General features: G+C 42.6%; 4 protein-coding genes and 1 long non-coding RNA gene across 10 annotated transcripts; 2 read left to right on the top strand and 3 right to left on the bottom strand.

The window, feature by feature from the left end:
- Positions 1-11,530: 11,530 nt before the first annotated feature.
- Positions 11,531-77,784, bottom strand: LOC140718256 (zinc finger protein 362-like). 4 transcript variants are annotated; one of them, XM_073031758.1, is made up of 8 exons: positions 77,544-77,784; positions 41,742-41,809; positions 39,624-39,864; positions 31,647-31,956; positions 29,237-29,461; positions 27,280-27,358; positions 14,717-14,875; positions 11,531-13,633 (listed from the first exon to the last, which is right to left on the bottom strand). In XM_073031758.1, the coding sequence occupies exons 2-8, from the start codon at positions 41,802-41,804 to the stop codon at positions 13,517-13,519; spliced, it is 1,194 nt and encodes a 397-aa protein (XP_072887859.1). In that variant the 5' UTR covers positions 41,805-41,809; positions 77,544-77,784; the 3' UTR covers positions 11,531-13,516. The 4 variants fall into 4 exon arrangements, with proteins under 4 accessions (XP_072887859.1, XP_072887858.1, XP_072887862.1 ...); XM_073031757.1 differs by having other exon boundaries at positions 39,612-39,864; positions 77,544-77,783; XM_073031761.1 differs by having other exon boundaries at positions 31,662-31,956; positions 77,544-77,781.
- A 36,557-nt stretch (positions 77,785-114,341) lies between these two features.
- On the top strand, positions 114,342-211,029 carry LOC140718255 (E3 ubiquitin-protein ligase TRIM62-like). 2 transcript variants are annotated; one of them, XM_073031755.1, is made up of 5 exons: positions 114,342-115,119; positions 183,570-183,665; positions 195,304-195,560; positions 201,921-202,036; positions 206,587-211,029. In XM_073031755.1, the coding sequence occupies exons 1-5, from the start codon at positions 114,514-114,516 to the stop codon at positions 207,135-207,137; spliced, it is 1,626 nt and encodes a 541-aa protein (XP_072887856.1). In that variant the 5' UTR covers positions 114,342-114,513; the 3' UTR covers positions 207,138-211,029. The 2 variants fall into 2 exon arrangements, with proteins under 2 accessions (XP_072887856.1, XP_072887857.1); XM_073031756.1 differs by lacking the exon at positions 114,342-115,119 and adding an exon at positions 177,440-177,484.
- Positions 211,030-213,449: 2,420 nt separating this feature from the next.
- On the bottom strand, positions 213,450-228,586 carry svbp (small vasohibin binding protein). The gene is made up of 3 exons (XM_073031754.1): positions 228,303-228,586; positions 219,571-219,687; positions 213,450-218,565 (listed from the first exon to the last, which is right to left on the bottom strand). Exons 2-3 carry the CDS (start codon positions 219,682-219,684, stop codon positions 218,479-218,481), a joined length of 201 nt encoding a protein of 66 aa, XP_072887855.1. The 5' UTR covers positions 219,685-219,687; positions 228,303-228,586; the 3' UTR covers positions 213,450-218,478.
- Positions 228,587-251,179: 22,593 nt separating this feature from the next.
- wnt4 (wingless-type MMTV integration site family, member 4) lies at positions 251,180-283,380 on the bottom strand. The gene is made up of 5 exons (XM_073031753.1): positions 283,244-283,380; positions 280,296-280,531; positions 265,394-265,525; positions 262,207-262,349; positions 251,180-254,994 (listed from the first exon to the last, which is right to left on the bottom strand). The coding sequence occupies exons 1-5, from the start codon at positions 283,321-283,323 to the stop codon at positions 254,527-254,529; spliced, it is 1,059 nt and encodes a 352-aa protein (XP_072887854.1). The 5' UTR covers positions 283,324-283,380; the 3' UTR covers positions 251,180-254,526.
- LOC140718254 (uncharacterized) lies at positions 271,544-283,255 on the top strand. 2 transcript variants are annotated; one of them, XR_012096661.1, is made up of 3 exons: positions 271,544-271,655; positions 273,929-274,028; positions 283,105-283,255. It is a non-coding gene; the product is annotated as an uncharacterized lncRNA (long non-coding RNA). The 2 variants fall into 2 exon arrangements; XR_012096660.1 differs by lacking the exon at positions 271,544-271,655 and adding an exon at positions 272,426-272,744.
- Positions 283,381-288,358: the final 4,978 nt, after the last annotated feature.

Below are 288,358 nucleotides of genomic sequence, written 5' to 3'. Positions count from 1 at the left end.
GGGGGGGGGGAGGGGGGGAGAGACTGACTGTCACGCGCTGACACCTTCCTCCGGCAGCAATGAGCAATGGTCTGGTAGGTGCCACTGTATATCTGCTCACCTTCTGCTCTCACCTCAGTGATTTTGGTCTTCCTTGATGCTTTAAATCAGTGAGTTCGGTGAGAAATGGAGTCAAACATGGGCTCACCCCCCCTGCCTCCAGGCTTCTCGGCCTCCAGGCCGCACACTTCGCTTGAAGCCACACCAAACTCCCTCAGAGACGGCAAAGTGCCAGATCACTCAGTTGGGCCAAAAACACCAGCAAAAAGTGGAATGACAAGTGGCAGGTAAACTTCTTCACAAGAGTAAAACAAAGATCATTGATATTGAGAAAATATCTCTTACAAATTCCCATCTGTAGAAACATTGACATTTCTTCATCACTTTTGATAATAATCCTGGAGGTTTTGGGCCTGCTGTACCTACAGGGGTGACAAGGGTTTAAAGAGTTCCAGTATTATAATCTTAGGGCAAGTGTGGCTACTATCCACTAACTTGTCAGCATTGCCAATATCTTCTGGAGAAATAACTTTAAAAATATAGTATTCCCAGTATCAGATGAAGCTCTATCAAACCAGATTCGGGTTTTGCATTCAACAAATTAAATCAACTAAAGGCACAAGAACTAAATCCCATGAATCTAAGGAATCAGTTTTAAGTCTAATCTTTGTCAAGCCAGCTAATAAAAGGTAACAGCAATTAAACTGCTAAACTTGGACTCAACTGAAGCTAGGAGTATGGAGAGGAAAAGGAGGCAGGATTCCTACTACTGATTGTAAATGCATTGAAGGAATATATAAGATTGAAGTCAAAAGTGATTGCAACTCACAGTTAAATGGTGCTGGCAACATTAACTGGCCTGGTTGGAATTGTAAAATGTTCTAATGAGTAAGAAGGCAAACTGTAGCAGAAGGGAAAGTTGAGTATTTTGACAGAGTGTTTTGGGTTTACTTATGGATATAGAACCAGGCCATCAAAAGTGTTGAGACAGAATTGGTAGCATACCGTACGTGGAAAGAAAAACAGTCTAGGGTCTGTGACTCACTGTACTTTGGACTGGTGGAACTTTGTTTAGCTTGGCTTTAAACACGTATATATTTGAATGACAATAAACGAACTTGAAACTTGAAAGGGCAAAGAACTGAAAAGTTGACTGTTTTTCTCTTTCTGCAATTAAGCTTAGATTACATTTGTAGTCAATGGAGGTTGGAAGAGATCGCATTGGAACATAAGGCTCTGAGCAGGCTTGATAAAGTTAGTGTCGAGAAGATGTTTGTCCTTAAGGGAAGAGTTTAGAACATGGGGCCATAGCTTCAGAGTAATGAATCATTAATTTAAGGTAGGAGTAAGAGAGAATTTCTCTCAGAGGATCATAAATCTTTGAAGTAACATGCACAATGTGCTAATGGCCTCACCCTATCCACATTATTCTTTGTCTTCTTTCTCTCCTGCTCCATCAGAGAGATTTTGAGCTGAAACATTAACCATTTCTGGGTCCACAGATGGTCCTGGCCTCCTGAGTAGTTCTGCAGCTTGTGATTTCATCTTAGGTTTCCAACATCTGCAGCATTTTAATGATCAAAATTGTTGAGACTACTCTGATGTATTCCCACTTTGATTTAAAAGTTGTTTCTGGTGAAAAGGTGTAATGAATAATTGGCTTATCCTATGCATCATCTGTACTCCATTATGCAATCTATTTACTTTCATCAAGGATATAGATTTTTGCGATTAGCTCGCATTCTTAAATCCGATGATAAAATGCTGTACAAGAGATTTGCTCTCAGATCAGACCTAGATATATGGATAACACACTGCTCTGTAAGTATCTCTTTCATACCCTTTAACAACAGATGCTATTTCACTGGAGTCACTTTTGAAACCCTTTGCTTCCTTATGAAATAAACAATAGCAATCAACCCAAACATCCGCAAATGAGACTGGGCTAATGGTATCAGTGTTTTTGCTGTAAGAGTTCCATACGGAATTAATCAGTTCAGGAAGTCTCAAACCAGATGAAAATCAGTCTTCCTGCCATTCTCTGACCTCAGAAACCAAATGCCTGTGCGTCTAATTTCATTAAACATAATCTATTTAGGCAATGAAAATTAGAATTAAGTTTTAAAGCTATGTTTTCTTTTGTTTCCAGTTAAAAGATTCATTGATAATAGGATAGATATTCCATCTTGTAGCTTCGGCGTTCCCAACTTGGGGTCCACAGACCTCTGTTAATGGTAGGGGTCCATGGTTGGGAACTCCTGTTCTAGCACCATTGGGATGCAAAGGCATAGACACAAGTTGCAATAGGCTCCCACAGATGGGCTTTCTCAACACCAATTCCTTCTTTCTTAAAATAAAGTTAATTTTAATCTAGTGAAAAACAAATGCCTTGCATCATAGTGGTGGCTCCGGTTCTGGGGCTGTAAAGGTGTCTGGGATGCTCGGAAGTTGTGAGATGCACTGTACAAGTATAAGTAAACGTACAATATGGTTTTTTTTTAAACCAGATGACTAACTGCTTTCCGGTCTGCTATAACATGCAAAGAAGCTTTCTGACAGGAGCCTTTGAGGGTCCCTTGAATAAAGTGGATTCCCTTTGGGCTGAACTCTCTCTGCTTTGTGAGGCCTCTTGAAGGAAACAGGAGATACAGGGGACGAAATGGACATCATCTTTGGAACATCCGCAATATTAAATCCTCAAGAGTTGCAAACCTTGTTTATCTAACATTGTACCTACAAGCAGAGATCTTGATTACCGCTTTCCCCTCACCATATCTGACCACTTCCTTTTGGGTTTTTTTAAAAAATCACCTCGGACCTCTCTATCCCTGAGAGTTGTGCTGACTGAGTGGCTGAAAACCTTCAGAACCTAGAAAGGAGAATCTTAGGTTACAGGAAAAAAAACACTGAAATGCAGTGGAGGCCAAACTTGGATGGTTTTATCAGCAGCTCATTACCATGGCAACCCTAGCCTCACCCTATTAGAGTCCCTAAGGCCACAAGATATAGGAAAAGAATTAAAGTCATTTGTCTCATCGAGTCTGCTCTGCCATTTAGCATGGCTGATTTATGAACCTTCCCAAACCCATTCTTCTGCCTTCTCCCCGTAATCTTTTCGCTCTGACAAAAATCAAGAACCAATCAACCTCTACTTTAAATATACTCAATGACTTGGCCTTCACAGCCCTCTGTGGCAATTAGATCCACAGTCACTTCTTTGTGGCCAAAGAAATTCCTCCTATCTTTGTTCGAAATGGACATCTCTCTATTGTAAGGCTGTGCCCTCTGTCTCCAGACTCCCTCATAATCAGAAGCATCCTCTCCACATCCACTCTATCTAGGCCTTTCTTTCAATATTCAATAGGTTTCAATGAGATCCTTCCCCCCACCCCCCACCATTCTTCTAAATGCCACCAAGTACAGGCCATTCTCATAAACATTCTCATGAACCTGCTCTGGAACCTTTTCAATGCAAGCACATCTTTAATAAGCGGCCAAAACTGCACACAATACTCCCAGTGTGATCTGACTACTGCTTTATAAAGCCTCAGCATTACATCCTTGCTCCTGTATTCTAATCACCTCAAAACAAAGGGTACCATTGCATTTGCCTTCCTCATCACTGACTTAACCTGCAAGTTAACCCTCAGGGAATTCTGTACAAGGACTCCCAAGTCCCTTGGCTTCCCTGATTTTTTTTAAATTTTCTACCCATTTACAAAATTGGCTATATCTTTATTCCTCCTACCAAAGAGCATATGGCCATACACGTCCCTGCACTATATTCCACCTGCTTTTTTCCGCATTCTCCCAATCTGCCCAAGCCCTTCTGCAGACTCCTTTCTTCTTCAGCGCAACCTGCCCTTTCACCTATGTTCATCCATATCGTGTGAAACTTGACTACAAATCCATCATCCAAATCATTGACATTTACCACGAAAAGAAGCAGTCCAAACGCTGACCCACACGGAACTCCATTAGTCTCTTGCACCCAACCAGATTAGGCCCCTTTGATTCCCACTCTTTGCCTCCTGGCAGTCAACCAATCTTCCATCCATGCCAGTATCTTACTGATAATATCATGAGGCCCTATCTTGTTAATCAGCCTTATATGCGGCACCTCGGCAAAGGCCTTCTGAAAGACCAAGAAAATGACCCACTGACTCCTTTGTCTATCCTGTCTGTTATTTCCTCAATGAATTTCAACAGATTTGTCAGGCAAGATTTCCTCTTAAGGACCATTCCCCTACTGCCATTTCTTCCTATCCCCACCCTCACTCCAATTTAAAACTATTTTGGGTTCTCCCTTGCCCTGCTCTAATAAAAGTGTTTTTCTTTACCTGAAATGTTAACCGCTTCTCTTTCTGCAGATGGCGCTGCATCCGATTGGTGCTAGCATTTTCTGTTTTTATCTCCGATTTCTGGCACCTGCAGCACTGGATATCAGAGCAGGCTCTAAAAGCCATTAAATTCACTGTTACTCCTAGTTGTTATCCAACTATCTGTGATGGCATCAGGGACAAACTGATATTACTGCTGCATATGTTCATATTTTATTCAGTAACAGAAAGATACAAATTTATTATAATACAAAGGAAACTTTTCTTTCAAACGGTATTGGCCCGTGAAGTACACAGTCTTTCCAGGCAATGTTTAGATACCACACTCCAAGACGGATGCAAAAGGAAAATCATATAAAAAGCTGCATTTTCAAATTGTTTAAAACCACAATATACTGGGTAATTGGTTTGTAGTCAATGTTGCACCAGACAAAACATCTTCTTTTCATTTCCTGTTACTTCAGCCACGTTAACCTCATGCGAACAGAGGGAAAGAGTATTAAATACAACACTCACCTTAAAAAAAATGTTTCAAAATCCATAAAAAGTAATGAATACAATACATATTTTAAGAGAAAGAAAAGAATTTTATATATTTAAGGCTTTTAAATGTGTATAAAAATAACTGACATTTTATTTCAAAAGTTTCAAATGAAATTAGTATGTGGTCGATGTACTAATTGACATAGAAAATTTTTAAACATTTATTCATATGTACACAGGGTAAGAAGTGACACTAGTTTCCATAGCTACTGAACTACGTTCAGTATGGTCATATTTGGAGGTGTGTTTTTTTTTCCCAATTGCGTATCTCAGATCAAGAGGCATTACCTAATCAATGAGCGCAGGGGAGATCTTGTTTCAACCATCCCTTAATTCTCAGTCTATCAGAGCACGTCTCAAAATACTCTACGAACACACAGCATGCACTCCTGGCCAAGCGTGCAGTCAGAACATTTACTTTTTAGTTTGAAAGGAGGAGGTTCAGTTTGCTGGCTTACCGGTGATATGGGGGAAAGTGCCTACAGACACAATGTATGCCAGTTAGAAATACATCGTCCGGACTTTTTGTGTGTATGTGTTTTTTTTCCCTAAATCTCTAGCATGTAAACCAGACAACAGCCTTCTTTTAAAATAACCTAGAAATACACTTTGGTTGGATTTCTCCCTTTTAAGATGTGCAATCAACATCAGTACTCGGGCGATGACCCCACACCTCACAGCCCCACAAATCCAACTCAGTTCTTGCAAGAGAGCCACACAATCAGAGGTGTTTGGGGAGGGCATGGTGATGGGGGAGATCACTTCTCTCATCAGGCTGTCGAGTCAATTCAGTTTCTGAGGCAAGTCAAAACAGCCCTCTTACTGATGAACAATCTACGTTATGTGTTAATACTTATAAAGTTTAAAATGATTGAAAAGTAATTCTTACATACTGCAGGATAAATGAGCCCAAAAGTCAACATCAGATCAACTGGACTTTGATGAGCCAGGAGTGATTTTAAACTTCACTTTCCATCTTTTTTTAAAAATGCTGACAAGAGTGTGTAAACTAATTGGCTATTAGCAAAAATTAAGATTTTAGCTCAAGATTGGATGAATCCAGACAGCAGATCCATTGCAAACGTTGTGGAGCCAACACGTTAACATACATCCATCCATCCATCTTTTGTTGTTAGGCTAACTGCAATGTGTCAGACGATGCCCGTCAGTGACTGTCCCGTTTCACCATTTTAATGACTTTTATGGTTTTGTCAGTCCATTCAGAACAACAAATGCCGAACTGCTTGCAATTTCAAGGAATTCTTTGGTTAAACAGCACATTGCATCTATACTTTGGTTACGATTTTATGCTGTAATCAAATATGGTCATTAGATTCTGCGTGGTCCTATCCTGTGGCCTCTGTTCCTTGTCAAACAATAGTTATATTTTACCTCTGAATAGTTTAAATGAGTCGCCTGCCACCCCCACTGAATGCTGTACCTTCCTCTGACTTACCTTCTGGGCCTGCTCACAGCTCACCCACTGACTGCATGCATATTTGGGCTTTCTATGATTTCCTTACTGTTGGTTGCACATTGTGGATGGGTTGGATGCCTTTCAAATAAAATTCTCCCAGTTCAATAAGCCAAGAGAAAGCAACCCAATCCATTCCTACAGAATAAAATTACAGCACTAATCTATGTAATTAAAATAAGAACTCAGTAATAGCTATCAGACTGGTGTATCACATTGTCTTACGTTAATCATCCATACTGGCTCAGTTCCATTGTGCATTATCTGTGGGCTGTGATTTCCAATTCAAATGAGCCCTTTACTATAACACTGCTCACACAAATAAGATGCAGATTGAATCTGAGATTTTTTCCATGAAATACTGTCAATTCATAAATAAGACTGCTACCCAAATGCAAGCCAATAAGAGTTTACTTAATATGCTGGTCAATACAAATATAAGCATGCTGGCCCAATGCCAGACGTGTATCGTCCAGCTGGGGTATAGTGAGTACAGAAAGTACTAGAGATTCTAGCTGGTTTTCTCTCTCCCTCTCTCGACTCAGGATAATGTGGAATGGTACACTTGCCACTGCTGTCTGTAAGGAGTTTGCACGTTCTCCCTGTTACCATGTGGGTTTCCTCCTGGTGCTGTGCTTTCCTCCCAGAGTACAACGATGCTCGGACTAGCAGGTTAATTGGTCACATGGGTGTAATTGAGCTTGTTGGCCCAGACAGGCCTGTTACTGTGCTGCATCTCTAAATAAGAATTATAATTGCTTTTTAACACTGTAGGTTAGATAAAGTGATGCATAGAGTCTTGATGTTAACAGCACTTCTTTCTGACTGGTGACTCCAGTTCTGCACTGCTAATAATCTTTCCTTGTATCTGATTCTCAGAATAGCTCTCAATGATGAAACTAGCAAAATTCACTGGCAGCAGCGGGAGGAGAGTAGCACTCTGGTGCCAAGGATACAAGTGATTTTGCAGATGCTGGAGATTTTAAGCAGCACAAGCAGAATGCTGGAAGAACTCTGCAGGTCAGGCAGCATCAATGGAGGAAAGTAAACAGTCGATACCTCAGGCCAGGACCCTTCATTGGCACTTCAACAGATGAAGGTTCTCTCGGCCCAAACAAAATCGACTGTTCACTCCCCTCATGGATGTTGCCCGGCCTGCTGAGTTCCTCCAGCATCCTGTGTGTGCTGCTCTGGTGCCGTGATGCTTTTGCAAGCTGTGCCACAGAGCGGCAAGACACAGGTTTGCTTCTAGACTGTGCCAGTACAGTCATTAAATGTGTTGCAATTATGATCACAGCTGTCCAGTTCATATTTTCGTGAGCTGCTAACCTGTCTGATGTAACAAAACAGAATCCTGAAGCCACACTCTATATCGTAACACCTGCTAGAACAATCGTGATCAGCAGATGAGCAAGGATCATACTGACCTCCACAATTTAAAAATCAATGTTCTTGCAAAAGGAGTTTATTACACGGGGTACCAGACCAGACTCATTTAGAAACCTTCAAGGAGGCAAAAACAGTGAAAGTAAGTAAATAAACTTCTCTTATGAGACCTCTCAAATGAAATAATACACATTCAGCTTCCTGAGCTAATGATGTGGCTTTGATTCAGAACATCAGAAGATGGAATCAGCTATTATTTTACAAAAAATATATTGGTTGCAGCGCAGGAGAGAGTACATTTTGTGATCAGACCGTTCTATTTGAGGACATATATCTAAGTAATTTGAAATGGTGCCTAGCATTTTAAGTCAGGCTGACATTCCTGCAAGAGCACATTCCAAAGACTGTAATCACGAGACTATCCAAGTCGATGTTGCTTGGCATGCTCTGTGACTTTCCCCGACAACGAGGAATGGAGCGACTGCAAATTGTTCTACAATGTTAGTCCAGAGAAATACAAATATATGCAGATAGTATTTAATCAGGTCACATCTCAAACTTCTGGCTTGCAACCCCTAAAAGACAACATGGAACAGCTTGAAGATGTAGACACTGAAAAGCCTAGCAACGACTATAATCAGAGGCATTATTTACTATCTCACCACTAGCTAATATTACAAATAAATCTTATCATATTACGAAGCCTGCTAAATATACCTAATGTACAAACATGATAACCACATCAGTAGCATTTCTATTTTGATTTCAACATTTGACCCCATGTTCTAAACTTTACACACAGGGCACCTAATAAGTTTGTTCTATCGTCAATGCCACTTTTGACTGACGTAGTATTTCTTGGGTTGAAGCCACAACATTCATCCTACTTCCTAGCCATTGACTTGAATTTTGCAAAACATATTCAAGTTCACTTCTAGAAGTATTCTCTGGATAAACTGACCGCACCATTAGCTGGTCTCATTGGATCTCGGATTCATACCTCTAATTCCCCGAGATGAAATTTGTTACAATCAAGCTCGTGTCTGTGGCTGGGCTGGAAAATGTTTGATAATGATTCAATCTGTCTTGCAAGTCTAATCAAGTTTTAACATCTTTTTGTGGAAAGCCTGGTGCTGCAGGAAAGGGGAGGGGAGTAATTTTAAGATTTTAAAAATCCATATTACTTCTGCATATGGTGCCTTTAATCTTTCAATTAGTCATTGATTATGCCTGTAGTCACAAGATACCACAGAGATGTAGGTCACAACTCAGCCCATCAGGGGAATCTACTCCCCTCCATGAACTCTCTATACTTCTTGCTATCTCAGTAAAGCAGCCAGCATAATCGGAATCCTCATCCGCCCCCAGATAGTCTTTCTTCTCCCTTCCTTCATCCGGGAGAAGATAAAAAAGCCTGAAAGCATGTACCAACAGACTCCAGGACAGCTTCTATCCAACTGCTGTAAGAATATTGAATGGTTCCCTAGTACAATAAGGTGAATTCTTGACCTAGCAATCTTATCATCTCCCTGCAATGCACCTTCTCTGTAGCTGTTACACTTTATTCTGTATTCTGCTGTTGTTTTATCTTGAGCTATCTCAAGACACTGTGGAATGAGTTGATCTGGATATACAGTATGCAAGCTTTACACTGTACCAACCTCAAATGCTCACAGCAGCATTTTTCCTGTTGCAGTTGCATCAATGAATCAAAGACAAAAGTGTGCTTCTTCTAGGCATGTATGAATCAGGGTCGTGGGCCAGACAATATGATCTCACCTCCCTTATCTGAATTTTTATCCTACCTTTTCTGTTCAGAGCTTTTTCTATCAATGAATAAGATCAAGGCTGAATCTGTCTCCTGGTGCTGGATCCTAATGCTTAATACCATCTCCTAACAAAACATTCACACAGGGACTTGAATATTTATCTTCTACACAATCTGACATTGACTAATTGATTCCATGGCAACATCTCGTTTTTTTTGAACAGAAATTAATCCATGTAAAAGATGCAGGTTAATTGACAGGTTGGCAGTCTGGAGTTAATTCAGCACATTGCCTCTTATACAGTAAGAACAGACTATATTTGAAAAACGAAAAAAAAAAACTACAGATGCTGGAAATATTAAACGAAGACAGAAAAGTTTGAGGACACTCAACTCATCAGCCTCTTCTCTGCAGAGGAGTGAATGCTCCAGGTTGAAGACCTTGCATCAAGTAGGAAAAACTGCCTCTGTTTCTCCCTCCATAGATGCTGCCTGACCTGCAGAGTATCTGTGAATACAGTTTTTATTAGGTGAAAATAGTTCCCAGATTTAACTTTATATAAGCAGTTTTCATGGCAGAAATGTTTGCTACAATTAGTTTCAGTGTTCTAGCACAAGGGAATGGGTTAGAAAACCATTTTAATGGCATCATTGCATTGAAGATCTTGCAGGATGTGTGTGTGTGTGTGCAAGTCAGCTGAAAATAAATTAGAAATGGGGCACAAGTGTACACCAGCACAACCTCACCTCACTCCCAAGCCTGCTTACATTGCGGACCGACCACATGAACCTAGGTGCGACAGCAATTAGATGGGGTTTTGGAGATGCACGCTGGTAACTATCAAACATGTCAGGAAAGACTATAAGATATAGTAACAGGATTAAGCTATTTGACCTATCAAGTCTGTTCCATCATTTCATCATGGCTGAATCATTTTCCTTTTCCGTCCCAATCTCCTGCCTTCTCCCCGTATCCCTTCATGCCCTGACTAACCAAGAATCTGTCAGCCTCTGCCTTAAACATACCCAATGATTTGGCTTCCACAACTGCCCGTGCCAATGAATTCCACAGATTCACCACACTCTGACTAAAGAAATTCCTCCTCATCTCTGTTCTAAATGGTCGCCCCTCTATTCTGAGGCTGTGTCCTCTGGTCTTAGACTCCCCCACCGTAGGAAGAGAAACACTGAAAGTAAATGGGAATTGGGATGGGTGGATGGAAGGGAGAAAGTTACAAAAAAAGTGTAAAATATTCAGGTGGAGTATTTCTTGGCCCCGCGTAGATGAAATATTTATTCCCCCAGCTCCTCTGCAGTACAGGATTCAAAGACTGCATGTGTGCCGCACAACGTCAATGTGCGGTTACCAAACTGGACTCACTTGATTCAGTTCTATTTTTATCCCATTGGTTTACTGAGAGGCAATGAAAATCGGTAATGTTAAAGCTTTTTCTCCCTCGCTCAGTCCTTGCAAATTCAAGAGGAAGCTCTACACCCTGTCTCTGTACAAAAAATCTCACTCGCCAGACTGACCAACAAGCCTCCCTGTCGCTGTACGGTGAAAAATTATACAAAGCATTTTTCTAGTCAGTAATTTTATGTGGAACCTTTTTAACATTTAAAAAAAAAGATCATTTGCAGCATCAGGTGCTTTTAAACCAAGAGGAGCAAAGCCAAACGTAAAGCAAAAATCCCTTCTGCTTTCTGTCCTGTGATAGCTAACACTGCCCTCGCGACACTCTTGTGCCTGCAACCTCATAACAGCATTCCTTCACTGACACAAGGCTGTGCTCGATGCTGTGCCGTGTTTTGACATAACCCTGAAGCAGCACCAGGAATCCCTTCATCGCCACAATGTATACACTGGGAAGAGGTTCTCATTTATCATTATTTCTAGAATATGCAACTTTTCCTTTACGAACATCCTTGTGATTTTTCTCCCCCCGCCCCCCCCCCACCCCCCCCCGAGTGATAGAAATCTTCCTGGTGAAGTGACCATATCGGTAACACAATGTGAGGGTACGTAATTTGGCTGCAGATCAGAGGTCACCGTGATAGCTTTCTGCACCCTGCTGAACGTGACCGCACAAGCCAGATGGAACTGTGGGTTAAGGGAATCCATTTGCAACTGCGAGAAGTTGCCGTCACGGGGAGGCACATCCACATCCACCCAGCAGAGACAACTTTCAAGCCCAGATCCCTCAGATCCATCCATGTGGGGATCCTTAACTGACCCATGACCTTAACAATTCCTGTTACAAACACTCCTCCACAGACATTTCTTTGTAAATGTTTTAACATATATACTGTTCCACAAGAACATCAGATTAGCGACAGTGCAGCCCAAATCTATGCTAACTTTTCGGGTTGAGAGGGCCTCTCCCTCAGGTAAAACTGAATTATACATATTTATATATATAATATATATAATATATAAAAAATTAAAGAAAAGATTACTATCATTGACTCTATCGTATAAATCTCTTTGAAACAACAGTATGAAAAGTGTATGTGACACATGAATTGTGATTAAAAAATAAAGAACAAGACATAACATACCAGGAGCAGCAGAAATGGAAAATGAGTGACTTCAATGTATCCAGTAGACAAAGTCTTTCACTATATCATGCCATTCATTACCGAGTTGCTGAGGTTCTCTCTGCTGCAGTCTATCGCCACCTGTACTTAATTCCATTTTCCCTGTTCACCCTTATCATCCCCAGGAGAGTTGAGTCAATTGCCGGTAAAGTGTCCCTTTCAATCTGCCCAACAGCCTTGGCTCTGTCGCAACCCCTGGCAAAACCGTGACCCTTCCACCTCCCACGCAAGTCGTCCCTTTGACACGCACCAGGCACAGGTGTGGAACCGACTTAACTCCAGCAGAGAAAACTTGCCAATTGAACACACCAACGGTAAAGTCACGGCATAACACATAAATCATGGCAAACATGGCAGGCAGTCAAGTAAAGCCAGATTTGATCCCCGAATAATAACATCTACCGAACACTGCTGGCTCAAATCAAAGCCAGTTTAACTTCATCCTGCCTCAAATTTAGTTCCAGCATTTTGGTCTTACATCCTTAGGGGTAGAGTAACATCACTGATTGGAGTAAGCCTGGTATCTTTGCAGACTTTGTTTGATGTGGGGCACTTTAAAGCTACAACCAAAGTCATACGGAAGTTTTCTTCCTGCTGTTCATGGCCACCTGTTTCAAGTGAGCAGGGATGGTTCAGCTGTCATTTAAGCAATCCATGTCATGTACCATTCAGTGTCAGTGAACATGGGTACTTTGAATTGTACTAGTTAGGGTGTATATTAAACAGGGATTGTGACAAGTCTGGTATATAGAGCCACTTAAAAGGTAGGGCTAAGACATTAATTAAACACATGAAAATTGACCATACATTTAGTATAATAATTCATATTAGCTAATAACTGATAACTGAAAACTAGATTTGCCACACTATCACAGAACAACAAAATGAGATACTGTTTAGTAATTCTATATCTATTCGATTCTCTTAATTTTTTTTCTTCTCCTTAGTCTTCCTGTGTGACAGCAAGACAACTTAAATGCTAATAAAAGTGTGTTGTCAGACACAGCTTATTAAATCACAAATAGTAGGAATCCACGCCCACATTGAAGAAATAACCAGTCTGTAGGGTACGTCATTGCTTCCAGTGCCACTCCCCAGCAATGGAAGTCATCTATCCGAGGGTTATTGGCACTCACCTCCTCGGCAACAGTGTACATTTGGGCTCAAAGTGCATTGTTGTAGTCTTTGGCAGCCTCCGCACCTGTATGCACTTGGTGCTAAATTTACTGGTGTGACTGGGTCTCTGAGACTGAATAAATACCAACAAAGAGCACAAACGAGAACAAAAAGCTCCTCATCCTTTTGTGATTATGCACATGACTTTGGCCCCACAGCGTCCACTTCCTACAGTTCCAACGCAGGGACTGATTAAATTAGAGAAATCCGAACAGGACAACTTGGCGATTCCGTTCTCTGGGGGGAGTGAGTGTCGATTGCGTGCTCCACTGCCGTATGCTTTGCCATATGCTTAATGAGGTAAGTTTCCTGTAAGAGGCACAAACATCAATAACGTCATCATACACAATTATCGCGTCCAACACAACCAAACATAAACTGCTTTCCCGATATCCCAGACTCAATGCTCCGTATCGAGTTCAAGCTCAACTATTTGCCGCCCACATCCTGGGCTGCCAATGGCACCTGTTTTGTCACCTCAGCTGCCATAAACAGGGGCTGAGGGATAACCGAGGAGGGGGAGTTTGTGGGTAAGGTTTTCAGTTCAGAAGGCACTGTCAGCATCAAACTGAAACCAAAGAAAGCACGGAGATGTTACACCCACACCCAAAATCATACAGAGCTGGCAAGTATAAAGGGATCCCATCAGAAGTTTCTGGGGATAGGAAGCAATCCTGGTGGAGTAATGGTTTGCAAAATTTCGGGGCTAGAAAGTGGGAGAGTCAGGAAAGTAGAACCCTCTCTATCATTAATGAAAGACTCCATCGTGTGAGTTTGGATCCTGTGGCTTGAACACCCTCCAAGAGAGCTTGGGCCAGCATCGCCAGGGGAAAGGTGCCACTTTGGCAAAGACACCGCAGGGTGTTTCCAACTCATTTTACCAAAACAGTCCCAAAGCAGCAGTAGTTAAAGATCCAAATGCAAACTGACACCCCAAGCCTAGTGCTGTTCCATGGCACAAGCTGGGAAATGTTTCATCACACTCCACACAACTCAGGCAGAGTCCCGCCCCAACGTCATCAGCGTCCCACACAGACCCAGACTGATCTGGGACACCATGATGATCCAGGACCCCCGCCCTGGTACTGACTGCTGTCATCAATTGCACTGTGAATCAAAGTCCCAAAAAGGGTTAGAGTCATAGAGCAGGGAAACTGGCCCAAGCTGACCGTCTAAGCTAGTCCCAAATCTCACAGAAATCCTCATCACATAGTCCAGGAACCCTGGCGCAAGGAATGCCCGTATTTAGCTATGTCATAATGACTTCAAAAAGTCATGTTGAATGAGGCAAAAAGAGAGGTCAGCCTTAAGTTCACATATTCGAACCCTGGAGCAGAACTTGAGCTGGGAATGCCGTCACTACACTACCAGAAGAAGATTGCTTGTACGTACTGAGGTGTAGGCTCGTCCACACATGCTGCAGCAATAGGCTTTAGTGTGTTTGACGGTGTGCGTGGAGAGGTGGATCTGCAGTGAGGCAGAATCTGAATACGCTCTGTAGCAGTTTGGACACTTGTACGGCTTATCTTTGTTGTGCTGTCGCTGGTGAGACTGAAAAAGACAGAAGAAAGGGTCAAACATCTCAAAGCGTTGCCTCAGTGTTAGCTTCCACCTCACCGTTACAAGACTATTGATGGTCTGCCAAGACTTAATACAACAAGATGGACTCTTGACCTCACAACCTATCTTGTAATCATCTTACACATTATTGCTTACCGGCACTACACTTTCCCAGTAGCTTTTGCACTTTATTTTCCCCTCCGTTATTGCTTTACCTTGTTCTACCTCAAGGATGAATTCATCTGTATAAACAGAATGCAAGTCAAGCTTTTCACTGCATCTTGGAACATGTGACCACAACCACAACCACAACCTATACACTGACTTTCAAAGACTCTGCGACTCATGTTTGGCAGCTTTGGGCCTGTACTCACTGGAATTTTGAAGAATGCATGGGGATCTCATTGAAACCTACTGAATGTTGAAAGCACTAGATAGGGTGGATATGGAGAGGAAGTTTCCTATGGTGGGGGTATCCGGAACTAGAGGGCACAGCCTCAGAATTGAGAAGTGACTTTTTAGAAAAGAGGGAAGGAGGAATTTTTTAAACAGGGTTGTGAATCCGTGGAATGCTCTGCCACAGACCGTGGTGGAGGCCAAGTCACTGAGTATATTTAAGGTGGAAATCGATTGTTTCCTGATCAGTCAGGGCATCAAAGGATGTGGCGAGAAGGCAGGTGTATGTGGTTGAGTGGGATCCGGGATCAGCCATGATGGAATGGCGGAGCAGACTCGATGGGCTGAATGGCCTAATTCTGCTCCCATCTTATGCTCTCGGTATTATTCTTCATTTTTACAATTTGCCTTCTTTTGCAAATTGTTTGTTTGTCAGTCTTTATTTCTGTATAGTTTTATCATAAATTTCATTATAATATTTCTTTATTTTCCTGTAAATGCCTGCAAGCAAATGAATCTCAAGATGGGGCAGCACAGTAGTGGTAGTGGTTAGCATGACACTAAAATGGAACAGAGGGATATTTTGAAAACAAAACCAAAGCAGAAAGTAAAAACAGAAAATGCTGTAAACATTCAGTATACGTGGAGGGAGACATCGAGTTAATGTTTCTAGTTGAAGTACCTGCATCAGGATGGGATTGACCCGATATGTTGAAATATTTAGAATGCAAGAGGAAGTGGACAGGGTATTGGGGCAGCACAGTAGCGTAGTGGCTAGCACAACGGTTTACAATAACAGCGTCAATAGACAATAGAGAGTAGGTGCAGGAGTAGGCCATTTGGCCCTTCTAGCCAGCACCGCCATTCACTGTGATCATGGCTGATCATACACAATCAGTACCCCGTTCCTGCCCTCTCCCCATATCTTTTGACCCCCGCTATCTATAAGAGCTCTATCTAACTCTCTCTTGAATGCATCCAGAGACTTGGCCTCCACTGCCTTCTGGGGCAGAGCATTCCACATATCCACCACTCTCTGGGTGTGAGAACGTGAAAAGGGTAAGGGGTACGTGTAGAGGGGGTGGGCGAGGGGTAAGTGTAGCAAAATATGTAGACAGGACAAGAGAGAGGTACATCATTGGGGAAGTAAGGAGAGGTAGCTAAAATAAGGTGCCAGGAAAGGGCACCTGCGACCACAAGACAATGTGCTTGGCAAAGTATTCTGAGTCATACCTACTTCAAGTGTTTTGAAGTGCTTCCAAGTATTACGCTTTAACCTTTGCTAATTCTGAGTATTTTGCATGCTTCGCTATGCAATAGCCAATCAATTGATGGATTTGAATCAGTAACCATATTTGTGAATGTAGTACCCTGCTTTTGGGTATAAGTATGACCTTTGTAAACTGACAAATTGGGAGTTGGCTACCTTACGCCCGAAGTGCGTGTGGCTGCGAACTCCTCTCTGAATTAAAAACCGTTTCAGAGGTAATTTTGTGTCCCTGGTGTTTTTCCTCAACTGAGCAGTTAACAGTTACAGGTTGACAGGTGAAAAAGTTTTTCCGCATCTCTGTTCTAAATGGCCTACCCCTTATTCTTAAACTGTGGCCTCTAGTTCTGGACTCACCCATCAGCAGGAACATGCTTCCTGCCTCCACTGTGTCCAATCCCTTAATAATCTTATATGTTTCAATCAGATCCCCTCTCATCCTTCTAAATTCCAGTGTATACAAGCCCAGTCGCTCCAATCTTTCAACATATGACAGTCCCACCATTCCGGGAATTAACCTTGTGAACCTACGCTGCACTCCCTCAATAGCAAGAATGTCCTTCCTCAAATTTGGAGACCAAAACTGCACACAATACTCCAGGTGTGGTCTCACCAGAGCCCTGTACAGCTGCAGAAGGACCTCTTTACTCCTATACTCAGTTCCTCTTGTTATAAAAGCCAGCATGCCATTAGCTTTCTTCACTGCCTGCTGTACAAAGCTGGAGAAGGGAAAAGATCATGGGATGGGAGGCCTAGGGAGAAAGAATGGGGGAGGGAAGCACCAGAGGGGGATGGAGAACAGGCAAGGAGTGATTGTGAGAGGAGCAGAGAGAGAAAAAAAGAAAAAGAGAAAAATGGGGGGGGGGAGAGAGAGAGATATGGATAGATGGATAAATAAATAAATAAATAAACAAACAAACACACACACACACACACACACACACACACACACACACACACACACACACACACAAATAAATAAATAAGGGATGGGGTAAGAAGGGGAGGAAGATGCATTAAACTGCATCTGCCATACATTTGCCCACTCACTCAACCTGTCCAAGTCACCCTGCATTCTCAAAACATCCTCCTGACATTTCATACTGCCACCCAGCTTTGTGTCATCAGCAAATTTGCTAATGTTACTTTTAATCCCTTCATCTAAATCATTAATGTATATTGTAAACAGCTGCGGTCCCAGCACCGAACCTTGCGGTACCCCACTGGTCACAGCCTGCCATTCCGAAAGGGACCCATTAATCACTACTCTTTGTTTCCTGTCAGCCAGCCAATTTTCAATCCATGTCAGTACTCTGCCCCCAATACCATGTGCCCTTATTTTGCCCACTAATCTCCTATGTGGGACTTTATCAAAAGCTTTCTGGAAGACCAGGTACACTACATCCACTGGCTCTCCCTTGTCCATTTTCATAGTTACATCCTCAAAAAACTCCAGAACATTAGTCAAGCATGATTTTCCCTTCATAAATCCATGCTGACTCGGACTGATCCTTCTACTGCTATCCAAATGTGTCGTAATTTCCTCTTTTATAATTGACTCCAGCATCTTTCCCACCACTGATGTCAGGCTAACCGGTCTATAATTCCCTGTTTTCTCTCTCCCTCCTTTCTTGAAAAGTGGGACAACATTAGCCACCCTCCAATCAGCAGGAACTGTTTCTGAATCTATAGAACATTGGAAAATGATTACCAATGCGTCCACGATTTCTAGAGCCATCTCTTTAAGTACCCTGGGATGCAGACCATCAGGTCCTGGGGACTTATCAGCCTTCAGACTCAACAGACTATCCAACACCGTTTCTTGCCTAATATAAATTTCCTTCAGTTCATCATTTACCCTAGTTCCTTTGGCCACTATTACAACTGGGAGATTGTTTGTGTCTTCCCTAGTGAAGACAGATCCAAAGTACCTGTTCAACTCATCTGCCATTTCCTTGTTCCCCATAATAAATTCACCCGTTTCTGTCTTCAATGGCCCAATTTTGGTCTTAACTAATTTTTTGCTATTCACATACCTAAAGAAGCTTTTACTATCCTCCTTTATATTCTTGGCTAGTTTACCTTCGTACCTCATTTTTTCTTGGCGTATTGCCTTTTTTGTTATCTTCTGTTGCTCTTTAAAAGCTTCCCAGTCCTCCAGTTTCCTGCTCATCTTTGCTATGTTATACTTCTTCTCTTTTATTTTTATACTGCCCTTTACTTCCCTCGTCAGCCACGGCCGCCCCTTACTCCCCTTAGGATCTTTCTTCCTCTTTGGAATGCACCGATCCTGCACCTTCTGCATTATTCCCAGTAATACCTGCCATTTTTGTTCCACTGTCTTCCCTGCTAGGGTATTGTTCCATTGAACTTTGGCCAGCTCCTCCCTCATAGCTCCATAGTTCCCTTTGTTCAAATGTAATACTGAAACATCCGATTTTCCCTTCTCCTTCTCAAATTGTAGGTTAAAACACATCATATTATGGTCACTACCTCCTAATGGTTCCTCTACCTCGAGGTCCCTGATCAAATTTGGTTCATTGCACAACACTAAATCTAGAATTGCCTTCTCCCTGGTAGGCTCCAGTACAAGCTATTCTAAGAATCCATCTCGGAGGCACTCCACAAACTCCCTTCCTTGGGGTCCAGTACCATTCTGATTCTCCCAGTCTACCTGCATGCTGAAATCCCCCATGACAACTGTATCATTACCTTTGCGACATGCCAATTTTAACTCTTCATTCAACTTACACCCTACATCCAGACTGTTGTTTGGGGACCTGTAGATAACTCCAATTAGGGTCTTTCTAACCTTAGAATTTCTCAGTTCTATCCATACTGACTCTACATCCCCAGATTCTATGTCCCCCCCCTTGCAAAGGACTGAATATCATTCCTCACCAACAGAGCCACCCCACCCCCTCTGCCAGTCAGACTGTCCTTTCGACAAGATGTATATCTTTGAAATTCATTTCCCAGGCCCTGTCCGCTTGAAGCCATGTCTTAGTTATTCCCACAACATCGAACTTGCCAATTGCCAACTGAGCCTCAAGCTCATCTACTTTATTCCTTATACTTTGTGCATTCATATATAATACTTTTAATTCGGTACTCCCCTCTCCTTTCATATCAATTCCTATTTCACTTGGCCATACTGTATGATCTCTTCTTGAGCTTTCTACTCCATTGATTCTGTTGTCCTTTTTAACTTTTCTTATTTTCACTTTCCCTTTAACTCCATCCTTATATTTCCAGTTCATCCCCTCCCCCCCACTACTTAGTTTATACACATCCGTGTTGCAGTGGCAAACCTGTCTACCAGAATGCTGGTCTCCCGCCTATTAAGGTGCAACCCGTCCCTTTTGTACAATTCGTCCCTACCCCAAAACAGATCCCAGTGGTCCAAGAATGTAAATCCTTGCTTCCTGCACCAGTTCCTCAGCCACACATTCAGATCCATTATCTCCCTGTTCCTGCCCTCACCAGCACGAGGAACTGGAAGCAAACCAGAGATAACCACCCTGGAAGTCCTGCTTTTCAGCCTTCTTCCGAGTTCTCTGAAGTCACGCTGCACAATGTCCTTCCTCTTCTTCCCGATGTTATTTGTGCCGACGTGCACTACCACTTCCGGCTGTTCACCTTCACCCTTGAGGATTCCCTGCAATCGGTCAGTGATGTCCTGGATCCTAGCACCAGGGAGGCAACACACCATCCTTAAATCTCGCCTGTTGCTGCAGAAACCCCTTTCCGTACCTCTTACTATGGAGTCCCCTACTACCACGGCTCTTCCTGATGTCTGACTCCTCGGCTCAGCTTCTGCACCAATTTTCAGCTCGCAGACCTGTCTGCCTCTCAGACTGGCAGTATCTTCTGTCCTGACAGCTTCCAAGAGGGTGAACCTGTTTACGAGAGGTACATCCCCTGGGGTCTCCTGTACTTCAAGCATCCTTTCCTTCCTCATCGTCGCCCCCTTTCTCTCTTCCAGTATCCTCGGTGTAATGACCTCACTGTAGGTCCTGTCCAGAAAACCCTCGTTTTTGCGGATAAGCCTAGAGGTCATCCAGTTCTTTCTTCAGTGCTGCATCATGCTCCTTCAGAAGCTGAATGTGGACACACTTTCCACAGCTGTAGCAGCCAGGGGAACCATCAGTGTCCCTGACCTCCCACATCAAGCACGTAGCACACTGAATCAGCTTAGCGGTCATGTCTTCACCCTCTGCAATTGTGCCTGGCGTAGTCTCCTCGCCGAAGACTCTCGAGCCAAAGACTAGCACTTTTCACACCAGGCACTTCCCTCGACCAGGCCGCTTCCACAGGATTCGATGGCTCTAGTCTGGTATCATCTCCAAATTTGCAGTCATTCCCAAGACCAAGTCAATGATGCCATTTATGAATAACAGTGATCTCTGCAGTAATCCCACTGGAGAATTGTTTTCTACATTATTCCAAATTGAACAACAACATTTTATTGCTCCCAGAATGCAGTAGCTAATTGCTTCCTGTTAGTGATGATGCTATGCTAAGTGGTTATGCTTAGCAGACTTTGTTAGAGTCATAGAAAAGTACAGCACAGAAACAGGCTGTTCGGCCCATCTAGTCTGTGCTGAACCATTTAATCCGCCTACTCCCCTTGACCTGCACCAGGACCAAAGCACTCCATACCCCTAACATCCACGTACCCATCGGAACTTCTCTCAACATTGAAATTGAGCTCGCATGGACCACTTGTGCTGGCAGCTCACTCCACACTCTCACCACCCCTCTGAGTGAAAAAGTTACCCCTCATGTTCCCCTTAAACTTTTCACCTTTCACCCTTAACCCATGTCCTCTAGTTCTAGTCCCCAACCAACCTCACTGGAAAAAGCCTGCTTGCATTTACCTGATCTACACCACTCATAATGTTGCATACCTCTATCAAAACTCACCTCAATCTTCTACATTCCAGGGAAAAAATTCCTAACCCATTCAATCTTTTCTTATAACTCAGGTCCTCTGGACCCGGGAACATTCTTGCAAATTCTTGCAGCACTCTTCCAATCTTATTTACATATTTCTTGCAGGAAGGTGTTCTAAGGCACCTTTCCATTTGCAAACTATATTTAGAGCTCATTGTGATCTCGACAAAGTAGACCACTGATTCCTATTGAAAGGTAGGGCAGACTCTTAGGGCCTGGTGGCCCTCTTCTACTGCTATCTTTTTGTGTCGTACGGTCTCTACTCTTTCAACTCAACGCCTCTTACATATTCCCTCTGGTTCCTTTTACCGTTATCCTACACCAATGAGTGAACTTCTCGGACTCTGGTTAAGATGGCAGGCCTCGCCAGGATGTGAGACGAAGCTGATCACGGGGAGAGCTTGCGAGGCCAGGATCACTAGCTGCCACAACACAATGCAGCCAAGTCAATTTATAAACAATGCTGACAACAAAGCTACAGGACGGTCATAACCTTTGACCTCACAATCTACTCCGCCATGGCCTCACATCTTATTGTCTGCCTGCAGTGTACCTTCTCTGTAACTGTAACACTTTATTCATCAGTGTGTTATTGCTTTCCCCTTGAAATTATTTCCTCGCGAAGAAATGATCTGCAAGGGAGGCATGCAGATCCCTGTACCTCGCCACATGAAAATAATAAACCAATTTACTAATTTTAAAACATCCCTGATTCGGTAATATGGAGGCTGCAGATGCTGGAAATCAGGAAAAACGCACAAAATGCTGGAGGAACTCAGCAGGTCAGGCAGCATCTGCGGAGCTAGGCCAGAGAGTCCGATTGATTGTGGACTTCAGGAGGGGTAAGACAAGGGAACACAAACCAATCCTCACAGAGGGATCAGAAGTGGAGAGAGTGAGCAAATTCAAGTTTCTGGGTGTCAAAGAGGATCTAACCTGGTCCCAACATACTGATGCAGCTATAAAAGTAGGCAAGACAACAGCCATATTTCATAAGAAGTTTGAAGAGATTTGGTTTGTTAACTAAAAGCACTCAAAAACTTCTATAGATGTTATCATGGAGGACATTCTGACAGAATGCATCGGTATGGGTGGGGGGATGCTACTGCACAGGACCAAAAAAAAGCGATAGAAAGTGGTCAAATAAGACAGCTCCACCTCAGGTACTAGAGCCTCCGTGGCATCCAAGACATCTTCAAGGAACAGTGACTCAGAAAGGTGATGTTCATTATTAAGGACACCCAGGGCATGCCCTTTTCTCACTGTTACCATCAGGGAGGAGGTACAGAAGCCTGAAGACACACACTCAGCGATTCAGGAACAGCTTCTACCCCTCTGTCATCCGAGTCCTAAATGGACATTGATCCCGTGAACTACTACCTCACTTTTTCTAAAACATATATATCATTTTTATTTTGCACTACTTGTAAACTATTTAATATACATACAGTGGCATGCAAAAGTCTGGGCACCCCGGTCAAAATTTCTGTTACTGTGAATAGCTAAGCGAGTAACAGATGACCTGATTTCCAAAAGGCATAAAGCTAAAGATGATACATTTCTTTAACATTTTAAGCAAGATCACTTTTTTATTTGCATCTTTTACAGTTTCAAAATAACAAAAAAGGAAAAGGGCCCAAAGCAAAAATTTGGGCACCCTGCATGGTCAGTACTTAGTAACACCCCCTTTGGCAAGTATCACAGCTTGTAAACGCTTTCTGTAGCCAGCTAAGAGTCTTTCGATTCTTGTTTGCGGGATTTTCGCCCATTCCCTTGCAAAAGGCTTCTAGTTCTGTGAGCTTCTTGGGCTGTCTTGCAGGTCTATCCACAGATTTTCGATGACGTTTAGGTCGGGGGACTGTGAGGGCCATGGCAAAACCTTTAGCTTGTGCCTCTTAAGGTAGTCCATTGTGGATTTTGAAGTGTGTTTAGGATCATTATCCTGTTGTAGAAGCCATCCTCTTTTCATCTTCAACTTTTTTTAAAAACAGACGATGTGATGTTTGCTTCCAGAATTTGCTGGTTTTTAATTGAATTCATTCTTCCCTCTACCAGTGAAATGTTCCCCGTGCCACTGGCTGCAACACAAGCCCAAAGCATGATCGATCCACTCCCTGTGCTCAACAGTTGGAAAGGTGTTTTTTTCATGAAATTCTGCGCCTTTTTTTCTCCAAACATACCTTTACTCATTTCAGCCAAAAAGTTCGATTTTAACTTCATCAGTCCACAGGACTTGTTTCCAAAATGCATCAGGCTTGTTTAGATGTTCCTTTGCAAACTTCTGACGCTGGAGTTTTGTGGTGAGGATGCAGGAAAGGTTTTCTTCTGTTGACTCTTCCATGAAGGTCATATTTGTGCAGGTGTCGCTGCACAGTAGAACAGTGCACCACCACTCCAGAGTCTGCTAAATCTTCCTGAAGGTCTTTTGCAGTCAAACGGGGATTTTGATTTGCCTTTCTAGCAATCCTATGAGCAGTTCTCTCGGAAAGTTTTCTTGGTCTTCCAGACCTCAACTTGACATCCACAGTTCCTGTTAACTGCCATTTCTTAATTACATTACAAACTGAGGAAACGGCTACCTGAAAACACTTTGCTATCTTCTAACAGCCTTCTCCTGCTTTGTGGGCATCACTTATTTTAATTTTCAGAGTGCCAGGCAGCTGCTTAGAGGAGCCTGTGGCTGCTGATTGTTGGGAGAAGATTTGAAGAGTCAGGGTATTTATAAAGCTTTGAAATTTGCATCACCTGGCCTTTCCTAACAATGACTGTGAACAAGCCATAGCCCTAACAAGCTAATTAAGGTAAAAGTTATCTGAGAGCTCAAATTTCTTGGGGTGCCCAAACTTTTGCATGGTGCTCCTTTCCTTTTTCCCCCCACTCTAAATTTGTACAAAACAAAAATAATACACTAATCTTGCTTAAGATGTTGAAAAGAATGTTTCATCTTTAACTTTATGACTTTTAGAGATCAGTTCATCTTCTACTCACTTAACTATTCACAGTAAAAGAAATTTTGACCGGAGTGCCCAAACTTTGCATGCCACTGTATATATAATTATTGTAATTTATTTACTTTTTTTCCCCTATATTATCATGTATTGCATTGTACTGCTGCTGCTAAGTTAACAAATTACACAACACATGCCGGTGATAATAAACATGATTCTGATTATGTTTACTTCCCTCTACAGCCTCTACTTCCCCTTTTCTTTTCTACTTCCCTCTAAGTTGCAAAATGCTTCTAGCACTTTATGTGTGTTGCTCCAATTTAGTAACATTCTTCAGGGGAGGAAACTGTCATCTTTCGACAATCCAGGCCATTTGCGCAAGTCTAGACTGCGAAACCTTCTAATTAATCACTAACTGTCTCTTTTCTAAGTGAGGTGCAAAACCACTTCCAAACTGTAACCACACCAATTGAGCCGACCTTACGTCTGATTGGTGATAGCGGTACAGCGGCTTGTGTTCCAAAGCCACAGGTTCCATTAGGGCCTCGGGTGCTGCCTGCACAGAGATGCCGTGTTCTGCCTGTGACTGTATGGGGTGCGTCAGGATGCTCCAGTGCCTGCCACATCTGGAAGATGTGCCGGTCTGGAACGTTAATTGGTTGCTCGCCAGTGCGGGTGGCACCGTGGAGAGATTTCTGACTGGTTGCACATCTGTCTGGGACGGAGGGGGCCACCGCACAGCCGCAGAGAGTTGCAAACTCAGCCCGCTCCATCGTGGGCGCCAGCCTCCCCAGCACCGAGGAAATCTTCAAAGAGCCGACGCCTCAAAAAGGTGCCGTACCGGAGTTTGAGAAGTCCACTCATTGGTGGAAGATAATGGTAAAAGGAACCAGAGGGAATATGTGAGAGGTGTGAGTTGAAAGAGTAGAGACGGTACGACACAAGAAGATAGCGGTAGAAGAGGGCTTCCAGCCCCTAAGAGTCTGCCCTACCTTTCAATAGGAAAGCTCAAGACATATCCCCTTCTCATAGCTACCATCAGGGAGGAAGTACAAGATCCTGGAGACACCACACTCAGCGATTCAGGAACAGCTTCGTCCCCTCCGCCATCAGATTTCCAAATGGACATTGAACCCGTGTGCACTACCTCACTAGTTTTTGCTCCCTTTTTACTTACTTAAATGAATTTTAAAAATATATTTCTTATTGTAATTTACAGATTTTCATTATTATGTATTACATTGTACTGCTTCCTCAAAACTGACATGCAGTAAGCCAGTGATATTGAACTGGATTCTGATTCTGAATTGAAGGTCATATGGAAAAGAGCCACCTGAAGGGAAATTAATGGGGGGATGGGGTTAATGGGAATGTTCTGAGCTAGCATTGACTTAATGGGCTGAGTGGCCTCCTCCCCTGTTGCAACAAAGTAGGACTGTGATACGAGCGGATTGTCAGTCCTCCCCATACGCAGGCTGGCTCGTTGGTCAAGGCGAAGATGAGGTGGAGCTTCCCTGGAATGACATCCCTTTGGAAAAGCAATGAGGAGGAATTTCTTCAACTAGAGAGTGGTGGATCTGTGGAATTCATTGCCACAGGCAGCTGTGGAGGCCGAGTCACTGGTTCTATTTAAAGTAGAGGTTGATAGGTCCTTGATTAGTCAGGCTGAAAAGGTAATGGGAGAGAAGGCAGGAGAATGGGGTTGAGAGGGATAATAAATCAACGAAGATGGGGTTAGGGTTAGGGACTCGATGGGCTGAACGGCCTAATTCTACTCCTATATCATGGTGTTATGATATACTAAAATTCAAATACCTGACCCAAAACAAGCTACTTTGTTTCTCACTCGGAATACAAATACACCTTAGTCCCAACGAAGGAAATTTGCCTGCCCCTCACAATTAGCCTGGAAACTGTATCAAAAACATTGTGTCTCCAATCTGTCCATAACCCACATCTCCATCCCTACACAAATAATTACCTGGCTTCTTTTCAAAAGAAATGACTCTGCACACGTCAGTTCGGTTTGAAGTGTGCACTGTCACTGTTTATTCCTACACAAGGAAAAACTGTATTTTTCCAAACCTGTTTTGAGGCCCATGACCCTTTCTAGAAAAAAACTGATCATCTCCAGGTTCTGTTAAATTTTAAGCTGATTTGTCAATATTTCCTCTCTCCTGCAGGCTACAAACATCATCATCATAATTACTGTTCTTCTGAATCACCCGAAACACAAAATCTGGCAGCTGCTTTCTCCCTGTCAATTCGTCACACCCTCTACCCTGGGTCATTTCCACCAGCCCATAAGAGACAAGACAATCGGCACCGTAACTTCTGACCCTGGAATCGTTCTGTTTCGATCCATCTAACAAGCCGGGGAACTCGAAAGAAAAGCGACGCTGCTGACTGCAACCTCGAAACAGCGAGCTTCTGGCCTCCCCTCCCACAGTGGCAGGAGTGATACCCCTCTCTCCCTTGTTACTGAGAGAGAACCCCAATGCCAGGGTCAAACTGTTGGGGGAACAGTGGCTTTGGATGGACACTAGAACATGGTCTCTTTCGGCGTTTTCTATTATTTGCAGGCAGGAGAGGGAGGGGGTTGATGCTCTACTGCTCGTGCTAAAGTTTTCCTGTCATTCTTTCGTTGGGGTTTTTCTTCTGTTTCGTGGCTGTCTGCAAAGAGTAAGAATTCCAGGCTGTATATTGTATGCATTCTCCCTGATATTAAATAGAACCGTTGAGCTTTCTGAGGCACAGCCCGGAGTATTAATTAAAACGTGAATAGCCATTAAACAGCAGCTTGAACAGATGCACTGATGCTCACTCACCTGCAGGTTTGATAACTGGGTGAACGCCTTCTCACAGCCAGGGTGGGCACACTTGTACGGCCGGTCGCCAGTGTGGATCCTGCATTGAAGAAGGTACAAATTTGCATCGCGTCACGCAGGAAATGCTGCTTACTGCGCTGGAGACGGGCGGTCAGGGACACTCACTACTCCTGGTGAAAGGCTATCCTCGTCCCACTGTGGGGTGGTGGGGGAGCCCCCATTATAAGCCATACATTGCTGAGAGACTGTTGTCAGAAACGGTCACAAAAATGGACTGCCATTCGACACTTGCGATTTGACTTCAAGCACCCCAATCCACGTTCTCTGGGACTTAGAGGCATAGAGTAACACAGCACGGAAACAGGCCATTCGGCCCAACTCATCTATGCTAACCACGGTGCCCACCAAACTCATCCCTGTGTTTGGCCCATATCCCTGTCTAACCATGCACTCGTGTGGCGGAGTGGTTAAGGCGTTGGACTAGCAATCTGAAGCTCGTGAGTTTGAGCCCCAGCCGAGGCAGCGTGTTGTGTCCTTGAGCGAGGCACTTAACCGCACACTGCTCCAGTCCACCCAGCTGAAAATGGGTACCGGCAGTAGGTCGGGGGTTAACCTCGCGATAGACTGGCGCCCTATTCAGGGGGGAGTCTCGTACTCTCAGTCACTTCACGACTGAGAGCACCAGCCTGATGAGCCCAGAAGGCTCAGGACAGACTTTAACTAACTTTAACCATGCACTCATCCAAAAAGCACCTGCCACCAGCACTTTCCCTGACAGCTCATTCCATGTACACACCACCCTCTGAGTACAGATGCTGCCCCACAAGTCCCTTCTAAATCTTCTCTCCTCTCACCTAACCCGATGTCCTTTAGTTCTATACCCCCCTTTCCTTCCATGTGCATCCATGTCCATCATCATTTTGTGCACCTCTGTCAGACGTTGCCCCTAACCTCCTACACTCCAAGTAGAACAATACAGCAGAGGAACCGGCCATTTGGCCCACAATGCTGTGCCAACACAGCTAAAACACAAATCAAGAACACCCAAACACCAATCCCTCCTACATTCACCATGTCCATAGCTTTACAACTTGCTTACATCTCTGTGTCTATCCAAACGTCTCTTAAAAGCCTCTAATGTATTTGCCTCTACCACCACACCAGGCAGCGCATTCCAGGCATCCACCCCTCACTGGGTAAAAAAACTTATCCCTCACATCCACCTCGAGCCCACCCCCGCTCACCTTCAAGGCGTGCCCTCTGGTATTAGACATATCTACTCTGGGAAACAGATCCTCCCTGTCACTCTATCTGTGCCTCTTGTAATCTTTTAGACCTCCATGAGATCTCCCCTCAGCCTCTCACGCTCCAGAGAAAACAACCCAAGTTTGTCCAGCCTCTCATGACAGCACACGCCAGGCAGCATCCTGGTAAACCTCTTCTGTACCCTCTCCAAAGACTCAATATCCTTCCTGTAGCGGGGCAACCAGAACTGTCTGCGATACTCCAGATGTGTCCACCCGCTCCCAAGCCCCAGACCCTCAAGTCCTAGCAGTTTCCTCAAACCTTCTCTCCATGTGAAGATGACCTGCAGGAGCTGGGCCGAACGCAGAGAATTAGGAGAGGCTGGGTGTGTACCTTGGTTGCCATGGAGTCACTAGGCCAGATGATCAGTAGCTGCCCTATATTGCTCCAAATGGTAATCACAGGCATCCCTACACATGATGACATCAAAAGTCTATAGACTTTTCAGTAACAGAGCTAAAACATACACCCCTTCTCTCTGACAGCCTCCTCCCTCACCATCTCCACCAGCCACCCTTCCTTTCCATATCACCACTACGAAGAGGGAGTGGGAACAATTGACCGTGAGCAGATTGGATTGGATAAGCGGAGAAATGATTTCTTTAAAAAAATCTGGCTTGCAAAGCCATCCATCAAAGCTCCACAGACCCACCTCGTGTGCTGCTGCAAGTGAGAGAGCTGGCGGAAGGATTTCTCACAGTAGGAGCAGTGATAAGGCTTTACTCCTAAGTGGATGCGTAGGTGCTGAGCCAGGTAGGAAGCATTGGCAAATGACTTGGAGCAGTGTGGACACTTGTGAGGTTTCGCTTCCGTGTGGGACTTCGAATGGATCTGCATTTCGGACTTGGAGAAGAAGGTCAAAGGGCAGATTTTACACCTAGAGGGGAGAGAGACAGAGAGAGGAACAGGATTTATTAACGAAAAGCATGTACAAGCCAAGAAGTTCCAGCCAGTTTCCCAGCTTCTAAATACTTAACAGACCCAACAAAACACCAGCTACTTTCCAGAGTCTGGTGCCTGTACGTGGGTTCGAGTCCTGCTACAGAGACGGGTGGGAGCTCTGGCTGGAACCTCTGATGACCCTACACATACTCGCTTGGGGGGAATGTTAAAGAGCCCATGGTACTTTTATAAAGAAGGATAGAAGGATTACTTTTGGGACTCGAACATTGTTTATTCCTCTATCCATCCTTTCTGAAGAGCCCCAGAGTGAATGGTCATGATATATTGCTGTCTGCAGGAGCTAAGCTTAAGTTGGGCGCTGTGTTTTCTACATCACCTGTGGTCTGGGCCTGCTCAAACAAGTACTGTAGGTGCTAAGCTCAACGCTGCCACCTCCTGGCAGTGGAGATCATTGCAGAACACTCAGGAGTCCAAACACAAGCTGATTATAAAACCCTAGCCCAGGGTGCAGGACTCAACACGTCAATGATACTGTTGTTTTTGAGGGAAAGAAAGGTGACGAACTCAATCAGCCTCCAAACTAGATACTACCTTCACATACACAGCAGTCTTTATGAGGACATATGTCTAGGGTTAATGCACGGCAAGAACTCGGAAGGTCGAAGACTAAGGTAGAGGCTCAAAAAGGTCATGAGGGATGGGTCACCAGGGTTGGAGGTCCACACAAGTCTGGAAGCCAATGACCAAAGATCAAACACAAGATCGGCATGCTGGGATGAATTCCAAAGTCAGAGGCCCATCACCTCTGAGTCTGAGAATTCTGGGACAAGGACCGGAGCCCCAGAGGTGGCCTATCCTGAAAACAAGAATAGCCGAGATTCTAGCACCTAACTGTTACCCTGTAACTTCCTTCTGTCCAGGTCAATCACAGTCCAATCAGCAGAAGCTTTCTTCTAGGCATGTAGAAGCTCCTCTGGCAGAAATCACTATCAGAGGATGAATTCTGGAGTGGAATGGAAATATCTTCTCCAAAATTCTCCATCCAGGGACGTGTCCAACCTCGGAATGGGGAGATCCCCAGTGCAATGGTGAGCTGCTCCAGTAGGGTGAGCTTCACACTGGAGTAAAGCTGGGAAGAGATCCTGAAACATCCCCTAAACTGGAACCCTGCCTTGAACGGAAACAACTGGCCCAGAATAATGAACACCACGTAGGGATAGAGGGGCTCCGTTCTCGAGCACACCTCCAGAACAGGAGTTTAACATTTTAATTTTAGGAGATTAACTACTCTGGAAGATAGCACTGATTTAAGGCTACTAAATTTTCATTGCACCCTGACCAACTGCACAACTCCCAAGCAGGCTCACCTTGTTAAATAAGGGGAGACTGCTCCTATTGCCAACAGTATCAGACCCCGGATCTATGCAAAAGTTTAACGGCACATGGGGACTAGTGGAGGAAGTTATTTATGCAACAAATGTGATCTGCAACACCAAAAAGGAAGAATTTGCTTCCAAAACGGAATTCAGTAACTACTTGGAAAATAGGAACTGTAAGGAATGGAGCAACTGAGAATTCTTTTCTTGAGCAACCTGGGCCAATGGCTTCTTCACCTTTTTTGATTTGCTGAATCCTTTTGAAATTAAAAAATGCCCGGAATCAAAGTGTTACAGGCCTTGCTCTACTTTAGGCTCGCGGATCACACGGTGACATGGAAAGCAAGCTAGCCCTTGTTTAACGTGAGACATTTCGGAAGGATTTAAAAGCTTGAGGTCCCAATTCTAAGCTCGTCTCCCATGGAAGCCGAATCTTTTACCTCTGTCCTCCTCTTTCTTCCCAGAAGCCACACCCTGTACAGCTGTCTTCTGGCGTGACACAAGAAGTTCTGCAGACGCAGGAACTCTTGAGCAACACACACACAAAACGCTGATGGATGTCAGCATCTAGAGAAGGTAATAAACGGCAAACGTTTCATGCCAAGGCCCTTCATCAGGACTGGGAAGGAAGGGGGACCCTCCATAGATGCTGCCAGACCTACTGAGTCCCTCCAGCTTGTTGTGCGTGTTGACCTGCTGGTGTAACCTGCAGCCCACCCGCACTGCTCCTGAGATCAGGTTTCTGAGCTTTCGAGTGACACTATTTTCCAAGTGGTACTCTACCGCTTATTTTCCAACCTGTACGTTTTCCCATCCTTAGAAGGCTCGTTGCCCGAAGCCAGAATGGGATAGGGCACCACGAGGACGGGCGGCCCGATGCAGTTTTCCCCTTTTATCTTCTTCCTCCCTCGCTCGGTCTTCAGGGTGTTGGCCAGGCCATTCTTACTGGAGTGTGCAGGGTCCATCCCGTGGTGGGTAATCAGGCCAGAGATCAGGCTCGGGGAGGAGACCTCGGTGCGCCCCTGGCTCACCAGGGTAGGGGTCGTCACGCTGATGGAGTCGCAGGTAACAGTGGGTGAAGACAAGCTGAGCCCTGGGGAGGAAACAAATGGCATGGAAATTTAGGAAATCCAACTCGAGCTTCCCAAACATGTACATTTCCTCTCCTATCAGATTTCCTGTTCTCCTCCGGCCCTCTGCCACTTCCGCCCGTCAACGAATAGCTTCTTACATCATCTCCCCTCTCACCTGGTCTCACATATCACCTGCCAGCTGGTACTCCTCCCCTTCCCCACCTTCTGCCCTCTTCCCTCCATCCCTGATGCATCCACCTGCAGATGTCAGAAGTCTGAAGTGTTCCCAGTATCTTCTAATCCAAAGTCTGCTCCTGTGACGAGACACCGACTCTGCAAACTCCACCTCCGCCCAATGAGAAAACTCCAACTCCTTCCACAAAATCCTGCCTCTCCCCTTCCTTCATCTACCCCCGTTCAACTGTTAAGTAGATCATTCCCTGGACATTGTTGTCCAGGGATGTTACCACACCACTCCCTCGGTCCTCCATCCCTCCCTTTGCTTGCAACTTAAAATCTCTCTCTTCCGATTCTAACCCTGGTACTCCATCCATGGAAGCCGCTTCAACTGCTCAATATTTCAGCAACTTCTGCTTGTGCAACCCTCGCTCAGAATTCCAGTTCCCGAGGATGGCGGAGGCCGGATCACTGGATATAACTAACGTCGGGATGGATAAATACTTTGAAAGCAAAGGGTTGAGGGTTACGGGGAGCCGGTGTTGAGGCCAGCATCAATCAGCCACGTTCCTACTGAAAGGCAGGCGGGCAGTTGAAGGGACGGTTGACCCACTGCTACTCTGGTATTCGAAGTGCGCTCGTGGAGCGGTAATTGGTTACGCCGCGTGGAAGTTTGTCACGGCCCTGTCACGTCTGCCTTTAATGTTGACAAAGCACTTTTTAAACAGTGTGGGAAAGACAGAGGCAGAGCCCAGCGGTGCATTCTGAAGTCCAGTGACTAACTTCTCCCATTTCCTCTACTGCACATGCACGTTGCAGACTCACAGTCCACGACTCCATGCTGTTGTTCTCCCTAATCCAGTCAGCCAGCCATTCAAGGCCAAAGCCAATCAGATTGGCATTTCCCTTGCAACTGGGGAGGCAGTCACCTGACCCACTATGCTGGCTCTCGGAGCAATCCCAGTTCCCCACTCGTGCCCTGGCACTCGTCAACCTGTTCCCGGACTCTACCATCCTCCACCTACTCTGCAGGCAATGTCTAGCACTGATTGACCTACCAGCTGGCACCAGGAGGCAGAAGTTACCGGTGCCAGGGATGCCAGGAGCGTTAGGGGAACACAAACCAACTCCTTCATATGCAAGGTATAGTTTACACAGACTTGGAGCCCCGGGAGGAAGGTTTAGCAGATAAGCGCTGGAATTCTGCTCACGGATGAGCATATTCTGAAATCCCAACATAGCAGACAGGGTGAAGGAGGGATCCAGGCCTCAAGCTCGGCAGGGGTTCAAGGTGTCAGATGACCAGCACCTTCAAGGGCATTAATGGACGGGCTTTTAAATGCTGGCTCAGACTCCAAAGCCCACAACCCAAATGAGAAATAATAATTTAAAAATGTTCCCTGAAAGACCATGCAAACTCCACGCAGGCAGCATTTGAAGACAGGTCTGAACCAGGGCCTCTGTGTGGTAGTAGCGGTAACTACTGCTCAACCAGGTCACAAAACGTCAAATCGGTTCGGAAATTCAACAAACATTTGGCAGTGGCTGTGGGTACAGCAAACACAGGTAACCTGCACCAAACAATGGTGCACAGTGAAGATTTTAATCACCAGATCAGCGAGCTCTCGTTTACCATCAGCTGATCATCCCATCAGCCACCTTTGCACTTCAATAGAATTCAGACAAAAGTACAGTGCAGAAACAGGCTATTCAGCCCATCTAGTTCATGCCAAACCATTTAAATTGCCTATTCCCATTGACCTGAACTGGGACCATAGATCCTCCAAGCACCTACCATTCATGTAATTATCCAAACTTCTCTTAAACACTGAAATCAATATTCAATGTCAATCTGCAGGTGGCATTCTAGCATTGACCCGACAATCTCGTCTCCCACACCAAGGAAGGATTCTAAACCAATGCAAATTATGCTTGGCATCCGAAGGAACTGGGTTTTACATTCCTCCAACAATCCTGAATTCCTTCATCCCACGTATCTGTCACCTTGTGACTATGCTCTGGAATTCCCTCCAGAAATCTCAACCTCTCCAACTTTACAACCTTCCTCAGAAGTTGTCCCTTTTGCCAAGCATGAGGGCCCCTTTGTTTCTCTAAGCTCCTGCGAAGCACCAAAAAGGGACTATTTAAATGCAAGTTGTTGTTGCCACCGTTACCAAGCACACGAGTGTTGGGATCCCAGGACTGGAACTGGGTCGGCATCAATATGAAATCTGAATTAGTTACGAGGGATCATCGGCTGTGACTCTTCAAAAATAAACTGAACACACTTCATTATCGTAACTTTTTCCAATGTATTTGATTACATTTAATTTATTTATTGAAGTACATCGTGGAGTAGGCACTTCGAGCCTCACCGCCCAACAATCCCCTGATTTAACCCTAGTCTAGCCACATGACAAATTACAATGACCAATTAACCTACCAACTGCATCTTTGGACTGCGGGAGGAATCCCACGTGGTCACGGGAGAACGTACAAGCTCCTCACAGGCAGCGGCGGGAATGGTCAACGTATTGGAGGGTTCACTGAGGATGGAGGTGTGTAGCGTAGAGACCGAGCACACATGATGACAATGAGCTGGCTGGAAGCAGGGAATCGGAAGTTATCAAAATAGTGGAAGGTGAGAGAGATGCCTCAGGTGTCAATGGGAAGGGAAGACAGGATGAAGTCTGGGGGTATAGAACAGGGTTCAGTGGCACAACAGGCAGAAACAAAGAGCCTAACAGGGCAGCCCTGTTTATGGTTCGTGGGTAAGGGATAGAAGTGAGCAATATGGGACTGAGGCACCAAGGAGGGGAGATCTCCTGACTTTGAGAAATCTGTAACAGGTACTGTGTTTGCTAACAGGATGAGGTGTTGGAGAGTGGTCAATACCCCAGCAAAATTTAACACTAACCGATGGCTGTATAGTGAGTGGAGCTGGTAGAGATTGCTGCAGTGAGCAGATCTTTCTGAATCTCGATGTTTAACCATGGTGTGTGGTATTTGCGATTATACAGCTCCGACTGAGCAGAGGCGCACTTGACTGCCACCTTGTGGCGAGTATTAAACACAGCATCGCCCGTTACTGCCCAACAGGAGAACCTCCAAGGTCAAACTGCCTGCATTAAATCATGTCCCTTCTTTACCCTGATTCAACCCAGACCTCTGTAATAACAAGTGTGGTGAAATTTCAGATCCACAGCTCTCAGTAAATGCTCTGCTGAAATCATTGAGAACTGGCATTTGATACTTCAGAGGAAGTGCAGATAATGATGGAGGTTTATTATAGAAACCATCAAGACTCAAAGGTCTGAGGTTCAGCGAAAGGTTGTGCAGAAGAGGACTTTATTTCCTGAAGCACAGGAAACTGTGGGAGGACCTTACAGAGGTGTATAAATTCACAAAATCTCTGGCAGGTGCTCTTTTTTCCCTCGGGAAAGGGATCAAAAATAAGAGGCCATCATTTTGAGGCGAGAGAGGAAAAATATGAAAGGGACCCAGTGGTAATTTCATGCAGAGGTTGGCACATATCTGGAACGAGCTGCAGAAGGAATTGGTTGGAGCAAGTAAGCAACAAAGTTAAATATACTTGGACATGTATGTGGGTGGAAAAGGTTTAGAAGGATAATGGTCCAGACACGAGCAAATGGGGCTAGCTTGGCAAGGACAAGATGGGCTGAAGGGCCTGTTTACAAGTTGTTTTACTCTATGACCAGGTTACATTTGTGTAGTAGACTAAGCAGGTTAAGGCTGACCCTCGCAGCCCTGGTAGGGTCGGTACCAGGTTAGATCTCGCGAGCTGTCACCTGGGAACAGGTGGAGCTCTGCCGACATCACCTGGCATCCGGGAGTGAGTATAATGCATTATCGTTCTCAGCACACCTCCTCATTATCCTTTCCTGAGCGCGATACTGAGGCACCCTCTCAGAAGTCACAGTGTTATTCCCACACAGATCTCGCAAATGTTCTCGGCCTCCAGAAACAACAGAAACATCCAAATATAGGAGCAGGAGTGGCCATTCATCCCTTCCTTCTGTTCTACCATTCAACTCAATTATGGCTCGACTTCAGTGTATGTTCCTGCTCTGTCCTAAACCCCTTGTTGCTTTTTGTTTCCATATATATTGTTCAAATATATTCAGCAATGTGGGCTCCACAGCTTCTTGTGTTACAGAATTCCACTGTTAGCCCCAAAAGCCTTACTGAGTTGCAAGATAGTGACCCGTGTTTCTATAAGCCCAGCCACAGGAAACTGTCTGCCTGTTGAGCCCAGTCAGGATTTTGTTCATTTCAACGAGATTTCTCTCATCCTTCCAAACTTCAGTAAATTCAAGCTTCATCCGTCAAATCTCTCCTCCTACAACAGTCCCACCAGTTCAGGAATCTGTCTGGTGACAGTTTGCCACACTCCTTCTGAGGCAAGTGTATATTTTCTTAGATAGGGGGAGGAAAACTGCACACTATGCATGATCTCACCAGTACCTTGTGCTGGAGCAGTCACACAAACCCATACCTGCATCTGTCCTCAAAACCTCTTGTACCAACTCGCCGTCTGCTCGCGGCCCTTTATAACAGGCTGACTGAATAGCAGGCGGCCCTTGTTCTCTCAAGCTGGGGCTAAACGTAGATCTGAGCGTGACGTGGGTCAGCCAGGTTACATCTCCTGCTGTGTCAGGGCTGATGGCTGCCGAATGGCCGGGGAGAGTGTGCATCTGGAAGAATCTAATGCTCTAGACCATTACGTGGTGGCTGACGTCATGTAACACAGAATTTCAGGTATGCTCCAGGACGAAGGGGCCAGATCTGAGACATTCTCACTCTTGACTGACCTGCCCAACGCCCATACTTCCCAGATTCTGACAATAAATGTGCTGAGTCCTCTTTTGATCAACAGCGCCACCTGGTGCTGAAGCTGTGGCACTGCAGCTACCCGACTCACCCCATTGATCTCTGTCAAACAAGAATGGCTCCGGCAATATTGGGGGGGAAAAAATCAAAACATCCGAATCTCAGGAGCAGGCTACTTAAATTCCAACCAGAGCCACAAACCTGCTTTCCTCATACACCCTAGTGACCCCAGAGGGCTCTAACTTCATTTCTTCGATTGGAAAGTCAGGCAGCTATGGAGGCAAAGCTATCCCAGCATCCACAGGGAGAAAGAAAGTCCTCTATAAAGACAAGGGTTTTAATAAAGACTTCCCTTCCTATATACAGGAACAGGCCCAGTTCCACAGGAAATCAACGTTTAAAAACAAAAGGACTAGGAATGAAAGTGGGCCACCTGAACTCTTTATTTATAATAAAGTGGCAGCTGATTTGACTTCAACCAAGTCTTACCTACCGGCGAGAAACCTTTCACTCTACCACCCTCTGCTCTCATCACCTTGATTAATTAACTCATGGGCCTCAGACAGGAGAGCAGGTTATGCTTCTATCCTTCCTCCACCTACCCCCGCCCCCCCCCCCCCGAGGTGCTACAAAGGAGAACGGGCAAGCCACAGAAAGCCCAGTACCCCCAGTGGGTGGGATTCATGAGCAGAGTGGGCTTCTTGCTCCTGAACCCCACCTCCCCCTCCTTAGGACACAACTGAAGTCATGAACCCAACAATCAGTGAGTGTGTCCGCTGGGAGGTCAAGGGGTTGCTGAGCTACAGTTACCAAGAGCCTGACCACAGGGGTCAGCAATCAGCTCTCCCACAAACAAAAACAGCAGGCGATTATTTTTCAAACACATAAAATGTCAACCCGGGGGCTGAGTTTGAAGTCTTGTAGCCTCCATTAATTCCATTGTCGTGTACTCCTCGTTGAATCTGAGTTAACTTCGAAGGTTGCAAGTTTCCCACCTTTTGATGCAATTTCTGCTCTTGAATCAGAGGCTTAATAACGCAGTCATGGGCAGAGAAACAAGATGAGGGGCTGACATCAGGGCAAATGGGTGGCACACATTAAAAACAGGCCCAAAGCTGGCTGACTTTCTCCACCCAGTTGCCTCTCCCCACCCTGACCTACGAGAGCCAGTGTTCCCGTTTCCGATCGCTTTCCCTGCTAATACTCCGACGGCCCTCAGGATCTGGAAACAAACTGAATGCTGACACTCCCTGTCAGGATTCGGGTGTAAGGAATAGAGCAGCAAAGCTTATAAACGTGATACAGATTATTAAGTTACTGCAGAATGTCCGTCAGCAAGTCAAAGAGAAATGACCATGTTTCAAGCATAAACCTGAAACGCTAAACTTCAGGTTTCTCTCCTCAAAGACAACAGGAGTATTTCCAGTCATTTGTCTTCTTGTTACCCATCCCCGTGTTGCTGCTTTTGAACCCTGGATGTTGACCTACAATCAGCAGTTTTATAACCTCATGACTTTCCAGGAATCTATCCGGCTGTGGAACACAGATCCAGATCCAGCTCATTTTCTTTCCCGTGTCCGCCCCTCTTTGTCAGGCCATGGGATCAGAATCCGCTCCACGAGGGTGTTTATTCCAGCCCGTGCTTTTCAACAAACAGAAATTCTGCTGCCGATTATTCTTCAACACATAACAATGATATGTGATTGACTGGTTGCATCACAGCCTGGTATGAAAAACCAATGCCCTTGAACAAAAAGTCCTACAAAAAGTCGTGGCTATGGCCCAGTCCAACACCAGTAAACCCCCTCCACCCACTGAGCACATGAAATGCCACTGGAGGAAAGCAACATCCATCATCAGGGACACCCACCACCCAGGACATGCTCTCTTCTCACTGCTGCCATCAGGAAGAAGGTACAGGAGCCTCAGGACCCACACCACCAGGTTCAGGAACAGTTATTACCCCTCAACCATCAGACTCACTCGCCCCATCACTGAACTGCTCCCACAACCTATGGACTCACTTTCAAGGACTCTTCATCTCAAGTTATCAATACTTATCGTTTATTTATTATTATAATTTTTCTTTTGTATTTCCAGTTTGGTGCCTTCTGCACACTGGCTCTACGTGCTGTTGGGTGCGGTATTTCATTGAGTCTATTACAGTCACTATTCTACAGATTTGCTGAGTACGCCCACAAGATAATGAATCTCAGGGTTGTATATGGTGACGTACATGTACTTTGATAATAAAACTTAACTTTTAATTTTGAACTTTGATACTTTAGGGGCCGTGTTTTAAACCTCATAGTCTCCACCAATTTCATCACAATTGGATTTAACCTTTCTAACAACTTAGAAATGTAAGAGACAATTCATAATCTCAGAAGGCTGTAAGCTCCCCGTGTAAGTTCCTTATTGCAAAGTGCTACAACAATCCACTTTTGTTTCAACCTCCCTTTCCAACTCCTGCTCCTGAAGTTGGACGCTAGCCTCCATTGGCCAGAAACCTACAGCATTATAAGCAAAGGCAGGTCGACCCCACTCTTAGCACATGAACCAGCGCGGTACATCACGCTCCACGGAAAAACAGGTCAGGTAAAAGCCAACATTCAAACAAGTGTGTGAGAAAAAGGTGCGTCCTTACAGTTCGGAGTACCTGTTACAGAACTAGTGGCGGGCCGTGCGTGGAGCGCCACGTCTGGCTGCGGGGTCTGGGCGTGGACCTCGGACAGCTGCTGCGGCTTGAGGATGGACAAGGGCGACTGGCCGCTCTGCGAGGTCGACGACAGCAGCAAGGGCTGCTGGGACTGCACGGACGAAGGGGGCACGTGTGGCGGTCGAATCTTCTCCGCCATCAGCTGCTCCTTGATCTTGTTTATCAGCATCAGGTTATCGAGCTGGGGGGGAGGGGGCAAAGACATCAGAGAAATGAGACATTGCAACACCAAGAATGCAAGACAGGCTTACTAAGGGAAGTGGAGCGCATGGGCACAGAGACGTTGGGGTGTCCCAGCACAGAGTTCCCCAGCTAACTGGCCTGTGTGAAAATGAGGTAGGTACCATACCCACTGTCCTACTACAAGTAACCACTTCCTTCAATATCCACGTCTTCTGCTTCTCTTTTCTAGAATCCCTTCAGGCCTCCACTCAGGGATTTCAGATGGGTTGTGCCCCCCCCCCCAAGATATTTAATGGTGGGAGTTAACCCTGTCCCTCCTGGATACGTGCAGGTCCAATTAAATCCCATCCTCAGCCGAAAGTGGAGGAGAAACGCAGGAGAAAGTACAGCCCACTCAGACCCAAGACGCTGCACACAATTGAGCCCCAACGAGCAGCAGTCACATCAGCACCGACAGACTGGGAACTTCTGTGACTGGCTACCTGGTCTCATTCACCACCCAACCCCGCGGGGGAGCTTCAGCCGCCCGTCCGCCGGCTGGCCCCCTGCGCGAAAGCCGCTGCAGACACGCAAAGCCTTTGCCTCTGGGCCGCGTTTGCATCCTGCGTTCTGGTGACTTTGGATAGACCGCAGCAGGGGCAAAGTGCTGCAGGGACTCCCTCTTGCCTCGGCGAGAGGAAGTGGCACTAGGTGAGGGCACACACCACCCCACGCAGGGACGGAGAAGGCACGGGGTCACGTGGAGCCCCTTCAGGGACAATAGAAACACTCTTCCCTATAAACAGTGAACCTGAGCCCAGAATAAGCCGGGCCAGGATCAATTGCTTTGTTTGTGTGAATTCTAAACCTACCCCGTGGATCGCGTCGCCCATTTCAAGTGGGCAATCTCGCGATACCTCCAGCTTTAAAGCTAGATGGATACAGACTAAGCTTCCCTCGATGGCTCCCAATCACGGGCACATCAGTCCCAGCCCTGGCAGAGTGACCGCCACAGTCTACTCTCTGCAATCTCGAGCCTCGAAGGAGAAATGGCCACCCAGTCCGAGGTGACATGGTGGGGCTGTCAACCGAGCTTCCCGGGACCCGGACTGAGCCCCAAACGGTGAGGCATAGCACATACGTGGCCCCCAAGAAGCTGGGTACCTCAGCCGGGTCTGCAGCCAGGGTGAAGGGGCAGTGTCCATCCAAACAGGCATAGAATCCTCCCACCCCATCTTTATCCGGGGCCTGGTGGTGGGACAACATAAGGAGCCAAGGGACCAATATGCTGGAGGGGTGTGGACAGCGCACTGTGCTAATTGATTTATTTACGCCACCTGTACCAAGACACAATGAGAAGCTTTCGTTTGCCTGTCATCCAGACAGGCCACTTCACACACAAGCACACTGAGGTAGTAAAAATAAAGAGAAAGTGTTACAGAGAAAGTGCAGGGTGGTCGGTCAGAGTAAAGCGCAAAAGACCACTGTGAGATAGACTGAGAGAACAAGAAATCATCCTTATTGTACAAGATTGAGGTCTGTTAAAGAGTCGCATGACAGCAGGACAAAAGCAGGTGCGTGTTGCGAGGTTTAATCTTCTGCCCGATAGGAGGAGGAGAAGAGAGAATGACCCAGGTAGGAAAGGTCCTTGGTTACGTTGGCTGCTTTCCCAAGGCAGGGGGAAGAGTAGACAGAATTAGCGGAGGGGTAGAGCAGACAGAATTAGTAGAAGGGAAAACTGGAAGGAAGAGGTCAGTCCAGGGAGTCCTAGAACAGCAGGGATCGTCTAACAGTGAGGTCTCATTCCCCCCCCCCCCCCCCCCCCCCCAGAGGCAAACACCTTGAACCTGAAATGCACACGAGTGAGTGGTGTGATGGAAGTTCCTCCTGCCCTACCTGGCTCGTCATGGTGGGTGGCGGTGGCCAAAAGTACGGGTTGTTGAATCGCGGCTCTGCCATGGCAACTGTGCAAGAGAAACAAACACCTCAAGTTGCGGTCATTCTACGGCAAGCAAATCCCACTGCCCCCAAACTCCGAAAAAGCCAACTCTGCCCATAGATAGAATCCTGCTCCCGTGTCCCTTTCCCGAGGAAGGGGAACCCAAAAACCGGGAGCATAGCTTTAAGGTGGGGTGGGGGGGGGGGGAGATTTAAAAACAACCTGAGAGGCAACTTCTTCATGCAGAGGGTGGTCCACGTGTGGAACAAGCTGCCGGGAAAATGGTTCAGACGAGTACAATATCCAAGTGTCTTTTAAATCTTGTTAAGTACATCGACTGGGAAGAAGGTTTAGAGGAATGTGGGCCAAGCACACAGGGCAGTAGGCCAGGCTTAGCTGGGCCGGCATGGACAAGATGGGCCAAAGGGACTGCTGCTGTGCTGTACGCTACCTCTGGGAAGTCTCTTCTAAATTTTACCAGGGACAGAGTGAAGACTGTTGAGCCTGTCCCTGTAACAGGAGGAAGCTGGTCATCTGTTTAGAACTGGTGTCTCTCTGCAGTCCAAACGTGCCTCATTGTCGTCACTGACAGCAGTTATACTCATCCATCAGGGAAACGGCCTTCGGCCCATCATGTTGGTGCTGTCCATCAAGTACCATTTACATTACTCCTACAAACGTTTCTTCTTCCCACACTCCCCTGCACCCTCTCTAGATTCTGCCACTCGCCTACGCAATGGGGACAATTTGCAGCAGCCAATTACGCTACCAACTCGCACCTCTTCGATGTGATTGGAAAGCAGCGCATGCAGTCACAGGGAGGACATGCAAACTCCACACAGACAGCACCAGTGGACGGGACTGAACTTGGATCACTGGCAGTGGCTCTATCAGCTGTGCCATCCTCTTCTCTTTATTTTACTTCTACTTCCACCGTACTCTCCTCTGAACTCTCAGCAACCCCCAAGCACGGGACATTTCGTAATCATTCCCCCCCTTTTGATTCTGTTAAAAAATATTAAAATTATTACTTCACCCCATCCACCTCACTCTGAGCCAGTGATGCAGAGTCCCAACACTGCCCTTCCCCTCCATCTGAAGTAAGATAGAACTTTCACAAAAGTCACTATATTGCCATGTCAAACTGATTTCTTTGGTTGACCTACTACCCTAGGTGTATCCATCCTGTGCCACATTCTATTACAATCTTCTCACTTTACTTTCTTCTAATAGCCTGGAGTTTTGAGGGCATCCTCATTTCCTACCTGGTAGCTATCTCCCTCCGTCCTCTACTTCTGTGGTTTGACCCATTTGTCAACATTGAGCCGATAAATGAAAGGGTGTTGGCTTGGACCAGGGACCCTGATCTTATTCCTCAAGTCCTCAATTTGAAAATCACTTCAAAATTATTGGTTCTGCTTGGTCAGAAAGTCAATGATTTGCAGGCTGCAATTTGAGCTTTATTACGCAAATTTGAATGGTAATTAAATACAAAAAGATGCCCTACTTCCTGTCAGGAGAGAAGAATAGATAGATAGATAGATAGATACTTTATTCATATTTAATTCAACTTTTTTTTTCCAATGTCCCATACACTTGTTGTAGCAAAACTAATTACATACAATACTTAACTCAGTAAAAAATATGATATGCATCTAAATCACTATCTCAAAAAGCATTAATAATAGCTTTTAAAAAGTTCTTAAGTCCTGGCGGTTGAATTGTAAAGCCTAATGGCATTGGGGAGTATTGACCTCTTCATCCTGTCTGAGGAGCATGGCATCGATAGTAACCTGTCGCTGAAACTGCTTCTCTGTCTCTGGATGGTGCTATGTTTACAGATCATATAGGGGGTAAGCAGGGGGTAAGCAATGTTGACCAACTCAACATACACAAAATGCTGGAGGAACTCAGCAGGTCAGGCAGCATCTATGGAGATTAATAAACAGTTAGTGTTTCCGGCCGAGACCCTTGTTGTCTGTCGGCTTGGGAGGAAGGGGTTAGTAGAAGCTGGTGGTTTTATTGGAGTACGAGACCTGCCATGTGTCAGACCAGCAAAGCTGACAGATTTTGGGCATTTGCTTATTGTTGGCATCATTTGGAGGAATATTACGCTACAAGAGAAAAGATGCCAGTGGAAACAAACATCCTACTAAGAGTTGGGGTCAAACTTTCTGACGGTTGCTAAAACACCTAGACATCTGGGCAGTCTTGGGAGAACTCCTGCAAACTTACTTACTTATTTATTATAAATCAGGATGAGGCCGTCCAGCTCAGAAGACCTATTCCCTGCCTCCTTACTTTCCTGGAGGACACGCTCATCAATACGCCCATCAACTCCCCTTGAACTCTATTGACACTTACCTCGCAAAGGGGCAAAAGATAGCAGCCCATTTGCCTATCAGCACATTCTTTTGGGATTTGAAAGGAAATGGCAGGAACTCGTGCAGTGACAACAATGCAAACTCCATAGAAACACAATAAACCAGCAGCGTGCACTTCAGAACTGCATGAAGGGAAATCTCGGCCTGAGTTGTCAAGCTAAGTCATTTAGCTCTGACTTCAACCAGCCTTCAGCTTTAACCAAATCTGATCTCGTTCTCCTGGGTTATTTGGTATTCCAAAAACAGAAGTCAACAGAATAGAGGTAATCATTAATCAAGAATATGCAAATAGAGATCGAGGCCAGTCAGCAGATAGACTGAATGAGTTGTTCTCACTTACACTTCTCAAGAAAATCTTGTGCAATCTTAAAATTCCAGGAATGCAAGGGTTATCGTACGAGGAACGTTTGATGGCTCTGGGCCTGTACTCACTGGAATTCGGAAGGATGGGGGGAATCTCACTGAAACCTTTCGAATGTTGAAAGACCTAGACAGAGTAGATGTGGAAAGGATGTTTCCCATGGTGGGAGGGTCTAGGACAAGAGGGCACAGCCTCAGGATAGAGGGGCGCCCTTTCAAAGCAGAGATGCAGAGAAATTTCTTTCACCAAAGGGTGGTGAATTTGTGGCCACATGTAGCTGTGGAGACCAGGTCGTTGGGTTTACTTAAGCCAGAGATTGATAGGTTCTTGATTGGACACACCATCAAAGGTTACGGGGAGAAGGCTGGGAACTGGGGTTGAGGAAGAGATAGAAAAAAGGATCAGCCGTGATTGAATGGCAGAGCAGACTCGATGGGCCAGATGGCCTAATTCTGCTGCTATGTCTTATGGTCTAACCAACTGGAGACGATGCTTCTAACGGCTATTCATAAACGACGGTGTTGTTGACAGTGAAGAGGACAGTCACAGGTTATAGTTCAGCTGGTGAAATAGGGCTATTTAATGACAGATGGAATTTAATCCTAAGAGACATAGGGGGAGCGAGGAATAGGTTTATAGGGAATCTGAGGAAGAATTTTTTCCCACTCAGAGCGCAGTTACAATCTAGAAGACACTGCCTGAGTGGGTGGTGAAAGCAGGTTCTCTCACAATATACAATAGGTATTTAGACGAGCACTTAAATTGCCAAGGCATAGCCATCAACGGATCAAGTGCTGGTAAACGAGGTTGGTGTTGATGAGTCATTTTGGAAACAGTGGGTTAAAGGGCCCGTTTCTGTTCTGGAGGAATCTATATTCGAAAAGTACCATTACAGCTTTACTGCGTCTCCTCTTTCCTGTCAGATAGTTGTGTTTAATAACATGTAATCTTGCCGCAATAGTGCGCTGTCAGCACTGAAAGAATACACACACAGAAAACGACAAGCTCTCCACAGGAATATCAATGCAACTTTTCCCAGACAGAATACAATTTTAGAGACATTAAACACCGCTCTCTATTTCTTGCAGTTGAGTGAAAGCAAGTGACAATGTTACTGCCACATGATCCCTCCCTACTCTAAGTACTGAACAATGGCCAGGAACTGCTATTGTTCAGCTACAGTCCTCCAACAATGCTGCAATTACTTACTTACCCACTGACGACAGAAGAGACTGTTCAGCCCATCGAGTCCCTGTCAGCTCCTAACAGAGCAATGTCCCATTCTCTCTCTGCACTTCCCCAAAGCCTTTCACCTTACACCAATTCCCTTTTGGCCCTTCTACCACGTACGACACAAAGGTATCGTGGACAGTAGGTAATTATCCACCTCCTGCAGACGCCAGAATCTGGAGCAAAACATGGCAGCAGCGACAGGTTCAATTCCCGCCACTGCCCGTAAAGAGTTTGCTCCCCCCTGACGGGGGCGTTGCTAGGTGGCACGGCCTGCAGGGCTGGCGGGCCTACCCCGTCTCAATAAAAAACACAAGACGTCTGACCCAAAGCGTCGACTGTCCGTCTCCCCCACAGATGCTGCCTGACCCGCTGAGTTCCTTCAGCATCTCTTTGGGGTCTGTCGGGAAACCAGGGTATCCCGGGGAGACCCATGCCTCCACAGGGCGAACATGCACACTCCACAGAGTCAGCACCCAAGGTCAGGATTGAGGCTGGCTCCCTGGAGCGGCCAGAACGACTTCACCATCACGATGCTTTCTAGGGCAATGTAATGAGCTACTAGAACACACCAGATCATGGATTAAACCTGCGTAACACCTGGGCTGTCTAACGCGCAGTTCGCGCCTCAGCTGAGCACGTGTTTGTGGTCTAGGTCATGGTCTGTACACGATCGTCTGGCAGTTGCAAGGAGAATTTGCAGGACTGTGCTTCAGCCTGGCTCCACACAACGCTACAAACCGGGTTTGACTGAACAGAGTCGGTGTGGGCACCCTGCCATGCCAGCACAGCTCATCAGGAACAACGGCCAGGGCTGCTGCATCGTTACAGACTGATGCAACAGATGGAGGAGCTCTGCTCAGGCAGTATGCAGGGGGAGGGGAGGGGGAAAAAGAGAGGGGGGTGTGGGTAAAGAGAGGGGAGAGGCCAGAGGGAGGTGGGGTCAGAGGGGGGAGTTTTAGAGGGGAAGAAGGGTTTAGAGGGGGTTGTTTGAGAGGGGGGAGTTGTTAGATGGAGGGTCTAGGTGGTAGAGGGAGGGGTAGGTGTTAGAGGGTGCGGGTACGTGGTAGACGGAGGGGTAGGTGGTAGAGGGAGGTGGGTAGGTGGTAGAGGGAGGGGGGTAGGTGGTAGAGGGAGGGGGGTAGGTGGTAGAGGGAGGGGGTAGGTGGTAGAGGAAGGGGGGTAGGTGGTAGAGGGAGGGGTAGAGAGCAAGAGAGGGAGGTAGACGGAGAGGTAAAGAGAGACAATAGATGGTGCAAAGCAGACAGAGATTTTCATCCATCCCACCAGCAACATTTCTCCCCGTGCTCTTGTCTCACAACTATATTCTCTATTTTTCCCCTTCCCTTATCCCACTCTGTCCCTTCCCACTCCCTGCCATCCACCAGCGGGATCATGAGCTGAACACTAAGAGTCTAGGCGGTAAGATCAGCTCCCTGCCGCCTTCACTGATGTGCCTCGATTAACGCAGGATGGATTCTGCTGCACGCATCACAAAAGAGGATGTATAATACATCTTGCTTGTCACATCCAGGCAACATCCCACCACACCAGCTGCTACTGACAGAATACACCCAACATTTCAAAGTTGTACAACTGTTGAGGAAAATAAAAGTGTTTCAGGAGCCAAATGCTGCGATCGGCTGTGGTGTCCTCCACAAAGCCCTGGTGTCAAACTTAATTGCTGTTAGCCAGTCACAATAAAGTCACTCTCGCAAGTATTCAAACACCTGCAATTCTTTCCAGTCCCTTGATGTCAAATACTCCTCAAAACAAGGCAAGCTTCTGATTCAGGAAACTCATTGCTGAGCAGTCAGAGTGGCTCTGTGATTTGAAATATGACATATTCACAGGGGACATTTTCAAGTTCTGATGCCCAGTGGCAAGTCACGCAGGTTAGGAAGTGAAGCCACGTAGCTGAGGTAGAAGCAGTGCATGTGACAATTTGATCGTTTGGGCCTCTGTTGCTTCTCAACGTCACACCTTGCCAGTTGGAAATGGTTAAATCAGCACTTTCACTTAACCCAGCAATGACTGACACACAATCCCTAGTTGTTACTCTGTTGTGAGATGCTACACTGAGAGCTGGAATCCTCACCGACCTTCTACTGAGAAAGTCCAGGAGCAAATTTATGGTTTCCCTCACGTCAACAAATCAATGAAGCACAAACTGTTGTGACTTGACCCCTGTTATGGCTCGCTTTGAAGGCCTAGCGTTCAATGGTTAATGCAGTGGGCCTCCAACCCAGCAGAAAGTATGATGGACATCATGTTAGAGATGCTGGTGAGGCTGCATTTGGAGTATTGTCTGCAGTTTTGGTCACCCTGTAAAAGGAAGGAGGAAGGAGATCAGTTGAGCTAGAAAACTACTAAGAAGATTTGCAAGAATGTTCCCAGGTCTTGAGGATCTAAATTATAGGGGGAGGTTAGGGAAGTTAAGACTTTATTCCTTGTGTAGGAGCCATGGATCTGTTTTCTATATGCATTGTATTCTGCGTTGCGTGTTTTATGGTAACTCGTCCTGTGAGTGGGACTGGTAAAAGCCAAGGGAGCAAGTTATGTGTTTGTGCTTAGTTCTGGGCAGTTTAATTTGGAATGGGGGACCAATAGACGTCATATCTTTAGCTGATCACCTAGTTATAATCAGTTTTGTCTAATTACGTATAATTGCATTACTTCAAGACTGTTTTGCAAGTTGCTAATAAAGGATTGAATACAGTTCTTTGACTTTGTGGGGCATCATTACTGGAGTAACGCACACAAAATGCTGGAGGAACTCAGCAGGTCAGGCAGCATCTGTGGAAAGCACAGTCGACGTTTCGGGCCAAAACCCTTTGGCAGGACCGGAGGGAAAAAAATCATTACTGGAGTGATTGGAGGGTGCGGCACACCAGGATAACGAGGTGTGGAGGTTGCCAACCGTGGCGATCGGTTTGTTAGAAATGACCACTACACCTTGTAATGTGGGAGACTGTGGGGTGAACTTACAGGTGTATCAAGTCATAAGGGGGACAGATAGTGTTCTTCCAAGAAAGGGGCACCAAACAACTAGAGGGCATAAGTTTTAGGTGAGAGGAGAAACTTTTTTTAAAAAAATGGACCTGATAGTCACCTTCACGCAGAGGATAGCGTATAAATGGAATGAACTGCCAGAGACAGTCGAAGTAGGCACAATAACAGCATTTAAGAGAGACTTGGGGTAAGTATACGGATAGGAGAGGTTTGAAGAGACAGGGGCCAAACACAAGCAAATGGGACTAGCTTGGATGGCCACCTCAATCAGCATTGACAAGCTGTGCCAAAAGGGCTGCTTCCATGTTGCAAGGCTCTGTAACATCTCAGAGAAGATGCCACTCAAACCCGGGCCCGGCCTTGTTCATTGAAGGAGGCCAAAACCTCTTCCACGGAACGAAAGCCCCAGGGGGCTGTGATGTCTAGGGAGAGTCCGCCCCCGGCCAAGTGGAAGGCTCCACCCCCATAACAATTTCAATGGATCTATGCTTTATTACAAAGGCAGTGTGAGCGTGACACATCAGTGGTAATTACATGTTCAGTGTTTGTGCAGCTGTTAAGTTGCACGCGCCAAGAAAAGCTCTGTCTTACTGCGCTGTATAAACATTAGTTTCCACCCCAGCTACTTCCCTCCGTTTTGATTTTAAAATTTGTTTCTGGCCTTTGTAAGCTATTAGAAGAAAGTTTTTCTCCATCTTTGATCGTGTTGTTTAAATGGAAGTGCATTGTAACCCGTGCCTTTAACACACACTGAACAGTAGGGGGCAGACAAGCCCAACGACCTTGTTTTGAAAACTAACGCACTTTCACCCTTTCACAGCCTCAGAACGTCACTATCGGCTCCGAAGAATGGTCACTGTCAGAACGTCCAACCAGAATCAGGTTTATTATCACCGACGTGCACACAGTGGCCACTTTATTAGGTACCTCCCACACCTAATAAAGTGGCCGGTGAGTGTATGTCTGATGTCTCCTGCTGCTGCAGACCATCCACTCCAAGGTACAGTGTTGTGCATTCAGGAACGTTCTTCTGCATGCAAGGCACGGCTGACTGAGCCACTGTCACCTTCTTACCACTCTCATACCGCTCTGACCTCTCCCATGAACAGGGCGTTTTTGCCCACAGAACTACAGGATTTTTTTTTTTGTGTTTTTCACACCACTCGCAGTAAACTCTAGAGATTGCTGTGTGCGAAAATCCCAGGAAATCTGCAGTTTCTGAGATACTCAAACCACCCCATTACGCACCAGCAATCATTCCACGGTCAAAGTCACTTAGATGGTAGTTCTTCAACACGCTGATGTTTCGGCTGGGTAACAACTAAACCTCATGACCATATTTGCATGCTCTTATGCACTGAGTTGCTGCCACGCGACTGGCTGATTAGATATTTGCATTAATGAGCACGTGTACTGGTGGATCGCATTAATCTATCGTTTTGCGCCAGCAGTACAGTGCAATACATAAAATTCCTATCTGTTACAACAATAAATATACAATAACAAGAAAGACACGGTGAGGTAGCGTCCGTGGTTCAGGGACCAGTGAGAAATTGGATTCTGGAGGGGAAGAAGCCGTTTCTAAAATATTGAGTGAATCCTCAGGCTCCTTTATCGCCTCCCTGATGGTAATAATGGGAATATGGTGGCCTGAGAACGCCAAGCAGCCACTAACTGCGACTTGACAATGACTGGATATGGGCCGCCTAAATAACTCTAAAAGCCTTTGGGTCATCCTGGGGCTTAGGAAGCTGCCGCATAAATGTTCCCACTTACAAGTCCAACACTAGGCAATGGACCACACCCGACAGTGTTTATTAATATCCACGATCTTGAAGAATACATCAATTGTGCTTTTAGCAGAGTGTCTTACAGTGCTTGGCACGTTTCAGGCTGACAGGACAGTCACTGTGTTACAAGTTTTATTTGCACTCAGTTGAAGCACTCAAATCTTCAGCAAACGCATTCTAAAGAATACAGTCCTAACCTGCTCAATCCTTCCTTATAACTCAGGTCCTCCAGACCTGGCAACATCCTTGTAAATTTTCTTAGCACTCTTTCAAACCTTATTTACATCTTTCCTGTAGGTAGGCGACCAAAACCGCACACAGTACTCCGAATTAGGCCTCACCAGCATCATATACAATTTCAACAAAACATCCCTTCTCCTGTACTCAATACTTTGATTTATGAAGGCCAATGTGCCAAAAGCTTTCTTTATGACCCTATCTAATTGTGACATCACTTTCAATGAATTCTGGACCTGTATTTCCAGATCCCTTTGTTCTCCCACACACCTCAATGTGTAAGAACTACCCTGATGGGTCCTACCGAAATGCAACGCCTCACACTTGTCTGCATTAAATTCCACCTGCCATTTTCAGCCTATTTTTCCAGCTGATCCAGATTTCCTCTGCAAGTCATGACAGCCTTCCGCACTGTCCACTACACCGCCCCGCTCCCCCCAAATCTTAGTGTCATCCACAAACTGAAGAACTGGGCTCTGATATTTCGGCCAAGATGCCTTTTCTCATGAGCCAGTCTTGGCAGTGAATGAACGTGGGATCATCAGAGTGTCCAAATCCTTCTCTTTTTAAACTTGGGACATGCAGAGGGTGTATATGGGATAAGATGCCAGATGAAAGGTTATCATATGAGGAATGTTTGAGTAAGTCGGGACTTTTCACTTTGGAGCAATGAAGGATGAGACGCAACTTGACAGAAGCACAGATAGAGAAGATACCCAACAGCTTTTTCCCAGGATGGCAATGGTTAATACCAGAGGCCATCCATTTAAGGTGAGTGGAGGAAAGTTTAGGGGGAAGCAGTCAGAGGCAGGTTTCTGTTCTTGCACAGTGATGGGCGCCTGAGACTTTTGCACAGCACTGTACTGGTCAGCGTGGAGCGGAGAGGAAGTTTGTAAATCTGGCGGGAGCAAAGGGCGTTAGGAATGACGGGAGTGGTGCGTCGCAGGAGGGGTGTGGGGCAGGTGGCAGAGAGGAGTGCCGGGGGTGACACACCCAGCCCTGAGGCAAGGTTATTTGCTTCCAAACAATTGGTCATTACAAAAGGTCTCTCTCCCACTCCCTCCTTCACCCTTTCCCTAACCAAGATTTGTCTCTCCCTGCCCTCGTCCCGCTCTCAGTCCACAACAATCAGAATCAGGTCTATCATCACTCACATACATCATGAACTTTCTTTGTTTTTTGTGGCAGCAGTACAGTGCAATACCTAAAATCACTACAGTATTGTGCAAAGGTTTTAGGCTCCCTAGCTATATACAGTGGCATGCAAAAGTTCGGGCACCCTGGTCAAAATTTCTGTTACTGTGAATAGCTAAGCGAGTAAAAGATGACCAGATTTCCAAAAGGCATGAAGTTAAAGATGACACATTTCTTTAATATTTTAAGCAAGATTACTTTTTTTATTTCCATCTTTTACAGTTTCGAAATAACAAAAAGGAAAGGGGTCCGAAGCAAGAGTTTGGGCACCCTTAGCAAAAGGTTTCTAGTTCTGTTCCCTCAGAAGATCAGTGCAGGCAAGACGGCCCAAGGATCTCACAGAACTAGAAGCCTTTTGCAAGGAAGAATGGGCGAAAATCTCCCACACAAGAATTGAAAGGCTCTTAGCTGGCTACAGAAAGCGTTTACAAGCTGTGGTACTTGCTAAATGGGGTGTTGAAAGTAACAGAAATTTTGACCAGGGGTGCCCAAACTTTTGCATGCCACTGTGTATGTGCCCAAGACTTCTGCACAGTACTGTAGGTTGGCACAACATCATAAGCTGAAGGACCCATATGATGCTGTACAGTTCTATATTCTATGCTCTAGGAAGTGGAAGGAATTTTAAAGACATGTAGAAAAGTACAGGGATAGAAAAGGTTAAGCGGGATATGGGTAAAACACAGGGAAATGGGACTAACTCAGTTAGGCAATTTGGTTGGTGCGGGGAAGCTGGGCCCAGGGCTGATTTATGACACGGAGCTGAGTCCCGGTGACTTTTCCACCACTGCTTGTCCAGGTAAGAGCAGTGGATTTGCCTCTCCATCTCATCACATCCATCAAGTTCCCCTTTTCCTTACTTCCGGAGTCTCCTCCACAACCCTTGAGTTCCCGGCCTAGCAAGTGCTCAAATGTATACTTTATCTGCTTATCAAATGTATACTTTATTTTGAAGGCCAAGTCTCTGGATGCATTCAAGAGAGAGTTAGATACAGCTCTTATAGCTAGTGGGGTCAAGGGATATGTGGGAGAGGGCAGGAACGGGGTACTGATTGTGTATGATCAGCCATGATCACAGTGAATGGTGGTGCTGGCTAGAAGGGCCGAATGGCCTACTCCTGCACCTACTGTCTATTGTCTGCAATTTGGTTGGTACAGATAGCGTCCCAGAGAAGCCGTGGTCAAGAAAACACAGAGAAAAGGAGATAATGATGTTGAAAGAAAATAGGAGGGGCAGCATCAGTCATCTCAAGCACTTAGTTACTTTCCTGACGTCTTCAATAATATTCAAACGATTTATCTTCAGCAGGAGGGAAATCGGTGCCACTAAGCACATTATTACTGGAACATGACAGCTCTGGCAGACTATCGACATCTTATCACTTCTTTACCTCCTTTCTCTCAGAGGCAGTGAAAGGAGACCGTGCAACAGAGAGATGGCTTCGCCAGGAGGAAGTCTGCCCGCTCCCTCACCTTGTCGCTCAGCTCAGAAGATGCCCAACAGCGGACTGCTTACCCCCACCCCATCACTGGGGATACCAGTGCAGAGCATCTGGTTAGAAACAGAGAGGAATACCTGGAAACCTCTTAAAAAACCACTGAGAATAGAGATCCAGCTTGCTTCCTTTCCAATTATAGTTATTCCCCTGATGATGTTGAGTTAATAGTTTTAAAGGAGTGCGTACATATACAAAAACACTTTGCAAAGAGTCACAGCACAGCAATCACAAGTAGAATCTCTATACAGTTTTCTTCTCTATATCCAACCACCCCATCCCTCAACGACACCCACAGCTAAAGTACTCCTTCCAACTCTTTACATTAAATAAATCAGGAATTTCAAAACAAAGTTACCTCAGTGGCCGTAAATATTTTTATTTTATTGAGATTCAGCTTGAAATAGGCCTTTCTGGCCTTTCGAGCCACATCACCCAGCAATTCCCCAATTTATCGCTAGCCTAATCACGGGACAATTTCAGATTCAGATTCAGATTTCAGTTTATTGTCATTTAGAAACCACAAATGCAATGCAGTTAAAAAAATGAGACAACGTTCCTCCAGAATGATATCACAAAAGCATATGACAAAACAGACTACACCAGAAAACCCACATAACATTTGGCAATCCCCAATCCAGAGTCCGGAGAGGCTGCTGCGTATTAATATCGCGCTACCGTCTTAGTGCGTTCCCCGGAAAGGAGCTCCAAATCCACCAGACAAACAAGACCAAAAACTAAAGCTACAAGACCTGCACAAAACCACATACGGTAGTTACAACATATAGTTACAACAGTGCAAACAATAGCATAATTGATTAAAAAAACAGACCATGGGCACAGTAAAAATAGTTCAAAGATGTTAAAGGACTATAAGTTCAAAAGAAATCACCACACAGTTTCCACAAGTCCCCAGGGTCCCGACAGACTCACCATCCCACGCCAGCAACAGAAGGGAATACCCCCACTATGGACTTCCACGGCGCCACCCGACTCAGCCTCGCAGATGCAGCACACACCGAAAGCGACCTGACCGCAACGGACTCTGAGTCCGTCGAACCTCAGAGCCGACGACCATCCCCTCCGGCACAGCTTCTCCAAGCACCATCCTCTGCCGAGCGTATTAAGACGCCCCTGCCAACGGCCATCGGCAACGCGACCCCGAGGACTGGGGGCCTGTTCTTCCCAGCAGAGACCCGGACCTCACAGCAGCAGCAGCAACGAAGAAGGTCTTCCTGGAGATTTCCAGATGTTCCTCTGTGCTGCCACGTCCGTTTTCAATCAATTATGATTGCGCACGGCACCCCACTTCACAAATAACAGATAATCAGCTCCGGAGTGGCCGCTGCAAGCTGCATCGCCCCGCCATCTTGGATTTACAATGACCAATTAGTAGGTCTTTAGACTGTGGGAGGAAAGCCACTCGACTGCAGAGAGAACGTACAAACTCTTTACAGGCAGCAGCGGGAATTGAACCTGGGTCACCCATACTGCAAACCGTTGTGCTAACCACTACACTACTGTGCCACTCTAACTACCCTCTTAATTCATAAATGTCCTTCATGGAACCAGAATCAGAATCATGTTTGTTATCAGTGACATACCGTACATCGTGAAATTTGTTATTTTGCAACTGCCGCACAGTGCGATACATAAATGTACATATTTTTAAAAATAGTCTAAAAAGCGAGGAAAGAAATCGGGAGGTAGTGTTCATGAGCTCATTGTCCATTCAGAAATCTGATGGCGGAGTAAAACACTGGGTGTGTCTCCTCAGGCTCCTGTACCTTCTCTTTGATGGCAGCAATCAGCCTCGTGCATGTCCTGGTGATGGGGTATCCTTAATGACGTTTGCCGCCTTTTCGAGGCATCGCGCTTTGAAGATATCCTCGATGGCGGACATCTTCAAAAGGAAAGTCTGTCTCCTTCTTTCAGCCCAGTGTGCCTCCCAATCTACTTTTAGCTACCTCCTTCAGCAACATTTAGGGGTTGACTTCTCCCATGTCCTGGGTCAATGATATTATGATCCAACACTGCCTCCATTTCTCACCGAAGGGATGGGACTTCCGTCAAATCTTTTGCTCTGTCCAAACCACCAGCAGTTCATCTCCCCCTAAGCCCCAATGCAACCCCTGCGCCCATGTCCGTGTCCTGTAACCCAGCACAGCAGGGCTGAGCGGGGAGGTCTGGCGGAGGAAGAGCCCAAGATACATGCTTTGAAAGGGCAAGCAGTGGGTGAGTTCATCGCAATGGCTTATGCAATTCAGGAAGGGGAGAAGCACAGTTTAGAAGTTAAGAGGTGGGGAAAGGCAGGATACAAGATAGCAAGGAAATATGGAGAGTGCAAGACACCATTACTAATAATGAGCCAAGTACATTAATTAATTAACTACAACAAATACAATTATACAGTTATTAGATGTATGGAAAACTGTACATTATGTACTAAAATTACAGAATTATGTCCTCCCAAGTTATTGGTGCCTAACTTATTGACAGCCCATATATATGAGGAAGTGTTGGTGGGACCAGTGGGGCTACAGGCACTTCCTTGCCTATGGAAGCTCAGTTTGTGGTAATATCTAAATGGTTGAGTTAAATGCCCTGGTTTAACTACACGCTGCCCCCATTTGGCCTGTGTTTTTTGTATTTAAGTACACTGCCAGGCAGACTTGCAAATTGTTCAGGTTGTCTGGAACAGAACACTGTCTAGGGAAGGAGCTATAATTATTGCAAGTTATATAATTACGAGAAGCAACTCTGACCAAACACACATCTTGCACACAGTGGATTCCGGTTAACTGGGCCATTGCTTAATGGAGGCAGCCACTTATTGGAACAACTCTTGAAGAACAGAAACCATTCGAGAAGATTGCCAGATTCCCTTTGTTTATTTGGGTCACTATGCTACTTAATTGGGGTGGAAGATTGTTGCCAAGTAGGTTCTAAGCAGTATCACTCACACACATTTGGGTGGCCCTTAGGCACAAAACTGTGCTTAGAGTGATCAATTTTTAAATAACATCAGTAGCATGTTTCGTCAAGAAAACAACCTCTCCCTCAATGTCACAAAAACAAAGGACCTGGTTATGGCCTACAGGAGGAATGGAGACGGGCTAACCCCTATTGACATCAATGGATCTGGGGTTGAGAGGGTGAACAACTTTAAATTCCTCAGCATACACATCACCGAGGATCTCTCGTGGTGTGTACATACCGGCTGTGTGTTGAGAAAGGCACAACAGCGCCTCTTTCACCTCAGACGGTTGAGGAAGTTTGGAATGGGTCCCGAAATCCGAGGAATTTTCTACAAGGGCACGATTGAGAGCATCCCATACTGCCTGGTATGGGAACTGTACCTCCCTCAATCGCAGGATTCTGCAGAGAGAGGTGTGGACAGCCCAGCGCATCTGTAGATGTGAACTTCCCACTATTCAGGACACTTACAAAGAAAGGTGTGTAAAAAGGGCCCGAAGGATCATTGAGGACCCAAGTCACCCCAACCACAAACTGTTCCAGCTGCTACCATCTGGGAAACGGTACCACAGCATAAAAGCCAGGACCAGCAGGCTCCAGGGCAGCTTCTTCCACCAGGCCATAAAGACTGATTAATTCAAGCTGACACAATTGTATTTCTATGTTATATTGACTGTCCTGTTGTATATACTATTTATTATAAATTACTATAAATTGCACATTTAGACAGAGACATAGCGTAAAGATTTTTACTACTCACTTATATGAAGGATGTAAATAATAGTCATTTCAATTCAATTGTGTTCAAAAAGGAGCAATTCTTGTCACCGATAGTTGACAAGAAATAAGCAGGAAGACAATTTAGAACTGCTTTGCTCACTGCAATTTTAACCATTAAAGCCAGGAGATGAGCGAAACGGCCGAGAGTGAAAATTAACCTATTTCACTACTTCAACAAGTTAGAAACAATGAGGAATTTGAAGGAATCAACAATTATCTTGCATGCTACAATGAAAATGAAGATTTTTGAGTATGCAGTCGTCGATAGCATTGTATGAACGCAGTCCTGCACTAATTTTGTTCATTTTGTATACTGGAAGAATTTCTCTGTCGATAAGTATTAGGAACTAAAACACACTTTTATAGTACTGTAGTAGTATTGGTAGTGTTCTAATTTGTTCTGTATTCCATTTAAATACATAATCTGTTACTCAGTTTGTCTTTTTTATACTTTTTTCACTATTTCCATGAAACTTTGGCTAATTGGGACAGCCATTTAATTGGGCCAAAATGTACTGGTCCTGAGGCACTGGAATCCACTGTATTCAACACAGTACAAAAGGCAATTCAGGCCGTTAGGTCTATTCAGCATCCAAGAAAGAAATCTCATTTCCCCCCCACCCCACCTACAAATTTCCTTTATATCCCAGAAATTCATTCTTCCTCACGCCGATCACCTCTGCTTTAATTCTTTTTACCACTCAGGGGGAAGTTATGGCCGCCAGTTAACCTACAAGCACAGCTTTGGGCTGTCAGAGAAAACCAACACAGCCAAAGAAAACCACACCAAGGTGGGACTAGAACTTGGGTCCCTGGAACGAAGACATCATCGTGGACTGTTGTGTCACCGTGCTCTCAATACAAAGAGGTAGCACACCGGAACCGATAGCTGAGATGTTAAGCACAGCTTATAGTAAATTGACTGTAGAGATGATGATGAAAAAACTGGGTAAACGTGGATTTGGTTGAATGAGTATGTAGTTCTCCACAAATGATCAATTAAATGTAAGCAGCTGTCTTATGGTATAATTTAATACATAGATAGTTGATGTGTTCCATCAATTTATTACAGGTTTTAAAAGTCTGAGCAATAATTAATATGCACATGTATCTTTCAGAAGCAAGTGGTATGATTCTGATTCATCTTTACACCTCTTAGTACCTTTATCCAAAGTCTACAACCCATGAGAACAGAGGTTACGAGACATAAACTATATAACACAAAGTACACCACACTTAGCACCCAGTTCCACTCCGGCAGACTTTCATCATCCTAACCCCACTGTTTCACTTTTTTAAAAATCTGCTCTGGGATTCCGAGATTCATGTCCATTGCTCCAAACTCTACTTAAAAGTAACCCCCAACCTTACTGCATTGTGACTCCAGCAAAAATCATTTCGCCTGAGCATCCTTTCCTGCTCTTCGTTTGGCATTTCTCAATGGACGTCCATCATCCAAACTATTCCATTTTCTCCTTTAATTAATACCCTCCCCCGCACCTCTCTATTCTGCTAGAACTCAAGCAGCAAGTGTTGGAGACAATGCAATGTCAAGGACTACATCACCAAGACCCAGCCTATTCTTATTTTGTAGTTTCAATTGAACAATGCTCCTCCCTATCTCAGAGTTAAGGCCAGCACTAAAAACCCTCTCCCTACAGTAGCTGAGATAATGCTTCTTCTTTAGACTATCTGACTCTACAAATCTTTATTGCTTTGTAGATGCACTGATGGAACCTTTGGACAATCCCATGTGAAATTAGATGGTTAGCACCATCAGGAAAGCTACACAGATGAGTACTCTGCTAGTTTCCCCAGCACCACCACCCCACCCCAGACTTGAGTTAGTTCTGTGGCTCAAAATAGCTTCCACACTGCCATTTAATTTCCATCAGAGCCTCAGTCTCTCACAGGCTGCAGAAGCTTCTTTCTGATCATGCTGACAGACCCTCACCCATCTAAAGCTCACAATTCCCACTCCCTGGATTTACACCAGCTCAGAGTTCAGATCCACATCACCCCTCTCTACTGGGCACTCCCCCCGAGAGCTATCTGGTGGTGCAAGACTGGAGGGAAAATTAATTTCTCAGTTAAAGCAATACCATCGCTATAAATTATTCAGCTGGAGAGACAAAATATTGCATGGCACAGTAACACCGGGGTTCAAACACAGCTCTGACTGATGACTTACAGGTCTCCCAAATTTCAGCCAACTGTAAGCGGCCAATGTTAAAGATGTCCGAGCAACCGTAACTCAGCTTATAAAGGTTTCAACCCCACTGAACGACGTTACTGAGAGCAGGTGAGTGGTTCGTGTGGGAAGTGCCACATCAAAGCATTGATTTCATGCGACATTAGGCCTGAGATGAGTGACAAAAGGAACATACACAGGGGAGAGATCGGAGGGTTAACATTAATCCTCCCCCAGTGTGAAGGAGAGCCAAGAGGTCATCGCAAGATTGGACCAAAACTGCTTCTTATATCCTGGACTGCAAGGGTAGTGTCACAAACATGAGAAAATCTGCAGACATTGGAAATCCAAAGCTACACACGAAAAATGCTGGAGGCCGAGACCCTTCATCAGTTCTGGAAAGGAAGGGGGAAGAAGCCAGACTAAGAAGGTGGGTGGGGAGGGGAGGAAGAAGTACAAGGTGGCAGGTGATAGGTGAAACTGGGGGGGGGCGGGGTTGATGTAAAGAGCTGGGAAGCTGATTGGTGAAAGAGATAAAGAGCTGGAGGGGGGAATCTGATAAGAGAGGACAGAAGACCATGGGAGAAAGGTGATGGGGAGGAGCACAAGATGGTGGAGATGGGCAGGTCACCTGATCTCCCCTCAGCCCGAAACATCGACTGTTTACTCTTTTCCATGGATGCCACCTGGCCTGGTGATTTCCTCCAGCATTTTGTGTGTGTTGCAGGGACAATGTGTTGCATCCAGTTCCCCATCTCTAGATTCCCTCAGCTTCAAAAGAGAGAGAAATTCAACAATTCAGGCCTCAGCTCCATAACTGTACTGTGCCAAATGACCATTAACATGAAATGTCAACTTTCACTACAGATGCTACCTGACCTGCTAAGTACTTCCAGAACTTTCTCTCTCTCCTTGGGATATACTACTACTGCAAACCAGCAGGTTTCCCAGACAAATGACCATTGCTTCTATTAATGCTCAAACACGTCTCTACTTCACATTTTTCACCATGATAACAGTGGTGTAAACACACTCCAGATCCAGGTTCTGGAAGCAAACCCGTGGCTGTTCCTGATCCTGGAGCACAGCCACACACTGAGACCAGCAGCCGGGCCCCGTCCCCAGCCAAACTGCAGACCTGGGCTCCGGCTGCACTACCCGCTTGCAATCTCACATACCAGTCCATCAAGATCTCCAAACACACAGATGCCTGAACAACAATTTTATTGTATTTTTCTGCTTCCTCAAACACTTGACATTTTTTTCCCCAGAAGTATACAGCAACATCAGAGATGTCAGGGCTAAGTTTTTTCACTCAGAGAGTGGTGAGTGTGTGGAATGGGCTGCCGGCAACGGTGGTGGAGACAGATACGATAGGGTCTTTTAAGAGACTTCTGGATAGGTACATGGAGCTTAGAAAAATAGAGGGCTATAGGTAAGCCTAGTAATTTCTAAGGTAGGGACATATTTGGCACAACTTTGTGGGCCAGAAGGCCTGTATTGTGCTGTAGGTTTTCTACGTTTCTATGTTAGTAAACCAGGAGGCTGATAAGAATTTGCGCTTAGGTAGAGCACCAGATTGCAGTTTCCCAAATCACTTCATTCAGGTAAGAGCAGTAATGCCAATCAAATTGTGCACAAACAGAAGTCGTAATCAGCAGATGAGCTGGCTGATGACTTGATCTGTTTCAGTTGTACTGCTCCAGGGAGACAGTTGCCCAAGACACCAGAGAAGATCTTGCTCTTCTTTGAAAGTTGAAACCACAATCATCTGAGCAGACTGCGGATTTATAACACAAGATATAATCTCACGAATTACATTGAGACAAGACAGGCAGATTAAGATCACCATACTGTGACTAAACAGAAAGCCTGACTCATGCAAAACAAAAAGCTGCCGGGGATCTCAGTGAGTTTGGGGAGGCAGGATGATGTGAGAAGCTAAGAGGGGATAGACAGAAGAGGTAAAGGGCTGGAGAAGTAGTAATCTAACAGGAGAGGGCCATGGACCACAGAAGGTAGAGAAGGAGGCATAGAAGCAAAGGGAGGTATTTTGAGTGTATTGCCAAGTTCGTCCAGCATTTTGTGTGTGCACCTCATTCCACTTACCCTCTCTTCTCCTCACTTCCCTCTGCCCCAGCTCCCCCTCCCCTTCTTCTTCAGCCCTTTAACACTTTCACCTCACCCTTCCTAGCTTCTCATATCATTCACTTCCATCCCACCTTCTCCCTCAACAGATCTCACCTATCAGCTGCCATCTTGTGCTCTTTCCCCTACCCACCCAACACAACCCCCCCAGCACCTTCTCATTCTGGCTTCTGCCCCCTTCCTTTCTAATCCTGATGAAGAGTCTCAGGCCAAACGTTGACTGTATATTCGTTTCTATAGATGGTGCCTGACCTGTGGAGCCCCTCCGGTATTTTGTGAGTGTTGTTCCTCTAGACAAGTCATCACTTACTCCTGACGTTGATTCGCGTTACCATTGCCAAGTTCTCTTGCTAAGGGTTATCACTAACCAAAGGTACAACTGGACCCACACTGGTTACATGACCAAGTCAGGTTTGCCCTCCTGGGGGGTTGTAACTCACTCTTTTTGCCATTCACAAGGCAGAAGCTGGAAGTGTGATGGGAGATCTCACCATCTGCCTGGATTAGAGAAGCTTTATCAACACTCAGGAAGCACAAAATCATCCAAAACTGAGCAGCACACGTAATCAGCAGTCCACCCATCATCCTAAACCTTCTCTATCGAGTGTGTTCCCGACAAAGTATTCACAACGAGAGTTCCTGCCAAACCTGTGATCTCCACCATAAAGGAAAGATACATCGGGCTCATGGTAACACCTCCATCTTTAGGTTTGCCAAGTCACAACACAAACCTGATTTGGAATTATGGGGGCCTGCTTCGTCAAGCACCTTCGCTCCATCTGCCAAAAGCTGAACTTCACAGTGGCCATTTTAATTCTCATTCCCGTTCTGACATGTTGGTTCATGGCCTCCTCTTGTGCCAGGGTGAGGCCACCCTCAGGGTGGAAGAGCAACACGTCTGGGTACCCTCCAACTGATGACATGAATATCGATTTCTCCTTCCAGAAAAAAATTTCCCTCCCCCTCCCCTCTTCTTCTAGTCCTCACTCTAGCCTCTTGCCTATCACCTTCCCCTGGGTCCCCTCCTCCTTCCTTTTCTCCTATGGTCCACTCTCCCGTCGGATTCCTTCCTCTCCAGCCCTTTTTCTTTCCAACACACCTGGCTTCACCTATCCTCCTCCCACACTCCCCGCCCCCCCCCCCCACTTTTTATTCTGGCATCTTCCCCTTTCCTTTTCAGCCCTGAAGAAGGGTCTTGGACCAAAACATTGTCTATTTATTCATTTCCACAGATGCCGCCTGACTTGCTGGGTTCCTCCAGCATTTTGCATGTGCTGCTTTGGAATTGCTTGTTCTTCTCTGTCAATGAGTCTCAATCCCAGAACTCCTCTCATAACACTGCAGAGGTTCAAATTGCTGGTGCACCTACGCTTTTCCCCAAAGACAATTACTGATAGATAACTAGTACCAATCTTGCCAATGGTGCCCCATCTTGTCAATTAATTTTACTGATCTAACACGATGTGACATCAATAGCATGCACTCTGGAACGTCTTCCACAATAACCTTTCCAAAGTGTTTCATTCTGGAACAGCGGCTTAGCAAACAAAGCACGAACCTCTTGGTATTTCAGTAGTGGAGCACCATGCATACTGGAAAACCAAACTACTTCTGACAGTGTGCAAACAACAAAATGCTGTTGAACATTTTCTATGGCTCAGTCTTTGTTCCTGACCAGCTGGACTAGCGATGATGAGCTTTGAGCCCTGCGCATTAGGTTTTGTAATTTCATTAAATCCACAGCAACACATCCAGACTCAGGCTTGGAGAACGGCGGCTGAAGTTATCAGCCCAACACTGCAGTCCACCTTTTGCCATTAATCCAGTCCATCTTTTCCAGATGCTCCTAACCGTTCATAAAGTGTAGAACTTGTGCTTCTATTGCACATAAGATTATATTTAAATCAGTTCAAACTCAAAATTTTGTTCAGAAGTTATGAGCTATAATGGAAAAATATCTGGCACATTTTCCTTAATAAGTCTGTTAAAGAACATTGAAGATGCTAAGCTCCAAGTCAATATACTGCCAGCAATTAACCACATTAACTAGTCTAAACAGCACAATTGCTGAGGTGTTGTCTGAAACCCTTGGCAAGGTTGTGATACTTTCTACCCACTTGTCTTGTCCCGATCAAACTCACTCTTTAAATACTTGGAGGTTGTAAACTGATAACATCAGTTGAAAGTTAATTGATTGCAGTAATGTTCTTGGTCAATGAGTGTCCTAATCCTTTTTAAAAAATGCAACACAGCAGGATGTCAGGTAACTGTGGTTCTGGGTGTGTGCTAATAGAGTACATCAATCAGTTATGCAGGTTGCATACTTCTCATGTGAAGTGGTTGAGGCATGTCGAAGGAAATTAGAGAAAAAGGGTTCTCAACTTTTTTTTTCCAGATTGATTTTTTTAAAATGAAATATAAATGGGACGTCATGGTGGCATAGTGATTAGCACAATGCTTCAGAGTACCAGTGACCCGGTTTAAACTCCTGCCACTGCCAGTAAGGAGTGCATACGTTCTCCCCTTGACCAGGTGGGTTTCCCCTGGGTGCTCCACTGTCCAAAGACGTACCGGTTGGTAGGTTAATTGGTGGCTGTAAATTGTCCCATGATTAGGCTAGTGTTAAATCAGTGCATTGCTGAGCAGCACGGCTCAAAGAGCCAGATGGGCCTGTTCCCTCTGTAGCTCGATAAATAAATACAGGAGGCCATTTGGCCCATTGAAAGGGTGCCAGCTCTTAGAGCAAGCACATCAATCCTATTGGACTGTGGCTCCAGATTTAAATGTTTGCCAACAGGATGTCGGAGGAACTCAGCAGGTCAGGCAGCATCTTTGGAGGAAAACGAACAGCCAGCATTTCAGACTGAGCCCGTGCATCTGAAAGGGTCCCGATAAAGGGCCACCACCTGAAACGTTTACTTCCTTCAACGGATGTTGACTGAGCTCCTTCAGCATTTTATTTCTTGCCCCATTCAATCTATTCCCACTCTTTATTTATTTTTAATTTTACAGACTTTTAATTTTCTAATTTAGAGGTAACAAGCTCTCCTGACCCCACAAGCCTGCACTGCCCAGTTACACCCACGTGGCCAATTAACCTACTCACCAGTTCATCTTTGAAATGCTGGGGGAGACCAGAGCATGTGGTCATGGGGAGAATGTATGAACTCCTTACAGACAGAGGCAGAACTGAATTCGGGCAGCTAGTACAGTAAAAACATTACGCTACCATACCGTCCCTAATTTACCCGTAACCTATTCAGTCTCACAACCATCAACTCCCACCCTGTCCTCAGCCTCTGCCCACCATCACCACACACTCAGTTCTCCTCCCAACAACCTACCCTGGGGGTGATTTATGCCGCCATCAGCTCGCCAATCAGCGAACCTTCAGAGAGTGGAAGAAAATCGGAGAATCCACATGGAAAACATGCAATTTCCATGCAGATAGCCCCAGGGTTTAGGACGGAGTCAAGAGTTGGGGGAGCTTACCCACTGCTGGGAAACTGTAGCCTGCTAAGATTTTAATAGCCAGAAATGAAGGGATATCCTTGGGATTACAATTGACAGGACTGGTCTAGCCATATAAACACAGTGGCTACCAGAGCAGGTCAAAAGCTAGGAATCCTGTGGCACGTAACTCACCTCCTGACTCCCCAAAGCCTGTCCACCATCGACAAGGCTCAGGTCAGGAGTGTAATGGAATACTCGCCACTCGCCTGGATGAGTGCAGCTCCATCAACACTCAAGAAGCTCGACACCATCCAGTACAAGGCAGCCCACTTGATTGGTACCCCTCCCACAAGCATCCAATCCCCCCCACCATCGATGAACAGTTGCAGCAGAGTGTACTATCTACAAGATGCACTGCAACAACACACCAAAGTTCCTGAGGCAGCACCTTCCAGACCCACGACCACTACCGTATCAAGGACGAGAACAGCAGTTATCTGGGAACACCACCACTTGGAAATCCCCCTCCAAGTCACTCACCATCCTGACTTGGAAACATACTGCCGTTCCTTCATTGTCGCTGGGTGAAAATCATGGAATTCCCCCCCCCCCCCCCCAACAGCACTCTGGGTGTACCCACACCTCACAGACTGCAGCGGTTCAAGAAGGCAGCTCATCACCACCTTCTCAAGGGCAACTAGGGATGGGCAGTAAATGCTGGCTTAGCTGGTGATGCCCATGTCCCGTAAATGAATAAATAGAAAAAATAAGAGAAATGAAATGGAGACGCAAGAGATCGCAGATGTTGTCAAAAACAGAATGATCTGGGGTATAAGAATTTGGGACTACCACCTGTCTCCATCACTGAGCTGGGATGTGACCTTTCACTTCCTCTGCAACGGTGCCTTGGATTGGCTTACAGTTCGGCTTTGTGGGTTCTGAGATTGCTAATGAAGGTTACTGCAAACTCTCCGGCAAACAGAGCAGGAACTGGCTGACAGGGCAGGCAGATGGGGAGTTTCTGAGCGACATAATCCCTACATGGGACTTCACTGCTTCATGGTTGAACAGCCAATGGGCCGGGCTAGCCCAAGAACCATGATCCATGAAGTCACAAAGTGAAGGGCACTGAGAAACGAAATATTCACTGGTGACAGATTCCTGCTTTTTAAGCTTGAAAAATAAATTTTAAACAGATTTACAGTGACAAACGCAAATGCTGGAAACCCAAGGCAACACACACACAAAATGCTGGAGAAATTCAGCAGGTCAGGCAGCATCTATGGAAATGAATAAACAGTTAACGTTTCAGGCCAAGGCCTTCTTCAGGACAAGGCAGGATCGCTGGGGCTTCTCTGTGACCAAGTAGGAATTCCGGGCCAGAACACTGAATGAGAAAGGTGTCTCATGTCCAATGCACATTAACCATATTACAAAATAAAGATTCATACAACAGTGGCACAGGTAGCAGAGCTCCTCACTCAAAACACCAGAGACCCAGGTTCAATTCTGATCTCTAGCTCTGTCTCATTTGGAGTTTGCGCGTTCTCCCTATGACCATGTGAGATTCCTCTAACTGTCTAGTTACCTCCCACATCCCAACATTGTCCAATTTTATTGTCATGAGCATACGTACCCAGGGTACAAATGGCATGAAAATTAGCTCCCTGCAGTAGCAGCACAGCGTATCAAAAACACAAATTAAATTAACATCATTTATGCGTAACTTACATGACAAAAATAAACATGAGGACATTGGTGCAAGTTATAGGAGAGAGAAAAAATATATAGTCCAAGGCAGTATTAGGGGTTTTCATGTCAATTCAAGACTTGATGGCAGTCGGGATGAAGCTGTTGTTGGACCATTATGTGAGGGTCTTCTAGCTCCTACTACTCCTGCCTGAAGGCGGCAATATAGAGGGCATGACCTGGTTATTGAGGATCCTTAATGATGTACGTCATCTTCCAGAGATATCACTTCATGGAGTTGACCTCGTGGTGGGACAGCTGGAGATGTGATGACTCTGGCCATGGCCACCACCCTCTGTTGTCTTTGGTGTTTCCATGTATTGGAGGTCCCGTAGCACGCTGTCATGCAACCAGATAGAAAGCTTTCCACCGTACATCTGTACATTTGCCAGATTCTTCAATGACATGCCGAATCTACTTAAACTTCTAAGAAAGTAAAGATTCTGCTGTGCCATCTTCATGGTTGCCTAGGACAAATCCTACAAGATGCTGACGCCCAGGAACTTGAAACTGCTCACCCCTTCCATCACAGACCCTTCACTGCCTGTTCGTCGGACTCCTCCTCAAAGTCCACAATCGATTCCTTGGTTTTGCTGACGGTGAGGGCCAGGCTGAAATCACGAGACCACTCAACCACTTGACCTCTCTCACTCTTGTGCTCCTCATCATCACCGAAAACGATTCTGCCACGAGTGCTGTCATTGGCAAATGTGTAGGTGCCGTGGGAGCTAGGCTTAGCCACACAGTGATTGGTATAGAGGGAGCAGAGTGTACCTGTGTGACAGTCAGTAGGAGATAAGGTTTTTGATCCATTCTGACTGTGGTCAGCAGTCCAATTGCAAAGGTCCAGGTCTTGCCTGTTATAAATTGCCCTCAGTGTAATCAATAAGTAGCAGAACCTGAAAAGTCATGCTGAAGAGGGGCAATAAATAGGCGCTTGGTGGTCAATGTGCATCATAGGACCCACTTCTGCACTGGCCATAATCCTGTGAACAGGCACCTCAGAAATGGACCAATATGGGATGAATCCCATGAATGGTTACCATCTCAAATAGTGAAAAGCTTGAGAAGCTGCCGAGATAATTAAGCAGCCTTACCATTCGCTTTAGACAGCTTCATTTTTCATTAGCAGTCCCCATGACAGAGAAAGAACAGGGTCCAACGTCAACTAAAAATATCTTTGGAAGATAGGTTGATACAAAAAGGCATACTCGGCTTTACATAGACAGAACACCAAATCAATCATAAGGTTTTTTTTAAGCCTTAAAAATTATGATGAAAGATCACTCCCCTGAAACAGTGATTGATTCTCTGCAGACACAGCCTGGTCTTCCTGGAGTTTTCCATTTTCATTTTATAAAGCACTGGTTCAGATTCTTTCTCAACAGTATTCTATTTTGGACACCCCGGGTTAAGTAGGAGTCACGGTTTGAAAGATGTTTGCTGGATTGGTACGGGGAGGAGGGAGTCCGGCAAGTGGAGACAGTAACAGCAGCAGAAGATTGTTCTCAGAACATGACAGCTGTGTAACAGTCCTGCCACTATGGTCCCATGTGCCTCCATTGCTATTCAATCACACTACAGCAGATCCTGCACTTTACCTTCCTACCTGATCACAACAGCTCGATTCTTTTAATTAAACTAAGTTTTGAATGCAATCAACAACTCCGAATCCACAGCAAATGGTAGAGAAATTCCCTAAGATTTATGTTGTTCCCAAAAGCCCCATACTTTATCCTCAGACTAAGCTTCCAGTCCCAGGTACTTTCACCTTAGTAAACAGTTTCTCAACATTTACCACGTCAATCCTTCTCATAATGATGTATGGCACAGTGAGATCAATTCTCATTTTCCTAAACTGCTACAAGTTTAGGCCAATCTTACTCAATCTTTTCCTCCCATAATAAGGCCCTCATCCAGATAGTAGTTAAGCTCATCTATGCTAAAATGCCACGAGTTCAAACCTTCTCCTTAAACAGTAGCTCAGGATCAAGAGTGACTTCCTTCCACTCTGACATACGCCCATTTCCGACTCTTCTGCGGAAGGACATGAAGCGTCCAATGTAAAGGGAGGGTAAATCACTTCTAAGATTATCACCAATCTTCCAGCAGCACCTGTGTGCTCCCAATTCATGGCCCTGAGGTTCTCAATAGCATCCAGAATGCTCACTGAGTGGGCTTGAATCAAAGATTCTCAGCTGTCAGGGGAGAAATGTTGAATTTCTTCCAGAGACTTTGAGGAGATCGCTAAATCTTTTCCCTTGCCTGTGTAGTAATCTCTTCCCACAACAGAGCTTTACCTGGTGTCAGGTATATGAGCAACGTGTTCTACGTGACAGAGTCTGCACATCTCAATAATGGGGATATTGGGGGCCACAGCTAAGCATACATACAGTGGCACTAGAAGGTTTATGAATCCTGTAGAATTTTCTCTATTTCTGCATAAATATGACCCAAAATATGATCAGCTCTTCACGCAAGTCCTAAAACTAGATAAAGAGAGCCCAATTAAATAAATAACACAAAAAACATTATACTTGTTCATTTATTTACTGAGAAACATGATCTAATATTACATGTATTTGTTGGAAAAAGTATGTGAAACTTGGGTAATGCCTTCTACAAAAGCTATTTGGAGTCAGGTATTTCAATCAATGAGATTAGAGGTGTGGGTTGTAAAAAAGACACACAAAGTCAGATTACTGACAGAGCCATACGTAGCCTGCTCTTCTTAAGAAAGATCTGTTAATGTGCACCATGCCTGGATTAAAACAACTTTCAGAGGACCTTAGAAGAAGAAATGTAGAGATGCATGAAGCTGGAAAAGGCAACAAAAGCATTTCTAAAGATTTGAGTGTTCATCGTTCCACAGTAAGAGAAATTGTCTACAAACAGGAAACTCAGTATTGTTGCTACTCTCCCTAGGAGTGGGCGTCCTGCAAAGGTCACATCAAGAACACAACATGCAAAGCTGAACGAGGTGGAAAAAGAACCCTAGGGTACAGCAAAAGACCTGCAGAAATCTGTAGAACTTGCTAAAGTCTCTGTTCATGTGTCCACTGTAAGAAAAACACTGAACAAGATTGATGTTCATGGAAGGACACCACGGAGGAAACCACTGCTCCCTAGAAGAAACATTGCTGCACGCCTCAAGTTTGCAAAAGACCACCTGGATGTTCTACAACACTTCTGGGACAATGTTCTGTGGACAGATGAGGCAAAAGCTGAATTTTTTTTTGTCAGAAATGCACATTGCTATGTTTGGAGGAAGAAGGGCAAAACCTCATCCCAACTGTGAAGCACGGTGGAAGGAGCATCATGGTTTAGGGCTGCTTTGCTGCCTCAGAGCCTGGACAGCTTACAATCATTGACGGAAGAATGAATTCAAAATTGTATCAAGACATTTTACAGGAGAATGTCAGGGTAGTAATCCATCATCTGAAGCTTAATAGAAGTTGGTAATGCAACAAGACATTGATCGAAAAGACAATAAGTCAACAACAGAATGGTTTAAAAAAAAATTTAAATTGTGATTTGAAATGGCCAAGTCAAAGGCCTGACCTTAATTCCATAGAAATGTTATGGAAGGACCTGAAGCAAGCATTTCTTGAAAGGAAGCCCATCAACATCCCAGAGTTGAAGCTTTTTTTTAAAAAGGAGGAATGGCCTAAAATTCCTCCAAGCTGACATGCAGGACTGATCAACAGTTACCGGAAATGTCTGGTTAAATTTATTGTTGTAGAAGGTGTCCACACCAGTTACTGAAAGGAAAGATTCACATACTTTTTCCAACAATAAATAATTGAACAAGTAGAATGTTTTTTTGTGTTATTTATTTAATTGGGCTCTCTTTATCTAGTTTTAGGACTAGTGTAAAGATCTGATCACATTTTAGGTCATATTCATGCAGAAACAGAGAAAATTCTACAGGGTTCACAAACTTCCTAGCACCACCATATATTTTCTTAGACAACTTTTCAACAGAGTACTCCAGGTGTCTCAACAACATCCTAATGTAAAAAGATTTCCCTACCCTATACGACTCTCACAGTCTTCTTAACCATTTGCTCCCTTTGTACAATTTCGTTTGGACCTCTATGAACCAACAAACCAAGATCTCCAAATTCCCTGAATACTAAGTTCATGAACTTGATATGTGATGCGCAAGCTACAGGCACATTAAGTAGCAAAAGAGGTAATTGAGCAGTAATGCCATCTCAGATGAGTATTTGCATTTTTACTGCGCATCAATAAGTGCCAGTCATTTCTTACCAACTCTCCCAATCTACTCATATGCTAGAGCACAGGAGAAGAAATCAGATAGATGTGTATATATGTAGGGTAAATTACTTCCAGTGCAGTAAGGTCAAAACTACAAGGAACGCAAATTCAAGATAGGTGAAGAACTTTGTTTTTAAAAACAAGGTGAGCTATTGAGCTTTTTTAAAAATGCATTTGTTCACAGAGCATGAACATTGCTGCCAGTGTCAGTATTTATTTTCTGCACCTGATTGCTCCCTGAAATGAGATGGTTAGGAGACAGCAACATTGACAGGCCTGGATTTCCTTTTAGGAGGAACATCAGCAAAAATTCATTAATGAGGTGAGATTTAACTCAACCTCCCTGGTGGGGTCAAGCTCACTTGTCTGCATTAATGGTCTGAACCGCTGGTTACAAGTTCAATCGTTTAACCACAATGCTTATGTTGTAGTTAGGAACTCAATGCCCCAAAGAGAATACATTAAAAAATGTGGGGCGTCACGGTAGTGTATTGGGCGCCACAGTAGCGTAGCGGCGAGCGCGATGCTAATACAACTCGGGGCATTCTGGAGTTCAACGCCGGCGCCATCTCCCCGTGACCATGTGTGTTTCTTCCGGGTGCCCTGGTTTCCACCCTCAGTCCAAAGGCATGCCAGTTAGTAGGTTAAATAGTCATTGTAAACTGTCCTTCAATTAGGCTAGCGTTAAATAGGTAGGTTGGTGGGCGGTGCAGATCAGTAGGCCAGAAGAGCCTGTATCTCTAAATAAGTAAATAAAAGACAACTTTACTGGGTTATGGATAAAGAACAGATCCATGTAGCACCTATATCGATGATTTGACCACTGACAAAACCACAACATCCAAGTGGCACGTTGCCCATTCCCTTGGGAAGGTGTTGGATGCTGCAGTCTTTCCGGTGAAAGCAACCCCTCTTTTCCAGGATTTTGACCTATTGATGATGACAAAACAGCCACACATTTCCACGTCAGGATGGCATTCCTGAATTTCTTTTTCCTTTTATCTACAGAGCCTGGGAAATTGGAAGGCACCGTTGGGGTGGGCAGGTCTGTAAATGGTACATGCAGCCTTGGTACACCAGTGGCAAATAACTGGGATGGTGAATGGTACCTAAAACAAGTAAAATGCTCTGCTCTAAATCCTGAATGGATTCATTTATGCCCAAGGAATAAATCGGAAGGGAAGAATCAAAAATGAAAATTTACCTCAGAAATTGATGTTGGAAATTATGTTGACTAATCAACTTTTCAGGAACTTTCTATAACTTTCAAACCATTTAAATGAGCAAGTTGATTTGGTCCTCCCACTCAGACAGAAACGATTGAGTCCATATCACAGCTGCTGACTGTTGAAGGACTTCAGGATCTTTACCACCATTACCTAACCCAATGTCAATGTCTGTGCTGACCAGGCCATGAGTGGAGGAGAACTAATTTATCATTTCTGAATTCACCTGTTGAGTGTTTTAATCTCTCTGCTGCTCCTGCAGACAACACATGAAAGAAATATTCCAAAACAAGACACAACAATAGGTTGAGAGAATTCACCATACTATTTAGAGCTGCTTTATAAAACTCTGGTTAGGCCACATTCAGTTCAGATTGCCCCATTACAGGAAGGATATGGAAGCTTTGGAGAGGATGCAGAAGAGAATTACCAGGATGCTGCCTGGTTTAGAGGGTATGTGAGGTTGGACAAACTTGGTATGATTTCCCTGGAGCGGTAGAGGCTGAGTAGTGACTTCACATAAGTTCTTAAGATTTGTTCATTCGTTCTTATGACATGGGCAATCATGGTCTTTCCAGGAACATGACTGTTCTTGGCAAATTTTTCTACAGAAGTGGTTTGCCATTGTCTTCTTCTGAGCAGTGTCTTTACGAGACAAATGCAAATATCTATAACACACACAAAATGCTGGTGGAACACAGCAGGCCAGGCATCATCTATAGGAAGAAGCACTGTCGACGTTTCGGGCCGAGACCCTTCGAAACGTCGACAGTGCTTCTTCCTATAGATGCTGCCTGGCCTGCTGTGTTCCACCGGCATTTTGTGTGTTGTTTGAATTTCCAGCATCTGCAGATTTCCTCGTGTTTGCAAACATCTATGTCAGGATGCTGTTTATCGACGACAGCTCAGCATTTAACACCATCATTGCTACAGTCCTGATTGAAAAATTACAGAACCTGGGCCTCTGTACCTCCCTTTGCAACTGGATCCTCAACTTCTTAACCGGAAGACCACAAACTGTGTGGATTGGGTATAACATCTCCGCCTCGCTGACAATTAACACTGGTGCTCCACAGAGATGAGTGCTTAGCCCACTGCTCTAATTTCTATACAGCCACGACTGTGTAGCCAGGCACAGCTCAAATGCCATCTATACATTTGCTGCTGATACAACCATAGCTGGCAGAATTTCAGATGGTGACCAAGTGACGTAAAGGAGCGAGGTATACCAGTTAATTGAAGGGTGTCACAGCAACGACCTTGAACTCAATGTCAGCAAGACCGAAGAGCTGACTGTGGACTTCAGGAAGGTTAAGACAAGGGAACGCAAACTAATCCTCGTCAAGGGATCAGAAGTGGAGAGAGTGAGCAGTTTCAAATCTCTCTGAGGACCTAACCTGGACGCAAGATATTGTTGCAGTTATAAAGAAGGTGAGACAGTGGCTATATTTCATCAGGAGTTTGAAGACATTTGGTTTGTCAACTAAAACACTTGAAAACGCCTACAAATGTACCGTGGGGAGCATTCTGACTGGCTACATCACCGTCTGGCATGGGCGGGGGGAGGGGGGGGGAGCTACTGCACAAGATAAAATAAGTTGCAGGAACTTGAAAAAAATAGTCAGCTCTATCACGGGCTCCATCCTCTGCAGCATCCAATCCATTTTCAAGCACTGGTGCCTTAGGAAGGCGACATTCGCCATTAAGGATCCCCACCGCCCAGGACACGGCCTCTTCTCACTGTTACCATCAGGAAGGAGGTACAGAAGCCTGAAGGCACACACTCAGCGATTCAGAAACAGCTTGTTCTCCCTGCCATCTTATTTCTAAATGGACATTGAACCCATCAACACTACCTCACTACTTTTTTATTTGTTATTTTTGCTCGACTTATTTTAACTTAACTATTTAATGGACATATCTATACCTAATGTAACTCAGTTTGTTTTCTCTATGTTTATTTATCATGGATTTCATTGTACTGCTGCCGTAAAGTTAACAAATTTCACGACATATGCCGGCGATATTAAACCTGATTCTGAAGATGGGTGACCCCGCGCCATTATCAATACTGTTCAGAGATTGTCTGCCTGGCGTCAGTGGTCGCATAACCAGGACTTGTGATGTGCACCAGCTGCTCGTACGACCATCCACCACCTGCTCCTATGGTTTCATGTGACCCTAATCAGGGGGCTAAGCAGGTACAACACCTTGCCCAAGGGGGACCTGCAGGCTAGGAGGGAGAGGGAGAAGAGGGAGAGAGAGAGAGAGAGAGAGAGGGAGGGAGCTTTACGCCTCCTTTGGTGGAGAGGCATCTCCACTCTGCCACTCTATTACAAGATTATGAGAGGCGCGGTTAGAGAAGACAGCTAGTAGCTTTTCGCCAGGATGGAAATGTCTAATACTAGAGGGCTTGCACTTAAGGTGAGGGGAATAAATTAAAAAGTGATGAGCTGGGCAATATTTTGTTTTGTTTAGAGAGATGGGTGCTTGGAATACACAGCCAGCGATGGCACTGGAGGCAAATATGAGAGAGGCATTTAAGAAGTTCTTAAACAGGGACATTTGCAGTGAATTTAGGCACAAGGGATTAGCTTAGTTAGAAACTTAATTAGTTCAGCACAACATTCAGGGCTGAAAAGCTTGTTCCTGTACTGTTCTGTTCTATTTTTCTAATGTTTAATAAAGTTACAGGAAACAAATTGGAAAATGCTGTGAAACACCAGCAGGCCAGGCAGCACTGGAACAGAGAGAAGCAGCGTTAGAATCATCACATCTGGGGCTATCGACCCAAAACACTGACTGTGTCTTCCACCACAGATGCTGTCCAACCAGCTGAGTGTTTCTGGCACTCTCTGTTCTGAAGGAGCTAACAAAAAAAAGATAACCTGGATTCCCCTGAAGAGAGACAGGAACAGGGCCTCCACAGGTCCCTCTTAGGCTGTGCTGATTTTTGTTATTTTCACACTTCCCACAGCTGCAATATCTTGTTCCTGAATTTCTAAATTTGAATAATATTAAATGTAACATGTGAAGGCTGAGAAATGGTCTCGACTGGATGCTAAGCTGAGCATGTGATAAGTTTATAATTCAAGGGTACGACACTGTGAATGCTCTAAGTATAAAACATAAACAGAAAATGCGAAAATACTCAACAGCTAACGAGAGGCAATCCATGTTTCAACTCAACGACTTTTCACTGAAACATGAAATATTGACATAATCGTAAACTTCAGCAAACAGAATGGTTGAGCACAGAGAAAGGTTAGGTTGAAGATACCCAAGGAAAAAAAAATATTCCTCCTCCCCGCTGCCATCCACGTAAACATCTGTTCTCCAAAATGAAACCCGTACAGTTTTTGGATGAGGGACTCTTATCACCTGATGAGGCCTGCAAGGATCATACGTGTTGTCAATTCTGGGTGTGTGAAGCCTGGAATCCAGTAATGCCCCCTAAAACAGAACAGCTTCAATGCCTCTTTAGTCAAAACTTTATCGTAAAACTCAATGTATGTAATGTTCTATCATTAACTATTAAAATGAATTGACTCCCCGGTGTTCAGCAGGCTTGTGTTTGGCATGCAAAGCACAAATGACTGTATTAACCACCAGTTAACAAACAGCCTTTGAACTAAGGACAGAATAGAAACAAAATGTAGTATTGTAGTAAATTATTCATTTTTAATGCTATATATTGCTGGAAAATATTACTACTTAAAACCTGTTTAGCCTCAACACATCAGTCGTAAATTTTGATATAGTTCCGCACCAAATCACGATAATTGTAAAATCTATGCGTACTTTTCCCTTTGACAACCAAAAATACCGTATGTGCACATTATTTGCTTTCAGAAGTTCCATTATATATTCCAAAATTGGCCCAGCTGACCAAAGTGAACAGAAAACAACAGTGCCCATCCAGAAACTCGTCACTGATCCAGACCAAACACAACGACTACCAGCTTGTCCGCGATGACCATTTCAGACAAGAGAATCAGTCTGCCCAGCCATACGTCCTACCTAAAGATTGCCCAGCGTAATCACCAACCTATCTATCCAGCCAAGTCACTATGGCCACTTTGAGCACCAAACCGTCACTTGTCCTTATGAACAACTTGCTCACTCAGGCAGACTTGGACACCCTCTTGGCCCCCATTCATGGTCCTACTCCCTAGATTCAGCAGCAGCACCTGTGAGAGCCTGTTCCAGAAAGCCCTGCCAACTGTACCAATTTAACCTCCAGCAACACAACAAATACAATGCTCATGTTAACAAGTCCACTTTTTTAAAAAATAAAGTTCTAACATACACTATATCCCAAAATATATTGACAGTTCTTATTTGCAAGTGTATTTTGCATAATTCCATGTTACTCACAGCCATTTATTTAATGCAAATCAATTCTTGTTTTCATTTAAAGCAACGTAGTGATTAAAAGCCACATTTTCTCTTTTTTAACAATATGTAGTTGATTTTTAAAAAGAAAACTTCTGAACATATATTTCAAAAACTTAAATCTGTCAAACCCTAAGGCTGAATTTAAATTTCAAACTAAAAAAAAACTTTGAGTTAAGCTTGTTATTATTAGTTCTAAAACAGCGAAGCTTTTTTTAAAAAAAATGTGTAAAGGCGGTCATATGGTTTATTTCTCTGAAATGACTGTTAATTAATAAAGATTGGTATTCACTTAAATACAAATATGTTGAATTTCTTACAAACTTTTGCAAAAACAAAAAAAAACCCCAGTACATTATAATATTGCACGGATTGCCTCAACTGCCCCTCTTCACCCGCCTCTCCCACATTCTCAGACTGTCTGGACTTTTTTTTAAATAAAAAAAGCGACAAAAGAAAAAAACAAAAATGGCAGCCAGTGTTTAAAAAAGGACATAGAGTCGCCATATTTTGCAGGTCCCAAAGTAATGAAACAAAAAAAATAGCGATCTGCTCGGATCAGCTCTAACATTTGCATGCCTGATGATTCATTGTTTACGTGCGATTTAAGAATTGCCAAGGGTTTGAATCGCCCGGCACACACACACACAAAAAAAAATTCAGACGCCTGAACACTTCCTAGAACACGCATGCCTTGCATTGCATTTGAATGCAAAAGCCAAAGATCTGAAAATACTGTGACACTTTGCATGGAGCAAAACATCGCCTCGCCTCTAATCTCGCCTCTGCACCACAAGCATTGTTTGCACTGAATGCAAAAACACCAAGTTTTGAAATCACAGCATTGCATACAGACCTTGCTTGCAAAGGGTCTTTTTTTTTAAAAAAATAAAAGGGTTGCGATGATCTTCGGGCTTGTTTCAGGCAGATCTCATCTTCCGGGTCGCCTGCAATTCACTTCTGGTTACTACAGGCAATGAGGGGGTCTGGGTCTGGGAAATCAGTCCATGAAAAGTACTTTAGTACCACGATATTTCATTGACACGCTCAAGGCAGCGTTCCCCACTCTATCATTTTTTTTAGTGTGTGAACATCGGATAGGTTCTTTATATATACAGAAGTTAAATATGTGCACTGGGCTGGAACTTACAGTCATGCAATATCGTCGTGAGTATCACCTTCCAGCATTTCTCTTTAAAATATTATAATTCGTGCACGTACGATAATTTCTGGAGTATTAATACCCATATTCTCAGATCTTAAAAACAAATATTTGCCTTTAATAAAAAAAATACGATGTGTTCAGTTCACAGTGACACTTGCGCTCGGAGGAGGTTCTAGTGACTTGCGTTTAAAATCACACTTTTAATGTGGGAAGAATCTTAAAACGTTCAGCAGAGTTGTAATCGGGCAGAAACTGAGCCCAAGCCAAAATAACTGAAGAGGTTGTGAGATGCAAGTGTTGAGTCAGGTGCTGAGGAAGTTCCCGAAGTTGGAGAGGGGCGTGGAGAGGGGATAAGGAGTTAATGATATAAAGTCTATGTTGACCTGAGCTTAAGATAGCAAGGTGCAGAAGCGGAAAGAGGCCGTTCAGCCCACTGTGACTGTTCCTGAAGAACAGATTTGGAGGAAAGATGGAGGATACACAAGTCTTCAAGGGAGGTGCTTTGGGGAATGAAAGCCAATGTAAGCCTTCAAGAACATGGATGGTGACTGATTAGAACCGTACATGTGCGGTGTTTGTGTAACCCACGAGGTTTACGAATGAGGAGGCAGCAAAGAGGAGAAGTCTAGAACCAAATCTTAATGAGGATTTTAAGTTGAAATGGGGCGAGGAGGGGCAGGGATGGACAACGTTCAAGAAGAAGTGGACTGGCTTGACAACGGAGAGGATCGTGTGGTGAAAGCTCATCTCGTGGGTAGATCTGACGAGGAGCAGCCTGGTTGTGTATCGGAATGCCGGCAAGAAGAGGGATGGTGTTGGAATGTAGTGAAGGGACTGAGAGAGATGATGGAGAAGTCATAACTCGCAACTTTCTCCTCGGCCCTGATGCATTTCTGATGCTGTGACTGAGGGGTGCCATTCATCTTCTCTATTTCTGCCCCCTTGTGGATCCTATAATGTCATCTGAAAGAGCCCCAACCTCTGGAAATCCCTCCTTAAACTCTTTATTCCCCTTCAAACCTATCCCTTTAACCTGCCATTTTGAGTCAAGTATCTCCCTATATGTGAAAACTTGACTACCGACACTCGATTTGATGTGAATCTCCAAATAAATCCAAGTTCTTATCATTTTCTTTCTGGAGAATAATCAAACCATAATGCTGTTGAATAGACTCCATTCCTTGCCTTCAGATAGATCCAGGCCACATTTTGTTGTATGCACAATAATAGATTCATTTGGAGCACATGGTCAAGCAGGGTACAATAACACTACTGGAGCTGTTCTAAAACTATAAGAACGCAGCAGATCTTGGGCTGTTTGGTCCATTGAGTCAGCTCCACCATTTGATCATGGCTGAAATCTTTTTTCCCTCTCAACCACATTTTCCTGCCTTCTCCCCATTACCTTTGACTCCCTTAATAATCAAGAACCTATCAAACAGCACTTAACTGCACCCAATGACTTGGCCACCACAGCTGTCTGTGGCAATGAATTCCACAGATTTATCACCCTCTGGTTAAAGAAATTTCCCCTTATCTCTGTTCTAAAGGGATATCCTTCTATTCTGAGGCGCTGGCCTCTGGTCCGAGAAACTTCCACTACTTGAAACATCCTCTCCATGCCACTCTACGTTGGCATTTCAATATTTGGGAGATTTCAATGAGATCCCATCCTCCGACCTTTTTGTTCTAAACTCCAGTAAGTCCAGGCAACACACACAAAATGCTGGAGGAACTCTGCAGGCCAGGCAGCATCTGTGGAAAAGAGTACAGTCAAAATCGCAGGCTGAGGCCTTTCATCAGGACTGGGGGAAAAAAGATGAGAAGACAGCATCGGAGGAGGGTGATGGGCAGGTAAGGAGATAATGTGGGAGAGGGGAACGGGAAAGATGACGGGGTGGGGGAGAGGCAATTACTGGAAGTTTCGAGAAATCGATCTGCTCTCGGTGTGGTTCTTGTATATCAGTGAGAACTGACATAGATTGGGAGCCCGCTACACCAAGCACCTATGTTCCATCCGCCAGAAAAAGCAGGATTTCCCTGTGGTCACCCATTTCAATTCTACTTCCCATTCCCATTCCAACATTTCAGTCCATGGCCTCCTCTATTAAGGCCACACTCAGGTTAGAGGAACATCACCTGATATTCTATCTGGGTAACCTCCAACTTGATGGCATGAACATTGATTTCTCAAACTTCTGGTAATTGCCCCTCTTCACCATTCCCTGTTTCCCTCTCTCACATTATTCCCCTACCTGCTCATCACCTCACTCTGGTGCTCCTCCCCATCAGATTTTCCCTTCTCCAGCCTGTATCTCTTTCACTAATCAACTTCCCAGTTCTTTACTTCACCCTTCCACCTCTTCCGATTTCATCTCTCACCTACTCACGTATTTCTTCCTCCCTTCCCCCCTCCTTCTTGCTCTGACTTCTCTTCTTCTTTTCCCAGTCCTGATGAAGGGTCTCAGCCCAAAACATCAACTGTTTACTCTTTTCTATAGATGCTGCCTGGCCTGCTGAGTTCTTCCAGTACTTTGTGTGTGTTGCTTGAATTTCCATCATCTGCAGATTTTCAGTGAGCGCAGGCCCAGAGCCATAAAATGCTCGTCATATGTTAACCCTTTCACTCCCTTGTAAAACTCCTCTGGGCCCTCTCCAATGCCAGCACATCCTTTCTTAGATTTGGGGCCCAAAACCGCTCACAAAACTCCAAACGTAGTCTGACCAGTGCCTCATTAAGTCTCAGTATTACATTCTTGCTTTTATGTTCTGGTCTTTTCAAAATGGGCGGCACAGTAGCGTAGCGGTTAGCACAACAGTTTACAGTACAGCTGACCCAGGTCCATTTCCCGCCGCTGCCTGTAAGGGGTTTGTACGTTCTCACCGTGACCGTGTGGATTTTCCACCGGGTGCTCCGATTTCCTCCCTCTTTCCAACCTACCGATTGGTAGGTTAATTGATCATTGTAGGATTATTTTAGGATTAAATTGCATGATTGCTGGGCGGTTTGTCCTGAGGGGCCGGAAGGGCCTATTCTGTGCTCTATCTCCATTAATAAATAAATGCTAACATTGTATTTGCCTTCATAACCCCTGACTCAACCTGCACGTTCACCTTTAGTGAATCCTGCTCTAGGAGTCCCAAGTCTCCTTGCACCCCCAGTTTCTGAATTTATTGCCCATTCATAAAATCGAGGCTCCCCATACATCTCACCCACCCCAAATTGTGCTGTTCCTTTGCACTACGGCGTAAATGATTAGAATTCAGCTCAGTTTTATTCCCACTCAGCTCACCAGCCAGAGGCAAATGCAAAATGTACCTGCACAACGAGAGCCTTAGGCCAAACTCTCACCTGGAGTTTTTGCAAGTGGGCTGTACAATGCATCTCTCTTTCCAGTCTTCCATGTTGTGTGATGTTGGATCAGTGCTGTCTCCTCCCCTTTACATACTGCTTAACAAGAGGCAGCTTCCACCCCATTGTTATAAGACTATTAAACAGTTCCCTAGTATGATAAACTGTTCTCTTAACCTCATAATCCACTTAGTTGTGATTTTGCACCTTATTGTCTACCTGAGCTGCACCCCTCTGGCTGTACACTTTATTCTGCACAAAGCACACACACAAAGTGCTGGAGGAACGCAGCAGATTGGGCAGCATCTATGGAGGAAAATAAATAGTCAGTGTTTGTTCTACCTGAGTGCACCGCGTAGTGAATTATGCAAGACAAACTTTTCACCCTGTGACAATAATTAACCGATTCCAGTTCCAATCCCGACTTGTAGAGTGTCACAGCTGCTAATTTGCTTCTAGTAAGGGGAAAGGGCGTTGTTTAATTCACCTGTGTTATGAATTCACTGTTTACTTTTCTAATTCTTTTGAAGTCAGAAGCTTATGGTGTGGAATGCATCCTGGCACCCTGTGTTGTGGCATGGATAGGTACACAAGATCCGGACTGACACTGAGAGAGCACTCCATTTCTCTGCAAAGCCTCGTTTCAGATCAGGCATCCGATTACAAGGTCAGGAGTGGGGGCATTTGCCGATGATCACACAATGTCCAACTCCATTCAGCGCCGCTGAGCAAGTGGAGCTGCCTATGCCTGCACAGTCCAAACCCGGACAACTTACAGGCATTGGCTGACAAGTGACACAAGTGGTCCTCCACAAGGACCACCAGCTTGTCGTAGGGTTTGGAGGCTGGTGTGCCTCAAATACCCAGACAGCTATGTTGGCTGGAGTCAGGGCCTTGTTGCTTTTGCTCTTGGTGGGGGTCACCCATGCCAAACAGGTCAAAGGGTAGAGGCCAGGCTAAGAGTGGTCCACCGGTCCTCCGGGTTTGTGGGTTCAGCTCAAGGCAAACAATCCTGACTGGTCAAAATACAACCGTTATGGAAACAGCACCGAGGAATCCTTTAACACAGAGAGAGATGGAGGACCTTCATTGCTGCCCTAAGTGCCAGTAGTAAACACAAGTGCCAGACAATGACCATCTCCAAGAAAAGAAAGTCTCAGTGCCAAGCCATGATATTCAGTATCATTTCTATTGAAAGTACCACACTTCCATCGTCCTGGGCAGAAATGACCAGAAATTCAACTGGACCAGCACATTAATGCCATGCCTACAAAAGATGGTCAGAGACTGGGTTCAACACAGTGGTTTGCTTCGCGGCACCCCAAATCCTTTCCATAGTTTCAAAAGACATAGGTCAGGATTGTGATGGAACACACTCTCCATTTAACTGGATGGACACAGAGCCAACCACACTCAAGAAGCATGAACCACATCCTCTCCCTCAATGTCAACAAAACAAAACACCTGGTAACTGGTTTCAGAAAGGAAGGAGAAGGGTGGATCAGTGAACATGCCTCTTTCTACGTCGTGAGGTTAAGAGGGTTAAGAACTTCAAGTCCCTAGGTGTGAACATCACCAACAGCCTTTCCTGGTCCAACCACATGTCCAAGAAAGCTCATCAATGCCTCACTTCCTCAGGAGGCTAAAGAATTTTTTTTGCGTGTACCTGTCAATTCTTACCAATGCACCTTAAAAAGCATTCTGTCTGGGTGCAACACACACAAAATGCTGGAGGAACTCAGCAGGCCAGGCAGCAGCTGTTGGTAAAAAACACAGTCGACATTTTGGGCCAGCATAATCAAAGACCTCACCCACACTGAACATTATCTCTTCTCCGTTCTCCCATTGGGTAGAAGTCACCAAAGCCTGAAAGCACATACCACCAGGATCAAGGACAGCTTCTATCCCACTGTTATCAGACTCTTGAATGGACCTCTTGTACAATGAGATGGCTTCCTGGCCTCAAGAGTCTCAATCTACCTCACTATGATCTTGCACTTTATTGCTTATGTGCATTGCCCTTTTTCCACAAGCTTTTACACTTCATTTTGCATTGTTAGTGTTTTCTCCTTCCTCGATGTCCTGTGTAAAGATTTGATCTATATAAAAAGCATACGTCAAGCTTTTCACAGTATCTTGGTACATAAGGCATAGGAGCAGAATTAGGCCATTCAAGTATGCTCTTGCCATTCCATTACAACTTATTTATTTTCCCTCTCGAATCTCCTGCCTTCTCCCCGTAATCTTTGACACTCTTACTAATCAGGAACCTATCAACCTCCACTGTAAATACACTTAATGACTTGGTCTCCACAGCCATCTGTGGTGATGAATTTCACGGATTCACCACCCTCTAGCTAAAGAAATTCCTAAATTGCCCGCACTACCTCAGTGCACTGAGGCGATGAAATGAGGCTCGCAAATCAAAGTTTTTCACTGTGCATCGGCAGACACAGTAACATAATGGTTACCACAGTCCCAGTGACCTGGGTTCAATCCTTCCACCGCCTCTAAGGAGTTTGCACGTTCTCCCCATGGCTGTGAGGTGCGCCAGTTTCCTCCCATAGTCCAAAGATGTACTGGTTGTTAGGTGAATTGGTCATTGTAAATTGTCCTGTAATTAGGCTAGGGTTAAATTGGGGGATAGCTTTGCTGCCAGCTCGAAGGGCTGGAAGGGGTTATTCTGCACTGTATTTCAATAAATAACAATAAATAAAAGTGACAAAAGTAAACTGATTTACCAAAACCACTGATCAATAATGCAAACCTAATCTCTGCTAACCCTCCTCATCTTTGAACTGCTTTGCTGCAGGTGTGATCTCGCAAAATTCCTCTGATCCACTCCCAAAATTCTCTTCGGTATGTGTTATCTGGAACTTGACCTTTGTCTTAATCTGAACCTTCAGTACTGTGTGCTCCAGCTACAGAGATCAACGCTGGCATTCCTTTAATCTTTGAAAATGTATTTGTGTCGTTGAACAATGGCAGTACAGTTGACAGCCACCTGCTCGGAGACTGGTGCCATCCCCCAGCAAGGACTACAATTCCAGTCTCATTCTTCTGCCAAATAGTTTATTTTGCTCAGATCTCTTTTGACTGGCATCATTGAATCCAGCTCCACCAGTCCTTCACCTAATATATTATAAATCGCTGTGTAAAAGTTATTTTTACTATTCATCTTGAATCTGTGATTTTTGACACTTCCACCAAAGGGAACAGTTTCCATCTAACTGCTCTGCTCTCAATGCATCGGGCTGCCACCAAGCTGCCTGCTGTAAGGAAGATCGCCACAGTTTCTCCTGTGCACAGTGGCATGCACTCCTGCGCATCCTTTTAAAGTTGGCGACCAGAACCAGTTGGTAACTGCAATACTCCAGTTACGGCTGAACCAATAAGGAATGCAACAGATTCTGCAGATGCTTGTCCATTTGCCCCTCCTCGCTGATCCCTGTCCTGGCACTTACCCCTGCAAGCGGCACAAATGCTACACCTCCTCTGTCGCCACCATCCAGGGCCCCAGACATGCCTTCTAGGTGAGGCACTTCACCTGCAAGTCTGTTGGAGTCATCTAGTGTTCTTAGTGTGGCCTCCTCTACATTGGTGACACCCGACATTAATTGGGGGATTTTCACTCCGCTCACCACAACAGGCAGGATTTCCTGTTGGCCACCCATTCCACTTGAGTTTCCCATTCCCAATATCGCATGTCAGTCCATGGCCTCTTCTACTGCCACAATGAGGCCAAATTTTAGGTTGGAGGAACAACTCCTCATATTCCATATGGGTAGCCTCCAACCTGATGGCTTGGACAACGATTTCTCTAAAGGTGGTACTTTATCTCTCCCCCTCCTTTTCCATTCCCCATTGTGGCTCCCCTCTTACGTCTTCTCTTCTCCTCTCCTACCTATCACCTCCCTTTGGTGCCTCTCCTTCTTCCCTCTCTCCTATAGACCACGTTGCCCTCTCTTATCAGATTCCTTCTTCCTCCCTTCACGTTTCCATCTTTTACATCCCAGCTTCTCACTTTATACCTCCCCTCCCCTCTCACCTGGCGTCACCTATCACCTGCCTGCTTGTACTCCTTCCCCTCCCATCATCTCCTTTTTCTGGCTTCAGCCCCCTTCCTTTCCAGTCCTGATGAAGGGTCTCAGCCCAAAATGTTAACTATTTATTTCTCTCTATAGATGCTACCTGATCAGCTGAGTTTCTCCAGCATCTTTGTATGTGTTACTATGGCAGAACCAATGTTTTATAAAGGTTCATTGGAACTTCCTCACATTTCAGTTCTGTTCTCTAATGCTATGAATAAATCCTAACTGTACTCACTAATGATTTTTTGTTCTAAGTTTCTCTATTCATCCCCAGTTAGAGCTTCTTTCCACTCCTCATCTACCTTCTTTTCCCAGTTCCGAAGAGGAAGGCCTCATGTTTTGCAACTCACCTTCATCTTTAAATTCAAGCTTGTCAGGCAGTCGGGCTCACACTGGGATGAGGATGTTGGGTCAGGTTAACCTCGGAAAGAAACCACATTCCGGTTCTCCTCCTCCTTGGGGGTGATTTGCTTCACGGGACCGCTTTCTTCCACCATTTCTTCTGGACGTTGGTACACCTAAGTGGCCTGCTGGTGCTCTTGAGGTAAATCTGAAGGTTCTCCTCACGGACATTGGGCATTGACAATGATACACCACGTGATAAACCAAAAGCAAAATTAAACAAAACCAATCCTGGGCAGGACAGCCTCCTTGATTAGAGTCTCTTCACCAATCTTTCCATTTATTTTCTTACCACTGACACATTTTGGCTTCAGTTACGATTTCTCTAAATTACAGTAGTTTCTCCCCCCCTCCCCCTTCTCTCCTTTTCCCAGTTACTCACCCGGCTTTTCCAGCACCACCTCCCAACCCCATGATATCCACCATCAAGAAGGACAGGGAGAACGGGTGCATGGGAACACCACTCTCAACTCAACAGGTACCCTTGCAAGCCGCATGCTACCCTCTTAAACTAAAATCCTGTTAGTTTCCAGATAAAAGATCTCGTGGCAGTATTTCACACTATCTCTCTGTGACTCTGAGATCAGGGGAGATGTTCCCAATGTCCTGGCCAGCATTTATCGCTTAGTCAACTTCATTAAAGCCCATTATCTTGCAGTGACTATATTGCAGTTGATAGTAATCTGTAGCTGAGTTTCTTGCCGGTATATCAGTGTGCTCTTCTAAAGTACTCCACTGGCTGTTAAATGCTTTGGGATGTCCCAAGGCTCTGAAAGCCTTTTTCCATCTTTATTTATTTCTGAAAGTGGTCTCAAGTAACACATTAGCAGGCTCTATGGCCTTAGGCATGAAGGAATGATACAGTATTCCAAACCAAGAAAAACACATAGTGCATTCACTCAAAATTGTAGCAAGAAAGCACAACACATATTAATAAGACCATAAGATAGTAGGCCATTCCGTCCATCGAGTCTGCTCCGCCATTCAATCATGGGCTGATCCAATTCTTCCATTCATCCCCACTCCCCTGCTTTCTCCCCATACCCTTTGATGCTCTGGTTAATCAAGAACCTATCTATCTCTGCCTTAAATGCATCCAATGACTTGGCCTCCACAGCCTCTCGTGGCAACAAATTCCACAGATTTACCACCCTCTGACTAAAGTAATTTCTCCGCATCTCAGTTCTAAATGGATGTCCTTCAATTCTGAATTTGTGCCCTCTTGTCCTAATGACCGTCCTTCAATTCTGAAGTCGTGCCCTCTTGTCCTAATTATATTCAGAAGTTCCCAGTAACTAATAAAAGGCATGTCTAAGATGGGGAGTTCCCAACCTGGGGTCCATGGACCCCTGAGTTAAGGGTAGGGGTCCATGGCATAATAAAGGTTGGGAACCCCTGGTCTAAGACATTAGAAGTTTGGAGTTTTGTTTCATATTGTGTGTTGATTTCACTGACCTCTTTTGCAGTGGAGGCTGAAGTTTGATATGCACCCAAGATCAGATGGGTGAAACAAATATCACTCACTGTCCATCACCTTGGGCCTTATATCAATCAGAGACAATAATGATGTTATATGTCTACCATGACAGCCTGATGAACTCATTATTAGCGCACAAATGAAGAACAACTATTTGCATGGATAAAGTTAAGGTTATTGAACTTGAGAATTGTCCTGAAGGTTGGATGAATTAAAGATCTATCTCCTGAATCAAGAAACAATCTGTCAGATGAACTCAGCGGGTCAAGCAGGAGGACAGGAAATATTGACCGCCTTGGGCCAAAATTCTGCATCAGGACGTTAAGAGTGGAGAAGGCAAGATAGCCAGTTAAAGGGAAGGGTAGACCCTCAATACTACTGCCTCTATTTCAGAAAAAAAATACAGCGATATTAAAGAATGTGTCTGCCTTCTTTACGGGTGGTGGGATGAAGATACGCCTCTACCAAAGGAGGTGCAAGGCGCTCCTTTCCTCTGCTAGTCTGCAGGTCACCCTTGGGCAAGGTGCTGCACCTGCTTAGCTCCCTGACGTGACACATAATGATGATGATGCCTTCCTGAGCCTCTTTGAACATCCATTTAATTATCGTAAAAATATTGGACATAGGGAAAGATACCGGGTGGAGTGGTCAGAAGTGGGTGTTTAAGGGGGAGGTTATATGATGGAAGTTCCAGGAACATTTTCAATTGTAGTTAGCAACTCTGGCTTCAGAAATATTTAAATTTGATGTCTTTTAGAGAGAGACACTTTAAATAGATGCATTTTATGCAAATATATGCTTAAGTGGGTTTCCTTAATGTGCTTATGGTGATTGGAGGAGTGGGACTTGTTCCTGCACACATGCTCTTGCAGGAAAGAGGGATTATGAAAGAGGGATCGTGTTCATGACTTAACACTGGGGAGAATTAGAAAACAAACGTACACAAAAATAAATTTTAAAAGGCCAATGGTTTTCTCAGATTAAAAAGCGTGCATGATTGGATTGGAAATTACTCTACGTCAATATCCTTCCACAGTTGAGGTACATTTATAGAAGGCACTTACCTTGGAAGTTCTATTAAGAAAATCCCTTGTCAAAGTATTCAATATACAAAGCTTTCCACAGTACAGTTCAGCCAACTTTCTAAGCATAGCCGATGACCTTTCAGACACTAAAAAGGCAGTGTGTGTTTGTCATCTCTCCCCCCCCCCCCCACCACCACCCCCAGTACCCCGCTGCATGTCAACATCTATGTCTAAGAGCTAGGTGACAACATCTTCATTGAAAGCTGCTTTGTTCTTTCCACCAACACCCTGCTTGTCAATTTCAGGCCAGTCCATTAACTTCAGATCAGCCAAACTATCAGTCCTGTGTAATGCATAGCCCAGCATTCGAGGATGATTAAACAGAGACTGTTACATTAATTTCTCACGGTTCAGACTCCACTTTCCCAGGTTTGCCTGGAGGATTGGCGGATGAATGAAGCATTCAGGGTGCAACATTTAACATCAACCTTCTCAACTGTCTCATCAGGAAGGCTGCATGAGAAATCCAACCCACAAGGCAATCACAGTCTTGTAGCTCACCATAATCGTCAACTAAGGAAATCAATCACCAAATGCCTGTTACCATAAGACAAAGGAGCAGAAGTCGGCCATTCGGCCCATCGAGCCTGCTCTGCCACTTCATCATGAGCTGATCCAATCTCCCTTTAGTCCCACTCCCCCGCCTTCTCACCATAACCTTTGATGCCCTGACTACTCAGATACCTATCAATCTCTGCCTTAAATACACCCAATGACCCGGCCTCCACTGCCGCCCGTGGCAACAAATTCCACAAGTTCCCCAACCTCTGGCTAAAAATTTTTTTTTCGCATCTCCGTTCTGAATGGGCGCCCTGCAATCCTCAAGTCATGTCCTCTCGTACTAAACTCCCCCACCATGGGAAACAACTTCGCCACATCCACTCTGTCCATGCCTTTCAACATTCGCCATATTTCCATGAGGTCCCCCCTCATTCTTCTAAACTCCAAGGAGTACAGTCCATGTACGCTGCTGGCATTTAGAGCAGGAAACTAAGGAGGTAGATGGACCTTAAACAAATGGGGAAAACTAACACACCCATTAATTACATTGATCATTCTTGCAAGGTTTCAGTCCTAAATTGGAGTTAGTAATTTTCTAATTGCTAGTCACCCTGATTCACATCTGCCACTCCTTAAGAATCACCATATCCCAAATATTTCATATCCTCTTTTCCTTCTCCCTTCTCAGCCATCTGCTGCCAAGGTCTAGCTGGATATTGTTCTGCAAAAATCAATCATCAGTTTATTGTTCTGGATCTTCTCTGCATTGAGTGGCTCCGTGTGCTCTAATAACCAAAACTGAACTAATGCACAGGGTAAAATCTTCCGGCAGATTAGAATTACTTCAGTTTATATTCAACTCAATAGTGACAATCATAAATCATTAGGTGGTGGATTTAAGCCCCTTTTAGAGACCTCACTTAAGCACTAGAGCCAAATCAGTGATTGACGTGTTTGGTCGACTTCTCAGGCACAGAATCCCACAGCACAAAGAGTGGGTGAATGGCTTGTACAACCTTTCTTTTTCCCTCACTGTGCTTCATCACCAGACGAAAATTATTTTTTTTTAAAAACTGCAGCTGTAGGAAATATGAAAAAAAAAATAAGAGAAAATGCTGGAAATACTGAGCAGGTCAGGCAGCATCTGTGGAGAAGTGACATAGTTAACATTTCAGATTACAGGTCCTTTATTCTGATACAGGCCCATCAACTGAAATCTATCTCTTCACACAGATTTAGCTGACCTAATGTGTATTTTCGGTGTTAATTATTTTTGTTAAATAGAAGATGTTATGATCATTTATCTCAATCAATCTTTGGGAAGTTAGTTGTATTGGGATAGCATTCGGCCATGTCTGCAGAATCCTGTGTTCATGGTGATTGAGACATCCCGAGAACATTAAAAATGTTTTATAAATTTAAGTTCTTCCTTTCATAATTACACAAACCATTATTTGTATAGTGTAATATCTCTTTAGCAGCGACTGATGCTAGAAATGTTGGGATGGGGTGAAAGTGCATGCGTGATACTTTACAGAACAAATTTCACTTTGTTGACCTATTTCTCATTCCTAATGCAGCAGTCGAGTGCTGTTATGCTGATCTATGGCTGTTCAGTCATACAGATCAATTTTGAAATGATTTTGTTTTGATGATTCATAGCCAGAAATTAATTTCACGGCTCTATGCATGTGGGCTTATTAAGTGCATTAAGAGAAGAATCAACCTGCCTTCCAAATAAAAGCAGCCTCTGCTTTATCGTTACTATTTCTAAAAAAGCAGCCTATTGATGACTAGAAATGCCCGTGGAGTCGTTGTGGAGGTTATCTTGGGCATAAGGGAAGTACCAAACAAGTTGCCGTAATCTGTGGAGGGACATAAAAATTCTCCTGTCAGAAATATCCAATTTAATAATCCCCAGAGACAAAGATGACTTGCTTCTGCTCCAGTTCTGAGGGCTGAAAGTTGCCTTCTTTAAACATGAATTCTTTTAATATGTGGAGGCTATTGCAGATCGGCTTACTGCACGATCTTAATAAGGTGAGGTCTTGGTCCAGAGTCAAGGAGATTCAAGGTGATTGTAGCCCAGGCTCTGGTGTATAAGCACATAGTACATGAACACATAGGCATGGAATCTTGACCACAGCTTATTCCTTTGTATCCTGCTCTTCCTCACATACTGTCCCACCCTGACTTCTCCTCATTTAGAGTCCTGACCTCAGTTCCACAAACTTTAATTGCCTCCATCTTTCATCTCCCTCCCTTGGAGCCTCATCTTCCAGCTCTCAACTTCTTCATTCTTCTTTGCTCCTTCCCACTCAGCCTCCTCACTTTCCCACCTTCTCCCTCTAACTTCCTCCCACATTCCAGCTGCTCAGTCTTTCCGGAGTTACGTGTCGCCTCAACTGCCACCAAAAATATCGGAATCAGATTCTCACTGGAGATGTCAGGGCAAATGCTCGGAGATTGAGAACTACCTTATGCAGACGTGGAAGAGACTTATTAAATGGTGTGCCTTTAAATACCCTATCGGGATGGTGAACTACTTTGAGAGTGTCCATTTTGGTGATAATCTTCTAAAAAATTCTCTTGTGTGCCACGGTATTTTTAGCAGAGATTATCATTGACTAATGAATTAATAACAATGATTATGGACTGTTTTAAAATAGAATGAGTCCTGGTGTTTATTTGTGTGTATTTATTGTTTTAATATTAATACAAGTATAGCAGGGTGTTTATCTCCTTACATCCCTAATTGTAATATTAGATCTGTGAATACTGGTTTGTTTGGTGTTCCTAGAGGCAAGCGTAAAAGAACTGTTGATGTGGCTTTTTGCTCATGCACCAAAAATCTGAAATACTCTACCCGCTGAGGTTCATCGGGCCAGTACTGTGAAATGTTTCGAAATACTTCTAAAAACTCACTTTTTAAATTTGGCCTAGTATAGGATTTCTGAATACCTGTTGATGTTGATTAATATTATCTAATTTGGTATATTTGATTACATTTTATTCTATATAATGTTTGTCTTTACATATGGTTTTTAATTTTGTTTCATATTTTTATTAATGCATTGATTTATCTTTACAGTCTGTGTAAAGTATTTTGAGCCTGCATCTTTTTGTATGAAAAGTGCTATTTAAATAAAGTTATTATTAGTATAAGCATAGAGAAATTGAAATAAATGGAGCCTTCTAGAAAGCCTGTGCAAAAATTATTAATATTCATCATCATCATGTGCAGTGTCATGTGACATGAGTGATCATGATCTTCCATCTGTCTTTAATCTAAGAAGTTCTAATAAGCTCTTCAAAACTTTTGCCTGCCCATCCCTTGAACGTCATGCGCTAATGACCACGACTCTTTCTTCCATCAATTCTTCCTGTCACTGCAAGATGTTCAAGCTTCTCTTTTCTCAGTACGTGTCCCAGAAATTCTAGCAGCCGTTTCCTGATTTATGATATCAGCCCTTTACTTATTCTGGTTTATCGCAACACTTCCTCATTTGCTACTCTGTCCTTCCACAATATTTTCATAATTCTTCTCAAAAACTACATTCCTGTAGCTCCAAGTCTTACCTGATTTTGGTTTGGTATTGCCCAACATTTGCTTCCATATGTTAGTGTGGAATGTACAGTTACGCAGCAAAACTCGGAGTTTGTACCCACAGAAATTAAGTTATTCTTTAGTATCTTGCTTAAGTATTTGAACGTGCCTTTGGCAATCCCAATCATTCTTCTAATTTCAGCCAAAATCCCTTCCATCAGATGTTATCATGCTCCCTAAGTAACTGAACTTACATGCTTGTTTAATTGTTTATCGCTCACTTTCAGCTTGCATTTCTGTATTTCTTTCTTCTTTGTGACAACCGTACAACCGTACTGTCAGTCTTCTTGCAGTTGATGCATTTTGCACTTTCTTCAACAACTTTATTGAGTATTTCTTGGAGTTTCTCTTTAGAGGTATCTATCAATGTTTATATTAACCCTTTTTAAAAGACAATTGAAAAATAACATAATTTCTAAATGATATTGTTATTTCATCTCATATATAACATAAAAATGTGAAATGGAAATTAAAAGCTTTGATGCATATTCATGAAAGATCAAAAAAAGGAAATTAACCACACATTACTCTCAATGAGACTCTTGTTACTGTGCTAATGATAACAAATATTTTATATCCATTTTACATTTGGTTGTTTGGAGTGCTATGCACATAGATTCATCAGTAAGTCTTCTATAATTAGACTTAACTAGGTTCATTACTGAAAACAATATCCCACATGAGTATGTTGATGAAAATACTGTTTAAATTGCCATTACAAGATTTTTCAGGCAGTTAAATGTTTCAGGATTGGAATTCCATGGTTTCAGAACTTCATTGCTAATCAATTTATGCTTCGATCGAGTCACTAACCAATCTCTTTTCTAGTTCAGCTTTTAAGTCGACAAATTTTCCCCTCCAAGTTCATCTGGCTTGTAAATTAATTAATTGCATTTCAAAATTATCCAAATGAAGCCACTGTAACATTTCCGAATTCACTTTGTCTAATGTTGCACTGTCTGCATACTTAATTAATCTCACAGTTTCTTCAAGTGTACTTGTCATGTGTTTTATTTAAGTTTGGGGAATATTTAAAATTTAAAACATAACATCAAGTGTTTTGCCAGATCCCTGTTATTTGGTGTTCAAATTATTTAAATGTGAAAAGAAATATGTAAAAAAAAATCAATTTACAAATCCACACAACATTATTTAATACTTGACAAGAAAAATTTTCAGTTATCAAAAACAGGCATCCAAATCCTCAGCAATTATTTAAGGACAAACCTCCACTCAGTCAGTGAGTATTATTGTACGTAAGTAGTCCTGAATACACCAAATTCACCCCACTCAGTTCTAAAATTGTCACTTTTCAAAGCACAGTCAGATAAAAAAAATAATTACCTTGGTTACAATTTTCATCACTCAAGTTCCCTAAGATCTACTTTTGGACACAATGCCTCTTCGTGTACTATACAATGGAAGTCTATCAGTGAATATCCAACATATTTGGCAAACAGATTGACTAGACTTGCCTCTATCAATCAGTTGTCATGTAAGCTATTTTGTTTAGGTTAACTTGAATGGTTAGTTTGTTGACCAGACAATTCTTTTACTACTGCCTTACACATTTCAACCCCTGTGGTGTGTTTAGGTAACATTACCAAGTTAACCAGACCTTTGCATATGTCATTACCCCTACAAATTTGAGCAACAATGGCTAGCCTAGCTGACATACACAGTAAATGGTAGGGCACTGAGGAGTGCAAAGGAACAAAGGGATCTGGGAGTTCAGATACATAATTCCCTGAAAGTGGCGTCACAGGAAGACAGGGCTGTAAAGAAGGTTTTTGGCATCCTGGCGTTCATAAATCAAAGTATTGAGTAAAGGAGTTGGGATGGTATGGTGAGGTTGTATAAGACATTGGTGAGGCCAAATTTGGAATATTGTGTGCAGTTCTGGTCACCTAACAAGACGAAGGATATCAGTAAGATTGAAAGAGTGCAGAGAAGATTTACTAGGATGTTGCTGGGTCTTCAGGAATTGAGTTATAGGGAAAGATTGAACAGGTTAGGACTTTATTCCTTGGAGTGTAGAAGAATGAGGGGGGATTTGATAGAGGTTTACAAAATTATGAGGGGTATAGACAGAGTAAATGTGAGTAGGCTCTTTCCACTTAGATTAGGAGAGATAAATACGAGAGGACATGGCTTTAGGGTGAAAGGGGGAAGGTTTAGGGGAAACATTAGGGGGAACTTCTTCACTCAGAGAGTGGTGGGAGTGTGGAACGAGCTGCCATCTGACATGGTAAATGTGGGCTCACTGTTAAGTCTTAAGAATGAATTGGATTGATACGTGGATGGGAGAGGTCTGGAGAGTTATGGACTGAGTGCAGGTCAATGGGACTAGCGGAATAAAGTTTCAGCATAGACTAGAAGGGCCAAATGGCCTGTTTTAAGTGCTGTAGTGTTCTATGGTTCTATGATGTAACATTAGTGTTCTCGTCAAGATAACTGGAAAGAAATTTACATGACTAGTATCTTTTGTTAGTTTTTCTGCTACATTTGGGTCGCACCATTAGAATTCTATCTTTAACTATGTTTCTGTACATGGGGAAACCCTTAATGTGCTGAATACCTTTCTGCTTTTCTGTCAAATGGAAAGGGGCACATAATAGCTATAATTCTTTAACATATTCTTCCTCACAGAGTGGTTTCCCATGTTAAGCAATAGCTTCTGAAACTTCAAAACTAGCAGCAACTAAGTAGGAACTGCCTGAGATAAATGTCATCGAAATATTTGCGACATTTTTTTAAGCGCTGATTTCTTGAGAAATGTGTTCTTTTTGTTTCAGCTCACTTTTATCACAAAGGCATTTATGAACAATTTCATAATGCCTCTTGGAAGTCTTACACACCATTATCTTGGAATATAAACCCCAATTCTTTCACTCCTCCACTCCTGAAAATCTCTGGTGCTTCTCCCGTCATTTGAGTGTTTTGGTTTTGTAGCTGGTATATCTGACAAGTACAAAAATATGGACACAAGTGGAAAAGTGTGAACATAATTTAAAAACATCACATCGATAAATTTAACCAACTTAGTTTTACTAATATAAATAAAACATGTTAATTGCAAAGTATAAATATTCATGGAGCTGCGATAATACATATGGTATTTACCATTACTGGCACTGGATATCCAGCGTTCACTCACAAATGACAGAAGGAAAAAATAGAAGCAGAGCAAAGCTAATGTTAACCGGGCCCAGTTGTTTACTATCCAAATACTGTGCACCAGTTATGCGAGGACCAACATCATGTGTTCCCACCATCATCTAGCTAGCAGCACATCAGCATAAGGTGTTTCTTGTAAAAATGTCTCACTGCTCTCAGGTTGCAAAAAATCATTCACTGCTTCGTTAGGCAAAAAAAAGATCATCATTATGTAAATTTTTATTTTGGGTGGAATGTAAAGAACCAAGGGGTGGCACTGCATGCCGTGTGCCAACAACTTTTCATGGTGCCACCTTGGGCACGTATGCCGTAGGTTCACCACCCCTGTTAGATCTTTCACAAAAATCGAACCTTGGCAAGGTTGATGGTGCAGTCCCATAGCAGTCGAAGCCATCTTGCTTCAGATGGTATCAGATGTGCCTTGGGGCTCCTGCTCCACACACCTGAAGATGAATATCTCGCCTGAACAAATGGCGGAGCGCTCGGGGAGCATTTTCCTTTTAAATGTTCCACTCTTTGAGGAAGTGCTAAACTGAGGCCCTGCCTGCTCTTGCATGTGGATAGAAAAGACCCTATTTAGAAAAAGAACAGGAAAGTTAACCCTAATGGTATGACTAACATTATTTTTGAAATAAATAACACCATTAAATAGAATTGTCTTTATTGCACATTGTAGTTTGTGGGAGATTGCTATGTTCAAATTGAATAGGGTAGGACTTCATTCCTTGGAACGTAGAAGATTGAGGGGAGATTTGATAGAAGTATACAAAATTATGAGGGGTATAGACAGGGTAAATGCAAGCAGGCTTTTTCCACTGAGGTTGGGTGCGACTACAACTGGAAGTCATGGGTTAAGGTTAAAAGGTGAAAACTTTAAGGAGAACATGAGGGGAAACTTCTTCACTCAGAGGGTTGCGAGAGTTTGGAACGAGCTGCCAGTGCTAGTGGTGCATGTCAGCTCAGTTTTCAACGCTTAAGAGAAGTTTGGGTGGGTACGTGGAAGGTAAGGGTATGGCGGGCTATGGTCCTGGAGCGGGTCAGTGGGAGTAGTCAGATTAAATGGTTCAGCTTGGACTAAATGGGCTGCTTCTGTGCCCTGCTTTTCTATGACTCTAAATTGCTTAACATGTTTCTACATTATAAGGCAGTTGCACTTCCAATGGCTATAAAGCTCTTTGGGGAACATAATGAAAGGTATCAGATAAATGAAAGTAATTCTTTTGACTAGAATAGAGGAAACAAGAGTATTCAAAACAATTCATAAGTGAAATGGCTGATGTGATAATAATATGATATTGTTATTGACGTCTATAATTCACTTGCAACATGTGAGAAACTAATAGAGAGTACATTGTTAGTAATTACACCCCAATTTAAATTGACACAATACTTTATTTGTCAGGTTAGTTGAGAAAGAAACAGGTTACAGAATTTAAGCAATAATATGCCAGTATATTGGTTTCAGTTGATTGACATCTCCTTTATATTTAGATAATGGGCAAATTGTACAAAGCTCCGATGATGGTCTGGGAGTTAGTGATTAGCCTGGAGCTCTTCACCAATCTTTTGGTTCGATCTGAAGTCTACAAACAAAGAAAGCTTTACAGTATCTCTGGCAAGAGTCAGCTAACCAAATACATTAATAATCATTGTTGATGTAATAACAGAATCAGGTTTAATATCACTGGCATATACCGCAAAATTTGTTAATTTAGAAGTACCAGTACAATGTAATACATAATAATAAAAACTGTGAATTACAGTGTGTGTGTGTGTGTGTGATATGTATGTATGTATGTATATATATATATATATATACATATATAGAGAGAGAGAGAGAGAGAGAGAGAGAGAAGTTAAATAAAAAATGCAAAATAAAGTAGTGAGGTAGAGTTAATGGATTCAATGTCCATTCAGAAATCTGATAGCAGAGGGGAAGAAGCTGTGCCTGAATTGTTAAGTGTTTGCCTTTAGGGTCCTGTACCACCTCTCCTGATGAGAAGAGGGCATGTCCAGAGTGATAGGATGGATGCTGCCTTCTTGAGGCATCGCTCCTTGAAGCTGTCCTGGACACTACAGAGGCTGGTGCCCCATGATGGAGCTGACTAAGTTTACAACTCTCTGCAGCTTATTTCAGTCCTGCCCTGTGCCCCTTCCCCCCACACCGGACAGTGATGCAGCCAGTTAGAATACTCACCACAATACATCCATAAAAAGTTGCAAGTGTCTTTGATGACATACCAAATCTTGTTAAACTCCTAATGAAATATAGCTGCGGTCATGCCTTCTTTGTAATTGCATTGATATGCTGCATACAGTATATATAAAAAATGCAAATGTCAATTAAACCAATTAATATTCTTGACAAAGAGCTAGCATAGTATGCGGCTGTAAATATTTATTGTGTTAACATACTGATATTTACATGCTTGTATAAATCTCTAAAGTAATTAAAGCCCAGATCAGAAGGTCTGTGTTGTTTCTTTTTACTCCATCTTGAAGATACAATGGATTTTGGTGAAGATATGGGTTAAGATCAGGGTGTGAAACAAACTTGGAAAGGACGTTGTGCTTATTATCCAGGATTCACATTTTTTTAAACTTACATAATTTTGAGGCATGTTTGAACATTCTTCATCAGGTAGTGAGCAAGAACATGTTCATAAGTGGACAGAAACTTATGACCATAAATGGTCAGAAACAAACCATTCTCAAATATGCCAAAAGTTAAAAGTAGAAGAAGTTCACAAGATCACAAGACAAAGGAGCAGAAGTAGGCCATTCGGCCCATCGAGTCTGCTCCGCCACTCCACCATGAGATAAACTATTCTCCCATCTAGTTCCAATTTCCAGCTTTTTCCCCATATCCCTTGATACCCTGACTAATTAGATACCTATCAATCTCCTCCTTAAGCACCCTCAATGATTGGGCCTCCACAGCTGTATGTGGCAACGAATTCCATAAATCCATGACCCTCTGGCTAAAAAAAATTCTCCTCATCTCTGTTTTAAATGGGTACCCTCTAATTCTAAGACTGTGACCTCTTGTCCTGGACTCTAACTGGAGTTCTAACTGCATAGTTAGAAATATTTGGATCAGAAATCCCATAAGTACTTATGTAATGTGTTATTGCCCTTTGATTATTATTACCCAAAATGTGCTTACCCTTTGCCAATAGTTCCATAGAGGACCACCAGTCAGATCTTTAGCATTATCATGGAAAAGGATAGGATCAGAGAGGGCTGGAAAATTTTTAATTGGGGAAGGGCAAATTATGAGGCCATAAGGCCAGAACTTGCGGGTGTGAATTGAGATGATGTTTTTGCAGGGAAATATACTATGGACATGTAGTCGATGTTTAGGGATCTCTTGCAGGATGTTAGGGATAAATTTGTCCTGGTGAGGAAAATAAAGAATGGTAGGGTGAAGGAACCATGGGTGACAAGTGAAGTGGAAAATCTAGTCAGGTGGAAGAAGGCAACATACATGAGGTTTAGGAAGCATGGATCAGATGGGTCTATTGAGGAATATAGGGTAGCAAGAAAGGAGCTTAAGGGGCTGAGGAGAACAAGAAGGGGGCATGAGAAGGCCTTGGTGAGTTGGGTAAAGGAAAACTTCAAGGCATTCTTCAACTATGTGAAGAACAAAAGGATGACAGGAGTGAAGGTAGGACCGATTAGAGATAAAAGTGGGAAGATGTGCCAGGAGACTGTGGGAGTGAGCGAGGTCCTCAATGAATACTTCTCTTCGGTATTCACCACTGAGAGGAAACTTGATGATAGTGAGGACAATATGAGTGAAGTTGATGTTCTGGAGCATGTTGATATTAAGGGAGAGGAGGTATTGGAATTGTTAAAATACATTAGGACGGATAAGTCCCCGGGGCCTGTTGGAATATTCCCCAGGCTGCTCCACAAGGTGAGGGAAGAGATTGTTGAGCCTCTGGCTAGGATCCTTATGTCCTCGTTGTCCACAGGAATGGTTCCGGAGGATTGGAGGGAGGCGAATGTGTCCCCTCGTTCAAAAAAGGTCTGGATATAGGGATAGTCTGGATAATTATAGACCGGTGAGCCTTATGTCTGTGGTGGGAAAGTTGTTGGAAAAGATTCTTAGAGATAGGATCTATGGGCATTTAGAGAATCATGGTCTGATCAGGGATAGCATGGCTTTGTGAAGAGCAGATCGTGTCTAACAGGCCTGATAGAGTTCTTTGAGGAGGTGACCAGGAATATAGATGAGGGTAGTGCAGTGGATGTGATCTACATGGATTTTAGTAAGGCATTTGACAAGGTTCCACACGGTAGACTTATTCAGAAAGTCAGAAGGCATGGGATCCAGGGAAGTTTGGCCAGGTGGATTCAGAATTGGCTTGCCTGCAGAAAGCAGAGGATCATGGTGGAGGGAGTACATTCAGATTGGAGGGCTGTGATTGGTGGGGTCCCACAAGGATCAGTTTGGGGACCTCTACTTTTCGTGATTTTTATTAACGACCTGGATGTGGGGGTAGAAGGGTGGGTTAGCAAGTTTGCAGACAACACAAAGGTTGGTGGTGTTGTAGATAGTGTAGAGGATTGTCAAAGATTGCAGAGAGACATTGATAGGATGCAGAAGTGAGCTGAGAAGTGGCAGATGGAGTTCAACCCAGAGAAGTGTGAGGTGGTACACTTTGGAAGGACAACTCCAAGATACAAAGTAAATGGCAGGATACTTGGTAGTGTGGAGGAGCAGAGGGATCTGGGGGTACATGTCCACAGATCCCTGAAAGTTGCCTCACAGGTAGATAGGGTAGTTAAGAAAGTTTATAGGGTGTTAGCTTTCATAAGTCAAGGGATAGAGTTTAAGAGACGTGATGTAATGATGCAGCTCTATAAAACTCTGGTTAGGCCACACTTGGAGTACTGTGTCCAGCTCTGGCTGCCTCACTATAGGAAGGATGTGGAAGCATTGGAAAGGGTGCAGAGGAGATTTACCAGGATGCTGCCTGGTTTAGAGAGTATGGATTATGATCAGAGATTAAGGGAGCTAGGGCTTTACTCTCTGGAGAGAAGGAGGATAAAAGGAGACATGATAGAGGTATACAAGATATTAAGAGGAATAGATAGAGTGGACAGCCAGCACCTCTTCCCCAGGGCACCTCTGCTCAATACAAGAGGACATGGCTTTAAGGTAAGGGGTGGGAAGTTCAAGGGGGATATTAGAGTAAGGTTTTTTATTCAGAGAGTGGTTGGTGCATGGAATGCACTGCCTGAGTCAGTGGTGGAGGCAGATACACTAATGAAGTTTAAGAGACTACTAGACAGGTATATGGAGGAATTTAAGGTGGGGGGTTATATGGGAGGCAGGGTTTAAGGGTCAGCACAACATTGTGGGCCGAAGGGCCTGTACTGTGCTGTACTATTCTATGTTCTATCTCAGCTCCATGGCTACTGGATCTGATACTGTGACATGGAAGTCAGAAACAACATAAATATCAAATGCCTGAATACTTGCCCTACACAATGTGCAATAATTATATGTATGACTTACATGTATTGAGCAGGCTCAGCTTTCGAGCCAGAACACAGAACGGAAATATGGGAATTTTGAAAATACTGGCTTTGCCAGGAAAGCCAGTGTTCTGAAGATTTAACTAAATACAACAATGCTCACCCATTTAAATCCTCTGCCACAACTATGGGGTTGGTCGGAGCCCATAAAACATTCTCATTCATAGAATTAATTGACTGGCTGATATGGAGAATGCATTGTCATGATAGGTTTCACCACATAGCTGCTAGATTACACTGGACAACAAGGAGTTTGTTTCCTGAATACTTTTGGCTATGTCTTGTGGATTTTGGGTTGCTGATCGTAAAAATCACCATGAAACTTCCCTATCACACACCATTGAAATTACCTATATTTGTAATTTCAATTCATGTTTCAGGTCAATTAAAATGTTGCCCACAATGTAAACTGAAAAGTTTTATATTCTGTCCAGACTGGGCATGCTTAGGCAGGGCTTTCCGCCTGTATGGCAGGACAGGATTTAGAGAAACAGGACATGGAGTCTGGAGGAGACAGGCAAAGATGCCATGATGCACAAGCCAGTAATGGAAAACAACGCTGATACTGATACAGATTTTGATCCCTTTATGTTGAGTGAGCCTCATCTGGTAACCCAATCTGAGTTAAATGACCTGGTCAGAGACTTGAGTTTGTCAAAGACAAAGGCAGAATTACTGGGTTCAAGACAACAAGGATGGGATCTGCTGTCGCCAGGTATAAAATATCCGTGAAGGACTTCAATATTTGAGACAGATGTTTCCGCGAATAACTGATGCCGAGATTAAAGATGGCATTTTTGTTGGTCCACAAATCAAACAGGTCATCAATGTCAGGCAATTTGAAGAACTTCCAGTGGGACCGGAGAAAGTGACATGGAAGGCAATCAAGGGTGTTATTGAAAATGTTCTCGGCAACTACAGAGCACATGCAGCTGGTTGACAACATGCTTCAAGCATACAAAACTATGACGTGCAACATGTCATTAAAGATTAATTTTCTGCATTCCCATTTAGACTTCTTCCCTGCAAACCTTGGCACTGTCAGTGACGAGCATGGTGGAAGCTTTCACCAGGACATTGTGGTCATGGAGAAATGGTATCAAGGAAACTGGAATCCATCTATGCTGGCTGATTACTGTTGGATACTTAAACAAGAGGATTCAGACGCTGAATACAAATGAAAATCATCAATAAAACGTTCTTAGCTTTGCTGAATAGTGTCAGCACTGTTATACAATTAATGCATTATATTCAATTAAAGCTAATTTCTTGTTTCTCTGAATTCCTACAAGTAGTCTGAAATTACATTTGTGTTCAAGCGGTCTATCATTAAAAAAAATTCTAGTATTATTAATCAATCTCCCTTAGTTAGCCATTCTCTAATGAAGGCCAGCAAAGATGTGACAACCACCAAAATGACCTGTTTGATTTTAGCTTTAATATGTACCGGAATTTTGCATTGCATGTAATTTTCTTTAAAAATGTCAAATAAGTCTCATTTTAGATGTGACTGGTTAAAAATTTGAACTCAATCACTTGTGTGTTATCAAAAGAACTCACAGGGCATTAATCCTCCTTCAGATGTGACATCAGTTAACTCACTCATTTTCCAGCCCTCCAAAATTCACTCTTGGCTCTCACATTTTACAGAGCCTCCACCACTTCCTTTCCTGAAGGTATCAGAATTTGCTTGGGTGATATTTTATTAGCACCGGCAGCTCTTTATTAGCACATCTAAGTGGCCTTCATCAGACATGAAGTGAAGCAGATCGCAGATTGTAGAGTCATAGAGTAGGCTGGGGAGACCCCAAGGTTGACTGATTGTAGCTTTGTGATCGCTGACACCTGCTCTCTCCGGCAACAGCCACTGAATATTGATTAGCTGCAAAAGAAATCACTCATGTCATCATACTGTCCCTGTCCGACAATGAGACAGATTGTTATTGCTGTGCACATTGAGGTGTTGAAGCTGGAATTTTGAGACAGTATCGGGATTAACCAGTGGTTGAGTTATCGACCCTTGAATCTAAAAGAGATTATGTTGAATCTCTCACGAGAGCAGCAGAGAAACAAGGAATGTGGGAATATAAATTTTGTGAGATGCGGTCTATTCTTAAGCCGGGAAAATGTCTTTGCATCATATTGCTTATTACCTCCACTATCTATCTTGGGTGGGGAGTTCATTCTCTATGTGACTTCTCCTGTCCTCATGATAGAGAGCAGTCACGTCAGAATGCCAGCGTCAGATCTTCGTCTCCGTTTTCCTGCGTGCTGCCATGTAGCCGGTGGGAAGATCATGTCCTTTTCTCCGAACCTTCTGAGCCATTTGCAGTGTTGTTTTGCCATACAGGAGGCTAGTTGATCCACAGGGTACATGGTGCACCTTTAGGGATCAAGCAAACCACGGACTGTGCTGTGATAACCAGAGAAGGCCAAGCATCAATGGCACCAAGCAGATAAAAGGAGAGCTGTTCCCTGTGGCAGCACAAGTTGGGGAAAGGTTGATCTTACCAGTGCCCAAAGGGTGACCATCCAGGGCCTTGACATCAATATTTTCTCCCAGTTACTGAGTCGGAACTCTGTATTTTTGAGCCAAGGAGCTATCCATGAAGTTCCTGACTCCCCAGAATCAGTACATAACTGAAGCCCATTGTTCTGAGGACTCACAACAAAGAAGCAGGGAGCATTACTCAATTACTGGAAGATGCTTCCAGGAAGAACCGGCCCATCAGGACTCCCATTCCAATCCTTTTTCACTCTGCACTTGGGACATGAGGACTAGAAGTGTCCTGGATCGCCACAATAGAGGCAGAAACCTGTTCTCCAGCACCGATCTCACTCCTTCTGAACCATCTGCATAGGCTCCTCTGTGGATTGTGTATTGGGCGATGCAGGAGAGGGTACAGACAAACGTTGTTCGAAAGAACGGGTAGCTGGGGGCATTCTTTCTCGGTGCCACTCAGTTGTCAATTCAATTGGCTAGGTCAATCAGATCATTCAGGTTGTCCTGCTCGTCATGCACCGTGACCTCATGCCAGACGCCTGTGCTCTGTCCCCGCTGGAAGGCAATGATGAGGGATCTCTCATCCACCCCATCAGCACCACATGTGTATAGAACTTCATTGTGTAATCCCTCATGGTCCCTCTACCTTGGTGCAGATCCAGGAGTTGATGGGCAGCCTCCTGATCCCACACTGAAAGGTCAAAAGCTCTCAAACTCACAAACAAATTGCCTAAATGATTGGGCTGTGGTGGAGCCTTGTTCCTGTGGAGCGTTGACCGGGCTGAGCGGGGATCCATCTCAGAGGTTCACCACGAAAGCTCATCATCAAACCAACCAGTCTGGGCTTTAAAAGTCAGCTCACGCTGGGTAATAAAATTCCTGTGGCCTTCAGGGCCACTGGGGTATCTGCCTGGTGGAGAAATACTCAGTTCTGGTCCAGACATGGTCGCATTAGTAGCCGAGGTTGCTGAGGCAGTTTAACAGGAGGATCTGGGAGATGCTGGAAGTGGGACTGACGTGACTAAAGGCTGCTGAATTGTGGCAGTGTGAGCGGTAGTAGATCCTACCTGATTCTATCTGTGGTGAACTGCCAAACTGTCGCAGCCAACACTGACGCCTGTTCTTCTGGGTGGGACTGGGCTTGCCACTCTGAAAGCAGCTGTTGCACTGCGTGAGACATGTTGGCCAACCCAGTTTCTACCAACTTCAGTACCTCCTCGACGAACTTCAGTCTGGACTGTGCGTTGTTCTGAGAGTATCTGTTGCAGTGCTTGAGTCGTTTCTCCAGACTCAGCCTCAACTGACTGGAACTTCTCTCCTAACTGACCAATGAGTGTTAGGGCCAAGGTCAGTCGTTCTCTCTCTGCTGGGTCAAGACTTGCTGACAGTGATGTGCAGTTATGGCCCAAGTACCAAGAAAGAGACTCTGAAGCCGACTTTTAATAGGAACTGTGCAGAAATAAAGGAAAAACAATAACTGCTAGGCTGATGATACAAAGATTGGAAGTGTAGTGGACAGTGAGAAAGGTTTTCAAAGCTTGCAGAGGGATCTGGACCAGATGGAAAAATGGGCTGAAAAATGGCAGATGGAGTTTAATACAGACAAGTGTGAGGTTATGCACTTTGGAAGGACAAACCAAGGTAGAACATACAAGGTAAATGGTAGGGCACTGAGGAGTGCAGTAGAACAGAGGGATCTAAGAATACAGATACAAAATTCCCTAAAAGTGACATCACAGGTAGATAGGGTAGTAAAGAGAGCTTTTGGTACATTGGCCTTTATAAATCAAAGTATTGAGTATAAGAGTTGGAATGTTAAGGTGAGGTTGTATAAGGCATTGGTGAGGCTGAATTTGGAGTATTGTGTGCAGTTTTGGTCACCAAATTACAGGAAGGATATTAATAAGGTTGAAAGAGTGCAGAGAAGGTTTACAAGGATGTTACCGGGACTTGAAAAACTGAGTTACAGTGAATGGTTGAATAGGTTGGGACTTTATTCCCTGGAGCGTTTGAGAATGAGGGGAGACTTGATAGAGGTATATAAAATTATGATGGGTATAGATAGAGTGAATGCAAGCAGGCTTTTTCCACTGAGGCCAGGGGAGAAAAAAAACCAGAGGACATGGGTTAAGGGTGAAAGGGGAAAAGTTTAAAGGGAACATTAGGGAGGGCTTCTTCACACAGAGAGTGGTGGGAGCATGGAATGAGCTGCCAGATGAAGCGGTAAATACGGGCTCACTTTTAACATTTAAGAAAAACTTGGACAGGTACATGGATGTGAGGTGTATGGAGGGATATGGTCCAGGTGCAGGTCGGTGGGACTAGGCAGAAAAATGGTTCGGCACAGCCAAGAAGGGCCAATAGGCCTGTTTCTGTGCTGTAATGTTCTATGGTTCTAACAGGGCCATTAACTAAACTAAAGCCAATGCCAATACAATGGCTCAGCAGTAGCAGCTTAATACTAAATGAGTACCACTCCTTAACAGCATCAGTCTACAGGGTGGTGCTCTTTCCCAGAATCAGGACAGTGGTAAGCAGGGAGCATTGCTTTTGGTCAAGTCTCGACAAGAGTGAAATGAGAGGCAGGGAGTTAAATACCACTGCAATGAAGCACCAACTGGCTGGAAAGTGCACGCTCAGGAGCATGATTACCGAGCTCCTTCTGCAGCCCCCCTGCGAGGGCATGCAGACGCCATGGCAGAGTCTATGGTTGTGACACATGGTCAGTGTCTGATGCTAAGTATTGGAGCTGGCGTGACAGTTCAAAGTTGGTATATATGGTTACATTTCCAGTAAACTGGCTGGTGAGATGATTTTCATTAATGTAGCGTCTCTCATAGTCCTTTTAGAAACTCACATAGTGCTTCACGTTCAATAAGGTATTTTTGAAATATCAAAATTATTGTAATGAATGGCAGCCCCCTCTTGGCTATGGTAAGCATGAACAGATAGTGAATTCCACCCGACAATCTGTTTCTTCAGGAATGTCAACTGAAGGAAAAGTATAATCCGGGATCAGACATTATTCCCTCACATGTCATTGAGATAGATGGTGTTTAGGGATCTTTTAAATCCAGCTGAGAGAGTAGATGAGGCTCCAGTTTAGGGTCTCCACCAAATGAGAGCACTGCACTCCATTACAGCATTGACATGGATCTTCGTACTTACCTTTCTACCACGGGAATCTTTTGTCTGAACAGTGAAAGTGCAACCCACTGAGCAATAAATCCAATAAAAACAGAAAACACTACAAAAGATGAAAAGCAGATTTCCAAGACTTTGCAGATTTATCTTGATTTTCCTGCAGGCTGGGTAATTGTTCCACTCGTAGGTGGTACAGTTTTATGCCTTACAATAATGGCTCAGGAGAGTGAAGCAGAAGACTGCAAGGTATGCAAAGCTCTCTTTGAAATTTAGTCGATAACTTATCCAATGAGGGAGTTTATACTTTACACCGAATGCATTAGCTAATTGGGTGGCATTTTCCATTGCCCGTGAAGATTTTTCCCTAAGAGGTAAAGCAACAACACTGAAGTGAGATTGTATAATAACACACAGGACTTGGGGTTATTTCATTGGCTCTCCTATTAGCACAACATGGGTAAATATGTTATCTTATGCTTTTTGAGGTCAAACCTCATCTAAGGGCTCAGAATAAGAAATATGATTTATTTATAAGCTTTTAATCCTTAGAGGTATTCCACTAGTTTTGATTCTATAATGAGATTCTGAGAAATTTTGCTGGTTTATCCCAGGATCTCAGAATTTAATCTAAACTCCCTGTAGATTTTAGTCATGAGTGCCAGGTAGGAATCTAATTGAAGTTCTTATATGGATAAAATAAAGGATACCTCAGAGAGAGTTGCAGGCTAAAATTTAAATTGGACGATTATGTGGAATAATAGATATCTGGACCTAGTCAGTGAGTCTAATGAAGATGGATGCAAAGAGCAGGGGGTCAGGAGAAAAGACAATGAGTTTGGACAGTTGACCTAAAAGAATCAGGTTTAATATCACCGGCATATGTTGTGAAATTTGTTAACTTTGCAGCAGCAGTACAATGCAATTCAAAATAATAAGAAAAAACTGTGAATTACAGTAAATATATATATATAATAGTTAAATTAATTAAGAAGTGCAAAAAATAGAAATTTAAAAGTAGTGAGGTAGTGTTTATGTCCATTCAGAAATCGGATGGCAGACGTGACGAAGCTGTTTCTCAGTCGTTGAGTGTAATCCTCAATCAGGCTTCTGTACCTCCTTCCAGATGGTAGCAATGAGAAGAGGGCATGTCCTGGGTGATGGGGGTCCTTAATGATGGAGACCGCCTTTCTGAGGCATCACTCCTTGAAGATGTCCTGGACACTATAGAGGCTAGTGTCTGTGATAGAACTCACAACTTACAGTTTACAACTCTCTGCAGCTTACTTCAATCCTGTGCAGTAACCCCCTCGTACCAGGTGGCGATGCAGCCAGTTGGAATGCTCTCCATGGTATGTCAGTAGAAACTTGTGAGTTTTAGGTTACATACCCAAATCTCCTCAAACTCCGAATGTCATGCCTTCTTTGTAGCTGAATTGACACGCTGGGTCCAGGATAGGTCCTCAGAGATATTGACACGCAGGGACTTGATATTGCTCATGAATTCCATTTCTGATCCCTCTATGAGGTCTGGCGTGCGTCCCCTCATCTTACCCTTTATGAAGTCCATAATCAGCTCTTTGGTCTTACTGAGTGCAACACCACTCAACTAGCTGATACATCTCTCTCCTGTATGTCCTCTCATCACCACTTGAGTTTCTTCCAACAGTGGTTGTACTGGCAGAAAATTATAGATGAATGGATACTTGTCTGTAAGTAATGGCTGGAATCCTATAAAGAAATCCTGATGGAACATGAGCAGAGAGGGAGACACACTGAACAGCACAATCTAGCATCATCTGCTCTGTTTAAGCATCACATTCCAGTTCATAAGAGCTACATGTCTTTAATCTGTGTTGTTCCAGTTATGAATGTACGTTTGTGTTTTTAGGAGAGACAAAACACTGCAAACGTACCTGTTGTTGGGGTGGGGGTGGGGGAAGGAACTGTCGATGTTTTGGGTTGAAATCCTCGATCGGGTCAAAGTGCGGGTCAAATGGAGACAGCCAGTATAAAGAGAAGGGGGAAAAGTGGAGAGACAGGGGCCAGAGGTGATTAGTGGATCAAGGAGGACAACAGGCAGATGGAACCAGGTGGTGTATGGGGGCTTATTTGGGAGATGGACTTATTTGGGAGTGTATGGGATGATAGAAGTGAACAAAATAAAGAAGAGAAACAGGCAAATTCAGGTGGGGGAAGGGAAAGTTTATGTGGAAATATTTAGGTGGGTGATAAGTACAAACAATCTGAATGTTTTTTTTCTTTTTTTAAATTCATTTTTATGATCTGAGGTTCACATTTATTCCCAACCCCAGAATGCCTTGAGAAGATAGTGACGTGTCACTGTCATGGCTCATCTTTCCACAGTGAGCAGTTGGAGTTGGAATTGGTTGTCACATGTACTGAGATAAAATGAAAAGCTTGTCTTGCATGCTGTTATACAGATCGAATCATTACACTGTGCATCGAGGTAAAACAAGTTAAAACAATGCAGAATATAAAGTGTACCAGCTACAGAGAAAGTGCGATAAGGTGAACAGTAAGATGCAAGATCATAACAAGCTTGTAAGTAGAGTTGAGCAGCAGAGTTATGAAACATTCTGAATCTTTACTAAAATTCAATAAAGAGCGAAGCAAATAACAAATGATCACGTGGTGGTACAAATGTTGAGTCAAGCCTGAGCTTTCAGAGACATGAGGTGATTTGTGGTTTGGAGGTCCAGAGAAAGAAGTAAAAATTACTAAGGAATCTTGAAGCAGACGCCTCATGTTGGATGGCCACGGAAGAAAAGAGCACAGGTTAGTCAGTGATTTTGACCTACTGCGGCTATTGGGCTGGAGACGGACGATTTCCCAACATACTTCAAGAACAGGATTTCAACATGCTGATCATGCTCTGGGCAAAACTTCAGCAAAAAAATAAGATTCAGCAAAAATTTTCCAATTCTGGGCCATTGGAGTCTTCAAAAATTAGATGCACAGGGAAAAAAAAAGATTTCAACTCCCCAAGGCAAATTCTTAAGCATCTAACTGGAAAAGAGGAATAAAGGAAACTGGAAGCAGAGCTACATAAATTCAGGGTTTCATAACAGCAAAATGAAGTACAGGGGGAATAAAATTATAAGACATACACCGAACTTTGGTTGGATAACTTTGGTTTCCGTTCGTTGAAAGGTTGTGGAGGTTTGAGGGAAGGTGTAGAAACAATTTAAATGAATAGAATCAGAAATGAGTACTGCTTCTGTCAAGAAAGTATCGACTGACTGCAGTTTTGGATCCTACCTAAGCAGGACTTGTGCAGAGCGTTTAACATCCATTCCAACTGCACCGGCAGAAGTGCAGAGTGCAATAATGTTCTGAAGGATGACACGATGAAGTCCTGGAATAGTGGATTGCAAGTTCTGCTGCACTACACTCTAGGATGGAAGGGGGGTAAGGAAGGATTACTAGGGGTTGGCTGGTAGCCTGTAATTTAGTTTGAAATTTCCCCAATAGAATTAAAATTAAAATAAAGATGGACTGGGCATGTGGCCATGCAGCTAATGGCAGATGGGCGTCAACCTGTCGAAGCAGCCACACAGAAATATCTGTGTGCTAAATAATAAAAAAACTGAGCTCTGCAGTACTATCATATTTAGTCATGAATAGTAGTGCGTAAATGAATTACTAATGGGAGGAGGAGGCTCCCAGAGCAATACTGACAGCAGGGCCCAGCACGTGAGTGCTAAATGCAAAGCAGACATATTCAGCTATGCTGAGCCAGAAATGCCAATTGGATGATCCATTCCTGCTTCCTCCTGGGAACCATATCATCATAGAAACCAGTATTTAGCTATCAACAAATGTCTGGTATCACTGGATACAGTAGCGGCTACTGGACTGGAAAACACACGGGCTCTATTAGGGAAGACCTGTATTCCAGAGCTAGCTGAATCACTGACTGGGTTTACCCACTACATTGACGACAACCTGAATACGGAAAATTGTCCAGCTAAATCCTGCTCACAAGAGGCAGAACAAATCTGATGTGTCTCATTATTGTTTAATCAGTCTGCCCTCAATCATCTGTAAAGTGATGGGAAATGTAGATGAAGAGCAAGTTCAAAGCAAATTTATTTTCAAAGCACATATACTGTATATCACTATAGTACCTTGAGGCTCATTTTCTTGCAGGCATTCACTGTAGAACGGAGAAATAGAACAAAATCGATGGAAAACTACACACAAACAAAAACTGACAAATAACCAATGTACTAAAGAAGGTGAACTATAGAAATAAATAAACTAGCAACTAAATGAATAAATATATACAACTGCTGGCATGTGTTGTAGAGTCCTTAAATTATGGAATCATTTCAGAGCTGAGGTGAGTGAAGTTATCCACATTGGTTTAAGAGCCTGATGGTTGAAGGGTAATAAGTATTCCCGAATCTGGTCATTTGAGACTTTCTTCCCCAATAGTACTAGCAAGAAGAGAGCATAGCCCGGATAGCGAGAGTCTCGATGAAGGATGTGCGCAATGCTTGATAACACCTGAATGTGCAATCAACTTGCACTTATACACCAATAGGTTCTTCCTCAATACCCAAATTGACTTTCCCTTAGACCACATTCCACCCCAGACCACAATCCAGCTTGGTATAAACACTAAGGATCACAGTTTCTGATGTGAGGTGAGAGGGACATCGCCTGGCCTTTTTGGTGGCACTTGTTTGAATGATATCAAGAGCAGCTGATAAAATGCAATGAGCTTCAACCAAAGAATACGTCTATGGCTTGAGTGATATTTTACACAAGGAAAGATGGTGATGGTCATTAGCTTCCAGTAGACCCAGTTACTAGGACATCACTGCAGGAGCACGTTGGGATTGTATCCTAAGCTGCTTCATCACCCACTTCCATTCTATGCTGGGAATGTATGCTGATGACTGACATTTGCAACTCCTCAGCAAAGGAAGTAGTCATTGTCTGTAACATTGGGTGATCACATAAGTGTTCAGGAACAGTTGTGTCACAACGGCGCCAACCGTCACCAATTCTCCCACCTTCAATATCCTGGGTGTCACCAATGGTCAAAAACTCAACTAAACCAGCCACAATGTAGCTGCAAGACATCAGTGGTTTGTTATCTTCTCATGAACGACTCACCTCCTAACATCGCTCAGCCTTTCTTCCATCTACGACTTAAAAGTCTGGTGTGTGATGGAATACTCCTCTCTTGCACAGATTCCAAAAAAACTCTCAGGAAGCTCAATGCCATCCAGGACCAAGCTATATTTCTGATTGGCACCCCATTATTCATCCTAAACTTTCATCCCTTCCGACCCTGATGGTGAGTCTAAATCCCAACAGCATTACGTGAGCACCCTCACCAGATGTACCACAAAGGTTTGGAGCAGTAGCTCAGAACTCATTTCTCAAGGGTGGGCAATAAATTTTGTCCTTGCCTGTGACACTCAAATGCAGAAAGATGAATTTAATAAAAGTCCAACTACTTAAAGAGTAGCCCATGACATCAGGAGACACAAGAGACTGCAGATGCTGGAAATTAAAACAAAAGACAAACTGCTGGAAGAACCCATGGAGAGAAATGGACCGTTGACGTTCAGTTCGAGACTTTTCACCTGGACTGAAAGGGTAGCAGGGAGAGCAGGTGAGTGTGTAGATTGGCTATCTCCTGTCTCCTCTTTCAGTGTGTATGAAGGGTCTTGACATAGAACTTCGACTGTCCATTCCCCTCCAAAGATGCTGCTTCTCCCGCTGGCTTCCTCCAGCAGTTTTGTATGCTGAGCACATGGAGAACTCGCCTGTGGTCTTGACCAAGACCAGTTTCAGGAAGACTGGAGACCTTATTTCCGCAGTAAGGGTTGAATACCATCCATTGACTTAGGGAAGACATTGTTTATACTGAGCCACATTTGAAGCCAAAACTCGTTTGATGAAAACTAACCCACTTTATCTTGTCTCACTGATTAAGCTTGGAAAAATTCTGTGAGATACCAAGATAAAACTGTTTGGTCCTAAACAACAAGGAACTAGGAACAGATTTAAAGAGCAGATTTAATCAGGCAAATTCTTTTTGCATTATTCCATGAAAGCTGTCGGGTAATATTAACACACCAATATGTGCTAACTAAACCTACAGGACTCATAAACATCCATTAATAATAGCCATGTAATTACTCCTGACCCTAGAAGGCAGCTTCTTTGATGCTAGTTTGCATCACAGCTAAACTCCACTGTTTGCTCGAACAATTCCATGTAGGCTAATTTATTACCTGACAGAGGTGCAGAACCTGTTTAACTTTGGCATTCTGAGGATATAGAGGCAAATCGTATCATAGTTTCTGGCATCTGGCCAACTCACCACAGTCGAGGGAATGAACCAAGGAAATGTCTTTGTCTGTGTCTTGCTGGTTAATTGGTTTGAGTGTGGTATGTCTATCGAGTAGCAGAGTGGTTTGGTTAGTACACCTACTGTCTTACAACTCTAGAAACCTGGATTCAATCCTGAACTTTAATGCTGTCTGAGCGGACGTTCTCTATGTGACTGTGAGGGATACCCCTTAACATTTTTTTAGAATTTATTTAGAAATACTGCTCCAATTTCTTTGTGTTTTATTTAGAGATACAGCACAGTGAGAGAATCCACACCATTTACACCCATCTACTAACCCATACATTTTTTGAACTGTGGGAGGAACCCGGAGCACCTCGAGGAAACCCACACGGTCACGGGGAGAAGGTGCGAACTCCTTGCAGGCAGCAGCGGGAAATGAACCCGGGTCACGGTTGATGTAAAGTGTTATGCTCTCCGATACGCTGCCGTGCTGCGCCATATCCCAAAGACGCACAGTTTGGTTGGTTAATTTGTAACTATGAATTGGTCCTTTTGTTTCAGTTTGCTGTGGAATCCATAGGGAGAAGGAATGGAAAAAAAATAGGATCAATAAACCGGTGATTGGTGGTCTGAAGGTCCTGTTTTCATGATCTCACTCTCTATCATACATTTTCTGTGTTCATATACTATTAAAAAGCCTACTTTAAAATCCTGCTGGACAATTAAGACTGATGGTTTGTAAATGTATTGTTTAAATGAAAAAGTTCATGATGACACATTATGAAATCTTCTGCAATCTCCAAACTTCTGCTGGAGTCTGTCATCTCCATCCAGACAATAACAACGGGTCGTTTTCATACATTGCAGTGCTCTGACCAAGAATTCCTCTTTGACCCTTTGGCCACTTGACAAGCAAGTGGTTTGAAATTGAACTGACAGGCCCCCGTATCTCCATGGAAGTCTGAATTTGGGCTGTTTGTCCCTGGAAGGAAGCAACTGTCGGAATTTGTGGTTAGATTATCACGGAGAAAGGAAAAAAAGGAAGCCTTAAATGCATAATCTAAAATTACATTCACAAGGGTTGCACTGAGTCAAAAAGGAAAAGGCCAAATTTTGAATTGAAGTCGGGAAATTCCTCAAACAAAAGGTGCTCGACCTTGGTCATTGATTTGGAAATTAATTCGCGAGGGTAAATCAGCCGGACTTTCACCGATCGTGGTTAAGAATCTCTATTTTCCCTTTTTTTGTAATGTAGCGAATCCGATCGCAACATGAATGTAACACAATCGAGGCGAAACCACTTCCCGGGGGAGGGAAATTTACCAACAAAAGAAACACCCCCGCAAGCACATTTTAAAGGACTGGGACGGATATTTTTTATATCGGATTGCTGGTTTCATCACTTCAGTAAACGATAAGGCACGGCGGCGTTCTGATAATGCCCAGGCTCAAGAAATCTGTGCTGGTTCCCCCTCCCCGTGCCTCAGGTGTCAGTTTGGCGCTTTCCAGAGGAACACTTCCTGGAATGAAATTGATCACGAATAAGGACAATCGCGGAGAGAATTTGACACGGGAGCGGCCCGGAGGGAGAGTAGTCGCATACTTGAACCATACCAAGACCTGCCAGCCCTTTGCCCCCATGGCTTGCAGCCTTAAAGACGAGCTTCTGTGCTCTATCTGCCTGAGTATTTACCAGGATCCAGTGAGCTTTGGCTGCGAGCATTATTTCTGTAGGAAGTGCATCACCGAACATTGGAACAGGCAGGATCACAGCTCTCGAGACTGCCCCGAGTGCAGGAGGATCTTCCGGGATCCTCTCCTCTCCCCGAGCCTCAAGCTGTCCAACATCGTGGAGAGGTACAGCGCTTTCCCGCTGGACGCCATCCTGCAAGCGCAGAGGAACACCTTCCCCTGCAAGGACCATGACAAAGTCAAGTTGTTCTGTCTGAACGACAAATGCCTGGTGTGTTTCTTTTGCGACGAGCCCACTCTGCACGAGCAGCACCACATCACCAACATCGACGAGTCCTTTGAAGAAATCCAGGTAAATCTAGCTTTCTGGCTCCGTGTTTTCCGGAAAATAAGAACGCACGGGTTTAAAGGGGCATGAACCCAAAAGAGAGGAGAAGCGTCCACCTACAAGCGCTGGGGTTAATTTTCACTGTATTTCGTGCATGTATTTGAATAATCGCGTAATGTTTATTAAACAGAGATCTTAAACAACCAACGTTGTAGAGAGGAAGGGAAAGATGGGCTTTAAGTGACGGTCATTGTCCCGTGATCCATTAAATCAAAGGGCAAAAATACTCCAGAATAACCCAAACATGTTGTTGCGCGGCAAATGTTTTACAGTTTTAAAGTCTGAGATTTCAGTTAACTCCATATTCGTACAGACAATAGCTTCATGGAAAGTCTCAAACCCTCCCTTATTGGGGGTTGGAAAGAGGGGATGTATGAATTAGGCCAGCAAAAACATGACATGCCCGTCACACTGAGTTGATATTAAGAGGGGGCATCCTTTTGTAAAAGTACAAAAGAAATGTACGTTTGCATTGTGACCGCACTGTTCAGAATTAAACGCCGCTGCTTGTCCCTTATCTGCTGAAAGCGCCGTAGCTTCCTGGTGAGGGAAGCGGTGCCGAGCTGGAGAGATTATGATTTGCGGTTAAACATAGCAGAAAACGCTGGAAAAAAACTCGGCGACTCAGGCAGCGTCTGAAGCAGAGGGAACGTTTCAGGTCAAAGTCTTTTGGGTAGACCTCGACCTGTGGGCACTGCGTATCAGCCCAGCCTGGGTCTAGTCTCCAACCCAAAGCTGTGAATTTCCAGCTTGAGGCGACGCCATTAGAACTGGTGTGGCCAAGGGCGATTTCCTACTCCCGTAAGGGTCCGGAACTCGTTATGGCACCGTTTGTGTGAACCATGTGGAAGCCTTGCTTATACCCAGCAAGATCCCATAACCAAAGGTTCGACAGTGAACAGTTGGGCTATTACACCTGGGAGACAAACGTTACTGAGTGTTCCGAGAACTCCTAACCTGTTAATTCTCAAAGCCATGCTTCTTTTGCCCACCCAGAACTATGGACAGTGATTGATTTAAAAACCCATCTGAAAGAAGGTGCTGCCAATAATGTAACATTTAATTACTGCTGGTGTGTTTTTGTGCTCAGGCCTTTGCTCAGGAATTGAACCGGTATCCTTTCCCTCAGTGCCCAATGCCTGACACAGTTTAGCCCTCAGGACAGGGGAAGGAGTATAGGGTGTTGGGTTTCTTGGCTTGCTTGCCCCTCCACTTCATGTCCCCTTCCACAGCTTTATCTTTTTAAGTTAAATTAGTGAACTGGAGGGCTTGGTTCCCATTTACTGATATTATTAGCTGGTATATTTCCAGCGTTTCCAGCTATCCTGTTAACTCTCCGTAGAGATCGCTGTGTGTCGGTGTGGTGGAATGTACTGCTTGTTGCTGCCTGCATTTGATTCCAGCTACCTGGGCTTCCAGATCATTGTTAAAGAAAGTAAATTTACACAGTAGAGATGATGGGCCTTCTGCTTGCCTTTAGAAAGGACCAACCAGTTAGTCCAGTTTCTTGCCAGTTATTGTGTCTAATTTTGTCTTCCCAATCTTTGCTAAGTCTTCAGGTGTCACTTCTTCAAGTATCATTACAATGTGTTGTTTAGTGGATTGAATAACTTTGATGAACTGCTGTTTATATCAGTGTTTTCTAGCTTGGAATCTTGTGCTGGTAGAACTTGTTTCTCCCAGTCTGCTTCAGAAAATCAGTGGTTCCTCTCCATCCACTGCCCCTGTTGCTTGTCGCCACTTACAACTCACCACCTTGGAGTTCAATGACTATCTCTCCTACGCCGACGGCATCCTGCCTGCTTCAGTGTTTCTGCCTTCCTGATCTTCTGTATGTTGTCTACGGTCTATCCCTGATGTCTGTTATGTCTGCATTTTTAAATATAAATCCATCCCACCTTCTCCCCAGCGCCTTCCAGTACTTGGTACACTTTACTTTCCACTCCATGATGGTGAAGGCTGGGCTGCAATTTTACTGGAGCCATTCTTCCCAGTCTCATTAAATGCTCCGTTCTTTAGGTGTCAGCCTTGAAGCTGGTCCAGGTACAGGGCATTATGGTTAAACCTGATCTATTCCTTCATCCAATGAGTGAAGCAATGGTTATTGATCACAATAGGGGAAACTCTGCATTTCCGGTATCCTCTATTTGACTCAGAGCTGAGTGAATATAAGCTGCTTCTGTGATTACTGCCTTAATTTGGATTAGTTTGTGGCCAGGAATTGAATCCTGATGTGTGGATCTTGGGAGCCTGTTCCACTCTGGCCAGTATTTGGTTAAATGCAGAGCTTTCCATTGAATTGCTTGGATTTAGATGGTTTGCATAAATGAATAATTTTGCTTTATTCTTTAAAAGAGCTTCCTGAAGTCATAAATGACCACCACATATATTTCAAGGAAATGTCCTTTCTTTCTTGCATCCATAAGGTGTAGGAGCAAAATTACACCAATTAGCCCATCAAGTCTTCTCCGCCATTTGATTATTTTAAGTGTATTTTCCCCATCAATCCTATTCTCATACCTTCTCCCCATAATCTTTGATGCCCTTGCTAATCAAGAACATGTCAACCTTTGCTTTAAATAGAAGAACATAACATAAGAACGTAAATAGGAGCAGGAGTAGGCCATCTGGCCCATCGAGCCTGCCCTGTCATGCCTGATCTGTCCGTAAACTCAGCTCCATCTACCTGCCTTTTCCCCATAAGCCTTAATTCTCTTACTATGTAAAAATCTATCTAACTGCATCTTAAATATATTTAGCGAAGAAGCCTCAACTGTTTCCCTGGGCAGAGAATTCCACAGATTCACCACTCTCTGGGAAAAACAGTTTCTCCTCATCTCCATCCTAAATCTTCTCCCCTGAATCTTGAGGCAATGTCCCCTAGTTCTAGTCTCACCCACCAATAGAAACAACTTTCCTACTTCTATCTTATCTATCCCTTTCAAAATTTTGAATGTTTCTGTAAGATCCCCTCTCATTCTTCTGAATTCCAGAGAGTATAGTCCCAGGTGACTCAATCTCTCCTCAAAGGTTAACCCCTTCTTCCCTGGAATCAACCTGGTGAACCTCCTGTGCACTGCCTCCAAAGCCAGTATATCCATAGCCTCCACAACTGTCTATGACAATATATTCCACAGATTCACCAACCTCTGGCTAAAGAAATTCCTCCTGACCTCTGTTCTTGAGGGACAACCTTCTACTCTGGGACTGTGCTGTTCGGTAGACTCTCCTACTATTGAAAGCATTTTCTCGACGTCTGTTCTATCCAGGCAGTTCAATATTTAGCAGTTTCAATGGGATTCCCTCTCATTCTTCTAAACTCCAGTGAATACAGTCCCAGAGTCATCAGTTGCTCCTCGTACATTGACACTTTGATTCCTGGAATTATTCTTGTAAGTCACCTCTGAGCTCTCTCCAATGCCAGCCCACCCTACCTTAATTATGAGGCCAAAAACTGTGCACAATACTCCAAATGCAATCTGACCAATACTTCATTAAACTCAACATTACATCTTTACTTTTATATTCTAGTACTCTGGAAATGAATGCATCCATTGTTAAATACACTGACTAGGCTGACCTTGTTGTATGAGGTCCCAATACCATGGTATAAAGTATTCAGTTCATAAAGCCCTCCTGTGAAATAAGCTGGATTCAGAAAGAGTTTGTTGCCTTGGCTCCAGGCATGCACCAACTCAATTGTTCGCCAATAATACTTATTGTACTATTACTGACATCCCTATTTTCCCCTTCCTATTATGATCTTGTCTAAAATACAAACTGCAGAAGCAGATTTGTGTGGATATTGCAAATTCCTCAGACATCTGTTTTTCCCCTTTCCAAGATGTTGAGCAATTGAGAATACTTGGCCAACAACTAACTTCATATCTTTTGATTTACTGTAGTCCTAATACAAGTATTATTTGCTTTTAAACTTGTTCTCTGTCCAGCCACCATTCATACTTGAGACTTATAATCCTGAGATGATCTACATATGTAGGGCGGTTCGTGCAAAAAAGTATCTAGATTATTGGCTAGTTGTTCAAGGGGACTGAACTTTGTGGACCAAGTCAGTGTCACTATCCATCTCATCCGGTAACATGAAAATGCTGCTACAATCTTGTTACCGTACTGACCAGTATCTTGAAATTTGCACTCTTTTCTGAACTCTGTCTTGGGAAGTGATTGCCAGGCAGACCAAAAAAAAAGGTTCAACAATGTTCTTAAAACTTAGGAGAGGGAAGTTGATGCTCCCAATGACTCTTTGGAATTGGTGGCCCATGATGACACAGTGGAGAGGAGGGGGTATTAAGGATGATCATAGAGTAATTGCAACTCCATACTTTGAGATCAGGTGAAGGATCTTCCATTTATCTCTTCTCCCTTCTTTCTTCACACCCAGGAAGCACAGTTCTCTAGATGATCAAGAATGATGCTTGTTTTTCCTTTTGACCTTTCTAGTGTATAGAAACTGAGACCCAGTGTCCAAGTGTTCCTTCCAGAGCTCCATTGACCAAGAAGAGATCCATTGAACAGCTTTGCTTTCATTGACAGTGGGTTGATTGAAATGTTGAGCAGTGACATGCAATGATTAACAGAAAGATAGTAAGACGAAGAACCTCATAATTACAGTGAAAATATTGCTGTGAATCAGAAGTCTGTTTAGTTCTGAACTGTTCAGAATGCTGTCATGGAACAGGCTGCCAGAAGAAGTGATTGAGGTAGGAACATTTACTCAATTTAAAAGACATTAGGACAGGTATGTGGATAGGAAATGTTTAGTGAGATATGGGCCAAAGGTAGACATTTGGGAGCAACTTGCTTGGCATGGAGAAGTTAGACTGAAGGGTTTGTTTCATAGTGAGAACTTTGCATCCATATACTGGGCAGAAATAGAACCATAAAGTGAAAGGTGGAAAGAGTGTACCACCTCACAAGTCACCCAGCTGACCACCCTCACTTGCTCCATCTGTAGAAAAGTTGCCTGCCTTTGAACTTACAAAACCAGAGAAGAAGCAAGTCATCCTTTAGGAGGTAGACAAAGAAGGTGCTACCCTGTAAACATACATACATAGGAATTGGGAATAACACACAATATACTGGAGGATCGTAGCAGGTCAGGCAACATCTGTAGAGGGGAATAAACAGCTGATATTTTGGCTGAGACCTGATGCGTCAACTGTTTATCACATTCTATAGAGACTGCCTGACCGGTTGAGTTCCTCCAGCATTTTGTGTCTGTTGCTCTGGATTTTCAGCATCGGCAGAATCTCCTGTGCTTAAAGAAGTGGAAGTTCTTTACTTTACTATTTGCCCCTTTGTGGCAGCTAACAGAGGTTTGTTATCCAAAAATAAGTTGTGACTTGTCTGTTTTGAGCAACTGCATAGTGACTGCATAGACATGTTTACTTTAGGCTGGAGATGGGAAGTCTGTGGGCTGTATATATAAAATTAGTGATCACATTAGCTTACATTCATTAGTGTTTTAATTATTGGTATGAGAGGCACAGAAGTTGTAAACCAGGCAAACCAACAAATTCTAGCCAGTAAACTTGAGATTTTTATAGTTTGCTTTCACCAAAAATGGGCTAGTTCCACATTGTCTGGCCTGCCAGACAAAGCTAAAATTCTGGTCTACAGCCAGCATTCTCTTAGGAGTTACGAGCTTTTAGCCTAAAATGGAACTCATTCCTACAGTTTATTCTTCTCCTTATAAATAGTACTTACTAGGACTTGTTGTGGTGCTGTATTTGGCTGAATGTGTTTATGAATTTTCAACTGTGCTTTTGGTGTTCCACTTCATGCACTATGGGAATCGCAAGATTTTTTTTGGAAGAGTGTGCAAATATATTTTTAAAAATTTGAGTCGCTAATCTCTAATTGATGTCATCTTGTGTGTTTTGTGGCTTTAGCAAGGAAACTTGCAACCCAGAGCAACTATCTGCTGGAAGAACTTTGGGTTGAGCACCATCTATGGGAGGAAAGGAATTGTCAGCGTTTTGGATTTTGACCTACATAGACATTGTTTATAAGGATACATTGTGGGTCATGGTATAAATTGTCCCCTACCCTGCTTTGAGTAATGCTAAAAGCTCTGCTCAAAGCAACTGGGGTGGCATGGTAGTTAGCTCAACACTTTGCAGTACCAGTGAAGTGGCTTCAATTCCTGCCGCTGTCTGTATGGAGTTTGTACGTTCTCCCCGTGACCTGGTTTCCTCCCACAGTCCAAAGATGTACCAGTTGATAGGTTCATTGGTCATGGTAAATTGTCCCTTGATTAGATTTGGGTTGAATCTTGGGGGTAGGGGGTTTCTGGGCAGTGCAGCTGGAAGTGTTTATTATGGGCTGTATCTCAATTAATTATACATTGGTTGGTTTAGTTACCTTGCATCGGTGGGTGCATTCATTGGGGCAGTGAGTAGGTGGAGCGCGAGAACTCAACTGGTAAAGAGCCTCAGGCAAGAGAAGCTCTGCAGATGCTGGAAATCAAAAATGCTGCTTGGCCTGCTGAGTTCCTCCAGGGTGGCTATGGTCATTACAGCCCTGTTTTTCTTGTGGTTCGGTTGAGAACACTTGGAAGGTCTGATGTTCGAGTACAGGTTTGTATCACTTCAGCTGAAATAAGAATGAGGAGACTATATAATATGTGGTTAGGAAAAGATCACTAAACCGCTAATGCAATGAAACCTGCAGGGCTGTCTTCACCAGAGGGCCTGCAGCAATTAAAGAAGATGGCTTTCTACCAGCTTCTCGGTGGTAGTCGGGGATGAGTAATAAATGTTGGAAATGCTCACATAAACAAACAAGTGATATAATTGCTTGATCATAAACATGAGAAGGTCTGCAGACACTGAAAATCCAATGCTGGAGGAACTCAACAGTGCAGGCCGCATCTACGGAAATGAATAGACAGTTGACGTTTCAAGCTGAGACCCCTCATCAGGACTGGAAAGGAAGGCGGTGGGGAAGGTGCCACAATAAAAACGTGTGGGGTGGGATGGGGAGGGAAAGAAGGCTAGCTGGGAGGAGATGGGTGAAGCCAGGTGGCTGGGAAAAGTTAAGGGCCTGAGAAGAAGGAATCTGATAGGAGAGGAGAGAGGACCGTAGGAGAAAGGGAAGGGGGAGGTGATAGGCAGGAGATCATTTCAGGTCACCTTGCCTTGGGAATGTTGAACTGCACACACGAGGAAATCTGCAGATGCTGGAAATTCAAACAACACACACAAAATGCTGGTGGAACACAGCAGGCCAGGCAGCATCTATAAGGAGAAGCACTGTTGACGTTTCGGGCCGAGACCCCTCGTCAGGTCTAACTGAAAGGAAAGATAGTAAGAGATTTGAAAGTAGTGGGGGGAGGGGGAATGTTGAGCTGTCGTGGCTTTGCCCAACCCAGTTCCCCTGGCAGTCAGCATTCACTGGCCTGCTTTCAGAAGAACAGAATCGTTTGGGCAGGTGTATCTGTGGCCCCCGTGGTGGAACTGTAACACAGCTGGAGTTGACGCTCTTAGGAAAAAAGATGACCTTTATTTGTCACATGTACATTGAAGCATACAGTGAAATGTGTCGTTGACGTCAAAACATATCAGCAGAGATTGTGCTGGGCGGGGCCACATCAAAAGAGAGTTGAAGGAGGGGAATTAAAAAAAGAGAAAAAAATTCTGCTTGAGCCTCAAAACACCGAGGTTTCTAGGCAAGCATTTTGTAAATTCTAAAAGAGGTGAAGTTTAGAAGAAGCAACAATTTTAGGGCTATTACATTACAAAAGATGTGAATTTTGCAAGCAGCATGGTGTTGACGTGGTGATGAGCGTGTTTGCCTGTGCACATTAGAATTGATCGCAGTGCTGAGAGCTTCCGGATCTGTGCCCCATCCTGTCTTTCTGTTGTTTTGGTGCTTGAATACGGTTTCAAAGCTATATTTATTAGGGGGATGGAGATGAAGCTTCAGAATTTCCTTAACGGAGTCAAAAACTGACAACTCTATTGTTATTTGATGTATGCACCCTTGCTGCACAATCCAACACAAGCCACTGTGCATTGATATAAAGGAAAGGCTTACAGCTTTATCAGATGTCTCCGACAATTTAGAGCACTTTGAACGTGAAGTGCTTTGCAGTGCGCTTGTCGGCTAAACACAGTAGTATGCCATGCATTCACCTCGCACTCTAGCTCCTGAGTGTATTATGGCTTGTGCCCCTGCGTCAGACTGAGGATGCCTTGCATTTCTGCGAGTTGGTCCTTTGTCTCACGACTCTGCTGGTGCCATTTGAAGGAAGTGTCCCCGGCAACATTCCCTCTCTCAATCGGTCCCAGTGATGGCGGGCTACCCCGACAATGTGTTTTGTTGCTGCTGGTGGGCTCTTGCTCTGCTGGGCTGTCCAGGAGGGATTGCGGAGATCGGGGCCTCATAATTACATTTTCCATATGGCTTTTGAGTTGTTGGGACCTGTGTTGCTCTTACCATATGGAGTGGCTCTCCTGGCAGAATGCAGTGAGACGTCGGTCTGTGATAGGGGAGAGCCGGCTGGAGTGGGACCTTGAGACTCGGCTCTATTTTGCACTTGCTTTACCTTGCAAAACTGTGTTTAACACATAATTTTCCTGAGGAAGCAGAAGGCATTTGGAACCAATTTACATTCCTTCTGGTGCTGATGGAACAGACACGATCAGGATACAAACCAGCCTCTCATTTTCCTCCTAAATATTTCCACTTGGCTTTGTGTCCCTACTGAAGCAACTGAATCTTGCTGGGGTTTGTTCCCATAGTCACCATACTCCTTTGTTACCTCTGCCAGTTGGTTACATCTGAAGTGTGCTCAACAAAGCCAAAACATTTACCGTCTCCGTTACTAATGTCTATCTTGCCTACACCTGGAGTGGGGATGGGAAAGAAATGTGAATATAACACTTTCTATTGATGTGTAATTAAGAGCACCTTTTCAAGGGCCGCTATTCTTGTTATATCAGTAAACATGGCAACCAATTCGTTCTCAGCTAGGGACCAAAAATGAGAATGAGAAACGGTTGGTTAACCTTGGGTGTTGGTAGCTGAGGGAAGTAATCCTGTATGGGAAACCATCTGACGTCCAAAGGTTTATTTTCGCAGAGCAGGTAGATTGAACCTTGTCTCAGTTGAAAAATCAGGCTGTGAGAGGATGTAAGAAAGCAGCATTGGAGATAAAATGTTGTTCTAATCAATTTGCTCCAGTTAATCCAGGATGTTTTGGCCTAATGCTCCCTTTTCTGGAAAATATTGTTTTCTCTGGTGAAAGTGGATTTTAAAAAAACAATTCATGCCTTCGTTGGAAAAATTGAAATTTTAATTGCAAAACCCAGCTGCAATGCTGAGAACAAGTGTCACTTCTTTTTGCGATCATATTTTCACAAGTATGTGATTTAGAGAAAATCAGTAATTAAACTTGAAGGAGCCTGCCGACATCCATAAACCATGGGCATGCAGCTTGGCTGATATAATGGCTGCTTTGCAACCCTCCGATTTTTAAATTAGGGCCTTGTCTCCAATCTGGCAGACATTCCCCTGTGTGTTCTGTGTCAGGAGTGCTCAAAGTATCATATTACTGAATGAGAAACATTCCTAGTATGGGGCAAATTATCAAGTAAATTACCGTTGAAATATTATTTTGTGCAGGAGTGTTTAGTTTTGTTTTCTCTATCCTGATGGAACTGGATGACAACAGAGTTCGAGAATAGAAGGGGGGGGGTGGGGAGGTGTGTGTGTGTGTGTGTGTGTGTGTGTGTGTGTGTGTGTGTGTGTGTGTGTGTGTGTGTGTGTGTGTGTGTGTGTGTGTGTGTGTGTGTGTGTGTGTGTGTGTGTGTGTGTGTGTGTGTGTGTGTGTGGGTGGTGTGGTTAACTGAAGTCATGAGCACACTGAAACCTGAAACCTACTGAATATGGAAAAGCCTCGATAGAGTGGACATGAAGAGGATGCTTCCATTAGCAGGAGACACTAGGATCTGAAGATGTGCCTTTTAAAACTGAGATGAGACGGAATTTTTCTGCCTCAGGGTGGTGAATCTCTGGAATTTGTTGCGGTGGAAGCTCAGTCATTGGGTGCATTTAAAACAAGAGATTGATATGCTTTCGATTGGTGGAGACATTAAGGAACATGGGAGATGAGACTGACTTTAATACGATAAAATGGAGTCTTAGCCTCACAAGGAAATCTGCAGATGCTGGAAATTCAAGCAACACACACAAAATGCTGGTGGAACACAGCAGGCCAGGCAGCATCTATAGGAAGAAGCACTGTCGACGTTTCGGGCCGAGAAGGATCTGGGCCCGAAATGTCAACAGCGCTTCTTCCCATAGATGCTGCCTGGCCTGCTGTGTTCCACCAGCATTTTGTGTCTTAGCCTCACAATCTACCTTGTTATGATCTACCACTTTATCATTTACCGGCACTGCAATTTTACAATATCTTTTACACTTCAGTCTTGTTTAACCATATTCTAGCTCAATGTTCTGTTTAATAATTTGATCTGTATAAATAGTATGTTTATAATCTGCCAATAGAATGATGGAAGCTATGGTCGAATGGCAGAGCAGCCTTGGTCTGAATAGCCTAAGCCTGCTGGGGAAAATAAAACTCCAAAATAACTCCAAGGTATATCTATTTTAAATTGAAACCTAATCAGCAGGAGCAATTAATACTCAATTAATTATTATTTTATAATGAGTGAAAGCCTGCACACTATGTAAAGGAAATGTTTGAGTGCATATTCTTGGGGCTTGTCTTAAAGATGTGTCAAATATAATGTTATTTTGTCTGTACCTCATGCCTCTAATTAATTTTCATACTTTTACTATAATAAAGGTGCTTGCTGGCCAACCTGTATAGTTTGGATTCCCAGTGTGTGTAACCGTTGTTTTTTTTTCTGATTCTTGCCTCACTGTTGCTTTTACACTGAACAATTTCATGATGGCTTACAGACCCCCCCCCCCCCCCAGTTACTCAGTTCACAGTGCAACGGTTCGGCATGTTCCCCACAGCCAAGGGGTGTGTGTGTGTGTGTGTGTGTGTGTGTGTGTGTGTGTGTGTGTGTGTGTGTGTGTGTGTGTGTGTGTGTGTGTGTGTGTGTGTGTGTGTGTGTGTGTGTGTGTGTGTGTGTGTCTCAGTAAAAACGCCTGTGGTTCACTCCTTTAGTCCAATACAACACTCAATGGCTATAACTCTGTACAAACCTTCACATCTGTAGAAACATATTTTGCAGGTCTGTGTCATGACCTTGATGGTGTTAACTTTCATTGTGCTCTTGCTCTAGGCTAATGAATCCATTCACGTGATCTGGAATATTTTAATGGATCCTCCTGACCAACAGCTTAGCCACCAATTCCTGCTGTAACTTTTAGAAACCTCTGTGTACCGATCCAGAAACTTTGATGTTGCATTACCCATCCTTCCTTGTGCAATTTTTCTCATTACTAAATTGACCAGTTTGACATGAAGGACACTGTTTCGGTTAGACGGTGGTTTTTGTTGGGTGGAGGCAGATGGAGGGGACTGTACCACATCTAATTTAATTACCATTAACCCATTAACTTTCAATCTAGTGAAAGTGCAATGAAAACTTAGCACAGTTACTAGCAAAATGTGTTGCCTTAAAGGTCAGTGAACACCATTTTAAAATCAGAAATGGGATACTTTGCTGCTCTGAGGCTGTTTTTAAAAAATATACCCATATCTACACATAGTTGAGCAACAGTGCTTCAAGATTTGGTTTTTAGTTTATTGACCTCAGTTTTGATGATGGCATGAAAGTCGACTTGTCTAACTTCCAGTAATTCTCCCCCCCCCCCCTTCTCTTTTTCCATTCCTCACTCTGACTACCCTCTTATCTCGGACTTTTCTCCTCACCCACCCATCACCTCCCTCTAGTGCCCCTCCTCCTTCCCTTTTTCCCCATAGTCCACTCTCCTCTCATCAGATTCCTTCTTCTGCCTTTACCCTTCCACCAGCTTCTCACTCCCCCCACCCCACCCTCCACCCACTTTCCCTATCACCTGCCAGCTTGAACTCTTTCCCCATATTCTGGCTTCTTCCCCCCCCTTTTGAAGTCCTGATGAAGGGTCTTGACCCGAAACATCGACTGTTTGTTCCTTTTCATAGATGCTATCTGACCCACTGACCTCCTCCAGCACTTTGCGCGTGTTGATCTCGAACCCAGGATCTCATGTTGTTAACCTAATTTTTGGTTCTGGACACCAATACGGATGCTTCGCTTGGATAAAGGTGGCTCTCACCCAAGAGAAAAATCACACGAGGATTTTTGTTGTTGTTCATCATCTGGTATTTCTCTCTGGTTGTTGTAAGCTCTGGGCTTGCTTGCAGTACTTCCCATGGCTGAGCAGTGTTCTGGCACTGTTGTATTCAAGTTATTGGAGCCTACAGGAAAGGTAGGGACAAGCCAAACATCTGGTATCACATCTGAGTGTTACCTAGTGATAATATTATTTAGTGAACTTCCATTAAAGTGTCTGGTTTGCGGTATTGCTATGATGCCATCAACTCTTCGGGATACACGGTTTTGATTTATGAAGTCTTTTGCACTGGAAGGGACAGAGTCTCTCTCTGTGCAGAGGAGTACTGTGTTTTATCATTTTCCTTCTCACCTGTCCCTCTAATGTTTTATGTACTTCATTACTAAGGATGGATAGAGTGCACTAGTCATCGCATCTTTTTTATTACATTGGCCGATGCCTTTGATGAAAATTACTTGCAGTAAATCAAGTTTTGACAGGGAAAAATATAAAATGGCATTACAAATCGAGTCAGAGTAAGATGCTCCTTAGCTTGTGTACGTGGACCAGGCAAAAATGATTCAGGAGCCCTCATCCACTGAGGGGACTGGGGATCGTAGAGCAATGTGTTTCCCTGCTCTGCAAAGACGATGTGATCTGCACCAGCCGTGTCAAACTACAATCTGCTGTAGTAAGATGGCTCTGAAACCTTTTTTGGCAATACAGACCTCGTTCGCAGGAAGCGAAGTAGCAGTGTTTCCTGTGCCAGTGGAGTGCTTCTGAGATTTCCAGTGCAAGGACCATTCTAGGCAACAAAATATGCTTTGGGAAGAAATTTTTTTGGGTTCTCTCCAGTGCTGTTGTGGCTGAGCTCTGCCGGGCCTTCCATGATGGCTGCACACTGCCACCAGGTTATAGTTGGAAGTTTCCTGTTCTCTTTTGGCCCTCCCACTTGACTTTGCCCCTCCCCCTGACCATAGACATGGGAGCGGGAAAAAGTCATTCAGCTCATCGAGTTTGCTCTGCCATTCGATCATGGTTTATTTACCCCTCCCCCCCTTACCTCCCACCGTCAACCCTATTCTCCCACCTTCTCGCAGTAACATTTGAAGCCATTACTAATCAGGAGCCTCTGCTTTAAATAACTCCAATGACTTGGCCACCACAGCCTGATTTACCACCCTCTGGCTAGAGAATTTCATCCTCATCTCGGTTCTAAATGATGTCCCTCTGTTCTAATGCTGTTTGCGCTGGTCCCAGACTCTCCCAATAATGGAAGCATCCTCATTGCCTAACTCTACCTAGGCCTTTTAATATTTGGTAGGTTTCAATGAGATTCCCCATCATTCATGTAAACTGAAGTGAGTACGAGCCCAGGCCTATCAAATGTAAGTAAGGCTGTTTTTAATATCTGTGCCAATTTCTTCAGAAAAAAATGGTAATGGTTCTTGTATGAATCACTGAAGTTATGTTACTTGTCACACAGCCTCAGAAAAGAAGGTGTTCTTTTAGAACAGGGATGAGGAATTTCTTCAGCCAGAGAGTGGTGAATCTGTGGAATTCATTGCCACAGGCAGCTTTGGAGGCCATCTTTATGTATATTTAAGGCAGAGGTTGATAGAGGTTGATTGGTCAGGGTATGAAGGGTTATGGGCAGGAGATTGAGGTTGAGAGGAAAATTGGATATGCCATGATGAAATGGTGGGCCAAATGGCCTAATTCTAACCTATATCTTATAGTCTAAATGCTCCTCATATGTCAACCCTTCCATTCCTGGAATTATTCTTGTAAACTTTCCCTGGGGTGCCTCCAATGCCAGCATATCGTTGCTCAGATAAGGAGCCCAAAACTACTATGACACTGTTCGGTTTTAAGGATGCCTAGTTCTGGGTGATCAAATCTGATTTCCAATGGAGTTTTAGTGACAGGGTTACCACAGCCTGTATGTGTGAAAGGCAACACCTTCAGGATTGGAAGGTAGAATATTGCTTTCACGGCAGAGCTGTTCAGCTGCTGGACTAGCGGAGCGCAACAGAAATCGGAAAAGCAGGTACATTTCTGTGTCTTTTTTTTGAAGAACCATATAATTAATACAAGTAGTGAAGGAATGTGAATGGAATGAAAACAATCCCATTGCAAATTGGACTTGATCCATGCTTTGTTTTCCACTTCTGTGTAAAGTGTACTGTAAAGGGTGTGTTTGTTTGTGGTTTTGGAAATGCCCCTATGTTAGGGCAAAAATGCCAGATATGTTGGTATTTTGTGCTGCAAATTAATGTCTGGTGGAAAAAATCAGATATGAGATGTTGCAGAATCAGAAGAAGTTTACCACAATGTTTCAATGGCAACGTTAAGTATCTCCGTATATTAAAGAGGAGAATAAAATTGGAGAAGATCTAGGTTATTTGTTTATTTTGGGGGGGGTGGGAGTGGAGGAATAAAACTGATGGCTCTAGATGTGTCATTTCCAAGGACTTGTTCTCCCTGTTCTGTTTTTTACCCCTCCCTTGCATTGTGTTTCAGTGGAAAGTACGACAGCTGAGCCCAATCCAGTCTTGGCTGAGGGACAGATTTGTATTCTCCAGGGGAGATAGCAGGCTGCTCGTGAAGGATCCCAATCTGGATCCTCATGTATTTTCTCTTTTCTCTCCCACATTCACCGAGTTTTTGAAGCTAATGTGACGTCTCCATCGTTTATACCAGTAACTCCATCACTAAGTGCACTATGTGGTCTATGTGTGAAAAAACTTGATTGAGCCATTTTGTCAGGCCATGGTAATTTCTATAGTACTCTAATTGCCTGTGTTACCTGCCTAAAATCTGTTGATCTGTGCCATGAAAGTCTTGATTTATGCAGTACTCACATTTGCCTTTCAGCTTTCTGCTACCCTTTGTGTATCGTTTAAGATCTTTCTTTTCCCATTTTTCTGTCTATTTATGGTTGTGGTTCCCTCTTTTCCTCACAGTTTTCTTCAGATGGCCATACAGTAGATCCTCCCTCCAAGTTATAAACTTAGAGGAATCCACACTGAAGTTGTGCAATGTGTTTTCCATGATTTAGGCCTTCCTTAATTCTGGTGAATCTTTGCCCCATGGATGTGGGGCCTAAAGCAAAATTTGGGTCCCCAGATAAAGCCTGACCAAATATATCCTCCTTTAGACTTCGAACTTCAAGGATAGAGATCTCCACACTTTACAGTCCCTCCTTATTGAGAAAGTATCAGGAATTGTCTGTTTTACCAAAGTGGCCAATGATTTAATTTTCTTAACCTATTGACCACAATTTTGTGACTCTTTTCATCTTGCACACATTTGGTTATTGTGGCTCTTAATTTAGTACAACCTAACAATTTAGATAATACAACTTGTTCTTCCTTCCTTCAAACCATTTAATTTAAAATAATGAAGGGTGGGGTGCCATATCAGCTTGTAGGGATCATCACTTGCCTCATATCAACACTATTTGTTTCATCCCTGCTCTGATTTAGATTTGTATTCAGATTAGTTTATTGTTGTATACACTAGAGTACAATAAAATTGCTAGGGTATAGCTCACAGAGTAAACAGTTTTCATAGTGATAATAAATACAGTGATGAGTGCAAGAACAAGGTATAGCAGCAGAAACTGGAGTAATTCTAATGGATGAGGTAGAATTCTGGATTTGAGAATGAGGCAGCTCCACCGGGAAGGGTGATTGGTTCAGAAGTCTGATAGCAGTGGAGAAAGATCCTTTCTTGAGCCCGATCCTTCACTCATGCCAGCTCTTGTATTTCTCCCTAGAAGGAAGAAGTGGGGAAAAGGGCACGGCCAGGCTGGCTGGTGCTACTGTTAGCCTTCTTGAAGCAATGCGTCTGATGTCTCCTGTTCCACCAACAAATGTAGCAAAGCTGCCTGTGTTTCCTTTCTATTTGTCAACATTGTTGCATATCTGAGATAAGTAATGTTGGCAGTGTTACAATCAATGTGAAGTGTATCTGAACTGTTAAGTTCAAGCAAATGAGTTTAAGTGCTCAACAATGTAGCACTGGATGAAGGGCTGAGCCTTGGATTTAAGTGGGTTGTTAGACAAGACTGTTATTCTGTAAGAGAGTATGTCTAATGCTATTGGACATGGAGGAATGTCGGAGGATGCAGGTATAGAAGATGCACACGAGCAAAGCTGGTGAAGATCTAGGATCTGCGGCAGGACGTGTGGGTGGAAGGACTGAGTTCCCTTTGTTTCTCTGTGGACTGGCGGAGAAATTTGGTCTGGTTGTGACCGTGTATGCTGCAGACAAACCTTCTGTCATCATATTTAACCACCTCAGCTTACTCTTTGAAATAAACTCCCCCACGCTTTAGAGTTCTTCTGTAATGCCTTTGCTATCGAACTCTCAGCTAGATTTGTGCTTCTAGCTAGATTTGTTTAATTTCCTTTTCTAGGCATAAATATGGATTCCATGACAGCTCATTTACCTTGGTAATTCTCTAGTGCATTTGGCCTCCTCGTTTTTATTCTCCTGTTGGTTTCTTTTCTCATGATACAGACAGATTATTCTTAATTTTCAGCTCCCTTTGCTGATTCTCTATTGCTTTCTCTTCAGTACCCCTGATTTTTCCATTTATCTTCATTACTTTTTTTACCTCTTTGGAAAGAAGTCATTAATTCCTACATAGATTTTTCTGCTTCACCAGCCAGTACAAGCCCTTCTGTGATATTCCCGAGTTTACCATGCAGTTGACTGAATATTGACGCTTGCTTAGAGGGATCCACGTCTTTGTTCTTTTTCCATTTTCATTTTAAAATCTTTTTTATTTGTTCTTTTTCCACAGCCATTCTAATCAGGCACTGTGATAATTGATATTTTTTTCAAAGTATGTACAGTATATGTCACCATATGCTACCTTGCGTTTCATTTTCTTACAGGAAAATAATGAAATGCAATAGAATTTAAGAACAACTATACATAAATTCTGACCGACAACCATGTGCAAAAGAAGGCAGCAACAATAATACTGTGAGCATGAGTTGTAGAGTCATTAGAAGTGAGTGTTTAGGTTGTAGGGTAACACCTACAAAGAAATGTTTTCAGTTTGAAGTGAGTGAAGCTATCCCACCAGTCCCACTTTCATTCCAAGTTCTTTCCCAGTTACTTTAATATAATTGGCATTGCCCAGTAGTTTTTCCAATGTTTTTCAAAATTCTGGATTCCTTTAACTGCAGCCACCATGGTTATTTTCTATTTCACGAGTTAATCATATGTCACAGAAGTATATCTCCAAGGCCAGTGTGCCAACCGTCAAGCACACCTTCACACTTCGCACTAATCTCATTTCGTTCCCCACATCAACTGTTCCCAGAGCGATCACCAAATGTCTCTGCTTATAATGTTCCTATCTTGCTGCTTTCATTTGTTCCATTCTATAATGCCTTTATTGGATTTATCACAGGGGAGTGATTGATACCTGTGTTGTTTCGTAATGAAGTCACTGGCAGTTATGAAGCAGGTTCGTTATTCGATAAAACAAGATACAGCAGGCATCATGTGGAGACGCTGTCAGTCGAGAGGTCTGCCTATGCCCAGTATTACACATGCTACATGTACTAAACATCAAAAGACAATTCCATATTTACAATGCTTTCTTTGAAACTACACACAAACTTCACACCTCCAGATTCGCACCCACACCACAGACATCGGAATGAATTTTAATCAGCATTGTCTGGTCTGTGATTCACTGCTTTTGGGGGCCTACTTTTCATTTGAATTGAGTCCACAGTTTGCAAATCAGAAGATGGGTGGCTGAGAAGTCATTTGGTGAATATAAATGCGCTACACCCCAAAACTGCTTAACAATCCGAAGCTCTCTATCTGATTAGAGGAGGTGGAATTGGATACAGTTGCTGCATTTACAAGACATTCACTCAGGCACTTGTATAGTGAAGGCATAGAAGGATAAGAACCATATGGGATTAGTGTAAATGAGCAAGGAAAAAGCCAGCATGCATCTGGTGGGCTGAAGGGCCTGTTTTGTTGCTGCACCACTCACTCTGTTACAGCATGGATTGGGGCAGTGACGTGTAGTTCCTTCTTTTCTGCCTACACCAGCTCATTACTCTGTTAACTGACAGCACCGTTGATTCACATTCCCTGCAGTGCCTCTGTTATTTATTCCGTGTTTAAACATTTATCTATTTTCAGACTTAGCTAGTTCACCTTTAAATGAAATCCATAATTTAGTACTAAAGTTCCTTTCGCTTACCTTTCATTATTACATTTATTTGGCATGCCATCCTTCAGTGACATCGATTTTAATTGATTTTAATTATTTACTGCTTATGGGATTCTCAAACGTCCCTCTCATTAATTCCTTTCATTTGTTTGAAAGAAAAAGCTTGATTGTTTCTCACTTTACAATTTTCTTTGTATATGAGTACATCACTATGAAACTGCAGTTCAATTCAAATATGCTCATTCTTCATTTATTCTAAATTCTTACTTCTTTGGGATTTTTACTGTTTCCAGCCTATTCCACCATGCTCTTGGCTGCGGCCATGGATTTCCCCCAAACAATAACCACATCTCTTTGGAGCTTGTAGTAGAATCATAAATATGATTTGCACAGGCAGTTATTCTGGTTTATGCGTATTTTGTAAGTGGTGGCGAGAAAAAAAAAGTTTGATATAAGCGCTCCACAATCTCCTGATTCACTCTGCTCTGTGAGAGAGCTTGACATCTTTGTGGATGCTGCTATCGCCATCTTGCTGGATACAGCTCAGCCCGTCGTGTGAGAACGAGGCTCCCCTCTGCGGACTCCGTCTATACTTCTTGCTGCCTCAGTAAATAATTAAAGATCCCTCCCTCCCACCCCAGACATTTTCTCCTCTTTCCTCCCCATTGCACAAGGCTGGAAGCACGTACCACTAGGCTCAAGAACTGCTTCTCTCCCACTGTTATCAGAATCTAGAATGGACGTCTTGTGCAATTAAATAGACTCTTGATCTCCTAATCTACCACGTTATAACCTTGCTCTTTATCACTTGCCTGCACTGCACTGTTTCAGTAGATTTTACTCTTAATTCTGCATTGTTACAGTTTTACCTTATTCTAGCCGGAAATACTGTGTAATGATTTGATCTGTACGAACAGTACACTAGACAAGCTTTTCACTGTATCATGGTACATGTGACAATAGTATACCAATCTGCGACAAAGTAAGTTGTCCCATATTCCATAATATCTCCAAACCTTGATTTCCCTGAGGATTTATGTACCCGAATCAGAGCTGCAAAAAAATTGACCAGGTCCAAACACGGGAACTGGGTGAATTCCTGAGGTGAGTTCTGAATGCTTCTCGTGCAGTATTTTATTAAGTGTAGCACTAAGGGTATTTGTATTGTAAAGTCAGTGGAAACCTGGCGTAGAACCTTCTGCTGGTCAGCATAGCAACTAGCACAACAGTTGATGGGTACAGGAGGCCATTATCTGAATCCTGGACCTTTGTTCCCCTGAGGAATTCCTGCAGTGCCTTGGGCCCGAACGTTAGTTGCTTCAGAGACTCTCTCTTTATCTCGAGCTCAACTGGGAATGACTGTTAATGATTTGGAAGATGTAAGTTGGAATTCTAATTAAGCAGTACTTGTCCAAATGCAGTAAGATCTGTGAAATGTCCAGGGATAGGCTGCGAAGCGCCAGATGGTATTTGTGCTGTGCAGGTAGTAGACAATAATTCTGTAGTGAGAGTAAACCTGACGATGGCATTTGTTATGCATGCTCAAAGCAAGAACAATAATAGAGTCGTATAATGAAATGTTTTTACAGAGTTGTGTTAGTAATGGTACACGCGAGGCAATTTGCAGTGCTGGAGTGGCAAATTGGGTCCACTGAGATGAGCAATTTGTACTCAAAAGCCCTTGCCAAATTTTTTAAAATTTATTGAGCTGCTGTGTGGAATAGGCCCTCCGGCCCTTCAAGCTGTCCCATCCAGCAATCTCCTGCTTCAATCCAAGCCTAATCACAGGATAATTTACAATGACCAATTAACCTACCAGCCAGTGTGTGTGTGTGTTTGTGAACTGTGGGAGGAAACTGGAGCACCCAGAGGAAACCCACATGGTTATGTGGAGAACATACACATTTCTTGAGGACAGCGGCTGGAATTGAATCCAGGTTGCTGGTACACTAAAGTGTCGTGCACTTTATATTCCTCTCGCGTGTAGGAGGCCTAATTCATTTACCCCGTGATCGATCGGCCGTATTCTTGCAATCAATCTGATATGATTCGGCAATTAACTCCGGTAACATGGACAAATCCCGTGACAATCTGGTGGTTACAGTTGACCAGAAACTTCAGTGGACCGCCATATAAATATCAGAAGTCAAACTCGATTATCCTACCAGGAGGGACCTGCCTTTAAGTTGTGTAGATGTATCAAGAAGGTCCGCTGAGTGCCAAATGCAAAGAGCACCGCGGTAATTCCACTGGAAGTTCTGCTGACATGAGAAGTCTCCAATTTTGCTTCCCTCTCCAAGTTGCACATAGTCCATGCTTTCAGATTTGCTGCATCAAAATCCTATAACTTCCCTCTCTTGAGCACTGAGCGTACTGTTACCACCGGTGGCTCCTTAATGATGAGCATCAAATGCAGATGTTGTCCTGGATGTCCGCATATCATGTAGGTAAAAGAAATAACAGCTTTTCTTTGTAAATTGTCTTGTGACTAGGCCGGGGTTAAGTCGATGGGTTGCTGGTGGTCCAACTTCAAGGGCTGGAAGGGTCTAGTCTGCACCGTAAAAATATATAAGTTCATCTTTGTATAATAGGATAGTGTAAGGAAATCTTAGAGCATCTCAAATGACCTGAGTCCTGGATCTTGGGCAGGGTCTGATCGACATGGTTTGTGGATTGGACTATAGTTCACGTCGTGCTGTGTTTCTGGTTCCTGGTTGTTCCTTTTGTTTTGTTGTTGCCGTCTCGGGCGATTTTGATCGGGGCAGCTCACGGGTAGCGAGCGACACAGCACTAGATTAAACTGAACTGAACATGCCTGGGCTCTTTTTCGTTTTCATGTTTTTATTCTGTATTTTTTTTCTCACTCTTTTTGCTGTTTGCGCGATTAGTGTTATTTTACGCATGGTGGGGTGTTGTTTGTTTTTCTTTGGACGCGCTCCAGGGTTTTATTTTTTTCACGGCTGTCTGTGGGAAGACAAATCTCAGGGCTGTATATTGCATGTGTCCTTTGATAATAAATGTACTTCGAACTTTAATGATTGTGTGTTTCATATCCAATTCCTTGAAGGTGGACTGAACCTTTGATGGGGTAAAGTTTCATATGGCTTGTAAATCTTCTTTATTTGCAGAAGCTATAATGAGATTTGCTTATATTTATTGATATAACTTGTCTCTAATAGAACTGCTGTGAGTCAGCTTGTTCGATTTTTGAGGTAAATTTTCTCTCTTGTAGTACTAGTTTTATCAGGGCAGTTGTGCCAAAGAGGGAGCCAGTTGTGCAGTACTTTATTTCTTTCTCTTTTTAAAAAAAAAACACCTTTTCCTAGTCCACTTTTACCAAAGCGAATTTCCTCAACCTGCCCACATCATGGAGGCTGCTGACTCAACTTGGTAGTGATCCCTGCTGAGTGAGATTAGAGAGGGGTGCCACAGCAGCAGTAAGCTGAATGATTATTGGAAGGTTGGATATTCCTTCATTGTCTGCATTAGGCTTGTTCCGACGTCCATCTCATTCTTTGCTCACCTGCTATATGTGAATTTCACCCATGGAATGGGTTAGTATTTCAAGGACTCTCCAGGACATTATCTCAAATCCCTGACAAGCTAAACAGTACTCTTTGCAGGCTGGTTAACAGTAAAGCTCTTGCGCCAGAACGCCTTTCTCTGTATTTACTGCCTATCTTTCAAAATGAAATACTTCATTTTCTTATCAAAATAACGCCATTTTGCAGACTTTGGGAGGGTCTCCACTACTCATCATGAGTCAGTTCTGTTTGCTTGCAACCTGCCTCGTTTGACTCCTCTGCTTGTGAACACGACAGCTATTGGATTATCACACACATAATGCTGGACAACTCAGCAGGTCAGACACCGTCTATGCAGGGAATTGGACAGTCGCTGTTTTTGGTTGACACCTTTCACCCGGATTTAAGGATAGAGAGGATATAGCTGGTATGAAAAGGTAGAGTAACAGCTGGTCGGGGATTGGTGGATCCAGGTGATAAGCAGATGGGGAAGGGGAGAGAGTGCTGAGTTCCTGTAGCATTTTGTGTGTTGCTTCAGATTTCAGCATCTGCAATCTCTTATCTCCAGTTATGGAATAGAGTACCACCTTGATCAATAATATTCAAGGGTCCTTTCATTGCTTCTGTCTTGGAGCTTCCATCATCTCTTCACACATTGTACAAGAGCAACTGCTATGCTTTCCAGAAAAAAGATGACAAAAAAATTCTTTCTTTTTAGTGGATGCAAAGTTGTGTGTTAAATTGAAAATTGATCAGCAGAGCATTTTCTATCACTCCCAACGCTGATGACTTTAACTGAAGCATTAACAGCAGATGGATTGCAATGTCGTAGACTTGCTATTATCTGTTTTTATAATGTTGGATGAAGTTGAGAGCTACCTAGTGGTCATCACTGCGATCGAACTTCTGTTTGCAAAATAATGCATGAAAACGAACTGAACAAAACCGGAGGAACTCAGCAGGTCAGGCAGCATCTATAAAGGAAAATAAGTTGCCAAGACCCTTCATCAGGACTGGAGAGGGTGAGGTGTGAGTGGAGGTTAAGGAGTACAAGTTGGTGGGTGATAGGAGAGACAAGGTGAAGGGAGGGGGGGATGAAATAAGAAACTGGGAGGTGATAGGTGGAAGGGGTAAAGGGCTGAAGAGGAAGTAATCTAAGAGGAGAGGACAGTAGACCATTTAATGAAGAGAAGGAGGCAACATCTCGTAATCCATTTTGAGTAATCGTCAACACTGATTTCTCTACTAAGTAATGGCACTCCTTTCTCCCCTTCTGTCTTTCTTCATTCCCCATTCTGGTTACTCTCTTATCGTGCCCATCACCTCCTGGTTCCTGTCCTCATTCCCCTTTACTCTATTCTGTTAGATTCCTTCTTCTTCAGCCTATCACCTCCTAGCTTCTTACTTCACTGCCCCTCCCTAACCCACGCACTTCGCCCCCTCACCTGGTCTCACCCATCACCCACCAGCTTGTACTCCTTCCCCTTGCCCTCTTTTCCAGTCCTGATGAAGGATCTCGCACTGCAACGTTGACACTGTATGACTTGCTGAGTTGCTCCAGCACTGTGTGTGCTGCTCAAAGTTTCCAGCTTCAGCGGAATCTCGTGTTTATGAAACAAACGGTACCGTGTATTATGCTCTACTGGAGATATCGTGCACTTGTATGTTTGCTTTTACAATGTGCTAAATGTTCCTGCGGCTCTTTGTTGCTGGGATTTTAGGGAATATGATCACTAGTTTTTGGTGGCAGGGTAGAAATGTGTCTCTACTAAAGAAGGTGTAAGGCACTGCAACCCTCCACTAGCCTGTGCAGGTCTCTCTTGGCTCCCTTGGGTGAGGTGTAGTTATCTGCTTAGCTCCCCCCTCCCTGCTGATCAGAGTCCTGTGGTGGATCGTCAGACGAGCAGCTGGCTGTGCGACCACTGATGCCAGGCAGACAATCTCTGAAGAGTACAAGCAAGCTGGATGAACTCAGCAGGTCTGAAGAGTATTGATCATGGCTAGGGTCACCCATCTTGTAAAGATACAGCCCAGGAGAAGGCACTGGCAAGTTTTTCTACAGAATTAGTTTGCCACTCCCTTCTTCTGGGCAAAGGCCAATCGTGGTCACGGAAAGACTGGCTTGTGGAATAGGATTGTGTGCCTTCTCCTGAGAGGGGAATCTTTATCTGGCAGTGGGGCCATGCCCTGCATTGTATTGTCAGGCTAGGTGTTTGCATTGGAGCTTGTTGACTGGGATTTGAATGTGGGGCCTGATGATTTGGAAGCAAGTGTTCCATAATACGAATTCCATTTTTTTTTTGGTAGTGTTTTTCTAAGGCAGTCAGGTAATTGCTTTTACTCTTTGTAGGCAATGTTTGAGTCTACCAGAGTGCTCATTTCCCCTGCCAGACTGGGGGAGGGCCTTTTCAATTACCATCAGTGAGGCTACTTGTACTCTTTTGTTTGTGTCTATTAAAATGCAAAGTACATTTATTAAAGTATGTATATAGAATACTACTCTGAGATGCAGACAGCCACAATGATAAATGTTAGCATCCATATAACAATTACAGCACGGAAACAGGCCATCTCGGCTCTTCTAGTCCGTGCTGACACTTACACTCACCTAGTCCCACTGACCCTTTCCTGTCCATATACCTATCCAATTTTACTTTAAATGACATCCCCTCTTATTTTCTCCCTCTCATTTTTTCCTTGTTTATCAGGTTTAATCTCCTCTTCTCTTCCCCACCATACATCTTTTTATTATTCTTTAGTCCCTTCCTTGCTCTGCGCCTGAAGACCTGTTCTGCCTATTTTTTCTCTGAAGTCATTGATTTTTAAATCATATTTTTTGTGCTATCTAGATTGCTCTGTGTTTCCAGCATTTTCTGGTTTACTTTATCAATCAATTCCACTTATATATTCTGATAGTCTGGTCGAGATGACACTGAGCTGGCGGTCTCCATCGAAATCATGGCTGGCACTTGTTTTTTTTTAAAGTTCACGGGGATGGAGTTTGGGACTGGGAGGGGAGTTGACGGACATATTAGGGATGTAGAGGAGTGCAAGGTCAGGCAGGAGTCTGTGCCTCCGCTCTGCATTTGAAGGTCAGCAACATGGATGTGTGAGGAAGAACGCTGTTGGGCTGGCAAGTGCTGTGGGTGAGGACGAGGGCTGGTGGCCCGCTAGGTCCGCAAGCCCCGGGATAGGATGTCTGTGCCAGCAGGGGCCAGAGGAGCCAGTTGCTCCTGGGTCCTGTTGTCTGCGACTTCACTGGCGGTGTGAGTATAAAGGGGTTTGCTTTGTTGCTTGTTGAGTTCTGTGTTGATCTGCTGGGCATTGTGCTCACACGGTGATGGTGCCAGATGGTGCGGTGACACTTGTAGACTGCCCTCAGCATACCTTTAAGTTGTTTTGGTTGTTTTGGCAAATGACGCATTTCACTGTGTTTTGATAATGCATGTAAAAAATCGATCTGAATGTTAAGTGGGACAGGATAATTTTTGATGACAGAGGAGCTTTGTTCCCTTGTCACTATTTTTAAGGGAGGTGAAGCTGACAGTTTCTTTAAATTATAGTTGATCAGGTTTGGCTAGTTTTGGGAACTGTGTGGTGTAATTTAGAAACTTGAATTTGTTACAGCTACAGAGCTTGGGCCACTTGGGTTCCTGTCATTTGGAATTCTTTCTCAAACAGTTTCTAACTTTCCACATTGAGAAATCTGCTCAGGCTCATCCCTTGTGATGATGCTGAATCCTTTCCTCTGCCACCCTTCTGCAGTATCTTCCATTACACGGACAACAGAGAAAGAAGATGTTATTCCAATACTCTTTAAAATTACTATCCGTTGACATGTATACAGTTGTGATGATATTGGGCTTGCTGACAGAAAGGTTCCAAACAAAGATCTTAAGCCTTATCGGATATAAATAGCCACAAATGCTCTCACTAAAGCAGGCATTCCCAACCTGGGGTCCATGGAATATAAAAGGTTGGGAACCCCTGCACTAAAGGGAGATAATACTGTAACAACCCAACCTTAAAAGACGAGTTTACTTCCTTGTTTATTTTTTATGGTAAGTTTTAGTTGCTAATACCCACTATTTTATGGTAATCTTCTCTTCCCTACTAAGGAGAAGATTCTTCCAGCTATCAAAGTAGTTTAAAACACAGTTCATTTATTTACTGTGATGCACATTTGAATCCATGCATTCTTAAAACACATTTGAAACTCACCGAGGATTTCTATTTTAAACATTTATTTCCCAAATACAAGCTGTTCTTAAAATGCAAAGCATTTCTTAAACTCAAAGGATTTCAAAAACAAGTACAATTCCTATAAACTAAGAAGATATACCATGATGCGGATAAACAAGGCACCCATCATAGAAACTGAAACTAGAGGAAAGGATTCTATTCACTCCATCTTCCTGTGGATATTCTTCAACCACTCCTAATAAGCCTACTTGCTCCCTACATTTACACTCTTTTTCTACCACTTAGGTAACTTTACAGGCATATGATATTTCTTCAGGTGTCCTTTCAACAGAAACGGTCTGAAGTATTTTGGAGACATAGTTCCTCAGCTACCTACTATTAATGCTGTAAAGCTGTGAAACTAAACTTCTTGAGCACATAAATGTCCCAACTGTAAATATATCATAGTTGTTGATAAGCTAAGTAATATTATCCATTTGTTCTACAAGCTTCCTTGAACCAATCAACCTCAGAGGTAGCTTGTCTGTTTGACCCAAAATTAAGTGACCCCATTGTCTTGTATTGCATCCAGAGCAGTGATAAAGCAGCTGTAGTGATCTCAGCCTTACTTCTCCCAGACAGAATGCCTACGATCCACAAAACTTGTTTGCAAAGCTGGTCTTTAGACAATACTTGTTTTAACCTCAAGGCAATTGGTGCTTGCCATTTAGATTTTAAGAACTGAAGACAGAGTTCCCTTTATGACCAGAAGTCAGACAACTGTTAGTTAGAAGTTTCCTTACATTTGTTTGTGATCGTACATGTGGCAGATGCTGTGCTTACAAATCAAGATTAGCAAACAGACAAGGAGGGAGAAGCTTACAGGCCAAGAAGTTAATATTCATCACAAGAGGGAGACCATCTCACTTTCACCGTTTGCCACAAAAAGCAGGATCTCCTGATGGCCACCCATTTCAATTCTACTTCTCATTCCCATTCTAACATGTCAGTCCGTGGCCTCCTCTACTGCCATGATGAGGCCACACTCAGTTTGGAGGAGCAACGCCTTATATTTCATTTGGAAAGCCTCCAACCTGATGGCATGAATATCGATTTCTCCAACTTCCAGTAATTTGTTCTCTTCCTCCACACCCCACCATTCCCCATTTCTGTTTCCCTCTCTTACCTGCTCTCCTCGCCTGCCCATCACCTCCCTCTGGTGCTCCTCCCCCTTCCCTTTCTTCCATGACCTTCTGTCCTCTCCTATCAGATTCCCCCTTCCCCAGTCCTTTCACCAATCAGCTTTCTCTCCCAGTTTCACCTACTACCTATTACCTACGTTTCTTCCTCTCCTCCCACCCCCTTCGTACTCTCTCTTCCCCCTCTTCCTTTCCAGCTCTGATGAAGGGTCTCGGCCCAAAACGTCTACTGTTTACTCTTTTTCATAGATGCTGCCTGGCCTGCTGATTTCCTCCAGCATTTTGTGTGTGTTACTTTAAATATCCTTTACACTGTAACCTGTATTTGTGTCATTTTGTTAATGTTACAGGTGACCGATTCGCTTGTCATCGCTGACTGTTACACCCTTGCATTTGTATTGTGACGTGCTCCAGTTCTTCTGGTTCTCCACAATCCTATTTCAAATGGTATGATCTTCTTGGCAAATACTGCCAAGTTTCGTGGTGCAATACCCCAGTCTTATTTATTTTGAATGACGTGCTCCTCCTGTTCAGTTACCAAACTGATTTTGTTATTTCTAAAACTTGTCTGTCCCTTTCCGAGCTCCTTAACCATCCGTTTTGAAGCTGGTTTCTTGGCTGAATTGCTCCTTGGCCTTGGTTGCTGGGAAGGATCCAGATATTGTCATCTCGTTCATTGCCCATCTTGCATTAAGCCAAATTCAGAACAAATATATAGAGCATTTTTGTTGTGAATTGGATTGAATTTACATTACCTTCCTGTCATGGGTCTAAGCTGGAAGAAGAGAGGTTGATGGAACTGAAGAAAATTCACATTATTTAAGGAAAAAATTATGGTTGAACATGGAGTGTGGCTTGAACCTTCAACTCCTTTGGAAGCACTTTTATTTTGTTCTGTATCCTTGGTGTTGCTGTTTGCATAGACAATTGGACAGAGGTAGAGTCACAAACATAATGTTCTTTATTGAAGAGAGTAACTTCGACCTGAACAGCATTGCTGGTACAACCATGTATCAGCACACTCTGCTTGGTTAAGACCATTAGGCAGAGGGAGCAGAATTAAGCCATTTAGCTATCATGTGTGCTCTGCCATTGTACCATGGCTGATTTATTCTCCCCCTCAATCCCATTCTCCCCGTAACTTTTGATGCCCTTACTGATCAAGAACCTGTTCATCTCTGCTTTGAATATACCCAGTAACTTGGCCTCCACTGCTATTTGTGGCAATGAATTCCACAGATTCACCACCCTTTGTCTGAAGAAATTCCCCCTTATCTCTGTTCTAAAGAGTCCTTGTATTTTGAGGCTGTGCCATTTGGTCTTAAGACTCCCTCACTGTTGGAACCATGATCTCCATGTCCACTCTACCTAGGTCTTTCAATATTTAATAGGTTTCAATGAGATCTACCTCTCTTTCCACCCCCCCCCCACCCAAATTCCACCAATTACAGGCTTTGAGCCATCAGACACTCCTCATGTTAATCCATTCATTCCTGGGATCATTCTTGTGAACTTGCTCTGGACTGCCTCCATTTCCGCCAAATGCTTCCTTAGATAGCCCAAGATAGATAGTCTGTCTTAGGTACAGACAGACCGATGCCTTATAAAGCCTCAGCTTTAAATCCTTGCTTTTCCTGAAAGTGCACTTGCACACAACCTGCTTCCCTTTATTTAAGGAAAGCGAACGCACAAGCCATGTGACCATTTTTGTACACTATTTAAAAGGGTTAACTATTCTCTTGGAATTTTTCGGTTTTAAATTTCAGTTATGAATTCATTTAATCTCATGGTATCCTTCTTCAGTCAAATTTGCTGAAGTATCCATTCCAAGTACTAGTACTCCTGATAAGTTATTATCTATCTGGTCTCCTATCATGTCCTGCTTTAACATAATTGCCTTCATAACTATGAATATATTGCATTATATATTCTGGGTCACTATCTTTTTGCTGTCACCTGGTCTATATTAAACTGTCCATTTAAAACAACACCATGCTAATAACTCATTAATAAAGGTGCTAGATAAATTTATACTTCATACACAGTATGATGCATTGCTAGATTCTGTGAACTCAGTTGCAGCAGTTTCTTCTTTGATAGCTTGTTAAGTCTTTTAATTTTTCTGCCTTGTCCTTCACATTGTCTCCCACACTGACTTGGTGTGGTCACCAGATCTCTTCTCTTTACTTTTGTTTTGCTGTTACTTTTGAAGACAGTCTTTTCTCCTGACGTTTTCTTTTCTGCATTGTTTCTCCACTTAATCAGATCTGTAATGCTTAGTGTTTGGAGTTCGTTTTGGTACACTTTTGCCCTACTTTTTTTGATATTAGGAAGCCCATGCTTGCTATAAAGCTTTGGAATTGCCTCTGTTCCAATGTAGTCTTAACTCAAAACCTGAACTCGGTCGCATTTGATTCAATCCGTTTAGCAATCCTGTATGCTGGTGAGTTTGTTTCCAGCGTTGATCTCTTCACCCCAGCTTGCAGTTTCAACTCCTGTCTGTTCAGCCCTATCAGCATTATCAAACTACAACACCTCATGTTGTGCCTTTTGCTTCTTATCTTATTAGTGGATTCTTGTAGTGCTTGTGCTACTATCTTGAAACTCTACTTGACTCTTACATGGTTCAGATTATTGATTTTTTTTAACCTCCGATCTGCCGTCAGGTTTGGGCCAATATCCAAGTGATGCCACTATTGAATTGAATTGAATTGACTTTATTTCTTGTGTCCTTCACGTACATGTGGAGTAAAAATCTTTTTGTGACGTCTCCTTCTAAATGTGCAATCATACTGATTTATAATAATTTATAGTAAATAGAACAGTCAATGTAATAAAGAGTATACTCAAGTCAGAGTGATTTCATCAGTCTGATGGCCTGGTGGAAGAAGCTGTCCCGGAGCCTGTTGGTCCTGGCTTTTATGCTGTGGTATTGTTTTCCCCGATGGTAGTAGCTGAAATAGATCGTGGCTGGGATGGCTCGGGTCCCCAATGATCCTACCGGCCCGTTTTTTTTACACACCTGTCTTTGTAGATGTCCTGAATCATGGGAAGTTCACAACTACAGATGCGCTGGGCTATCCAAACGACTCTCTGCAGAATCCTGCGATTAAGGGAGGTACAGTTCCCATACCAGGCAATGATGCAGCCAGTCAGGATGCTCTCAATTGTGCCCCTGTAGAAAGTTCTTAGGATTTGGGGGCCCATACCAAACTTCCTCAACCATCTGAGGTGAAAGAGGCACTGTTGTGCCTTTTTCACCACACAGAAGCTGTGTACAGACCACGTGAGATCCTCGGTGATGTGGATGCCAATGAACTTGAAGCTGTTTACCCTCTCAACCCCAGATCCATTGATGTCAATAGGGGTTAGCCTGTCTCCATTCCTCCTGTAATCCACAACCAGATCCTTTGTTTTTGCAACATTGAGGGAGAGGTTGTTTTTTTGATGCCACTGTGTCAGAGAGATGACTTCTTCCCTATTATTGTTTAAGGCCAATCAATTTAGTGTCGTTGGCAAATTTAATTAGCAAATTGGAGCTGTGGTTGGTGATAGTGTCATGGGTAAACGTGGAGTAAAGGAGGGAGTATGCAGCCGTGAGGGGCTCCTGTATTGAGAGTTAGAGGGTTGGAGGTGAGGGAGCCCACTCTTACAACTTGCTGGCGATCTGACAGGAAGTCCAGGATCCAGCTGCACAAGGCAGGGTCAAGGCCGAAGTCTCTGGGCTTCTTGTCGAGTCTGGATAAAACTATGATGTTGATTACTGAACTGAGTCCAAGAACAGCACTCTCACATAAGCATCCTTCTTCTCCAGATGTGTAAGGATGGTATGTAGAGCAGTGGCTATTGCGTCATCAGTCGATCGGTTGTGTCGGTAGGTGAATTGTAGGGTCTCCAGGTTGGGTGGCAGCAAGCTGCAGATGTAGTCCTCGACCAGCCTCTCAAAGCATTTGCTTATTATTGAGGTGAGTGCGACAGGATGCCTGTTGTTCAGGTGTGTTACCTTGCTCTTTTTTGGTACAGGGACAATGGTGGATAATTTGAAGCAGGAGGACACTCTGCAATGGGAGAGGAGGAGATTAAAAATGTCAGTAAACACACCTGCTAGTTGTGCTGCGCACATCCTAAGCACCTGCCCGGGGATGCCGTCCGGTCCCACAGCCTTGCGAGTGTCCACTTGTTGGAAACATCTGCGTAGCTCAGCCTCAGAGATGACCAGGGTGCAGGTTATAGCGGTGGCTTTCCTCGGAGGCTCAGAGTTAGCGACATCGAACCGAGTGTAAAAGCGATTGAGCTCATCTGGGAGAGAGGCTGCGATGTTGGCGGCACCACAACATTTGGGTTTGAAGTCTGCGATGGTATGCAACCCTTGCCACAAGCCACATGTGCTAGTCATTGTGAATCTTGACTCAATCTTCTCCCTATATTGTTGTTTCGCAGCCTTGGTAATAATAATAATCATGACCATATTTGATCATCTTCCACTGTCACTGAACTTGAAAAATCTTCTCCTTCAGGCTCCTGATCAGCTCCTTAATTTTGATTTTGCTCATCCTTGTGCCTGCTCCTTTAGACACTAAACAGGCGAGTCGTTTCTGCTGTAGGATTTCACTGGCTTTGCGGTAGACGGTTCCTGCATGGCTTGTGAGCAGAGATGAAGTGCAGCCCAGTTTTCGTTATTCGACTCTTCGTCAGCGCCCTGCAAATCGTTGACTCTTGCAGAGTTTCCCAACTGTGTGCTTTCTTTGATACATGCCTCTTGACGTATCTTCCTCGCAATGTAGAACGAGGACGTTTGACCCATTGGGTTTATGCCGGCTCTTGGGACAATTCTACAAAGTTCAAGGTAAATTTTGTTATCAACCTATGCCCGTGTCACAATATACAGCCCTGAGATTTGTTTTCTTGCAGGCATACACAGTAACTCCAAATCTCATCCCATCGCAAGGAAAACGTGTGAGCCTCACGCAGAGGATACCTGAGGTCCAAAGCTATCTCCAAATCAAATGTGCTCTGCAAACCTGACTACACTAACCTGTACAACATAACCCCACTGGCCATGAATTCCACCGTGTTAATCCAGTAAAATTCTGACAGCTTTCATATTTTCATAAAGGCAGATGTTGATGATAAAATGCTCCATTATCTTCAATGTCCAGTCTTTCTCTGTAGAGAAGAACATTCAAAAATCAAGACCTCCAACGATAGTACTAGGCTCATGGCTCACCTGTCAACAGTGATTCTGGCTCTCCCGTGTAATTCTGACACATAGACTACCTACAGCAGGTAGCGTAAAGTACAGACGAGACAACAAGTCCACTAGCTGTAAAATATTCCAACCTACTGACAGGGTTATCAAACATGTTGTTGTCCTCTCCCCGGAACAATGTCCCGTGAGTGGAGGCTCGACTCCAGGTTTCCGAAATGGAATTCTGCCCTAAGCTCCTTCATGGCAAGGGATTACCAGCAGAGATGAGGAGCTCCCCGCAATGCCCCTTTGAAGTGTCCTTCAAAAAGATTAAATGTCTTACTGTAACTTGGATCTTTGACTTGTTACCAAAAAGAATAGAGAAGTAAGATCTGAGAAGTCGTCAATCACCTTGAATCTCTGTGGGTGAATGCAAAGGCCCAGGATAAAATGGTGGTGGTGGTGGGGAGGGGGTTGGTGGTGAGGGAAGTGTCTGCACTGGTTCTTTCATGTACCTCCCCTGGCATACCTGCAAGAGAACCTATACATCCCTTATAGATGGTCCAGTGGCATGGCTAATGGAACTGCTGATTCATAGCCCAGAGCCCTGGGTTCAATTCTGACATTGAGAATCCTTTTGTCAGATTGAACCCAGGAGTTTGCACATTCTCCTTGTGACCATTTGAGTCCCTTGGACTGCTCTGCTCTCCTCCCACATCTCAGTCTTGTGGATGGGTCATCTGCTGTAATTGGTTGCTCTACATTGTCCCTTGTGTGTAGCTGTGGGGAAATGTGGGGGAGTTGATAGAAATGAGGGGAAAATATCAAAAGATAGACGGTTAATGGTTGGCATGGATTTTGTAGGCCAAATGACCTGATTTTGTGCCAACTCCTTAACTCTGAGCTCAGTACCCACACGGTTAGAATAGAAGGAAGGCCCCACCATTGTCTAGGCACTGCTCAGGAAGAACAATACTGGTCTGTTGGTGTCAGTTAGTTTGAGACTTTGCAGCTCAACACTACCTGAGTAATGGCTTCACACTGCGCTCTGAAGTGTGAGAGGTTCCTGACCTCCTCAATGTCCATGGTCTGGCCCTTCAGAAACAGCCAATACAGTCAATTTTTTATGTTGTGTGCCCATATATGTCCTAATCAGTAGTGAACATCTGGCCTGCCCATTACTTTCCCTTTAACTTGAACATGTCTCTGTCTCTGTCTCACTCTTCTCTCCCCCCCCCCCCCCCAGTGAAACAGTTTGCTAATCTTCTCTCTAACACTGGAGCCACACAGGAACTTGCATCTATTACCATTTCAGAGGCTTGTACTCTGTGTGCATTATGGCCAACCCTCTGACAGTGGTATCATTCGAAGGCCAGTTACCTCCACCACATCCACAGCAAGTCTTTCCACCTACATGAATTGTAGGCTTTCAGCTTCCTGCTCTCCCAGGGCCCACTGATCATCCACTGAAGAACACTACTTTGAAACAGATGATCTTGATGCCCGGTTCTGTGCCAGCACCTTCGAACTTCGCCCTGAGTGAAACGTCCCGATTTTATTATTTTTATATACAATCGTCATTTCCATTTGTACACTTCCTTCTGCATCAATGTACTGCAGTAGATATCTTTGCCTGCTTTCTCCTGTCTGCCAGAGAATGTACCAAATGATTCTTCAGTACCCAGTCTAAAGCTCTTCTGTAACTTGCACCTTTTTTTGGTGTCTTTAGCCCAACTTGCTGGCTATTTTCACTGGTCAGATTCAGATTTATTCATCAAATGTATATCGAAACATACAGTGAAAGGCATCATTTATGTTAACAGCATGATCCCACTACCAAGCACATCTTTCTCCCCGCCCTCTTTCCACTTTCCGCCGGATTGCTCCCTACGTGGCTCCCTTGCCCATTCGTCTCTTGCCACTGGTCCCTCTTCTGGCAAATCCTTGCAAGCAGAACAGTTTCCACACCTGCCGCTACACCTCCTCCGTCACCGCCATTCAGGGCCCCGAACAGTCCTTCCAGGTGAGCTGACACTTCACCTGCGAGCCTGTTGGGGGTCTTGTACCGTATCCAGTGTTCCCGGTGCGGCCTCCTGTTTATCGGTGAAAAGAGACTTAGATTGGGAGACCGCTTTGTCGAGCACCTACACTCCGGCTGCAGGAAAAAGCAGGATCTACTGGTGGCTGTCCATTTTAATTCTACTTCCTATTCCGGCCCGTCAATCCACGGCCTCCTCTACTGCTGCAACGAGGCCTCACGCAGGTTGGAGGAGCAACACCTTGTATTCCATCTGGCATTCTCCAGCCAGCTGGCACGAACATCAATTTCTCAAACCTCTGGTAGTTGCAACCCTCCTTTTCACCATCTCCCCATTCCATTTCCCTCTCAAGGTGCCTATCACCTCCCCTTTCCCCTTTCTTCCATGGCCTTCTGTACTCTCCTATCGGGTTCCCCCCTTCTCCAGCCCTTTTTCACTTTCAATCATCAACTTCCCAGCTTTTAACTTCATTCCTCCCCCTCCTGGGTTCACCTATCACCTAGTACTTCCTCCTCTTCCACCCCACCCCCCACCACCTTCTTACTCTGACTTGTCATCTTTTTTTTTCTCCTTTCCTGATGAAGGATCATGGCTTGAAATGTCAATTGTTCACTCTTTTCCTTAGGTGCTACCTGGCCTGCTGAGTTCCTCCAGGGGGGAGGGAGGGAGAGGGAGAGGGAGAGGGAGAGAGAGAGAGAGAGAGAGAGAGAGAGAGAGAGAGACAGACTCTCTCTCTCTCTCTCTCTCTCTCTCTCTCTCTCTCTGGATTTGCGATATCTGTATATTTTCTCTAGTTTGTGATTCGACAACAGAGCTGGGGGGGCAACCCAAAAGCGTCACCACGTATTCCAGTGCCAACGTAGTATGCTACCGTGCTCAGCGGAACAACCCAGAACACAAAATAAAAGCAGAACACAATGACAAGCCCCTTTCCCCTCTCCCACCTGCTCACCCAGTATCCAGGCTTCAGCCATAAGACTTCCAGACTTCTAATCGACCTTCGGACTCCAGTCTCTGGTACCGAGCCCTAGACTAACTGATGACAGGACTCTGAACTCTGGGCGTGCCGACTATCTGGCCCTCATGCCTCCTGCTCGCGTGGCATTTGAGGTTGGAACAGAGGCCCAGACTGTGGACCGTGTTTATCATCTGTACATGTCACTGGTCTCCGTCCTCTGAATAAACCCTCAGCTCTGTCAGCTCTCTGAAGATACCAGATTAAAATGTCTATTTGTTGTTTTCTCCTTGCCTTGTGAAACTTTGTAGTTTTTCTTCCCAATGTCTCCCAAACCTGTGACCGTAACAGCACCAAAAGCACGAACACCTGCTTGGTGTCTATCCACAGTCTGCGAATCCTTGCATCAATGAAGGTAGAACTCCTCACAGAACGTAGCTGCTTGTTCGTGTAACCCTGGCTTACAATCCAGTACCCTATCAAAGAGAAATTAAACTTGAATGAGAATAAAATGTATCTTAGTGAAACAAAATTAAAGTTTTCTAATGCAGCCACATGATAACCGATAAGGTAATGAGAATAGCACTGCAAGTGTAAAATGACTAATTAAGCCCAAAGGTGTAATTTTAGAGCTCCACCTGAGAAAGGATGAAAATGGGGCTTGCAGAATTAAAAAAAAAAGATACAAACGTGTGAGAACGAGAGGTAACGCCAGAGAAGAGGGGGACGTGAAGCTTGGTGGGAAACACAGCGAACTGTGTCTGTTCAGGTGCCTTGCTGTTCAGTGTGGGCAATCATGTCTCCCCATCCATCACGGTCCCAGACCCTCCGAATTGTAGTTGTTGCCATCCCTGTTTCCAACCATAATGTTAATCCATCTCTCATTTCCATTCTCTGTCTTTTTCCTTCCAGCTTTCCAGTTGTAACTAAATGTTCTGATGTCTCTCTTCGCATGATGTGTCCAAAGAATTTTGATTGCTGTTTTCTGATTTTTTTTTAAGTAATGTACATTTTGTTTTCGTTCTGTGTAGAACTTCTTTGTTGGTGATCCTGTCTGTATATGATATGCATAGCATTCTTCTGAGGAACCACATCTCTGCTGCATTGATTCTTTTTTTCATTGCTTTGGTGATGGTCCATGACTCGCAGCCGTACATCAATATAGGAAGAATGTAGCAGCTGAGAGTTCAATGTCAATTGCTATTTTCTTGTTCGTTCGGATGTTTCTCATTTCTGTAAATGCTGCTCTTGCCATTGCTATTCTTGCTTTTGGGTCTGTTTCACATTTGCCATCAGATGTTACCCATGATCCAAGGTACTTGAATTTGTGGACTTGTTTCAGGATTTCATTTCCCAATACGATCCTACAGTTTGGGACATCAGGTTTCTTTGATATTACCATTTCTTCAGTTTTCTTTTTGTTTGAGGTTAGGCCAAGTCTTTCACTCTCTGTGTTGATGGTAGATTATAGTTTCTGTAAATTTACTTCACTGTTTGTTATCAGTACTGTATCATCCGCATAGTGGAGGTTGTTGATCTTGTATCCTCCTAGACTTATTCCAGATAAGTCTTGTACAGTTCTCATGATGTTTTCACTGTACAGGGAGAACAGGTCTGGTGATAGAACACAACCCTGTCTGATTCCTCTCTTTATTGGCTGATATTCACCAATCTCGTTGTCTATCTGTATGGCTGCACTTTGTTGCTAGTAGAGATTCCTGATTATTCTTAGATCTTTTCCATCGATATTAATATCTTTAAACATTTTCCTGATTACTTGGTTTTTCACTGTGTTAAGGGCTTTTGTGTAGTCAATGAATCAGAGGTATAGGCCTTGTTGTACTTCTATTGACCTTTCGATAATATTCCTGAGAATATAATTTGTGTTTGATGTTCCCTTGCCTTCGACAAAGCCGCACTGTTCTTCACTGATCTCTGGTTTAATTTTGTTTCTTATTCTGAGCATGACAGTTCTAAGTAGAATTTTTGTGAAGTGGCTCATTAAACTAATTGTGCTGTGTTGTCCACACTCTGTTGCACCTGGTTTCTTTGGCAGTGCAATGAATACTGCCTTTAAAAGATCTTCTGGTACTTTGCCACTGTTGTATATTCTATTCAATTAAGATGGTTAATTTCTCTACAGCAAAATCTTCTAGCGCTTCGTACAGTTCAACTGGAATGTTACCTGGTCCTGATGATTTCCCCTTTCACATTTTCTTCATAGCATGTTCCACTTCTTCCTTCGGTGTTGCTGGGCCCTCGTTGTTGTTGCCTATATCAAAGTTGTCCTCTCGGTTTTTGTCGTTGTATAAGTCTTTGATGTATTCTGACCATCTTTGCATTACTTTTTCCATAATTCCATTTTTTTTTCAATTATGGAAAAAAAGCGAACTATGGAAGCTCGCAAAAGATGTAAACTCTTAAAGGTGAAATTTAATCGTTGGTACACTTACCCAACCGAAAATCCTCAAACTGAAACCCCAGAAGAAGAACAGTATCGCTAGAAGTATTATTAATGCTACGGATTTAGCACCAGCTATAACGAGACAGTATCGGCAGCAACAGAAGTTCAACACCTCTGCCATGTAACCACAAATCAAGTTTGTTTAATCATGCCAAATCATGGGATTTGGTCAGATTTTTTGTATCTAGTGTTTGAATCGACTTTATGTGGATGACCCACCATTTCATCCAATAAACCAAGAAATAAGATGGCGAGCACCCCCCCCAAGATGAAAGAATCAGCACAAGAGCGAGCTATTTCACAACACGGTCAGATATACAATTTTATTTCTCAAGTGAAGGGTTTGAATTCAATTATCTGGAAGAACTGATTCCTTTTGTAAGGACCCTGATAAGCGACTGAGATTTTCTTTGGTTTAATATCGTGATGTTGGAGAATATGTGGTGAAGGAAGTTAGGTTGTATTATTTTTGTGAGGGGGGGAGTTGAATGTGAACTTGTAGACATACTTACCTGAAGCTAACGGAGGTTAATCAAAAAATTTAAAAATAGGAATTCAATTAGCTTTCTAACTAAATAGGGAAAAAATAAAAAAGGCTAATATTAGACTGTAAAACTTTTAAATAGGGAATAAAACTAGATCTATTAAGTTAAAGAAATTAGAGAAACAAAAGTAATTCTAATAAATCCCACTGATTCTAACTAAAAAGGAATTTCATTTTGATTTGATATGAGATTTGGAAACTTAATGTAAAATTGTCCTTGCTCGTGTAAATACCTTGTTCATATTTCCACTTTCTCTTGTCCCACAAACAAAACTTGCCCTCAGAAGTGTGTTTTTTCTATTCACTGCCCCCTTTTGACATCGAGAGCTTCTGATGGCCCACTGGCACCTAGTGTGGTATGAGGTAATGAGATTTTTCCTCACAGAGTACGGCAACCAGTCACACAAGATCAGACCGGCACTGCCCGGGTGTCAAACTCAGTATGTACCAGAAGAAAATCTTTAGTTTGCCTGACAATAAATGGCTTCCAGCAAGTTTCTATTATAGACTTGAAGCATTATTTTCAAAAGTAAGATTGAAGTTTGTGATTTTCTCTTAAATTTTCTGTCAGTGAATCCGAATCAGGTTTATTGTCACTGTTTATGTGATGTGAAGCTTGTTTTGCATTGCAGTGCAAATACATAAAATTACTACATATTGCAAAATAAATAGTGCAGAAGGTCAATGAGGTAGTGTTCATGGACTGTTCAGAAATTCACTGGCAGAGGGAAAGAGCTGTTGCTGAATCACTGTGTGTGGGTCTTCAGGCTCCTGTGCCTCTTCCATGATGGTAGTATCAAGAAGAGGTCATGTTCCAGATGGAGAGAGTACATGGTGATGGATACCACTTTCTTGAAGATGTCCTCCGTGGTAGGGGAGGATTATGCCCAAAGTGGAACAGGCTGTATTTACACCTTTCCGTATCTTATGATTCTATGCATACAAGGCGGAGTTGTAACCAGTCAGAATGCTCTCTACTGCACGTCTATATAAATTTGGAGGAGTCTTTGGTGGCGGACATATCAAATCTATTCAAACTCCTAATGAAGTAGAGCCGCCGGCATTCCTCCTTTGTGATTGAATCAGCATGTCGGGACTCGGACAGATCCTATGAGATGTTGACACCAAGGAACTTAAAGCTGCTCATCCTTTTCACCGCTGACCTTTCAGTGAGGACTGGGGCGCGTTCTCCCAACTTCCCCTTCCTAAAGTTCGGAGATAATTCATTGGTCTCACTGGCGTTGTGTACAAGGTTGCTTGTTGGGACACCACTTAGCCAGCCTATCCTACTTCAGTACGTCACCCCTTTGCCACTTGGGGTAATAATCTGGGCATCAAGGAAGCCATCATGGATGTGAAAGAGTGTGACTATAATTGAGGAGAATGCACGTGGGTTGCTCCAGTCACTGGGTAGAGGAAGAATATCATTAAATCGGAAGACTTTTACAACAATATATCGGGCTGAAGATTGGATTGTGTGGGACTTTTTCCTGGAGTGTAAGAGACAGAAGGGTGACCTTTCTGGAAGTTTAAAAAGTCATGAGGGGCATAGATGAGTTGAATAGCTAGTCTTTTTCCCAGGATAAGGATGTCCAAAGCTAGAGGGGATAGTTTTACATTTCAAGGGGACCTGAGGGGGCAACTATTTTCCACCCTGAGTATATGGACAAATGGAACAGGCTGCCAGAGGAAGTAGAAGTGGGTACAATAACAAACGTTTAAAAGACACTTGGATGGGACACACTTGTCAGTATGATAGGAAAGGTTTAGACCAGGGCTTTCCAACCTTTTTTTATGCCATGGACCAATGCTATTAAATAAGGAGGTCTGCAGACACCAGGTTGTGAACCTCTATGGGCCAAGCATGAGGAAAATGCTTAAATAGACAACTTGGTCAGAATGGATGAATTGGGCTGAAGAACCTGTTTCTGTGCGGTGAATCTCCATGACTTCAATAGGTATATATTATTCATTAGTTCAGCTGTGTGGTGGGGGGGGGGGGGGGGGAGGAGTCTTGCAACCCAGAAGGGCAAGTAATTAGAGCAGGACTTGGGCTAGTTTAAGTTTGTCCCTCGCCCTGTGCAAGGGCCACGATTCACTGTCAAACCCAGGCTGAGATCGGCTATGTCAGCAGAGGTTGGAATTGGGACCTGGGTAGTTGCCATTGGCTCAGTTCCGTGATTTTTAATTTTGCCAATGAACTGGGATGACCCTTGCAAGGTTTACTCTGCCTCATTGGCAGGTTTACACTTGTGAGCTTAATAAATGAAGGATTCTTTGCTTGATTAACTTTCTCTGTATTAATATCTGATTTGCTTTGGAACTTAAGCCAAATTATCTTTGCAAATGAATCACTCATCTGAGGCAATATTGCATTTGCTGACTAATAATTCACTGCAGGATATTTTTAGTCTGTGGTCATGGTGGGGAAGGAAGAGTTAAAAAGGCAAATTTTAATTGCCTCTGTACCATTTGAATGTTTAAAAGCTTCACAAGCATGAAGAAATCTGCAGATGCTGGGAATTCAAAGCAACAAACACAAAATGGCGGAGGAACCGGACAGGCCAGGTGGCATCCTGGAAAAGGGTAAACAGTCGACATTTCGGCCAAGACCCTTCATCAGGGCGGGTTTCAGCCGGAAATGGTGACTGTTTACGCTTTTCCGTTGGCGCTGCCAGGCCTGCTGAGTTCCTCCAGGTGCTTGTGTGTGTTGCTTTAGGTATCACAAGCAGTTGTCTGTGAGCCAAACAGGATGGGACTAAACTTGGCTCCTGGCTGTGCCAGTTTTGTGAGCAAGGCGGCAGGCCTTGGAGTTGTGGAAGTTCTGCTATTGCTGGTCTACAATGAGGTAATCTCCATGTGTCCCATCCATATGGTGTCCAGCAGTCGATGAATTACTTTACATGTGCAATATCTCGTATTGACAAGTGCATCAACCAATCCTGCACCACAAGACTTGCATACAGGAAATCAAGGCGGGACATCGGTTCATCCTCTGGGTGATATTGGATCAGAGATATTCTCCAGGGCACTCGGAACACTCTTGTTCATTGAATAGATGCTTGCTGTTTTGGTTAACTTTGCAGACAGTTTGTGCTTCAATTTTATACAAGACCATAAGATATAGGAGTAGAAGTAGGCCATTTGGCCCATCGAGTCTGCCCCGCCATTCAATCACGGGCTGATCCAATTCTTACAGTCATCCCTACTCCCCTGCTGTCTCCTTATACCCTTTGATGCCAAGGCCAATCAAGGAGCTGTCTAACTCTGCATTCGTAGCATAAAGCAGCGTATCTGTTCTACACTGCAGTATTTGAATACAGGCAGTCCCCGGGTTACGTACGAGTTCCATTCCTGAGTCCGTCTTTAAGTCGGATTTGTCCGTAAGTCGGACGTTCGTAACTCGGGGACTACCTGTACTTAAACCTGAAGTGAAGTTTGAAATTGAAGTGTGGTGGTCAATGTAAATGAACCTCTGCTGTGATGTACATTCCTTGACTTTTGCTATCGCCTGTTACTTTTATCTTTTGTTTTATATTTGTCCTTTGCAAATGATGTTTAATAGTCATCGTGATGAGCTATGCTATATTCTGATAAGAGTGGTGAGAAAGCCAATATTTCTCCCTCCATTGGTAACCCTCAGTACATGGCCCTTTGGAAGTCTGTGTGTGTGTGTGTGTGTGTCTGTATGTCAAATTCCATATATTAATATATTCAGCTCTTGGAACAGTGGACCAATGAGGCAGAATATCACCCATGATTCCTGATCCCATGCTGTTAAACTCCCACTGACTTCTTCCCCTTTACTTTCCAGTCCTTTTGAAGGGTCGACTGTTTATTCTCCTCCATAGATGCTGCCTGGCCTTCTGAGTTCCTCCAACACTGCGTGCGTGCTCCTGTGAATTTCCCTTTTGTTTTATTGGTTTAAAAACTCCCCTCCTGCAAACAGATTGAATTCTAGCCCTTTCAGTTCAAAGTACCAGCTGCTTTGTAAGTATCAATCCCAATCAATAGCAGCTCAGAATTTTGGCAATTTTCCTTTGCTATTCTGCCAATAGATATTCTCCATCTGGGATTTAAATTGGAGGTGGGGCCTTTTAAACACTTGTTAATTGAGGAGAAGCAAAAATTGTGCCTAGTCAATATAAATTCCAAAGGTCTTTGTTCTTAGAATCTGAGCTGTGCCATGCTAGAAATTTCCGTAATTCGGTGTTGTATCAGCAGTTATTAGAAAAGCCCCTGACAACAGAAACTGCTCAGTATGACAGTCGCTTAGTATGCTGACATATAACATTAGCACCTCAGTCACCTGCACTGCGATGATTAAATTGAGGAATCTCACCACTTTCACTGGGTGAAATCTTTGGAGCTGCATCACATGGTTTCTTTTATTTTTGTCTGTGACTGAAATGGCTCTGCTTCTGCAGTGAGATGCCGCCTGTGTACTCTGATGACCTGGCCGGTTTAACCCGTTCTAGTGGTTGGTGTCACAACCTGCCGCTAACCCATGCGTTGCAGAGGGGATTCAATTTATTTAATTTCTTAATTTAGCTCGTATCCCCCAACTCTCAGAAATAATTTGTCTCTACACTCTCTCTGTTCTCCGTAGTGTGTTCAGGATCAGAATCGGGTTTATTATCACTGACGTATGCTGTGAAATTTATTATGTTTGTGACAGAGGGGAAGAAGCTGTTCCTGAGTCATGTCTGTACCCCCTTGATGGTAACAATGAGGTACTGGGGTGGGGTCCTTAATGATTGAAATTACTTTTAAAAATTCAACCCTTAAGTTTAAAAGTCGGGAGAGGATGACCTTACTTTCTGTAATCATTGCCTGTAATTCAACCCTTAGAGTCCAGGTATATTTTAAAATCTGTTTTGCCTTTCATCCACGCCCACGTAGCCCCCTTAAAATATGGAGGTCCGAGGGGATTGTGGTATGACAGGTGAAGGCTTTGCACTGGTGAAACACAGACTCAGCTCTCCTGTACTCCAGCAATGTTTGAGTTATTGGGAGTAATTGGTTGAGGTTTCTAATCTCAAACACTCTTTTTTAAAAAAAAAGAATCAGCAAAAAACTAAGTTTAAAAAATTGTCTACGGAGCAAGTTGTGAACTGGAATTCACTGTGTGAACGAGTGGTTGAAGTGTAATCAATAGTGGCTTTCAAATGGAATTGGATGTACACTTTTATAAAGGAATTGTCTGCAGGGGAATGAGGCTATTTGGATTTTTCATTAAAAGGGCTAGCACAGGTATTTGGGGCTGAATAGTCTTACTTTGTGCTATATTAATTTGTAATGGACCAAATCTAACCTTCATGTGCCCTGCAGCCACATCACAGATCGGCTTGCTGCTTCTTGACCATATGAACATTTTCGGTCTGAGGAGTGCAATTTGCATCTGAAAATATCACCCTTGGGATTTGCGTTATGTTGGCAGCCCTGGTTTGCAGTTAAAACACAGCTGTGTTATTGCTAACCTCTATCTGCATTCACAGTGCCAGGTATCAGCACCAATTGAGCTGCACCGGCTTTGCCTTCTGTTCCAGAAACCGGGGAGAGTTAATCATGCAGGAGCCTTTGAGGCTCACTGCAACATAGAATATCTGTCCAGCCTTAAATTATTGACGGCCATAAATCTTGGCTCGAAACCCAAGCAGTTACAAAAGCCAGAAATAACTGAGTGTTGGAGGTATAAATCTATTTCACAAAGATGTGAAGCAAGTCATTTTAGCTACTAAACCTTCAAAGCCAAAGAAATCATTTACTGCTCTGCTCTCCTCTCCTTCCATTCCCACTCTGCCTTAGCTGTAACCGCTTTTCCCTTGTTGTGCCTCAAATTACTCGTGCTTCGAAATGATCTGCACGGCTGGTTTGTTAAGCTAAGTTTTTCTCTGTGCTTGTGACAATAGCAAAACTCGTTTTACTCAGTGTTTTGAGTATTGATGTAAAGGCATCAGCAGCGCAGAGCAAACATGGTCAGTTAAAAGGCAATCGATCCTGTCTTAAGTTTTTTTTAATGCAATGCGCTTTTGCTGAACCCAGATAATTCCTTAATAGCACAGGGATTGATCTACTGTTCATTTTCTACTGCTTGGCCTGGTACTGACTTGCTCTCGCAGACCCTGCTGGTTGAAGTGTGTTGGACTAGGCCCAATGCCTGTCTTTGTTAAACGTATCCCTGTCCAGTTAGTACCACTGCTCAGCTTGGGTGGTACAACACATTCTGCTGATGGGTTCTCTATGCTCTGGGCCAATGGTGGGTGCTGGGATTCCCTCTCCTGGCCTTTCCTTGTAGAAAGCTGATTGTGAGTGAGAGCAAAAAAAAGAGATTGTGAGGTGTTCTGCAGGCTGATAGTGAGGCTTAGAGAGAACCTGGTCCTTGAATCATTTATAAATGAAAACATGAACGAGAGGGTAAAATGCCAGGAGAAAAAGAAACGGGATGCAAGTAGCTTTTTTTTACAGGAACCGCAGTAATGACGTGGGACGCACTTTTTATAGATGTGGTGGAAACTTTCCAATTGGATTAGACCAGGAAAGAGAACTAGCAGGGCTCGCGGTGTTGTGACTGACTACCTGCTTTCTTGTTTTTGTTTCGGTGCGGGGTGGGGGGAGGGTTGATGATAGTGTTGCTGTTTTTTTGTTGTGTGAGGTGGGGGGGGGCGGTGCCTGGGTTTGCTGGTTCTCTTTGAACTTCCATGGTTTGTCTTTGTTTCATGGCTATCTGGAGATGAATCTCAGAGTTGTATGTTGCATACATACTTTGATACTAAATGAATCTTTGCTCGCCAAACAGCATGGAGTCGGCGGGCTGAGTGGTTTCTGTGCTTTAGCGATCAGGAGCAGAGCCTTACCCTATCTCTTGTGGTGGACTAATTTGCTTATACTTGAAGAATGGTCAGCAGAACGAGCTGTCACCAGCCATGTCCTGGAGGACCAAGGGACAAATTCAGATGCAATACGACGTGGATCAGTCTTGTGTTTATTAGTTTTCATTTTATTTTAACCTAGGTCCTCATAACTCATTATTAACATTTTCAGGGGTTCTTCACAAATGTTTCAATTTCATATATATTTTTTCCTGCCCCAATATTATTGTGTTTCAGAACAACAGAAGAGGCCATTTGTCCCATCAAGTCTGTGCTAGTTCTCCCATCAATCCCATTCCCTGCTTAATTCCTCCTAATCTACTCTCTCTCGCTGGCCCTTTAACAATGTCATTTTTGGACTCTCTCTGCCAGTTCACACCAGCCATCTATACTTGGGCGATACCTGCTCACAGTAGCCGATTAACACCACCCCTCCAAAGCCAAGGGGGGGGGGGGAAGAGAAAGCTTTAGAAGGAGCTCTGTAGCCCAAGTAGCAACTGTGATGGCATTTCGGGTTGAGGCCCCTGCATCGGGACCGAGGGAAAGCATAAAGAAATGAAGGTGAATGTTGAGATGGGAGCTGGTTAGATGATGGGTGAGTCCAGATGTAGAGAGGCTGGTGGACAACAGAAGCTAGGTGGGTGATAAGGTGGGTTTGGAATGTAGGAGGAAGGTGGAGCACCGAAGTGGTGGGGAGATTACACACAGCCACCGGTTTCCTTTGTAACATCTGCAGACTGTGTTTCTAACCTTGCTAATCATATTCTCTGCCAGGAAATGTATAACATTATTTTTTCAAATTTATTACATGTAAAATTTTGGTCTTCTGTGCTTTAAATGAGGCTTCCACTTGGTTCCTCTAAGTGAGGGGGAGTTTCAGGGTAAATAGTCAGTGAAGGCAGCTAATTTATGGACTGTTATCTGTGTGTTGGGAAGGCAAGTTAAGAATGGGGCAACCTTCTTGGAGTGATCTTATTGCTTTTCTGGTAAAGGAATGCAAATGAAATGCTTCCTTACACAGAGTTCTGTGAACATTAGTTCAATGCCTGACTATTTTAACATGGAGTTTTTATGCTGAGTGACTATATCGAAGGTGCCTCAATAATGTGGGGAACACACCTCTCACAGAAGATGGTACAAGGGAGAAAAATGCTAGAGGAAAAAAAAGATAAATTGTGTCTAACAGCAACACGGTATTCCAAAACTCCTGCAGTGTTTACATAAAGTGAGTCAAGAGCTGATGTTCTGATGAAAGATCTTCAGCCTGAAATGTCAGCTGTTTCTCTTTGCAGAGATCTGTCTCCAGCAATGACTATTAGCTAGTAGCTGAGTGAGTGATGAGCCTCTTGGCCCCCTTCCTCTCTTTCTTCCATAAACTGGCTTCTCCTGTAGGGTTCACCATGTGCTTGGAGACAGCTTCTAGTACTAGGAAAATGAATCAAAGGTTTGGAGGGGCCTTCCAAGCCCGTGCTTATTGTTTTATTAGATGTGGGACTGGTCCAGACTTTAAGTAACCTTGTAGGAAAAAGATTGTTAATTTTGGCCATGAAACTCCACAGGTGTGAATTTTCATGGGGTTAATAAATCAAAATGCCACTTGAGATGTTTTATAGAGTTACACTGACTGTCAGATCTCCTTATAGTAGCAGGGGAAAGAATTTTCAGAAACTCCACCCTCAACTTCGCTGCTCTACTTTAGCCCTTGAGTGTGAAGACCGATTCGGGCAGTAAACTTTGGTTTTTGGGAATGTCTCTTTTTTTAGGAGTCACTGCAAGGATTGGAACCAGAGCGAGGCCACAGTAGCCCCATAGCTGCTGAGGTACCCGTCGCAGTCTCCCAACACGTAGGCTCTGCTAAACACGTGGCTCTGACATCAGCCTGGTTGGACGCCTTTACCCATCAATGTTACATCAGTAACTGTCAGAAATACAGGGGTCCCACCAATTTTCAGTGAATGCAACAATAGGTAACTGGTAAGAGCCCGGTAGATTTATGGGAGGGGTTATTTTGTAGGTGAAGAAAGGTCCATGGTTAGGAAATCGTACTTCCAGTTTAAAATGGTGCTGCTAGAGTTCAGCGACTACTTGTTGGTGGCCCATGAAACAAAGAAAGCAACTAAATACTTCACTATTCACATTTTTTTTATGGCAAGCGATCGCTGCTAACAGCAGCCTGTGGCATTGCTGTCAGAGTTGAGCGGAACTGCCTGTATGACCTGGTGTTTTTGTGGTATAGGCCAGGGTCTCGGAAAGGCAGGGCCGTTGCAGCGCGCCCAGGCCGGGGTTGCTGGAGTGGACTTGGAGGCAATTCAAAACCGTGGAGCCGAGGCGAAGCTGAAGAAAGATCTGAGGTTTGATCGATTTGAGAGTCGAGCCGAATTGGAAGGGTCGGGTACTGACCAAATCGATGCAGTGGAGCCCAAGCCCGAGGATGTATCAGAGTGGCAGAGAGCAAGAAACGGCCCAAAGTTTGGACGATTTAAGCACTGGGCTAGATTGAAATGGTCAGGGTGTTGGGATTGGAGGTAAGAGAGGTCCGGTTGGGCTCCCTCCTAGTCTCCGTGCTGGACTGAGGCTGTGGCCTGTAATTAGTGGCCTCTGGATCGGCTGCAGTGTTGTGAACTTCAGTTCTGAATGCTGTTTGCATTATTTGTGTCACTGCACACTGGGGGTTCAGTCATTTATTTATTTATTGAAATACAGCATAAAACAGGCCCTTCTGACCCTTTGAGCTGTGCTGCCCAGCAAACCCCCGATTAAATCATTTTTAGTGGGCTCTGCTGGACTTCTTTGTCTTGTGGCTGCCTGTAAGGAGACGAAACTCAAGGTTGTATGAAGTATACATACTTTGATAATAAATGTACTTTGAACTTTATGGCGATTGTTTTATTGCACAGCTTGTAACATGTTGATAGTAGTGTGTGAATGTGTGGTGCTCAGTAATATTCTGTTGATAAGCAGTGATTGTATCAGGGCATTACAATACAATCTCTGTCTGTCTATCTGTACAGCAGTATAGAAGCCCCATGCTTGCACCGTATTCTTAAGCTTCTAATGCCGCACTCTAACCTCATGCTCGTACTTGGCACTGTTTAACTGTGTGCAGATTAACCATGGGCGAAGTACTTGGCAGTCATTTTGGGTGTTGAGCAATGTTATGGATTGGGAAATTCTAAAATTTGGTGTCTGTAGCCCTTTACAGATGCACTCACAGTCAAAGCCAAGGTTTTGATCCTCAGCCTAAACAGTAATTAAACTTTAGAGTAAACACGTTCAGCGTTTGCTTAGCGTCAACTTGAATTTATGGTCTTTAAGACCCAGAGCCATGTTGACAGTGGAATTGTGCTTTCCATTGTGAGGCAAGGTTTTCTCTGAAAGGCTGTATCTAACTTGCTATATGTAGTACTGTGGCAAATTTACCCGCTCTGACAAAAGGCACAAGTACAAATTGTTTCTCTTGCCTCTGTTACTATAAAGTTTAGTTGGCAGACTCTCACTGCTATACATTAAAATGACTTGAGTTGGGGGTAATGAAGCATTTTGCAAATAGTCTCAAAGATGATGAACTTTCTCCTTTTAGCTCATATCTTTTTCATGACCGCTTTATCAAGGGGAGCAAATTTAGGGCAGGCTCTCACTGTCCTGAAGAAGGGTCTCAGCCTGAAACGTCGACTATCTATCTATTTCCATAGGCGTTGCCTGACCTGCTGAGTTTCTCCAGCATTTTGTGTGTCTGGCTTTGATTGCATTCAGCAGGTCTTCCCAAATGCTAAATTTTGTTATTTTTTTAATGCTGAAAGTGTGGGTGGAAACATTGTGAGAGGACTTGTGTTGGACACAATACCTTTCCTTGGGCAGAGAACATAGAATAGTACAGCACAGTACAGGCCCTTTGGCCCACAATGTTGTGCCAACCCTTAAAACCTGCCTCCCATATAACCCTCCCACCTTAAATTGCTCCATATACCTGTCTAGTAGTCTCTTAAATTTCACTAGTGTATCTGCCTCCACCACTGACTCAGGCAGTGCATTCCTCACACCAACCACTCTCTGAATAAAAAAACCTTCCTCTAATATCCCCCTTGAACTTCCCACCCCTTACCTTAAAGCCATGTCCTCTTGTACTGAGCAGAGGTGCCCTGTGGAAGAGGCGCTGGCTGTCCACTCTATCTATTCCTCTTAATATCTTGTATACAAAGGAGTCTTGTGGTCATATATTTTAAATAATGGAAAGGGTTAAATCCACAGTCTCCCATTCCCATCCTTAAACAATGCTTTATCTGTCAACTCCTTTCCTTTCCTATCAAGTGTCTCAGAGTTTTTAAACTCTTGGGACCCTGGAGACCCCACTTGGAGTACTGTGCTCAGTTCTGGTCGCCTCACTACTGGAAGGATGTTGAAACCATAGAAAGGGTGCAGAGGAAATTTACAAGGATGTTGCCTGGATTAGGGAGCACGCCTTATGAGAATAGATTGAGTGAACTTGGCCTTTTCTCCTTGGAGCGATGAAGGATGAGAGGTGACCTGTGAGGTGTATAAGATGATGAGAGGCATTGATCGTGTGGATAGTCAGAGGCTTTTTCCCAGGGCTGAAATGGTTGCCACAAGAAGACACAGGCTTAAGGTGCTGGGGAGTAGGTACAGAGGAGATGTCAGGGGTAAATTTTTTACTCAGAGTGGTGAGTGTGTGGAATGGGCTGCCGGCAACGGTGATGGAGGCGGATACGATAGGGTCTTTTAAGAGACTTTTGGATAGGTACATGGAGCTTAGAAAAATAGAGGGCTATGGGTAAGCCTAGTACGGTAATTTCTAAGGTAGGGACATGTTCAGCATAACTTTGTGGGCCGAAGGGCCTGTATTGTGCTGTAGGTTTTCTATGTTTCTAAAATGGAAAACTTGGGTTAGGTTGGATGTTTGGGGTTCTGTGTCATCTACCTCTTGAATCTGTTTCCAGATATGCTTCAGTACTTCATCTAAAACCCTCATTCATACCCTTTTTGGTTACACCCAAACCTAACATCCAATACATTCCTGGCATTCTTCTACTCAGTGTAAAGTAAGGTCATTTTGACACTTGTGCTTTCACTAAAGACTTTTATTAAATCCTTATCTCACATGTAAATCCCTCCTTGCCTTGTATAATCTCCTTCAGCACCATAATGCATGAAGATAGCCGCACTCCTCCAGTTCCACACTCTAGAGCAGTCTTGAATTTAATCACATGATCACTGACACTGTCTCCAGTTAGCTCGGCACCAAGGTCTGAAATTCTCTGCTGGTCTCTCTCAGGATCACTTGGCTCAAGATCTCGCTATCATCTTGGTTTAAACGTTGAGAGGGGTGAAGGTAGTGAATTTCAGGGGTGCAATAAAAGTGATTTGCCTGTAATGCCAAGGCAGGGTTTGACTGGGTGAAGCCTTATGGAGCACTGATACAGTTTTAGTTAACAGGGACTTGGGAGGAAATAGCTTAATCAACCAGAGCTGCCCGATGTGCAAAACACAACTCGGTCCAGAATGCCAATCTGAATAGTTACTCTAGTTTCATGTCTACTTTAAGTGAGGCGCGCGTGTGTCACGTAGTAGCGTGATGACGAATGCAATTATGTATTTAACCCAAAATGATTTATTTTAATCAAACAAATATATATAATTATATTATTGAAATATTAAATACATAACAAACAAAGCAGTTCAGGCAACATTGTCAAAGACTTGTCTTCCATCTTAAGGCTGAAACAGGGATACGCACTGACAACTGAACATTTGCAAATGAATCTTTACTTAATAGACTGTCTATGCCTCATTTTGGAGCAAATTCTCGGTGACTTTTGGGAATGGGCTGATGGCTGTCAAAGAACACTTGCACCATTAAACAGGCATTGGGCATCTCCCACAACAGATTCTAACCATCCTCCTCACCCAGCAGCGCTGAACTTCCCACCGACAGTAATCTCGGAGTCTATGATTTGTTGTAAACATTCTATGGTCGGCGTAGCAAGATTGAGGTTGGATACACTGCAGTGAGTGATTTTGTGCACCGACTCCCTAAAACCTTTAAACCATCTTAACGAGTCAGTGTGGTTAAATGCTCACCGCTAGCTTGGTTGAGGTGCAGCTCCAACGACTTTGATCCTTAAGTGTGAGATTTATTCATGGCCAAGTAACTCACTTGATCTGTACCCATTTGTCCATGAACTATTCACTCCCTCTACTGCTAGCACTATATGCTGCAATGTTTTTTTTCTGATGAATTATTATTAATAACACCCAGAAGCTAAGGATAACTTGTGGACTGAGCACAGATGCTTTGCAAAGTAGTTACATGTTTTGCATTTGGGCTCTCTCGTGTACAGGAGATGGCCACCAAATGCACTATACCAATTTGGATAGTAGGAAGGGAAGCTGGTGGAAGGCCAGGAGGTAGGGGCAGAAGAGCAGACCAGTGAGTTCCTTTGAAATACTGATGGGAATGCATATCTGGTGGGTGGGCCCTCTTTGTTTTGGAGCAACGGGCTAGTCCACTCTTGTGTAATGTACTGCAACATAGAAACATGAGGTAGCTGACTTTGCTTTGTGGAGCACCAGTTCAGAGGAGGGGCTTCCTCCTGCCTGCTACTTCTCTTCATCGCAGTCCGACTCTGATCTATCTGTCAGCGGCCACCTGCGTTGTTGCAATGAGTAAGCTGAAGGAACAAAACCTCATTTATCATCGGGGCAGCTGTTGTTGACCACACATCGCACTCTCCGACTTTAGATATTTTGCAGTTCCTTTCTGTGTCAGATCTGGCCATTTCCACATGCAATGACATGCAAAAACTCTTTCAATACCTGTAGCCACACAAATGAGGAAGCATAATCTATCCTTTACTGCCTTGTTAGATCATCTGGACTTGAGAAGTTCCCTTTTATTACTATCCAGCCCCTTTCTCCACCTACTCTTCTACCTAAAATAAGACTCCTTTTTCTTCCCTAGTTAAGAAGAGACCTGTTATCTCTTTTCTCCTCACAGATGCTGCCTGACTGTTGAATATTTTCAGCATTTTCTATTTTTATCTACAATGATTTTGATTTTCATTTTGTGTTTTGTAAAACTGGATTCCATGGTCTTGAACTTATATGCCTATTTATGAATCCTAGAATCCTATATGCTTTCATTAACCGTTTTCTTAACCTGTTTGTTAAGTTTTCTTGTCTACTTAGTTTTTCTTTCATGAGGCGCTTTACATATGACATGATGACATATGCCATTCACGTAATTCTTACATATAATCCATAATGAATTATGTAAACAAAGAATGCTTAAACAATATATTTACAATATTAATCAAATATTACTGAAATACTATATACATAACACTTTCCTGCCTAGCTATAAACTCCAACTCAATACAGAAGCCATCTCAATTTATATACTGTACACATCTATATGTGCGGCAGGGGGAGGTCACTCCGCTTGGCAGGTGATGACTGAAACTGTTTTTCAACAAAGTACAGTATGGTCCATTGTCACTGAATTATTGTACTGGAACATCAGTCACATCAACAGAGGCTGTAGTGGAAGCAATTGGAAACGCTTCTGGCTACTTGCAAGAGATGTGTGCCCATGAATAGTCTGGAAAACTGCACGTGAATCCTCCACTGGGACAAGGCAGGCTATTCCCCAAGGATGGAGAAATTCTGCTCTGGGCCACTTCTGGACATGTTGGCGTCCCGAACAGCTGCTCAATCTGCTGATCTATCCCAGGCCACCAGATAAAGCTCTGAGCCAACGCTTTCATTTTGACCACACCTAGATAACTGGCATGTAGCTCCTCCAACACGTTAGCTCTCAGCTTGGGTGATACAACAACTCTCAATCCCCACTTCAGGCAACCCCTGTCGAGGGCAAGTTCATCCTGGCACTGGTAAAAATGGGGGAAGTGGAAATTTTGCTGCACATTCCAGCCACTTTGGGTGTCCATGTAGACATGAGACAATGTTGGGGTCTTTTCTGGTTTCCCTCTCGATCTTCTCTGCTGTAATAGGCTTTCAATTTGCGTTAGGGAGAATACATCAAGGGAGTGTTCTTTTACATGGATTTTTCAGGTATTTCCTTTTGCAAAGGTAAATGGATGATGCATTAGCATTTTCATGATTAGTTGGCCTCTTGTAATTGCTTCCTCCAAGAAACAGAACCCTTTGTGCTGCTACTGTTAGTGGAACACCCTTCTGTGGATTGGAAAGTGCACACTAGATGTTGATGGATCAGTAATGAGGGTACTTGCTCTCCCGTACAAGTACTGCTTGAAACATTTTACACCCCCAAGCTATACTCAACTCAACGCTGTCTTGAGATTTTGAAGATTTTCCTTGTCATCCTCACTGGTAACAATATTGTCATCCAAGAAACATTAAATGCCTGGGGTAGCCTTTGCAGCACATGTGGTGCAGGTGCAGATGATACTCCAAAAATAAACCTATTATAGCAATAAACCCCTTTGAGTGTTTATGCTGAGAAATACTTTGGACTCTTCTTCCATTTCTGTCTGTAGGTAGGCCTCAGCTAAGTCCTCTTTGCAGAAGTTCTTTCCTCCAGAAAGGCTTGGAAAGATGCCCTCTAACCTGGGTAGAGTGTTTTGATTTGCTTTCAATACTGGGTTAATGGTGACTTTAAAATCACCACAGATCCTGACAGACCCATCCTTCTTGGCTACTGGGACCATTAGCATTGCCCATGGGCTCCACTAAACCTTTGAAAGAATTCCTTCAGCCTCCATGCGATCCAGCTCACTGGCTATTTTATCACAGATGGTATAAGGAGCCAGACAGGCTTTGTAAAACTTGAGTGCGGTATTTTTCATCTAACACTATTTTACCCTTGATATATTTGAGTTTTCCAAAGCTATCCTTGAACACTGTTGTGGCATCATCCAGTACCTTTCTTAATTTGCTTTTAGTAGGCCTCATTATAGGGGATGTGGCATGCAAATGATGGATGGATTTCCAATCAGGTTTTAGTTCCGTCAACCAATCACAGCGCCACAATGCTGGCTGTCCTGATTTTTACTAAGGTTTGTTGGTTGCTGTATTTCGTTGTTACATATGTCATCCCCACAGGGGTTATCATTTCTTCAGTACAAAGTCGTAGTTGGATATCTGCAGATTTCAGTATTTTTGAAATGCTGTTCAAACTCATTTTGAGGAATGATGGAAACAACTGAGCCGGTGTCCAATTCCATTTTTAGTTAATTTGGCGTTCACTTCCGGTGCAAGGTATTACTTGTCTCTTGTTAATTTTCACTTTGTAAATCTCAAGTACTGTGTGGCTATCATCATGACCAGGCGTTTCATCAACGGCATGCAGAGCAGTGCTCATTTTGAAACTGCAACTCGACTTTTTATCATCTTCTCTTCCCTGTGCGGTCCATCTAATTTTGTCTGCCTGCCATGCTCTTTGTATTGTATGTGTCCTATATTGTTTCATTTTCTGCAAGCTTTACCTTTAAAACTACATCGCTCTGGTGTGTGTGAGCCCCTACCACAATGGAACACAACTGTTTTGGTAGGGCAGGTTTCTGTTCAGACTCTGCGATATTTTTAATGCTCACTTTTATTCCTGACTGCAACTTATTTGCATCTCTGGCTGTCGTTTCCATTGATACAGCAATTTGAACTGCGTTTTTAAACGTGAGTTAGGAGCCATTTTTGAATGCTTTCTTCTGAGATTCCAGAGACTAAACTATCTGTCAATGCATCATTAAGCCCATTACTGAACTGATGATGCTCAAGCAATTTCTTCAGTAAGCTGAAATGGACTCCCCTTCCTTTTGATTCAGCTCATGAAACATAAAATGTTGTGCAATCAACAACGATTTTAGTTCTAAGTGTCCCTGTATCATATTTATAATATCAGCGAACTCATTTTGGCTGGTGTGGTTGGAGCAGTTAAACTTCCAAGCAAACTGTATTGGTTTTCCACCCATTGCACTCAGCAATGCTGGTGCTCATTTTTCATCAGCTATCTCATTTGCGTTAAAATACCGCTCAGTTCACCCAGTTATCCATTGATCAATTCAGCACACCCATCTCTCCAATGTAGCCAGCCATTTCTGATTTTTATTTATTTATTATTATCATCATCATCACTCGGTACTCAGCGTTTGTGAACCCATGGCTGTACACATTGCTTATTAATTTTGCCAATCAACTTTCCAGCTCTTAGTTTTACCCCTCCCCCTCCGGTCTTCTATCATTTCGGATTTCCCCCCCCTCCCCCTCCCATTTCCAAATCTCTTACTATCTTTTCTTTCAGCTAGTCCTGACGAAGGGTCTCGGCCCGAAACGTCGACAGTGCTTCTCCCTATAGATGCTGCCTGGCCTGCTGCGTTCCACCAGCATTTTGTGTGTGTTGCTTGAATTTCCAGCATCTGCAGGTTTCCTCATGTTTGCTTGCTTATTTTGCCTGTTGTCAGCTTTTTTTTTACCTAAGTGTCTCTCTCCCCCTTTCTAGGGAAAAAATGCTGTGCTTCATCAGGTAGGTGGTCATCTTGGGTTCGTTTTAAAACTTCCCCATCATCACTGTTATGTTTTCAACTCCAAAAACTAATTGAAAGAAAAGTGCAGGAGCCGGGATTTAGTTTTTGTTTAGAGGAGTGCTCACGTGTGATGTGGTGCCATAATGACGTATGCCATTGACGTACTTCTTACACATAACCCACAATGAATTAGCAAGTTACTATCCATGGAAGGGAATAAACATTTTGAGCCAAGACTTTATTATGTCCCAAAAAAGCTTGATCATCAATTCTCCTCCATAGATGCTGCCTGATTTATTGAGCTCCTCGAGCATTTTTGTGTATTGTTTAAGATTTGAAGCATCCGCATAATTTCATGCCTCTATTCTCAAATCCTTGTTAGAATGTGCCATCTCATTTATGTAGTCCCCTTCTCACTTTCCCTCCCAAAATGTAAAGAGGAGATGGTTAGTCTGTTTCCTGCTGGAGATGGTCATTTCCTGGTGTGGTTCTGGCCCGAATGTTACTTGCCAATTGTTAGCTACGCCTAACTTTCATCTCAAATGTGTTGCACTAATTTGCTGAGGCTTCTTCAATAGTGCCTGCAAGTTTCATAACTGATCTGCCTGGAACCAATTCCATCTCCGGTAGGTCCTCCTCCAAACTTATCGCTATCTGACTTAAAGTCTTTTTCCAATTCCTGGGTCATCCTGCACTGCCATTATAGAAAGCATCTTCACATTAGTCGTTAGCGTCTGATTTGATGCGGCACCTTTCACAGCATACACCAATCCCAGTGAACTGTCACATCAGCAGCAAAGGTCATTGGCTGCAGTCTACCATTACTGCAGGACAAAGAAGAGAGCGGGAAAAATTGCGGGCACTATCTACCCTGAAAACTGCCTCTTTCAAAAGTCCCCTTCTGAAGAGTGCTATAGGGCTATTAAAACAAAAACTTCATGTCATTATAAAAGTTTATTCCTCCGGGCAGTTAATCTGATCAACCGTTCTGGAGCCCCCCCCCCCCCCCCACCCCCCTCTATCAATTACTTCCATCACTGCATTGCACTATAAACATTTAAGCCATTTTTAAAATGATGTTTGCATTGTTAATATGCTGGTGTTAATGCACATTTTATTCCATATCAGTATTTTAACCTGTATATAATTCTTTATAATTGTTGAATATTGTTTGCCCTGATGGATTCCTAATACATGTAAGTGTACAGTATACGGTGAGCAAAGTTGATTCTTGATGGCTCTGTGGTGGAAGAAAATCTTCAGTTGGATAGTTTGCAGTAGTTGAAGGAGGGGGACCTCGATGACTACTCAGAGGGCAGTAATTGCTGTTCTTAACGCCTGCATCCTGGGAATAAGGTGAGAAAAAGCCTCAATTTTGCCGCAGTGTGAGGAGATGAGGAGGGAGGTTAGTGGAGTGCACGTGCCTTGGAAGGGAGAAAAATAGCTGATCCAGGTAGAACAGTAATAGAGGCCCCAGCCTCAATTAGCTGGTTTAATTAGTCCCAGCTGCATGGTAGTGTGGTGCTAAAATTGGCTCTGGCACTTCTAGGCTGGAAGGTAGAAAAATAAACTCTGGATCGTAATCCTGGTTGTAACGCTGCGTCCTCTGAGAGAATATGCCCATTTATAAATGTCGGCTGAGGATCAGACCAGGGAGCGAACAGCCTGTTCTTTTCTAGTGCTCAAGTTAGGAGCAGTACTGCCTGAGATGAAATATTCTTGCAAAATACTGGTTAGATTGCAATTGGAGTACTACATACATTTTCACTTTCCGCTGTACAGGGAGAATGTGAGTGAGCTGATTGTGCTGCGGGGAAGAGTCAACAGCATGTTGCCTGGAATTGGAGGACTCGAATCCTGGGGGAATACTGAATAGGTTGGAACTGTTTTTTCTGAAGTGACGGGAGCTTAGGAGTGACCTGATAAAGCGGCACACAATTATCAGAGGCAAAGATAGGCTGAGCAGTCTGAATATTTTCCCCTTTGTAGGGATATCATAGGTTTAAATTGTGAGGAAAGAGTCTTGAAAGGGATTTGAGAAGTATTTTTTTTAAGCAGAGTAGTTATCATATGGAACTTACTACCAGAGGAGGTGATAGAATCTGATTGTTACAATTAAGAGGTATTTGTCTGGGCACTTAATCTGGCAAGGCACAGAAGGAACAGACATGATGCGGACAGGTGAGGTCAGTGTAAATGGGCGAAGCAATCAGCATGGATGCGATGGGCTGGAAGTTCTGTTTCTGTGCTGTACAACACTGAAGTGATGTTCTACAGAACTATTTGAAAATCAAGGGGGGGGGGGGGGGGGGTTTCAGATGAAAGGGTTTTTTTTAACCGAAGAAAAAGCAGGAGAAATTCCGATCATGCCTCACTCATAACCTGCGGAAAATAACCGAGTGAGTGAATTTCCTCCTCAGACCGAGCTTGCACACCATAAGCAGGTGTTTGTTGCTCTGGAATAATTCTCTCATTGTATGTTTGTGGAGGTGTAGTGTTTAAGCAATGAGCTGAGTGGGCATTCAGCTGTGACCACTGTTTTAAAAGCACATAAAGCAGGGGTTGTTGCAGGTTCCAAGAATTGGTCAGTAACTTTATTTTTTTAGGTGCTTCTCACATGCTCGCACTCTCGCTCACTTTCTCTTGTGTTCTTTTTAAACTCTCTTGCTATTTCCCTTTTTGTATCCCCTTTCCTGTATTCACTCTTGTGTGCTCTCTCTCTCTCCCTCCCCCCTCTCTCTCTCTCTCACTTTTGCTCCCTTGCACTTTCTTATGCTCTACTGCTTTATTTCTCTCCCCTTCCTCTCCCCCCTTCCTCTCCGCCTTTCCTCTCCCCCCTTCCTCTCCCCTTTCCTCTCCCCCTTCCTCTCCCCCCTTCCTCTCCCCCTTCCTCTCCCCCCTTCCTCTCCCCCCTTCCTCTCCCCCTTCCTCTCCCCCTTCCTCTCCCCCCTTCCTCTCCCCCCTTCCTCTCCCCCTTCCTCTCCCCTTCCTCTCCCCCCTTCCTCTCCCCCTTCCTCTCCCCTTCCTCTCCCCCCTTCCTCTCCCCCTTCCTCTCCCCCCTTCCTCTCCCCCTTCCTCTCCCCCCTTCCTCTCCCCCTTCCTCTCCCCCTTCCTCTCCCCCTTCCTCTCCCCCCTTCCTCTCCCCCCTTCCTCTCCCCCTTCCTCTCCCCCTTCCTCTCCCCCCTTCCTCTCCCCCCTTCCTCTCCCCCCTTCCTCTCCCCCTTCCTCTCCCCCTTCCTCTCCCCCCTTCCTCTCCCCCTTCCTCTCCCCTTCCTCTCCCCCCTTCCTCTCCCCCTTTCTCTCCCCCTTTCTCTCCCCCCCTTCCTCTCCCCCCCTTCCTCTCCCCCCCTTCCTCTCCCCCCCTTCCTCTCCCCCCCTTCCTCTCCCCCCCTTCCTCTCCCCCCGATATTAAACAGGACGTGCTGTTTGTAATAAGCTGCATGCCCTTTGTGACCATTTTGCAATTTGACGTGATCTCTGGTTTCTATTGCAAGGGAGTCCGTCTCACTGTTTTATAACTTTATAATAACAACCTCCATTTGCAGAGCATCTTCAACATGGAGTAAAGAATCAAATCCTAAGTGACATCAAACAAAAGAAAAGGCTGCCTGTTTCTAAGTGAGATATTACAGAAGATGACAAAATGTTGGTTAAAAGGATTGGTTATTAAAGAGAATCTGAAAGAAGGGAAGGTAGAAGTTTGGGGAAGGATTCCCAGAGCTTGAAGACATGGTAGCAGTTTATGTGACCACTGGTACTAGTGTGCCTTAAATTCTAAGGCAGCAAGGAACCAAAAACCAAGCTTCAGAGTATAGTGACTGGGATAAGGAGCAGGAGACCAGAGAAAAGATTTGAAAGCAAAGGTGAAAAAAACTGTGTGTGTGTGTGTGTGTGTGTGTGTGTGTGTGTGTAGTCAAGCCCCGTAGTTCTAAAATTGGATTTAGCTGCTCTTTGAATGGCATGAATTCAAGTCCCCAAACTCAGTTAATAAAGGCACCGGAGTCGGTAACAGTCTGGTTTGTATTCGGATATCAATGTCATAGATTCATACAGTATAGAAATGAGTCATTCAGTCTATCAGGTCGATGCCAGCTGTAAAAGTAGTCATTTAATTCCATTTACCATCGTGTAGTCTGTACCCTTTTATACATGGGTGGTTCAAGTATCGTTTGGAGATGTAGATGTTGGGAGAGTACTTGTCTGCACACCCACTCAGACGGTGTGATCCTGATTTCCGTCATGCTCTGAGTGAAAGATAGTTCTTCCCCGTGCACCTTCAGAATCTTACATTTTAACCTAAAGTAATGGTCTGTAGTTTTTGATACATCTGACATGTGGACACGTAGATATGTGGTTACCATCTACCTCTTCATCATCTTGTCCATCTATGCTGCCACCTTCAGGGATCCTTGGACTCCTACATCAAACTTCCTCTGTTCCTTAAAAGTCCTTAAGGCTCTACCGTTCACTTTCTATGTTCTATCCTTATTGGTACTCTCAAATTGTATGACCTCACCCTTGGCAGGATTAACTTCTACCGATCATTGCTCTGCCCCTTTTAGCAACTGATGGACGTCATCCTGCAGCATACAATTATCCTCTTTGCCATCAAAGTTCAATGTGAATTTGTTATTAAAGTACATGTATGTCACCATATACAATACGGAGATTAATTTTCCTGTAGGCGTACACAGTAAATCCAAGAGACGCAATAGAATTTGTGAAAGGCTGTACCCTGCAGAACGGACAAATAAACCACGTACAAAAGGCAAGAAATTGCAAATGCAAAAGAAGGAAAATAATAATAAATAAGCAATAAATATTGAGAATGTGAGACAAAGAGTCCTTGAATGTGAATCCATAGGTTTTGGGAACAGTTCAGTGGTGGGGTGAGTGATGTTATCCCATCTGGTTCAAGAGCCTGATGGTTGAGGAGTAAATGACTGATCTGAACTGGGTAGTATGTGTTCTGAGGTTCCTGTACCACCTTCCTGATGGCAGCAGTGAGAAGAAAGCATGTTCTGGGTGGTGAGGTCCTTGATGATGGATGCTGCTTTCCTGTAACGATGTTCCATGTAGGTGTGCTCAATGGTGGGGAGGGCTTTACCCATGATGGACTGGGCCATATCCACTGCTGTTATTGGATTTTCTATTCAACAGCATATGATGCTGTGATGCAACTAGTCAATATACTCTCCACCACACGTCGATAGAAGTTTGTCAAATTTTTAAATGCCGAATTTCCTGAAACTTCTACGGAAGTAGAGTTGCTGCCCTGCTTTCTTCGAAATGGCATTTACATGCTGGACCCTGGCCTGATCCTCTAAGATGATAACACTGAGGAATTTAAAATTGCTGACCCTCTCCACCTCTGATTTCCCCTGATGAGGACTGGCCCATGAACCTCTGATTGACTCCTCTTGAAGTCACAGTCATAACTATAAAGTAGGGGGCTAAGCATACAGCCTTGTGGTGCACCTGCACTGATGGAGGTTGTCGGGGGGATGTTGTTACCAATCCAAACTGACTGGGGGTCTGTAAGTGAGGAAATCGAGGATCCAATTGCACAAGGAGGTATTGAGGCCAAGATCTTGAAGCGTATTGATTAGTTTTGAGGGACTGATGGTATTGAATGCTGAGCTATACAACAGCATGACCAAGTTTGTGTTTTCTGGAATGTTGGTCATGCTTCACATATTCATCTTCAACTTAATGTAGAAATAAAAATAAATGTAGAAACAGAAATTCAGGGTCTCAGCACTGATCCCTATGGTACTATAGACCCACTGGCTTTGAGCTTTCAACCTTCCACCATCACCCTCTGCCTCCAATACAAGTCAGTTTTAGGTCCAGTTCATCAACATGAAGTACATGGACCTCTTTGGACCAGTCTCCCAAGTGGTGCATTGTTAAGGCCTAAATGAAGTGCGCATAGACTGCATCAACCATACCGACATCATCAATATATTTTGTTCCTTCAAAAAATTTGCACAAATTGATCAGAAAGGAAACGTACCCATCAATACCACCTTGACTATCCTTTCATTAACGCTTGCTTTTCTTTTCAAGCGCCGGTTAACTCTGAATGGTGGATGCACCCCAGTCGGTCACAGGAAAACCCCTCCCCATCACTGGGCATCTCTACAAGAATCGCTACACCAGAAAGCATCATCAACAACCCCCACCATCTAGACCATGCTCTCTTCTCACTACTGCTGTGGGAAGGAGGTATCGGTCCCATACCACCTGGTTCAGGAACAATTAATACACTTCAACCATTAGTCTCCTGAACCAGCGTAGATATCTTCGCTCACCTCAACACGTGAACTGACTCCACAATCTTATGGACTCACTTTCAAGGACCCAACAACTTGTGTGTTCTCAATATTTATTATTTATTTATTTTATTTATTATTATTTGTTGCTTTTGTATTTGCGCAGTTTGTCTTTTCAGCTTTGGTTGTTTTTCAGTCTTGTTTGTGTGTAGTTTTCCACTACTGGGAACGTCTGCAAGAAAATGAATTTCAGGGTAGTATGGTGACATGCCTATAGTTTAAATTTACTTCATACTTCTGAACTTGAACTTTTCCACTTCCGAAGTTTTCCAATAAATCTCTGATATTAGATATTACTCTGTGAGACCTATAAGTACTGTGCTCTAATAAAGGTACCTCATCCTTGAGTCATCTGGCACCTTATCTGTAGCCTGTGATTTAAAACAAAACAACCATTTTGGGGCTCCAGCAGTCTCCTCCTTTGCCTATCATGGCAGCCAGTAATACATCTCATCAGGCTCACGGAATGGGGTGGAATTTGTGACCGGTGAATGGAATTTGTTGAGTTTCTGAGGAAGTGAAAGAAATCCTGTTCATTTGGTATTTGCTTTGAAGGAAGATTAACCTGTAAAGCGAGTGTGTTCTCTCTCCACAGATACTACCAGACCCGCCGGTTATCCTAGCATTTTCTGTTCTTAATTTTGTATTTCCTGCACTTATTAAGCATTTTTTTAAAAAAAAATTACTATTTCAACTTTGGAAGTAGAGACTTGGAGGTGCTGGCTGAAGAATTGTAGAGTCGATTCTTTTGTGCGTGTATATACAAAAGGTTTAACACTTGCCTCTAGCATGAGAATGCATGTCTGTTCTTGGGTTTTTAACCAACTTCCTGGGTGGAATGCTTCAGGCCTGTAATGAGACTATGGCTTTTACTTGCTGCTTTGGAGGCTTCTTGGCAGCTGGTGACATGCTGCATGGTCTAATCCTTTTGGAATCCCTTCCTATTCTCAAGGGTCGAACAGTTGTTGATGTATTAAGAAAAGATCAGAGCTTAAATTTTATATGGATCCTTTTGCGTAATCTCAAGGGTAATAATGTTGTGGTAGAGCAGGCAGCCATTGACGTGTAGCAGGCTCCCACAGACCCTGAGGTGATAATGGAAAATGAAAAACTAGATGCTGAAAACATTAACCAAAAAACAGAGAATATGAACAGGATTTCTTATAATCCTGTTTATAATTTCTTATAAAAACAGAGAATAAAAACAGGAAAATGAAAAACTAGATGCTGAAAACATTAACCAAAAAACAGAGAATACTGAAAGCATTAACCAAAAAAAAACAGAGATACTGAAAACATTAACCAAAAAACAGAGAAGACTTTGCAATCTGTTCCTCGTTCCGTAACTGATGAGTGTATGTTGATTCTTCCATAACGTCGGGGTAATCTGTTGTTCGTTTCTCCCTTTTGGGAAGGCCGATTTAAGGACATGGTCTAGGAGTTTGAAATTACTCCCTGCTCTTCCTCGGCACAGATCAATGTAGGACTCTCAGCACTAGAGCTCAGCCTAGAGCTTTGGATGTGGGTCTTGGCGGAGCCTTGAGCTCCACAAGCTTTTAAAGTGAGGTGGTTGAAGTGGGATTTCGACTGGCACAATAGCTATCTCTGTTTTGTCCAACATGAATTCAATTCCTTGCTTAATCACAAAAGATGACCCCTTTTTAAATTTGACCTTCCAAAATGCTAAACGTGTGGCCCTCTGGTGATGACTCATACTGTCTATAGAGTAGTGCTGAGCCACTTGTGTATAACACACTCCAGCTGGTGATCTGCAAGGTGCCTTGAAGATCCTGGCTGGGATGGAGGGGGGAGGTCAGTAGTTGTGACAGCAATCTGCTGAGTTCTTATTGTGACCCTGGGACCAGGAGCAGACTGCAGCCTCAACTGGTGACCCCTGCCAATCACCACCTTCACGGCTGTTGCTAGAGCGGTTCCCAACCTGGGGTCCACGGACCTCTTGGTTAATGGTAGGGGTTCATGGCATTAAAAAGAGATTGGGAACCCCTCCCCTAGAGGCTTGCTGGTTGGTTGATGAGTTGTGACTGTCAGGGGGCAGTCTGTGCCTTTGAGAAACAGTATTTTGGTATTGGTTTATTATTGTTACACGTACCAAATACAGTGAAAAGCTTGTCTTGAATACTCTTCATACAGATCAAATCACTACACAGCTGACTGAAGCAGAGCAAGGTAAAACAATAGCCATGCAGAATTACAATAAAGCTACTGAAAAAATGCAGTGCAGGTATATAATAAAGTGTAGAATCAGAATAAGGTACATTATGAAGACAAGAGTCCATCTTGTCCTACAAGAGCTCAATTCAGAGTCAGATAACAATGGGATAGAAGCTGTGTATTGTTAACACACAAAACCCGAGACAGAATGGTTAGCATGAACAGTATGGGCTGAAGGGCCTGTTTCTGTGCTGACGAGGTTTTCTGTGATCCTCTTCCCACCCCCCCCCTCCCCCATCCAGGCACTCCAACCCTCACTGCCCTTCTCCTTTTCTACCACCCCCAGCAATGGCACTTGTCTCCTCTACTCCCACCACACCACTCCACAGTGGAACAAACCATTCTGTCGTATCTCGTATCACACTACCGTGGCTGACAAGCAGAGTCAGAACCAAAGTAAAAGCGAGACAGAGAGGGCATATAAGGAAGCCAAAGCTAGTGAGATGAGAGGAGAGAAGATTGCAAAGCTTTTTAAAGACTTGCAGAAGGAAGCTAAGAAGGTCGTTAGGAAGAAAAAGGAAGCCTGATAAGTCATTTCTCTGTGACACTGGAGTTCCTTTTTGTGCTACGGATGGGATGAGTATTCCTAGTTTCCAGCTAATAATTCGTTTCTCTGTGATACTGAAATTCCTTTTTGTGCCTTGGATGGGAAGTCCTGATGCCACAAAATGATCTGGGAAACCTCACTCAGAGCATTCCACACAGTTCCATCGTCTGGACCAGGAAAATGATCGCATCATCGTATCACGGGGAGTGCTATCATGTTTGCTGTTGTGTGCTGGGGCAGCAGGCTGAGGGTAGCAGACACCAACAGAATCAACAAACTCATTCGTAAGGCCAGTGATGTAGTGGGGGTGGAACTGGACTCTCTGACGGTGGTGTCTGAAAAGAGGATGCTGTCCAAGTTGCATGCCATCTTGGACAATGACTCCCATCCACTCCATAATGTACTGGTTAGGCACAGGAGTTCATTCAGCCGGAGACTCTTTCCACTGAGATGTAACACTGAGTGTCATAGGAAGTCATTCCTACCCGTGGCCATCAAACTTCACAACTCCTCCCTCGGAGTGTCAGACACCCTGAGCCAATAGGCTGGTCCTGGACTTATTCCCACTTGGCATGATTAACTTATTATTATTTAATTATTTATGGTTTTATATTGCTATATTTCTTCACTATTCTTGGTTGGTGCAGCTGTAACGAAACCCAGTTTCCCTCGGGATCAATAAAGTATGTCTGTCTGTCTGTATCATAAAGTGCCAACGGATATCCTTCAGACCACTAAACCCCCAGTTTGGTCATCCTCTTTTATTCTCTTCACTTCCCCATAAATCCTCCCCACCTGATACAAAATGAGGGTAAGTAATTTGTGAAGACTTGTTTGCTCATAGGACTGTAATTTCAGTACACACCTTGTGTGTTCTTAGTTTTTTTTTGTGTCAGGACATGGTGGTTGAGGTTACCTGCTCCCTATGGTTGGTGCTGTTTCATATTAACCAGTTAAACTGCTGGGCCACCGTGACTCTTGTTATTTAGGAATGGACGATAAATACTTATTGGTGGCGCTTGCATCTAGTGAATAAATAGGTTAGAAAATAAACTTTAGTTGGTCAAAAGCAGCACATAAATGCTGGTGGAACTCAAGCAGCATCTGTGGAAATGGATTAAAAAGTCGATGTTTCAGGCCAAGGCCCTTCTTCAGGACTGAAGAATGTACTTATTCAGGACTTAATTGGTACTTGTTTTGGAACAGAGCAGTTGATTTATCAAAAAGATGGTGAAACAGCATTATTTTTTTCTCTCAGCTCCTGAGTGCTGAAAGCCTTTCAGCCTTCTCTGTGTCCTTGGCGATCTAGTGCTTTGTGAGAGGGAATCTCCTTTCACTAGGCTTCCAAACAATTGTCCTGCCAGAAATCCTGCTGTTTTCCTGCCACCTCCTGTATCACCTGACAGTATTGGTCAGTTAATATCTCTTCTAAATTCCCTAATGTAATAAATAACTTCTGATTTTAATTCGGTTGATTGTTGAGTATCGTAGAAACAGCAGCATGCTACTAACTATGTCTCATAACACCAGTGACTACAGTTCAGGCCTGACCTCTGGTGCTGTCTGTATGGAGTTTGCATGTTCTCCTTGTGACTAGATGTTCCACATCCCAAAGACTTGTAGGTTTTTGGCTGCTGTAAACCGTCCTTGCTGTAGAATTGGTTCCATTCTGGAAAGTTGATATTAAATTCGGTTTTCACAGAGGGCTGGCTTTTATGCCAGTTGAACTGTGGAGGGAGGCAGTGGGAGGATAGCAAAAATTGTTGGGGCCGTAGGGAGAACAGTTTATTGAGAATATTAGCTGAGGGAATGGGATTGCTCTGTGAGCTGGAATAGATGTGCTCAAAATTGCCTCCTATGTTACAAGGAATACAAAATTTATTGATTTTTGATACTCAAAGTTCAAAGTATTTATATACATGGTACCACCTTGAGATTAGGCTTGTTACAGGCAGCCGCAGAACAAGGAACCCTCAGAAGAACACATTAAAAAAAGTCGCCAAGCACCCAGTGCGCAGAGAGGAAAAAAACACGTTGTGCAAACAATAAAAGTAAGCAAATAGCTTCAGAACTGAAGTTTTATGAAAGACTTGAAGCTGGGCATTACTGCAGCTGGAGCAGGCCACAGCCTCAGTTCAGCACAGAGCTGAGTAAACATCGCGAGATCACGGACATGAAGCCAGGCATCGCTGCTGCCGGAGTAGGCCACGGCCTTAGTTTAGCACAAAGCTGAGTAAACATTGCGGAGTAGTGAGGAGGGCCAGCCCTAGACTTCCCTCTGGTTCCGACACCCTGACCTTTTCAATCTGACCCCGGCACTTAAGTTGTCCAAATATCAGGCAGTTCCTTGCTCGGATGGCCTGGGGCCTGAACTCTGCTGCCACGATTCGGCCAGTACCTACCTTTCCATTTCGGCCTGATGCTTAAACCCATCAGACATTGGGACTACCCTCAGTCTCGGGGACGCTGCAACTCTGCTTCAACCCTGCCTCCACTTCCATTTGCCTGGACCGTGCCTTCCCTCCACCTCTGCCACCCTCGCTTCTGTCTTTGTCAACCGTTTCTCACCTCCGCTTCCACCACCACTCACCTTTCCATTATTAGTGTTGATCATTATTAATAAAACAGACAGACAGACATACTTTATTGATCCCGAGGGAAATTGGGTTTTGTTACAGTCGCACCAACCAAGAATAGTGTAGAAATATAGCAATATAACACCATAAATAAATAATAATAAGTAAATTATTCCAAGTGGAAATAAGTCCAGGACCAGCCTATTGGCTCAGGGTGTCTGACATTCCGAGGGAGGAGTTGTAAAGTTTGATGGCCACGGGCAGGAATGACTTTCTATGACGCTCAGTGTTACATCTCGGTGGAATGAGTCTCTGGCTGAATGTACTCCTGTGCCTAACGAGTACATTATGGAGTGGATGGGAGTCATCCACTCCCATAAAGTGTTGTTAATAAGGTATTTAGTAGTTTTTTTTGACGCCGATTAGTAGCTGCAGGGCCTCACCAGCGCCATCTTAAAGTGGAAGTATTATGTTTGTGTTTATACATACGTCTTTATTCACCTACTAAATTCAAGAATATTGTGTTTAAAAGGATGTCTCTTTGGCCTTCAGGAACAAGCAGTAAACTATGGAGTACAATTAATTCTTCAGCTTTCGATGTTTGTATAGGTTTTACTAATGGAATTTTTGTAATAGAGGGGAATGACCTTGTGAATCTTCAATAATTTGTTTTGATTTGCAGGGTCAGAACACCCCCCCCCCCATCCAAATTTCTCCTGTAATCTCTGCACATCAGTGAGACTTGTTTCCTTTGTTTTTAAATTACAGAGAGAGTTGAAGGATCAGTATGAAGCTTTGCAGGACAGTGAGATTGGACATAAACAGGCACTGCAGCTTCTGAAACGCCAGCTCTCTGAGACTAAGGTAAGCCTTGAATAATGCATTTTCCTTTTCGTTTTCTCTCATCCTTCGGAGGCTTCTGCTTTCTGCTGTGCCAGCACCACAGCTCCAAGCACAACCCCTCTCATTATGGCTGGCAGCTAGTCTGAATTCATTCCATCTAAAGGAGAAATATTTATTTATACAGCAATGTGTTATATGCTCAGGACATTGCAAAGCCTTTCACAAATCCTTCTGATGCCCAGTCATTGCTATCCTGTGACAAATTTGGCAGTAAAATTGTACTGGTAAAATCCTGCAAATAACCATTGGACGAGGACCAAGATTCACTCAGCCCCTTGAGCATGTGCTGTCATTAAATTGGTTCATGGCTGCTCTGCGCTCCAGCTATATTTGCTCTCTTTTCCCTTATTTCCTTTGGTGCACTGGCCTAAAAGAGTTGTCTGTGACGCCGTTTCCTCTGAGCCAGATGCTTGTGTGCTGAAGTTCCCCTTTGGAGATAGATTAACATCTAGGCTGGCGCTCACAGTTCGCTGCTGAGTATTGTACTGCCAGAGGTGGCATCACGTTTTGGGTGCCCATTAGATCCTGTCTGTTCTTTCAGAACAACATTATTTAAAAAAAAGTCTCCCGATGCAGTTTTGTTGTGCTCTCTCTGGCATTTTGACTGCCATTTAACCCTCGGTTAACTTCTCCAAAAGGAAGCGGGTGATCTGATTGTGGGCTCTTGCTATGCATTCCTTGCTTCGCAATTTCGGAAGTATCACATTCCCACGTGATACTGGAATGTCCCGAGAATGAGTGCTGGATTGATGCTAGGTTTTAGCAACTTGTTAATTTGACCAGTGGGTCTTGTGTATTGTATTACTTGTTGGATGATGAAGGTTGGCTAGGATGGCAGTCACACTCTTCACTGCTGTATTTGAATGTTACTTAACTGAAAGTAAAACCTTATTCCTCATCTGATATTCCATGTGACATCCCCCCTGACAACTTTCCGTCATCAAAGATCCTCACCACCCAAGGCCGTGCTCTTTTCTCGCTGCTGCCATCAGGTAGAAGGTACAAGAGCCTCAGCGCTCGCACCACCAGGTTCAAGAACAGTTACCACCCCTCAACCATCAGGCCCTTGAACAAAAGGGTAACTACACTCATTCCATTTCTGGTGTTCTCACAACTGATGGCCTCACAAAGGACTCTTTTATCTTGCTATTTCATGCTCCTATTATCTATTGGCAACCATCAGGCTCTTGAACAAAAGGGGATCACTATACTCATTCCATTTCTGGTGTTCTCACAACTGATGGTCTCACTTAAAGGACTCTTTTATCTTGTTATTTCATGCTCCTATTCTCTATTTCTATTTATTCATATTTATGTTTGCACAGTTTGTTGTTCATTGACCCTGTTTACAGTTGCTGTTCTATAGATTTGCTAAGTATGTCCACAGGAAAACGAATCTCAGGGTTGTGTGTCATGATATGTATGTACTCTGATATTTTACTTTGAACTTAGGAGCAACAACTAAGACTGTGCTCAAGTCCTTGAGCAGGGGTTGAAGCTCTGTTGTTTCACGTACATTTTTCCCCTCATTTGATTGTTCTGGAGCGAAGCATAAGATTAATTGAACTTTATCCACCTTCTCCTGTGATAATTTCAGACATTCGCTACAGTGGTATCTCCTGCTCTGCTTCTGCATTCGGGTTCCACTGAATTCAAAGGATTGAACTGAGATTTTGAAAGCTGCATACAATGCTTGGCCATTGACTTGTTGCACAAACCCTTCCTAAAGTGTCTAACACGCTGTAAAAGAGCAAGTGAACAGTCTCTCCTGCTCAACAGGACCTGACTGGGAGGTGGGCAGAAGAGGGAAGGACCCAAGTAGTTTTGATGTTCTCATACAATCATCTTCAGAACTGATTACTGAAGTGGACATGTTCACCAACATTTTGTAGGGGAACTCTGCTTCGACAATGCTCTGGAAGCCTGCTCCTAGTCCATACCAGGCTAGCTTGTCAATGCCTGGAACTCCACCACTGCCCTTGGTGTCAAGGGGCGAAGGAGAAATTTAACCAGTGTCTTTACACCCTACTGTGACTGTGTGAGCGTGTGTGCATGTGAGATGTAGCCAAGACACCCTTTCTTAGGTGCAGCCTTGAGTTTGCCTCGAGTCCTAGATGCCCCTCTGCACTCCGGAGGCAAAGCCATTGAGAGGCAGATCCTCCTTGAACGAGTGAATAAAGCTACTGGGAAACAATGTAAGTATTGAGAAGGATCTTTGATCAATCAGCCAAAGCTGAGACCACTAAGGTACTTTGTGCGTGCTGAAATGTTGCATTAGCTGCAGTTTCTGAACCTCCCACTGCTCTGAGTACCAGCTCCCATCTGCTGCCTTGGCGAGAGGTCGTTTCTTTCCTGTGCAAGGTTCAGATGAAAGATGATCAATATGAGACATTAACTCTGTTTCACTCTCTGCAGATTCTGACTGGCCTGAGTATTTCCTGCATTCACTTTTTTTATTATTATAGATTTCCAATGTCTGCCTTTTTAAATTATGGCCATCTTTCTGGCTGGATGTAAACTAACATTGGCAAGCCAGTCTGTGGGGTAAGGAGCTCAGAACCAAAATTAGTCCTTCGATGACCTTACTAGCCAATATCATGGAATATTGGCTCCTGTTCCACCTGCAGAAATCTGGAATTGGGAATGCTCGGCCAGCAGGGCAGTATCTATGGAAGGAGAAACAGAGTTCGATTGTGTCAGGACAGCAAGCTGTTGCTTCAAATGAAATATCAATCTGAAGTGCAAACTATTCTTGTATCTTTCATCAAAACTAGTCATGGCTGGAAAATCTCTTCAGGTCACGTAGTGCCCATGAGACAGAAATGGTCAATATTTTGAATCTAAGCCTCTTCCTTGGAACTGGGAATGAGGGAGCTGTAAATGAAATTTCAGCAGGAGAGAAGGTGGGGAAGCAATGTATGGAACAAAGGTAGTGAGTGATAGAAGCCCAAATGGCTTCCTGGAGACAGTTATCAGCATCACTGATTTGATTTTCATACCCTGGATGCTGCCTCTCCTGCTGACTATTTCCAACAGGTTTTGTTTATTCAGTTCAAACTCCGTCCGCATGCTCAAGGCAACTGTCGGCCCCCTGTTGGGACTGGCAAACACAGCACGGGCCAGGAAGCAAATACGAGATCTTCCTAGTCCGCGTGGCAACGGGACGACTTCTGCCTTCATCCCAGCCTGTAAGAGTCTCTGGAACATTGTGGCAAAAATCCCCTGACGGGTAACAGATGTTGTGCATGAAAAGCCTTAACGTCACTCAACAGCTCCCCTTTGTAAAGGTGGTCAGAAAGTGAGCGTGTTAAAGTACAGCTGTATGTGAGTGAAGGTGCCCCCAGGAGGGAGAGAGTTATCTTGCAAAAATGGGTCTGGGAGGATAAAATGTTGAAATACTAAAAACAAAACTTCATCTGTCTGCTTTCAGTTTTGAGGTAATCATTGCACTCCCAGGGTGCAGGCTGATCGTTGGGAGTGTTTTAAAGAGGCTTTGTGTTTTTATTTTAATAAAAGCTTCTATTCTTAACTCCCATTGACTGTTTTCCCTGGCTTTGACACCAGGCTGGTAACAGAAGAACTCATTGAACTCGCAGCACTGTTTTCTAGCCAAGAGGAGCAGCAGATAGCGCAAACCTCTATTTTCCCAGAGCTCATTCTGATGCCCAGTTCCAGTTCCCAGTGCCATTTCCTCTGATGCCCTCCTTTCTTGTAACACTCCCTTTCCCCCCCTCTTCTGACCCCTACCCTTACTGCCAAGCCTACCTGTCATTTGGTAGAAACTCTTTTCAGTGTAGTGGATGCCTCGAGTATGCTGCCAGGGGGCATCTAAAAGGCTCATTGATAAACTGATGGACACAGAGAGAATGGAGAAATATGGAATTTATGTCGGCAGAAGGGATTAGTTCAGTTGGGTAATAATTAGTGCGGCACAACATCGTGGGTCACAAGGCCTCTTCCTGTTCTGTTCTCTTCTACGTTTTAAGAAAATACATTGTGTAGACTTGAAACTCCAGTGTATTATAGGAGCTTTAGGCCCTGAGTGCCTCGTCCTGTGGTTTGCCTTGGTGAGAATCGAGGTCAGAAAGGCCACAACCAAAGCCGTCTTCCACATGAAGTTCTGTGAGAATTGGATATCGTAAGGCATGGAAAAGGCCATTTGGCTCAACGTGTCCAAGGTGACCAGGACAAACATTTGTCTTAATTCCATTCCCCAGCACTTCGTCCTTGGCCCTCTCAAGAGCTCATCTGGACACTTTGGTTGACGCTGGATCACATTTAATAATTCTCAGAATCGGGTTTAATATCACCAGCCTTCTTGTCGTGTCCTTTCATGCCCAGACAGATCAGGAAACGATCAACTTCTGCCTTAAGTAGACCCACGGATTTGGCCTCCACCATGGTGTGTGGCAGAGCATTCCACAGATTCTCTACTCTCTGACTTAAAACAAATTCCTCCTTACCTGTTCTGAAAGGTCACCTCCCAGTTTTGAGTCTGTGCCCTCTAGTTCTGGATACCCCCACCATAGGGAATATCCTCTCCACATCCACCCTATCTAGTCCTTTCAACATATGGTAAGTTTCAGTGAGATCCCCCCCCACATTCTTCTAAATTCTAGTGAGTACAGGCCCACAGCTGCCAAATGCTCCTCATATGTTAACCCCTTCATTCCCAGAACAATCCTTGTGAACCTCCTCAGAACTCTCTCCAATGACAACACATCTTTTCTGAGAGATGGGGCTCAAAACTAATGATAATTCTCAAGTGCGGTCTGACTAGTGTCTTTATAAAGGCTTAGCATTATCTCCTTGCTTTTGTATTCTATTCCCCTTGAAATAAAGATCAACATTGCACTTGCCTTCTTTACCATAGACTCAACCTGTAAATTAACCTTCTGGGAGTCTTGCACGAGGACTCCTAAGTCCTCCTGCAATTCTGATGCTTGAACCTGCTCCCCATTTAGATAATAGTTAGCATTATTGTTCCTTTTATCAAAATGCATTATCATACATTTTCCACCACTGTATTCCATCTGCCAATTTTTTGCCCATTCTTCCAATTTGTCTTAAGTCCTGCTGAAGTTGCATTGCTTCCTCAGCACTACCTACCCCTCCACCTATCTTTGTATCATCCACAAACTTTGCCACAAAGCCATCCACTATCTAAATCATTGACAAACAATGTGGAAAGTAGCAGTCGCAGTACTGACCCCTGTGGAACACCACTTGTCACTGGCAGCCAAGCAGGAAGGGCCCCTTTTGTTCCCACTTGCTGCTTCCTATCTGTCAGTGTTCCCCTATCCATCCCAGTACCTTTCCTGTAATGCCATAGGATTTTAGCTTGTTAAGCAGCCTGATATCCGGCACCTTTTAAAAGACTTCTGAAATCCAAGTGAATGACATCCACTGCCTCTTCTTTGTTTACCTTGCTTGTTACTTCTTCAGAGAACTCTTAACAAATTTGTCCGGCAAGATTTCCCTTTACAGAAACTATGCTGACTTTGACTTTTTTTTATCATTAGTCTCCATGTACCTCAAAACTCCATCCTTAATAAGAGACACCAACATTTTCCTAACCACTGAGGTTAGGCTAACTGGTGTATAATTTCCTTTCTTTTGCCTTCCACCCTTTTTAAAGAGCGGAGTGACGTTTGCAGACTTCCAGTCTTCCGGGACCATGCCAGATTCAAGTGATTCTTGAAAGATCATGACCAATACATCAATTATCTCTTCAGCAACCTCTCTCGGGACTCTGGGATGTAATCAGTTTGACCCAGGTGACTTACCCACCTTAAGACCTTGAGTTTGCCCAGCACTTTTTACTTTGTAATAGCAATGGCACTCACTCCTGCTCTCTGACACTTATGAACCTCTGGCATACTCCTAGTGTCTTCCACAGTGAAGACAGATGCAAAGTACCCATTAAGTTCATCTGCCATTTTTTTGTCCCCCATTGCTAACTCACCAGCGTCATTTTCCATTGGTCCAACATCAGCTCTCGCCTCCCTTTTACTCTTTATATAACTTAAAAATATTTTGGTATCCTACTGTATATTATTGGCTAGTCTGCCCTCGTATTTCCCCTTTTCCCTTCATGTAGCTTTTTAAATTACCTTTTGTTGGATTTTAAAAGCTTCCCAATCATCCAACTTCCCACTCGCTTTTGCTACCTTATATGCCCTTTCCTTGGCTTTTAGGCAGCCCTTAACCTTCCTTTGTCAACCACAGTTGCCTACCCCTGCCATTTGAGAAGAACTACTTATGTGGGACATACCTATCCTGTGCCATGTGGATTATTCCCAGAAACTTCAGCCACCTCTGCTGTGCCCTCATCCAAGCCAGTATCCTTCTCCAATCCACCTGGGCAAGCTCCTCTCTCATGCCTCTGTAATTCCCTTTATTCCATTGTGGTACAGATACATGTGAGTTGTGCTTCTCCCTCTCAAATTGCAGTATGAATTCAATCATATTATGATCACTGCTTCCTAAGTGTTCCTTTACATTAAGCTCCCTAATTAGATCTGGCGTGTTACACAACACCCAATCTAAGATGGCCTTAACCCGAGAAGGCTCAAACACAAGCTCTTCTTAAAATTCATCTCATAAGCATTCAACAAATTCCCTCTCTTGCGATGGGACACCAATCTGATTTTCCCAATCTCCTTGCATATTAAAGTCCCCCATTACAATTGTGTCATCACCCTTATTACATGCCCTTTCCAGCTCCCTTTGCAAACTTCTCTCGCAATTTTCTACAGATATGATATGGAGAGCATTTTAACTGGCTGCATCAAAGTCTGGTATTGGGAGTGGGGCACTGCACAAGGTTGGAAATTTTCTTGAGAATGTCCATTCAGAAATCAGATGGCAGAGGGAAGAGGCTGTTCCTGAATCGTTGAGTGTGTGCCTTCAGGCTTCTGTACCTCCTTCCTGACGGTAGCAATGAGAAGAGGGCATGACCTGGGTGATGGGGGTCTTTAATGATAGATGCCACCTTTTTGAGGCATCGCTCCTTGAAGATGTCCTGGATACTATGGAGGCTAGTGCCCAAAATAGAGTTTACAACTCCTGACGAAGGGTCTCGGCCCGAAAGGTCGACAGCGCTTCTCCCTATAGATGCTGCCTGGTCTGCTGTGTTCCACCAGCATTTTGTGTGTGTTGTTGTTTACAACTCTGTGCAGCTTTATCTGATCCTGTGCAGTGCACCACTCCCAATACCAGTCGGTGATGCAGCCAGTTAAGATGCTCTCCATGGTATATCTGTAGAAAATTGCCAGAGAGAATTTTCTTTCAGACAACGTGTTCCAGATAATTTTGTAACTAGTTGAAAGAAATACCCAGGAAGCAGGACGCTTGCCTACTTGGTTTTTCTTGCCCTTCAGTGAGGCCCTGACGTATGACTTGGTGGCATAATGACGTATGCCATTCACGTAATTCTTACATATAACCCACAAAGAATTATGTAAACAAAGAATGCTTAATCAGACAATATATTTACAGCATATTGCTGAAATATTAAATACACTGCATCTATCACTATCTGGGTGAAGAAGGCCCTCCTCCGATCCCCTCTGAATATCTTTCCCATTTTACTCTAAGCTTTGTTCTCTAGTTTTATCTACCCGTAGAAGGCAGAGAGGTTTCCTGTAGCCTACCCTAGCTATAGTATGCCCATCATAATTTTATGTCCTTAATTATGTCCTTTTTTTAAAACCTTGTCTGCCCCAGGAAGAAAGGACCTAGCTTCTCCAGTCTCTTCTTGTAACTGTCTAGGGAGGGGCGGTTCAATGTCCTGGTCAGAGTCGATGTCAAGGAACAAGGAGTTCTATTCAACAGGCTTGGCTCATTAAATGGTGGAAGAGGTGTGAGGATCTGAGTGACCTCTTTCTGATCAAGTGCCTTCACTTTCCTCTGGTCAATACTTAATGAAAAAGCAAATCTAGTCAAGGACTGAAATGATCACAAGGACAAAACGCTGACACAACCTTGTGTCTGGTATGTTGAACTCAACATCTTAGAGACAAAAGAAACTGCAGATGCTGGAATCTGAGCTTTAAAAAAAGCTGTGAGAACTCCACATTTGAGGCAGTGTTTAGGGAGGGAAATAGACAGCCAGTGTTTTGGGTCGAGATATCTGCTGTCCAGAAATAGACATTGATGCTGCCTGACCCGAAATGTTTACTAGTTAGACTGGGTATATTTAGATAACAAGAGTTGGTTGGTATACTTCCACTATTTTCACAGGAGAACTGGAATACTGGCAGTGGATTAATTTTCTAGAATTAAATTGTTTTGTATAACAGTTTCCTTCTTTTTGAGGAGGGGAGAAGAATTCATGAGATGTTATTGTCTCTGGTAATGATAACATTTATTGTCCATTCTGAATTGTCCCTGAACTCAGGCAGTAAAGAGCAAACCATTTTGATGATTCTGGAATCACACACAGGCCTGACCTGGAGGGGACGACTGATGGTTTTTTTTTGAAGGATGTTAATGAAGCAGATAATTTTTTTACAACAATCCATTAGTTTCATGACCACCATTATTGATGCTTGGTTTTTATTCCAGATTGATTTAATTACTTGATTTTCCCCCGCTACCACGGAGAGATCTGAACTTGCTCCCTGAATCAGTAATCCAAGCTGTTAAATACTAGTCCAGTCATTAAGCCAGTGAACTTCACAGCTTCATTTTGCAGCTTATTACCTACCCAACACATATTTTCTTCCCCTTTACCTCAGTTTAGTGCTCAGCTTTGTGACTAGATGTTAGCGGGTACCTGCAGTTGAGCCCAATTGTTTTGTTCAGCCTAGGTCTGCAACTGTTACTGTCTGTGGGGGTTCAATGCATCGTGATCAGAGGTAGGATCCTGGGTGATCTTTCTGTGATGCCAGGGCAAATATAAAACTCATTAAACAATCAAGTGAAATGGGGCCCTCAAAACATGTTAGGAAGTAAAATCTGGTTCTTCAGGTATATGCAGCTTATTTAGTCTTATAGATAGATAGATACTTTATTCATCCCCATGGGGAAATCCCATGATATCCTTCTGTCCATTGGGTCTATGCTGGCTTCTAGCAATCCCGTCAGAAACAATCTGCCCTCTGTTTTCATTGCAGTCCTGTAACTGAGTCTCTTTCAAACATACTTAACAGTTCCCCTTTGCTTTTATTTGTCCACTTACTTAGAGTAAAGAGGAAATTGCAGTGGCCATCTAATCTACTGCCCTGTTTCAGGACTGTGGGAGAAAGCCAGAACACACAAAAGAAATCCAGATGGTCAAAGAGCGAATGTCAATATCCTAGGATCAAATTAGCCTGAAGTCCCACACCGCCAGAGGTGGCACGATAGTGTAGTGGTTAGCACAACACTTTACAGTACCAGTAACCCAGGTTCAATTCCTGCTGCTGCCTGTAAGGAGTTTGTTTTCCTGTGAAAGCATGTGGGTTTCCTCTGGGTGCTCTGGTTTCCTCACTCAGTCCAAAGATCTACTAGTTGGTAGGCAGGTCATTGTAAATTGTCTCATGATTAAGCCGAGGTTAAATCGGGGGTTGTTGGATAGCATGGGTCAAAGGGCTGGAACGGCCTATTCCACACTGTATCTCCATCAGTCAGTCAATCCATCAATAAATAAAGAAAACCCAAATGGTCAAAGAGTGAATGTGAATACTCTGTGTAGGACACACTAACATAAAATTAGCCTGAAATCCTACACCATCAGGTTCAGGAAGAGCGCCTTCCCTTCAACCATTGATCTTTATTGTAAAAGAAATTATATACAGGCAGTCCCTGAGTTATGAATGTCCGACTTACAGACAACTCGTACTTATGAATGGCGGGAGGAGAACGCCGTCCGCCATTTTAGGTCAGATCACGACGCCATCCGCCATTTTAAGTCGGATCACGATGCTGTCTGCCATTTTAAGTTGTTGCCATTAACACTGTGTTGAGTGTGTAACTTTGTATTTGGCTTAAATATTTCTTAACAAGATTCACCCTGACCCCCCCCCCCCCTTTTCCAGTTCGCACCACCCCCACTTGTCCCATTTAACCTGTCTCAGTGCGGGTGGACTTTAGGACCCGGAGCAGCACAGGACCCACCCCTTGCGGCTGCTCCTGTATTTTTTTTTATTAAGTGCGATTGTGAACAATAGCCAGATCAGAAATGCTGATCAAGTACTAGTTCCTAAAGAGAACTCTGATAGACCAATCAGAGGGTTCACTGCTGCTGAGTGATAGAACATAAAATCCGCAGTTTTCTGTTCCGTTGATGGAAAACGATCGCGATTGAAAATAAAGTAGAAATAATAAAGCGATTGGAAAGAGGTGAAATGCCATTGGTCATTGGAAAAGCTTTAGGCTACAGTCGGTCAACGATCGGAACAACTTTAAAGGATAAAGGTAAAGGATAAAGTGAGAATAATGGAGCATCTGAAAGGCCCTGCCCTGATGAAAGCTACAATTATTACTAAGCAACGCAGTGGTTTAATTATTGAAATATATACGTTTCTTAAGTGTTTTATATGCAAAGAAAGGTAAAATATATACTATATACTAAGACAAACATTTGACTAACTGATGCTAAATAATACCGGGTGTCCCTGTTCCGACTTGCATACAAATCTGATTTAAAGACGGACTCAGGAACGGAACTCGTTCATAACCCAGGGACTGCCTGTATAATGTTTCCCTTCTGAATGTTGCATATCTTTTTCTATATGCCTGTGATGCTGCTGCACGTTTTCCACTGCAGCTGTATACAGAGGTACTTGTGCATGTGAGAATAAATCAGACTTTGACTCACACTAACTGCACTGCCACCCTGATGCATCTACCAGTGCTATGGGCAAGAGGTGTCAAACTAATCCTTAAATACATGCCTGTGTGAGTATGTGTTAATTGTGCATCAGTTTTAAGAGCCCCTTAAATTATGTTGCATTTAATCCCACAAGCTAACTCACTGGAAACTGAACTATCAGACTGTTGCCTACATCAAGTGAAATTTGAGCTGTTTTCAAAGTCATTGCAGCCTACCTTTTGCTGGGACAGACCCTGGAGCAGAAAATTGGATTGTTCACTCAGTTTAATATCTTCAGGATTTGTTATTCCAGCTCAGTGTGTGTGCGCCTGCAGTATCTTCACCATGGGTGGCCCCCCCGAATATCTGTTGCTTTGCTTGGCTGTCCTGCCATCTCACAGTGAGAGGCCTGCACGAGGTTGTTGCAGATGCCTCCAGCAACTTGTTGCTAGGATATTTTCAGGACCCCTTTCGATTTCCCCCCACCCCAGCTGAGAGGGATGAATGACTTTCAACTGAGTGGTGAAACATTCGAACCAGCCTTTAATTCACAAACATAGTAATTAGACTACTTGGAATTGGGCAGCTTTAGCTTCTCAGAAATATCTTTTTCATTCTGCAAAGTAGAAATGGGTATCCTCTCAGGACAGCTAACATTTAGAATAGTGGGTGATTTAAATGGAGATCAAAGATGACTCCTCCTCTCCCAAAAGACACTTTCAATGACAATCTGCCATTTTGTTAGAGGACGAGTCGATTGCAGCTTTGTTGACTTGTGTTTTTTGTTTGAATCTTGCTCAGTCTTCTGCGAAGAGTCTTCGGGCGACCATTGGGGAAGCGTTCGATCGCCTGCACCGTTTCTTGAAGGAGAAGCAGAAGTCAATGCTGGAAGAGCTGGAGACCGACACGGCCCGGACGCTGAACGACATCGAGCAGAAGATCCAGCGTTACAGCCTTCAGCTGCGGGAGGTGCAGGAGGGAATGCAGATCCTGCAGGAGAAGCTTGTTGAATCGGACAAGCTGCTCTTCCTGGAAGGAATTAACATGACTTTAGAGAGGTAGAGGTGATGCTTTCTATTCATTATTAGAGTCATGGTTATACTGTACATTTGCTCCTTTGAATCTGTGCCAATTATCTGCAAGATGTGAAGCCCTTTTCCCACAGCCTGATGTCTAGTTTTAGAATCATATATGCCAGCCACTATACTCATTCAACTACTAATACTGAGTTCCCTTTATAAAGCTCTAGTTAAATCTTGCCACTGTCCTTGGGCAGTTCAGTCCAAGTGTTAACCACATGTTGCATTTAAAAAGAATTGTCCATGTCCATTGGTTCTCACAGCAGGTTGAAAAGTTGGTTAAAGAAGCATAGAGGATCCTGGGGTTTATAAAAAGAGGTATAGGGTTCAAGGGTAAAGGATGTCAAGAAGAACCTTTACATAACAGGCATTACTAAGTAAACATAGAAACATAGAAAATAGGTGCAGGAGTAGGCTATTCGGCCCTTCGAGCCTGCACCACCATTCAGTATGATCATGGCTGATCATCCAACTCAGAACCCTGTACCTGCTTTCTCTCCATACCCCCGATCCCTTTAGCCACAAGGGCCATATCTAACTTCCTCTTAAATATAGCCAATGAACCGGCCTCAGCTGTTTCCTGTGGCAGAGAATTCCACAGATTCACCATTCTCTGTGTGAAGAAGTTTCTCCTCATCTTGGTCCTAAAAGGCTTCCCCTTTATCCTTAAACTGTGACCCCTCGTTCTGCACTTCCCCAACATCGGGAACAATCTTCCTGCATCTAGCCTGTCCAATCCCTTTAGAATTTTATACGTTTCAATAAGATCCCCCCTCAATCTTCTAAATTTCAGTGAGTAAAAGTAAAAGCTTTTTTAATGGGATGATTGATTAGATTTGGGTATGTAGTGCCTGGGGCGGTAATGTAGGTGGATCCATTTGTGGCATTCATAAAGGCGCTGGATATTTATCCCAAAGGGAAGTCTCATTTGGGGTGGGTGTGGGAGGAGGAGCGTGACTAACTGGATTACTCTTGTATAGAGTTGGAAGGCCTCCATTTGTGTTATAAGCATTCTGTGGTTCTCTCAATCGTCACAATTTTGGGATGTGTGTTAAAATGGATCAGGGGTGGCATGGTAACATGGTGGTTAGTGTAACACTGTTACAGCCCCAGTGACCCGGACTCAATTCCACTGCTGTCTGTAAGGAGTTTGAATGTTCTCCCTGCGACCGTGCATCTCCTCCGGATGCTCTGCTTTCTTCCAGAGATCTTTGGGTTAGAAGGTTAATTGGTCAGATGGGTGTGATTGGACTGGAAGGGCCTGTTACTATGCTCTATCCCGAAATAAAATCGATGAGTCTGCTTGTTATTTTTGCCATACCCTATCTGTGATTGTGCTGTTAAATAACCTAGGGCTGTAATGCTTAGTGACGCACTTTTGCTGGAGATGGGGTCTGCTGCTAAGTCAGTCAATTCTACGCCCATCCCGGGTCTCTTAGAACCTCAAAAGTGAACTTTTTGCTGTTGTAGATGGTATCACATCTACCCATGGCACATTGGAGTAGCTAGTGGGTCCACTGCCTCTGAGTTCCAGTGACCTGATCACTGATGCTATCTGTACAAGAGTTTGCATGTTCTCCCCGGGACTGGGTGGGTTTGCATCTTCATAGATCCCAAAGATGAGTGAGATGATTGACCACTGTAAAATATTCCTTTTGGGTAGGTGAGTAGACGGTAATACGGAGAGAACAGAAACGGAACTGGTGTCGAGGGGCACTTGATGGTTAGTCTGGACCTGGTGGATTGAAGGGCTTAATTTCTATAATGTCTCTGACTCCATCACTCATTGGAATGATCCAAATCCATAGCAGTGTTTTATTACTGTACGTTATGTTGTACAATATACAATAATATTAAAGAGGATGCCAAAAGTATCTTCAGATACACAAAGTGTATAAGAAAGGTGAGAGTGGGTATCGGATTGCTGGAAAACGATGTCATAATGGCGGACAAACTGAATAAGTATATTGCATCAGTGTTCACGATGGAAGACACTAGTAGTATGGTGGAAGTTCCAGATGTCAGGTGTCATGAATTGTGTGGAGCTACCGTTACTAGGGAGAAGGTTCTTGGGGAAACTGAGAAGTCATGAAGGTAGGTAAGTCACCTGGACCAGGTGGCGTACACTCCAGGGTTTCGAAAGAGGTGGTTGAAGAGACTGTGGAGGTATTAATAATGATCTTTCAAGAATCACTAGATTCTGGAATGTTTCCAGAAGAATGGAAAATTGAAAATGTCACTCCACCCTATAAGAAGGGAGAGAGGCAGAAGAAAGGAAATTATAGACCAGTTAGTCTGATGTCAGTAGTTGGGAAGATGTTGGAATCAATTATTAAGGATGAGGTCTCGGGGTACTTGAAGGCGCATGACAAAATAAGCCATGGTCAGCATGGTTTTCTCAGGGGAAACTCTTACCTGACAGATCTGAAGGAATTCTTCTAAGAAATGACAAGCAGAATAGACAAAGGAGAATTGGTTGATGTTGCGACTTGGATTTTGAGAAGCCCTTTGAGTTGTCACGAGGATGAGGTTGCTTAACAAGCCACCAGCTTTATAGGAAAGTTGCTTGCATGGATAAAGCAGTGGCTGATTGGCAGGCAAAGGGTGGAAATGCTGCCTTTTCGGGTTTGGCTGCTGGTGACTAGTGGTGTTCCACAGGGGTCTGTGTTGGGACCGATTCTTTTTATATTGTATGTCAATGATTTAGATGATGGAATTGATGGCTTGGTTGCAAAGTTTGCAGATGATACGAAGGTGTGTAGAGGGGCAGGTAATTTTGAGCAAGTAGAGAAGCTACAGGAAGACTTAGATTAGGAGAAGAGGCAAAGAAGTGGCAGGTGGAATACGGTGCCAGGAAGAGTATGGTCATGCTCTTCGGAAGAAGAAATGGAAGGGTTGACTAATTTCTATGTGGAGAGAAAATACAAAGATAGATACCTTAATGATCCCAAAGGAAATTACAGCGTCACAGTCACATTACAAGTGTACAGATATAAATATTAGAGAGAAATAGAAAGAATAAAAAATAAGTTACCACAAACAGTCTAACAGGAGGGCTTCATCACTTTCCCAGCTATAGGTTGACTCATTATAGAGCTTAATGGCTGAGGGTAAGAATGACATTATATAGCGTTCTTTGGAGACGCACAGTTGTCTTAGTCTATTAATAGAAGTGCTCTTCTGTTTAGCCAAGAAGGCGTATAGAGGGTGAGAACATTGCCAATATCTTCCGTAGGGTCCTTTGTTCTACCACAGCTCCCAGTGTATCTAGTATGACTCCTTTCACAGAGCCTGTCTCTCTAATCAGTTTATCGAGCCTATTAGCATCGCCCGTGTTGGTGCCATTGGCCCAGCACACCACCGCATAGAAGATTGAATTGGTGAGAACAGACTGGTTGAACATATGAAGGAGAGGCTGGCATACTCCAAAGGAAGTAGAGGTGACACTGCCTTTCTTGTACACAGCTTCTGTGTTGGCGCTCCACTCAGGTCTGTCATCCAGGTGTACCCTGAGGAACTGTAGGTCCTCACCACATCCACGTCCTCACCATCAATAGTAGCAGGGAGTATTCCTATTCCCTGTAACGTGGTGGTTATTGTAACACTATTACAGCCCCAGTGACCCGGATTCAATTCCACTGCTGTCTGTAAGGAGTTTGAACGTTCTCCCCGTGACCATGCATTTCCTAATGCATGGCTTTGTCTTCCTAAGGTCCATCACTATCTCCTTCGTCTTACTGATGTTGAGCTGCAGATGATTCACCTTGCACCATTTGACAAAGTCCTTCACCAGGGCCCTGGCTTCATCCTCCCGTCCTCCCTTTATACACCCAACTGTTGCTGAGTCGTCAGAGAATTTCTGCAGGTGACATAAATCAATGTTGTATCTAAAGTCTGAGGTATACAGGGTAAACAGGAAGGGAGCCAATACAGTCCCCTGTGGGGCCCCAGTGCTGCTCATGGCCATGTCTGACACACAGCTCTGAAGCCACACAAACTGTGGTCTGCCAGTCAAGCGGTCCATTATCCAGGTTACAATGGAAGAGCCAATCTGCACTGAATGGAGCTTTACCCTCAACAATGGGGGCTGTATGGTATTGAAGGCACTTGAGAAATCAAAAAACAAGATCCTCACAATGCTGCCCTGCTTATCCAAATGGGAGTAGGCTCTGTTCCACAGGTAGATGACAGCATTGTTGACTCCAGAGTGCTCCTGGTAGGCAAACTGCAGGGGATTGACGGCTGATCTGACCGGGGGTCGGAGGTGAGCCAGGACCTATGGTCTTCATGATGTGTGAGGTCAGGGCCACCGGATGGTCGTCATTCAAGACTTTTGATTGGCCCTCCTTGGGTACTGGGACCACACATGATGTTTTCCACACGGTTGACCCTTTCCGGGCTGAGACTCAGATTGGAAATGAGCTGGAAAACTCCACACAGCTGCTCAGCACACTCCCTTAGGACCTTGGGGTTTCACACCGTCCCATCCCAATGCTTTGCTGTGCCTAAGTTTCCCTGAGAACCCTTCTCACCTGCTCAGTTGTGAAGGTGAGTCCATAATGACTGGGGAGTTGGTGGAAGTGAAGATTGGGATGATAGCGGTTGGTATGTAAAGGTGTGGATAGTAGGTGCAGGGCAAGGAAGGGATGTATTCAAGGGTAGCCTGTGTTGTTCATCCACAGTTGAATTGGAGGAGGGAGGAGGGGAGGCTTTGGTGCTGAGGGTGCCTCTGCATCTGGGCTGGTGTGCTGAAGGTGCTGCACACAGATAGACTATTGGCAAACCTACTGAAGAATTGGTATAACTCATTAGCCCATTTGTGGCTGCATTCCAAGTCTCTATAGCCAGGTTGATTGAAGTCAATGATGTTCTTCATGCCTCTCCACACCTGTGTACTACTCTGCTCAAGCTTGTTCTCCAGCTCCCTCCTGTATTCCTCTTTAGCCACCTTGATCTTCCCCTTTAGCTCCCTCTGCACATGTTTCGATTCCTCCCTGTCTCCTGATCTAGAGGCTCTCTTTTTGTGGTTGAGAAAGGGGACTTGGGAGTCCTTGTGCAGGATTCCCTAAAAGTTAATTTGCAGGTTGTCTGTGGTGAGAAAGGCAAATCAAGAGGACTAGAATATAAAAGCAAGGATGCGATGTTGGGATTTTATAACACTGGTGAGGCCTCTCGGAGTATTGTGGGCAGTTTTGCTAAAACTGAAGAGGGTTGAAAGGAAGTTCATGAAAATTATTCTAGAATTGAATGGCTTGTCATGTAAAGAGCTCTGGGCCTGTATTTACTGGAATTCAGAAGGATGAGGGGTAACCTCATTGAAACCTATCGAATGGTGAAAGGCCTTGATAGAGTGGATGTGGAGAGGATGTTTCCTATGGTGAGAGGGTCTAAGACCAGAGGACACAGACTCTGAATAGAGGGGCATCATTTTAGAAAGTTGATGGGGAGGGATTTCTTTGGTCAGATCTTGGTGAATCTGTGGAATTGGTTGCCACAGGCAGCTGTGGAGGGCAAGTCTTTATGTACATTAAGGCTGACGTGGACAGATTCTTGATTGGTCAGGGCATGAAGGGATACAGGGTGGGGGCGAGGCAGGAGATTGGGGCTAAGAGGAAAATTAGATCAGCCATGATGAATTGGCAGTGTAGACTTGATGGGTCAAATGGCCTAATTCTGCTCCTATATCTTGAGGTCAGTGTGCCAGAGATTGCTACTATTCTGCTGCCTTAATTGTTTGTGCTGATGTCAATGACCAAATAAAGAATTGGAGAAGTTTTATTGATACATGTAACAATATGCAGTAAAATACTTTGCCAATAGAGCAACTATTGGCTAAACGATTCCGCTACAACAGTTTCTATGGATATCGGTAAAACCTTTCCCATAACAAGCAAAAGCTGACTAACAGCCTACAAAATGTCTCCCACCCCACTGACTGACAGGTGGAGAGTGGATATGAGAATGACCTGATGAGGTTTTGCAGATCTTTTTTAAAAAATTGCAGGTGTACACACTAAAGCAGTTCCAAATGTTCCACCCATAGTACTGAAGATCCAGCTGGAGTTAATAAACAATAGTGTGATGTGGATGCATTTACTGTTCATATGCTTCGGAGACGAGTGTAGGGCCTGGAAGGTGGATTTGGCCATAGACTTGTTTTGGTGGTAGGTGAATTGCAGTGTGTCACACATTCTTCAACAAGTAAATATAATTGGGTTGTTGGTGAAGCAATACTAGTTATTGGAGAGTGAGAAATTATTTTTGAACTGAGGTCCTAGAAGGATCAGTGTTAATTTCCTGGGTATTAATATATGATATCTGTCCACCCACTCCATTCAGGTTAAAGGGGAAGATTCATGAAACCAATCTGACATATGAAGATTTTCCAACCTCCAAGTACATGGGTCCCCTGCAGTACACCATCTGGAAATCCTTGCTTCAGGACATCCATCCAGGTGAGCACTGATGAATGAGGTGGTCTAAATCGACGAGGGTGACTGTCAGCCATGGATGGGTGCTGCAGAACATTACATGAAACTCTAGTCAGTGCTCTTTCTGTTTGCCCTCTCAAAGATGTTGACCCAGTAGCAGGCTACAGTTCCACAGGTAAAGATGGCTCTCAAGTACTTCTCCAAGGTCTCAGCCTGAAATGTTGGCTGTGCATTCCCCCCCCATCTGGGCTGCCTGTCCAGCTGAGTTCCTCCAGCACATTGTGTTGCTCCAGATTCTGGCATCTGCAGCCTCTCAAGTCTCTATTAATCTTGTGCCTGATTATTATTGAGCGGCTTCTCAATCGTGGAGATTAAACTCACTGGCCTGTAGTTGCTGACATTGTCCTTATTTTAAAAAAAAAAGAACTGAAAGAATACAAATACTTTTAATGCATCAAGCCAGTCTGGAGGAGCGGAAGATTTTTATTAGTAATTCCACAATTCTTACCCTTGTTTTAGCTGCCTTGGATGTATCCCATCTAAAGTTGGTAACCTATAAAGATTTCACAAATCCTTGCTAATAGCTGTATTTTATCTATTTCTAGCCTGCCCTAGTATATTGGCTATTTCTTCCTCTTTGTTATGGATTTTGTGACGAAGATGCAAAGTGCTCATTTCATATTTCTGCCGTGCCCTTTGTATTTATGCATAGATTTTTCTTTGGTCTCTTTTCAGCACTATCTTTGTACTTCAATCACAGTCCACTATCAGCAGAAGAGATTTGATTCCCTTTTATGTTGTATTCCCTTTTACACTAGCTATTTTATATTCATTGCAATCTAATCCTTTTTGTATTTCATGTATTTCTTACATATTTTAATAATCTTAACTGCTTCATTTTTTGCTCTCTTCTACCGGGGAGCGCTGGTGATCGCTGCCCTTGCATTCCCTCGAGTGGGAATGTACCTGGACTGTTCCCAAACCATATCCATTTAGACTGCCCTTTGTTCAATTATACTCCTGCTTGCCAAGCTTTGATTTGAGTTTAGTCCGGCCAGATCTATTTTAAACCAGTTGAAAATGGCACTCTTCCAGTTATGTATTTTTACTTGAGATTTTTTTTTCATCTTGAATCAAAACCATATGCTCCTAAGTTCACTGTTCCCTAACGTTTTCCTGCTGGTTCTTGTACCAGTCGATTCACTTTGATCTCTGGGCTTGGATTCACAACATATCTGTATTCCTTTAAAATTAACACTTCACCCAGCATCTATTGCCACTTGTGGGAGTTCCAAGTTTCCATCACTTTCTGGATGAAGAGGTGACTTCTAACTCTAGTTGATAGGCTTGGCTCTATTTTGGATATGTGCTCTACACATCAGCAAACACTCAGGATGATCTGAAGAGTTTTAAATTAAATTGGAAGTTTTTATCCAAATAGATTGTTTCACAATCAACACTCATAGAGTGAAAGAGTTGTACAGCATAGAACTGAGACCTTGGGTCTACTTTGTCAATACTGGCCTTTTTGCTCATCCACACCTAATTGCCAGCACAGTCTCCATTATCTTAGTGTCTAAACTTCTATGCTAAATCACGTTATCCTTCCCTAACTATGATCATTTCTAACCAAGCAGTAATAGTCATCTGTACCATAGATCTTCAGATAGTTTGAGTGGAGAATATGTTAAGCTTGGCTCGTGCAGAATGCAGTCTGTGCTAATATTCACTGCTTGCTACCATCAGGGAGGAGGTACAGGAGCATGAAAACCCCCACTCAATGCTTTAGGAACAACTTTCCTCTCCTCTGCTATCAGATTTCCAAACATTTCATGAACACTGCCTCATTATTTTTCTTTTGTTAATTTTAGTATCAAATCATTTTTATGTCTCGCACTGTACTGCTGCCTCAAAACAACATTTCACGACATATTACTGATAAACCTGGTTCTGATTTTTGGATTCTCCGTTGCCATACGCAGTTAAAGAACCAATCGGTGTGCTGTGCACAGTGCCAAACCCTTTGCACGGTTACTGTGACACATAGGCTGACCAGAATTGAGCCCACCCAGAAATCTTTGCTAATTGCTAAACCATGCCTGAGGCTTGCCATCTGTCAAACTTCCTGGATGCATTGGACTGCTCCTGATGTTGGACCTACGTGCTTTGGGAGAACCAATCTTCCAAAGAATTACAGTGGTAAAAGCTAGTTCTTGAATGTGGCATAACCAGCTCTTCAGCAAAATTTGGATCCAATGGATATAATGAAAATTATGATGAAGTGCCATCTGGTGGTCACATTGTTGTTCTGACACAGCTTCCTCCCATTTCAATCTGGCTTTAGGGTGGAGTAGGCTGTTTATGGCCGCATGATAAAGTTAAGGGGAATGCAATTATTAAAATGAGTCAGTTTTTGTTTGTTCTTAATGATTGGTGTGACCATTTTGGTGGGGATGCAGGGGGGAGTACTTGATTGATAAAGGGGAAAAATATCGATACTTTCTGAAGTGGGAAGTAACAAAAATGTCCAGGAATTTATAATCTAGTGTTAACTTAGTGGACTCCAGTTTTGTGATTCGAAATAACGCTTTGTCAAGAAAATCAAGAATAACATCTGGGGCACTGAGATTCAAAAGTCTGAGTCAATCTTATCTTCTGAACCTTTTGCACTTGTTGTGTCTTGTCAAAAGTCTCAACATTCATACTGTGGTAATCGGTGACGTTGCAGGACTTGAATCCACTATACATGCTAGAAATTGTTCGGACTCCCTATTCATTGCAAGAGAATTTTTCATAACATTATGCTAAATTATCTCTGGCAATTCAAATGAAACCTGATTTTTTTTTCTCTCTTGTTCAAATTTTGATTTAAAAGTCTGCAATGATGTTTTTTCTCTTTCAACCCTATGTTCTTCCTGAAATAAAATTCAGTTAAATATTTTAATAGATTCTTCCAGGATTTTATGTATCTCATTAAGTATTTTTTAACTGGATTGGATGAGGTGATTTGTTGTTGCTTGCCTCAATGGCCCTGAATTACCCGCAGAGTCTCTATAACAGCTGTAGGCACAAGTGCAAAGATGCAGAAGTATTTGGAGGGTGGGACAGCCAGGAGGTCTAAATATTCACCGAGTGCTCTTTGTTCACTGGCGTCTGCTTAGTCTAGTTGCTGCCTGTTTCAATATATGAATTTACTAATTGTGATCTCATTGCAAAGCTCTTTAATGCCAAATTACGACTTTTGAGCTCAAACTTTGTCCCAGGTCAGGAACCAGCCAAACCGAGGGAGAGTCTCTACACTTGAGAACTACCAGTGTTGCCAATCCTTGGGATGAATGAGGGCTTGTTGGTGGAGATCCACGCTGGGGGAAAAATGGGAGATGAGATAACATTGCCAGACTTTAAAAACTGACTGTGGAATTTATAACAAAGCTTTTCATGGATTGTATATGAATGATGGTCTTGCAGAAACTAGAATACTTCTCCAGTGAGATTTCTGGGATTCCATGTGTATCCTTGGTAGAGGGTGGATATACTTAATGGATTCCCCTAATCTAGATTAATCTTGAGGAGCACTGTTAATTCTGCAGTAGATAAATCTCCTATTCAGTATTGATTTAGCATATCAGGGATGGGCGAATGGCGGAGGCAGGGTGAAGGAGAGGGGATCCCTCTGTTGACATAACAAAATTGATCTTCCCCCTGAGACTGCCAGGATGGTGGCAGGGAGGTATAAGCATGATAGGATTAGGGATTCAGCGCCCTGGAAGAAAGTTCACTGCCTTAGCTGAAGTAGACTAATCCTTCGCCATTACCCGTGCTGGAAAGTGCTGTCCAATATGTCGACACCAAGCAAAGGGAGAACTGGATGAAGCGATCAAACCTGGGGAGGGGGCAAGAGAGCTTAGGAACAGTTTGAAAACTCACTGCAGTGAGTGGATGATGGAGTGGGGAAAATATTTCCAGAAATAAATCTCAACAAAAGAGTTACTTATTCAGTGACAGCCATTTTGTCTTTTGAACCAGAGGACTGTGGATCCAGGACTTGCCCTGGAAATGTGACCACATGACCCATGTGACACACATAGTGCAAATCTGAGCGCAGATATCAAAGATCTGGCCTGTTTCTTGGTGGATATCAGAGATCACACGGCATGAGGTTGAAGCGGACCAAGGGAATTCCCTTTAACCTGGCTAATATTTATCCATTAATGAACATCATTCCAGAAACTAGATTTTCAGACCATTATCATTGCTTGTGGGAGTTAGATGTGCTGAAATGGATTGCAGGGCTTTTAACGTTGCAACAGTAATTCAGCTGGATTGGCTGGGAAACCCTAGGGATGTTTATAAAAGATGCTTTTACATTCAGGCTCTTTCTCTCCTTTTATAGTGAAAATGGTCTGATATGCAATTATTTTAAAATGGGGGGGGTGGAAAGAAAGGGATTATTGTAGAATTAGAGGAAAGATTTTCCATATTGTTCAGCAGTGATTAAAGGTCATTACCGGTAAGTCTGTATGTGCAAACTGATTTGAATGCTGAATTATGGCTCTGGTTCTCTTTGTCCACAGTACCGGCAGCATTGACATTGGATCCTATTACGGCACACCAGCGGCTGATCCTCTCCGATGACTGCACCATCGTGGCTTATGGTAACCTGCACCCTCAGCCCTTGCAGGATTCTCCAAAGCGCTTTGATGTGGAGGTCTCTGTCTTGGGGTCCGTTGGCTTTGACAGCGGCGTCCACTACTGGGAGGTGATGGTGTCGGAGAAAACGCAGTGGATGATTGGCGTGGCACTAGAATCCGTAAACCGGAAAGGAAGCATCCAGATTCAACCTTCTCGAGGCTTTCATTGCATCGTAATGCATGATGGCAACCAGTATAGCGCTTGCACTGAGCCCTGGACCCGGCTCAATGTCAAGTCCAAGCTGGAGAAGGTTGGAGTGTATTTTGACTACGAAAAAGGCCTCCTGATCTTCTACAATGCTGATGACATGTGCTGGCTGTATACCTTCCGTGAGAAGTTCAGCGGGAAATATTTCCCTTACTTTAGCCCGGGGCAGAGCCATGCCAATGGGAAAAATGTACAGCCCTTGAGGATCAACACTGTCCGTATCTAAAAATGTATACGATGGGATAGAACCAGAGTTCCCTTTTTAATCCCATTTCACTTCCCATCCACTTTTAACTTCAGGTGAAGACCACTTTTGTTTTCTTGAATTTCCACACTGGCACAGGAGAGCCGGCAGCTGCTGCTGGTGGCATGTGTCATTCCAATCCAACCCTCTGGTAAGGGCATTTAAACTGTCTTATGACACCTCTTCCTCAACTTGGTTCTCTTCTTTCCCTCCAGCACCCCCTCCCCCGACCAACCTGCCTCAACGGCTCAGTCTTGCCTTTCCAAATTCCATATTGTGGGAAAGCATACAATCTCCCTCAAATGCAGTTTGCACCTCATCGGTTTTATGTCTGTGCTTTATGTAAGTTCTTGCATTCCACCCCCAGGTGGCCCATTGCCTGAATCCCGATCACCTGAACCTAATGACCCAGGCCCCAGCGTCAGGTTAAATTCTGGGGCTCGTACAAGGTGCACAGATCTCCCCCAGAGTCGTGCTTGCCTGCCTGTCTGTGCATCTTTTTGTGTTTTCTTTCAGTGTCGGTTGTCTGTAATTTCCACCTATGCGGGTGGTTAAGTCAATCCTTCAAATGGATGATGCAAAAAGGACATCTAATCTGTTTGATAGATTGCAGCCAAACAGCAGATTATTTGGCAAACTGTGAAATCTTAAATAGCTTATCGTATTAACTTGCGTGCTTCATTATTGGGACTGTGTGCACGTCGGTCAGTGGTTTGGGATCCTCCTGTCACTTAGGTTTGTTTTAGATCTTCTAATGTGGAATTTTGCTTGTATACAATCACGGATCCAAGGCATCAATGTACTTTTGCTTGGGTACACTGTGACCCACTCTTATCAGTGTGTCTCTATGAAACTAATCATATTGTTTACCCCCCCCCCCCCCCCCCCAAGGATTGGGTGGTGAATGCAAACCTGTCTTAATCTGCCAAGACCATTTATAGTACGGTTGGCTCTACCATCACTTTCTTTATTTCTGGAAGAGGAAGCCTTCGCTGGCTTTGCTCTGGAGTCAGATTGGGCCCTGATTCTTCACTGCAGCCTGTGTGGTGGTGTGAAGCTTCTGCTGCAGATCAATGTTAAAGTCAAAGCATGCGTGCAATTGGAATCTGGTTTGAATTTAACATAGCCTTTGATGGACTTAATTTATTTTCCCTATTCTAGCCACTTTGGATGATCAAAACCTACTTTGAAATGGTGTGGTTGGAAGCGAAGTGCTGTGTGTGTATAATGGCCTGCTGTGGATAGCACTAACCGGGCTGGCTAGTTGAAGGAGCTATGAATGGAATAAGGCTGCCCCACTGAAGCTGAGGTTATTCCAAATCTCTGACATGTACCATCTTGATCTGGAAGTCCTTGGTGCATTGGTAGAGCAAGTGTTTCTTTTCCTAGTGCTGAGATCTCTTGTCCTCAGCGTAAAAAATGTTTGGATGTTGTCCGTATTGGTTTAGGAAATTGTGTATATTTTGTTAACTAGACTTATTTTCTAACTCCCAGCAGATCATTTCTGCCATCAAACTGGTTTCTATTAGCCCTCCCTAATGTTTTTTTACTCCAGGTCAGCCTTCTAAAGGGTCAGATGTGGACAATTTCTGTAGCATGAGTAGCCCATTTCCTTAATTCTTCTGATCAGCTGGATTTATCAAGGAGCACAGCTCCACAGGCCGTAGATGTTCTTCAATCGTTGCTGTAATATGCTTGAAGCTTGGCTGCAGAACCCTTTACAAACAATCCCAGTCCTATCCTTGACAAACATTGCCATGTTTAACATGTGCAGCAGTGGCATTTAGGTGTGGCAAGAGGCAAGTATCTAATAAAGACTTTTTAAGGTTTTTGCCTCAAACCCAGGGACATTGAAGCTTGTTATGGTTAATTTCTCACTCAACAAATTGAGTGAATAGAACCAAGACCTCTCGATCCCTTTAGCCACTTATTGAACAACTCAATAGACGAGATGAAGAATTTGTAGTTAAGGTTCACTGCTTAGTATTTTGACGAAACTTGGTAGCCTGGGGCTACTGAGAATTATTAAACCCCTTATTCACCTTTCAGTTTTTGTTTACTTGAGTATATTTATTTTATAAGTTCTAATTATTCATTTTTTTCTTTGATGTATATGTGTTGGCTCAAAATATGCCAACATTTGCTGCTATTTTATGTTGAGGTGACTTTTCAGGAGTTAAGGTGAAACGCTACAGGTACTTGTGATAATTACTCCTTTCTTACCCGTCCATCTCCCTCATAATCAATACCACACTGAGAGGGAAGAGCTAAAAATAACGATTTAGACATGCGGCAGTGGTGGTGTGATGCAGAACCCTGTTTGGTAGTGTAGTATCTTCTATCTGTCGTAAAGCCAGCCTTCAATCATGTGTGGCGCATAAGGACAGCAGGACCAAGTTCAGTGGAAGAAGAACAGCTGGTAATGTGTCAGCTCCCTTGCATCATTGTGCCTGAGGTCAGTTTGACAATGTTAATACAAAGTACCTTTCTTGTTCCCTGCAAAGCTATATCACTGACTCAGCATGTAGTTCTCTGCCTTTGAAGTTTTGTTAATTTTAAGCACGATTTCCTGCTGGTGTTTACCTTGGCTCCTTTGTTTCAACTGCCACTCAGGGCAAAAAACACCCTGGAATGGTAAAACCTTTGAATCTGATCCCTGGATTAGCTCCTTTACATCTACTTGGTTTATTAGTTGATCTGGCAAAGTTGGTGATGTACCTCTTCATTTTACACAGTATTGTCACCTTTGGCAATCTGTTGTAATCTGGTATTTCATCCAATTATTCTTTCGTTATGTGAACCAAATTGAAGTTCTTGAAGATCATTTGACTGTAGAGGGCATCACACTTGATGTCTTGATCCTGTTCTCACTGAAAATCAATTTACACGCTTTCCAGAAAGCTGCACCGTTTGTTAGTCAAAGTCATCGAGGAGGGATTTCTTCCCTATCTTTTATTGACTTTATGGTACATTGGATGGTGCCATTTCCCGCAGGTTATGGACAAGCAGTTCCTGCTCGGGTCCATCATGTGAGTAGAGTAACTCAATTTAATTAAAGAAGCAATCAATATGCAGCAAGTATGATTTTTAAAAAAAAGCTGCTATTCAGTTAAAAGCTGAGTACACAACCGCATAATAAATAAATTTAAATATAAGCCATATTAAATAATCTATCATTGAGCTCAGCAGTTGCTTAAACAAAATATTTAATAAGTGTCACCTTTTTAAAATTAGGATGCAATATTTTCTCAAATATTTATCTGCAGTCTGGCCTGACTGGATTGTGAAAGTTGTATTTGAATTAATGGTCTTGTTGTGCTGTATTTATTGGTCTCAGCAGATTATTTACAATTGTAACATGGCCGTACAATCAGCGTGACATTGCTAGCTTTTATGTTACCTCCAGGGATAAGATTGAGTCTGCACAGAGCTGCAAGTCCTTCCAAAACCAATACCCTGATGGGAGTACACCCCTCCAGTGCCATTAACCCAGACTGAACATCTCTGAAACCATCAGAATGGCCAAGGGTGCGGTTTTGCACTTGGGTATAGCCCGAGTGAGGGTGCACAGTGCAGGTATATGCAATTTACATTGATGTAAGCTGAGACCAATCTGTGAGTATAACCTATAGAATCAGCTGTTCCAAGGGAGTGACTTTAAGGGTCTATGTTTGTCACACACCAGGTTAGAATTCATCACATGGAATATGGAATGTTAACAGACCAGTACTGCTTTTGGTGGAATTATTGGTGTTGGGATATGCATGATGGTATTCTTACCATGTTGGTTTTAGACCTCCAGAATTGTACACTCAAGTTTTTTTTTCTTCTCCCCTTGAATGTGCCCCTCAATAAAATTATGGGATGCTGCTTACACGTTTGGCATACTGTTGTATTTTCATTTTGATTCTTTGAAGGTTGGGCAGGTATCAGAGGTGTAGTAGCACCTCGGGGGGGGGGGGGAACTGCCCTTCGTGAACAAATACAAGCTGGCAAAGTCGCCTATTGCTGAATCAGTAGCAAGGAGCTGCTGGCCTCAGTTCAGGGGTATGTGCAAGGGCATCCCTGCCCCTCCCACCCCAGCAAACATTAAACATGTTAAAGACTTGCATCATTTTATGTGTTAATATTTTTGGATGTGAGGTGCTCCATCAGCAGTCTGAAATGGTTATTTAAATTACTGCAAGCATACCTGGCTGGGTGACAGGCAGTCGCAGAAAGAGATAAACACAGGTAGTCGTGGTGATGGAGATGTTATGGATCACGAAATGGACTCATGGTCAAATAGCAAACTGAGGTTAAGCTTTAGACAGTGACTAGGAAGGGAATATGAGACCATGGTCAGTGAAATGAGCCTGCAGCAAAGTCTTAAACATCAATTTGGCCCATCCAGCAATTCCCTTCCCCCATTACCTACTTTCATCCCTCTGCTGGTTCTATCCACCTGTTACCCTACTACACATTAGATTTCAGTAATGTTAGCATTTTGTTTTCACATTTATTACCAACCCAGCTGTTTCTGTCTTGAACTCCCCTCCCACCACCTGGCTTCATGTGGCTTTTTATTTTCCCTTGTGTTTCTATCTACCTCTGATTCTCAATTCCTCTTCCCACTGGTGACCTCTCCTTGATTCACCTATTACCTACTGTCCCATTTCAACCTTCCTTTATTCTGGCTATCTTCCCTCCTAGTTATGACACAGGGTCTCCACTGGAGCTGTTGACAATTCCTCTCCCCTGCTCAATTGACTGAGTTCCTCCAGCAGTTTGCTTGTTACAATAGACAAAAGGTGCAGAAGTAGACCATTCTGCCCTTTGAGCCTGCACCGCCATTTTGAGATCATGGCTGATCATCTACTATCAATACCCGGTTCCTGCCTTGTCCCCATATCCCTTGATTCCCCTATCCATAAGATACCTATCTAACTCCTTCTTGAAAGCATCCAGAGAATTGGCCTCCACTGCCTTCCGAGGCAGTGCATTCCAGACCCCCACAACTCTCTGGGAGAAGAAGTTTTTCCTTAACTCTGTCCTAAATGACCTACCCCTTATTCTCAAACCATGCCCTCTGGTACTGGACTGTCCCAGCATCTGGAACATATTTCCTGCCTCTATCTTGTCCAATCCCTTAATAATCTTATATGTTGCAATCAGATCCCCTCTCAATCTCCTTAATTCCAGCGTGTACAAGCCCAGTCTCTCTAACCTCTCTGCGTAAGACAGTCCAGACATCCCAGGAATTAACCTCGTGTTACGTTAGATTCCATCATCTGTAGTCTTGTCTCTAAAAATTACAACAGTTGAACTTTGCACAACTCCAAAACAAAAATGCTGTTTAAAAAAAAAATCTATAGTGGAGTATTGGCCAGAAATAGGTGCACTATCTTATGTCAATGAATTTTAAATGAAGGTCTTCCATTTGGCTGCACATTTTTCTAGTATAAAACCCCAAATGATAACTAATGCTGCAATCAATTCATCTCCAGTATGGATTTTCAACTTCACTGGACTGACAACATATTTACTTGCACATTAGTCATCACTGAAATTGTGATGTTTAAAAGGAAGTTTTAAACCAAATACTTTGTCTTCACTGAGATACGTGAACACCTGAAACTTCATAGCTAGTTGCTTTGCCTGTGGATGTTTGGGTTAGTCTCTATCATGTTCCTTTCTTTAGAATGATTCCAGCCACATTAGTCTGTGTGCCATCAGCAAGATCACCCAAAAGCCACACTGAGTGAAAATTACAGTTAAAAGAGTTCTGGACTTGAAATAAGGTTTTCTTACTACAGATGCTGCCTGATCTATTTTCCTGCTTCATTTCAGCCAAAGAGGCAGGATGAAACAAGAAGCATGGCAGACTTCCCCAAAGTACAGACATTTATATCTGTGGCTCCAGACCTGGAAGTTTTCAGTGCTCCTATGATCAATTCACATGCTTCCCATAAGGATTACTCTTCACCAGGCTGTTTACATCCATCTGCCCCCTTCAGGCACACACACTCAACTCTGAGGTTTGCAGTCTCCACTCATTCAGTAGTAAAACTGAAAAGGGACACCACACTACAAGCAGGACTTTAAGAGCAGGCTGTCCAAATGGCACCTACAAGTCAAAATGCCAGCACCTGCAAGAGCTTGTTACAGATCAATGGAAAATAGTGTACTGAAATCCAAAAAGGTAAATCTAATGTGTTGCTGTGACCTTGATCTTTATGGGACGATGTTGTTATGCCGCTGAGGGTAAAAAAAAGGCTGAAACATCTAGGCTATTAAATCAAACACATCACAGGAAGATTCTCAAGCATTTTTATTTAGTAGAGGCCCACTAAATTTTGGATAAAATTACTTACATAGCAATAAAAACGTTTTGATTTACATCAGCTTCAGACTGGGTAACCCAGCAACATTGTGTAAACAGTCACTCATCTGCTACAATCCTACTTTAGCATTCACAATCTACCTTGTTGTACAAAATGAAATCCAAATTTTGATGGAAGTCTCAGCAAGTGTTCTGCTGGACTACAGTACCTGTTTAAGAATCATACAATATGGCCACAGATTTGTGTTGAAAAAATGAAAGGAAAATGGAACAGGTTTAGAAAAACATCAAATGAACATTTTACAGGGAAATAGAATTAAGTCATGTTGGATTTGTGTTTCCTTGAGGAATGGATGTTAGCCTTGAGTCTGATTGTGATTCATCTGAGTCAAGTTTCTGGGTTCAAATTAACATAAGACCATAAGACATGGGTGCCGAATTAGGCCACTCTGCCTACTGAGTTTACTCCTCCGTTCACAGCATAGCTGATTTATTATCATTCTCAACCCATTCTCCTGCCTTCTCCCCATAACCTTTGACACCCTGACTAATCAAGAGGTTATCAACTTCTGCTTTAAATATACTCAATAACTTAGCCTCCACATCTGTCTCTGGAAATGAATACCAGATATTCACCACTCTCTAGCTAAAGAAACTAATCTATTTTGAGGCTGAGCTCTCTGGTCCTAGACTCACCCACTGTAGTGGGATCCTTTCTACATCCACTTTCAATATTCATTTGGTTCCAATGAGGTATTCCTCCCCCCCTTTCATTCTTCTAAACTCCAATGGGTAAAAAGGTCCAGAGCCATCAAACAACTCCTTAATTTAACCCTTTTATTCCCAGAATCATACTCGTAAACCTCCTCTGGACCATCTCCAATGCCAACAGATCTTTTCTTAGATAAGGGACCCAAAACTGCTCATAATACACCAAGTGCAGTCTGACTAATGCCTTGTAAAGCTTCAGCACTGCATCTTTCTAGTCCTCTCAAAATGACTGAAAATATTGCATTTGCCTTCCTCACCACCGACTCAACCTGCAAGTTAACCTTTAGGGAATCCTGCAAAGTCCCTTTGCACCTCTGATGTTTGAATTTTCTCTCCATTTAGAAAATAGTCTATGGCTTTATTCCTTCTACCAAAGTGTATGACTACGCACTTCCCTACACTTTATACCATCTGCCACTTCTTTGCTCATTCTCCCAACCAGAAAAAATACTAAACACAAAGTACACTGCAGATGCTGTGGTCAAATAAACATGTACAAACAAGATGGATGAACTCAGCAGGTCGGACAGCATCCATTTATCAGAAAAAATACTTCTGCAGGCTATGCTTCCTCAACAGTACACGTCCCTCCACCTATCTTTGTTTCGTCTGCAAGCTTGGCCAGAAAGCCATCAATACTGTCATCCAAATCCTTGACATATAATGTGAAAAGTAGTGGTCCCAATTCTGATCCTGTATCAACCATAATAACCTGCCTTAATTCCCACTGTTTGCTTCCTACTAGTCAGTCAATCTTCTATCCATGTTGGAAACCATCCTGTAATACCATGAGCTTTTATCTTGTTAAACAGCTTCATGTACAACATCCTGTCAAAGGACTTCTGAAAATCCAAGTAAACAATATCCACTGGCTCTTTTTTGTCTGTCCTGTCTGTTATTTTCTCAAATAATTCCAACAGATTTCCCCTTAACATTAGAAACTTCGGTGCATAATCTAAGCTGACACTACTGTTGATCTTCAAATGTAAAGCTGAATCAAGGCTGTGTCCACATTACAACTGGGGGAGCCAGAAAAGAAATCTTTCCTAGTGTCTTCACCAATACTTAATCTATTAACCAATATCACAAAAACAGATTAACTACTTTATGAATCATACTCAAGTGCGAATTACAGATCAGGGTCAACTGGGTAAAATTTCCATAGATGTGGGGGTGAAATGACACCCAGAGCGGTATAGCTGTGCTTTTGGTGCAATAACGGCCACAACCAGGGGTCAGCCATTTAGGATTAAATATCTTTACTCAGAGAAATTGTCCGTTCCAGTTAACGGTGGTGATCCACTAATTGAAATTCACACTTTTCTGAGCATGGAAGAAATCCAAACATGGGAATATGGTACAATGAAGCTGATTCACACCACATCTTCACCATTATCTTATATAGCAGATCAGGTTCAAGGTGTGGTGTGAGCTAAATTTAACTTTATTTTTTTAGAGAAATCACAGGAAGAAACAAGCCAATTCAACACTGACTAAGAACTAGATGTGAGACAAGCAAAGTTAATCACAGACGGTGAGACCTTAGCTCAGAGCAAATAAATGTCACCCCTTCTTTACTTTTAGGTGCTGCAGGCAATATCCATCCTAATAGCTTTAAACTCCACACTAACAATTCTTTTGAACAAAAGTGATATGTTAAAGGCCATTCTAATCCTTTATAATGTAGTAGTAAATTAGTTAATAGAACCTAACAAAATACAAACTGTTGATTGCTTAATGCACTATCACCATGATCCTGCACATAGGATCTGCAGGCACCAATTTTACAAGGTCTGTTCATATCTAAAGTCACCAAAACAATGGCAGAAAGAGTTTATCAGGCTGAAGATCCAAAAGGTCATCCACCTGCAAAGTCAATTATATTTCTCTCTTCAGATGTTGTTGGACCTTTAGGTTTTTAGCGTTTTTTGGTTTTATTTACCTACAAGATCATATTTACATACAAGATCATGTATGCAATACTATTAAAATGTATATATGTAAAACCTTGTACATAATTTTAGGAATTATGATAAAATTCAATTAATCCTCATAATTAAAGATAAAGGTGGAAGGAGACAACCTTGTCTTTGCCCCTTGTGTTAAAGAGCAACAAACTCCAATTCAGCTATCCAGTGCTGATGTCAAAGGAAAAGACTTGCATTTACTGTTCTTAAGACTCACAGAAGCATGCATATAATTACCTAATGAAGGAGTTTGTTACTGTTGGACTACAGGGAACAAAGACAAAAGAAAAACTGATTTAAGAAGAGGTAATTTTTCCTTCAGATTTTTTTTCAAAGTTTGAAATAAACAGAATGAAATCTGCAATATTGTTAACAAGTGAGACTTAATGTCAATGGATACTTTGTGCCTCCCTCCACTAGGCCAGATTCTGATGATACTCACTGATGAGGCATGGTATGTAGCATCCTGCCATGGAGTCACCTTGGGTGACAGCTGATTTTGGCGTTAATTTTCACAGTTGTGTTCCTTTCCAGGAATGGGTAGTGCTGCCCCAGTAAAAATGGCATGACATGATGCCAGAACACAGCACAGGGCTGGTTTCATTGGGAACAAGAGGCTTGTATGTCAAGTACTTTCTCAATCTATTTTTCCTGAACTTCACCTCATGGCCATTAATAGCAGCACCCTCCTTACGTCAGTTGGTTGTATCAGTACTCTCCTTAGGAATCCTGAAATAACACAAGACACAAACTATAGGTACAATCACAACAATAAATAATAAAGCATATAATGTCAAGTTTATAAATACATATTTCTCTTAAAAAGGTTTGATGGGAAAGTATTTCCACTTGAAAAACAAGGTGATCTGACTTGCAAGACGGCTGTGCACCACTTTGAATTTCAGCTTTGAATACTCCCATTGCAGAGGATTCAACAATACTACAGCTTACATTTTTCCTGATCTATTCAAGTAAATTTCAGATTAAAAAAAAATCCTGGCCTCAACTCTTGTGATGATAGAACTCCAATGTTCTGTCTTGGGTAGGTTGATAGTATTTTTATCCATCTCATTTGGGGATTAATCAATCCGTCATCGTTCTTGGAGACCTGCATGGCACAGATGAAACTCATGAATTTTAAATAGATTAAAAAAAACACTGGGGGAAAAAAAAGCAAACGAATTGTTGTATTTAGGAAAGCAAAATTATTGTAAAGGCTCATTAAAACTTATCTAAGTTGATCCTAGATAACAATGCATTTATAAGCAATTGTATTGGCACTGCAAAACTAGTGGTGGGAGTCTCACTGCCTCACTTTCAGGTCCAGCATCCACTCTAGATGGTTGCAGTTTCTCTGCACTGGGTGAAAAGTGAAGCTTCCTAATTCTTCTGGGTCCAAGAAAGTAAAATGAGGTAATTGTCGGACGATGGGATAGCTTGCATAAAAGGATGCAACTGTAAACTCACATGGTCATGAGTTAGGAAAAACTTTTTTCTCCAAAAGGCAAGTGCACATTTGGAACAGACTCCTGGAAAATTCATATGTCAAGTTCAAAAAGCAGATGTAATACACGGCTGATATTTTTCAGGGGAAGTTGAAATCAAAAATCAACAGGCAAAAGTGTGGATGGTGAAGTGTGGTCTTCATCATGGGATTCCAGGGGCAGGAGCTTCAATGACATGCTCCAACTTCTTGACACGAGATCAAATATAAATACACTGCCTGTGAGGATTGCTTTTCTCTCAGTTCATTAGATGGCAAAGGACTGGCAACCTTTGCATAAGGTAAGAAAAGGTGATTCTGGTTTTCAAATTTAGATTCAAACAACAACTGGCAGCCCCCAGCGCTTCACTCCAATGTCTATTCTTCATTTAGCTTCGATAATAAGCACCGGAAGCTGTTCCAGCATGGAGGGTAGTCAAAGCCCTTTCTGTTCTTTAGCATCATGGCACATGGATAGCATTCAGAGGGAGAACTGGACAACAATCAGAAATGGCAAATCCAGCTGAATCCTGGCCTGGCCTCGCAGTAATAAGAAATACTTTAACTTAATATGGAACAACACAACTCAAAGTGGTTCTATTCTGCTAGCAAAAAGTTGCAATCTGAGGTCAAGTACTTTTTGTACAATGAGGTCTCCTTATGGTTAAAGAGCAGGATCACATTATTTGTGATGCATCATCTTTCATATGCATTTAGTGTTAAAACAACAAAAAAGCTGCCTGTCCTGGGCTGCGGAGTGTCAGGTTGTCTGTGCTGTCCTCATTTACTCTGCGACTGCATCTGTTTGCAGAAAGCCTCAAACTGTTGTTGTTCCAGTTCCGTCATCACTTTGTTCAAAGCGTAGATCTGTTGGGGGGGGGGGGGAGAATATGGGGACATATTCAATGAAAATATGAAGACAAATGTAAAAAGAATTAAATCATAGTCAGATAAGACTGTAATTATAGTGAATGTGCAAGACGAAAGATATCGTAGAACAAATTATCCCAACCAGATGCCTGCCATTCCAGACTTCCCCAATTAAAGCTAAAGAAAGAAATCTTCATTGGAATTAGGTACACAAGTAATTTTGAAATCTTTTTTTAAAAAAAAGGGAACTGAGAACTGGATAGATTTAACAAACTTCTTTTGTAATAACCCTGCTAAAGTGAGTAGACACAGAGAGACCAATTGGTTTGAGCATTCGTAATGGCAATTTGTTAAATGGACATTTCAAGGTGATAAAAGAAATGTAAATTTTAAGAAAATATGGTACAGATTATAGTATATTATTGTTTCACAGCAATACTCCTGCATTTTTAAATCACCAAAAGCCACTCAAAATGACAATGTAATTATGATCTGGCTCAGAAGAGACAATATAATGAAATTAATTGTTTAAAAGCCAATGGAACTTTTCATCCTTAGAGTTAGTCTCCCTTTTTATATTCTGTTAAAATGAAACTCCTACCCACATTGGCAACTCCTTCAATAATTCATAAATGGGATGACGAGAATGATGTCAACAGTTCAGTATAAACAATGTACTCTATTTACCAGCTCAAGGCCAATGGTACAGGGTAACCATTGCTGAACATACAGTATATTTTAACAGCAAACATGAGGAAATCTGCAGATGCTGGAAATTCAAACAACAACACACACAAAATGCTGGTAGAACAGCAGGCCAGGCAGCATCTAGAGGGAGAAGCGCTGTCGACGTTTCGGGCCGAGACCCTTCTACCAGCATTTTGTGTGTGTTGTTGTTAGTATATTTTAACCCTAGGTTCATGTCGCGAACATAAGTGCTTCAAATATACTCTTGTGGGGATATGACCAGATCTACTAGTACATCAGCCTTGCGTGCCATACCTCAGCTCGCTGTCTCTGTTTGAGTTCTTGTAAAGCAGATTTCTGTTTGGCTTTGTCACCACGGCAGGCTGGCTCTTTTGGCCTCGGTTTCTCCTTACGACAGGACGACTCCATCTCCTGCAAAAAGATACATTTTGACAGTGATGTTTGATTTGGGTCTTTTAAAGCAGTTGTCAATAAGCTTTTGTTCTCAACAATAACTTGTACTTAGGTTCAAAAATGCAATGAAATGTGTTTGAACTGTAATCCATTATGAAATGCCAAAATTATTTATTGACAACAATGCCATCCTACAGGGATGCAATTTTATGGTCAGCTGTCATGCTGTGAGAAAAGCATACAGCCAGGGTTGCTGTGTGAATTGGCAGCCAATGAATGTTTACAAGCTAGTTAACTACTGGCATTGCCCCAAAGTACATTGGCGATTTCAATGAATGGTGATGAAGACTGAAAACTGAATGCGCTCTCAGTGACTTCTTAATCTCTAACAAAGCAAATGTCACTGAGAGAATGTTGAGCATAATATCACAATGCTAAAGATAAAGGAAACAGACACTAAAATTAATATATTCAAATCAAAAATGATGAATTTCAATTGGATGAGAACACCATCTAATCCAGAAAAAATTAAAATAAAAGCTTTGTTAGGCAAAAAGTAATTGACCAATGAGAGGCCTTTAAAGATGAGAAATTTCAGCTCGGATCAAGATATATTCCCATAAAGGTAGGGAAATTAAAACCAGAGCTTCAGGGATAAGCAAAATTATGGACCCTGAAATAGAAGAAAGGTTGATCAGAGACTGAAAAGGATATTTATGCATGGAGGCAGAGAACAGAGCTATGATATTAAAGGCATATTTTATATTAGTCTTCTAGGGAAAAGATGTGCTGGAGGTAATTGAGGCGCTGGATAGGCTACAACGATGATAAGGTATCAGAAAAGTTAAGACTCTTTGCTGGCAGATACATCAGCTGATTCAGATGGGATGCATCATGGGTTACTGAAGGGAAACAAAGGCGTTCCAAAAATATAAAGATTGTGTTTCTGTTTAAGGACTGGAATGTTACAAGTGTTGTAACATTGATCACAATAAAAAAGGATGTACACAGTAGCCACTATTCAACTCACTTAGTCCGTACTGGTTTGGTGCAGAACAACCCTACAATTCCCAGTTACTTAGCTCTTATTTCCCTATAGCTCTGTGAAGCCCATCCAACTGAAATATTTTAAGCTGCGTACCATGACCTCGTATGACTTCACCTAGAAGACAACGTGTGGCTGAAGTAGATCTTGGTTCTCCCGTCGTGTGGTGATCGATGCATGGTGATCAAGTGCTTCCAAAACACTGCAAATAGCTGTCAATTAATACAAAAAATCTGCATACCTTTTCACAATAAACTATAATGGGCCCTTTGGAATGGGTTTGTGACTCACTTGCAAATGTGCAGCAGAGATTTAGGAAGCTATGTTCTGGAATCCTGACAAACTCTTGTCTTCTATGTTAATAGACAAGTCCACTAGCCATTAATTTTATATTTAGTGTACTTGAAACTAGATGGAATTCATCCATACTCTTACTTTTATTTCTTTGAATCCTACCCTGTTTTCACATATTATACAACTTTTGTTGGAAGACAATTCATTGTATACTATAGTACCTTTGGATATTTTAGAAAGAGTTCAGAGGAGATTTACAAAGGTGTTGCCTGGATTGGAGAACGTGCCTTATGAGAATAGATTGAGTGAACTTGGCCTTTTCTCCTTGGAGTGACGGAGGATGAGGGGTGACCTGATAGAGGTGTATAAGATGATGCAAAGCATTAAGCACAATCGTGTGGATAGCTAGAGGCTTTTACCAGGGTTGAAATAGCTAACCCTGGGGGGCTTAGTTTTAAGGTGCTTGGAAGTAGGTACAGAGGGGGTGTCGGGTAAGTTTCTCACACAGAGAGTGGTGGGTGAATGGAATGCACTGTGGCAATGGTGGTGGAGGCAGATAAAATAGGGTCTTTTAAGGGACTCTTAGCTAGGTACACGAAGCTTAGAAAACAGACGGCTATGTGGTGGGGTAATCCTAGGCAGTTACTAGAGGTTACGTGGTCGGCACGACACTGTGGGTCGAAGGGCTTATAATGTGCTGTAGATTTCTATGTTCTATGTATCCAGTTAGAAGTAAATTTATAATCAAAGTATTTGCGCTATATACAACCTTGGGATTTGTTTTCTTGCAGGCACCTACAGGAAAACACAGAAATACAATAGAATCCACGAAGAACCACACATAACAAAGACCTACAAACATCCAATGCGCAAAAGAGGATAAATTGTGCAAATAATTTTTTAAAAAGTAAACAAATAATATGACAGCATGAGCTGCAGAGTCGCCGACGGTGAGTCTACAGACTGCAGAATCAGTTTGCCGCTGAGGCAAGTGACGCTGGTGCAGGAGCCAGATGGCCGCAGAGTACCAGCTGCTCTAGAAACTGGTGGTGTGGGACCCAAGACTCCTGCACCTTGCGCTCGATGGCAGTAGCGAGAGGGAGACAGGCCGAACACAGGTAGATCGTACGGTACACCCAGGTAGGGGGATCCTGGCTGGCACGGAGTAGTGGTGCTGAAAACCAGTTTATTATTTTTAAAAAATTTATAGAGATACAGCACAGTAACAGAGCTTTCCAGCCCACGACCCTGTGCTGCCTGTTTGTGACCAATTAACCTACTAACCCATGCGTCTTTGGAATGTGGAAAGAAACTGGAACACCTGGAGGAAACCCATGTGGTCACAGGGAGAAACTACAAACTCCTTATAGACAGTGGTAGGAATGGAACCCAGAACCCTGGTGTTGCAATAGGGTTATGTTAACTGCTATGCTACCATGCTGAGTTTTCCGTTCTTGGGCACTGACTATTCTGTTTTAAGGTACTGTACCTACATTAGAAACACAGAAAACCTACAGCACAATACAGGCCCTTCGGGTCACAAAGTTGTGCCGAACACATCCCTACCTTAGAAATTACTAGGATTACCTCTCGCCCTCTATTTTACTAAGCTCCACGTACTTATCTAAAAGTCTTTTAAAAGACCCTATCATATCCGCCTCCACCACAGTTGCCGGCAGCCCATTCCACACACTCACCACTCTCCGAGTAAAAAAACTTACCCCTGACATCTCCTCTGTACCTTCTCCCCAGCACCTTAAACCTGTGTCCTCTTGTGGCAACCATTTCAGCCCTGGGAAAAAGTCTCTATCTACAAGATCGATGCCTCGCATCATCTTATACACCTCTATCAGTTCATCTCTCATCCTCTGTCACTCCAAGGAGAAAAGGCTGAATTCACTCAACCTATTCTCATAAGGCATGCTCCCCAATCCAGGCAACATCCTTGTAAATCTCCTTTGCATCTTTCTATGGCTTCCACATACTTCCTGTAGTGAGGCGACCAGAAATGAGCACAGTACTCCAAGTGGAGTCTGACCAGGGTCCTATATAGCTGCAACATTACCTTTCAGCTCCTAAATTCAATTCCATGATTGATGAAGGCCAATACACCGTACGCCGCCTTAACCACAGAGTCAACCTGCACAGCTCCTTTGAGTGTCCTATGGACTCGGACCCCAAGATCCCTCTGATCCTCCACAATGCCAAGAGTCTTACCATTAATACTATATTCGGCCATCATATTTGACCTACCAAAATGAACCACCTCACACTTATCTGGGTTGAACTCCATCTGTTACTTCTCAGCCAAGTTTTGCATCCTATCAATGTTCCTGCTGTAACCTCTGACAGCCCTCCACACTATCCACAACACCTCCAACCTTTATGTCATCAGCAAACTTACTAACCCATCCCTCCACTTCCTCATCCAGGTCATTTGTAAAAATCACGAAGAGTAAGGGTCCCAGAACAGATCCCTGAGGCACCCCACTGGTGACTGACCTCCATGCAGAATACGACCCGTCTACAACCACTTTTTGCTTTCTGTGGGCAAGCCAGTTCAGGATCCACAATGCAATGTCCCCTTGGATCCCATGCCTCCTTACTTTCTCAATAAGCCTTGCATGGGGTACCTTATCAAATGCCCAGCTGAAATCTATATACACTACACCTACTGCTCTTCCTTCATCAACGTGTTTAGTCACATCCCCAAAAAATTCAATCAGGCTCATAAGGTACGACCTGCCCTTGACAAAGCCATACTGACTACTACTAATCATATTATACCTCTCCAAATGTTCATAAATCCTGCCTCTTAGGATCTTCTCCATCAACTTACCAACCAATGAAGTAAGACTCATTGGTCTATAATTTCCTGAGCTATCTCTAGAATAAAGGAACAACATCTGCAACCCTCCAATCCTCTGGAACCTCTCTCATCCCCAGTGATGATGCAAAGATCATTGCCAGAGGCTCAGCAATCTCCTCCCTCGCCTCCCACAGTAGCCTGGGGTACATCTCATCTGGTCCCAGCGACTTATCCAACTTGATGCTTTCCAAAAGCTTCAGCACATCCTCTTTCTTAATATCTACATGCTCAAGCTTTTCAATTTGCTGCAAGTCATCACTACAATCACCAAGATCCTTTTCCATAGTGAATACTGAGGTAAAGTATTCATTAAGTACCTCTGCTATTTCCTCCTGTTCCATACACATTTTCCCACTGTCACACTTGATAGGTCCTATTCTTTCACATCTTATCCTCTTGCTCTTCACTTACTTGTAGAATGCCTTGGGGTCTTCCTTAATCCTGCCTGCCAAGGCCTTCTCATGGCCCCTTCTGGCTCTCCTAATTTCCTTCTTAAGCTCCTTCCTATTAGCCTTATAATTTTCTAGATCTCTAACGTTACCTAGCTCTCTTAACCTTTTGTAAGATTTTCTTTCCTTCTTGACTAGATTTATTACAGCCTTTGTACACCACAGTTCCTGTACCCTACCATAACTTCCCTGTCTCATTGGAAAATCTCATTCTTGAAAGTGAAGTTCACTGACATGTGCAGATCATAAAATCACTAGCCTTTTTTTTAAACTGTTCAAAAGTAAATTTCTTAAAGGGAAATTCCAAGTTGCAGATTGCAGTAATCATAGTTCAAAAGTATATCTAGTAGAATATATAGTAATTTTGTGAGCTGCCAGCACAGTCTTAAAAAGTTCAGGTATGTTTGAATCTGTTCATCCACTTAATACTTCCTCACATGCTTATGTTTTGTGGAGCTCCAGCTACTACACAGAGCAAATCATTTTCCCATTCCACTTTTGTTTTGACAGCTTGCTAAGATAACTGTGATACCTACTGTAACAGTTTGCTTGGATGTATAGCTGTATTACATTGTTGATGGTATCATCACAGAAATAGCAAATTTCAATCCCAGACTGGCTTTTTGAGCTTGTGTTCTTATATCCTGTTGTGCTCTACATATACTAGCTTGATCTGCTTTATCTTCATCTGGTAATTTCTCTAGACATGGCCTTCATATTTACTGTACTTGAATGTTTTTAAAGAATTCTTCAACAGTCTTACTTTCGTAAAACCATTAATGGCTTGTGGTCAGTAATCAAACTGAATGTTCTTCCCAGAAAGAACTGGGGAAATTTCACAATCTAACCATAGATTTTCTCCCCCTTCTTTTGGTTTGTGATCCTTAAGTAGTAGGCACCTCGTGGCCACAGACCAAGAGAAAGTAAAAACACTGCCCTAATTCAGTTGCTGCCGAATTCAGTGTACTGTTGATATTGTGATGCATCTTTAAGAACTTAGTGCGCAGACTTTGTTTTTACACATATCATACATGTTTTGCTGATCTTTTCTGCACACCATGGCTCATCGTTGACAGTTGATAAAGCAGAGTCAACACTGCAGTAAAGTCAGATAGAAACCTGGCAAAGTTTTGGATCATCCTCAGAAATAACCAGGGAAGTTTGATAACTTTGATGTTGACTTAACTGTTTTAGGTGCAGTTTGTTTTCATCCATGAACAAACCTAAGTAAATAACTTCCTTTTAATCAAATATGTGTTGACAATTTTTAAATCTTGAGACAAAGGTAGAGGGTATTGTTCACCATTCAGTGCAATATTAAAGGTCAATTTTACAATCTCTGCACAGGTAAGTAATCCTATCTACTTCAGGTACAATCAAAATTGGCCTGGTCGAATCACAATACTTCTACCAATATCACACCAATTTGATTAGTTCTTCTTCCTAAACTTTCTATGCTTATAGTACAGGTCTGGGTTTATAATACATTTGTTTGACATTTAGCTTTATGCCCTTCAAAGCCCATGGATGAACCCTGAAGCATACCTTCATAATGTTCCAGCAGTTTCTTTCAACATTGTCGATATATATTCATATTAAATACATCATTTTCAATTCAGTCTCAACTCTGAGCCAATCTCTCACTTGCAGATTATGTAAACAGACCAAATCAGTTAACTTGCCTTTTGCCCATTATTACACCTTACATTTGTCAAAGTATTCTCAGGGTCTCATGCGACTATGTTCTAAATTTTAATTTAACCTACTAGCACTTTGCTAAATTTCTGTCAGCCATATCCCTTTCTATGATCTCTGTGCAAAATCATTATAGATTTTTAATCTTTAATTTTGTAATTACTTTATTTAAAATCTGCACCAGTGAAAATAGGTTACTTAAAACACACTCATATTCCTTATTCTCTTAAATATTCTGTGATTTTCAACTGTAATTGCTAATCTACCATGGGACATTGCTTGTCTGTGCTGAATGGTTTCTTTAGTTCTTCTAGCAGACTTGGTTACCCACGCTAATGTGACACAGACAATAGCAAAGTGCCCTCACTGCTTCTGCAGGCAGAAATCTTTTGCATTTTTGGAAGTCATTTTTTATCAATGTGCTACCTTGCATGCCAATTTGACTGCTAGGATTAGTGTGTGTTCACACAAATTTATTTTGCAGTGCCAATCCAAGAACTGAAGATAAAATGCTGAAATCGATTTTCTGAACAACTATGTAATGATTGATCTTCGGTAGGGTTAAGTTTGCAGCCTATAATTAATTTCCAACAGCACTGGAGTGGAATAAATTTGTAGTGTTCCTTTTTATTAACTAGGGCACAGGTTGTCCTACAAGGAGGTAAGTTTAACAACAAAGCACGGGAAAATGGCTCAATCTATTAAATAGATTGCCTTCTTACATATACACGTGGCTGCATTCCAACAATTTTCATCCTACCCCAAACTTCGATAGTGTTGTTCCACCCCTTAACATTCAATTTACAAAAGGAAGAGTTCCTATGATTTGCCCTTTTCACAAACATATCTGATGTAACTAGACTGAGACTGAACTGCCACTTTGTATATAGTTTTTCATTTGGATAGTTAAGTTTTTCTTTTTGTTTGTAATGAATCTTAAAGATACTTCAACCCGCCATCTCTCCCTTCCACCTTTGACTCAAATATGCACCTCAAACTTGCTGAAATTAAACTGGAACTTTGTAGGCTTAACTCACTAACAGACTAATATGTCACTTGCTATCCTCAAAGCCTTTGTCAATTTTATTACCTGTGATGCTCTCATCAGTGTAAAGTAGATGTACTTTGAGTTCCCAACCTCCAATGCCAGTGGAAGAAGCACAGACTTCTTACACTGGAAACACAAGAGGATCAAGCAGGTTTAAATATCAGCATCTGCACGTCCCTTCGAAGTTCAAAGTAAATCTATTATCAAAGTACAGATTTGTCACTATATACTACTGAGATTAATATTCTTGTGGGCATGCACATTAACTACAAAGAAATACAATAGATTCAATGAAAAACTGCAAACAGCAAAGACAAACAACCAATGTGCAAAAGACAACAAATTGCACACATACCAAAAAAAGGAAAAACAAATTAATAATAAATAATTAAATAATATTCAGAACATGAGTTGTAGAGTCTTTGAAAGTGACTCAATAGGTTGTGAATCAGTTCAATCTTGAGGTTAGTTACATTATCCACTCTGGTTCAAGAGCTTGATGGTTGAGGGGTATTAACTTCCCGAACCTGGTGGTGTGGGACCTAAGGCTCTGCACCTCCTTCCTAACGGCAGCTGTGTAAGTGGGGGTCCAAAATGATGGATGCTGCTTTACTGGGACACTGCTCCCTGTAGATATGCTCAATGGTGGGAAAGGCTTTAACTGTAATAGACTGAGCTGTATCCACTACTTTTTGTAGGCTTTTCGGTCCAAGGACATAGGTGTTTCCATAACAAGCCGTGATAACACCAATAGGTTCCCTGGAAATTCATTGGCATCTTGTCAAAATCACGAGATCCTGGCCACGATATCATCCTTACAGAGGGCAGTACTTAAAGTAACTCGTTATCGTTCGCAACCAAAACTGAAACACGAGAGCAGGGCGAGGCCTGTTCCTCTATTCAATAAGACCGTGGCTGATCTTCCATACCGGTTTTCTGCCCCATCCCTCTAAATATCCAGAAATCCCTCGCTCGGTATCAAATGTAAATGAATCTCCTCAACCCTCTCTGGGGTGGGGAAACTCTTGGCTGGTAATCCCTCTGATCGGAGGGCACAAGACCAATACAGCCTCCGCCGAGGCTGGCGGCTGCAACTGACCCGCTTAGCATCTTCATTCGGACACCGCTGTAGCTGCAATAGACGCGGAGTAAATCCGTCCTTTTTTAGCTACTAAGCGGCAGTATCGCCGACACAAAACTCCATTCTTGCTCCCTCAAAGTGCATTCACTTACCACAGGCCAAGGTCAAACAAAACAAACGAACGATCCGCCAAAATCTTCCGTCGACCCCGGCCCACCGGAATGAATTCTTGGGCGGACCGGCCGGCTGGTCCGTGCTTCAAAATGCTCCGGTGGTTTCCATGGAGACGGAGCCGCGGTGGGAATGAGGGTAAGATTTCATTCCTCTCGTCGAGAGATTATGGTTAAAGGAAGCGACAGGAGGAAATGCCTCAAATAATGGGCAATGGAAACAGCAGCAAAGGTTGGCAGGGGAGCAAACTAGCACCAGGCAATTATAGGTCTGAGATTGCATCTCCAACTAGTCCCCACATCCATCTCCGCCCTCACCACACTCCACCACCCATAGCCCTCCTCCCTACATTCTTGTCCACGCCTACACACCCCCTCAACTCCTCTCCCAGTTCCAACCCCTATCCCCTCTACTCTTCCCCTCTCCGTCTCCACCTACCTCTCTCCTCCACTTCTCAACTACACCACACCATTTCCATTTCTCCACCCCTAGCTCAGAGAAACAATATTATATTGGGTCCTGCAGCTTTGCCCAGGGAGACTGACGAATTTTCTGGGACTATCGTCATAGGTTGAGGAATTGGAGGCAGTGACTACCTTAACCTGGATTAAAGGAAGAAGTGCGATAGGCTTAATTCACATTTTGGAACTGCGGTAATGTTAATTAAAATGCCCATTTGTTGTATTAAGGTTTGGTTGAATTTTGAGGGTAATTGTTTGGGGAATGGTAAATAGGAACTATACATTGCATTTGATGGGCTTCCAATAAGATTGTAGTTCATAGATATTCCATTAGCTCTGAAAATATGCTATCTGCCTATAGGAACTTTGGAGGTTAGAGAATGACCTCTAATTTGTTGGAGAGTGATTGAGAAGTGTGCTGAGGCAATGATGCAATGTTGTATAGCAGCACTTTTCAAAGTGTACGTAGGCTTTATTTGTCTAAAGTAGCTCATGTGAACTTCTGGAACATATTTAAGATGGAAGCAAGTCTTTGTGGACTACTGAGTAAAGGAGCCAAAGGTTTTAGTGAAGTTATAGAGAGACATGAATTGTGGCTGATGCTTCTTCCCTCCTCCATTTTTCTTGAAATTGAGCAGTGATGAAGATTACAGCTACTGCACGGGATGACGGGATAATTTTTTCTATAGTAAACAGCAGGAAAACTCCTTTGTGGTTATAACTGTTTCACTTGTCTCTTTCCTGGGCATATGTGTATATAATAATGTGATCTGCCCTGTAAATATACTTGAGTAGAATATTTCCAATGCTGATTAGACTATTCAGGCAGTTAGAATGAACAGATTCTAAACGAAGCTTATTGTAAAAGCAACAAGTACTGAAATATGGTAAGACAAAATTATTGCATCAAGTATTTCATATTATTGAGTATTTAAGTTTCTGAAGTTATTCAGGGCAGCGTGCTCTTCATGAACACATTGTAAAATAATGTTATTATTATATGCATCTACATAAAATTGCTTCACAATTTTCCAACTGAATTTTGCAACTTTGAGTAGTTGTTACTGTTCTACTCCCTACACATCCACGTCTCTGACACCCGACACAATTACTAGTCCTCCAAGTTTTCTTTTCCTTTTGCTCATCTGTCTATCATCTTCCCCCCCATATAGTTCCACCTATCATCCAGTAGGCTTTATTCCAATATTCCCCCCCACACACACATTTGTACTGGATATCTTCCCTCTTCCCTCTCAGTCCTGATGCAGGGTCCCAGTCCAAAACACCATTTTCAATCTTTTGCTTCCACTGATGCTGTTTCACTGAGAGTTTTCCAGCATTCTGTTTATTGCTTCAGATCACCCTTTCATATACCCAGGGATTACTGATAGAGCCATGATATTTAATGGTCTCCTAACAATTGGTCTTGCCATACGTGCTTGTGATGGCCTGATTGTTGCTGTCTCTCATTCCTTTCTGTTTTTTTTGCGATTTCTGCTGTTCTTCTTTCTGTCTACTCCTGTCTCATGATATTACACCACATTAAGATCTGTCCTCCTAACGTCTTCCAACATTCAGTGAAATCCCATGAATGAGAACCTTTGTCCCATTTGGCCTAGATGCTGAGTATATTTGTAAGCCTGAAGTTAAAAAATGGTAAATGTCACAACACTTCTATAACAATAAATGTTGGAATTTCTGGCACCCTTGGAAATTTGATGGGCTGGACAAGGAGATTTTCCAGGTTATTGGATATTATTCAATAATACAACAATATGTTTGTATTCATTTTTTAACATGTGTTATCTGCTGAGTTCAAGGGGATCTGGTTTCCAGGCACAAACCCACACACTTTCATGTTACAGACCCTGGCTCTAGCCATGCATCCTGGTTGTATTCTGGACCAATGAGGGAACCAGTTGCCAGACCATCTGGATCTCTGAAAAATTGGATGTTGGATTATTGGAGGTTTGCAGTATTTGGCACGTTGATTGTGTATTTCTTGGGAAGACGCTGGAACTGGCTGCCTTATCTACCCATGCCAATGTACTGGAAGCAATATCTTTCCTGTTGGTAAAATTTAACGTTTGAAGAATATTTTGTACAGTAGAATTTTCTTGGCCGATCCATTTGTTTTTGTTGCAGTACTATTTGCTACCAGCATATGGCAGTGTCATACCACAAACTAGAGAGGAAAAAAAATCTGAGTCTGTTATGAGCCCCACCCATACATAGGTTTTTTAAAAAAAGGGAGAAAAAGATATTTGCCTACCTTGCCTTGATATGTAGTACAATTAGGGTTAAAAATTCATTAAGAAATGAAAGTAGTGTAAACCAATAAACAGGTGTTGGAAATCCAGAGCAGTACACACAAAATACTGGAAGAAGTCGGGTCAGACAGCATCTATAGAAATAAATAAACAGCTGATGTTTCAGGCCAAGGCCCTTCATCAGTACTGGAAAAGAAGGGGGAAGAAGCCAGAATAAGAAGGTGGGGGAGGGGAAGGAGTACAAGCTAGAAGGTGATAGGTGAAGCCAGGTGGGTGGGGGAGAGAAGTAAGAAGCTGGGAGACGATTGGAGAAGGGAAAGGAATCTGATAGGAGAGGAGAGTCAACTATGGGAAAAAGCGAAGGAGGAGTGCCACCATGGAGAGGTGATAGGCAAGTGAGGAGAAGAGGTAAGGGGGAACCAGACTGGTGAATTGAAGGAGAGGGGGAAAAATTAACAGAAGTTAGAGAAATCAATGTTGGAAGCTGCCAGATGGAACATAAAGTGTTGCTCCTCCAATCTAAGAGTGACCTCCTTGTGGCTGTGGACTGACATGTTGAATGGGCATTGGAATAGAAATAGTTGGCCACTGGGAAATCCTGCTTTTTGTGGATGGATCGAAGGTGCTCAATAAAGCAGTCCCCAATCTATGTCGGACCTCACCAATGTACAGGAAGCCGCACTGGGAGCACTGAACTTGCCAATATTGAGGAGGTAGCATGGGGAGCACAGTGCTTTCTGGGGTAATTTCCAGAGCAGCAGAGATGAATGGGACAATTGAGTACAAATGTCTTTACTGGCATATCTCAGGTATCTGCTTGCACCAAAATCAAAATATCTTTTGTCAGACTGTTACCTCTGGCAATAATTTTCAAAGTTTCAGTTCTGTATTTGGGGCTGCAGCCAGCTCCTTAGGCCGGATCGGACAAATGAAGTCACTGTCATATGTTTGCAAGCCAGTGGTCTAAACTAATTTCTGGAGATGTGCAACCTCTGTTTAGTGCCAGGCCGGAGTAAACTCTGGATGTAGAATTCCTGCTTTATTCCTGGAAAAGGGTAGATGCCTGGTAGCAGTGATTTTTTTTTTTGCAGTGATCCCCTGGACATTTGTCGGTGTTTAGTTGGAGTAGGGGTCAGAAGCTAGGAAAAACCTAATGTGTATTTGGATTACATTTCTGTAAATCTTTTGTGTAAAAAAAAAAAACCCAGATTTTTTGTTTATGTCTATCCAGGATCTAAAGCCAGATAGTAATAAGCTGTTTATAAACAGATGGCACTGGTTTCTTAATTCTGGACTGGGCAAAATATTGTCATCGCTCATAGAAAGATTGAGGTTAAAATGGCTCTCGAGAATTGTCTACAAATGAGCCCTGCTATGTGGAGTTATTGCATTAAAGGTGCTACTTAAATTTTATTTGTACCTCCATTAAAGTTCCTACAATAAGTCGTTCTCTTGCTTGAGTTCCCACTGTTTCTACATCCCAGTGATGGCACTCCTCTCATCTTTCTCCTAAACCTAACATGGATTAAACACTTGTGTGGTATGTGCTAGTGTGAGTGAGTAAAGCTGGAATGCACCTGCAGCTGGACAAGATCCAAAATACTTCAGTGCTGCTGTATCCATACCCATCTAAGATGGTCAGAGTAAAGAAAAGAATGTTGATAACCCAATAAATTTATGTTTGCTGCACAATCTTCAGACCAGATACAAAACAATCTTTATCTCCACATACTTTGGGCTTACGGCAGCCAATGCACTTTGCCATTTAAATATACACAATTATTTTAGTACCTCAACTGAAAATAGACAGCAGACTTATGAGAATCAGAAAAGAGAGGTTAATTTGGATGGTGACTCTTTGTCAGAACTGCAAGTTGAAAATGAACAAACCTGTTTAAGGCTCTTTCAGGCTTGAAATATTTGAAGTTTTCCTTTTTCCCTCCCTTAATGCCATGTGATTTATACAGTACCGTGTCTCAACAAGCATTGAGTAACCTTGTTTTAAATAGAAAATGTTGCACGCTCCTGTAGATTCTTTTCAAACCAAGTGGAAATCAGTTTAATCTGCTTTTGATTCTACTGTAAATTTATTCGTTTTGTGAGTAGAATGAAATTACACAAATGTCACACATTTCCACATTTACCACATGTTGCCTAAACATTGCAATTAAAATGCCAGTTTCGCTTATAAGTCTTAAAGTATCGTGCTTTAAAGTCCAATTAAATCAGAGCTCTCTCCTAGTTTACATACTATCAAAGTCCTTTAGTTTGATTCCCAGCCAGTATTTTTTTTGCCAGCATTCACATTCTTTATAGATATTATTGTATTCCACAACTTAAACTTCCTGTTAATTTATTCACACCTTTTTATTTTTGAATTTTGGGAAAAAAATCATAACATTGACACAGGAATTCACAAGCATAGTGAGTTGTAATTTCATACTGGTGGGATGCTTGGTTATTCTGGCTGATGAATTATGGAAAATGTCCCAACCAAACATAGTTTCTGCAATGGTCTAGTGGGCGTATGCACTGTGTGGTGTGCTACTAGGCTGCACAGACTAGCAATAGTTTATAGCTGTAATATGTTCCCTAGTCTAAGTCAAGGGACTACGAAAAAATTCCTTTTTTTCTGAAGGGGACAGCAGCTTGCCCCGATCCTGATAACAGAGCAAGTGGTGAAACCAAAAGGTGTACTGGAGTGGGTGGTTCCTTTCACAGTTCTGAACTTAAACATTGGTCAGTAAAGTGATGTACTGTACCAGAGAATGGTGTAACATTAACAGCAGTAACAACAGCTGAAGATACAGAGTATTAAACAAGAAAAGTTGTCCATGTTGGTTCATAAACACTTAGATACCATGTGTTACCATACATAGATACCATACAAGAAAATCTAAGGGGAAATGTAATTCTAAGAAGATATTGCTTTGACAATGATTTGTTAATCTGTCAAGTTCGCCAGTGACACAACAATGGTTGGCCTTATCAACAACGAAAATGAGATGGCATACAGAGTGGAGGTAGAGCAACTTGTAGAATGGTGTGAGCACGGCAACTTGAATCTTAATGTGGAGAAGACTAAAGAGATCATTGTTCACTTTAGGAAGGTGCAGGCTGACCATTCCTCACTGCATATCAATGCTCCTCCGTGGAGAGTTAGGAGCACCAAGTTTCTGGGAGTGCACATATTGGACAAATAAACAATCATACCTGGTCCTTCAACACCACCTCTTCAGTCATGAAAACATCGCAGTGTCTCCATTTCCTGAGGAGATCGAGGTAAGCGAGCTCCCCTCATCCTCAATCTACCAATTTTTGTAGCAGTGCCATTGAGAGTGTCCTGACCAGCTACATCATCATCTGGTACAGGAATTGCAAGGCATCTGACTGCAAGACCCTACAAAGGATTGTAAGGACTGCTGAGAAGATTATTGGGGTGTCTCTTCCACTCATCCAGGATATTTATCAAGAGTGCTGTTTATGCATGACTCATAGCATTGTCAAAGATCCCTTCCATCCATCCCACAAGCTCTTTGACATCCCACTCCCCCACCATTAGGCAGAAGGTACCATAGCATTAGAAGAAGAACTATAAGAATAGCTTCTTCCCCCAGGTAGTGAGACTACTGAACTCCCTGCTACCACTCGGGTCTCATCACATATGAAGTGACAGTACTGTTTACTTTTTAACTTGGGCCATAAATGCACCTTACGTTAAATGCCAATCTTCTGGAATATACTTTATTATTTGATAATTTATTTTTGGAAATACTACTTTGTGTTGTGTCCTTTAGCCTGGAAGAACCTTATTTTGTTTGGCGGTATACATGTAGGTGGTTGATTGACAATGAATTTGAACTTGATAGTATGATGGATCCCTGATGATATTCAATACCCCACCTACTTGCTCCACAAGCCACGGCTTCCAAAAGCATCAAAACAATAATAATAAAACTCCTCTGGTACTAAATGGCTGCCCCTCTACTGTTAGGAGATGACTCCTCTACTGCCCATGTGCATAAACTTTCACTTTATAGGGGAAGTTCACTTCCAAAGAATTTGGAATTCGAGACCTCCTTCTTACAGATCTGGGATACTTATTTCAGTGGATTGCCTCCATCCCCACAATGAAGTCAGTTAAGGCTGCATGTAATGGGGACATCAATATGAACAATATAGTCTTGGACAGTACTGTGTAAAAGAGCATTGACTGCACTGCACTGCTGCAAAAAAGGAAAATCATGACATATGTGAGTGATGTTAAACCAGATTCTGGTATGGGTGTCTATTGTAGACTGAGAGTGGGAAGGGGGCAGGGAGAGGGGAATCATGGTTGGGAAAAGGGGTAGGAGAGGGAAGAACCAGAGAGACATTCTGTAATAATCAATAAACCAATTGTTTGGAATCAAATTACTTTGCCTGGTGTCTCAGGTTGGGTGTGTCCCATCCTCCCACCTCTGGCACTCCTCTGTCACCTGTCTCACACCCCTCCTGCAGCACTCCACCCTTGCCATTCCCAACATCTTTGGCTCCTGCCAGGTTTACACACTCACTCTCTACTCCATGTTGGCAAATACTGTGCAAAAATCATAGACACCCTAGCTATATATATGTGCCTGAGACTTTTGCATAGTGCTGTACATGTGTCTCATTATCACTTTAGACTGTGCTTTACCTACTAGGCTGTGTAATTTTGATTTACAGTTTGTTTATGCAATACCATTGAGTTCTGAACCACCTTGTCAATTCTGTGTCTAGCTGACTGGAGACTGTAGCAGAATTCCTAACCCCCATGCAGATCCTGACATGCTGCATTATTCTTGAGTATCACTTGTCAACAAGTACTTGGAGTAAATAGTCGCTGAAAGCTGTTAATACTACAAATTGTAAAATTGCTGAAATTCTTTCACCCACCTGGAAACCTAGAGTGTTCAGCACACACTGTCACAACAATGTCAAATAATACTAACATTTTCATACTTAATAACCCTGAAGAATGCAAGCAACAGCAAGCATGGGGAATTAAAAAAGTCTAAGTTTTTTTCAGTATCCCCATTAGACCAATACCCTTGTCATATATCTAGGGAATCATAGTTTAACCTTAGTTAACCTGGCTAGAGAAAAGTCCTGGAGTAAATTGCAGATCAATCTATTATTTTTTTTAAACCTACAAGAGATAACCACTGGGTTGATAAACTGATCTGCATCCTACATGGTATTAAGTTCCAGGGTGACCCTCCGTCAAACTTGCTCGTGTCTGGATCAGGGTGAAAATTGACAGTGGACTTCATAGAACTCAAGGCTAAGTGATGAGGTTGTTATTTGGCTTAGTTCCTAATAGTCATAGAAAAGTACAGCACAGAAACAAGCCTGTAGGCCTATTTAGTCTGTGCTGAACCATTTAAACTGCATTCTTCCACCGACCTGCACAGGTCCATAGCCTTCCATACTACTATCATCGATGTACCAATCTAAATTTTCTTAAATGTTGAAATCAAACTAGCAGCTTATTCCACACTCATATGACTCTCCTGAGTGAAGAAGTTTCCTCTCATGTTCCCTTTAACCTTCTCACCTTTTCTCCTTAACCCATGACCTCTGATTGTAGTCTGGCCCAACCTCAGTGGAAAAGCAAATAGAAAATCTACAGATGTTGGAAATCCAAGCAACACACACACAAAATGCTGGAGGAACACAGCAGGTCAGAGAGCCTCTGTGGAAAAGAGTACAGTTGACGTTTCGGGCCAAGACCCTTCATCAGCAACCTCCCTGCTGAAGGGTTTCAGCCTGAAACATTGACTCTTTCCCATAGATGCTGCCTAGCCTGCTGAGTTCCTCCAGCATTTTGTGTGTGTTGCGCAGTGGAAAAAGCCTGTTTGCATTTACCCTATCTATACCCCTTACAATGTTGTATACCTCTATCAAATCACCTCTCAATCTTCCACATTCCAAGGAATAAAGTTGTAATAGCTTGCATTCTGCAGACCCAGCAACATCCTTGTAAATTTTCTCTGTACTCTTTCAATCTTATTTTCATCATTCCTGTAGGTAGGTGATGAAAACTGCACCAAATACACCAAATTAGGCCTCACCAATGCCTTACAGAACTTCAACATAACATACCCTGTCCTGTACTCAGTACTTTAATTTATGAAGGCCAATGTGCCAAAAGCTTTCTTTATGATCCCATCTATCTGTGATGCAACTTTCAATGAATTATGGACCTGTATTTCCGGATCCCTTTGTTCTCTGATACTCCTCAGTGTCCTACCATTCACTGTATAAGATCTACCCTGGTTGGTCATACTGGAATGCAACACCTTGCACTTGTCTGCATTAAATTGCTTCTGCCATTTTTCAGCTCTTTTTTTTCTGCTGCAAACTATGATGGTCTTACTTCCTGTCCACTACACCCCCTATCTTGGTGTCATCTGCAAATTTGCTGAATCGGTCAACCACATTGTTATCCAGATTGTTGATATAGATAACAAAACACAATGAACCCAGCATCGATCTCTGTGGAACTCCATTAGTCACAGGCCACCAGTCTGAGAGGCAACCATCTATTACCACTCTCTGGCTTCTCCCAAAATGCCAATATTTAATCCAGTTTACTACCTCACCTTGAATGCTGAGTGAGTGAACATTCTTGTCCAACCTTCCATGCAGGACCTTGCCAAATGCCTTGCTGAAGTCCATGTAGACAACATCCAGTGCCTTGATTTCATTCACTTTCCTGTTAACTTCCTCGAGAAACACTACAAGATTGGTTAGACATGACCTACCGTGCATATCCAAATACTCATTTTTGGTCCCTTAAAATACCTTCCAATAATTTTCCCACTACTGATGTCAGGCCTATAATTTCAGAATTTATTTTTAAAGGCTTTTTTAAACAGTGGAACAACTTTGGCTATCCTCCAATCCTCTGCTATCTCACCTGTCACTAAGGATGATTTAAATATCTCTGTTAGGACCCTGGCAATTTCTGAACTTGCCTCCTGCAGGGTCTGAGAGAACACCTTGCCAGGCCGTGGGGATTTATCCTCCCTAATTTGCCTCAGGACAGCAAACACCTTCCCTGAATGGGGTCCATGAAGTTGATGCTGCTTTGCCTCACTTCTGTAGACTGTATCCATCTCCTGAATAAATAGAGATGCAAAAATATTCATTTAAGATCTCCTCCATCTCTTTTGGCTTCACACATGGATTACCATTCTTATCTTCTAGAGGACCAAGTTTGTCCCCTACAATTCTTTGGCTGTTAATATCTGTAGAATTCCTTAGGATTCTCCTTCACTTTATTTGCTAGGACAACCTCATGCCTAGCTTTAGCATTCCTGATTTCTTTCTTAAGTGTTCTCCTGCATTTCTTGTATTCCATAAGTACCTCATTTGTTTCTACCTGCCTATACCTGCTATGCACCTCCTTTCTTTTTCTTAACCAGATCCTCAATATCTCTTGAAAACCAAGGTTCCCTACACCTGTTAACTTTACCTTTTATTCTGATAGGCACTTAAGAGCTTTGTATTCTCAAAATTTCACTTTTGAAGGCCTCCCACTTACTAGGTACATCTTTGCCAGGAAACAGACTGTCCCAACCCACACTTGTCAGATTTTTTCTGATACCATCAAAATTGGCCTTTCTTCAATTTAGAATCTCAACCTTGGACCAGACCTATCTTTTTGCATATTTACTTTGAAACTAATGGCATTATGATCATTAGACGCAAAGTGTTTCCCTACACTGACTTCTGTACCTGTCCTGTCTCATTCCCTAATAGCAGATCAGGTATTGCACACTCTCTCGTTGGGACTTCTACACACTAAGGAAACTTTTCTGAGCACATTTGACAAATTCTATCCCATCTAGTCCTTTTACACTATGAGAATCTCAGTCAATATGTGTAAAGTTAACATCACCTACTATAACAACCTTGTGTTTCTTGCAACAGTGCACAATTTGTCTGCAGACTTGTTCCTCTAAATCCCTTGGACTGTTGGGTAGTCTGTAATATAGTTCCATTAACACGGTCATGCCTTTCTTATGACTCAGTTCCACCCATAACGCCTCATTAGATGAGTTCTCCAGTCTGCCCCAATTGAACACTGCTGTGACATTTTCCTGAATAATAATGCCACCACTCCTCTTTTAATCCCTCCCTCTTTGTCACTCTAAAACAACGGAAACCCAGAATATTGAGCTGCCGATCCTATCCCTCCTGCAACCAAGTCTGACTGATGGCTGCAATATCATAATTCCAGTTATTGATCAATGCCCTGAGCTCATCTACCTTTCCTACGATACTAGATCAGGGTGAATATTGACAGTGGACTTCATAGAGCTCAAGGTTAAGTGGTGTCATGGTTTTCAGCTTCATTCCTAATGTGCTAACTCTTGTGAATCAATAGCAACTTAGCATCTTAAACCAAGTGGATGCCCTTCAAATAGATGCTCTGTTGTGTTATTAGGCTGCCCATCACTGAATTGGAATCTGATCATATGCATTCCACCATGAGTAGCTGGACAATAATTAGATTAAGACTTGTTAAAGATCACAAAGGCAGTTAGAGTAACTCCTGTTCCGCATCAGATTAGTGGATTATATACAGAGAGAAGCTTTCAGTGATTAGATAGGCAGTGTCATCATCTCTCAGTGGAGTTAAGAAGGGATAAAATACCGATTGACAACTATGATTGGTGTTATCCATGGAGGTATTTCAAAGACCTTCCTGACTGTAAGGCGGAGGTACAATCTTGAATACCCTTTGGCTTGGAAGACATTAATAAGGGTAACTGGATGAATATCCTGGTACACGTCATCCATGGCTCTTTTAGCTCATAGTTCTTTGGCAAATCACTGGGTATTCCTTTATAAAATCTGTTCATTTTCCAATTTGTCACTGAATACACAATTTACTCTTTTATTTTGGCTCTCCGGGAAGGGTGGCATTAAATATTACATGAATTGGACTGGATCACAATGGTATACCTCAAAAATCTAAGGGATATGCCTGGCAGTGAGGTTGGCACTGATTTCTAAAGCTTGATAGAAATGATCAATTTTGAGAGGTTTTGGAGATAAGTCAGAAGGATTTAGTGAAAGGGTTCCAGGAAGTATGACCATCTTTTATACTACCATGTTACTTTATGGTATAATTTTATGTATAATTTATAGTCTGTGCTCTCTGCATCTACATGCCTGTGATGCTGCTGCAAACTAGTTTTTCATTGTACTGTATTTCACTGTTAATTTGACCTTGCGTGGGTGCCGTTGGCTCGCTCATCAATGGAGAGCCTGATTTCAGGAACATGTTCTTGGCAATAAATGTGTTAAGGAACAAGCAACTATTAACCTTTTTAAAATTGAGCCTAATCATAATTAAGTTTTTTTTCATGTACACATCATCTTCACATCCTACCCCTTATCTGATGATTATTGTCTCATGTCCTCCAAACAGGCTACCCAGCACTATCGGACTGTCCACCTGCTGCTCTGAAATTACTACCTTCTTATTTGGGACCCTGTCATAACATGGTTCTGATGGATTGTCCTGGTGACAATCCCTGGTGTTTGGTGACAAGGGAACAGACATTCCTATTGTCAAGCAGCCCCTATGTTGTCAGCAGGACCTGTATTCCTATAGTGTGGCCAGGAGCACTTCACATCTGTGCTTCAGGCTTGCGACTTGAGCCATTTCGTCCTTCCTGGCAAAAGTAAACCATTGTCTAACTTACAAAAATTATTGAATACATGTGTAATAATAGTGCAAAAAGCAGAAGTCTCTGAGGGTAAGATAGCAATCATTGATTTGTACCTTTATTATAAAGGCTGCATTGTATATCTTTATGAGTCCTTTAGATTTTGGCTTGCAAACACTGGCGTTTTGTATTTTAGATAAAATCTGCTAAATAGCAGTCAGTCCTGTACACCCAATGAGGGTTAGAGTATGGTTAACTCAGGGGTCCATTTACATAAAATCAGTCATGTTCATTTCCTTGTTATAATCAGACAGCAAAAATTGCTGTTTTGTTAAGTGTTTGCTTGTGTATGAGAGATTGAGTGTGTGTATATTGGCATATACTGTGCTGCCAGTGGTTCAGAAAGGAATTGCTGGCACTTGTCCTTTTAACTACATACATAGTCAAACTGCAAGTCATAAACTTACTCTTCAGTAGTTAGCATTTTATGTGTCAATACAGTCTTCCCACAGTGCAGGAGTAGAGTTGAATCTTGCTGACTATTTCCCAGAATTTAGGATGGAAAATTGCTTGTCAGATCTTGAATAAGCACTAGAGCCCTATAACTTGGAGAAGAAAGTTAAGGAGATTTAAGTTCATTTTTTAATATTTGTGTTTCATTTTATTTTTCAATATTTATAAGTCCCAGTTTTAATTTTAATTTTTTAAATGAGAAGTTTTTAAACATAATGGAACTAAATGTCAGAGATATGCAGTGGCATATGATGTTTCTGACAGCATTTACTGCTGGTAAAGCTGTTATGGTCAAAGCTTTCAGTGTTCTGGGACCGGAGCTTTTGATATACCATTAGACACACTACTGCAGCCTAGGGATGTTGCTGAATGCTCTTAGCGTTTCATGCTGTCATCAATTGAACAAGATATATCAATCGGACATAGGGTAATGATGAATATTGGGCCCAGGCCAGGAAAATCTGTGCCATCTTGTAAAATCTGCATTTATATGGTGTTTTAATAGATCTCTTTCTTAAAATAAAACTTGAAAGCACCTCTCAGTGTTGTCTGTAAGAATCTTGTGCAGAGGTAGGATTGCCATTTTTGATAACTCTTTGTTCTTGAAGGTTAGCTTGGAGATGTCCTTTTATATTCAGTTCTGCAGTCGTGCTTCAAACATAGCTGCTTGAATCAGTCTTCACCAGAACACACCTCATGCAAACTGGAAATCAAATGTTCTTCAAACAGATTGGATGATTACTGACCAGGGCGAAAGAGGTTTTCCTTGCCGTTCAATTTCCTAATGCTGTTTTTATTTTGTGTCAGAATTTCATTTCTTCCAGAGTGAAATGCAGAAGCAACTGTTTCAGGGATGTTTTCTGTATATCTAGGAATGTGACTGTGCATTTCCTAGCAGATATCTTTTGAGTATTATAGGTATATGTGAATTGCTTTATTCTGAGAGTGTTTGTGGTTCAATGATAGGACTGATTGGCAAATCAGACGTTTGCAGTAATCTTCTCACCATACTGCACTAATAGCCCTCATTCTTCTTCTCCATTCTCCACTTACACCCACCCAACACTTCCACCATCAGAGTTTCAACACCAGAACCCCTGCACTGTTCAGTTCTTCCCTCCAGTTATTGTAACCCAAGTTCCAAACCAGAACCCTTGATCTGGATCTCCCCAGCCCCACGGTCCCATATATCCTGAATGCCATCACATCAGGTCTCAATCTGGCATTCTCTAATTCTCCTCCAACACCTCCCTCTGGAATGAACAGAGAACCTGGCACCACATATTTGATCTCAAAATTAAGCATGCTCTTTTACTATTTGCTGAGATTGCTTTCTGGTTTCAACAAAACAGCATTATTGTTAGGCTACCTATGCTTTACCCATTAATACTGTTTGGGGAGTACCAGTATTTCTAGGCACCTCTTTCCTATTTCCATTATCACTTCTAACTTGTTCAAAATCTTTTTAAAAACAGATCAGTGACCTATAGTTTCTTTCACATGGTCCAATATTGCTTGCATTGTTTCACACACCTTGCCCTTTCTGCTCCTCCAGCAGAAAGAAAAACTGTATAAGTACAGTAAAACTGTATAAGGTATGTTCTATTGCAACATCTTAGGCTTGATAGAATTTAACTGCAGCATTGCTCTAATATTCTTTTTGGGCACTGTGGATTGCTAGCCTGGTAATTTCTACACTCCTATCAATTTCTTCTGGCTTATTTGCAACAATATCCTGGAGATTTGTCTCTATTTATGGAAGACTCCAGGATACTCTATATGCAATGTGACTCCTTTTAAAGGCTATTGCTCTGTCAACAAGTAGGACAAGCATATTGGCCAAAATAGTAAGCCCTCCGTTGATCAGTGTCAACCATGGATGTTGTGTCCTAGCTGTCTATGCAAGCCATGGTAGTATGATGTGGAGAGCAACCTATTGCCCATGCTGCAGGCTTCCGCTGTCCACAAAGCTGATTAATCCCAAGGTATGGCAGAGACCGATACAGTTTAGCACTGATAGTGTTGCAGGAGTTGCCAATCAGCAGTGAACTCAACATAGGACTGCCCTCAGGATTCCGCCTACAGTGTTTTCTTTGGGGTTTACTCCCAAAACCTTTCCCATGAGTGGGTAGAGCCAAAAGGCTTGAGATCATAGTTTTCCTTCTCCAAGATGAGCTGCAAACTATGAGCTGCATCTGCCCAAAGCAACTGATTTTAAGGAGCCAGTAACCCACACTTGCTATTTCTCCTGTCAGTTCCATCGGGCTTAGTAGCTAAGCCACATGTGAAGACCAGGAGCTGTACTGGGTTGTCTGAGGCTATTTGAGATGCATGCCATTGGGAGGATTTAATAGGTAGTGGGAGCTTATCCTCACTACTCCCCCTGGCTATGCCAACCATAGGGAACCTGAAGTAAGTGGCCAAAATAACAAACCATAAACAGCAATAGTAGGGAATGTTCTTTCGTTTTTGTTTTATTGGATTGGTTGGGATAGAGGAATTAAGTCTTTTTATTTCTTCTTTACCTAAGTTTAATTGGATATCAATCTGGGCTGAGATGAGGGCAATTTGCTTCACTTAGTAGTTTCTACGGAGCGTGGAGGTTTTTGCAGGGATTAATTGGAATAGAGAACTTTTAATAATAGCTTTTTAATAAAGTTGTTTCTAAATAATTAATACAGACCAGAAAAAGCAAAGAACACTGTACTGCTCCATTCCCACCAATCCTCCAGTTGCTAAAACATCAATTGACACAACTTGACGGTGAGCTAACCTTTGACACAATTTTCTGCCTTTCTTTTAATTGGTCTGTCTCATGGAACTAGTCTTACCTAATTCAAAGTATTTCTCATTGACAATTTCCTATTCCCACCCCACATACTTTACCTTCTCAATAACTTGCTCTTATTAGTCCTTGATTAATCTTCACCTTTCTGAATAATAATTTACCCTTTGTTTTCAGTAATTTTTACACCACTGCTGTTAGGCTGACTGACCTCTTAAATACTCAGTCTATTCCTTTCATCCTTTTTAAATGATGGAATTACATTCCAAGTCATCCAGTTCTTCAATACCATGGCTGTAGTCGGAGTCCACTGAAAAATGATGATCAGCCACTCCCTTCTTTCTTTTAACAGTCTGGATACACTTAATTAGAATAGGTGAGTTATCTATTTTCGAAGGTGATAATTTCTGATCTGTTTATCTTATTCAATGTTTAGGACTTCCCCTTCGGTGTAGTCTAACATTATATGGTCCCCTTCCATGCAGCCATGAAATATTTACTATACCTGAGTCTTAAGCCACCATACAGTTTTTTGTCTTTTGGAATATAATAAACTATAACTTTTACTACTTTTGCTTACTCTATGTACCGAAAACATCTTTGGGATTTAATTAACTTTGCCTACTAATATTTTTACACGCACTTTGTTTACTTTCCAAATTTCTCTCTGGCAATTTCCTTATTCTTCTAGGTCCTCTGATTATTGTGATCTTCCATTCAGAGATATATTTCCTCTTTATATCGTAAATGCTTTTTGAAATCCAGAGCACTTCATCTTTTGTTTCTCAACCCTTTCCTTTGCAGGAGCATATTGAGCCAAATTTTTGTCCTGTGACATGAAACTGTTCAGATGGTTGTTGTATTTCTCTTCAGGAAAATAATTTTCAATTGCATACTGTTGGAAGAATGGAGTGTTTTGTAATTGGATATCTACAGTCAGTGGCCACTTTATTAGGTACACCTGTACACCTCTTTAATGCAAATATCTGACCAACCAATCACGTGGCAGCAACTCAATGCATAAAAGCATGCAGGTTCAGTTGTTCTTTGGGCCAAACATCATAATGGGGAAGAAATGTGATCTAAGTGATTTTGACTGTGGAATGATCATTGGTGCCAGAAAGGGTGGTTTGAGTATCTCAGAAACTACTGATCTGGGATTTTCATGCATAGCATTCTCTAGAATTTACAGAGAATGGTTGAATAACAAAAAAAAACATCCAGTTAGTGGTGTCTGTAGGTGAAAATGCCTTGTTAATGGGAGAGGTCAGCAGAATGGCTAAACTGGTTCAAGGTGACAGTAACTCAAACAACCATGCATTGCAACAGTGGTGTGCAGAAGAGCATCTCTGAATGCATAACACATCGAACCTTAAAGTGGTTGGGCTACAGCAGTAGAACACAAACATATACCCAATGGCAACTTTATTATGTACAGGAGGTACCTAATGAAGTGGCTGTGATATGAGTGATATAAGGACAGAAATGAATGTGAGAATGTAATGATTACCTAATCAACTGTGGCATGACAGGCACCAGTGACAGCTAGGCTGATCAACACCTAAAATTGGCTGTTATCTACATCAGCTTGGGTCTAAACAAGGTAGTTGCAGAAAATTACCATTAGAATAACAATTACCATTAGAATAACAATATTAAGGACTTTGCAAAAGTAGCTCTCAGATAACATGACAGCCTCCAACCTGCAGAGCTTCTACAGCATCGAGATTGCTTCATTGTCCTCAACATCTTGTACCTGTGGACATTTCTTCACTCCCAGAAACTGTCAGGATTAGTAAAATGACCCAGAGGTCCAAAAGCTAATTATGTGCAAATGCAAAGTATTCTTAGATTGGAAATTCTACCTGCGGTATGTCTGCTTACTCACTGAATTTGAGGGAAGGAGCTTGACTAACATCTGCAAAGGTAAGGTCTTCTGCAGGATAACTCTGTTCTTTGCCACTAAAGGTTACAAAAACACTGGAAAACGTAGATCAGTTTTCCATGTTTTGGTAAACATCACTCAACAAAGGCAAACATCAACGATAAAATTCACCATCACCTAGTGGCACCTGCACAGACTTCTGATCTGAGTATTTGAAGATCAAGATCTCACATCTGGGTTAAAGTGCTCTCAACTCCTCTGTGAACTTCTGGGATAGTATGCTCAAAGCATGGAGTAATACCACCAATGCTCTTATCACAGCATGTCCTCATTGACCAGGGACATCCTCCTAACAAGGCAGCCCTAGCTGTTCCAAGTGGAAAAGGAACATTTAGAAAGGCACTGAGAATATCAATTTCGGTGGAATAATGGCATGAGAGGGGAACTGACCAAAGTTGACTGGAAAGGGACACGAGCAGGAAGGACAGCAGAGCAGCAATGGCTGGAGTTCCTGCGAAAAATGAGGGAAGTGCAAGACAGATATATTCCAAATAAGAAGAAATTTTCAAAGGGAAGAAGGACACTACTGTGGCTGACAAGTGAAGTCAGAGCCAAAGTAAAAGCAAAAGAGAGGGCATTACAAGGAAGCCAGAGCTAGTGGGAAGATAGAAGATTGGGGAGCTTTTAAAAACTTGCATAAGGAGACTAAGAAGGTCATTCGGAAGGAAAAGATGAATTATGAGAGGAAGCTGGCGACTAATATCAAAGAATATACTAAAAGCTTTTTTAAGCATATAAAGGGTAAAAGAGAGTCAAGGGTAGATATAGGACCAATAGAAAATGAAGCTGGAGATATTGTTATGAGAGATGCAGAGATGGCAGAGGAACTGAATACATATTTTGCACCAGTCTTCACAGTGGAAGATGTCTTCGGTATACCAGATATTCAAGAGTGTCAGGGAAGTGAAGTTTGTGCAGTGAAACTTACGACCGAGAAGGTGCTCAGGAAGCTTAATGATCTGAGAGTGGATAAATCTCCTGGACCTGATGGAATGCACCCTTAAATTCTGAAGGAAGTAGCTGGAGAGATTGCCGAGGCATTAATGATGATCTTTCAAGAATCGATAGATTCTGGCATTGTACCAGATGACTGGAAATTTGCAAATGTTACTCCACTATTTAAGGAGGGTGTGAGGCAGCAAAAAGTAAACTATAGACCTGTTAGCCTGACATCAGTGGTTGGGAAGTTATTGGAATCGATTGTTAGGGATGAGATTACAGAGTACTTGTAGGCACATGACAAGATAGGCCAATGAGAGCATGGTTTCCTGAAAGGAGATTCCTGCCTGACGAACCTACTGCAACTCTTTGAGGAAATTACAAGCAGGGTAGACAAAGGAGATGCAGTAGATGTGATGTACTTGGATTTTCAGAAGGCCTTTGACAGGGTGCCGCACATGAAGGTGCTTAACGGGACAAGAGCCCATGGAATTACAGGGAAGTTACTAGTGTGGGTGGAGCATTGGCTGGTTGGCAGAAAACAGAGAGTGGGAATAAAGGGATCCTATTCTGGCTGGCTGCCAGTGGAGTTCCACAGGGGTTGGTGTTGGAACTGCTGCTTTTTACGATGTATGTCAATGATTTGGTCTATGGGATTAATGGAATTGTGGCTAAATTTGCCAATAATACAAAGATAGGTGGAGGAGTAGGTAGTGTTGAGGAAACAGAGAACCTGTAGAGACTTGGATAGTTTAGGGGAATGGGCAAAAGAAGTGGCAAATGAAATACAATATTGGAAATACAATATTGCACTTCGGTGGAAGAAATAAACAGACAAACTATTATTTAGATGGGGAATGCAGAGATGCAAAGGGACTTGGGAGTACTTGTGCAAGATACCCTAAAGGTTAACCTCCAGGTTGAGTCAGTTGTGAATAAGATGAATGCAATGTTGGCATTCATTTCTAGAGGTATAGAATATAAGAGCAGGGATGTGATGTTGAGGCTCTATAAGGCACTTGGAAGACCACACTCGGAGTATTATGTGCAGTTTTGGGCTCCTTATTTTAGAAAGGATGTACTGACATTGGAGAGGGTTCAGAGAAGATTCACGAGAATGATTCCAAGAATGAAAGGGTTACCATATGAGGAATGTCTGGCAGTTCTTGGGCTGTATTCCCTGGAGTTCAGGAGAATGAGGGGGGATCTCATAGAAGCATTCCAAATGTTAAAAGGCCTGAACAGATTAGATATGGCAAAGTTATTTCCCATGGTAGGGGATTCTAGGACAAGAGGGCACAACTTCAGGATTGAAGGACATCCTTTTAGGACTAAGATGCAGAGAAATTACTTTCATCAGAAGGTGGTAAATCTGTGGAATTTGTTGCCACGAGCAGCTGTGGAGGCCAAGTCATTGGGTGTATTTAAGGTAGAGATAGATAGGTTCTTGATTAGCTAGGGCATCAAAGGGTATGAGGTGAAAGCAGGGGAATGGGGATGACTGGAAGAATTGGATCAGCCCATGATTGAATGGTGGAGCAGACTCGATGGGCCAAATGGCCTACTTCTGCTCCTATATCTTATGGTCTCAAATTGATTCATTAGGAGCACCCCAGTTCCCAAACTATCCACCCTCCAGTCCTACAGTTACTTCTTTCTCCACTGTGACTTCTACATCAGTCACTTTGGATCCCAGAACTGGAGTGGAAGCAAGTCGTTCTTGACTCTCAACATCCAAGAGAGAAGATATGTCTACACTGATTCTAACTCGGTTATGATTTAAATGGAAGAAATATTATTCTTATTCTGCTCTTTTATTATTACTTGCATGTTTGCTCTGCTACCCTACTCTGTAGGAGCCTGCACTATACTAGCAGTTGTGGGGTTTTTTTGTTTCTTAGTTAACTCCACATAGCCTCACATTTTGATCCATGTAGCGTGTCAACCCTCCTAACAGCTGTAATTAATTTTAACAAATATTTTTGCACTCCTTGCTCCTTTCATCCCCAGCTCTGTAACCAGGAATTCTGAATGGTCATTTCTGCAATTTTATAAGTTCTAATATTATATATCCATGTGTCTGTTCATCCCATCAATTCATCTGCCTTGCTTTACTGCAAGGACTCAGGGGAAATATATACTATTAAGTGCTGCCAAATTCCTTTGTTTTCTTTTTTCTAACCTTTGGTTCCTTTGCCTTCCAAACTCGCTGACTAATTCCCTGACTTCCATTTCCAACTTAACCTCTTTTATTTCAGAATCAGTTTAATTCCCAACCCCCCCCCCCCCAAGCTACATCAACTCCTCCCTAAGGGTCGCTTGTAGCGATTTCACTGCTTCAACAAGTTATAATTTTTTCCATGTATGATCTATTGGATAATAAGCAGTTAAGTATATTGCAACTTACTAATGGATACACATTATAATAAATAATAGTGAACTTGGAATTTCTTACAAGGTATTAAACCAAAAGGAATGGATGGCGGTATTTTAAACTCAGAAATACATCAAGGGATTGATGTCATTTATGTAATATGCATGATTATAAATAGCTGAAGAAATCAGTACAAACCAAAAAATTCTACAGTTTATGTACGAATATAAGATAATTATAGCAATGAGTTTTCACCAGTGCTCACTGATACATTCACATTTTTTCTTCATTTTAGTCCATGTATTTTTACTACAATTTACATCTAGTTTTTAATCTTCCTGGATACTTATCATTACTTTCCAATTTCAACACTTTTGGTTTGAGCTGAAAATATTATTTTCACCTGACCAAATGTTGCTTTCTGTTCTAATCTTGAACTGTGATTCTTGCTGTTTCTGAGGCTCGATTACATGCTTTTTAACTATCATTAGGAAAATATGAGAGAAGTATAAGGAATTCATTGTTGTGACAGACTGATGGTGATACAGCTTTCTTGTTTTTCATCTGCTTTTACAAAGCTTAAAATAAGCTCTCCAAGAGTTTCTTACAATTCTTTGCAAATATAAACTTCATATTAATCGTGTTCTAAAATGATGTTAATTGGGACTTACAGAGCAAAAATTCATCCTGGACTTATCTATTTTATGAAGCCCAATGTGTATTGGTAGCATGCAAGATGACCTTATGTAAATATTCTACTAAGATCAGACAGGTGGAATATCCTATCCAGTGATAAACAGATTATGTTTTGGTTAATTAAGTGAGTGACAGGCATAAAAATTGATCACTGTCTTTAAAAACTTGTATGGGTAGAGTTGTTGTTTGTATAGAATCCACATTCTCTTCTCACTGAAGAATATCTTCCTTGCTTAAACTCGGCAAGTATAGAAGAATTAATGTATTGGGATCCTCAGGTGGGTGCAAGATTATTGTTGGGGATTTAATCAATAAAACGCTGTAACCTGTGATTGGAGCAAACTGGTAAGGGTTTGCAGTGTGTTCTACCAGGATATTTGAGAGGTGGGGGGAGGGTTTCCAATCTCCAGTGGAATGGAGGGTAATTCCAGGTTCAATGACTAACTGACCTTACTATTTCTTTCGGGAACTTGGCTGGCTTAACATGGACTGCCTGAGGTGTTATATTACTGACCATGAAGTAGAGGTTCTGATTTCCATTGCCATACATGTTACCTTGGAGCTACTTCAAACCTGAAGCAAATCTGTTGGTTCTCCTCTACAAATAGAGTTAAATTTAACTTTAAACTTATTTCATAATTCTCATGATATAACACTGTGAGTTAGGTTTTGGAACATCTTTGTTTCAGATGAGGTGCTGTCATTTTAAGTTTACAATGTAAATCATAATGATTCTGTACTTTACAGCAACCTATTGTCATGTGACTCAGATTCATGGCGAGGGGACTTAATATCACCCTACTTATTGGAAAGCAAGAGATTTATATGGAGGCTGAGTGCTTCCAGCACCCATACTAACATAGTAGTATTAAACCCTCTATTAAAAGATATTTTTAGTAGATCACCGACAGGTTTGTCATAAAGTATGCTGTCAATAGTCTTACCTCTTGCTTTCCATCTGTAGTAATATTGCACCACATGACTCAAAGTACACTTATACTAATTTTATTTGAATGATACAAGGAAGTAACATACCTGATAATGAAATATTTGCTTGCCAACATAAATGCAATTAGTGCTTTATTTTTGCTCGGCACTGGGACCTCATAATACCAGGAGCTGGTAATATTCACCATGTATAACATAAGATGCATCTGAATAAGGCTGATTTCATAAGGGAGTGCAAATATCACATTTATTAATTCTGTAATAAGAATGTTGTAGACTGAAAATCACATAGAATCTGTCTAAACAAATATATTAGGATTTGTACATTATTTAGATTACACTGGCATTCCTATACAAATCTATTTTCAACTTTTTTTCCAGTGTTTCATTGGTCTATTCATATCAGAACAGAACTATTGCTACTACATTTTCCATTCAGTTATTTTTTTTTCTCTAGCCTCCTAATGGAGACTGCTCCCTTCCAGGCTCTGATTTTAGACAGGAAAATGGCTACTTCTCTTCCCATTGAAATTGGTATTGCTGTAGGTTTTCAACAATCACCATTTGGCAACTGTCACATTCCTGTTTCCCCTCCATTCCTATACATCCCTTCTCCTTATATTCTGTACAGAAACTACAAAATATGCTGTCAAAGAATTGAGCTTGGATGACAGTTGTGGATCCCAGTGAAAATGTGTTTATCCTTAGTCTCATTGCCACTTCTGGAGATGCTGATTTATTTTGCAGTAACATATCATGGCTCCTACTTGTCTTTGGTATCTGGCTCAATTTATCACTTTATTAATGAACTTGCCCAGCAATATATGTAGGTGTTTTAGTAATGCATTGCACTGCAGCCTGAACCTGTGCCTACTTGGGGCCTTCCATATGTTCAACTGGAAAGCAAGTAGGAGGAAGAACTCAGTCTGATTTTTGATTTTTTCCATCTTCCCATAAGACAAAACTAGTGTCCATTTGACACCAACTGTCATCATTTAAATATTTTTTCCTTCTTTTATTGATGGAGGAGGCATAGCATGCTATGTTAGCAAAAGCCTTCTTGTGAAACAAGTTGGTACCGTGTAAAATATCTTTGTCATGTGGTTTCATAAGGCCACAATGACTCATATCAGTCTGCTAAAACAACAGCACTGGTGTTCTTTTGCGGTGGGTCAGAACACAAGTTAATCCTGTAAGTGAACACTTGAGCAAAATGAGGAGGACCTAGAATGTGGGAATTACCCTTTTTTACAAAAAAAGAGAGGGCAGGCAGAAGAGAAACAATTATACCAGTTGGGGTTAAGGGAGCAAAGCACTGTCAGAAACAGAAAAAAAGGCAGTTGGGTTCAGCAAACCCCAAGCACATTTAATTGCTTTCAAAATTATTTATACCGCCCCATTCCAGTTGCCATTCATGGTAATTTATTCTACAGCTTTTGATAGTCTTTTAGTAAAGCAGTTCCACTTGACATTCCTTCTTACCACCAAGTTTCTAAATTTAAACTTGTTTCCCCTATATTTCTACTGTAACAAAATTATGCACTCTAGTGAATAATCTGCAGCATCAACTTTTTGATCACTGAGAAAGTTATTAGTGCCCTTCACAACTGTGAAAACTTTAATGGAGGCACCCCAAGCAGAACTAGCTCACTTTCCTTAGAAGACGCAGGAGATAATTAGTTTGTACAATACCTGCTGCAGCTGTTCCTGCGTTCTAATCTCAGTCACAAGAGATCCTGCAATCAAATTTGAATCCAACTTCCACAGGTGTTAAACCACAATTGGCAAATGAAGTATTTTATATATAATAGTCAGAGTTTTGTATTTGTATGGATTGATTAGTTCTTGTTCCATGCTGTTAAATGAAAGGTGCCTGTTCATTTAATGATCACATACAAAATTACATCTCTCCCTAAGGACCAATCTCCTCTTATTGTGGGGAAAACGTTTGAATTATGAGGTGAGCAAATATATGATTAACATTATAGAGCAGTGTGTGGGTGATAAAAATATTCTACTGGAATCTTGGGCGGGGGGGAGAGAGGGGGTGAAGAAGTACAGTTCAACATTAGCAGCATCAAACTCAGCACTTTGATTTTTTTTCAGCCTGTGCCACAAATTGTGCAGTCTTCCACAACAGGTATATTATAGATGGGGAATGGAAAACCTTTCCATTTTCATTATTGTGCATCAGCATCAAGCACTAGGGTTTTTTTGTGTCTCTAATTAGTCATCTGTTGTATTCATGTTATGTGCTAAGTGAGGACAGTTTGTTCGAAGTGCTATGCCCACCAGCAACTCCGTTGGCAACACCCAAACTCATCTGGCAAATTACAATCAGCAGTTAATCTGGACTAAATTTAAACTAATTCCTGGCATCATTGAGTCCCTTTGGATGTTAGTCTATGCCTGGTCTGTAGTGATGTGCATGTATATACAAATGAAAGAAGAATATAACTCCAGCACAAGAACAACTGCAAAAAATCAAGTTAGGATTCTAGATCTTTTACATCTGTAGCACAAATTTCTGTCCAGATAACATGATCAAAATTACATGAACACTAGGATCATTGTACAGGCTAAACTGTACTGTGCATTACATTATACTTGAAGCAGTATTTCAGACAGAATCTTCTAGGATTCATTTCTTCTTGATGTAGTCTCTTTGTAACTGAAATATTCAGAACACTGTTTTAATACATTCTGTTAGTCTGTCCAGCGTGCATATTCAGCCCATAAAGGGTATTTTCTCTGTATTTGGTCTTTTACTGTTTCAACAAACCCTATACATTATGTTACAATTGGTACCATCTAAATTATTTAATGACGGGATAGTGTTGTCTTCTCTGTTACAAGAAAAAAAATCACACACACGCGCACTCATATTGTGGGGGAAGTCATGATATGCCAGTCACTGCAAACTTTAGGGACCATATAAAAGCTTGCATTGACGCAGAGTTGGAATGTATACGATTTGGAGGTATTAATATTCTGAGTTATCCGGAGACCACTAGAGCTCTGTGAGAGATGTCTTTGTTTATTGGTTGACAATCAGGAGGAAGTTTTAAAAAACGGAAGGGTTTCAGCTCAAGCTAGGTTAGGCTGGATGATCATCAGTAGGGACTGCTGGCAGCTTTAGGTAAGGGTGACTTGTAATGGTGATCAGAGAATAGAAGGTTGTAATGGAGATTTGGAGAGGTATTGATTTGAATTCTAGACCAGATATGCCCTTAAGGAGAGCACTGTACAGCTGAAGAGGTATCAATGCCAGAAAAGGTCTGTGTAATATACCAATGTCAAACCAGACCATCTTCTGCCCCCCTTGTTCCACTTAAGCAGCATCAGTAACAGAGAGGTATGTTCAACCGGAGTAATAACAGTTGATGGAGAAGTACCTCCAGATCTTTGTTAGTCAGCAATAAATAAAAATAATAAAACAAGGATCCTTTGGGACTTTTTAAATAATGTTTTCTCTCTATTTGTCTTCTTGGAATCGCTGTAGTGTTTTAGTCCCCGTGTTGACGGGCATTGACCTGAATTTGCCTGGCTGACCTGGGACAGGCCTCATCACCGACACGTGTGCATCTCCACCACTTTGTGGCACTGCTTGCACTTGACGAAACAACACCAGTGGAATTTACAACTGCATCTTTCCACGATCTCCACCTCCTCTGTATTGAAGCTACGACCGCAACACATGAGTTCGCAGCCATCAATTGCCTTGGACGTCTTATTGCACTGACGCCCAGAGGTTCCAAGGACCCCATTCTTAATGTCATGATCACAGAAATCCGGACTTGAATCAAGGTACACAAGGTCCTCATCTGTGTGTGGCTTAAACTGAGAATTTTTGGGCACTAAGACTCTTGTGGATCCAATTTTCCTCTGTTCAACTTCAGTTGCTCCATCAAATTTCTCCTTCAGCACATTGCCTACTTTCCTAAATGGAGGCATGGCTTTCCAGCAAGTCTTCACTTCACATGATCCAGAAACTCCATGGCATTTACATTCCACCCTCATGTTATTCAAAATGGCCTGAAAAGGAAGAGTGCATAGTTACATATTGTAGAAAAGTAACTGACGCTAAATTGTTTCAGTGCTTGATGTGGTGGAGCACACAATATTGTTAATGTGTCACAGTTGTATTTATAAAGATCAGGGTTGAATGTTTGTTTTAACAGCACAACCATGACTGAGTCTGGAAACAGCTGCATCCTTCAAGGGGTGGCGTGGCTTTGATGGGGGATCTTTTGATGCTGCTTAATTTCTGGCACATCCTGCTGTCGGGGAACATTTACACAATACCAGCTTGCAATGTGTTTTCAATCTTAGATTTTTATTAAAACGTCATAAGATGGGAAGTAACTATTTTGTACAAGTTTTTACAAATGGTTACTGTGTCCTGAACATAACTGAACTGGAATAATTGGGGGTGGGGGTGGGGAGGACTTAGAAAATGGACGTAGTTTTGATGAGACCAGCCGAGTAAGAAGATAGAAATTCTTGAATCGAGTTGCAAGAGGATTCTGCAAAATGAGTGGTCTCAGTGTAATGGTACAAATAGTAGGGATGAAAAAGAGTAATAGCATTAATGGGCAAAGTTTAGAAGGAAAGGGAATGACTGAAAGAGACTTAGGTAGAGCGGGTGTGAGATAGTAAAACAGTTAATGTGAATAGGAATTAAAACAGAGGCTAAGGGAAGAAGTCTAATGAAGAGAAAGCTGCTTGAATCATGGTCGATAATAAGAGGAATTCTGAGTAAACTTTAATAGCCAAATGTGATGGTTACCAGTGCTTTGTTTAACAGAGGAAAAAACGCAAAATTGCCTTTTTTTTTTGTCCTCCTTGTATCTGACATACTTATGCATGAAGGCATCCAGAAATGCACAGTCTTGTCTAGCATTTGGAATGCCATTACAGTGTCAGAACACCATTTCCAGGAAATTCAGGTGTGCATGTCAAAGGGCACTCAAGCAGAACATAGCTTTAATAACAATTATGAGGCCTGATTTGGTAATAGCCAAAGTGGACGTGTCTGGTCAGGTCTGAGTCATAGAATATGCCAATTGGAACATCACTTGAGTTAGTACCTTTTAACATAATATTTTGCCTTCATTGGAGTCATTTTAGGGATGCCCACCTGGCTCTGGCCCAATTACTACCTCAGCATTATTGCATTATTTCCCATTGTCACCACATCTGGACTGAATATCCTCATCCTCAACCCATCAATGTTTTAGCCTGTCTAGGTGTTAACCCTTTTATGTATCTAAATCTGACTGAAGCCCAAGCCTTCTCAACTCCCACTTGCATCTCCACTGTGAATCCACTCCCTCCTCCAGCAACTGACAGTTTGTAGTCAGGACTTCCCTGTTTTCCACCACTTGGAACATTAATTCAAATATTTGCTAGAAAAGGCCTTTGAATGAATTAACTATGTAATACCAGTTCTACAGAGCATGACATCATGGGCCTATGGTTTAGTTGAGCATAGATAATGATGGACCCTATAAAAAATTAAATTATTCAACTGTACTCTTTCCCCAGTTTGCTCCAAACTGTAAAATGTGGGTCTGGTCTTTCAATTGAACAAGGTATATTAAGATTCCCTTCTGTTGAATGGATGATGCGTGATGGCCTGCACTATAGAAAGTTTTCGTGCTCATGAATTACAGAGTTCTATAGTGCAGGTCTTCATGTGTCATTCATTCAATAAAAAGGATTAGTTTCTACATTTCATTCAGTTGAAAGACCAGGCCCACATTTTATAGGTCTAAATAAATTGGGAAATGAATACAGTTGAACTGACTGCTAAATTTCATTTTTATAGGTCCATCATAATTCATGCTTGACTAAACAGAGTACCTTCTCATGGATGTTGAAGATTATTGATACAACAATAACCCCTAAATATTAATTTGCCTCTGTAAAATATCCCATGTGTGTTAGTTAGTGGTATCATCTTGAAGGGGGCTGGTGGGGTAGGGGGGTGTTAGGGAAAGGAGTTTGAAGGAAATTTGGGGAGAATTAAGTCAGATTTATGTGGTTGGGTGTTTAGTGAGCACTGTGGACTCAATGAGTAAAAAAAAACTGTTTCCATGTTGTATGAATCAATGACTCTGACCTTTTCCTAAAACATACACACAATACTTGAAAATAAAAGCAAGGAAAAACTCATTTAAATTTGAAAATTTGCATTTTTTTAAACAAAGGTCCTAATGTATTAAGGCATAAATCATATTTAGACAAAGCAAAAAATATTTTGTTCGTAACAAACATTATATAAACAACAAGTAAGCATGAAAAACATGATAATTTAATTGGGCATTAGCAAATCAACATGTTGCATATGGTGTTTCCGGAGAAAAAGGAACTGGTTATCAAATGATTACACAGATTTAAGTTTTGGCAGATATGTCTACACTTAATAGCTCAGTTGCTGTTTACACACAAATATAGAATTATTCAATGCTTTCAATAAAGACAATGTAAACAATAGAGCAAATTGAGTATTTGGTAATGAAATAGTCAGATAATTTCAGCTGTCTGACATTGAAGTAAGTGAAGTAGACTACATAACTCTAGATGTTATGACTTTGTACATAGATTAAATCTCAAGATTCCAAAATTACTTTATATCCAGAATTCAGATGCACCACTTCTCCGAAGTGATATGAGTATCACTTTGGGTTTTAATTTCAGATGAATAATCACTTTGCTGTAATTCCAACATTATTCTTGGGAAGAAGAAAATAAGAGAAAGTAATGTAGGGGGATTATCAGTATTCATGCCTTGAATGAAAGTATTTTTATTAAAAATGTCCAATAACTCAGCATGCTTATTCAGCAGGAAATGTCTCAATTTTGTGTATTTTTCTGTACTAAACCAGCTGACAGTACTACTTCACCAATGATCTCTATGCTTTTGGATTAGATGGTGAAAAATAGTTAGACGAGACGTCCTTCTGATTTTAACACTGCAATGCCACGTATAAGCACATGGATATTGAGTTCCTTTGTGATTCACTGTTTGCTTCATATTCTTCTATCATTTATAGTTCAAGACGGACATATTATGACTAAATGGATTGGTTATAGAAATTAGATTACTAGAAATCACATTGTGTAATAATCTTCATTCAGCACTATGTGATTGAAAGTATACTTGTTATGGAGTGAAACAATGTAATTTCATTGTTTTATGGTCATCTCATGTTATTCAGTGTTGGCGCGTGGCCTAGTGGGCAAGCTAGTAACCTGAAGGTCACTGGTTTCGAGCCTCAGCTGAGGCAGCGTGTTTGTGTCCTTGAGCAAGGCACTGAACAACACATTGCTCTGCGACGTCACCGGTGCCAAGCTGCATGGGTCCTAGTGCCCTTCCCTTGGACAACATTGGTGGTGTGGAGAGGGGGAGGCCTGCAGCTTGGGCAACTGCCGGTCTCCCATACAACCCTGCCCAGGCCTGCGCCCTGGAAACTCCAGGCGCAGATCCATGGTCTCTCGAGACCGATGGATGCCACCACATGTTATTCTGTTAATTTGGCTCGGGTCTTTGCTTTTCCTTTCTTTTGAAGCATTACAGAGAGGAATGTTATCCAAGTTGTACAGAGGGCAAATATTATTGAATGCTCTATTGACAACTGAATTTTTGGTGTATGGAGACTACCTGGAACCTCATTAAATGTCTTGTGTTATGCAATCTGCCCCTCTGGTACCAAGCCCACCCAATGATGTCCCTTCTGACCCTCTGAATATCCTAGGCTCACTTTCCAATCTCCAACCTCCCTTCAATTAGCCTACGTCACAACCATCCAATCAGCTTCAACCCCTAATCCAGACATCCCCTAAGGTCCCCCACAAGAGGCTCCATTCTTCACCTATAACAACTACCTTAGGGCATTAGTTAATCAGCCTAACTCTGGGCTCTAATTATAACTGCTAACCATTTAATTCCCACTTTCCTGTCATTCATCTGATTGTTGATCCAAGTCTTGGTCTCATTTAGAACAAAGTTCATCATTTCTTCTCCAACAACCACACCCTGCCTACCATCCTCCAAGACATGGCCTTAATCCGGGCCTGTGCCCAGGATGTTCATGGATAGGTGTAATGTCCATTCAGCAATTAATATGGAACATCCTTGCTTCAAATAGACTGGATTACCGGTGCCATTAACCTTTATGCCTAGTACCTGTGGATCTTATTCTGTCAGAGTCAACTGCTTTAAGAGAAGAAAAGAAGAAAGATGTAAATAAAGAGATATTTTGAAACAACAAGACCAAGGCTGGATGAAACAGTGTGGAGGAATATAGAAGAAACCATTTACCAGAACCAAACCAAGGAGAATGAATTTTTAATGTCACTTGGTGTTCCTCTTAGAAGTCATCACCCTGAAACAGTGGTGTCAAGAAAACAACCTCTCCCTCAATGTCACAAAAACAAAGAAGCTGGTTGTGGACTACAGGAGGAACGGAGACAGGCTAACCTCTATTGACATCAATGGATCTGGGGTTATGAGGGTGAACAGCTTTAAGTTCCTCAGCATCACTGAGGACCTCACGTGGTCTGTACGTACTGGCTATGTGTTTGAAAAAGTACAACAGTGCGTCTTTCACCTTAGACGGTTGAAGAAGTTTGGCATGAGTCCCCAAATCCCAAGGATTTTCTACAGGGGCACAATTGAGAGCATCCTGACTGGGTGCATCACTGCCTGGTATGGGAACTATACTTCCCTCAATCGCAGGACTCTGCAGAGAGTGGTGTGGACAGCCCAGTGCATCTGTAAATATAAACTTCCTGCTACTCAGGACATTTACAAAGACAGGTGCGTAAAAGGGCCCAAAGGATCATCGGGGACTCGAGACACCTCAACTACAAACTGTTCCAGCTGCTACCATCTGGGAAACAGTACCACAGCATAAAAGCCAGGACCAAAAGGCTCCGGGACAGCTTCTTCCACCAGGCCATCAGACTGATTAATTCATGCTGAGACAATTGTATTTCTAAGCTATATTGACTGTCCTGTTGTACATACTATTTATTACAAATTACTATATATTGCACATTTAGACAGAGACCTAACGTAAAGATTTGTACTCCTCATGTATGTGAAGGATGTAAGAAACAGTCAATTCAATTCAAATTCTAATGTTTTTCTCTTGCTTCTCCACAAGCTAATATTTTAAGTTTTTAATTTAAGATTATATTTATGCACTACCAAGTAATTTTTTTGGGAAAATGGGTACAGAATGTCAAAAGGATTGCAAGAAAGGGGTTGCCATTTCCTATTATTAGAAATTTGCAGCACGAAACCAGTCAGTAGCTTTTCCCGAAGCAACATGCACATAATGCTGGAGGAATTCAGCCAGCCAGACAGCATCTATTTAAATGAATAAACAATTTATGTTTCGGATTGAGACACTTCATCAGGACTGAAAGGAATGGAGAAGACACCAGAATAAAAGGGTGGGAGAGTGGAAGAAGGACAAACTAGAAGAGGAAGCCAGGTGGATGGGGAAAAGGGATTGAAGAAAGAAGCTGGGAGGTGATAGGTGGAAAGGGCTGGAGAAGAAAGGAATCTTATAGGAGAGGAGAGTGGACCATGCAAGAAAAGGAAGGAGGAGGGACACTGGGGGAGGTGATAGGCAAGTGAGGAGAAGAGGTAAGAGACCTGAGTGGGGAATAGAAAAAAAGTGAAGAGGGAGGAAGAATAATTACTGGAAGGAGAAATCGATCTTCATGCATCGGGTTGGAGGCTATCTAGTATGAAAATGGGATGTTATTCCTCTCCCCTGAGAGTGGCCTCATCGTGGCAGAAGAGGAGCCATTGAATGGCATGTCGGAACAGGAATGGGGATCAGAATTAAAATGGCTGGCCACCAGGAAGTTCTGCTTTTTGCGCATGGAATGGAGATGCTCGCCAAAGCGGTCCCCCAGTTTATGTCAGGTCTCACCAATGTAGTGGAGGCTACACTGGGAGTGAAGAAGTCCCCCTTAAACTTTTCACTGCTTACCTTTCACCGTAACCTCTGGTTGTAGTCTCACCCAGCCTCAGTGGAAAAAGCCTGCTTTCGTTTACTCTATCTGTACCCTCATAATTTTTTATACCTCTATCAAATCTCCCCTCAGTCTTCTAAACTCAAGGGAATAAAATCCCTGTTCAATGAAAAAGGATCTTGTGCTTTCCCGGCATATATAATGAATAAACTTTTGTCAGACTTCCAGCTGAAACGTTGGTTATAATCAATATCTGTATCTGACTGGAAGCACAAGAAATTTTATTTGTCCCTATTCAATCTTTACCGATAATTCAGATCCTTCAGTCCTGGCAACATCCTTGTAAATTTCCTCTGCACTCTTCAATCTTATTTATATATTTCCTGTAGGTATGTAACCAAAACTATACACAATATGCCAACGTAGGCCTCACCAATGTCTTGTACAATTTCAATATACCATCCCAATTCATGTACTCAATACATTGATTTATGAAGGCCAATGTGCCCAAAGTTTTCTTTACAATCCCATCTGCCTATGATGCCACTTTCAAGGAATTATGGATCTGTAAACCCAAATCCTTCTGTTCTACCACACTCCCCATGCACTACCGTTCACCTTGTAGGGTCTACCCTGGTTGGTCCTTCCAAAGTGCAACTCCTCACATTTGTCTATATTAAATTCCATTTGCCATTTTTCAGTCACTTTTTCAGGTGGTCCAGATCCCACTGCAAACTTTGATAGTATTCTTCGCTGTCCACTACACTCCCAGTCATGTTATCATCTGCAAATTTGCTGATCTAATCACATTATCATCCAGATTGTTGCTAGAGATGACACATTAACAATCGATCCCTGCAACACACTCCTAGACATAGGTCCTTGGTCAGAGGATGCAACTATCTACTACAACACTGACTTGTCCTGCGAAGCCAATGTCTAATCCAATTTACTATGTCATCTTAAATGCCAAGTGGCTGAACCTTCTTGACCAGCCTCCCAAGCGGGACCTCGTCAAAGGTTTGGCTAAACTCAACATCCACATGTAGTTCCTCGAGCATTTTGTTTATGTTGTTCTAGATTTTGAGCATCTGCAGATCTCTTGTTTGTGTTTCCTTAAGTGCCCTTTTTTCTCCCAAAATGACATTTTACAAAAAGAACCATTAATTCAATATAACCATGCCTTTTTAATAGCTATAAAGTTTTAGTATTTATGTTAGATTTGGAGTTTTTGGATTATAAATCACATACCTTCCTTCCGGCCTCATTGTTGTGCAGATTCATTAGTGGTCTGCTTGAAGAAGCACCTTTGCTTCTTTCTCTTACATCCACAAATGACTGGGAAAAGGCAACACCATAGGCGATGTTATCTGAACAGCCTGACCACTGGAAACCTAAGCACAACAGTAATAAGAAAATATTATGGATTAGAATAAAGGTTTGTATAATTCATTGGAGTAATTTGGATATTTCTAAGGTTAATTTATATAAATAACAGAAACAAATTCAAAATTTACCAGTCATAATATTATCCTTTCTCATAACTGATAAGATAGTGGATTAATTATCGTTCCATATTTGTTTGATTATCAATGTTTTTCAGCTTTTCTGTTCATGAGGGCATTGATACTTTGTGGAATTCACATGAACATAAAAAAACATCTTTAGGCTTATCAGGTTCAGCATATCTTATTGATTTTGTAATCTCACATGCCATGCTCTGAAATCCTGGTCATGTTGCCCTTGAGATGCCTAAAGAATATAAACTAGCCACCTGAGAAAAATTGCTAAAAATTCATCACTGAGTCCTCAAGAATCAAGCTTTACAAATTGACAGTCCATTTTGTTAGCCATGAATCCTCAGATATGCTGCCTCCTTCCAGAAACTAATTATTCCTTTTTAAGGACTGGAGTCATACCACATTGTGGCAAACAGTTCCATATGCTAATGATTCTGTATAAAAGATTATTCCTTGCAAGTAGTGGTATTCTACCTCAGGTCTTTAGAAGTAGTAGAGCTTTGGTATTTGTTTGAATGCATCAAATTCTAGTCTTCTTCACTAACCCTCACATCACTCCCAAAGTTTAGGGGAAAAATACAGCATTGTCCTTTTTAAACCAGGGCATCGAAAGCTATGGAGACTTTAACCTGTTACTTCAGCAAAGCAGAAAACAATAATATGTTACATTTGGTTTCTTTAACTTTTTCTTATTAGCTCTTCATTGCCAAGAAAGGATGTTTTCATTTGCCTAATCATTTGAGTAAATTTATAGAGTACATAGAAAACAGTTTACTTCTGCTGTGAGTTTTAATTACACAATCCATGTGATGGCTTTCATCTTGGCTTTGAATTGGGTTTTGACTGATAAACATTTGTTTTTTTTCCCCTCACCATCTATGGTAGCTGTCTAGCCTGACTATCTTTCTTTGCAGTTTTTAGACAGCTGTCCTGAATTAAACCAGAAAGATTAATACCACCCTCTGGAAAAAAAAATGACCAGGACTGCACATTTTTGGATAAATGTTAAATACAAAGGAGATGCCAATCAAACACACATTTTCACAAATACCACAAGATGTTTGTACTTGCATTAAATGGCTTGCTCATTCCCTTAAACAGACATAGAAAACTGACTTTAGTCTGAAACAGTTCTTTCAAGTTAGGGTGGTTCATTATTGCTAGGAGGAAGCTGGTCTTATAACCCACAGCTGGTGAGTTGTCCAAGCAAGTCATGGGGCATGCAGGACTTAAAAGGAAGAGGATATGACTGAGCCATCCTCTCTAGCTGTAGTGTCTCAAATACATCATAAATATTAAGACTCCTCAGTGCAGTTTCATCTCCGTGATGTAGGTGCTGGAAAGGTGGAGAGTGGCCTTCTGTGTTTATTGCTGGTCAGTGATATATTCCCTACCCAAGGGGTCACCAACCTTTTTTGCACCACGGACCGGTTTAATATTGACAATATTCTTGTGGACCAGCCGAGGTGGTGGGGGAGAGGCGGTGTGGGTGTTAATATCGACCGGAATATAGGTGATAAGTCAACTATAAGTCACTTATAAATGGCTAATACACTCAATTTTGTTTTTAAAAGGATTTATCTAATGAATTTAATATTAAACACACAGTGCATATTTTCCTCGCACGAACATAGTGATAAGTCAATTATAACTCACTAATAAGTCAATAGGATCATAACATTTTAAGTAACATTTGGATATTAAACACACAGTGCATATTTTCCTTGTATGAACATATAAAATCATTGCAACACACCTGTGAGAGGACAAGGTAAGGGCCGGAGGTTCCCTTACTGGAGTCATGGTGGTTGCAGTCCGGAGAGAGGCCGACTGAGCGAGGAGTGCAACAGGGCAAATGCCCCCCCCCCCCCCCCCATAGGTAGGTAGGATCTATTGGCCATCAAAAGTTTGGCTCGAGGGATGACTTTCAGTAGATCGCAGCGAGGTAGCTGCTCTGCTACTTACAAAACCCTGAGCTCAAATAAGGTCGTCTGCGAATATTTTAGCACCGGATTCCCCATGAACCTTCAGTGTGCTAAACAGGTTTAGAGGCACTTCCCATCTGTCCGCGCTCCAGGTCAGGACCAACGGCACTTCTCAACGGCCGCATAAGGCGGCCGGTCACCCGAGGCCAACCAGTGATCCCTGGCGCTAGGGTATCACTGTGTTTAGGTGACAGATGACCTCGCGTGCGTTCAAGTTCAACAGTGGGCATGACAGAGAATGAGGAAAGGTGCTGTTGACTCATATCGTTTCATATCAACAAATCATATCGTTTCCTCGCGGCCTGGTAGCACATGCTTTGCAGCCTGGTACCAGTCCACGGCCCGGTGGTTGAGGACCACTGCCCTACCCTACCTGTGGCTTCTCTCTGAAGTACAAATGCATAAATGATGATGAAATACAAAGAAGGGAATTTTCTTGGGTGCTTGTTCATTCGGGATGAATATTAGCACTGGTTAAGTGGAACATTTTCCCTCCCAGGCAATGAGAATCAGCATGAAACACTCTGCTAGATTGACAATTGGTTTGTTACTCTCTCCCATACTCTTTGCCCCAACAACTAGCCTTACTCCAATCCGAGTTAGGACCTAATGTATATGATTTACTTCATACCAGCTATTCTGTGGGCTCTGTATTAGACTATCCCTTAATACTAGATATGGTTACAAATCAAAATACACTAATGCTAGAAATATTACATTTGAAATAGAAATATATACATGCTGCTAGACTTGTTCAATTTTTCCAGATTATAAATAATTTACAATATACACCAGGATCTGGATTGAAATTGATAAAACTTATTGAGGTCCTTTCCCTCTTGACTAGTTAAGAACATAGATCCTTACAGGTGCAAGGCCAATGGCTCTCATTACAACAGGCAGTCCCAGATGAAGCAACACTTTTGTATTTACCATCAGGGCTCACTCCGTGGACTGTGCGATCACATCCACACTTTTCCAGCTCTCCACTACTACAGGCACGGGTAACTGCAAATGCCACTCCAGCAGATGAGATTGCATATACAAAGGCTGCTTCTCTTGTTCCTGCATTCGAAGAAATGACACTGGTTACTTAATCACATTACAGACATACATGGAATTAACAGTATCTGCAGAGAACAGATGGATCCAAGTTACATAACTAGTTCTGTTTTATTATCAACCCAAAGGTATTGTAGGTATTTACACCAGTTAGATTTCAACTGAATCTTAGCATTTAAAATAAAATTCTCCATTTCTGTCTGACGATGAGCCTTCCCAAACTAGTACTTCTGAGATGTCCTCGTTAATCTTGGCTTCCCTTTGATAAACTTGCTACATTCCGTCTGTGTACTTTGTTTTGGCCCTCACCCCCTCTCTTCCCAGCCAAAACAACGATACGGTTCCCATTGTCCTTACCATAATAACAAATGGATTATTCTTCCTCTCCCTCTCTGCCACTTAAAACTCACTTGCTTACTTACTTATTTTCTTACTTATACAATTCTGATGAAAGGTCATCAATTTGAATCCTCTACTTCACTCTTCACAAACCTGTATTTTGTTTTTGTTTCTGACATTTACAAGCACTGTGTGAAAGCTACATTTGTTACAGTTTTGTTAAATAACATTCAAACTTTTTTCCCCTTTACAATGGTCTTTTTTATTTGTATTGTGATTAAGTGCATGATCGACACAACTTGGAACTAGAAGTTTTGGAGTCTGTTATGATAGCTCTAAAAACTCCAACATCTGCAACAGTCATCACACAAGCCTGCTGCCAGGACATAGTGTTAAACCAATTGACCTGTCTGGGCACCTGCTAGTAGACTTACTACTGTTTCTACACAATCTTTGGCTTGCTCCTGACATTAAAACATAATTGTCTTCTATTTGCTTGCAGATTATTTTGGAAACACAGCACTTTCTTCTTTCTTAACATCTCCATCACCTCCCTTCCTCGCTCCAAATGCTGGATTAAGACCATAAACTGTAGCAAAACTAACCCCCTTAATAAAGCCAACTACTCATTGATTAATTATTAATTGATGGGCCAACAGATATACAGAAAGATGCTGGAAAAAAAGCCAGCAATATCATAAAGGATCCCACCCATCCTGCCCATGGATAATTCCTTTCACTCCCGTTAGGGAGGAGGCTATATAGCATCCACACCAGGACCACCAGATACAAAAGCAGTTGCTTTCCCCTAGCAGTAAGGCTGATCAACACCTCCACCCACTAACCCATGTCGTCAGCACTACTTTATAATTTCCTGTTTTATATTTTTATTATTATTGTGCTATTTATCTTGGTGTGTTTTCTATATGCTACATTGGATCCCAAGTAACAATTACTTTGTTCTCCTTTACACTTGTGTACTGGAAATGACATTAAACAATCTTGAATCTTGAAAGATCACTAATATTTTAGATCATGTTACTTTAATGGCTGGTGGGTAAGAATGTGAAGCTGATTAAGGCATGAGATGGTAGCTGAGAATGAAGCAGTTCCATGCTATTACACACAACTGTAATCTTATTAAACTAGAACTAAGGTTTCTTATTACCAAATTTAAGTCTGTGTTTCTGCTTTGAACATTGCAAATAGATTTATTTTAATCCTTATATTTCCTTTCCTGCTCTCTGATAAGTGCTAGGCTGCAGCTCAAAGAGCTCCCTTTGCCTTGTGGCATTCCACACAAGTAATTATTTTTCATCTGTAAGCCCGGAAATGAGCTGTTGGGAACAGTGGGCATGATAGGCACCACAGCTGACAGACACCAACCCAGCACTCATCTGAAATCCACATATGCATTTGCCACCAAGGCTCGTTGGAAATTCTGGCTGGTTTTTCTTTCTCACATCCAGAGCTGCTGAAGCCAACTGGAGTAGCTGGATAACCATCAAGGACATTCACTCAGTGGTCACTTTATTAGGTACACCTGCTCGTTAATGTAAATATCTAATTAGCCAATCGTGGCAGCTACTCAGTGTATAATAGGGTCAATAGGCTCAGTGTATAATAATTATAATAGTGTATAATAGACATAGGGTCAAAAGGTTCAGGTCAAACATCAGAATGGGTTTGAAGTGTGATGTAAGTGACTTTGACCATGGAATGGTTGTTGGTGACAGACAGAGTAGTTTCTCAGAAGCTGCTGATCTACTGGGATTTTCACTCAAAACAGTCTATGGAGTTTACAGAGAATAGTGTGAAAAACAAAAAGCTTCCAGTGAACCTATTACTTTTGAAACGTCGACAGTGCTTCTCCTTAAAGATGCTGCCTGGCCTGCTGTGTTCCACCAGCATTTTGTGTGTGTTGTTTAAGCTTTCAGTGAGCAGCAGTTCCGTGGGTGAAATCGTTTTGTTAATGAGAGAGGTCTGAGGAGAATGACCATACTCGTTCAAGCCGATGGGAAGGCGACAGTAACTTAAATAACCAGACATTATAACCGTGGTGTGCAAAAGAGCTTTTCTGAATGCATTAACACATCGATCCTTGAAGAGGATGAGCTACAGCAGCAGAAGATCACAAACATACGCTCATGTGGCCACTTTATTAGGTATAGGAGCTACTTAATAAAGTAGCTCTCCACTCCCCATCAGGGAAGAGGCCACAGAGCATTCATATCAGGCCCACCAGACTCAAAAACAGTTACTTCCCCCAAGCCCTCAGGCTAATCAACACTTCCACCCATGAACCCACCCCACCCCCACTACTTTAACAGTAGATTTCATACAGTCACCTTGGGTACAAATACTCCTATACCTAGCATTGCTTTATGTACATACAACCTGTCTATGTATATAAGCTAATAGTATGTATTTATATTATTGTGTGTTTATTGTGTTTAATGCTACATTGGATCTAAGTAGCAATCATTTCATTCTCCTTTACACCTGCGCACTGAAGAATGACAACAAATAATCTTGAATCAGAATTGAGGTCATCATATTCATTGCAGCCCCAGATTAATGGTTGAGTTTTTTTAACTTCTAATTTTTTAAGAGATTCATATGAGTAACTTTATCATAGATCTGACAACGTTGGGACCTTTTAATAGTGTTTAAACATAAAAACTATTTCCTATAAACTGAAACTGTCCTACAAAAAATTTTGTGCCAATTGGCTGTACCAGTTGGATCCTTCTAGTTTAATTGAAGTGTTTTCCAATGCAAAAGTATTATTTATTATTCAAGGGGGAATTTATGTCTTATTAATATTGGTCCCGTACCTCAACAGTAGTGAATTTTTAGCAAACTAATTGCCTCTTCATTTACAAATAAAATTATTTCTCTTAACAAATATTGTTCCAGATATACTAAAACACACAAATGTTATTAATAATGTTTAATAGGAATGTGATGCAACTTTTCCTTACATATACGGGGTGTACTGGAATTCAATCCTCTGTCACCATAATTTTCACCAGTATTCTCCTCCAGTTTTTCAAGGACATTGGCAGCAATTTATTTCCTTTGCTTAACTGCCACTCTCAATCGCGAGTTGGAGGTACTTTGTTGTAGCTGACCATTTAACTGCAGAGCACATTTTAAAACGGTCTTACTATTAGCCTAATGTACAGTTTTCAGCATGCATCTTTGGTTAGTGATCACGAGTATGTAACCTGACTAAATCTTTCCCTTTCCCAGCCCAATGATATTGAAAGATTGCAAAATTAGACAGTACCTCACGAAAAGTCTCTTGGCATCAATCTCTCATAATGCTCTTTACTAAGGGCTGAGAAACTGCGTTCACTGTGGTTGCACTTTGACCTTTGAGCTAAGTTGTCATTGTTCATTCCTGCACTAACTTCATCTACAGTTATTTTCCTCTGATGCTATTGACAGCAGGCCCAACTTCAGCAAAAGAGCAGTAATGTAAATTGGATGTTTCTGTTACATCTGACCCTTTTGAGCCCCACCAAAACAAGAACCGACAGGGGCTGATCAGAGGCACAGACTTGGCTATTAGGATGACAGCAGACTACTTACTGAATAGACCAGCAAAATGGTATGACTTCTTTGGACTGTGTAGACCTTCCCTGGTCCCTGGAGAAGATGCAGCAGCCAGGAATGAAGTTAATAAGTGCTGTTTTTCAGTGGTTCTTTCTGGTTCTATGAAATCCACTCCACAGAGCAGATTTCAGTAATAATGGGTCTTTGAGTATTAGAGAAATTTCTCAAGGGCCCCAGCTAAATCAAAGCTACATTTTTTTTAGTATTTTTCTTATTTTTGTCAACATGCCAAGTGATTCATTAATTTGAACAGTTTTTGTTTACATGACAGCTACAGTTGCTGAGCTGTTAACTTTTCCATAACACCTCTTTTATTATGTATTTTTGTTTCTGTTTAATTTCAAGCACCCGGGTTAATACCAAGACTCTTAGGTCAATTAGATACATCCTGACCCTATAGTATACTTTTATCGCATTTGCAATCAATGTGACATTTTTCCATGTGCCACACTCGCCCTAACACTTCCAAATTAGATTAGTCCATTCGACTAAATTAATATTGAATGTGGGCATCCTGATGCCATCTAGGAACTGGGAATGAAACTTAACATAGGACCTTCAATGTTACCAGACAAAGGCAAAGTCATCCATCTGCTTACTGCCAGATTCAACACAAGTTTGTATCCACCTTACCCCTTAGTCCATTGTGAATAATGCTTAAAATTGCTTTTTCAACAATGCGTATAAATTTAAAGCACCAATGGACTGTGGCACACAAAAGTAATAGTGCTAAAATACTTCTTTGTGCTAACAGTCATAGTTTGCAGCATGAATTTAGAGTGCCTAGCTTAGACGATGATTAATGAAGTGTTAAAGTGTTGCATATACAACTAATTAACAAATTAGCATTTGGAAATATGAGACAGGAAGTATGAAATCTACTGTTAAGTGGGTACTGTGAACATAAATTACAGCACAATTTGCTGCTATGACTGTTGGTATTCAGTTAGATATGAATAAGAACCCTCAATGGCTGGTAAATTCCCTACAGGTGTTGAATAGATGAGGATATATTAATCTGCACTGAGTTAGCTTAATTGAGCAGGATGATAATAGGAGTGTTACAAATGGACTCAACACCCCAGGGCAGAAAGGGAAATAGAACAGTCATAGTTTCAATTCACCACTCTTAATATAACTAGTCCAGTTAAAAAATGTGTTATCATTTTGTGTGGATTGGTGGAGCCATAGCAGTGATCAACTACTCTGCTCCCCTCCTCTCTCTGCCATTCTCCAATGGCTTGGTGATGCACATTAATACAAAAACATATTCCATTTTCCATTGGCCATCAAGATAGGAGAACAAAGAATGGAAATTGAGCACCTGCAGGGAATGATGAGAGGCAGATGCAAGGTAGTCTACCAGAGCAGCTGGAAATGAACAAGCATGCATTTGGATAATTGTCTCATTTTGGTAGAATAATAAAAGCATAGAAGTAAGGATGGCCTTGTGACTGTAGAGGAAGGAATATCCATGTGACTCAACCAATGTTATGATGATGCCACCTTAAAGCTGTATAGTAAAAAAAACATCTCATTCTCTATTTTTGCGCATTTGACAGGTGCATTCCTCATCTTTTCACTGAGAATCCATACCTTCCCTGATCTGAAGGAAAGATGCATGATATTACTCTGTTGACATTTGCTGGAGGAACTCAGCAAGCCAAGCAACATCTAGGAAAAGTGTACAGTCTATGTTTCAGGCCAAAACCGTTCAGCAAATGTCCTGTGATTAGTTCAGGGTTAAATTGGTGGTTGCTGGGCTGTGCAGTTTAAAGGGCTGGAAGGGCATTTTCTGGAAGGGTTTTGATCTGAAATGTCGACTATACACTTTTCCTAGATGCTGCCTGGCCTGCTGAGTTCCTCCAACATTGTGTGTGTGTTGATTAGATTTCCAGCATCTGCATATTTTCTCTTGTTTGTGTTTACCTGACTTGATAAGTGTAAAGTCAGAACCCCCTTCCCCTACCCACTACTCCGCACAATTCTATTACCATGGCAATTGTTCATCTGAATAATTTGTTCCCAGAAGCAGGGAATGAAGCAATTTGCTAAGGTGCTGCTGGTCCTTGCTCTTCATGTCATTGTGCCATATCTGGACCGCATCATTTAAAGCTCATCGGTAAATGAATGAAGAGAGAACCTGTGTGAAGTATTTTCCTGACACTTAACAGTAAGTAGTTAAAAATGGATAAAATATAGAAGGAAAATTTTAAGAAGGTGGAAGACCAGAAATAAGTTGACCTCTCAGAAAGCCAATGTACTGTTGATATTAAGGGCTAAATGTCTTTATCCATTATGTGAAATTCAATCTAGTTAATGCACACATTAAAAAACTGACACAAAATAATTGATAACTTGGTTGTATTTATCAAGAATTTGTGAGATTGGAATAGCATGAAATATCACCAAGTGATTTTGTGGTGTTGGTCTGAATGAATTCAGTGCACTGTAATAACCTCTACAGACTGAGATGATGGTTGAAGCTGGGTCACAGACAGAGTTTAAACAGTGTCTAGATGAACACATAGGCATAGAAGACTATGATAGACTAAGTGTTGGTCAATGGGATTAATATGTTAGAGTGCCCTCTGGTCAGCATGAAGGAATTGGGCTGAATGGTCCCCTTCCATGCTGTCTGATTCTGTGGCTAACGGTACAACTTTGAAACAGAGGTTTGGAAGTGATACTTTATTCCATTCAGAATATAACAAACATTATATGTATGTTTAATTAGAGAGTTATGATTGAGAAGCATGGCTTAATGCAGCATCAGAACTGCTCAGTACCTTATCTGCCTCGTGGTGGTGAGAAGCTGTAGGCATTGACGGAAATTGCAATAAAGCAAAGACTTGCACTTGTGTGGCATATTTAGAGAAACTTTCAAGGCATTGCGAAAGGCTTTTCAACTGATGAAGTAGTTTTAAAGTGTAGTCATTTTTGTAATGTAGGAATATTTTGACCTATTATAAATATTTTAGTAAAAAATGCAAACCAATTGAGTGCCAATTATGAACTCAAACCGTGCATAGTTACCTAGGTTTTGCATGCCAGGGATCTGCTGGTGCCAAAATAGTCCATGCTGTTCTAAAAACAAAGAATAAGTGTTCTCTTCCCTTTCATTTTTGTTCTAGGGAAGTCTGGAGTGATTGTGTGATTCTCTTTTTCAGCTATATTACCCTTAAACTGTAAAATAAACTAAGTTCTTCGACCCAATTCTTCGATACACTGGAAACAACATGACTGTCTACACTAAGATATGGTAATTTGAGCCATTAATTAGGACTATGACACATTTGTCAGAAGAAGCATGCTAAAGCAAGGACATTATGTTAAATTTAAGTAAAACATTGGGTTGGCCTTGTGAAATATAATCGCTTCTTGGCATCACACATGAAGAAGGATATCAAGGTCCAAAGAAAGGATGTAGAATAAAGTTACTGGAATAGTCTCAGAGGTGAAAAAGTTACAAGGTGAAATTAGAAGGATGAGATTTATTTTGCGTGGAGCAGAGAGAGGAAAGATGCAATAAAGGTATTCAAAGCCATGAAATGTTTTGATAAAGAAGAAATTCCTTTCAGTAGTAGCAAAAGGAAGTAGGCACAGTTAGCAAGACGTTAGCAAAAGAACCAAATATCAACACAAGGAAAGAAACACTCAAGTTACAATGACATGAAATGCACTGTCTGATAGTATGATGAAAATTAATTTAATGTCATTTAAAACAGAGAACTGGATTAGTACAGAGAGGTAAAATCTGGAGAGCTGTGGACATTGAGCACTGGACAAGGATCAGGTGGATAGATCTTTAGAAGGATCGATGGACAAAAATATGAATTCCATGACCTTTACAATATCATTCTGTAATTCTATTAAAGTGGATTGTCTGAAGTATAGGCTTTGACACACATGATCTAAATGCACAAGTGGATCCAGTTTCTAGGCTTGAATATCTTATTTGAGTTGCCACATTCAAAGGAACTGGAGCATAATTTTAAAAAGGCAGTATCTGCAGTGTTATGAGGAAAGAGGAGGAGAGTGGCTAAATGATAGTTATTTTAAAGACCTGACACCAGCAAGCCAGTTGTATGTTTGTGTGACTCATTGATTTAAGCCCTGTCTCATGCCCTAATCAGCAAACAAACCATCTATTGTGGTTTGAACCATGCAGATCAAGCCAGAGCCTAAACTTGGGAACCTGATCGATTTTCATTTTAAGAACCACAACTAAAATTGATCTGTGACCCTCACGGGGAGGTGCTGAATAAACCAGGACTTCAGGTTTCCTTCAGTAAGGGTTTCAGTATGGTGCTAAAACTGAATTTGTGCTGCACTTTGTGATTGAATTGAATGGCAGAGTAAGATCAAGGGGCTGAATAGCCAACTTTTGTATATATATTGGAAAAGGCACGTGTGCCAGTTCTAACGTTTTAATATTGCCTTCAGGTTACATGTGATTCTTATCAACTCGGCGCTGATACAGTTAAGGAGACAGCAGAGCTTGGCCGGCACTGTGCACCGCAGCAACTATTAACTCTTCAGAAGGGTAAGGGGCCGAAAATAATAAGTGAAACACATTGTACTTTTTAAAATTATGGTCATTAAATGAACATAAATCAATTTCCCCAAATGCATTGTCTTCACGTGTTAATAATAAATGAAATTTCATCCGGCAGGAATTCAATCAATGAAAATATGTGACATATTTTGTGCTATTAACATGGAATCTATCGACCTGCAGCAGATCAACTTCGCAACGTGTCACCCACCCACCGTTGCGTGTAACTCGATGTCATGGGAGTCAGTGCCCAGCGTGCGGCAGCAGGACGCGTGCAGTCAGCATTGTTCCCTTGTAAATAACGTTTGCATTTTACTGAGCTAAATTCCCGTTTTAGCATTCACGGGGAAAGGTGGGAGATGGAACGAAGGTCCTCACCACATGCTGGGATGGGATGGACTGCGGTGTCACAGCTGATACTCGGCTGGCCAGTCCTCACCTTGCAGGGCTGTGTCATGACAGCGGAGGTCGCTCTAATCCATGGAATCCCACGCTCATCAATCCACACTAAGAACAACTGCCTCTCGCTTACTATTTCTCCCCGCAGTTCTATTAGATAGCGGCTGCCGGCTCCTTTATAGAGGCTTCAAGCCTTTCCGGCTTAAAGTTACTCGGAACATTTTGGCATCAACCAGTAAGTAATGGTTGGCTCACTTCTGGGCCTGTTTCTCCCATCCTCATGTCAGCTTTTATTCCGTTTAGGGTCTCTCAACCCCTCCCCCACTCACTTTAGATTCTAAGTCAGTTTAAGGTTCGTTGTAGTACCCGTCTTCCCACAATACCATGAGCATTTTCTACTCATGGTTGTTCATTCTCTTGCCCATTCTTCCTAGGATTTATAAAGTATGATGCAACATAGATGAGATCTTGGTTTGGGAGTGTTCAATTCAATTGATCAACATGACGTGATAGTTGGACCTAAAGTACCTACTTATTTAAATAATTTTAGTTTCAGCTTTTGGACGATATTGGCAAGGCTTACAATTTTTAAAAAAATAATTCAAGAGGTGTGCTCTTCACAGGCTGAGCCAGAATTTAATTTCCCATCTATTATTGTCCATAGAAGGTGACGTTGAGCTGCCTTCTTAACCTCAATGTGGTATACCCACATTGCCCAAAGTGCTCTTAGGGAGGGAGTTCCAGGACTTTGACCGAGTGAGTGAAGGAACAGTGGTATATTTCCAAGTCAGAATGATCTTTGGCTTGGAGGCCAAGTTCCATGTGGTGTTCCTCATGCGCTTTGCTACTCTTGTCCTTATGGCTGGTAGAAGCTGTGGAAGGTGTTGTCTAAGGAGCCTTTGGTGAGTTGCTGTAGTGCATCCTGTAAATGGAACAAAGTGCTGCTACAGTGCATTGGAGTCAGTGAATGGTTGTGGGTGGGGTGCCTATCAAGTGAGTTGCTATCTCCTATACTTATTGTCTTAGAGTTGGTGGTGAGCCTCCTTCTTGAACCGTTCCAGTCCTCTGGAGAAAGTGCTCCCTCACCAGCTGTTGGGCAAACAGTTCCAGTGTGAAAACAAAGTACTGGCACTTTATTCCCAAGTCATGGTGGTGTGTGAAGTGGAGGGCATATTAAGGTAGTGGTGTTCCCCTTGAAGATAGAGGACTGCCCCGCCAAATCTTTTTGATAATTTTTTTGCAAGATTTTGCTGGGACATCCTAATCGAATAACTGTTACATATTTTGTTGATGATACAAATTGTAACTTTGGTGTGTCATTGATGGAGGGAATCAATGTTTTGAATGATGGATAAGGTACCTATTAAATGCCTGATTAGTTCTAAACGGTATTAAGTTTCTTGACTGTCACTTACCCAGACACATAAGGAGTATTCCTTCATAGTCTTGATATGCCAGTAAATGGTTTTGATCTTAAGAAGCAAGTTGTTATGCTCAGGATACCCCATCTCAGACCTGCTCTATAGCTGCTGTATGAGGCTATTCCACTTAAGTTGCTGGTCAATGATGACAGTTTGAATGGGACCAGCTGAATACGTTTTCCTTTGTTATTCCCATTTATGCTAAGGTCAAGTGAAAATGCACACGATTTGTTTTAAATAGGCTCTTGTAAAATGGTTTTGGGATACTGTACATTCATATTCTGTTTCTATTTCAAGTCGTTTCATCTCCAAAGTACAAACCCAGCTGAAATCGGCTGACAACACAGAAATTATGGACAAAGGTACCAGAGCAATATACTCAGAATAGGAGATGAGGGAGCATAGGTAGAGCCAGTTATCAGAATGGTCAGTATAGTTCAGCCAAGCGTTGATCAGCATGGATTATAAAGGAATTATTAACTCTTTCACAGTGCCCTCATGTAGCTGGTTCAAATGTAGGGTGAGTTGTGAAGATGGAGCAAACTGGCAAATTGCAGATTGATATGTCAACATATTAAATATTAGAAGTCTTTTGCCCCTCAGGTCAGAAGCTAATGTTTTCTCTTTGTAAAGGACAGATTTTTAAAAAATATAGTAAGATTATACCAGCATTAAAATGTTAAGATGGTACAGTTGACAATCTGTTATATTTTAAGATCTTCAATTAATTTGCACTGGTAACACATGTATTGCAGAATATATAGTACATAGACCTGTTGATGTGAAACCATCTTCTCAAGAAAGTCTCAAGCTTTCACTTGTTAAAATTCAAATGTTCCCAGTTCTGGGATTTCAAACTATTGTTAAATTATTCTTTATAAAAACAACTCTGTACCAATGCAAACTTTGTAATTTGCTTAGTATGTAATACTTTAACAGTGGTAAAATATTGACAAAGTGTCGCAAAGAAAAATAGAGAAATTTTACTTGTGTATTGTATGTTTGGACATCTGTGTCTACAGGCATCAATAGTATTATTCCTGGGGCCAGTTCTGGACATCCGTGCTTAAACTTGGCTAGCCTTAAATTTAATGTAAAACCTAGCACTCCAGGAATTTCAATGTTGAGTTTCTCAGATGTCTTCAATGCATAATTTACATGGTCTAATGTTTATTTTCCTACATGTATTATATTTCATTGCATATCTCCATCTTTGACTAAGCCTTCTCAAAGCCCAGGATTTCATTGTAAATCCTATTACAGTTACTGCTAGATGTTATACTTTCCAACCATCTCTTTTGATATCTGCAATTTCCTTCAGATCCCAAGCCCCCACAATCAAGTCTATCTGTTTTATTTTACTTGGAATGTTTTAAAGGTCTTACTAAACATCTGTCCCTGATTTACCTGTACTATCTGTGTAAATCAATGACGTCTTTCCTTTTATTAATATCAATATAATTTTGAGCCTTCCTTTCCAATTATAACTGTTCTTGATCTCCTCTTTTTAAATTCAATTTTTATTATCACACATGATCAATATTTGACCTACATCAAATCTGTTTCTTTATTAACATGACACCTTAATGCATCAGTTTTGCTAAGTTACCGCTGCTGTTCCGTGTTTAACTGCTCAATTTTCTATACAGCTCTATGTACAACGTCTATACAAATCATTTGGAAAAAAGAATTAATTGCCTACACAGGAATACAATGAGTCAAAATTGGACTTTGATATCTAGAAAGAAAAATAATGATCGGTGAATAAATATGAGACCAAACCTCTGGTCACATGTGAGGAGGGTGTTAATAGAAAAGATAGGGGTGAGGAGTCATATAAATGCATTTCCAAGGGAAAGATGGAGTCGTGTTTCAGAGGAGTTCCTAAACTGTTATTGGGCTCCATGAAAACAAAGAAATAAGAGTCTGATGGATTTGAAGATGGGGCTCAGTATTTTAAAACTGAGCCAGTTTTAAGGACTCTGTTTTAAGGACAGAGTAAAAGGACTCTGAGCCAGTATATATTATTGGCACTGGAGAGATGGATGAAGAAAATCTGGTACAAAGAAGAATAAGGGCAGCAGAATTTCAGATGAGCTCAATTTTACAGGGTGGAAGATAAAAAATTTACAAATGATAATTAAAGTTGAAGATAAATGAAACTGAACTAGGAACAAGTGGTTCAAGTGGAAGTGGGCAATGTTGGTGAAAGAATTGCCATTTCTATTACTTTCCAAGAATATTATTTTAATTGTTCTGGAATTACTGTAATGACACTGTACATGGAAGTCCTAGGGTATGATTCCCATTCTGTTTAGGGGTCCGATAATATTGTTCCTTATCCATCTGTGAGGCCACTGTCTTTCGTGTCTTTGAGGCTCTGTGTGTGTGCATGTGTTTTACTCCTTGTATCATGCACCTTGTTTTCTTTAATCCAGTGTGTTTTGTCAGTTAGCATGTGAAGCAAGCACAGAAACTATTATATAATGAACATGCTGGAGATACATGGAAAATGGGTCAGAATCTGAAATAAGAGGAGACAGAAATATCCCATTTATTGATAGCTAATTAAAGCTATTGGTAACACAGGCAGCAGCAGACTAATTCCCCATAAACCTATTAGTGTTCATTTATATTGACTTTGATGTAAATGGAAATCATAGGAATTTATCCTAGGTGGCTGATCTATTGTAACTTGTTTTTAGCACTGACTGAACTAACTAGTATTTTTTGTCCAATGTTTGAATTATTAATATTTTAAAATTGAATTTCACTATTTCCCTATGTAGCTATGTCATTATCAGTGTTCTAAACGATTTTTCTTCCTCCTTGTTTTCCTGAATTTGTTGACCATTACTAATTTGCTTAAGTTCCAACAATTGTCCTGAAGAAGGGACTCGGCCGGAAACATTGACTATTCATTTCCATAGATGCGGCCTGACCTGCTGAGTTTTGTGTGTGTTACTTTGGATTTCAGGCATCTGTAGAGTTCCTTGTGTTTATGATTGGCAAGTCCATTCATCACAGAATCTTTTAAGTCCAATTATGCCCTCACCCAATTACGTTCTCCCAGAGCAAGCATTGCACCTTGCCCCCAAAGGTCTACCTTAACCTGGGATCCAACAATTTTTTCATCTATGGGGGTTCCAATATTCACTGAATAAATTCGTGCAGTCATCTGAGAAATTCCTTAATTTGCTTTTAGCTGGAAAATAAGATCTGTGCATAATCATTTGTAGTTTTGCAGCCTTTTCTACTCTATGCCTCTACATCATACCTATCTTATTGGCAAAACGTGTGTGTTTGCTATTCTGGATTGAATATTTATCTTAAGATTGCTATCAATGATCTACCATTCCCATTTCCATAGTACAATAACCATAATTACACTGTCAGTTGACATTTGGTTGTCCAAGAGTTTCTTTGGTATATAATTCTGCTTTCTCTGGACTTCTATCTCCTTTTAATTGTTCTTTTGATTCTGGTGAGGGGCAGAAGCCTTCAAACATTCTCGAGGTTGTAAAGAACAAAGGAAAAGCTAAGTTACGATTGTCCTGGGCTGGGCTTCTTAACTTCTAGATAGCAGGAATGTGAGATGACTGAGGGAGATAAAGAATTCCGCAGGTTTGAAATCTTGGGAAAGAGTGAGTTACAGAAAGTGATATTATAATGTATCATGATTTCAACCCATGAAGAGGACATCATATTTGAATTTTGGAAAACAGGAGTAGAAAGTTACAGAGTATTGATAAATTAGAGACCGCCAAGAGATAAATCATTGAAGTTCAACTTTTATTGGTTTTCCCAATAATTTATTGTTTCCTGAGAGTGAGGGGCGCAGCATATTCCTGTACCTTCTTTGTTCCATTCCAGGACTGCATTTAGATGTGCACGTGCATTCATTCTCTGTGTTTCAATACTACTAATTTGAGGGTGATCATTACTCCTATCTCTAAAGATCTTTTGTTTCCATCCCAGATTATTGTCTTTGATCTGTTTGTATTAATTCTGTAATGATTGACAGAGAGATAAAACATGGAAAGGTTCTTTGGCCATCAAATCTGTAGGGATCATCAAGCAACCCTGATGAATGTGGATAGGGAATTCTTTACAATGGAATTCTTTTCCTTTACCATCCTTCAATTCTCTTACCATATTCTTGGATTAAGTAAGGATATAAGAACTTTAAACAGGGAAGCAACATTAAGAAGACACCTATTTTTTTCTCTCATGGATCAATCCGCCACATTTTTCAGCTCTGACTCCTAAAAGACATGCCGTCCTTACTGGAACCCAATATCGCCAGGCTCGTGACAATATTATAACTGTGAACTTTCACTGATCCTTGCACTATTCTTGGTTCATGCCCTGGATTTGTTGCATCTGATCTAAGCACCTTGTGTGCTGTAACCCGGGATTACCGGCTTCTGAGTACCTTGTGTGACCACTTTGCCGAATACAGGCAGCGTATCGACAGTGGAGCAGTTCCAGCGGCGGTTCCTGAACTGGTGCTGACACTCTTCGATCGCCAGCTCCGCTCCTCGCCGCACTGAGTCCATCACCTCCACATTCCGCTTACAGATCTGGATCTGTCGGTTTATCAAACCTTTCAACTTCTCGCATGTTTCCTCGTCCTGAATACTGGCGATGGATGACAGCTTGGCCAGATACCTGTTAAAACAAAAAAAAAACAAAAACAGCGGGTTAGCAGAGCAGCAGGGAATTCAGCGGTCTAGCATAAATGAGGGCTCACCGCAGGGTAACAAATCGGATACGCCGCATTTCAAAACGGGTGATCTACTGGAATTAAAAATAAGAGATCTACTTTATTGTAGAACTGATCTATTACAGCACACTCCATATATCATAGCCTCAGAACCCCCAAACACATTCCCTGGGCCAGTGCCAACACTGTCTTAGCTGTATGTTTTGCCTGGAAATTTATCTGAAAGTTTAGTATTTTATATTTGAGTACTGGTAAACACATTAGAATATAGAGATTCTAATCTGAAAAATTGTGCGAAGTAAGTTATTTGCAAATTTAGACTTTCCTAATTCGTCCCTTCCGTAACAGATGAGTTAAACGATATCAGAGAACTTTGTATATAAGGTCGCGTTCTCTGTTATGGGAGAAGACGAGACAGTAAAAGCACTTTAAGCAGACGATACCAAATTACTCTCAAAACTTCGGTTTCTACGTTTATTTTCCAACTCCCTTTGTATTTATTTAATGGACTTCAAAGAAAACACTGTTTTGATGATGAGCCGTATCAGATAAATTATCCAGATTTCTCCTTGATGCGGTTAGGGTTCTGTGCTTATACTTGAAGAAGGACGTAAAATGATAAATTAATTTCTGTAGCCAATTTTTTTTTACAATTTGAATTATTGACAGAAAGACTGAGAATTGGTTATGGGAATTGTGTAATTCAAATAATGGGCACATTTATTACGAATAAAGTTTCAAAACGTGCTCCGTATTGTTGAATAAACCCCAAAATGCCATATTCTGTATTCCGCTAGTAAATATTTAGAGTTGAAAATAAGTTCTGAAAATAATATACAGAAAAAACTTTATTAAGGCCGAAAATTGTAAGAAAACAGTAAATAAACTGAAAGGTAGAAATCATCTCCCCTCGTTGTGCTTTTGCAGTTCATGGGGAATTATGCCACTAAATTTCACTGCGGAAAAGGGTCCTGCGATTAATTACGGACACCCACCTTGCGGTTAATGAGTTTTCTCTCCATATACCAGCATGAAGCCTGCCGACACAGTTCACCATAATGTTGTTCACAGAACAATAGAGATTCTCGTTAAATTAAAATAATTCAGGATTCACAGAGCTCTCTGATTCTAAGAGTTACTGAATATCAACAGGCTCCTTGATCTAAAGTATTTAAACCTGCAGCCACAGTAAAATATTTTGTAATTAAAGGGTTAATGATAACTCTGTTTTGCCTTCTGGAGTTTGGTACACTTTTATTTAACCTTTTAAACTCCCGGTCATCGCGTAACCAGAATTTAGAAGGGACTCCCCATCCTGCGCTCTTTTGGGTAGGACATAGCACAGTAAATACAAATGGGAATAATGAGCTGATCTGTTGTTTGAGCGGTCCGCACTCGGCACTATGACAGTGTACGAGGTTCTTGTTGTGCAAAGCTGACCTTCAACTCCCCCAAACAGCTCCCCCTCCTCCGATTTGCCCAGGATCGTTTGGAAAACAAATACCTTCTTTAATAAGACATGGGAAATAGACAGATCCACCTCTCTCACACTCTCTACCTCTGCCTCACCCGTTTCTCAGATTTGCTCTCTTGCTTAAACAGGACGAAATGCTTTTTGCACAATAGCAGCGAGAGACAGAACAATTGCGTTTAATTTCAGCGCCCCATAAATCACATAAAACGCAAGCTGTAGATCCAGTATGCCATTCCATTGCGTTGCCTCTTTAAGTCACTTGTTGATGGTCTAGCCCATCTCAATTCCTGATATTCATTTTCGAAAACAACAACTCTGTACCCAGCCCTGCAGCCCCTTCTGCTAGATATGGAAGGATTATAAGCATATTACTTTTCAAAAGGAAACTGAATTACGGAATCAGTGACATTTCATTTGACGGGACATCGGTATAACAGAGAGAAGGCGATTATACGTGGTACCACTACTTTATGACTATTCTAACAACATTTTGTTCACCGCTGAGATATAATGACGCGCTTCTAGAAAATAAAATTATTGGAATAAATTAGCCTTGGGTAAATCTTGAATACAAATGCCTGTCATCAGCCCGTACCTTCACTCACACAGTATGAATGAAAGAATGAAGATTAATTGAAAGCACGGATCTCCTGAAGTCTAGAACAGGTCTGCACAAGCCTACTTTTCTGTCACCCTCACCGATCACCCCACCTAACTAACCAAAAGTTAATGAATAAATAAATAAATAAAGAAGAACGATATTCTCTGCCTCGAGGGACATCGCTCGTGGATTGAGTGAAGCGAGGAAAACAACTTGCAAATGTAGTAACAGTAACTACACCGATTCGGTAAAATTATATAACACGGATCTTTTGAAATCGCCACATATGTTTAGTGTTTTGAAAGGGTGGTGCTATTTTATTGGGGAATTTTAGAAACTCAATGTCAACTTGGGAAACATTCATCCAGATGAATCTGCAGATCTGATTTAAAAATATATACTCGGACACAATAAGAACACAAAGTTTTTTTTTGTTTTTGCAGGACAAGGAGCGTTTGAATCTTACAGTCTCTTCACCACATGCATTCTGCCATCTGCACCACATCGCCTTCGGATGAAAGAATCAAAAGTTTTCTTTTGCAATAACACAAACACAATATTGTCATAATTATCAACACTTACAGCCAGTTACTAGCATTGGCCGACAACAGAGCCAAGATCAGGACGAGAAGCGAACGCAGGAAGCAGACCGGAGTCATCATGAAGAAACTTCAGAACCTAAAATCCAGGCAAAAGTATGTGTTCCCTCAACTGCAGACGAATGTTTAAATAAATGTTTCAGAATTTTCCCCCATTAAAAAAAGTTACAAAAAGAAACGACAAGTTTTCCAGGTTGTTTTGCTATAGGCTGACAGATATCTTCGTTCAAAGATCCAGTTAATTTCTTTAAAAGTTATAATCAAAGAATGTCGTCAATATATATATAACTATTTACGGACGGAGAGGTCGCCTCTAAGTGCTGTCTGAGTGTGGCTATAAGTGATTTCTGGAGAAATGACACGGTCGAGGGCTGTGCTGTGGGTTTAGCGGAGGTTCGGTGGAGCTCTAGCCCGTGTCCAAGCGAGCTCTGGTTAGATTGTTGAGGCAGCAGGGAGCGCTGCGAATCCCGGTGCACTGTCGAAGGCTGGTATCCGTGGGATGTTGCGCCTACGCTGGGTGAGCAGGAGAATGCGAAGAGGCGAGCCGAACCCCGTTCGGATCCCTGATCGGGCACAGAGCCTCCCCGGGGGCGGGGAAGGCAGCACCCGGTTGGACCGGCCACCGCGTCAATCAGCCCCAAAGGCTGCTTCCATTCGCCGCTGTGTGTGGTTTATGGATGAGTCACTGATACACTGACTGGAGCACCATCTGACTGAATACACTGGGAGATCGGAAGAGAAAAGCAGTGCGCCAGCCGGCAGAGGGAGAGAAGTCAAATAGAATGACAATCAATAGATTTCTCACCCCTTTGGAGCTCGCATTTCTCCCTTTAAAGACTCAGAACTTAGTCCAAACCAAATTCTTTTTACCCTGCATTTGCTCGGTGGCAGATAACTCGCAAACTTATACGGATATCCAATCCGCCGCATTTTATGCGAGCCTTCAAGAACCGTGCGCGAACAGTCTTGTGTGCAATACACCAGAGCCGAATCCGAACCTGTTGTCACCCATCGTTCACACTTTAGAGCACGAATCATTTATCTGCAACTGAGAACGGTAGAATGGGGGACCCTTTCTCTAATCTTTGGTCCAGCCACAAAGTCGGGGTAGCACTTGATTTCCTAATCTGGAGACAGAGTAGGACGCGATAACGCACAGGCATCTGCCAGAAAATGTAACGCTTGGTGCTCATGACAAGAGATGGGCAGAGGAAAAGATTCAAGGATCTGCTCAATGCCTCCTATGCAACAATTCACCTACTCCTAAGAATCGCTGGCTTCATAACCCGTGGGAGTTGGGGAGCATCCAAGACAAGAACCAGAATGTCGAGGGCCTATATAAACAGCTGAAGCAGAACGCCATCTCATTCACTCTCCCTCTCCCCTAGGCAGCTTCTGTCCCATCTATAGAAACCTCAGTGCTTCCGATATTGGTACCGTTCGTCACATCTGAGGCTGTAAAACGGAAGCATTCGAAAGGCCACGATAGGAAGAGGAAAAGTGTGCTAACACACAATTGTATAATGCACCTTGGGTGAAATTGGGCAAAAATATATTTAAAACAGCACGAGTACTTTGTACAAGGGTCATGTTCTTAATCAGGATTTTAGCAGTTGCATCTGGAACTCAGAGCCGCTGTGCTGAATGCTCCAAAGAAGGCCCATTTTTGAAGTACTCTTCACAGGAACAGCTGCATCACAGGCAATTACAGAGATGAGGGAAGACATGGCGGAGGGGGACTGTGCCAACATCTCATACGTCTGGGCATATTCCCCCCACCCACCTGCACATGGCAGTCTGCCCTGACTGGTTTATATAAGACTAGTATGACCGTGAGCTATGCACTGATAGAGGGGGAGGGTAATTGCAGCACACAATTATACAAAAAGGGCCCTGAATAACGAAGGGGCTACCTTTGACGCAGTTTTTCTAATCATGAAAACTAAGGCTGATTTATGCTGTCTTAATGCAAAGCCTTTAATTGTCATCTTTTTCACAGAGCCCTCTTAATTTTTTTCGGTGAGTGATCAACGCAGGCCATAAGCTCCACAAAATGTCCCTAATGTTTGCTGGCAATTGAGGAACATTGTGCTGTACGATCAGTGGTAGCATTAGATGAGTAACTGACATTGGAAAAATATTGCTTCTGCAGTGTTGAATCACATACAATCAGTTTTCCAAATGGTGGAAATGATCACTCATTGGACCTACCCAGGCTAAAGTTCTGTTCTGCACTATTATCGCATGAGAAATATGCATAAATCAATCCAAACTCTAGGCTGCTTCTTAAAATATAGTTTACGTAGCATTCATAAGACAGCAGACAATTAATTGCAGACTGTGGAATCTTTCTTTTTGTAAAAAAATAATCACAATTATTGCATGGGGGAAATAGCCACATGAATCCCACATAAGGCAATTTGTTTTGTCTATATATCTTTTAGAAATACGTTTATGATTTAACAGCACATGGCTCAAAGAAGGGATCTTTGCCAAAGATTAGTAATCATGTGAATTATGGGAGACAGGATGAAGATTGATCAAAATTTGGTACAGTTGGTTAATGTTTCAAATAGAGGCTGATCACAAAGTGATATAAAGAAGTCAACGTGGTGATCTGAATTCAGCTCAATCAGAGTTTTGGCTGGCATATTCCCAGAGATAAACCTTTCCCCCCTGACAGTCAGATATCAGGAAGGGATAATAAAGGAATGCAAAACCAACTGATCCTCACACTTTGAAAGGGCCGTTCATGGTGGTAAGAAATGCAACAGATATTTCAGATTGCAAGATAACTTACTTTTCAGGCTATTTATAATCACTATTGTGGCACACGATTGTATGGTGATAGCATGCCAATTCAAACATTTTAAAAACAACTTAGCTAGTAAAGTCTCACCTCTGGGACTGTTCCAATTCAACTCAGATTCACTGTTGAATCAATAACTCTCAAAAGTTCTTGGCGAAGAATTTTTAATTCTTTGTAATGTTCTCACGCTTTGCAAGGTGTTTTATAAATGGAATCTCCTTATCAGTCTTCTCTGCACTGTATCAAGTAATTCCACATTCGTCATCATTGAATTAACCTTAAAGATGGTTGGCAAGGGAATTAGAAATGCCATACTAATTCAGTAGCAGATAATCTTCCAAAGTTGCATTGAAGGCATATTGATTTCATGAGATGAGTCATGTTACCTGTTCTCAGGAGATCCAGAGTACAAAAGCTTGAAAATTATTGACAGATATTCCATTCATTCTTTTTAATATTCAGATTGATTTTTACAAAAAAAAGATTATCTGATGTCTTTAAAAATATTGGAGTACTACAGAGAACGTTTGCCTTGCAGTGATTGCTTTTCATTGCAGTCTTCCCCAAACCTGAGCCTGGTGAAATTCCTCTAAATGAGTAACAGAACATCTTTAATCACCAAATAATAGGATCATTACAGCACAGAAAGAGGCCATTCAACTTATTTAATGATGGCAGCTCTTTGCAGTGGAATCCTGTCAGTCACATTCCCTACTCTTCCTTTGCTCAATGGCCAATATTATTCATTTTTAAAGCTTTGGCAAGTGACTCCCTTCCAGGCAGTAAGTTCAAGATCATGAATAGTTTTTGCCAATAAAAGATTTTCTTCAGATTCCCCCACTGTATAATTTCCTCATTGTTTTAAATCAATGTGTTATGGCTCTTTAGTATTTATATTAACCTCTTTCAATGTGAGTCCAGCATATTCAAATACACTTCATCAAAATCTTCTCAATCTTCTTTCCTCCAAGGATGACAATCCCAGCTTCATCATTGTAAGATAGCTAAAATCCCTAATTTCTGGTAATATTTTAATAAATATTTTCTGCATTCTGTTTGCCTGAGAAGTAATTTGGATTTTCTTCAATTTGCCTCCCAGAGCAACAAGTCCACAGCAGATGCCATCTCATTGGCTCTTCACTCAATCCTAGAACAACTGGACAGCAAATATGCATACATCAGGATGCTCTTCATTGATTACAGCTTGGCATTTACCTATTCAATGTTCCCACAAACTATGGACTCACTTATGAGGACTCTTCATCTCATGTTCTTGGCATTTATTGTTTATTTATTTATTATTATTTGTTTCATTTTGTATTTGCATAGTTTGTTGATTTTTGCACACTAGTTGAATGCCCAAGTTGACTGGTCTTTCATTGTTTCTGTTATGGTTATTATTCCATGGATTTATTGAGTATGTCTGCAAGATAATTTATCTCAGGGCTGTACGAGGGGTGATTGATAAGTTCGTGGCCCAAGGTAGAAGGAGTCAATTTTAGAAAACCTAGCACATCTAATTTTCAAAATAGTCTCCTCCTACATTTACACACTTAGTCCAGTGGTCATGGAACATATGGATCTTGGACCTCCAGAAAGTGTCCACAGCAGGGGTGATTGATAAGTTCATGGCCTAAGGTAGAAGTGGACGAGTTATACCGCTCTCGTTACGTGCGAATGCGGTTCAACTCTTTAAGTGATTTTGCAGAAAGTTTTAAGTTAATAACTCATCAGGGATGATTGATAAGTTTGTGGCCTAAGGTAGAAGGAGATGAGTTACCACATCTCCATTGTTGGCGTTTTCTCAAAAGTTGAAGTTTCACTCCAAAAACTCACAACAAAGCTGTTAATAGTGTCCAAAATAGCAGCCCCTAATCTGACAACTGGGGAACATCACTGTCTGCTATTGTTCAATCTGCAAATGAAATTAACTGCTTTCCACAATACTTTGCCATGTGACCTTAGAGCAATTCCTTATCCAGGCTGCCAAAGTCCCATTTGTTCCTTGGATCTCAATTTTGGTGGGTGAGATACTTTTTATAGGATTTTGTCAAACACTTTGAAAATCTATATTTTCATTGATTTATGAAATCAATATAATTTCATAAATTTCATTTATGAAAAAATGGATATGGACCTACCATATCCATTTGCTCTTTTTCATTGTAAATATAAACTACATGATAGCATTAAATGTCATTTCCTTCATGGTCCTTCATGAAAGTGGAGCTCATTTTAATTTTTATGAATATGTGAACATTTTAAGGTAAAATCATATTTTAGGATGCA

This window comes from Hemitrygon akajei, chromosome 29, assembly GCF_048418815.1.
Source record: "Hemitrygon akajei chromosome 29, sHemAka1.3, whole genome shotgun sequence".
In the NCBI taxonomy this organism is placed as follows: Eukaryota; Metazoa; Chordata; class Chondrichthyes; order Myliobatiformes; family Dasyatidae; genus Hemitrygon; species Hemitrygon akajei.
The sequence above is the reverse complement of the archived record's forward strand: the minus strand, read 5'-3'. Positions and strand labels throughout refer to the sequence as shown.

Excerpts from the sequence above, each read along its gene's own strand:
- LOC140718256 (XM_073031757.1), bottom strand. The coding sequence starts at position 41,804 with ATGGCAGAGCCGCGATTCAACAACCCGTACTTTTGGCCACCGCCACCC. Across the intron at positions 31,957-39,611 it reads TGTAACAGGTACTCCGAACT|GGCTCAGCTTGTCTTCACCC; the intron begins GTAAGGACGCAC and ends TTTCCTCCCCAG. Across the intron at positions 27,359-29,236 it reads CACTTGCAGCAGCACACGAG|GATCCACACTGGCGACCGGC; the intron begins GTGGGTCTGTGG and ends TCTTCAATGCAG.
- LOC140718255 (XM_073031755.1), top strand. The coding sequence starts at position 114,514 with ATGCCCAGGCTCAAGAAATCTGTGCTGGTTCCCCCTCCCCGTGCCTCA. Across the intron at positions 115,120-183,569 it reads AGTCCTTTGAAGAAATCCAG|AGAGAGTTGAAGGATCAGTA; the intron begins GTAAATCTAGCT and ends TTTAAATTACAG. Across the intron at positions 202,037-206,586 it reads GCTTCAGGACATCCATCCAG|TACCGGCAGCATTGACATTG; the intron begins GTGAGCACTGAT and ends CTTTGTCCACAG.
- svbp (XM_073031754.1), bottom strand. The coding sequence starts at position 219,684 with ATGGAGTCGTCCTGTCGTAAGGAGAAACCGAGGCCAAAAGAGCCAGCC. Across the intron at positions 218,566-219,570 it reads AACAGAGACAGCGAGCTGAG|ATCTACGCTTTGAACAAAGT; the intron begins GTATGGCACGCA and ends CCCCCCCAACAG.
- wnt4 (XM_073031753.1), bottom strand. The coding sequence starts at position 283,323 with ATGATGACTCCGGTCTGCTTCCTGCGTTCGCTTCTCGTCCTGATCTTG. Across the intron at positions 280,532-283,243 it reads GCCAATGCTAGTAACTGGCT|GTATCTGGCCAAGCTGTCAT; the intron begins GTAAGTGTTGAT and ends TTGTTTTAACAG. Across the intron at positions 254,995-262,206 it reads ACAATGAGGCCGGAAGGAAG|GCCATTTTGAATAACATGAG; the intron begins GTATGTGATTTA and ends CTTCCTTTTCAG.